The sequence below is a fragment of the Neolamprologus brichardi genome, chromosome 17, assembly GCF_056152115.1.
Source record: "Neolamprologus brichardi isolate AB-2024 chromosome 17, ASM5615211v1, whole genome shotgun sequence".
Classification (NCBI taxonomy): domain Eukaryota; kingdom Metazoa; phylum Chordata; class Actinopteri; order Cichliformes; family Cichlidae; genus Neolamprologus; species Neolamprologus brichardi.
In genome coordinates, this window is record NC_142120.1 from 12,258,007 (window position 1) to 12,525,000 (window position 266,994).

The 266,994-nt window shown below is 39.2% G+C and overlaps 8 protein-coding genes and 1 long non-coding RNA gene across 13 annotated transcripts in view; 5 read left to right on the forward strand and 4 right to left on the reverse strand.

Annotated features, from left to right (window-relative positions):
* Positions 1-5,207: 5,207 nt before the first annotated feature.
* st8sia1 (ST8 alpha-N-acetyl-neuraminide alpha-2,8-sialyltransferase 1) lies at positions 5,208-19,701 on the reverse strand. The gene is made up of 5 exons (XM_006780726.3): positions 18,735-19,701; positions 17,843-17,987; positions 11,794-11,903; positions 8,173-8,265; positions 5,208-7,304 (listed from the first exon to the last, which is right to left on the reverse strand). Exons 1-5 carry the CDS (start codon positions 18,911-18,913, stop codon positions 6,824-6,826), a joined length of 1,008 nt encoding a protein of 335 aa, XP_006780789.2. The 5' UTR covers positions 18,914-19,701; the 3' UTR covers positions 5,208-6,823.
* A 4,806-nt stretch (positions 19,702-24,507) lies between these two features.
* On the forward strand, positions 24,508-26,525 carry tnni1d (troponin I, skeletal, slow d). The gene is made up of 6 exons (XM_087830608.1): positions 24,508-24,570; positions 24,946-24,987; positions 25,254-25,385; positions 25,471-25,560; positions 25,851-26,033; positions 26,144-26,525. The coding sequence occupies exons 1-6, from the start codon at positions 24,550-24,552 to the stop codon at positions 26,243-26,245; spliced, it is 570 nt and encodes a 189-aa protein (XP_087686734.1). The 5' UTR covers positions 24,508-24,549; the 3' UTR covers positions 26,246-26,525.
* A 20,096-nt stretch (positions 26,526-46,621) lies between these two features.
* Positions 46,622-166,287, forward strand: iqsec3a (IQ motif and Sec7 domain ArfGEF 3a). 2 transcript variants are annotated; one of them, XM_006780729.3, is made up of 14 exons: positions 46,622-47,430; positions 72,143-72,223; positions 107,920-108,538; positions 117,085-118,382; positions 128,264-128,425; positions 134,633-134,755; positions 140,775-140,941; positions 144,538-144,677; positions 149,033-149,158; positions 151,014-151,113; positions 151,541-151,699; positions 155,634-155,726; positions 158,632-158,675; positions 162,643-166,287. In XM_006780729.3, the coding sequence occupies exons 1-14, from the start codon at positions 46,835-46,837 to the stop codon at positions 163,213-163,215; spliced, it is 4,281 nt and encodes a 1,426-aa protein (XP_006780792.2). In that variant the 5' UTR covers positions 46,622-46,834; the 3' UTR covers positions 163,216-166,287. The 2 variants fall into 2 exon arrangements, with proteins under 2 accessions (XP_006780792.2, XP_006780793.2); XM_006780730.3 differs by having other exon boundaries at positions 162,660-162,826.
* A 2,368-nt stretch (positions 166,288-168,655) lies between these two features.
* On the reverse strand, positions 168,656-179,634 carry slc6a1l (solute carrier family 6 member 1, like). Its single transcript, XM_006780733.3, has 14 exons — positions 179,305-179,634; positions 179,070-179,201; positions 178,255-178,355; positions 176,268-176,377; positions 176,025-176,157; positions 173,584-173,718; positions 173,396-173,499; positions 173,173-173,297; positions 172,254-172,366; positions 171,982-172,113; positions 171,566-171,668; positions 171,176-171,276; positions 169,810-169,977; positions 168,656-169,335 (listed from the first exon to the last, which is right to left on the reverse strand). Exons 1-14 carry the CDS (start codon positions 179,543-179,545, stop codon positions 169,240-169,242), a joined length of 1,794 nt encoding a protein of 597 aa, XP_006780796.2. The 5' UTR covers positions 179,546-179,634; the 3' UTR covers positions 168,656-169,239.
* A 10,282-nt stretch (positions 179,635-189,916) lies between these two features.
* LOC102790104 (sodium- and chloride-dependent GABA transporter 2-like) lies at positions 189,917-206,252 on the reverse strand. The gene is made up of 16 exons (XM_006780732.3): positions 206,156-206,252; positions 205,740-205,940; positions 205,465-205,599; positions 205,001-205,141; positions 204,773-204,887; positions 202,066-202,113; positions 201,290-201,419; positions 200,090-200,224; positions 198,420-198,523; positions 197,560-197,684; positions 197,021-197,133; positions 196,808-196,945; positions 196,479-196,581; positions 193,377-193,477; positions 190,805-190,951; positions 189,917-190,571 (listed from the first exon to the last, which is right to left on the reverse strand). Exons 2-16 carry the CDS (start codon positions 205,927-205,929, stop codon positions 190,404-190,406), a joined length of 1,893 nt encoding a protein of 630 aa, XP_006780795.3. The 5' UTR covers positions 205,930-205,940; positions 206,156-206,252; the 3' UTR covers positions 189,917-190,403.
* Positions 206,253-207,389: 1,137 nt separating this feature from the next.
* On the forward strand, positions 207,390-214,432 carry LOC102790985 (protein mono-ADP-ribosyltransferase PARP11-like). 4 transcript variants are annotated; one of them, XM_006780735.3, is made up of 9 exons: positions 207,390-207,569; positions 207,824-207,948; positions 208,545-208,665; positions 208,849-208,924; positions 209,254-209,326; positions 209,527-209,583; positions 209,739-209,866; positions 211,709-211,860; positions 211,945-214,432. In XM_006780735.3, exons 1-9 carry the CDS (start codon positions 207,524-207,526, stop codon positions 212,259-212,261), a joined length of 1,095 nt encoding a protein of 364 aa, XP_006780798.1. In that variant the 5' UTR covers positions 207,390-207,523; the 3' UTR covers positions 212,262-214,432. The 4 variants fall into 4 exon arrangements, with proteins under 4 accessions (XP_006780798.1, XP_035764568.1, XP_006780799.1 ...); XM_035908675.2 differs by having other exon boundaries at positions 211,713-211,860; XM_006780736.3 differs by lacking the exon at positions 209,527-209,583.
* A 127-nt stretch (positions 214,433-214,559) lies between these two features.
* Positions 214,560-216,587, forward strand: parp11 (poly(ADP-ribose) polymerase family member 11). The gene is made up of 7 exons (XM_006780734.3): positions 214,560-214,792; positions 214,882-214,996; positions 215,081-215,150; positions 215,276-215,339; positions 215,465-215,598; positions 215,677-215,831; positions 215,937-216,587. Exons 1-7 carry the CDS (start codon positions 214,697-214,699, stop codon positions 216,233-216,235), a joined length of 933 nt encoding a protein of 310 aa, XP_006780797.1. The 5' UTR covers positions 214,560-214,696; the 3' UTR covers positions 216,236-216,587.
* Positions 216,588-222,949: 6,362 nt separating this feature from the next.
* The window catches only part of LOC102780252 (protein O-mannosyl-transferase TMTC2-like), a 68,874-nt gene continuing 24,829 nt past the window's right edge, over positions 222,950-266,994 (reverse strand). Inside the window, exons 2-12 of the mRNA XM_087830270.1 lie at positions 259,031-259,646; positions 242,729-243,563; positions 241,684-241,798; positions 240,896-240,981; positions 238,709-238,893; positions 238,387-238,465; positions 236,406-236,527; positions 233,453-233,534; positions 230,851-230,965; positions 228,608-228,671; positions 222,950-224,746 (exon numbers count right to left, since the gene is read on the reverse strand). Coding sequence (XP_087686396.1) covers positions 224,543-224,746; positions 228,608-228,671; positions 230,851-230,965; positions 233,453-233,534; positions 236,406-236,527; positions 238,387-238,465; positions 238,709-238,893; positions 240,896-240,981; positions 241,684-241,798; positions 242,729-243,563; positions 259,031-259,646 — 2,503 coding nt within the window. The 3' untranslated portion in view covers positions 222,950-224,542. The remainder of the gene's footprint in view (positions 224,747-228,607; positions 228,672-230,850; positions 230,966-233,452; positions 233,535-236,405; positions 236,528-238,386; positions 238,466-238,708; positions 238,894-240,895; positions 240,982-241,683; positions 241,799-242,728; positions 243,564-259,030; positions 259,647-266,994) is intronic.
* Positions 246,500-247,430, forward strand: LOC148097874 (uncharacterized). Its single transcript, XR_015716660.1, has 2 exons — positions 246,500-246,801; positions 246,972-247,430. It is a non-coding gene; the product is annotated as an uncharacterized LOC148097874 (long non-coding RNA).

Below are 266,994 nucleotides of genomic sequence, written 5' to 3' on the forward strand. Positions count from 1 at the left end.
ATTTTTTTTAATCTATTGGCAGCAATAATATATATAGCAGCAAGGGGGCAGTTGCCTTCCTTCTACTCCTTTTTGAGTGTTAAATTATGATCATGGTTTTTCTTATGTTTGTTTCATGCTTTTCCTTGTTGTCATAGTATTTGAATATGTTAAAAATAAAGCCACATTACTACAGATTACATTCCCTTTAACCTCCCTAAATAAATCTTCATCATTCTTAATAGGCTTTATCCTATTACCTCTCTCTTTTTATCAGACAAAGGGCCTTGAACATTAATACAGCACATATGAGGCTGAATGGTCCAGCAGGGGGCAGGGGCCTGGGAGACAGCTGTGCAGCTTTTCCTGACACATTTTCTAAAAATTAATGGGCCGAAAAAATAAGCCATGCAGACTGTAGGCTGCAGCAAGCAGAAGGTGTCACTGATATATTCATAACAACTAAAGAAAATAAGCAAGTAAATTTCAGTGAAACTGTAAGATGAAAAGCCTTACATATGAGTATGAGCAGCCTGGGAAGTTTACATGAAACATGTTAGGTGCAGATTGAGTACGCGAAGGATGGGAAAAGGAAAAAATTTGCCCTTCTTAGTGTGTAGCTATAAAACACCACCATCAGCACCATTTTAACACTCATATTCTTAAAGAAAACCACAAAAAATGCATATTCCTTTTTTTTATTGGATTCCTTTATTCAACTTGTTTATTGATAAGTTGGATTCATTGTTTTTTTCCCCCTCTTATTTATCTTTTACAGTTTATTCCAGGTGGCAGATAAAACTGGTTCTAGTCCAACAGCAGTCCTGATTTATTTTACCATGCTGAGGCAGGAACATGTCATAACTTCAATGAGCGGACAAGGAGCAAGCCAGAGTAAAGCAAAATGCAACGCCTTCAAGAAGTTTGGATTTCTTCATCTTTTTATATCAAATGTACTCAGTCAAGGCAGATAAGACACATGTACACGGCAATTAAAACAAAACAAAAAGCTTTGCATAACATTGAATATTTAAATGTGTAGAAAAGCTGTACTTTATGGACACATCTCAATCCAAACACAGGGGTGTGGGAAGGCAAACTGTATTTACACATGATTATTTCCGTTTCAATGATCTGTGACTAGTGTCTTGGAATTTAAAAGATTTCCTTTTAATACCCTCATGGGTTGCATAAAAATGTCTTCCTATTTGAACTGAGGATGCAGATAGCAAAACAAAAACGCCTATACACAGTGTCATTAACTTGTGCAGTTTCTTAGCGAAACTGTTGATTAGATTGATCAGATTACAACTGGTTTATTTAGTGTGCTTGCTGACCCACCTTACTATTCTCCTTACACACAAATGTGAAGATTTCACGAGCAACTGGAACTGCTCTGAGTCCTGATTTGCAGTACTAAACCCTCACTATGACAACAAAACACTGTTTTCCTAGCAGAAGATATTATTACCATGACGGCGTGGAACTGTATTACAGAACTAAGAGCTAATCATAGGTTTCACTTTGTCATCACATGGAGGTGTCTAATTTAAAAACACTGCAGATAAAGCATGTAACCTTTCTATGACAAGGGTGTTAACAGTGTGCACTGCAGCCACACATACTGGCGCTTGATGGGAAATGCTGGACGGAGACAGGAAAGAATAAGCTAACAATACTGCTTTTGTGTTTATGCTGTGATGCTCTATTTTAATTGCACTTTTTTCAAAAACCTCAGAGAATGCTGTCTTTTGTTTGACATTTTAGGAAATATATATATCATTTGTGTCCTAAAGGTACAATCAGCAGCAAGTTACCTTAGCTTAGCAAAAACACGCAAGCAGCCTTTGTCCAAATGCTACAAAGCTCATAGGCTAGGGCTATAAAAATTTTATCTTTAATTTGTTTTCCTTTTTTTTTAAGTACACAGATGACCAAAGATTAAATTTGAGTGTGAGTTGACTATTAGTGGATTTAGTTTAGTTACTTTAGTTGTTATTTCTGAGCTACAGTAGGTTAAGCTAATCTAAGATACATTTACAGCTAGTGCTACTTAGCTTGGGTTAGTAAAAACAGTTAAAAAAAAAAGTTAAATTGGTTCTGTCAAGTCTATCTCCGTGGATCTGTGAAGTGGTTTAATTGGCTCTTTGGTCTAACTGTTACAAAGCACTTTTTTTTATTAGATTACTTTTTAAAACGTTTTCCTCAATGGTTATCTCCCTTACATTGTTTGTTGCAGAAACACCATTTTCACACCAAAGTGACTTCCTCTGTGTGAGACAATTACTTGCAATTGCAATCTAGGAATAGTTTAAGAGTAAATTATTTCATAAGTTTTTTGCAATTTTTGAAGAAACACAGAAACAATAAACTTTTTAATACTAGGGGTAAAAAAACAACAACAAAAAAACGAAACCCAAACACAGATCTGTCACTTTTTGGGTCGGTTAACATAAAAGAACATTACATATAAATATTAATATTAGCTGTTATTCTGACCACTAGCCATCTTGTGAGTAGTGCTAAGCAAAATTTAACAGATTTTTTCAGTTACACAGAATACAATCACAATGGTACATTTAAGTGCTGTGTCACTGACACAAGTGTAAGCAACTTGACAGCTGACATGTTGATTAAACATGATCCGACTGGTTGATTTATGTATGGGAAACCCAAAAGTACTTCTAGCGCTAATTAAGTTTCCAATCACAATGTAAAGTTGCTCTTGTCTTCCTCTTTCTCACATACACATACTGATGGAAATTAGTCTACAGCATCAGACCCTGACAATGATTAACAGAAAGGCCAAGTGGGTGTTGGATTTTCAAAATAAAAGCCAGCTATATCTTAACAGTAGACTAATATGCTTTAATATATGTGTAATTTACAAAACAAAATAAATTATTTTATAACATTAACAACACTGATAATTAAGAGTTTTAGAATAGAGTTTATCAAATTCATTGTGCCACATTTTAAAATTGGAAACCTATTTCATTAAAAAAAAAAAAAAAAAAAAAAAAAAAACTTTTTAGGATGCAAGTATCATGCATTTTCTCCCTATAATGTTTTTACCCCCAACTTTCTGCAACAAGCAACAGACCAAGTCTAGTATTGTTGCTACTTAAGAAATTGCACAGTTTAGTTTTATCTTGGGTAGTTAAATGGGAGTTGTGATTTTGCCAGGGATATATAGCTGTATGCTAAGCTACTAGTTACACTTTGCTGTAGATAAATATTTACTCCACAGAAACCAAGAAAATTGTTTTAAATTATATTTCTCATAATGAAATAGGTGTTTTAGTACAGGGATAGCTGGTTTCAGACCTGCAATTTTGCTAATGGACACATATTAAAATTCACTTCACTTTCATAGATGAGTGCAGCTTTGCTTATAGTATTTTCACTTGCTCAAATCACTCATAGTATCAAATGAAAACTTGCATCACAGCATAAAAAGTCTGGGTACCAAATGCACATAAGTATTCAAAGATCGTCATGCTTTCCTAAAGTTCAAATTATGTCACATATCATTCATTCACTACACTGGACAAGAAACACAACATGAAATAAAGGTGCAAATATGAAACATCCCAATAGAAAGTACAAGAAAGTAATAAATCACATACCTAGACCAGCACTAATTTCAGCCAAATTCAAAGTCTTATAGAGCAACATATATATTTTGACTAGACATATTTTTTTTTCAAATTATAACATGGTCTAGCTATGTGTACAACTCATTTTAAGTTACATTTACATATCATCAGGCATTATTACATATCACATATCGTCCAAGTGATCCAAATTTAGCCAAGAAAATCAAGATACATGATTAGCATTAGAAATATCCCTTGTTTAAATCATTATTTTCGCTTTAGTAGAGCATAAAGGCACTGGACCTTGTTCAGTGTATCAGAGTGGACAAGAACATAAAGCACAAACCTATGAACATAGTTCAACTTTGACTCAGAGGAATATAGTATTGTGGTACAATACTCCATGCACTTTCCAGTTAGTCATCCTTCGTTGCTAAATAACAGCATATCATGATCACATTTATCACTCTCAAATAGCATTTACAGCATTTTTAAGAAACAGCTCTTTCAAAACAAGTACACCACTTTCAATCCGCAAGGGCTGCAAGTCCACACAAACATATGCCGTGTTGGCTTGTGTGTCAGCAGGTTACTTTTCCCTTGTGCAAACAAAAAGAAAAAGAAACAGTTCTAACAGGCTCAGTTATTCCTGTGCTACAATGTAAAATGACAATAACGGCATGAATAAATCACAAAACTTACCTCATAAGTTCAGGTAATGATAAAAAAAACAACACTGATTGAAATGTAATTTAGTGACAGGATTTTTCTGTCTCTTTCTGTCACGCCCTCACTCAATTCAACATCATGTATCAAAGAGACCACTGTTGGCACTTGACAAGTATAGTACAGTTACCAAGAGACGACTTCCAGCAGCCCCTCTGAAGAAATGCACTGGCTGTGCATTTTTCTTTTTCTTCTTTTGGTCTACGAGTTCTGCTAGCAGTTGAAACATACCAAAGATTCAGTCATTGATGATTAGAGTCAAATAAAAGGTGAGGTACTTATGTGTGTGTGTTCATTTTGTCTAATTAGCAAATGTTCATTTTTGCTTATAGATGTTTTCCCCTTGACAATGAACCTTAAAAAAAAAGAATTGTCATAGTCCTGAAAAATCCCATTTGGCAAAGAAAACCATTTGAACACCAGGTTAAAATGCATCTTGGCTAAACATTCTAGGGAATATCGTACTTAAGACAACATTTCTAATGGCTTTTACTTTGAACTAAAGCTCTATTTGGCACCCCAGCGCTTGTTTAAAGGAAACCAGAGAAAAATCCTTCTATAAACACAACTTTTAATCTTCTTTCTTCACCCCCCCCCTCCCCATGTGTATATTAGGGGTGCAACGATACACAAAATTCACGGTTCGGTTCGGTTCGATACTTTGGTGTCACGGTTCGATATTTTTTTGATACAAAAAAATGTTCATGCCTTTTTAATTTGTCATTTATAAAAATTATAAATATATATTTTAACTCAAAAGTACAGTTTTTAAATTTAATGTTGCTGAAACAACAAAATAATAATAATAAAAAAAATCTATCTGATCGAGAAATCACTCATTTGTCAGTGTTAATCTCGTTAAAATGACATTAACGCCATAACGCTGCAAATCTCCGTTAGCGAGTTACTGCGGATCGCCCGTGCGTGGGGCTGGACGGCGTCAACACGTTAACAAGCTAACTGTGCTAATGCACTAGTTCCCACAAATTGAGCATTGTGTGGCACATCCGACATACTGTTTTACTTTTGTCCATGACGCGCTTACCATCAGGGTCATGCTTCACATGAAAACCAAGATAGTACCAAACGCCAGATCTGAATGGGGGTGGGGGAGGTTCAATTTTGGGTAGCGTTGAGGCAGTTGCCATGTTGCAACGAGCTTAGCTTCTGTCTTGCTAGCTTGCGCTGCGTGCAGTGGATCTGCACTCCACAGTGCAGCCTAGGCGGAGTAGTCGAACGCAGATCCACTGACCGCTCAACACAGACAGCATCGTCAGAAGAAAAGTTGATAAAATAAATAAAAAAATGTTGTATTGTTCGATGCATATGCGTACCGAACCGAAAGCACTGTATCGAACGGTTCAATATCGATACGAGTATCGTTGCACCCCCAGTGTATATGTGTGTGTGACTTCTAGTTTTTTCCCATGTTCCCCTTGGTCCTGTTCTAGAAGACAGATTCATCAAACACTGAGTCTAACTGATTAAATAAAAGATGGGAAACTCAGTTCTTGGCTCTAGAAAGGATGATAACACTTAGTTCAGTCAACTCGGAGCATGTTCACCCTGAGTTAGACATGTATGTGAGTGGTGGAAAAAAAAGCCCTCCTTGATCAAGCTAACAAGGAGGGCTCCTGGCAACAGGGACATAAACAGCAGAGCACCTGTTTTAATCCAGCGTACTCTGAAGTATGAATATGTATCAAGAGTCATCTTATTCACCTCACCACTCAATTGAGTTTTTGTTATTAGATAAAGCTGACATCCTTAGCAGAAATTTACATTTAAATTCATCAATAAAAGCTGTAGCTTGACCAGGATAAAATGCAGATGACAGCAAGTGAAGCTAAGACGTTTTAATGATGGACTTCGGACCCTCGGAAACTGAATTTGGTAATCTTCAGTGGAAGAGAGGTCCAGGTTCAAACGTAAAATTTTTAGACTATTTAAAATCTTGGCTGATGGCTTTTAATGACTCAACTTCAAAGTTTACCTTTTTCCCTTCCTCTATTAAATTTAGCTTCTATTCAAGTTACTAGGAACTACCATTATCTCTAGTCTTTTAGTCTTATTTGTCCCCCTTTCCGCCCTCCACTTCTTTTATTCTTGATTAACAAAGTCCCAGAGGGGAATGTGCTCCAGCTGCCCCTTCTGTCAGTTACACACAGTCAGTGCACAAAATCCATCCCCCAACCATCCACTCCCATACTTTCACATGTATTAGTCCCAGATGATGCTTTCCATACAGACACTCAACCATGCACACATACACAATTTCAGAAACACAGGTAGATATGGCTAGTTTCAGGAATGTGTAAATATGTTATGTAGTGTGAGTGTGTGCCTGCATGTGTCACTGTGTTCCTTTTTCCCTAGTGTGGCTCATATGGGTGGAGGACATTCTCATAGTAATTAGGGATCAGCTGGGCTAGGGTGGGGGTGGGGATTGGGGGTTTACAGCAGGAATGCGTAGGGAGACAGATGGAGCTGTGTGCAATCGCTTCACTTTTCAAGGCGCTCTAACTTCCTCCTTCCTGAGGGGCGCAACGTCCCACCCTCACACGAAGTGTGCCGCTTTTGTGCAGATGCCAAAGCTGGACAAACTCCTCAGGCATGGCATGGAACCATTTATAGGGCAGGATGTTGTCGTAGTAATGGTGGCTGACCGGTCGCTGATCCAGGTCAACGGAAAACGGCCAGAAGCCGTAGGTTGTGACTTCCTCACACAGTCCTAGGGCTAAGCTCACCAGGAAGAGCCCTGTGGATAGGCGCCTGGCGTGCACACCGTGGGATTTCCAAAATTTACCCACTGTGCGTAGGAATTCAGGGTTGGCAAAAAGCATGGTGAGGTTGGAGGAGGAATCTGCCAGTGTGTAATATGCCCGCAGTGATGGGTCTGTGCCAGGCCTCATGGAAAACGCAGGCATGTAGATGTAGCTTGAGCCATAGACCTTCATACTATCCACAAAATCTTTTCTTGACCACAGAAGGCTCTGAAATCTGAGTAAGAGAGAAAGATAGATAAAAAGATGACTGTATAACTGTATACTTTAGAGTGATCGCTAACCTGGTGACTTCTCTGCAAACTAAAAATTGCTTTCTTCAGTTGCTTTCTCTTTCTGCCAGTTGTTAAAGGAAATGACCTTGCTATGCTGGTGCAATGGGGCACCAGCATAGCAATGGGGGCATCTACCATTAATGGGGCATCTACCATTAGCGACCCCTGCCACAAGACCTCGCCTACAGTGGAAACGTCTCAGGCAGTGCGAGAGGAGACAAAAGATGGGTAGGCGCTGAGGCATCCGGAGCAGGCTAGCGGCTAATCCACACAAACCCGCTACTCCCACTATTGCACTGTTCAACGTGCACTCCCCAGGCTGGATCATGTACACTTACTTCGGTCCACCTTGAAGTCAGTGAGAGAGTGTTGTGTCTTCGTTTTTGTGGAAACTTGGCTTAACAATAAGATTCCCAACAGCGCCATTCAACTCGACCGGCTAACATGCTTTCGAGCCCCCCCCCCCAAACATACAAACTCTGACCCACCACCATTGCCCTTTCACTGACTGCCCCACACGAACTTGCCCACAATCACTATGATTGTCTTGGACACTGCTGTTTAAATAATTGTATAGTATTGTATTGTGTTTTACATAAGACTTTTCTTTTCTTTTATTATTATTATTTTTCCCTTTTTCCCTTTATATTTTTAGCGTACACTGAGGGCCATGGGAGCAAAGTCCTGTGTAAGACTGTACATATGGTCTTTGACAATAAAGCTGACTTTGACTTTGAGTGTTTCTGGTCAAGTGACAAATGTACATTTGCTTAGTGTTTGCAACAGGGGTGCAGTTTCCAACTTGTTTACCTTTTCTCTATGATGCTTGGGTTGGCTGTAACCAGATGTGTCTTTGTGCCCACATCCTCCGCATATTCCTTTGAGATTGGTGGAAGGTTACACCTAAATAAACAGAACAAACATGAGTCTGAGTTTTCAGTTGGACAACGGCAGATCAGCTCTGAACATGTTTAGCCCAAGTTAAGTGCATGCGTGAGTAGAGAAAGAAAACCATCATTAATGGAGCTCCAATACTGAAATTCACCATAGCAACAGGTAAATAAAGAGCAGAGCATCCATTTTAATCCAGTGGACCGAGGAATAACAATGTGGTCACTATGGGCTATGAAATTTTTTTTTAATAAACAGGAAGGGAAAAAGGAGTCATTTCAAATTGCTTGATCCGCTCATGATCACAGACACTATACTTTCTGTGGTCACCTATTACCAAACGTAATTTTTTAGAGAGTCACTTTGACTACGTTCACACTGCAGGCGAAAGCGCATCAAATCTGACTTTTCTGACCCTATGCGACCCATGTCCGATTATGGTATGACAGTTTGAAAAGCAAAAATCAGATATTTTCAAATCTGATCTAGGTCACTTTCGTATGTGGTATTGAATCCAATAAATATCTGATGTTTTAGAAAGCGACTGCTGTTTGAATGGTCATGTCGCATTAAATCTGAATGTCAGACACTATATGTTTACATAATTTAACGACTGCATCTCAGCCTGTGACCAACTGTCACCATGAAATGTTCAGAACACAGGGTGTCTAGAGGCTGAATTTAACACTTACATATTTAGTTCGGTTTTAGATTCTTGAACTCAATTCGACTCGATTTATTTCAAATATTCACCCCCAAGATTCCAACTGTGACAGCCTTATCTTTTTTAAATCAACGTGAATGATATCCAGTATGGCAAATGACAGATTGTTGATCAGTGTGTTATCTGCCCTAAGCTTTATACAGAGTTAAATAATGATTGCTAAAGTATATCAACATTTTTCCAGAGAAATAAGTTAATGTTTCTGTGCTGTCCCCAGAGTCACAGAGTTAAATAAATGGAGACCAGTTTTTCCAGGTTTTTCCCTGAATTGATAAGAAATGTACCATAATCACTGTCTTTATTCTCACATTGACAACTGATTATAAAGCGGTGATGGTTAAGGAGGAAAAATAACAAATGTCTAAGTAGGATTTCAGCATGTGTAAAAACATAAACTTAATTCATTTTAGTTTTTCGGACCAGAAGTCGCACTGGATTATAAGGCGCACTGTCGTTGAACGGGTCTGTTTTCATACATAAGGCGCACCAGATTATAAGGTGCATTAAGCAAAACAAAACAGTCAGATAAGTCAAACTTTACTGAACTCATTCTTCTTGCTTCCTCCACTTCCGTACCATTAATTCGTTAATGTTGAATTCTGTTGCAGCTGCTCTATTCCCATGTTGTTGCAGTATATTAATGACTAACCTCATATTGTGGGTAGATTATCTCAGTTGTTCTCCTGACTGAAGTTTGGTCCGTTTAATGGTCCGTTTAATTTTTATCGAGTGGAAAAAAGTTAGCATTATGCTAACATAGCTGTATCGCTAGCGATCACGTAGCACATCATTATATACTAGCTAGTGCAACTTCAGTAACCCGGCCTGCAAACATCACTGTTGTTTAGTTTTCTGTCTTCATTTATGTTGGAAGTGATAGCAGAGCTGTATGTTTTAATTTTTTCAGAAATCTCTCAGTCAGAACATGCTATATCATGTTTAGGTAGAAACTAGCAAGCTAACTTCCTGCTAACTTTAACTCCATTAAATTTAATAAATTCCGTTTTCATGCCTGGATGTTAAACTTAATTGTCACACCTGGTAAAGCAGCAACACTGATCATTTTATTAAAAATGAACAAATTTAGACAGTTTTTAACTCTCAGTGATGCTGCAGTGTTCATTTGGCTTTGGGACTTGAAGCAGACAGAGTTTTGGACAGATTACTCCGCAGGGTTCCTGACTATCCATCAAGCGGAGCGGCTTTGTAGCTTACAAAAGTTGTATTAAAACATTTTTTGACAGATTTTTGAGTGCCATGTACCACATAAAATCTGTTTGAGGCCAGTAAGCACAACCAGAATTCATACATAAGGCGCACCAATTATAAGGCGCAGTGTTGAATTTTGAGAAAATGTAAGGATTTTAAGTGCGCTTTATAGTGCGGAAAATGTGGTAAATTAAATTAATTCACTCTATTTATTAACTCTAGTATTATGCACTGTGACAGCAACTTAATGAGGAAGGAAATTTAGTCAGAGAGAAAGCGAGGTTATGGAAGAAAATGTCTGTTACTCTGGTAACTGGCTCAGAGCTGACAGGACTTGCGGATAGGAAGAACAAAATGAAGTGGAAATGATGAAGAAAGAAAGAGCAGAGCTGGAGCAGGAAGAGGCATAATGACAAAGAGATCATGATATGTGTAAATGTTAAACGGTCATGTATAGTTTGAAAGAGTTATTTCAGATTTTTAAGTTAAGAGTAATTTATAAGATGTACTATGTATGTGGCTGGTTTCTAGACACAGAAATAAAATGCTATTAGGTGGAACAGAGATGTTCATCTTCGCCACAGCAATCTAGACGGTGGGGCAACATGGTGGCTTCCACAAATCAGGGGACGCTCCTATTATTTTTAATGGACGGAAATCTAAGTTTATGCAAATACATGATTAATTGGAAGATGTAATTACACAATGGATCAATGAATATTTATGAGTAGAGTATTTTTTTCTATTAATTAAACTCAAAAATGCTTACTGTACCTTTAAGTTAACTCTCTTTCTGGAATAGAAAACTCAAAGCTAACAGACAGCTCAACAGACATACAGCTGTTACCTAAACCTTCTTCCTGGAATAGGGTCAACAGTCAAAGTAAATTTAGAAGGTGACTCAAAATATAACCACTAAGCACACAGACAAAAAACACATACTCAACATTATACAGACAACCTAATTTAAACATAACAAGATAGAAACAGTTTCACTTCACTGTCGCTCAAAGCAAAGAAATGCTCTGCTGTGTTTTCTCGAGGCGGACAATCAGCTGTGCTTTGTGTTTAGACTGACACATACCTTGCCAGAGTACATCAGTTACCACGAATTAAAAGACGTTTGTGCAAATCCAGAAGTATTCACTATTTCCTGGCGCTCTCAAAGGTCATCCTTTAGTTGAAATTCATATGTCATGCATTTTTCTGCATGCATGAGGTCTGTTGACTGTTGATGGTACATTAGTTCTTCAACTTGAACTTCTACTGCCCTTATAACTGATGAAAATGTACCTTTCCCCCCCTGGTCTCCTCCTCAGTCTCAAGTCTTTGGTTACTTTTTAAAAATGTCAAGACAATCAGCTTGTTTATAAAATACAATCGATAGTCCTATTATAATATAACAGAAGATAAATATCTGACATACCCCATCAGATATTTTTTTTCTGCTTAACCTCTTTTCCTTCACATCCTCACTGTGGCCCATTTTTCTGTCTCTGTTCTTCCTTTTTTGTTGAAATCGACACCAGCTCTTATAATCACTGATGGTATCTAGCAGGTCTCTGGGGCACTGCTGATTCAAATTTGGAGTGGTTTCTGTTTCTTACCTCATAATAAAGTCGGCCTGGTCGATATCCCTGCCACACTTGCTGTGCCTGAGAATGCCGCCATTGCCCACCACCGCACACTTCTTCAGGGGAAGCTGCAAAGGGTTTTCCTGCACAGGAGACAACATTAAGCATGGTTAGAATGCACACAGCCAGTAGCTCCTAAACAGGGCCTAGTGCTAATGTGCCTTTATAGCCCCCGGGTGCTGACCGACAAAACCAGCAAAGTGATAAGAAGAGTTGAGGCAGGCTGAGGTAATAGAGATGGATCATACACAGTTTCTGTGTATTACCCAGGACTTTAAACGTGGCATGGTTGTTGGTGCAAGAGAATTTCAGAAACTGCTGATCTATGGAGATTTTCCATACAACCACTGCCTGACAGGAGTTCTCAGCAAAAATGCCTTGTTGATGCCAGAGATCCAACAATAATGGCCAGATTTTAAGCTGACAGGACAGCAACAGTAACTCAATAATCACTTGTTACAACTACAGTATGCCAAAAAGCATCTCTATATGTACAGCACATTGAAACCAATAAACCATGAATTTCGCACCCGAGCCTCAACTCTTGTGCCCCGTACCAAACGACCTGGGGGTTGGGGTCCGCTGCTTTACACAACATGCCTCATTCACTCATTCAGCCATTCACATAAGCACTGTTGTCTACGTCTAAGTGCTTTCTAACACGCACACTGTAATGACACACATATTCCTACTTTCTGATAAATGCATCAGAGATCAAATTATGAATCAGTATCTTGGCATGCAGACTGGAGCAGCCAAGGATCACATCACCAATATTCCAATTGATGGAGAGCACTGCTCTAACCTGTATACACCTTTCAACGTTGCTGGTGCCTTTTCCAGGGAACCATTTCCACTAAAGCACCTCCACATCAACAGAGATGCAGACTTTTTAGGTGAGCGCTGACAATACACCTCACAGTCCCTCTGCTTTTTAATCTAGAGGATATGGTGTCCATATCCCTCCCCCCCCCCCCAATTTCAACTTTAAAATCTTCCGTTTTCCACTTTACTGGAGTCCATTTGAAATAAACAACCAACAAGGAAGTGAGAACAAAAATGTCACTACCAGTAATCAATGAAGCAGTGAATCATTATCTTACTATCACCACAGCTGAAAACTTATTAAGGACAGGATTAAAGCTGCTGCATAAGACACTGAAACACCACCCAAAAGAAATGTCCTCTCTTTGTGCATTGACTGCATTTAACTCAAGGGAATGGATTAAGCGAGACAGTGGAAACAATTGTTCTCATTATTCCCCTCAGAGTGCACCCGCTTCAGGCACACACACACACATATAGAGACTCTTTGCCCTTAGAGTCTCTTTTAGACCTTTAACAGCAAACCAAGAAGAGGACAGGAACCAGAAAAACAAGCTAAAGCTGTAAAGCTCTAAAGGAAGACACTTGTTTCTTTAGCAACAGCACCAACTACTTTGCAAGCTCCTTTGACCACCAACTACTTACATTAAACCAAATCTTTTACTAATACGTGGACAGATTTTTTCTTTGGCTTGTTAAGTTGACCTGATTTATCCAACTGACGGAACAGACAAATTTACCATGATATAAAAGAGAAAACATGTTTAAGTAGTTAGTGTTGGACTTCTGTTCTATTTTTTGGCGTTATAATGTTCATGTAAGATTTTTCACTCAGTCAGTTGTGCTGCATACACTGTCAAAGGTCTAGAGAAAAGGAAAGACATCACTAAGTAAACATAAAAAAAGATTATAGGACTCTACTGCTCAGTTCACTGAGCTGTATGTATATATGCTCTGTTTCAGTCACTGAACTAACCAGCAATTAACTGTCAAAGCCCTAATTGGCACATTCCCTGGCACATGCCCAGATACTGTAGCTGCTGCCAGCTTGGTGCAGCGTGGCTGCTTGTCTGCATTCAGACCTGCAATCACAGCAATGGGAGTTGAGAAGAAGGGAGTGCTTGTGTGTTTGAATTTGAGCACACTACATCCCACCTAACTATCAGTTGTCTTTTTACTGGGAACCATAACTAGCCACAATATAGGTTTAAGGAAGTGAAACGGTCCCCATAAAAATATGCAATAGACACAAGGACATGGCTCTAGAGAGGAGCAGGGAAATGAAAAGATGACCTAATCATAGTATTTAGTCAGAAAAACACACTTGGAATAAAGGAAATGTTGGGCAAAACAGTCACTTTATAGAGTCAGTTCACTTAAAAACACAAAACCCACCGTGTTACCTTATCGCACTGTTTTCTAATGGAAATAATGTTCAGCTCCACTGTTTACAGTGTTCTGAGCACTGTCTACCACACATGTCGATTAACAAGTACATGAAGTGGAAAACTGATTTAATATACATACTATACATTGCAGGAAATGTAATAAACAACTACTCCATCATCTTTGCCTGTAATCAGACTCTAACACACTATCTGTACATCTAAAGAATATCAGCTGAAAACCTCATTTTAGATTTTTTTTTTTTTTTGCTCTCTTTGCATGTTGTGAGTTGCTGGTCTCCTATGTCTTGAAAAAAGAGCTTATTCAATGTGCAACAAGCAGATTTGCAGTTTTCATCGAAAGTGTTAACGACAAGTTTGAGGTGAGAAAAAAAATTGCTAGGTTTGTGTCCCCTGTACGGCCAGACCAAAGCTACAGATAGATTTCAGCAGCTGTAGATTGTTATTGAGTGGCTTGGTATGAAGTGGAATAGATTGGTGGGCATTAGCACTGCCATTAGCACTGGTACTGAGAAACTTAGAGAAGGAAAATGGAGATCCAACAGTGGTTCTGCACTGCATTATACATCAACATGCAGCAAATGCTCGACATGTAAACATACCACGTCTGTTCTCCTGAAATGTGTAAATTACACCAGATGCAGAGGTTTAAAACACTGCCAATTCTGAGCATTTTGAGACCAAACAAAGGCATTGTATGTACTGCAATTTAAAGAAGTGCGTTGGCTCAGCAGGGGAAACGTGTTAAAAATATTTTTTTAAGTTAAGCTGAAGTGATGCATTTCATGGTGAAGCGTTTCATGGAAATTGGAAGACTGGATGTTCCTGAGATTAATGATCCAAAAAGGTATAATGGATTTGGCATTCCTTGTAGACATGACACAGGAGCTAAAAATCCTGAACCTAGATCTACAGGATCCCGGACAGCTCATCACAACAGCCTATGAGACTGAACTGTGTAAAACTCAGCGTTGTGGGGTTTTTTTTGTAGTCTTCGAACACTACCGTGGGCCGCCAATGAAACGACCCCAGCTCATCTGAGATTGAGACCCCTGCTCTCAATGTAAGCAACAAAGCAAGGTTCCCAGTATACTTAATTGAAAACAGGGCTGTTTCGGAAATCTCAAAACCAAGGTATATAGTTCCATTAGAATTAAAAAAATAAAAAAATAAACAGTGATTTGGATTATAGTTGACACATCACCAAAACCAAAAGGCGAGGTCTTGAAAACTGCTTGATTTGTCCAAATTACATACATTTATTTTGCCATCATCTAAAAAAAAAATGAAAGCCAGCATATTTTAGGTCATCCTCTACCTCCCTTACTTATGGTGTCCCTCAAGGGTCAGTTTTGGGGCCTTTATTGTTTTTAATATATCTTCTCCCCCTCCAGCATATAATGGGCTCTTTTGAGGACATTTCTTATCATTGTTATGCTGATGATATTCAGTTGTACGTTTCTTTTATGCCCGAGGATTTATCTAAGCTTCGGCGTCTGAATGATTGCTTAGATTTGATCAAACGTTGGATGGCTGCAAATTTCCTCCAACTCAACGAGGGGAAAACCGAAGTCCTCGTATGCGCCCCTGATAGGTTTCTATCGCAGATAGTGAAAGCCCTTGGTCCTCTCTCACTTTATGTTAAATCCTCTATCAGGAATTTAGGTGTCACCTTTGACTCGAGTCTCACATTGGATGGGCATGTGAAATCTCTGGTTCGGTCTTGTTTTTATCATTTAAGAAATGTGGCTAGGCTAAGCCCGGTTTTATCTCGCTCTGAACTTGAGATTGCTATACATGCTTTTATTTCGTCACGCTTGGATTATTGTAATTCGCTGTTTATGTGTCTAAGCAAAGGTTCTCTGGATCATCTGCAGGTTGTGCAAAACGCTGCAGCTAGGCTTTTGACAAAATCCTCCAAGTACTCACATGTGACACCGTTATTATCTCAGTTACACTGGCTTCCTGTTAAATTAAGAGTTGATTTTAAGATCCTGGTCTTTACCTACAGAGCTGTGCACGGACTGGCACCAGCCTACATCTTTGATCTGCTACAGCCCTATGTCCCTAGCAGGTCTTTGAGGTCATCTGATCAGGGCTTACTTGCTATAAAAAATACTAAGAGGAGGACTAAGGGTGACAGAGCTTTTGCCACCGAGGCCCCAAGCATTAAGAACTGTGGACTCAGTAGATGTTTTTAAAAAACAACTCAAAACTTACCTTTTTAAAACTGCTTTTGATTAATTTTATGCCTATTTTATTTTCTCTTTTTAAATCTTTTTATGACTCGTAATCTTATGTGCAGCACTTTGTGATTCTGTCTTGAAAGGTGCTATATAAATAAAAATGTATTTATTTATTTATTATTCTATATTTGAAATATAAAATTTGAAAAAGAATTAGGCATAAACATGAAAGCATGAATTCATTCTGCTTGTAGCAACAAAATCAGTTTAGGCTGGTGGTGGTGACGTAATGGTGTGAGGGCACACTCTAGGCCCCCTTTGTATCAACTGAGGATCATTTACGGCCACACCCTACCCAAGTATTATTGCTGGCCATGTCCATTCCTTTATGACCATAGTGTATCCATCTTCTAATAGCCGCTTTCAGCAGGATGAACCTTCTCACAAAGTTCAATAAAATACAATCTGGCTTCTTGAACATAACAATAAGTTCACTGTCCTGAAATAGCCTCCACAGTCACCAGATCTCAATGCATCAGAGCACTCTGCACGTGGAGGACTGGATGAATCTCGTCATAGATGTGCAGCACATAAATATACAGCAACTGTGTGATACTGTCATGTCAATAAGGATGAAAATCTCTGATGAATGTTACCTCTACCGTGTTGAATATATTATACACAAATAATTAAGGCAGTTCAAGCTAGTACTAACAAACTGTACCTAATAAAGTGTCCGGTGACAGTAAGTCTATGTTTAAACCAATATATTAAATGCAAATGGAAACAAACACAAGTGCCTAGGTTGGTCATTTTATTTAATTATTCACACTCACCTCCCCCTGTCCTTCATGAAAGAACATGCACAGCTCATGCCTGGAAATTAGGGTAAAATATTCATCACATGTACCAAGAAGGATATTTGACAGCAGATCTAAAGCCTCAGAGAAAGAACTCCATACGGTAAACACAGCAACAGCACTTACACCTATAGCTCCCCTTTCGTTGCTGTTTCTACTCATGAACACAAAAAACCCTCTTTCCTTTTTTCCTAAGTGAAAATAGAGCAAAAAAGAAAGACCTTGAAGCCGCGCCCCTTTCCAGTTTTAAGTAGTGTTGCAACAACACTGTCCTAGACTTAAGTGGAGAAAGAAAACCAGAACAAGACTTATATAGTTGAGTGTTATAAAAGGACAGAGCAGGAATTGCAGGGAATAACTAACTGTATTATCTTTTTCAGCTTTCAAGTTGCCCCAAACCACTAATCCCGTCGCATCTTCATATCGACTCCTGTCCACACTAAGAGCTGTAGATCTGTAATCCTCTCCCCTCCTCCATTATGGATCAGCTAGATTTCACACTAACACAGTCACCACAACACATCTGTAATGCACTGGGTAGGACAGAAATCAATTTTCAGTTATTTGGTCTCAGTCACATCTCAAAGACACAGCTGCCGGTCTTAAAAACATGCATCTCTAGATGTGGAAAAGTCAAAACCCCACAAAAAAACCAAGAGGAAGGACTCGTATGTGAACTGACCGTCACAGCAACTCAGACAGCACTATTTTCTGAGAAACATAAGAGCGTTACTTATCAGTATACCTGTACAAAGAGAGAGTACGTGTTGTTGTTGACCGTGTGCGAGTAGTAAAACTCGCCATCGTACCACAGGACTTTGCCCACAGGGGAGTTCTCCTTGGTCACTGCAAACATCCGCTTCGGATCGCAGCATTCTGACAGCAGCTTCCTGTGGAGAGAGGAGGAAACACCTGACTGTTTTTAAAATACTTTCTGGTGATAACTAGACAATGACAGGCAATAACACATCTGTAGCTATCTTCCCAAAGGAAGGCACCTGACGATTAGTCCATAGGACTAAACTAAATTAGATACTTTAACTATATTACATGATTACATCAGGCTAATTTTAAACTGCCTTTTCTCTTATCTGTTAATCTGTTAAGTCATTAACATATAAAAGGTCTTTATAGCTCCATTAAAAGAGAACCACAGAAACAACCCAGCTCCAAGTGAGTATCACATCCTCCAGCAGGCATGCTCTTCAGGGGTCACTTTCTCTGATTACCCTGTAATCAGCTTTGCCTCTGAGAATGTTGACTAAGATATAAATAAAGCTGCTACTCTGTAACTAACACACTCAGAGCTCTTCTTTTGCTTTGTCCGTGGTCATCTTTGTGGCTGAGACACTACTGTAATACATTAGAATTACTCTCTTTAGAATTATGGTTTTGTTTGTCATAATTGTTGGTCTTAAAGCACCAAAATATTAAAAGCATGTATTAATTACGAAATTGAAACTGAAATTAGAGGCTTATTTTTTCCTGGGAATCAGTTACATTCAGCAATAAGCCTTAAAATTATTATCAATCATTTCATCTTCTCTTGAAACACACTTAAATCCAATGGGGAGGGGGGCACACGGCCAATCACAGCTTGAAGCTTATTAAAGGAAATTCAGAGCTCTGAGTCGAACCTGTACAAATCGATGCCGGTCTGGTTCTTCTGCCAGTCTTCCCCCTGCCTCAGCACCTCCTCCACTATTTCTTTATCGCTCGGCAGTCTGTAGACAGGGAAAACGTAAAACCAGCAAAGCACCAGCACGCACAGAGCGGCCCACGCCGACAATTTGGCCCGGTAGCATCGCAGAAACATCTTTCCCTTTTATTTTATTTTCCCTCTATCCCTCTCCTTTTTTTTCTTATCTGTTTCTCAAAACCACCAGCAGAGCGAAGCCTGTGGTGTGAAACGCAGTCTTTTCAAAGCAGGTCTCTCTGTCCGTCCCGAATCCCCGTCTCATCCCGCAGACGCGGTGGGGGTATGAATGGAGGAGCAAGGTAGTCTGTTATCCAGTTGTTTGGCTCGAGCATCAGTTTGGAAATCCGTTTTTTTCTTGGCGAGGTTTTAACAGCGAGAAGGGTCTATCCCTGCAACGGCTGGCGCTGGGTTGCGGGGCTGTGGGGCAGCGTGTGTGGCTCTGCAGGAATCTGCTGTTCTGTTCTTGGTGCATCACCATCTCCATTACAGCGCGCGGTTTGTGAGGAGGCACGCGTGTTCCCTCCAAACCCCGCGTCCTGCTGCATCCCGATTCTGTATGTCCCACTCCTTTCTACCTGGATCTCTCTCGACCCCCACGACAACGATCACCGCGCGTTATCGCCCAGATCCTGGACTGTTCTGCTCTGGGGGTCTGCGGTGCAAGTTAATCAGCCAAGTCCGACTCAGCTCCCCTCCACCTCCCCTCTTTCTTCTATCGACACCGCCCCCTCCCTCACCCCTTTTCCCTCAGACAAAGTGCTTCTTGTGCAGTCGGAGGCGCATCAATGCCAATAGTACCTCGTGCGACAACGGAAAACGGCTTTCAAAATAAAAGCACGCTCGATCCTTACGGCTCACGCTTGTCCACTTTTCCCCTGCACCTAGCAAGCTGAGAAGGATCTGAACACAATTTAGGTTTGAATTTTATTGAGATTATTTTTTATTAAACTGTCTGCTCTAACACAACATATAGATAAAATCATGGATAAATACCTCTTGCAGCACGTCATGTTTATTTAGGGATAACACAAACAGTGATGTTATATAAGTTAATCACATAACCCTTTTTAATGGTTTTATAGGCCATAAAACCATTAAAAATGGTTATGTGTTATCGTTGTAATGCAACCTTTGTAGTAGATTTTCTCCTCTTGCTGGAAGTTCCTTTTTGCCCTTTAAAATGTTCCAACAAATCGTCTTACTGTTGGAGTGCCACGTTTCTCTCTCTACAAATCTACAAATATATAAAGCAAAATCAACTTTGGTTTAGTCCTGATTAAACATTTAACAGTATATTTACGCATGCCGCACTGTAGAGCATGCTGAGCAAAGGCTTTTGATGTTTTTATGTGCAAGCATGCAATAGCACATGGACTATTATAAGATTATAATGCATCTAGGCTTGCAGTGCATTCTGCCAGACCATATAACACACTCACATAATGTCAATAAAAAAGGGGGGAATAAATTTAAATCTTAAATTTGCAAATGTGTCGATAAAGCAATGCCATAAAACACGTGCCTTAGAGCATATTGTGTAATCTTGTATCTGTTATGATACCAGTTACAGGTCTTAATCTATTTTACATGAAAAATATGCTATTCTAATCCCATATAAGAAGGTGAAGCTGAAGGTACTGTCCTTTTAACACTAAAATGTTAACTTTCAACCTTAATGTTAAACATTCTGGCTTAAAGAGCAGATAAACACATCAAAATCCAAAGAAGACTTCTTATCTCAAGGAGCTGGAACCTCAGCGGAGCGTGCGACTCCAAAGTTTGCTGTACCAAGTTTAGCCATCAGCGCTTCTCTTTCTTCTTTGGACTTGCCTTGAAACATTTTTCATATGCATATTTCAATATATTTCTTGAGTGAGAGTCTTTATTTTAAAGATCCTGCATCAGAGTCACGTCTGTATTACCGCTGACTTGTCAATGACTGACGCGTAAAAGCAAGCATCTTCTCTGATGCGAATCGCTGTCGCCCCCTGCCGGACATCTCCTGCACAAGCGAAATAGGATTTCACATGAGACGCTGCTGCAGCTGTGAGATTACCACACCTCAACGCCACACTAAAGCCACTTTGCGATCTCATTTTAATCCAGACTTAACCATCTTCAGACGATTGCTTTACAACAAAAAAGTCCATTTTTTGCCATGTGCCCAGGATTTTTCTTTTGAGTTGGACTGTACTTGCAGCTGCAGTATAACCTCCTGTGTAAACCTTCGCTATGTAACTGCTTTATCCCCCCCAGAATAATCCGGTGTGTGGGCGTAGCCATACCAGATTTTCAGTAACTTGAATTTTTTAACTTTGCTTCCAGCTGTGCTTTCTCTCAGGATGCCTCTTTGACCCTGACAGTTATGAGATACTTATAAGGGAACTGTTTTGTGCCTGTTTTTGACGCACCCTCTGGAAACCCTAGAGAGGGTCATGCAGGGAAAATCAGCAGTTTCTGAAATAGTCAGACCAGACCATCTGGTGCCAATAATCATGACACGGTCAAAGTCACTTAAATGGTATTTCCTCATTCTGATGCTCAAGTTTAATACGTGATTATTAAAATAACTCAAAGTTGTACTTTAGGGCTGTAAATGAAAAAAAAAATTACTTTCATTTTGTTTTTCCTAAAAAGTAGTACATTTGATACACAATACACAGATAACCTAACTTGTTATGTCATGACCATGGGTTCAGGTGGACTATGGAACATATGACAAATACAACAAATGCAAAATATAACTTTAAATATCTTCTTTAAAATAAAAAAAAACAATTTTCATAATTTTCAATTCTCTGTTTGTTCTTTCCTTAAAGCCCAAAACTGACCTATTTGTGAAAACAGCACCAGTAGAAAGTGCATTACAAGCAGTTCCCCAATACCAAGGCCTGCCTAGTTTTTCTTTTTGGGTGCCTGTGTGTCTGTGCAAAGACAGGAGGGAGTTGGGTTGCATCAGAAATAGCACTCCCACCTGCTGAGGATCACTGGAAAGAAAATATGACAGAACATTTGTTGTCCCCTTCATCTTCTTCCTTTTACTGACACTCGTTACGCACTGAGGTATTGTCTCTTCAGTTTGCCCACCGCTGAAAGCAGTGTACTGCTAATATGACAGATAAGTTGGTAATGTATGCCATAAGAATATTTACTGGAACAAAAAACCCCAAGCTCTTAGAGTTATGTTGTCCATGAATTTAATGGAAATTATTGGGGTAAAATGATTCAAATACAAGCTGACGCAAGATATATATTGATTTAATTTAAAAATTGTGAAGACAAAGAAGTTTGACATGTAACAAACTGAACAATAATACTGGCAAGCAATTTTCAGATTTCTAGCAATGAATATTTAATACTCTATCTTGAACTTAAGAGCTGCTGAATGCACTGCTCTTAAAGCCACAGAATACAAAACTCATCCGTGATGCTAAACTTGAATGGTATTATGTGGTCGGTCTATAATGGCGTTACAGTGAAGTCAAGGAGGGTCAGAAGGAACCATGTCTGACAGGCTCATCTTTTAGCTGACAGATATTCTCACTAATTTTCACAATGATTTCTAATCTGTGAGAAGCCCTCAAGAGAGCAAAGGAGCATTGACTGTTCCATGTTACATGTGGCTCTATATGAAGATGCCCTTTGTAGCTAATGCTCAGTTTACCAAAAACACCTTAGCGCTTGCATCAGTTTTATTCCAGTATAAGCCACTGGAAATATTAGAAACTTGATGCTCAGGGGTTAAGTGATTTGCAAGAAGAGTCAGTGCTCAGGTCAAGATTAGCGCTCATACTCTGGAGTCTTTGTAAAGTCGTGCCAAAGAATTGTTGACAGGAGATGTTTGTGTTTTGAAATCTTTCTATATGCGCCTTCTTCAGCTCTGAGCAACTGCCTTGCTTTTTAATGTAGTTTTTTTAAAAGAGTGTGCTCTGTTGGGATTTCTTTGACTGTTTTGGTAGATTCTCACAGAGAGAATTTGTCATTTTTTCAAATGTCACTGAAAAATGACCCTAAAATGAAACAGCAAATATTTTGAAACTCAGACTTTTCTACACCAAGATACTCATTTCACCCCAGGAAATGAATGGCTGTTACATGCCTTGTCACACAGCAGATTTTTCCTGTCTTTACCAACTTCCTGTTTCCATTTCCTGGAAATTTTAAAGAACAGCACGTTGCTTTGAAAGCTGTATCCAGCATTAACAAGGTCTTGACAGATGTGCGAAGGACCCAGATTTAATCCAGATGACTCAAGTGACCATTTGCGGTTGCAGTGATTTTTGCTTTCTACAAAGCTGTTAGAAGTGTTCCTGAGCTCATACAGTCATACGCACAGAGATTTCTCTGGAGTCTGTAAACCGTTTAGTCATGTAAAGACCCTGGATAAGAAAACCCCAGATTCTTTGCAACTGTCTGTAAAAAGAAAAAAAAAATGAATTAAACTCTGTTTTTTTACTGTACTTGCAGTAAACCTTACCGCATGTGTTGACACTGCTAACTTGGTTAAAAGCAGAGTACAATGGCGAAGAGGCCTGATCTATTCTTAGAGTATGATTGTCTGCATTGGCTAGCCCCAGTAAAGGCTTTAGGTTTCTCATAAACAGCATATTTATTACCGAGAGAATCTCTTTAGCTATAATGAATTGATGTAATTGCTTAGGTTATATAGCTACTGGCCTCTCCAACACAGAAGAATTGGCAAGCTTTCGAATGTCCTTTTTATGAGAACTTATAATAATGTCAACATTTGTTACTAATATATCAGCTTGTGAATTTTTCCAATTATTCCAATTGGGAAAAATGATAACATTTCAAATGCTGATCTCTAGACAATACCATTAAGGCAACGCTACGGATTTATTATTACACTTTCCTTGTGTTGTCAGTGTCAGGGGAGGTGATATTTAATGCTTGGTCTCTTGCCAGCACATTCTTGGGACCAGACGTTATATCTGCTGTCCACTCGCCATCAACCCCGCATAAAAAGCTGCCCATTGTCTTCAGCAGCTGCTGTTTGACTCTCTTCACCTCCACAGACGCTCATTTACAGGTAAAAGAACAGATGCTATATTGTGTGTTTTACCTAGTTAAGGTTTCTCAGAATATTGCCAGAGTGACTAACAAGAAGGTACTAATATAATTTTAATTTTCTTACAAGATTAGAGCAGAAAATATAAAAAATAAATAGAATTTGTAGACAATAAGACAGTTAATGGTTAAAGCTGTACAATATAGTAATTTGTACATACTTGTACATAAATGCTGTCAACTTAACAAAGAGATGATCTTAAAAATCTGTGTGCAACTGCTGCTGTTTGGCTTTGCTTTTTTCTGTCAGAACAAACGTTGTAGCTGATGTATTCGCTTAACAAATCTGCTGAGCTGTCATTAGTTAAACTGTAAAAAATACAGAATGAAAAAATTTATATTTGGGATGATGATCAACATGATGGAGTAAATACATGGTTAATTTTCAGTGTAGTTTAATGGGATGACATATTACACCAAAACGTCACTAATACAAACTTTCTTTCTTTCCATGTGTTTGTTTCTGCTCAAGAAGTTGAAGGGAGTAAGAAAATTCCTTTTATGCCTGCTGTATGGTTCATATTTGTGAAAATGTTTTTTAAGGGAAAGTTGTGCTCGCTTCCTAAAAGGATAAGAATAGATAATGCACTCGTAAACCTGCCTTTAAGATCATCGTCCTCATGTGTTCCTGCTTGCTGTTTCAGGAGCACGACAGATCCAGAGCGATGAATCCCAGAGGGGAAAAGGTGAGCCAGCTATATTCCACAGTGTTAATCCTCCATGCATGGACAGGGGACACATTGTCCTTGCACACATGGCAAAGATGTGGCAGTGGTTATCTGTCAGAATTGTTATCTGCATCCCTGAGAGCTTTCCCCTTGACTTCATCCTAATAATAAAGCGTTATCTTTTTATGTGTGACTGCAGTAAGTGGAGTCAAGTTTGACACTCGCAGGTCTTTCCATAAAATGTGCAATGTTTAATTTTAGTTGAAAGATACAGTGTACTTTGTTAGCCTTTTATTTACTGTACTGGACACTGTAAATATCACCTTACAGACCTAAGTAATCAATATTTGATTTAGAATCACTGAGCTGATTGTGCTTTGGCTTTCTCTACAGCCGAAGTCGAAGATTTCGGCTTCTCGCAAGCTCTCCCTCAAAGTGAGTTGCCTTTACACGCCTTTTTTTGTTTGCTATATATCCCCATGACAACAAAACTTGATATTACTTTAATACTATTTTATATAAGAACAATATGACGAGCCATGCACATGCTGCAAGTTTCATTAACTCCTGGTACACACCTGACTCACTGCCATATAACATAATACATACTGTTTATGAACACCAACATAAATGATCATTTTTGTCACGGTCAGACTAAAACTTCCTCGTCCTGTGATTGATACCCATTTGTGTCCAATCAGATGCTGCTCCTCACAAGAGCCTGTGAGGATTTGGAGAAGGAGAGGCAAGAGAGGGAGGAGGAGAAAGTACGCTATTTAGGAGAAAAGTTGCCTCCGTTGCAACTGTCTGGAAAGTCCCTGCAAGAACTACAAGTAAGCGCTCTAAAGCCACAAAAGACCAGCTTTTGTAAAGCAGAAAATATAATAATATTAATGTTATCAATATCTGATCTTTTAGGAACTGTGCAAGCAGCTTCATACAAAAATTGATATTGTGGATGAGGAGAGATATGACTGTGAATCCAAAGTGAGCAAGCATAACAAAGATGTAAGTCTCTTTTATCCTCCAGACCTCTGCATATCCTTTGTATCTGTAAAATAACAATAACTTGAACAAATGTCTGAATTGAAATTGGGGGTTAAATTCTCTATTAACTGTATATTTAGGTCAAACCAGAACAGGTTGGCCAATATGACAGAAAGACATTCCTCAAATATTATTGCAGCACTTTTACACTATGTACTCTCCTAAAAACTGAAGAATAAGGAGACAAAGTGAGCTTTTTCTTTCTGTTTCTGTTTTTTTTTTTTCATACATTTTGCGTCATAACGCTTTAGATCCACGAGCTGAAGCTGAAGGTACAGGACCTTGGGGGCAAGTTCAAAAAGCCTGCCCTGCGAAAAGTGAGGGTGTCAGCAGATGAGATGATGAGAGCCCTCCTGGGCTCCAAACACAAAGGTTCAATGGACCTCAGAGCCAACCTCAAGTCTGTGAAGAAAGAGGATGTGAAACAGGACAAGGTACCAGAATCACCACTCTCACATCTTAGCTCCTAATCTCTTGTGTTTCTCAGTACCAAAGCATTTTTTCTGATTTTTATTTATTTTTTCCCGGTTCTCTTCATTCTCAGGTGCTTACCAGTGAAGTAGGCGACTGGCGTAAGAATGTGGAGGCCATGTCAGGTATGGAGGGCCGTAAGAAGATGTTTGACACAGGCGGCGGAGCACAGTGAGATCACCTCTAAAAGCAGGAAAAGTTAAGCTGTCTAGACAGAAAAAGTGGAATACCTAATGGGAGACAAATTGACCCGAAAGCTGCTGGAGTTTAGTTTGAGGTAAAAGCAAGTATAAATCCCACCTGTGCTGCATTTTACCTGATAGTCACTCAGTGTAACGACTCAAGGCACTTAAAGTGTAAAATAAAAGTGTAGAAGCCCATGTTTTTTTTTTGTTACCAAAGAATATTTTGTTTTGTTATGTCACCTTAAGACAATTAAAGAGGATTTAAATGAACACATATTGTTTCCATCGGTGATGTTCCATATCTGTACTTGACTTTATCGTGTTTCATTTTATTGGCACCAGAAGGATTATGTGTGGCACGTCAAAGGACGGCAAGCAGCTTGGCTGTTGATGGATTTAAAAGGAAAGATGAAAAGTGAAGGGAGGGGCAACAACAGGTGGCAGTTGCATTCTGTGTATCTGTTTCAGTGTTTTAAATAGACCTTGTGTGAAAGCAAAAGATTGTGTTTAAATGTAAACTCAAAGCAAATGAATAAAATTTTAAAAAAGGCTCCTTTTTTAAAATAGTTTTTTTCAAATTGGGAATAATTTTGCTTTCGACATACAGTAGCATTTAATAATTTGAAAAAGCAAGTTCAACAGTCATTATGACAAGTAACATTTAGCAGTTTAATGGCAGAAGTAAAACAAAGAGGCTTTCCAGCACATGTTCCACCTTAGACTTTGACAGAGTATATTCAGCCATGATGTCATCTTTTATAAATCAAAGCTCCAGAAAGCTTCAGAAGACCACTAACACTGTCATCCTAGACATTTCATGCATTCATGCACTGCTTCTTTGTTTGACTGGGTTGTCTGGTTGCTGAAAGCCAGACATTGTTATCTGAGGCGTGACAGTAACACCAGTAATAGCTTCATGACTTCTGGAAGTGGTGAGTCTGTTTTATACTTTTATGGACTAGAAACATTTGTGTGTGTTTTAAATAAAGCTGATAGGGCTGCACGCAGCATATTAGTGTTGCGTGTAAAGGACGGCTGACACTTTATGTTGTTAAAGAGCCGTTTTATAATGGTTTCTACATTTAAACCAATGTTATAAAATGAAAACAAATCAACAAACAAAACAAACAGGCTTAAATTCTCTGTATATGTGAAGTAAAAGATAGTGCCTATTTTCATATACCACAAATGTTGACAGCCGACTTGTCAGCACCACATATTGATGACTGTTAAGTGCAAAGGTCAGAAAGCTTTCTGAGCACTTTTGCAATCATCCAAGCATTAGTCATGGCTCATGTTAGCACGTTTGTGCCGCTTGCACTTCATTATCAGCGCCACTTGGTGGCAGCTCACAACAGCATTAATAAATCCGCTGCTGGGAAAAGTAATTACTGCTTTGAAAATTTACTTGAAACTAAATTGACATATTCTCATTCAAAAATCCAGATTATTGTTAATAAGGTTTCTAAACAACTGGTGAATATTATGCACATTAAAGGCTTAATACAGTTAATAAATACAATGCAGAAATCTTAAAAAGTACTATTAGCACTAATATATAATTAATATGCAATATAATTGATGTCACCTATACATGACATTAATTTTATTCTAAAGTAGCAGTCCCCAACCTTTTTTGTGCCACGGACCGGTTTATGTCCGACAATATTTTCACAGACTGGCTTTTAAGGTGTCACGGATAAATACAACAAAATAAAACCAGTACCGATACCAAAAAAGAAGATTTATTCATAACAGATGTGAAAAGACCCAGGGAAACCGGGTTAATGATAAAAACGATTAAAAAAATAAAGATAACAAGTGACAAAAAGCCTAAAAAACAATAAATTTCACACCCGAGCCTCAACTCTCGCGGCCCGGTACCAAACAACTCAGACTGGTACCGTGGCCCGGGGGTTGGGGACCGCTTTTCTAAAGTGTTACTGATGGGTGGTGCCAGGAATAAGCTTAGACTAATCACGACTAGTCTATCCTCATTCCATGTCTTTGGGGTATGCGGCTCAGGTCCTTCCCATGGCTCAGATCTCTGTGATTCTGGATTACGTCAATGAAACTACGCTAACTTAAAGAAACTTCCCACTATTTCACATGTTCTTCTACAGAGTAAAAGACAGTTCGTAAGTTCTAAGATGAAAGTAGCAGAGCCTGACAATAAATAATTACTCTTGTGGCTCTAAGCAGTGCCAGTTCATTTCACTCACAGAATAACCCAAAGGAAAAGACAAAATGAGCGTTAATCTGCAAAAAAAATAAAAAATAAAATACCAGTGCTGATTACAGTGTCTGCAATGTGTATGTGCGTGTGGCCTGATGAGGAGGTATGATTGATGCCATTAATCTTCAACATAAAGCACAAGCGTTGCATTTATTGCTGCAGGGACCGGGGGTGGGTTGACAGTAACAGCGGGTGGTCTGGTGATTAGACACACTGTCCTATGACAGAGACTCTCAAGCTCAGTTCTTTGTATGAAGTCTTGTCTAAGTTTCTTTCAGCGGTATGGCACATTCAGCCCACAGAAAAGCACTTTGTAATAAAGATAAAACATCATGAAATTATATTATCAGCCAGTACCTTGTTGCAACTACTCAATAACTGGAAAGAAGAACAAAATGCAAAAAGTCAGTGAGAGCAGGCTGAATTGAAGGCACTGTGATCAATAAGCAAGGCGACAGTCTGGAACTCTGGGACAGAAAGAATCAGACAAACAATCCAGACAACGGGGAGGACGGTCACAGACAAGCAGGTTTTAATAAAACAGCGGTAGCTTATACTGAACTGAAAGACTAAGAATGTGCATGTCAGGGTCCTGGGTCGGAGCAGTTATTAATTATATTATTATATGTATTTTGTTATTGCTGTCCCTCGTTCTTACTGCTTGTAGATATGTGTGTATGTAGGTGTGTGTGTGTGTGGCCCTGGCAGGTAATTGGCCACACCTGAAGTCCGTGACACACCTGCAGCTGATAAGGCCTCGGAGGAGCTACTTGAGAGTGTGGTGGAGCTCTCTCCGACGCGGGATCATTGCGTGACTTCACGTCAGTCTCTCGGCCAGTCAGTACGATTGTTCTTCCGTATTGCGTGTGTCTTACGGCTGCCTGTTTGTTGTCTCCCCGGGAGAAGCGGGGAGACGAGAGGACAGCGAGCACGGGGTGCTCAGACACCAAGGAGCGGGGAGAAGGGACACTGACACTGGGAAGAGGACACGTCACGGGAGTCGGGATTGCACAGAGGATTTACTGTTATTTTCCTTACCACTGTAAATAAACGCACTGCTTAGCACACAGAGCTCCACGCCTGGGTCCTCCTTTTCCTCACACCCCCACGGTCTGGGTGGCAGACCGTGACAGAATGATCCCGCGTCGGAGAGAGCTCCACCACACTCTCAAGTAGCTCCTCTGAGGCCTGATCAGCTGCAGGTGTGTCACGGACTTCAGGTGTGGCCAATCACCTGCCAGGGCCACACCCACACACACCTACATACACACATATCTACAAGCAGGGAGAATGAGGGACAGCAATAACAAAATACATATAATAATATAATTAATAACTACTCCGACCCAGGACCCTGACAGTGCAGATGCTTTGTAAATAGGAAGCATGGAGGTGAGCTATAAAGTTGCACTTAATAACTCAATAAAGTGCAACTACCCACCTGGTGTGAAGCTGGTTAGCTGGGTAACAGTTAAACTAATGAGGAAAGACAATGATCTGGAAAGTTTTATGAGGAACACAAAACCTTTGGAGAAGTAGAAATGCCTACAGGCTCTGAGATTTCACTTATTCCAAATCAAACTGTGCAACTTGGATTTAATAAACTTGGGCACAGCATCAAGCTTTACGTAAGTAGACTGCACAATGATGGCAAATCATAGGCTGCACTGCATATATAAATTTTAAATACCATATGAATCACAAATAAACCATCAGGTTGGTGGATTGATAGATGTAGGTCAACTCTGTCATTTTCTTTTGTTCCAGGCCAATTTTGTTAGTGAAACTTTTAAAAGGCAGGCCTTAAAGCCTCTCTCACAATGCGACATAACGCCAGATATTTGTCTGTCTAATACAGCCTTAAATCAGGGAACACCTGCCTTTTTGGTTTTATTTGTTTTTACTGTATTTATCTCAAGGTTATCATTTTGCCTTTCTCATAAGGTTATCTTGTGTTTTGTGCCTTAAGTGGCCCCAAAGTGTAAACATTTTACATACAAAGTTATCAGTCAGTCACTGAATTTAGGGTTGCAACATTTACTCATAGCAAAGCAAAAAAGTGTTTTAAATAAATTTTTATTCATTTAAATCACCATTTCAACTTTCTCCCATTACTTTGAGGGTGCAAACTAGCAACCTTCCTTTATGTAAAGCCCATTTCTTTAGCTTCTGGTCTTCTGCTGCACTAACTAGAAGCTGTATATATTCATAGCTTCCTGGGGTGATGTGTCAAATAAGCAGCTTGAGGCAAATCCTGTTTCTTTTCTAAACGATAGTCTATATTTGGAGGTAATGACACAGAAAAGCAGCTTTAATGTAGAATTAAACTTGTGGATTCAAGGGTTTAAATGGACATAAAAATACACACACATACTTGGGCAAACTGCACCGTGTTTCCCTCAGTCAAAAAAAAGTATTAAGGATATAAGACCTGGCCATGTTGTCGTCACTGAGTCAAAGTCTTCATATGCTAGGCATTAAATAAAAAAAACAAAAAACATTTATGGGTACTTAACTGTGAAAAAACAAAAGAGGTTAAAGCACTGCATTGATGAGAACAACTTGCAGACTGTGTATAAAATATAGATATAGCTTTTTGTCTATTAGTTTATGGATTTCCAGGCCTCAGTTTGAGCTTTATGGCCATTTCCATTGTTTTTTGACTTAGAAGTGACCATATTTAGTTTTGTTTTTAGAAATAACCATATGAAAAGCCATGTTATATGTCAGCCAGTTGGATTAAAAAGCTACCAAAGGCACTAAGAGCACTGTTATCATTCAGCTATGCTTCGGAAGGCAACTGTCAGTAAATTCAAACCTTAGTAAAGTTTACAGGTGTGTTTCATAAATTCGCCCTTCACAAATAAGTATATTGTCTGTAGACAAAAACAAATAGTTATGAACCAGGCTGTAAACATGTTTATGTCTGCTGTAAAGTTGGGCAGTTTAACATGCTTTCCTTTTAATATATAGAAGAAAAGTTAAAGTTAGTCCACATTGATTTTCTTTAAATGTTTTTATGAATGCTTAGATATTTCATGAGGTTTCAGATGGGAGACATTAGAGAGACAAGAGTGAGAAGCCTTTTGTCACATCTGAGTATGTTATGTATTTATTTCATCCTCTATAAAGCTGTTTCAGGGCTGTTTCATCACCTTCAGCTGTTGTTCACAGCAGGCCATGCCTCGACCACCACACCCTTGGCGTGCTTTGGTCTGTCTTCGTTCCTGTTATATATTCACCGCACAACGAGAAAAAAAATCACAGAGGAAAGTGAGTCAATATCTGAAGCAGCTGCACACTTTTTCTCTTCTGCGACATGCAGAATTAATACACCTTTTAATGGACTCTTGGAATTGCTTTCTTTATATATTTTTAAAGAAAAAAAATCATTTTCTGTTCCCAGCAAAGATTTACAGCCACACAATGCGATATGTTTTCAGGGACTTATTAAGAAAGACCTTCAGAACATATTATCTCCACTAAATATAAGCAGCCATTGTACATCCAGCACATCCTCCCTTTTCCTCCTGTCACCTGTAATGGTTTAGGTTCATCTACAATCCGTGCCTGCGGCCTTGCTGCCTTCTCACTATCGATCTCCTGTGAGCCAATAGGGAGGAAGAACAGGCTGACGGGTATTGGTTTTGGACACCAAAGCTGGCCAGGAGTCAACAACATGCAACCAATATAGATTCCTCTTCTTTTAATCAGGTGGAAGCTTTCGAAAGGCCTACAACTAAAATTGGAGTATCTACTATTCAACTTAAGGAGACAGTTCTGATAACATATATTGGTTTAATTGAGTTTTATTTAATTTTATGCAATAAAGTGTCAACTTTATTTGAGACCTTTTAAAATGAATGGAAATCTCTGGGAAACCTGACATTTGCTGCTGGATTCAAATCCCTGTGACACACAGGGAGAAACTTCACAGGCTGACTCTGCATTGCCTCAGGTCTCCTTGGAGCAACCGTGTGAACAGCCTGTCTCACATTATTAATAGATATTTTTGGATGAAAAATGCTGGAAAAGGGCAGCTCAAACTTTCTCTTTTTTCTTGCAACAGTACCAAACATTGTGTAAGCTATTGTTTTCCAAAACCTCAAGAGGTCTCTGTGGGTATTAAAATAAGCTGCTCCATATTTTAGAAACCTCTGACAGCTCTGGGACTAAATAAAACTGCTGACTAAACAGAATTTACAAAATATTAAGAACATTAAACCCCAGCCTCCCCCCCCCCCCCCCTTTTTTTTTTTAATAACCCACATCTCACTTGTAACAAAGCTTAAAACTCCCTCTGTTACTCATCTGCTCCTCTTTTATCTCCATCTCCTCCTCCGTGTAGAGATACTTGGAGAATCAATAAAGAATAATGGATTTTACCTAGACTCACCTCAGCAGTGCACTTTATAGAAAGACTCTGCAGTATTTCTGCCCTCACTCTGCTCCCCAGCATGGCTGCTCTTCGGGTGGCGGTGTTGCTTTATCAGCCTGCTTCATCTGGAATAAAATATCGAACTACTCCAGAAACTGCCATAAATTTCTATAAGTAGTCATTGTTACTATGATCATTCCTAATGTTTTTGGCTGAGTCGCTGCATTCTTTAAAAGGAAACTGTAAAAGATAAAGGGTGATATCCATTGAAATACCAAAAACAGCAGACAATAAAAAGACGCATATGTGGCTCAATCAAGGCAATCTTAATCTAAAAACGTAAATATAAGCATTGACATTATTTTATCAAGGTCATTTTTTTATTGTATTTCGTGCCAAAAAAATATAATACCGACCTTCATAAACCAATTTGAACCCATTTATCAAACGTCTCCCAGTCTACCCCTAGAATTGCAGATCAAGGACACGAACATAGTGAGACATCATTAACATATTTACTCAATCATGTATAAAAATAAATGGTCATTTATGCATTCAGTACTCTAATAACATTACAGTTATGTGTTAATAACAACAGCTGCCACGCTTTCGACAAAGGATGTGAATGGTTGCCAGGTAACATACAATTTCCCAAAAGATCCTCTAATGATATATATTTTTCAAGATGAAAATGAGGCATTACCTTTCTTCCAGTGGCAAAACATGGTAAATGGCCTGCATTTGTATAGCGCTTTACTCAGTCCCTAAGCGCTTTACACTACATTCAGTCATTCACCCATTCACACACACATTCACACACTGGTGATGGCAGCTACGTTGTAGCCACAGCTGCCCTGGGGCGCACTGACAGAGGCGAGGCTGCCGGACACTGGCGCCACCGGGCCCTCTGCCCACCATCAGAGATGGTGGTGGGCAGAGAATCCTTCTGTTTAGAAAGTATGAGTCTTCTGGGCAATAGAGAAACGAAGACAAGGAAATCACAAGCATCATGCTCACTAAGAGAAATATGTAAAAAAAAAAAAAAGAAAAAAAAAGTGAAATCAGCAGAGATGAATGTACCATTTGGCCATATATTTTAGAGAAAGTCTCAAAAATACATTGGCATATGATCTATAGCTTTGGACATAATCAAAACGTATGTAAAAGTATAGCTGGCGCCCTCTGCATTGGTCACATGGAAGATCAAGGTGTGTCTGGATTTTTGATTTGTCCTTAGACCAATAAAGATGATGCACAACTACAAACTGCACCACAGATTGTCTAACACACTCTGAAGAGGTGGAAATCTTTCTTCAAATATTTGGCTAATTTGGGTCTGGAATTGGTTTTCCTCAAATCAGTTTCCCATTAATTTTTAAAAATATTCTTAAATAGGGATTTAAAATAGAAATTATCGTTTGCTACTCTTGTAGCAGCAGTAGAGCTATACAGAAAGATCCACACGCCAACTGCCATATGTATCTGTCAATATCCTGGGTCCTAGCCCCAGAATTTTTGTGGACTTTTATTTAAAATGCTATTTGGTTCATGGTTTGTATGTCAATTATATTTGATTGTCATATTCCTTTCTGTCCCTTTAGTTCTTTGTTTCAGTTGCTATCTAGTTGTAATATTTATTAGTATTGGGGTTTGGATCATTTTGTGTAGTTGCCTAGCCTTTCCTCTTGTATCTTTCTGTGTCAAGATTATGTGTGTTCGGGTCTTGTCTCTTTCCATAATGATTGGTTTTTTTTGGCTGTCTCTTGACTTTGTGGTCTTATTTCTAGTTTTATTTCTTGTCTTGCTGAATGTTGACTATGTTTTACATGTTTCTTGTTTCCCTGCTGTTTCCACTCCCCTTGCATACTGTATATACACCCCAGACTTTCAGTTAAACCTTTTTGTGTTGTGCCTCCCTGCTTCCCGTGTGTGTTTTCTCTGAGTTCATTTGTTTCTTGGACTTTGGTTTCCTTCTGTCTTGGATTTTAGCATAGACCTTTATCAGCCATAAACGGCTCACATTTTATTTTTGATCTCAGCCTTTGCGTCCTGCATTTGGGTTCTCATTTTACACACTCTTTACATGCTTTAGTAATTCTTCTTTTTATGCCACTATCACTGCAGTTGTTCTCTATTAAGGATGATGTCAAATATATGAAGTAAGTCATTTGTTCGAGGACGTTTCCATTCAGCTTGATATTTAAGAGCTCACATTCTTTGCTGGTGAACATTAGCTTTGCTGTTGACTTGCTTATTTCCTTGTCATGTCCAGTACCGACTAAGCAAACTGATTTCAGCAGGTGCTGCACTTTAGTTGATGTCCCTGGAATAAAGGCAAAGTCATCAGCAAAGTGGAAGTTGCTGAACAGGTGCCCTCTGAAGAGCACTCCTACTCAAGCAAATGTTAAATAAGTCTGATAGGATACAGTGTTGCTAAACAGCTCTACTATTTTCATGACACTAACAGCTTTGTTATGGAGGACATTTATAAGATTGCCAAGGTTTTTGGGAAGCTCCAGTGGTCCAAGACCTTGAAAAGCACCTGGACCTGTGTGTGATCATGTGCCTACTTGTAATCAGTGAAGTCCTTCTGCCTCCCCTATGTTTCTCTGCCAAGGTGAGAGTTTGTTCAGTGTTACTTCTGCTACGTTTTGGAATCACCAGGAGCATGCAGTTGCAGTCACTGGCTTGTGACCTCTAGTAGAATTTTACTTGATTGGGTTATTATCCGTATTGCTTTGTAGTTCTCACATAAGGCTGTTTACTTTTTCACTGGTTACAGTCAATTCACTCTACAGATTTGGTTCAGAGTCCCACACTTTTGAGCAGATGTTAAATAAGACTCTGCAGACTGACCCAGTCCTCTATGCTTGAGGGGTTCTACTTGAATTCCATTGGAACCAGGTGACCAACCACTACTCAGCCTGTTCACTGCTTGCTGTACTTCACAAAGCATGACTGTTTATTCTTCATCCTGATTGCTGTTAGTTTTGGAGACCTTGTAGGACTGTTGGGTTTCATGAAGTTGGGAACTGTAGGTAGCAATGGTATGGTTAGATGTTAGGAGTTTGTTATGCCTGCTAGGTATTGATCTTTAGGGCACCTTGCTATCATTTATATGTATTGCTTCATTTGGCTGCATTTAGTGCTGATTCTGGCTTTAATATATCCTATAACCTTAAAAAATTGTGAAATGTGAAAAAAGCAAACTAACTCTGGAAACAGAGTGAAACTAGACTGAAGTGAAAATAACAATTAAAAGCAGAATAAAAATGAGTAAAAAATCTAAAATTGTAATCTCTCTGCTCCAGGGGCGATTCTAGGATCAGAGCTTTGGGGGTGCTGAGCACCCAGAGCTGCTCAGCCAGGCAAGATAAACTTTACTCGTCACGATGAGACTTCTTCCCTGTCTCTGTTAGTCCCCGCATCCTTAAATGTCTCCAGTTGTCCTGAGTTCCCTCTGACTGTCTCCTTGGTGCATTTAAACCCCTGTGCCTCTCTGGCCTCATCATCTGTTGTCTTCATCTCCGTTATCAGTCATCATAATTTTACCATCTCTATGCAAGTCTGCAAATTTCTTTATTAAATCATAAGATTCTTAAATTCATCAAGTCTCTCTGTGCCTGGGTCCTCGTCACAAAACATGACATTGTTTTGTACATTTTAACACAATTTAATCCCCACATTTGTGAAAGAAAAGCAAAACACTTTTTTTTAAAAGTCTGTAACAAAACCATCAAATCTGATCAAGGTTATTTAAATGCTGCAAAAGAAGAATGGATTGGAACTAAAAACTAAAAAAACAAAACACATCCTAACCTTAATTACTTTACTGGGGAAAAATGATGAATGGTGATCATAGTGAGTAAGAAGTAAACTTTTTAAATTTTTTGGACAGAGATTCACTTTTAATGTGTATGTATAATACAATACAGATACATGAAAATAGACTCCTTGAAATGTACAAATTATTGATAAAAAAAAATTATAAAAATGGAGGCAACTTTGCCTATGGTACAATGTATGAAAATATCTTTACTGCAGATACTACTATGGCTCTGCAGATTTATTCCTTTCATTTTAAACTGTGTCGCCTCACCTTGAAGTTGGCAAATACTTTTGGTGGTCAACTCTCTCAAGCAGTTTAACAGTTTCTGTTTTGCCTGTCACTGTTCCTTGTCTATTACCTGGTTCTTCCTGACCTTGCACTTTCTCCTCATGTTCCCCTCTTTCCTCTCTCCCTCTTTGGACTGATAATCATACACAAATAGATTGTATTCAATTAGATGAAAAAATTACATTAATATGAAAAAAATATTATTAAGATCACTAATAAAAAAGTCCTCTCTCAGTGTACTTTCAACCAAAAGGCAAATAACCAAACCACATGAACATCTAATAAAAGATATAAATATTGAAACACTGATCCAACATTATCCTTTACTGACGGATCATTTGTTCTTACACTTTTACCTGAATGTGGCTCCTGGGTTTAATATCGGCACAAATGACAAAATAACCAGATTCTTTCATTCCATTTCAAACAGGACAGTGGTAACAACAGTAGGCTACGGACAATTTTAAGTTTTAGATTTTAAATAGGCTGTATAAATTTCAATGGGAGCAACAGGACAGTCAAATGTCGCTGATTTTACTACACAGTAGGACGGATTGTAGGGTAGCAAACATTGTCGCAAAACACGTTTTCAACACTGCAGGTTACCTGAGTGTAATGTTTTTCAGCTAAAAAGAAGCATGGCCTGAGTCCTACCTAACTATATAAAGAGTAACTGAAGGTTAAATGCAGTTAACATGTCCTGTTTTAAGTCAGGCACTTACACCTCTGCTCTGCTGCGTCTCAGCCACCATCGCTCTGGCAGCAACGGCACTAGAGCCAGAGTAGGGGAGAGGCGAGCTGGAACAAACCATTTTGGGAGGGGGGGTATCTATACTTTTGTTTCTTAAAATGTTACGTCTCAACCAAGTACTGTATGTTTTTTATATTTTTAGTAGTGTGTCACACAAACAGCAAATATTGTCAAAAAAAAGTAAGAAATCTTTGGGGGTGCTTTGATTCATTTTGGGGGAAGCACCCCCAAAAATGGGCTAAAATCGCCCCTGCTCTGCTCACTGCTAAACCTGGGTGGCAAGCAAAAATGAATGCAAAAAAACAAGTGGCAACAAAATTAAAACAATGCACCAAACGTAATGAACTTTTCTGAGTGACGCATTCTGACAATTATGCCAGTAAATGTGCTGTAAACATTACTTTGTTCTTCACGATGAATTGTAATAACTTTAACAACCCCCCTGGCTTTTACCCAGCATTGTCAGTCTTCAAATCAAATACCTTTGTACCTGAAATTTTAATACTACCATTCTATGGAAAAGTTGTAGGGTCTGTTTTTCAAGTTGAGGCTTTTATTTCTCACTTTAACTCTTCATTTCCTATCATCCTATCCTGCCTACCATCCTTTCATTTGAGCCTTAAATAAATAACTGCATAATTTACTTACATAAATTACCGGTTGTTGTTAAAAATCACAGATCTTTAATCAAATTTTCCTATATTGACAAAAGTGTTGGTTCTTCTGCCTTCACATGTACACTATATGAGTGGGATCTCATCCTTAGTCCAAAGGGTTTCATATGATGTCAGGCCACATGTTGCAACTATCCCATCTTCAACTTCTCTGGTAAGGCTTTCCCATAAGGTTTAAGAGTGTGCTTACTGGAATTTTTGACCATTCTTCCAGACTTACATTTCTGAGGTCAGACTCTGATCTTGGGCGATAAGGCCTGTCTCACTGTCTCCACTCACTTCAAAATGTGCTGTATCGGGTTGAGGTCAGGACTCTGTGCAAGCCAGTCAGGTTTTTCCACATCAAACTCACTCATCCATGTCTTTATGGACCTTGCTTTGTGCACTTTTGGAGAATCGTGTAGGAACAGGAAAGGATCTTTAAAAAAACTGTTCTCATGATTCTGACAGCAAGAAATTATCCAAAATGTCTTGGTATGCTGAAGCATGCTGAATTCCTTTCACTGGAACTAAGGGGCTGCGCCAACTCCTAAAAACAACCCCACACCATACACCAAACTTTATACTTGGAACAGTGCAATCAGACGAGTACTGTTCTCATGGCAACCATCAAACCCAGACTAATTCTTTGGATTGTGAAATGGAGAAACATGATTCGTCACCCCGGAGAATACATCTCCACTGCTCTAGAGTCCAGTGGCAGTTTGCTTTACATCACTGCATCCAAGGCTTGGCATTGCGCTTGGTGATGTAAGGCTTGGCTGCACCCATTCCATAAAGCTTACTACGCACTGTTCTTGAGCTGATCTGAAGGCCACATTAAGTTTAGAGGTCTGTCACGACTGACGCTGCAGAAAGTTGGTGACCTGTGTGCATTACGTGTCTAAGCACACGCCCACCTGTGATTTTATTTGGCCTACCACTTTGTAGCTGAGTTGCAGTCGTTCCCAATAGCTTCCACTTTATTATCATACCACCAACAGTTGACTGTGGAAATATTTAGTAGAATATTTGGTGATATTGTATATTATGTGACTTTGTGACCTTATTCTAGTTTACTTTTGTAAACATCTTATAAATGATAAAATCCTATTTTTTGCACATGTATGGATTGAAAGTGATAACTGCAATTTCTGTTTTGACTGTTATATTGTATTATTTTTCTCAACGAACCATACGCCTCTGCTTATCTAATAGGTTTGTTAGTTTCAGTTTTGTGAGGATGGATAACATTAACAATACTATCCATTTACACACACATTGTGCTATATGCTACATATTTGTTTATACAGCTGTTTCTTTAGACACTTCTCCCGAAGTTAAATTACTTAAATTAATTAACTCTATGTTTAAATCCTTCACATTCCCATCAGGTTGAACTGAAATGCCTTATGGTGATCTCTACAATTTTATACCATTGCATGCAATTATTATATTTTATATACTAGAATAATGTGCTTATAGTGCAATCCTATTTGTCCTGTTCATTCAAATGATACAATGCTTTTATGAGGTGCACAAATAAAAAAAAAAGGTAATTATAGCTCATTACTACGTGATTCCTAGGGCATATGATGACAGTATAACACATCATGCACAAATTGAATTGCAGAAAGTTTGAATCCTGCATAAAATGTCAGTAAAAACAGAAATCTCATGAACCTACATTTGATTAACAATAGAAAACATATCAAATTATTAAACAAAATGCACCAATTTATGAAAATCACGAAATAAAAATCAGTTATTTTGAGTTTTATGGCAGCTACAAATTTCAAAAAAGTTGCCACAGGGCCTTTTTAGATTGTGCTAATGTATGTGTTCTTTTTTTTTTCCATGATAGGGCTTTAACATGCCTTTATGCATGGCTCAGTGAACTGTGCTGATTTTCATGTAGGAATCGTGCCTGTTGACAGTCACTCAATATTGATTTTTCCAGATTCTCTAAATATTTTGATGCCTGACATGTAATAAAAAGTGTTTTACTTTGAGGAATGTTTTTCAGAAATTTTTTCACAATTTTTAGATGCTGAGTTTTGCAGATTCTCCCTTCCTGAGATGCTCTTTTTTGCCAATTAACCTAATTAATTGCAAAATGTGCCAACTGTTTATTTTTAGTACCACTTGTTTTTCCAGCTTTTTTTTTTGCCCTTTCTTATTTATTCTTTTTTTCAGATGTTATTGCAAATTCAAAATGACCCAACATTAAAATATGTCAGTTTAAGCATTTGATGTTTTCTATTTTCTACACTGAACACAGAAGAGCCCCAAAACCTATGAGAAATGCAAACTGTTCCTTTCTGTTTATTTGCATTTTACACAGCCTGAGATTTTGTGAATAAATAATTAAAATGATACGATCCTACTGCTGTAGTTGCACAAAGGCAAAAAACAGGCAATTTCAACCCATTGCAAGGTGGTTGCAAGGCAACCTCATAATACAGAACGATGCATAACTGAATTTTTTTTTTGATTAAATGGGACGGTTTTCTAATGAAAAAAAAACATGATGTTGCAATGACACAATTCTTTAACAAGGTTTTATAGATATAGTGTAAATACTAGAAAACATGTAATTGTAGCAGAGGGTTGCTAAGCAACATGATGATAAATCTGAACCTTTAGGGACCTATGATGTACCTGTGTGCTCAACTCTTGATCATGTAGGAGTTGATAGACAGACTGTGGCGTGGGTGTGGTCTCTGGCCAGCTGCAGAGGAGGGGTGACACAGTGAGCTCCCGGGGCGGCGCAGGGGCGGGGTCAACAGGTGTGCTGGGTTCTGACATTGATTGTGTGTCTTTTTATGTTGGCAGTGACAGTCGGAGGGGGAGCGGACGTGACAGCACAAAGAGAGCGGGAGTGGCTGTGCATGAAACCACAAACTCCAAATAAGTGTTGCTGTCAAAATAATCGCTCCAGCGTATGTTTATTGGGTCAAACGCTACACAGACACACGGGCAAACTTTGTGTATTATAGTGGTATATTATTATATTTTGGAAAGGCACTTTGGGGGCACAGGGACCTGACTGGCTTCTCTTTGCCACCATTGGTTATGCCCTTCCAAATCCCCAGTCAAGATGCACAATTGTAGTGCAGAATTTCACTTTGTTCCTAATTTGGAAAGATAATATCTGCATAACTATGCTGCTGCATGTGTGCTCACCTCTACCCCTTAATATAAACTATTTCCGTAATACCTCTTTCTAATTTTTCTATTATCTTATTGTGTCTCCTGTCATCCATATTTGATGTTGTTGCTACTTTGGTTTTAATCAGATGAATAACATTCCCATCAGCTTCAGCTGCACTATGTTTAGTGCTAATTAGCAAATGTTACCACACTGACTTGCCTCAGGTTGTATACAGGGTAAACATTATATCCGCTGATCATTAGCATAACATTGTTTTTTTTAGAATATTAACATACTGACATTAGAAGTCTACTCCATGCCCTGCTGCGCCTTAGTAGTGCTTCACAGCAGCTTGCATTGCTTTTGATTCTTGGTTTTGTTTATGCTAAGGATGACCTTTAGAGCCCAAAGTTTTCCTGTAATAATATTCACGTTGAAATTAAGACCCTTTAACTGTTGTAGGCAGGTGCACTGTGTGTGAATACTAACCAATCCCTTTAAACGTGGTGTTCTTACCAGATGCTCATAGTGTCAGGGACTTGCTGACTTGCTCATCTGTACTGGCACCACCGCAAAGCGTCACTAATGAAGTGCATCATTGCCGGTAATTAATCTCTACCTGACGTTAATTGCTTTATCGTGTCGGTTGCTCTTATCGCATCTTTTAATGTCGTTAATGCTCTAAAGTCCTTGAAAAATGTTTCAGTCTTTTCTTCACTCCATTAGGGTTTAACTTTCCTCTTTTTATCAGGTATTTACAATGTGAAATTGCCGCTGTGGTATAATTTACGAGCACACCAAGCCAATGAAAGCTCCATTTTGATCATTCATTCCTTCTTTAATGTGTTTTTTTCCCTGAAACATTTCATGCCAAGTCATCTTGAGGTGCAAAATCACACATATTCAGACTCAAGTCAAGTGCACGCAACAAGCCATTTATCAGTGTTAATGAGAAACCCTGTCCCAAAAAGAGCAGAAGAATAGAGCAGCTTTCCTTCATTGTGGAGTCTGCAGATCAGAGAAGAGTAAGAAATCATTGTAAATGCTGCAGTGATGTTGGGGGGAGGGGGAAGGGACGGGGCATTACTTGAAGGAGAAACTTTTTAAATATGTATGTAGGTGCTGAGTGACATGGCTAAACAACAAAGAGTCCTTGCATGACACCTTTTTTTACACAGATAACTTAAAGTTTCTCTGAATGTTGCTTCGGGTTCACAACAGTTTGTCTCCGTCTGCTAGACTCTGCATCAAATGCTGCTGAATAATGAGAGAGAATACATCTGGTCTACTTTCAACTTAGCAACAAACCCGAGATACATCAGGACTCTGGGGAGTAAGCCTATATTGATATAACGCAGCTTTGAAATTAGATGTTCTGGAGGAGGATCCGATGAGGGGGCAAAACTTTAACAATGCAAACCAACTTTTAAACTTTTCTCTTTTATTAATGTGAAATTTGAACTGGGAATTGCAATCAGATGGAGGGTAACTTGATTATTCATGTCACACTTTGTGTCCCGTCCTTGTCGCTTCAGATCAAGGATGCGCAACCCTCTCAGGCCTCAGACTGCTCTGTGAGATAATTGGTGTTAAAGGTGGGTTGCACCTCTTCCAGCAGAGAGTCCGTAATAAGTATAGGGGGCTGCACCATGCAGATGTCAGCCCAGCTCCAAAGTCACTACTGGCACTATTTCCCTTTTTACAATCCAGCCACAAAACTCATTTTTGGCTCTATTCAGCCATGTGTCGCTGGTCAGGCGCGAAAGCCATTTTTCACTTCATGCAGCTTGTAAAGCAGCCATATGGAAGGAAGGGCCTGGCTGCACTCACGCTGGCTCACCACTACAGTAATAATATTTCACTGTCTCAAGGTCATACGATATTTATATTTCTCTCTAAGCTGTTTTTACGAACGTTTAATCAAATGTTTAAAATGGCTTTGTGAGACAAAAAAAGCCCAGTTCACTTTTTCCTCTGATCTCATAAAAAGCATTAATCACACCATATTTTCGCTCCTGTACAGGTGAGTGTCACACACTTTGTCACACTTCTGCAAACATTTGTGAAAGAGTGGGTGGTGCTCAGGAGCTCAGTGAATTCCAGCTCGGTACTGTGGTACGATGCTGCCTGTGCAACAAGTCCATTCGTGAAATTTCTTTGCTACTAAATATTCCACAGTCAGCTGTTAATGGTATTATAACCAAGTGGAAGTTATCGGTGACGACGGCTACTCAATAGCTACAGACCTTTGAACATTATGTGGCCTTCAGATTTGCTCAAGAACAGCGGGTAGAGAGCTCGTCGAATGGGTTTCTGTGGTCGAGAAGCTGCATCCAGCCTAACATCACCAAGCTCAAACAGCACAAAATGCAGTGGTTTAAAGCATGCTGCCTATAGGATCTAGTGCAGTGGAGACATGAGATGCTCTGGAGTGACGAATCAAGCTTCTCTTCCTGGTAACCTGATGGATGAGTCTGGGTTTGGCAGTTGCCAGGGAAACATGACTGTATTGTGCCAAGTATAACATTTGGTGGAGGGGGATTGTAGCATGGGGTTGTTTTACAGGAGTTAGCTTGAACTCTTAGTGCTTCAGCATACCAAGACATTATGGGCAATTTGATGCTCCCACCTTTGTGTGAACAGTTTTTTGGATGGTCTTTTCCTGTTCCAACATGACTGCCCACCAGTGCACAAAGCAAGGTCCATAAAGACATGGATGAAAAGGTTTGGTGGAAAGAGCTTGGCTGGTCTGCATGGAGTCCTGACCTCTGGGATGAATTAGAGCAGAGACTGCAAGCCAGTGTCTGACCCCACACTTTCTTCTGGAAGAATAGTCAGAAAATAGGACGTCACTCAATTTCACATGCATTTTTAAGGCAGACGAGTGAACACTTTGGGCAATATAGTGTATAAAAAGTGATTAATGAATAAACAATTCAGTTTTTTTGTTTTCTTCAACATATTTATTGAGGGAACAAAAGACGAGACATGGTTTGACATAGCAAAAAGTCTTTCTCACAAACCAAGAAATAAAATAACCTTTAATAGAGCATATTAAATCTTCTCTTTAATATAGTATAAGTCTAATAAAGAAAGCAAACAACAACAACAACAACTGCACAGAGAGAAATTAAAAAGAAAGAAAAAAATTGATGAATAAGTAAATAAATAACGTTTAAAAAAGGGTCAATAAATACAGGATGGACAAAAGATTAGGGTTAGAACAGGGTCACTGTCATGAGATGGGGGTTATAATGAACTAAATTAGGTCAGGAAGAGCTGCCACTTAACCAAGAACTTTTGGGATTTGCCTTGGAGAGAATAGCTGATCTTATCAAGTTCAAGAAAGTACATCACATCACAGAGCTGCTGAGCGTGGAAGGGGGCACTGCAAGACTTCCAGCAGAGGAATAGGTGTCAATAATGAGGTGAATTATAAAACCTTCAACTGATTAATAAAGAACCGTCTGTATTCGATTAGCAAACAATTGAGATTTTGACAAATGTTTTGTGCTAGAAAAAAACTAATTAGGCCATAAAAAACTTTACAGTAAGTTTGCCTACACATTTTCAGTGAATGAAAATGCAATGATTAAATGCAACTCCTGAATACCGCCCGAAGACACTGTCAGTGAGATGCATTTTAATGTGTGCCAGGAATCACCTCCACAAGTTTGCAGAGACTGAAAATCAGCCTACGGCTCCTGATCCAATTCGGGGGTGGGGGTGGGGGGGTCATTGCCGTCTACACAGCACAAACCTTCAGATTGGTTTGCATAAAAACAAAAAGTGGGTGAACATGAATATTTTATCAAATCATCACTGTGCTGCTAAGTAAGGAGCATGTGGAGGAAGCTATTACATCCTCCACTGTGCCTTTCTTTTGCAACCCAGCAGAGGAACACCCCCCCCCCCCCCCCCCAACAAAAGCCACCATCTAAAACACAAAGACTGCTGTGTGACAAAAAGATCACCATGAGCGATACTAATCACATCACACATTCATATGGTGAGCAGGGAATTGCATCTAATTCAAATGCTGACGTCGAAACATCCAGCAACTCCCAGCTTTTATTATGATGAAATATTACCTGATTTCAAAGATCAGAGATGGAGGAAGAAATGATACCACGAAGGGCTTTGTAGACAAACAGGAAGATCTTGAAACTGTTTCTAAAGCTCACTAGCAACCAGTGGGGAGAAGGTAAAACAGATGTAATATAATCTCTTTTTCATGTGCCTGTGAGGAGCCCAGCAGCAGCATTTCAGACAAGTTGGAGAGGGGACAGAGCAGACTGACTGAGACCAGCATAAAGTGAATTGCAGTAGTCCAAGCGAGAGGAAACAAGGGCATAGGTAACATTTTTGCAATCTCTCATGGAAAGAAAAGGCTCAATTTTCAAAATAGAGCTGAAATGGAAGACACTAATTGGTTTAAATTGAAGATCTATGTTTAATTTCTGGGTAGCATAATTGCGCAGTGTTTACCATTGTTATTTTCTAGCAAGAAGGTTCTGAGTTCAAACCTTCTGGTTGGCTGGGGCCTTTCTGTGTGGAGTTTGCATTTTCCCTCCGTGCCTGCTTGTTTTTTTTTCTTCTCTGGGTGCTCTGCTGTCCTCCTACAGCCCAAAGACATGTATGTCATTATGAAACAGATGTCAGGTGTGGGCATGAGTGTGAAGGGTTGTCTTAACGTTCAGTATTATTTCAGTTCAGTTCAGTTTGCTTATATATAATATAAAGGCACTTTATACTGCAAGGTAAGACCCTATTTCATTGCATTGAGGAGAAAGAGAAAAGAAGAGAAGAGAAAAGAAAAGAAAGGGAGGAAAACGTGAGGAGAGAGTAGAAAACACAGAATAAGGGAGAAAGAAACAAGACAAAAACAAAACAAACAAGAAAAAAACACACTGGACTGTTGCCTGTGGCTTGGGCAGCAGCTTTCACGTTTAACGTGAGAGCTGCTAGATTATTTGCCCTGCGTGTTGACATCACTGGTCCACTACGGCCCCGCCTCCGGACTCCGGTGATGCTGATCCCCCCTTGCATCAGCACCATTTCTGGTTTCCTTGCAAAGTACTGAGAGAGAGAAAGAGAGAGGGGGGTGGGGAGATAGACAGGGAGAGAGCGAGAGAGAGACTCAACCTCACCAGAGCGTAGAGGCGTCAGACTGCCGCCACAGCATCTCGGTTACGCACTGTTCAGAGGCCCCATCGACCGATCACCGCTCCAGAACCAGCTAAAGGAGAAGTCAACATAGCCGGGCGCGTTGCCACAGCTACAGTCAGTAATGGAGAGCCTGCTGGATAATCCAATGAAAGCCGTTCTTTATCTGAAGGAGCTCACCACTATCGTCCAGAACCAGCAAAGCCTGATCCAAACACAGCGCCAGCGCATCGACGAACTCGAGCGGAAGGTGGAGGACCTGATCGGAGAGAACCGACAGTTGCGGGACCCCCATCACTACGTCCAGCAGCCTTCTCAGCACCACCATCACCACCACCACCACCACCCGACTCACCGCAGCGCCAGTCCCCAGGCGCCGGCCCACCTTCACCAACACCCGGGGAGCAACAAAGCTGCGGCTCATCTCGGCCAGCAGGCGCATCAGCAGCAGCCACCACCACCCCAGCAGCATCAGCATCAGCAGATTACCGGTCTGTCGGCCCAGCCTCAGCAGCAGCAGCAGCACCCGACTCCTCCTGCACCGTCTTCCCACCACCCACAGCAGCTGCAGCTCGTTCCCACCTCGCCGCAGTCGCCCAAAGCGAGCCAAGCCAGCCCCGACTCCGCCGAGGAGGATAAGAGGAGCCCCTGCTGCAAGTCGCTTGTTCCGCAGACTCCAACCACTCTCTGCCGTTCAGTGGGTCTGGCCAGGAAAGCGGAGTAAGTAGCTTTCGTGCTGCGTGCACTGCATAAAAAAGTTCCCTTTCAACGAAAAAGTAACATTAATAATAATGATGATGATAATGATAATAATAAAAATATTGGGATCAGAGCCAATCATCTTCTGTTTTTAGCGCCTTTACCTGATGTAAGTGTAGCCATGTGCCTTTTCCCAAACGACCTTTAATTAAAATGACAGAAACTGCTCTGTGTCAAACAGGTGACATTACTTTCCCAGATCTGCAGACTTTCTTGCCTCTCATGAATATCAGATTCAGTGACCTGAGTAATTTGTCCTACATATTACATTACTGTGACGTTACCTATTTTATTGCAGTTTTTCCAGGCTAAATATAGCATATATAGAGTCCCTTCCTAAGTAGCCATCATGTCAAGTCAGTGCATGCGCACACTATAACAGACCACAGTGTCTGTATGAGCTCAGTGCTGGACTCCATGTGATTTCACTTTGATTTACTTAGCATCCCGCTTTCAAGCTGAGGCCTAATTTTCTCATTCATGTTCCTTCTGTATTTTCACATTGTTCACTCTCAGTCACGGTCCCATTAGATCAAATGAAAACTTAATGGATATTGATTTCAAGGACCGAGACTGGCATTTTAACTTGGGTTAATTTTGCACCAAGGTAGAACGTGACCACCTTTGCACGACCAAACAGTGGAAAGGACGTTTTTTTTCTTTTTCGGGAGAGTAGAACTGAAATGTGGTTCATTTATGCAATTTACATGCTGTTCTCTTTGAGATGAGGTTACAGCGCTCTGTTTTTTTTGTGCCCCCTCGTGTTTCCACATTCTGACTGTGGAATGCATCTGTTAAAATGCATCTGTTTTTAGGCACGGCTGAGGTAGCAGTTTCACAGGTGCCAGGAGTGCCTGGTGACATCGTAAACACCCATCTTAAAACATCAAGAAACTCCTAAAGGCACATCACTGACTCTGAGACGAAATGTCAGCAATTTTGCTTGGAACACACCTACATGGAACTTTGATAGTGCAGGCTGTGGGTAAAAACAGCATATTCCTCATTAAGACAGAAACGGAAACACACAAGAGGAGCAATCCGGCAGGAATAAAAGCAAAGATAGAAAGACTTTTTGGGGCTGTTTATAAATCGCCTAACAGCCACGTCAGATTGAAGCTGAATTTTCTGCTTTTTATAGTTTAGCAATTATGGGCATCTTTACCGCGAATAAAACATATAAACCAAAATGTAAATCATCATCAGCTATTTCTATACACACTGATTATTTACTACTTGTCTTTGTCTTACTTGACAGTAAATTGCTTATAACTAGCTTATAACAAGCATTGGCTCTGCAGCCGCTTTTCACCAACAAATACATTAAATGAAAATAAACACTGTCTGCATTAGCTGAAATTTTGGACGGCAGTAAAAGGTCAATAAGGATCAAATATTTACATATCTTATATCAATTAATCAATACAAATGATGGATAAAGATATAATAAATACATATTGTCTGTGACCTCCTTTTATGCAGCTTTAGTTAAAATGTACAGAGAAGACTGATGAGTGTTAGTATGCATCTATATGAATAGATTACTAGTTTGACCATTTCAACTGTTTTTATGCCATTTCTGTGCATCTTAAAGTTTCTCCTCTGTGTCACCTTCTTGCTGGATAACAAGTCCCCCACAAAATTGCAGGTGTAGTGCAACTGCATCATTTTTTCCCAGTACCTTTTTGTCATTTACAGCATACATTCGAGCTCACAGGTTCTGCAGGGCTCACATGGCATATTCTGATCGGCGTTACAAAAATCCCCTTTGATTCAGTGTTGTAAAACAACAAAACCTGCAAACCTTTCGCATTTAAAAGCGCTGGAGTTGCTTCAGAGGTGTCCGTGCTGCTGATGTTGTTTGCCTCCTGCAATCAAGGTCACATGAACTGACTCTTCCAGATCCGCACAGTTACAGAAACAGCGCACTGCACTGAGCCCCATCTGCTCCACTTGGCTGCATTTGCATTGTTTTTGTTAATCCAGATTGATTCATCATGCCATTAAGTCGTAATTTCTAAAGAGTGCAGGGCAGGAATGGTACACACACATGCACACACACACACACACACAAAAAAAATCAGCAACACACAAACTCACACAGTATGAACTGTACACAATGCATGTGATTCAGTAAGTAGGTTCAATTGTTGATTCAGTAACCATGCCCCCTGACAGTTCCACTAGGGTGATGAACAACAAGACAGAGAGATGATGAGATGGACAGAATTCAAAAGAGCGTATGGTACGATATCCCATCGTTAATGTAAAAGCGGTGATACATAAAATGCGCGAGACGTGAAGCAGCATCGTAATTTCCACTTAGAGCATTGATCCCGGTCAGTCAAGACTGTGAGTCGTTGCGCTGTCACTGCTGCAGGAGAATAGATACATTTCGAGTAATGGGAGGGTGACAGGGACACATTGCGAGCATCCTAATAAGCCGTGCATGTAAATGTGCCTGTATATTTATCTATTCCATTTGCTGGCCAGTGACTTCTGATTATTCCTATCACACAGCAAGTGTTGTGTAACAAGTGGCTTCTCCTGAGAAGTCTGTGGAAAATAAATGATGAGGAAAGCCCGCCACACCCTTAAGCAAAAGAACAGGGTACAGGCTTTCTTCCTGACATCACTAGAGTGTCTGTTTTCTGCTGTTTTCAGTGATACTGCTAACTCAGATTTGCCCCACTGCTTGCAGTACCTTTACATTATGAGCGTGGTATTGATCTTATCTAACTCTCGGAAAGAAAGCAAATAAATATATTTCCCCAAAGTTCACATGCCTATTGATCAGTGAAAACAATGAACATGTTTTATTTATAAAAGCATACATTTAGGTATGCTTCCCAAGGAAACAAGCTGAAATTAGCAGTCAAACGTGCTGATGTGGAGGGATTTTCACGGTATCTCAGTATGTCTTTTGAAATAAATTTGTGTACTATATTTACATGCACGTATTTTGCACAGTTGCACAAAACAGATGCATAGAAATCTCAGGAAAAATAACCCAAATAGCATCAAGAGGTTCTTGCATTAACTGCAGAATTAAACATATAATTCCTGACTATTGAGATGTAATGGATTTCCAGCTTAGCCGCCATTTTCCCAGCTCAACTAGGTGTTTTTGTTTGATTAAAAGACAGCAGAAAATCCATTTGCAAAGCTCTAAATTAAAAATTAAATGCTCGCTTGCACCCATCATGCATTTCTCGCCTCCTTCTTTATTTTAGCACTGCGAATCGAGGCTGTTTTCAGCTTTGAGCGTCGAACTTGGCTGAAAAGTAGTAACTAGTAACTTCTCAGAAAGACAGTCTGAAGTGTTGCAATTGTGTTACTCAGTCTGAGGCAGATTCATAAAGGGCCTGTGTGATCTAAACGCAGCAATCCTGGCTACACCTCTTTCCTCATCACCCTTTTTCCGTCAACTGCGCCTCCAACTTTCTTGGCTTGTTCATATTCTCCCAATCTTTGACTCCTTCCTCATTACTTGTTTTCCATTCTCAGCTGTCCGTCTGCTTGTCTTTTTCCACCCTTCATTCAAACTTCCTCTCTTAAATTTCCTCTTCTCCACATGCCTTCATATCATCATTCCCCTCCTCACTTCCCGTTTCCCCCTTAATCAGCAGCTTATGCTTCAGGAACCACCTCTGCAGTCTGAATCAGTATTCAGACCAGTCCTCAAACCATCAGGCTCTCCACCACTTAAACCAGGGGTGTCGGACTCCAGGCCTCGAGGGCCGGTGTCCTGCAGGTTTTAGATCTCACCCTGGGTCAACACACCTGAATAAAATGATTAGCTCATTACCAGGCCTCTGCAGAACTTCAAGACATGTTGAGGAGGTCATTTAGCCATTTAAATCAGCTGTGTTGGATCAAGGACACATCTAAAACCTGCAGGACACCGGCCCTCGAGGCCTGGAGTTTGACACGTGACTTAAACCATCTCCTGACTGGACTGGAGCCTTCAGTTCACCCTGCCTGCTCTGTATAGGGGTTGCCAAGTATGTGTGTGTTTGTGTGTGTGTGTTAAAACGTATGTTCAGGAGGGAATCGAGGAGAGTGACATTAAGAGTAGGCGAGGTGGTGCGTTTGTGTTCATAGGGGCGACTGAGGTGGAAATCCCTGAGTTCTCACTTAGCTCCAGGTGCTTCTCTACCGTTTTTTGTACCTCCCACACACTCTCACAGATATAATAGGCCTCTCGCCTTTACACACAAAACGCTCACTAATGCAGATAAAACCCTGACATGCCACATGGCAGCCTGCATGTTTTTCCACATTGCAACTCCCTCTGCACCCACCGTGCCCTTGTTTTACCTCCTACCGGGCCTGCACCAACTGGAGAGCAGAATGTATGACATTTCACATGCCATTTCCTGCCTGCGATCATCTCCTTCAGGAAAATCGTGTGTGTGTGTGTGTGGGGGGGGGGGGGGGATTGGGATTTCAGTGAACACACATACACTCACAAATACATTGTAGTATATATTACAGTAACAGTAACCCCGCCGTGTTCCTGCTGGATGCCGCGTCGGCTCCTTGTTCTGATGCTCTCAGATCAATGAGCCTGGAGCTTGACAGTTCATGCTCTAACACCTAAGCCATCACTTTAAAGGCCCGCTAGCCTTGATCCTATTAAATCTCTATTTTAAGGCTAGACTTTTGCTTTTATCAAAATTTATTGTCTGCCTTTTCTCCAAATAATATTCTTCATCATGACTTTACAGGAGCACTGTGCAACCAACACAAGGTTAAGAGCCAAAGAGACTGCTAAAGATATGTGACAATGAGCGTTTAAATTGATGAATGCTGAATGCTTCTTGGGTGATTGTGTCACAGGAGGCTGAGCAGGTCATCCCTTATTTGGAAAGTTGGGGGTTCAATCAGCCTGCTTGCCAAAGGGTCCTTAGGAAGTGTGTCTGTGAATGTAGCTTGCAGTGAAAGAGTGTTTGGAGTGGTCAAGAAGACTAGAAAAACACTACATTAGCAGCAAATCTTCTTTTAGGCATAATAAATGTCGGATACCTTTGCATCTCAACTTACCACTTGTCAGTGCTGGTTTATTTTTTCTATCAGGATAGAGCTGGAGCAAAATGTGTTCAGGGTGTTTGAGTGTTCGCTTGCTCTTATTGCATGCATCCAGTTTTCACTTCAGCAGCTTATACAAATTTAGTTATGGATTCTTTACCCAGTAGGTGATTAAAAAAATCCCCTGAAGATTAAAATGACAAGAAAATTAATTTTGTACTGCAAAAAATAAATAAAAAAGATTTTAAGATTGCTTAAAATGGTTCAGTGAAGTCACGTAACTTCAACTTCAACATCTGTGAGTGATCCAACCTATATTCATTGTAGCTCCACTTCTGCACTTCTGTGATTGCCCAAGTTTCTAGGCCAAAAACCTTGGCACAAAAACTGATGTGACTAGTTCAAAGCCAGTGGTGGTAAATGGCAAAATATATATTTATGATTCAAGAACAACCATTTCCTGTCTCTGGAGCCTGACAGAAAAGTAATACCGCTTCTAAGCATGTTTGTGTATTGGAAAACAACAGTGGGAGTGATTCCAAGAGAAGTAGATGGGTGGATGATGGATTTTAGGAGGTAAATGGTCCTTTCTATTTCTTGCTCTCACTCTCTCTCTCTCTCTCAGCCCCCTTTCTCTTGCCATTTTCCTTTGTACCATTACTGGAGCTCTTTACTCTACTTCCCCCTCACCTCTCTGTATGGGAATCATGTCTGTTCGGTTATGACAGGGTGACTGCTGCTGCTGGAATCCAAATCATGAATATCACATTTGGTGCGTAGTGCTTTTAAATTGCTTCATTTCTCTGAGGATGTAGCTGCGGGGTGATTCCTGACTCACTGGTAGCATATTAGCTGTTTTCATGCACAAGTTGAGCGGGTCGAAAGACTGTCCCAGCTGTCTGTAATCCAACCGTGTGCGCTCGTGTGTGCATATGTATTTAGGATTGTGACTGTTTTTGTGTTAGGGTGTAAGAAAATTACATAAAAATTGCTGTTTTCTGAGATATACGGGATACATATCAAAGCCTTTACATTTATTTCAGTGTGTGGATATGTGTATTAATCCAGAGTGTAACTTCTTTAGGATTTGCCCCACTGGACACTGGACTGTTGGTCTGCAGTGCTGGTTTGATCCAATTTAGTTGTAACTGTGGCTGAATTGAAATTGAATTATATTGTACTGAGTGCAAATAAATAGGACAGCACTGCTCATACTCTGCAAATGGTATAAAATAAAATTACAGTTAATGGAATGGGCAGTTCTCTTCACAAGTGTGATGAGAAGCACAGGGAAATTGATCAGTTCTGTTGTGCTCGCATAATTGACTGAAAACATTCACCTTTAAAAGAGATTCAGTTCAATTTTTCTCTGTAACAAATTCAGTACTTAAATGAAAACAAACTACTGGCAGCTGCATTTGCCAGTGTCAAATGGTTTATTACCGTAAAACTATTACATTACTGTGTTGTATAGAACATAATATTTTGGTTGCCATCATACTATTGATTTAGTGTCCCTACTCTGTCTGTGATTTCCATCAACATTACATTAAAGTGCCATGAATATAAATATAACATGTGAAAAATACTTTCCTCTATACCTTTCAGGGGTCAGGGTCTTAACCGTATGTTCTTATTAATGCATTAGGTTTCTTATCTTTTCTTAATTGGAAAGGGGTCTTTGTTATGGTGACACACTACCCACTGACAATAATGTATTTACACAGTTAGTGCAGGACTCTATGCAGTTCTTTTGAGTACTAAGGGTGTACTAAGTACACCCTTAATCGAATGTAGCTGATTGTCGTTGAGCAAATGTGAGCACCTCTATGAGAGCAGACGTTTTGGCAGTTTGCTGGTTTGGAGGATTGTGATGCACGTTAGCAGCACACCAAGAAGTGGATGTCCCATGGTGGGCCGTGCAATGGTCAAAGAAATTGCAAAAAAACCAAGAGACTTCTGGAGCAATGTCCTTTTACAGATGAGACCAACCTGAAGATATTTCACAATAATGCACTGTGCTACAGTAATTCAGCATAAACGCCTCAAACCAACTGTAAGCAAGGAGGTTTTGCGCCTTTCACTAAGTCAAAACCCAGTTTGGGACAAGCTGTTGTCCTGCAACAGGACAATGAACACAACAAACACACTAGCAAATTTACAACAGAATGTCTAAAAAAGGTGCTGCAATGACCCAGTAAAAGTCCAGATCTAAATCTGAAATGCTAAAATGAAAGCCCACAAATCTCGATGAACTGAAGTAAGGGGCAAAAATTCCTCCACAACATTTTGATATGAGAGACTGAAAGATTCATGCAGAAAAATGATTACTTGAAGGTACTGCAACTAAAGTTGGTTCTACAACTTATTGAATTTTATGGGGTGCGCTTAGTTTTTTGCAGGACTGTAAAGAGAAAAAAATGAGAGACCCCCCCCCCCCAAGAGCTACATCTCTGACTCTACAGACCTCAGTTAGCATGTTAACTGTTATGCCTGTTAACAGACCTGCATAGAGTCCTGTGAAAATGTTCCTTTTCACAAAAATAACTGTGACCAATATTACTTATGCACTACTTTTAAAGTAGAGTTCAGATGACTTTTGTTATGTATTTGCTCAATATAAATATTGTAAAACTAAACGGCAGTGTGATGTTAAACATTTAGTAGGAAGAGTCTTTGCACTCTCCAGTACATAACTGTCATCCTGGTGGTGCCCAGTTCGTATCATTACATTGACTCTGGGAATGGATGAAAAATGATCGTGCACAGATGAGTTTGATGTGGACTCAAGCAAAAGAGATACTCAAGTGTGACTTTTCTGAAAAAGAAAAAAACTGTATTATACCACAAAAACAATATGATACTGTACAGGTTTTCCTGGATTTTTTTGCAGGAATGTATTCATTTATTTATTTTACACACGGAAAAATCGGAAACCCTTTTTCCAGCACAAGCTAAAAACTTGATCTGTTCAGTAACTGTATATGTCAGGTTTGATTAATGGTGTTTTTGACTACGTTCCAGGTGATGCCAGGTGTTTCAAGCTACAGTGAGAGGGGTGATAATGTGGCACGTAGTACAACAGTGTACCCCCCCCCCCCCCCCCCCCCCCCCCCCAAAACACCAGAATGACAGACAGGCTAAATAATTGGACAGATTAAAAAATAAAACAGGGGCAAAACAATTGCATAACACATACTGAGAAGCCCCATAGGGCTGAGGAGCCCAAATGTTGTCCCACTTTCCTCAAGGCTGAAGTGCAAAACAGTTTCCTTTCATTGTCCTCTATCTGCGTGCTCCCTAATCAATCAAAATGAAAAACTTTGGCTCAGCCGTTCTTGTTCTTGTTCTCTTTTTTTCCTGAACATGGCTTCCAACTGTTTCCCAGGCAACACGCCGACTGAAAGACAGACGTGCTGTTCTCGTCCTTGACGCATCCAGATGCCTCATATGACATTTCATTCCATTAGTAAATATTGCACACCCACAATGTGGCTCTGCCCAGGATTTTGACATGTTTTTGTAGTTTGTCATGTTACACTAGCTGCGCAGCAAGTTGCCGCCTTCGTGGTTGGAGGTAAATTATTCACACATCTGATGGATGCATTTCATTTCTTCTCCATGCAAATGAACAGCAGGCCTAATGAGCAATCAGCGGAGTGCACGCGCGCCATTAGTATGCAATCTACATATTTCAGAGTTGTGTTTGCAAATGGAAATGCCATCGGTGTTATCATCTGGTGTCACTCAGTCCCATCGCATATTGTAAACAGATAACGTCGCGAAGTAACCAAAGCTTGCATCAATATCAGTTGCTTCTGAAATCTGTGCTTTCTCATCACTGCGATAACTTTTATTACGTTAATGGTACATTAACAAAATCTACAATCATATAATATTTCAAAGAGCTGGCCTCTTTAGCAGCTGCCTACCAATCGTATGATTTAAAACAATTTTTTTATTGCGGAGCTAAGAAAATAAGTGCTGTCATGTCATTAGAGTAGCACTAATACATGCCTCGTGGCTTGCTTTTAAAAGAAAATCTCCTTAAAATCCATTGCAATCTGTGTTATCGTTCAACTTAAAATGTGCTTTTAGGCGTCAGTTAACAGCTGCTAACATATGCGGTGTTTTAAAAATCTGTTGACCGTAGCGTAACACTTCTAACCCTCTCAAGGCAGGCGTTGCAGATTTGCAACAGTTAAAAGCTACCAACCGGATTACCCCACATACATATTTTATGAGTTTTTTTTTACTCAGAAGTACCACTGCAGGTATTCTTTTGTGCATTAGCAACAAAAACTTAATTTGAGCCTGACAGGGCTAAATGTCTTCAACGTTATGCTTCATTTAAATCTGTGCTGCTCTAGTGTTTGCCCTTCATGCTAAGATGCTGGAATTCCTCAAGGGCAGACAGCGCTGTGGTCAGTGAGCTCCTGAAAATGTTCTTTGAAAGTAAAAGCAGTTGTGGAAAAATGTCCTCCCATCTGTCACAGAGATTTCACCTCCCGAAAGCTTAGCAGAGAAAATCCCTCGACAGACAATTGTGATTGTTTAGCACCACGTGCACTCGTCTGCATCAGCGTGTGTGTCCGCACGAGCCTAGGCCAGCAGTTAAATTATGGGGTTGCGTTGGAGGTGAACAGTTTGAACAAAATATTTAATTTTGTGTCATTTTTTGAGTCCAGTAGTGAGATTTAGTTAAAGAACTAAAGATATATACGATGCACTTCTGCTACTACAGTGTTTATTGTGTTACGCTTCTTTAATATGTTGAGGGTAAAAATGATTTTGCGAAGGATAAACCCGTGCATCTTCAATCATAGCTCACCCAGCAAGCCTCCTCTGCCCTCAGTCCTCTCTCCTCTAGATGCATTTCCAGAATTGAGACATCCTTCAAGATGGCGTGTGGGATTGATGTCCGTGTCACAGCGGGAGGATGGAGGTTACCCGAGACAAGGAGGCACGGAATAGAAAAATGAGACGAGGAGTTTAGCAAAAAAGGGAAAGGGAGAAAAAGTAAAAGCAAAAAAAAAAGAAGCCATGTGAGAAATATAGATAGATATATAGATTGATAAAGGATGATGCACACAGATAATAAGAAATATGCAGTAAAGGAAAATGTTTACAGGGGCTATACATTTTTTATTTTAACTTCATAACATGAAGTATGCAACATATGCATTTCCTGCCTTTTAAACTTTGTGTAATCTGAATATTACTGCAGTTCGTTTATCGGCCGTTGCTCTCTATCCAACATAATCTCCGTACAGCATTAGATACTCGCACAGCTACACGCACACACACACACTTGTGGACAAGCACACGCTAGCCTAAGGAAATGTCAGGTATGGTTAACTTTACGAGCCAGAGTAATGTTCAAAGCCGTCCACCTAAGCCTGCGAGGCACTCTGGAGTTGATCGGAACAGGCACTGCATGTCCAATCGCCTTTCCTGGTCTTCTCAGCGGCTCCACCAAGCCTCAACCATGATTTATTGTGCTGTGTAGTAGAAAAAATATACAGGAAATACTTTCATTCAGGTAATAACTTAATCACATATTCACTCATTTGCATTATTCATTGCAGCTGTGGGTGCAATTTTTTCACCTGATTGATTTGACTTTTCACTTATGAAGCTTTTAGAATTTATAGCTGCAGAAAAGTTTGTGGCTTGTATCGCCTGTGATCTGTGATATTTTGTAGCCACCATAGCCTGTGCGCACATTTGGATGACCATAAAAGCACTCTGTCCTTCCCCTGCACTGTGGTTACATCATCAACGCCTGTCTGTCAACCCTTTGACGCTCTGTATTACATCATCAGGTACACAGTCCCATAGGGAGGAGACGATGTTGTCTTTGGATGCTTCGACTTGGAGCAAATCCTAAAAACGAGCTAATGAGGTAATCAGGACACGGATGCTGCATGAGTCATATATGTGAGACCCGAGCTACCACGCGTTCATTTTCCTCACCGTACAAACACAATGTACAAATTATGCAAAAATCCCAAAGCACAAATGCTGTCTGAATGAAAATAAGTTAAGCTACATCCTCAGAAAATATAAAGCTACTGCTGCTGATCTGTTACATGGCATTTTCCTCATCAGCATTAAATCTGCAGATATGACAGCCATGTCACTTTGATAGCATCAGCGTGAAGTGTGGAAAATATCTGTAAAATCTGACCCGTTGCCAAGTCTTCAGCAGATGGCCCCGCAGCAATACGGTGCAGCTTGATGCTCGATATGAGCTGCTAAAACGGCTCGATAATGGAGGCACCAGCTGGAGGTCAGATGGACGACAATGGAAATAAATAAAAAATAAAAAAAGTAAAAAATGCTGCTTTCATAGGAGACAGAGTGAATGTAATTTCTGTGCGAACAAAAAAAAAAAGTCTTTCTGTTGCACCTGAGAATCACTCATTTTTTTTTCATTTATTCAGGCTGACAAAAGAGTTTAGGCTAGCAAAATCAGTTGTGTCCATAATATTAAAATTGATTTTGAAAATCCGATTTATGATTTGCTATAAAAGGAGTCAACCAAATAAAATGCAAAAATGAGAAATAGGTGGAGCTAAAACTTGTGCAAGCCTATGGAAATGTACTATATAAGGAAGCAGGAACTATGTTAGTATAATTCTAACAGCCTTTACTGCCAATATTTGGCATGACCACCTTTATTTTTATTTTTATTTTTGCACAGCCTGAACTCACTTAGGCAAGCTTTCTTGTAATTTCTTCGATTCATTGCTTGTTTCTGGATTTCTTCCTTCCAATGACCTAAATTTTAGGTCATTGTGTTAGTCGCAGCCAGTCACAAAAACACATAATCTGTTCTAATTTTCTTAGTTTACTTCAATTTACAAAAATAACACATGTAAACGTGTTTGATGGGCATAAAATAGCATTGCTATACCCCCAAAGTAAAGTAATTCCTCTGAAATACAAGGGAACTGGCCAAGTCAAAAAACAAAACCAGGAGGGGTCGGTCTAAAAAAAAGTATCTAACTAAAAAGAAATAGAAAAAAAACAGCAAAGAGCTGACACAGGACCTGATAGATGCATGTGGACCCTCATTATTAGGAAAAGCTTACAAGAGATTACAAAAGATTACACATTACACAAGACCAGGGTTGAAAACCAGTGCCAGGTTCTTATGGAGTGATGAATCCAAATTTGACATTTTTGGTTCAAATTGTCATCATTTAGTACAGAGAAAATCAGGTAAGAAGGACAACATCTGTGTGAATGGCAGTGGCTTAATTTTTCAGTTTAGTCTTGATCTCAAACACAAGGTCAGTACTGTTAAAGCATACGTGGATTGAAAAGCACGCAATAGAATACTACAGTATGAGTCATGGTTTAGCCTCCCCAGAGCCTGGACCTCAATATTATTGAAGCAGCGTGGGATCATCTTGACAGAGAATGGATCAAAAGCTGCCAAAAACCCAAGAAGAGCTTTGAAATGTCCTTCAAGAAGCCTGGAGAACTATTGCTCAAGACCACTTTAAAAAAGGGCTCCTTAGAAGCAAAATATGAAGAAATGAGGGGTAGCTCAAGACTTTGCACCGTAGTTAATGAGATATAACTCTTACTGCATTCTGTAGGAAGATTAAGCTTTGTCAAGATGAGATGTAAGAGATGTCCAATTTGAGGCACTTAGGTGATTCTAAGACACACATGCGGGCATTTGAGGCAGCGATAAGTTCACGGTGACATAATCAAGATACAAGTGGCACTCAGAGACTTTACAATTGTGAGACTACATTATTCACACTTGCACGTGCACATTTGTTCACCCCATTAATTTGTCTTCATTTTCGCATATGCTACTTTTAGAACTTCAACGTTTGCTATCAAGCCTAAGAAGCAGCTGATTCAGGTCCATTTTGCTCTAAGATGAACTAGTTTCTGGTTTGCGGTTACAAGCCTGAGTGTTATCTGGCATTAAAACCCGCATAGGTCTGTTTTAGTGTGGCATGAAATTTGGCTAAAGAACAACATTTCTCACATAAAACATCTCCAGATGACATAAATCCAGCTCACTGTCAATCTTCGCTGAGATGGAGCTCTCTTTGACAAGCGTGCACTCTGGAAAGTGGTTCACTCCTGTTCATCGAAAGGGGCAGAGCTCTCTCATACTCTACTGGGTGTTCCTCTATTCATCAGAAGGTTTTTAGGTTTTATTGAAGAGGGACCAACAGCTGGGAGTGAAGTTAAAATAGAGCATAAAATGTCGAGAGTCTGGAAAGGGCTTTGATTTCAGAGGGTGTGATATCAAAACTTGACATTTGCTGTTGATATTTTGTACATGTCTTCTTTTTTCCTTGTACATAACTCATGTCGCTGCTAAAATATGCCCAAACTGACAACACACTATGAAAAACCTGGTTTATATTCAAATGAAGCTTTCAAACGGGCTCAATGTTCAGACAAAGATTATTACTCATCACATTTGGAAGCTTGGTTCCCACCAACTGGAGGTTTGTTTTGGCATAAACGCAAAGCTTTAGCGTGAACTGGTTTACTGTCAAATGCTGGAAATCACATAGGCTGTGATCACACAGAGAGAGTGTATATATAAAGCTAAAATCCTGGAGGTTTTTTTTCTTGTTTGAGGGCCTGAATATGCGGATGGAATGTTTTTCCACCTCCTTTGTTAGCTTCATCTTGGAAAAATTGGACTTGCCTTTCTCGTCCATCTCCAGCTCTTTCCGTTTAAAGAAGGCGAGCTAAGCCGCTTGGGAGAGCCCATAAGTCCATGCTGACGTAAACCTTTCAGGGATTTTTTTTAATTCACTGTCTGTATGTGTAGAGGAATTAATATAGCAGGCTTTAAGGTGTGTGTGTGTGTGTGTGAGAGAGAGAGAGAGAGGAAGACTGAGATCACTGCGTTACTCATAATAGATGCCTGATTTAGTTTAAGGATAGTTTCCTGCTAATGATCCACTGCACTATCATGTTTAATTTTAATGCCCCAACACACCCCCAGATGCAAGCGCTGGGTATGTGTGTTGAATTTATTCGTCACAGAAAGCCTTACACACTTGTAGCCTGTAAAACACGGTGATAAACTGGCACTTAGAGCGGCTGCCAATTTGCCAAATGGAGGTGAAGTATTGCAAAAACATTTTGGGTCTCTATTTTTTATTTAACATGATCAAAGTGCTTCCAATAATACTGCCACGGGATGAGCTGACTTGCGAAATGCATGTAATATATTAGCCGACCTAAATTAATCTCAAGGGCTGAGAGGATCGCTATGGCGATGCAGAGTACCAGTGTTTTCTCTTTTTTTCCCTTCTTTTTTCAATGGAACACATCATGAATGTTCTTTATATAGATTTCTTTTGTTGCCTCATATAGATTTTACCTTGAATTTTAAATCCATTTATGTCACAGTGTGAAATAATGTCAAAAAACAGAAATTAATCCCCTTTAAAGCTAACTAAAAGTCCTCAGCTAGCCTTAATATCTCCCCCCAAGGTTAATTCTTTTTGTATTTACCATGTTTGGCCTTCAGAGGCAGACTAATATGTTATTTCCAGACTGCCAGGACATGCTGTGCGAAACCTAATCTATCAGATATCACATGCTTTGATCTACCTCCCCCCCCATACACGCAGACCACCACCACTTCGCTGTGAAGTGTATCATTTCAGCACATGCAGGGTTTTTTTCCGCCTTGAGCTTTCAGCCAGAGAGCTATTGACACAGTAAAGCTGGATTCAACACTGGGAGGAGCGCATCGACAAACACATTAGACACCACAAGTTAAAACAAAATACAATGATACTGCTGTGCGCAAATTGCGCTCTCCCTCACACAGAGCCAGTGTGCGGAAGAGCTTATAAAAGCTTATAGATTTTTTATAGGTGGTATTAGTGAGCTCAGGCCATGAGGGGGGGAACTGAGTCATTGGTGTGGAAGATCAGAAAGCAGGTCATGCGAGTTCAGTTTAATCTTCAGTGCCCGCATTGATCAAACAGTCCGCTACTTGCCGGTGGTGTGTGTGAGTGTGCGTGTGTACAAAACTAGAGGCAAGGATTTGCAGTCTTGTAAATGTTCTAATTCAAACGCGTGGAGAAGAAGTCCTGTTGATGTCTTGTAGAGGAAATTTTCACTTAAGCCTAAACATGGGAGTGAGTGGATTGCCATCACCTGTAGACAGATAGAGATTAATTAGGAAATTATAGCTGCTAGTGTTGTCATATCAGTGCAACTTGTTTCCACCATGAATAGATTCAGGATATATGGTGCCATAGTTAACTTGTACGCAGGGTCAGATATGTGCTATCTCTCTTGCGCAGTCGTCCCTTTTAGAAGTTCCCTCATAAACCAGAACGGTTATAAAAAGCTTGCAAGCTGTTTTGGAAAGATGGCGGCGATAGTAAAACTGAGCAGAGAGATGGTAAAAGTAATGGAGAGAAAACTGTGAGGAGCCACAGATCAAAGCAGGCAGAGATAGATAAATGAATGAAAGGAAATGTACTTTAAAAGATAAAAAGAGTTCGTCCTCTTTCCATCCCACCTTACCTTCGTGTGCAGTGTTTCCATCCCAAATTAGGTGAAATCAAGTGTCCTAAGAGCATCAAAACAGTCTGCCTCTGTGTGGATATAGATGTGACTGTGTCTGTGCACGCATCAGAGATAACTGATCTGCCTCACACATGCTGTGACTGTTGTTTTTCTAGAGTTTATTACCTGCATCTGTACATGAACTGACAGTGTTGGGAAGGTTACTTTTAAAATGTATTCCATTACAGAATACAGAATACATGTCCCAAAATGTATTCTGTAACGTATTCCGTTACGTTACTCAATGAGAGTAACGTATTCTGAATACTTTGGATTACTTAATATATTATCATGCTGTTTACAACTACATGAATGTACTATTGCTGTGATTTATTACTATTACTGAAGGTCTGCGGCTCCGAACCGTAGTAAAGGAACCTCTGGCTAATACGGTGGGTTCGTGTCGGGCTCGTAGCCGAAAACTTGCTTTACTTTGTTGTCTGGGTCAACTTTGCTAGCGAGAGACAGAGAGAGGTGTTGAAAGGCTGCTCCAACAGGACTTTTTGTTTCAGAGGAAAACACGAACACAGTGTACTGTCGAGTCTTAATCGCTTACTTACAACTGGGCTTGTCAGGCACTCTTCTTGGCTGCAGTGGTAATTATTATATTTACATGCTTCCAGCTCCCGTTTTTTCCTTTTCCTCGTACTTTTCCTTTTTCTCCCTCCCTCGCTCACAGACACATAACGTGTATGGCAGTCCATTCTCCCTGCAGCACGGACTACACTGCCTATGATGCTACATTCTTTAGAGCTATACTGGTAGCATTCTGCCTATTAGCTTAGCACAACAACAACAAAAAGGCCTCTCTCACCCAGGAAACACGCAGAGAGAGAGGGTCACCCTGTAACCATGGCAACCGTAACGCTGCCGCTTGGAACAACAGAACATAACTGTCAAACAAAACCCAAACAGTCCTGACCCGCCACAATATGAAACAGGGAAGTACCACCGTGTAATCCATTTATTTCAACAAAGTAACTGTATTCTAAATACCACCTTTTTAAACGGTAACTGTAACGGAATACAGTTACTCATATTTTGTATTTTAAATAAAACGGCGGTACATGTATTCCGTTACTCCCCAACACTGTGAACTGAACAGGACACAAAGTAAAGAACTAACAGCTTTTGGACTTAAACAAAATAATCCTATAAGTCAACGAATGATGCAAAACTAGTGATGAGTTGTTGTTTTTTTTTTTATGTGTCTGCAATTCTGGTCTGAAACTCATCACACTATACAAGATAAACCTGACGGTTAAACATGGGTTTGGAGAACATTGTGTGGATAAACATAAACATTACAGCAATGACTACAATAAAGGAGTAAATGATGTTTATGATAGAACGATCACATTGGCATTTGAGATGGTCATGGCTTAAATAATAAGACTTACTGCGTTCCTGTTTAACTCATTCACTTAAAAAAAATCTTTGGCTTTCTTTAGGTGTTCAAATAGGTTTAGACACCAAAACACCTTTTTCTGCATTGAATTATGATAAATCTGGAGTGATCTTGTCCTCACTGTGCTGTATGTGTCAAAGGCTAATGGTAAAAGAAACCAAGCTAGCAGCTTGACTGAATCATGGTAGTTGAAACTATGGGAACTGACTAAGAAGTGGCTCACTGATCCACAATGGCATAATTCATAAGATAATGATATTTGTGACATATCATGAATGACAAATACCCATATTTGTTAATGATTTAGAAACATTGTAACAATAAATTTCATTGTATTCAACTACCAATTCGTTTATTTAAGACAGCTGTTATGAAAGTGTTAAGCTAAAATGTTTTATGGTCTCACTCAGTGCTTCATGGGGTCACCGTTAGTCAAACTAGCCTTTTAAAAACACCAAAATATCTTGTTTTTTTGGGGGGGTTGCCGTTCATCCATATATTTACCTCCACTTATCCAGTTCAGGGTCACAGAGGAGCCTGTCCCAGCTGTCATCAGGCAAGAGGCAAGGTATGCACCCTGGTCAGATCAACATTTTGCCGCAAGGCTAGCACAAAGAGATACTATTCAGTCTCACATCCACACCCGTGGCCAATTTAAAATAAACAGTTAACCCAAAAAACATGTTTTTTTGGACTGTGAGAGGAAACTGAAGCACCCACACTACCATGCTACTCTTTGCAAGGTTGTAAAAATGGTCATTTCTGCTGGAAAGTCAGGTCAGCCTCTAGTGGTCATTAGTAAAAATGCACATTTTGGCTCTAGCTTAAATTTTCAGCCCCAGAGGTTGCTGCTTGTTTTGGACAGAGGCAGATAACTCCCCCCCTCCACCCAATCACAACATTGTGTTAAGGCAAGCAGCTGGTTCCAACTTCATTTCAAGCATATACATACACTGTTTTAATCTTACTCTTGCCAACAATGCGCATAAGCATTAATTTAGAAAATTAATGCAATTTGGCCATAAATGCAAGAAGTGAAGACATGCCAGGCATTGTTTGTGCGACTCTTAATAAAAAAGATTTGCTCTTTTTGAAAATGTCATAGTACAAACGTGATAAACAGATTTTATTAGGTTAATTAAACATTAATGTAACCCGTCTGAAATGTGAGTATCAAAGTGCATATAATTTTTTTAATGGACCTTCAGAATATAAAACCTTTATCTATGTGAACAAGTGGCTCCGCTGTTCCAGCACTCTTACTAATCTGTGTCCCCTCTGAGACCGCCTGTGTTCTGGACCTATTAAAATCGGCCACAGCGGTGTCATGCTCGTTAAGGCGAACACAATTAGAGGAGCCATTAACAATGGGAATTAATTTGCTGTCATACCCTCCCTGTACTGCCTGCTATTGTTGCGTCCCCCCCAACCCCACTGCCACTCCACCCCAGCCTTGCTTTTTTGAGGCCCTGTCTCCACTTCTTTTTTCTTGACTTTATGGAGCACGAGTAGCACAACAATCTGTGCTTTCACGGCTGAAAGTCTAAAAATGATTATTAATTTTTTCCCAAGGATGCTGTTTAATGTGTGCAACTATTGCACTTCACAAAGGCACTTCACAGGGAACAGACTGAAGTACTCCTAAGACGCCTGTAGTCGTGCTCTTGAAGGACGTTTGGAAGAGGGCGTACAGGTCTCCTTGTGATTCCAGTCAGTGATCAAAAGACTAGTATGCTGTAATAAGGGATTGAGGGATTGTTGCTGTTTTAAATGTTGGCCTTGCTTTTTCACCTTTATGTCTTGATTCTCATCTCTCTGTCCTTCCCTGTGTCCTGGGTCAAGGGATGTGACAAGGCATACGGAAGGCCGGTTGCTCTTTTTACCAGTGACACCCTCTGACAGCAAGAGTAATTGTGCAAATTCTTCTTTAGCTCAACGCGCCCAGAACAGGGGGATGGAGAGTCATCGAGAGTGATGGAAACCAAGTGTTAAAAGGACAGAAGGAAAGGAGTGGAATGGGGGTAGATGTGGGTGTGGGGGGTATTGGAGTAAGAGATGGACGATGGAGACTGGAAGTCAGGAATGTGGACAATGTGAAGTAGCTTCCACTTTGAAAGAGAACTGCAAACTGAGGAAGAAAGAAAAGCAAATGCCCTCAAAGCTTTTTGACATTAAAATTTTAAGTCCTTGCTCTGTCCTCGCTATAAGCCAGTATTGCCTTCATCTATGACTGTAGGGCCATTGACTGTTCCAGCAAAGGAGGGGAATGTCTTGCTTTGATGCATTATCAGTAGACTTGCTGGAGCCACACTTTCACTGTCCTGTCAATTGTATTTCTTTCTCTTAGAGGTTTTGATGAACTGCTAATAGTGGAAAATTTCACTGTGTTAGTATAATAAAAGCACTTTTACACAGTGAGTTCTTGGTCAGCAGCTTTAAAGACAAATGATCTAATCAGTCTTTCTACTAAAACTTTATGAGAATCCTTTGTTCTGAAAAGAGTATTTTACCATTTCACAGCCCAACCTGCTAATGCATTAGTTTGAAGCGCATGGCCTGACTCTTATAGTCTGTTGGTAGAAGACAAAGATTTCTGCTATTATGATAATCAATTAATTGTTCTCAGCCGTTAAAAAAGGAACACACCATGGCCATCCTGGTTTTGAACTAGAAAAAAACAAACAAAACTGAAAGTGTCAGCAGGAATTTATTATTATTTCTTTTGCAATTTAATATCATTGTGAAGACAAAGAGAGGTTTGTTAGCGGTCCAGTGTCCACAGCTTTCAAGATATAATTTTTAAAAGCTGTGTGACTGTAGACCCTGGTAACAGCTAACTAGATTTTTTAAGCATTTGATCTTTGTCGTCACTGTTGGAAGCAAAGGTTCGCCTTGAAAAAGAAAACATATCAAGAGTGTTGTACACAGTTTTTTTTTTCTCTCAGTATGACGCCACACAACATCACACAAAATACACTTCACTAGATTTGAATAAGAATCAGAATCCTTTTATTATCATTTAACATCAGATATTCAGTGAAATGAACAATGCTAGCATCAGCATGTTGTAGTATAAACATCATAAAGCATCAAAGTTTAAGTATAGCCTTTGCCCTTCTGGGGACGTTGCGCTCTCTGAGTTTAAAATGAAAACAACCGTTTGTTGCACCCATTGTATTGCTCTGTAAACAACTCAACAATTTTTTTCTGCACTTTTTTTTTTTTTTTTATCTGGGATTACTTTTCAGAAACTTCAGTTGAGTTGAGAATAGATGTTTTTGTTTCCCGGAGACGCAGTTGCCTGGTCTGTCTCTGTCCATGGTGCTGATTTATTCAAAATACGAACTCTGTGCTTCTGTGGACATCTCTCGTGTATTACCTCTAAACAGGCAAGAATGGAAAAGGATATGGGGGGGAAATTATTAAAATGAAACATCATTAGATAGTTTTTCACCTAAGTAGTGTTTTTAATCTTGAGTTGAATTTCCTAAAATAAATATGTTACTAAGATTAAAAGAAAAATCCAAACACTGCAATATGTTTTGGATGATATATTCTTTTCTCTGGTTGTTTATTTCATACACGCTATTTTAAATTGATTTGATCATTTCTGTCAGCATACACATCTTTTAAAGCATATCCTCCACTCCCTCCTCCCCTTTCCTCATTCCATGCTCACTGACTCGCCGTGCTACCTTAATAAGATTTCCTCATCTTTATCTAGGAATTCTGAGGGGCTTGCAGGGATCTCTTTTATCACTCATCCACTCTCAGATTCCTGCACTTGACTTTCTTTGCTATAAAAGGAGCTAACTGTGATGCCCTGCAGGAAAATATGTGGCAGAACTGCCATAATGGACATAACTGCGTTGCTCTATGTAGTAATGCTTCGTTTCATCGTGGATGTTAGCAAAGTCCTTTGACAAAAAAAGTCTTGCTCAGCAGCTAGTTTGAAGCTCGTACAAAAATTGTATGTAATCTCGTAATCTTGGTGACACTCACTAATGGCTTGGTGTCTCTACTCATCCATGCACTTAACTCAGGGTGAATATGCTCAGAGCTGATTGAACTTAATCTGATCAGCTGTACTTGAACTGTAAACTGAAAGTTGTCAGTCCGAATGTTAATTAACTCTAACTTCATGAGTAGACTCAGAGTTTGCTGAACCTGCTTCCTGGAATAGGGCCCAGAGCACTGAACAAATACCATCTTTATTCACATTATAGATACAGTGTAACAATCCTGTGTTAGGCTCTGGGGCAGATATTGTTGTGCAAGAGCAAACACAGCATCTCACATTCTCTCACTAAAGTAACATAAAGACAACTGTAATGTCAATAAGCTTGAAACAAAAGAGAAAAGTGACTGGAAAGATCACCTTATAACATCCAAACTCATTTACAGAATATATCACTGAGTATTTTTTTTCCCGTGGACCAGCTTCCAGATATATCACACACACACATATTTCAGTATGAGTGCACAATTTCCACATATAAATGATAACAGTGTTTCAGTCCTTTACAAAAACAGAAAAACAAACTACTCACTTATAAGAACTCCAGTTTTGGGGCCTTTTGCTCATCAAAGTCATTTACAGCCTTGTGATATACTCATCCTGCGCTCTTCTAGCTTTCCTCTTTTGAGCACTACTTTTTGCTTTGCTTACCAAACATAATTTAAAATGCCACTGTGCAACTAACTACGCTTAAACAAATTAGAATTCTCCGAAAACAAATTGCTGCATAGTTGACATTAACAGGTTTACGGCCATTTTGCACAAACGACAAGGAGCAAGGTCAGGAAGTGCAAGTAATATATTTTTCAGCATGGCCCGCCACCATCAATTTTTTTCTTTAGAAAGAGTGCCCATTTTAATAAATGGAGTATAAAATGACTGAGTAAGTATTTGCAGGGCTATAATTCAATTCAAAAGAAAAATGCATACTGCATTAAAAAGTTAGGCTTTTGTTCACAACATAGAACATGTAATGTGCCCAGTTTGCTGTAACATTGTGAATATATGCATTCAGTACAATGTAAATGTGACAGTATGCTAACTTTCAACTCTGTAAGCCTGTTATGAAATGCTTGTTTCAGGCTAAATAAGCTGTTCACGACAGAGTTAATATATCTGAGATTGTTGGCATAACCAAAATAGCCACACAAAGCCACCTGTGAACCGCATTTATAATTTATTTGGGGTTTTAGCTGTTGTGAATATGGCTGCCACAAACGATTATTTTGATAGTCGACTAGTTACCGATTATTTTTTGCGATTAGTCGACTAATCAGATCATGCATCCATTGGACGTAAAACGTACAGCTTATTGCACCAGCATGCATCTGATCTTATAGAACTATCATTAGCTTACAGCTTTAAGTGTTTAAGGTATGTGCTAACTAAAAATAAAGACAAGATGATAGTTTATTCGATTTTAATGAAATTTGCAGATTGTTTCGGTGAAGTTTAATAAACTCCTTGCTATCTAAAATATAATGGGACACCGGAGTATATTCTTGAGCATCTCACACTTCTGATAATCAGTTGTCTGCTTGACGTTTATTCAGCTGTGTAAAAACTATAACTTTAATCTCAGCCAAACCGATTTACTCGGGAACAAATAAAATACTAAAAAAAAGCCAAACAATAACATTTTTAAGTTATCTAAGTGACTTATATATGTTTAACCTGAGTAGCAAAAGACAGCGGTGGGTTTGAAAACGATTTGCCGGGAGTCCGGTGTTCTCACGAGCTCTAGTGAGCCTTGCCCCCGGCTAGCTATCGAGCTAGTGGGTAACAGACGTCTCCAAAAACGTCGCGCTTTTGAAAATATGTGGTGTCTTGATAAACTGAGCAGATATTTGAGGTTTACACAGCAACATTCCCGCCTGAAAATATGTTAAACGTTTATTTTGTGACCCAGAAAGAATAATAAGAGTAATATTAAAACTAACTAGCTGCCGCCATTGTTGGAAACTGAGCTGGGCTGCGCTATGAATTCTGGGACAGAGCTACTTCTTCTTCTTCGGGATTTAACGGCAGCTGGCATCCTTGTACATGCAGTGCTGCCATCTTCTGTTTCAGTCCGTTATTACACTCTTAAATCCTACTTATTCCTGCATCTTTTGTGATCTTACAAAGCTTCAAACGACGCGTTGACTATTAAATCAGTCGTCGACGATTTTGATAGTCTACATAATCGTGACTAGTCAACTAATCGTGGCAGCTCTAATTGTGAATACTGTAAAAGCTTGAGAAAGTGGGTGCGTATACCAACATTCAAACTATATTGGCTCAATTTTGGCCAAAGACATCAGTCTGCATTGCAGTTCAGTGCTAGTGGACTGCTGAAAATCACACTGTCAGCTGTCAGTGCCTCAAATTCAGGCCACTGCTGTCTTCAGATTGCCATCCTAACCAATGCTAGCACAGTGATTTCATGCTACGGTAATCCTGAAAGTCTCCCCATAAATAAACTCTGTAGCAACACTGAGCTTGGGTTGAGTAAAACAGTATCTTAGAAACACAGACAAAGCAGACATTTCTGGTTGTAAGGACTGCAAGGAGTTGAATAAGGCGAAACAGGGTGCATGCTGGTATCTTGTTTCCCCCACTGGCATTGGTTTTATTTGATTAGCTAGGAAGCTGGAAATATGCAGGTGTTGGTGGACTACAGCTATGTGACACAGGGCTGATGACTGATGGGAAGCAGATGTGTATGTGGGAAACTAATCAGGTGATGAGCTAAAATGGGAAATCAACAGTGGAAAACCAGTGGGCAGTGAGGAAATGCAGGCTTCAGGATCTCAGGAAACAGATTTTGATGCAAATCATAAGACACTGACGGGATCTTTTAACCAGTATGTCGGTCAAAAATTAAAATGCATTCACTGTATTTCTTCTCTAAAACAGCATCCAGATTTTTTTAAAAACTTTTTTAGACATTAATGTTTTTAATGTAGGGTTTGCAAACTGTTGTCAACATTTTTGTGGGCTTTTAGAGACTGATCAATTCACCTGACAATAGAGGTTTCTCATGTGATACCATCCAACCATGGTCAAAGGTTATCTGCCTTATTGTATATAGTATAACCACCAGTCAAATGAGTTCATGACTGGCTGGTCAGAAAGGAAGGCAGACAAAGATTTACCAAAAAAAAGTAATGTCAGACTAACTTTGCAGCACTTAAAACACAGCTACAAGAAAGAGACATTAAACTATATTAACAAACAAATCAACAAACAAAAAACATATATATATATATATATATATATATATATATATATATATATATATATATATATATCAATTACTATAATCATATAAAAAATAAGGCTTTTTAATGCATTTTAACCAAGCTATGTTTGTAAAGGAAGAGCATGAACAGTACAGAGGATGGACGTGGGGCTCACACCCCAACTAGCAACTAGGTACACCAACCTCATCCTCTAACCTTATTACTCTGCTACACTTTCATTGCTGTTATACATATATGGTGTATAGGGATTTAGCCACTAGCCACGCTGGCTATGCCACGATTAAAAAGTTGCTGTCATATATAGTGTTTTGTTCTACATTTAAACAATAACTAAAGTTTGAACAATATATATGATTGCTCTGTTTTGTTTCCACTCTTTTTTTCACACAGAAACCCAACAGTACTACACCAGTTCTGCTGCCCAGCCCCAGAGGCTCCTGAGGGGGAGACCTCCACTGCCTGTGTTCCCAGGTAAGATGACTGCATCCTTGTAACATCTGCACAAATGTTTATTTTTTTCCTTTTTCAATTTTTTTTAATTTAAGTTTATTTATTTGTTCAACTTTGATTGCAGCCACGTATCATGCATCCTTTTTATAGCAGTGCTGCCGTAGCTACACTAGTCAACACAAGTACCCCAGCAGTGGTATCTAAGTTGAAGTGGTTGTAACTACTTCAGGTTCTTCCAGGACAAGGTGCATTCCATCCCCTTCATGATCTCATCTATCTTAAATAGACACCGAGCCACAGAGAACGAGTCACTCCCCATGGTTTTAAATGTCCCTTGTCACAACAGCTTGGGTTTTGGGTCTTGGTGTGGTTGAGATTGAACTTGTTTCCCGAGTGAATTTAAGATACACTGGATACGATTTGTTATTTCCAGCGACTGTTGCCATGTTTGTCAGGCTACTGTGATAAATACAATGAAACACAGTAATATGATCTATATCAGTAACATCCCATTTTCTGGACAATGGTCAAGTACTTGCGAAAACTGAACAACTGGGGAAATATTACATTGGATTTAGTCGGCAAAGCAGAATGATAATGCTGATGATATCTTTTTATGACAGATTAGCCCATGCAATTACTTAGTACTGGTGGTAAATTACAAATAGGCTCTTTATTTTAAATCACGTTTTCCATGTAATTTGAAAGCTCTGAAGTCAGTTTGATGGGGTAATTTACACCCACTGTCCTGGGAAATATGAAAAAACACAGCAACTAATAATTAGCTGCTGTAATGACTGTACTTTTGTGGGACTATTTTGGCTAGGCAGTTTTGAGGACGCATAATAATCAATACTTAATGTTGTACAGGCAGTCTCTAAGATATATAATTAGACACGTAGGAACAAAAAAAATAATGAAAGGCTTTGACAAGGTATTATCTGGCCCCTTTCAAGCTAAATTGACAGTGCCTCCTGGTTATATTTTCCCCAAGTGCACTCTACCACCAGAATGTGAAAGAAAATTATGATATTCATCTAGCCAAGGAGCATCAATAGCAATTAAGCCATCCGCCCCAAAATGGTTTGTTTGTTGTTGACTGCACGTGTCACAGAATTGCTTTGCCGCATTGTCTGAGCTTGGCAGAAAATAGCAGATAAGCAAACGCCCATTGATAGCAAATCATAGCCCCTGCAGTGCTGGACACAGTAAGTGGCAAAAGGCTGCAGACCAACACAATCACACTCTAAATACCTCTCAGGCCTGTGTAGTTGAGAAGCAGAGGAAGGAAGAGTTGTGAATATTATACAAGGTTTATTTGCTGTGAAAAATGGGCTTCAGAAAGCCTGCCGACTTACTGAAACCCAACATCTTGTACTGGATCTTTTGTTATAAAAGTCACTTCAGAGCCTTTATTATTTAATACATGCTGTGATTCTATTGGAAGGGATTAAAGGTTCACAGGAGTGACTCTCATGGGTTTAAAACTGGTGAGGGGTGGGGCAATTCAAAGAGCAGAATTGATCAAGTTCACCGGCTTGAACTTTACTTGATAGAGGGTGTTTGGGGCTGTTGTGTTTTGTGATTGTTTTGTGCTTTGGGGCCATTAGCAAAAGGTACAAGCGAAGTGCACAGCAGAAGGTCTTTGCTAACTTGTCAACCCCTCCGTCCCTGCAAAACACCCCCTCCCCTCTGTGCCAGTATCTGAAGCAAACCACTTCAAAGCAGGACTCTCTGGGGCCCACACGGAAAGCAGCTTGTGGTTTTGTTTTGCCCTTTCTCGTTTCTTCTTGTTGTGTCTTATCTGTTTTTGAAAGCTGTATTCTGTTGTCGTTGATTTCTATATGTCCGCATTGTTGTCAGTGATTGGTCGATCATTTACTCACACGGCATCATCGCATCACATAACTCCACATGGCACCCACGCCTCATTGCATCCATCGTCATTCATGCTCACGTCATTCGGGCTTGTTTCTTCACTGTGGTCACACTAAGTTCAAAAGAGCCATGTATGAATATTACCATGTAACTGAAGTCTTGAGTGTGTTTGTAAAACTGCCATAACACATACTCTGTGTACAGTAGGGTCTTTCCCATGTTGGAATCTGGTGCGCCTCCTTGTCGACACATGTTTTGCATCTGTGTTCATGTGAAAAAAGGAAGTTCTTATCATGTTGCATGCTTCGGCTTGGCAGTGATCAGAACATAGCTCCCTGTCTGTGTGCGTGGGCGTGTGCTGATGTACATGTGTGGGTGGCTGCGTTTCACTTTGGTACACACATCATGGATTAATTAATATGCATGTAATGCAGAAAAATATACAACACTGTCCATCTAATCAACAAAGACATCCATAATAACAGACTGCCCTATCACTTGCAACAAACACTTTGATTCCTTACTCGTTTTTCTTTACACCGTGCTATTCAGAGTTACTTTTTTTTTTACTTTGAGAACTGACTACATTCGTCGTGGCATAGATTCAACAAGTTTCTGAAAATATTCCTCAGACAGTTCGTTCCATATTAACAGGATAACATTCCAATGTAGGTCCAGAATTGCTGGCTGCACATCCATGATGTGTATCTCTCATTCCACCGCATCCCAAAGGTGCTCTTCTGTTGCTGTAGCCCATCTGCTTCTAGATTGGGTGTGTTGTACATTTAGAGATGCTCTTCTGCATACCTTGGTTGTAATGAGAGTTTATTTGGGTTTCTGTTGCCTTCCTGTCAACTCAAAGGAGGATGACCTCTGACATCACCAGGGCATTTTTGCATAGATAGCTTCCACTTTACTGGATATTTTCTCTTTTTCAGACAGTTCCAGACTTTAAAAATGATTGGGTGGGGAAATCCCAGGCGATCAGCAGTTTCTGAGATACTCAGAGAAACCCGTCTGCTACCAAAAACCATGCAATGTTCAAAGTGACTTAAAAGACCTTTCTTCCCTGTTCTTGAGCAGGTCCAAGCCTACCTGCCTAAGTACACCGAGACGCTGCTGTGTGATTGGTTGATTAGATATTTGACATAATAATAAACTGGCTAATGAGTATATGTTTGTAACTGTATCAGGGAAGGCTGTAATTCAGAAATCATGAAACTTTTAGGAGATAATCCTTATATTTTTGACTTACCTCTGTCTTGAGGATGATGATGCTCATTTTGAATTTAACGCCAGGAGCACCACTTATTCTTGTGTGTCCTAACATACATGTTTGCAGTAGTATTTCGCTATGGTACACATGGCATAGATTAGACATAATGCATAAAATGCAGGGAAACATGCAACATTGGCGATCAGCAAAGAAATCCTTAAAAATAGGCTGCCATGTCACTTGTACTGAACACTTGGATTTCTTACTTGTTTTTTTTTCCATACTTATAATCCTTAAGGGTGAAGCATGCCATATATGCACTCACCAACCACTTCATTAGTTACACCTATTTCTACTGGGTTGGACCTTATTTTGCCTTCAGAACTACCTTAATTCTTCACGGTGTCGATTATGTTTGTTTAACTATGGGCTACTTGAGCTTCGAGTTTCTTGGCTTTTTGATAAATTAATAACAATACAATTATGTCAAAGAAGGTCAGCTTGAACTTATTGGCAGTGAAGCAGTGGGTGTACAAGTTGACATTCTGTGGAGGATTATTCATGGTATGCATGACATCAGAGATCATCGAAAATCACAAATTACATTTAATCTAAAGATATTTGTGCCGTGTCTGTCTGTCGTGAGTTATGACTCTGACGAGGAGTGTGAAATCTGATGCAAACTGCAAATGGTGCAGACTATACTGAAACAAGAGCGAGTTGTCTTCAGCGATAAAAGGGTTTCACAGCAGAAAAGACCTCATTAACATATAAAAAAGACAACTCATTGCCTCGTTGTGCATTGCCCCCGCTTCGGGATGAAGCCTTCGTTCACTCACTAAACCTGACAAAGTGCAATCATTGATGTTTCATTAGCACCGCTCTTTCTACTCTGAGTAATTCAAGCCTCTGTGTCAGAGGGGTCAACTTAGAAAAGGGCAGCACCATGAGCCTCTATAAGAACTAATTGTACTGATTTGAAGCTTTGTTTGCTCTTGGTTTGTGCACGTCTTTACCATAGGAGTTTTTTTCTAATTAGCCAGGAAGCAGGGAATACACAGGCATTCACAATGCTGTGAATATAGCATAATTTAAATGAGCAGAAAGTGGAAAGTTGAGAACTGAAAAGGAAAGTGAAGATTTTACTGTCACGTATAATGAGGACTCTGAGGAGGCTGGAAATTCATTGTGACAGTGTGGTCACTCTTGCCATGCATTAAGGAGGCCCCAGAGGGTTTAGAGACGATAGGTGATCTGTATTCGGGGTCACAAAGTCAGATATATAATCAGTCATTGGAGGGGGTGATTGGAAGGGATGGCCACAGCCTTTCAATTAGTAGTGTGAGCCATCTTTTGCTGGAGTGTGCTAAACTTGCACTCGGGAGTACTGTTGATACTTTTACAGTCCCATAGGGTACCTTAAGTTTAACTTTCTGCTTTACAGCAGAACTGAGAATTGCTGTAGTCAACACACAGGGCCTCGGGAACCTAATAAATGGAAGGAAAACATGATTATTAGAATATTGCAGCACAGAGAAAGGCACAGCAGAAGATGGCACTCGGAAAGATCCCCAATGGACAAGCTGCAGGTAGAATTTGCTGTGTGTACAATGATTGAGTTTTATTTGAGTCTCTAAGCCTGTAACTACAAATGCGTACCAATCATGAAATCTCAGCTAGTCAGCAGCCTTGGTTTGATTTGAATGGAAGCACAACAAAAAGCAGTATGCACTTTCTCTTAAAAACCCCTCCCAGAGCATACATTTATATTCACACTTTGATGCCACAGTGTGAAGTTTACTCAAGTGTTTGGGATCACATCCAAAATCATTTGTTCCAAATGTTACAGGGAATCTGCACTCTTACTTCTGAACTATTTTTTCATTTATTTGTTTATTTATTTTTTGCAGAAGGTGCTAACAATAGTGCTGTTCTGTTCTGTTGTCAGCCTGTACATGGGTGGTGTTGCTACTACCAGTAGATCAGTGACAGTACACTAACTTTCTGGGCTCTGCTCTGCTTAATAAATTGGTAGAAAGTGTTGATTATAATCATCACCTAGAACTTATAAAGGCATTTGTGCAATTTCTGGCAGACTGACAGCCGGATGCAGCAGGGATGTACCAAACACAGAGCCACCATAGAAACTGCGCACAGAAAAGACCAAATATATAAAATATAAGAGACACTATTGAAGTACATTCAACATTTAGTCCTTGTTTGTTTTCTTTCATCCCTCATAAAAGACCAGATCAGTTGGAAAAGATAAATGCAACTCTTATATCAAACCATGTTTCCCACAAAATGTCACATGTCAGTGTCAGTCAGTGTTACTCATGTTGAGTTTGAAATATGAACTGCTTTTGCTTTGTTAGGTATACTCCATATTACTTTGTTCACCATAAAGAAAAATTAAACATGTTCTGCCATAATAAGTTGTTCCATTATGTTGGATTAACAAAGAAGTGACACCATGAGTGCAGTGAGTCACCAGTTTGATGACCTTCCCCTTTCATGCTAGTACAGATGACTGTGAGTTAATTGATTCCCAGCTTGTTGTTAAAAATAAAGTCATTGTGTGGAGAATCTCAAGGGAGCTAATTTATCTGTTTAATGAGTGAGCTGTCACTTGTTATGTTATAATAAGCGTAGGCAGTTACTTTAATAGGGCAAACGAAATAATATCGGAGCAGGCCTATATTGCATGTTGTTGACCATTTTCTGCAGTCAAGCACAGGAACGAAATCTCGCCTCTGTTAAAAGCCTGTTTCAAACATGTGTCTGATTGTCTTATTCTGTTGTGGTAAACTAAACTATCATTTGAGGAAATATGGTATAGCACTGTTTGGCACTATATTAGTTCTGTGCTATTGCTCCCGTAACAATCCTTCAATAATCATTAAAAAGCCACACTATTATAGCAACAAATTGAATTAATACTTGGAAGATAGCTATATATTTCTTTTTTTTTTTTTATCAGAGATGATAATGATGTGTTTTTCAAAGCATATTTTAATTATGCAGCCAGCTATAATACATTAGCAGAGCTTGCAGATGGTCAAATTTATCACACCGAGCACTTTGGTAAATCTGAAAGCGCCTGCTGTTTTGACTGTGTTTATCTTAAAAAGCTGGTAAATCTAAACAAGGGGGCTCTTGCTTTCTTAACAAGCTTAGAAAGCCAAATACTTTAAAAAGGCATGGAAAATGACTTTGATATACCGCTGTCTGGCCTTGTAGAGAAGGAGAATAATGTAAATAACCTGCAGATGTAGGCGTTGCAAGTGGTGAGGTTCTTTCAGCGACATTATAAGAGAATGACATACTCCTCAAAGAATCCAGACCTGAAGTCAAGGGGAGATTACCACAACTTTATAACTTCCAAGGAAGAGTTTTTAAAACCTTGTAAAATATTTCAAAATAACAGTTCAAGTAAATGCCCAAAAGCATTCAAAGGTAACAGCAAATATTTAGTTTTTAATCAAACAAATTTCATTTATGCATTGCAGTTCACCACAATTAGCATAAAAATGCAATTTTCATTCTTGCAATATAAAGCCATTTTACTGTAGTTAAACCATTTAGGGCAAAAAATATGGCACAATTTATTAAATCTGAGTGCTGTCACTTTTTGTCTTTGTAAAAGAAATAGCACAGCTCAAGAGACACAATTTTCCTGTCATTGTTGTGTCATGCTGGAACCATAATCATGATGCTGATAGGTTTGTAAACACTCTTTTGGTCCCAGAGTTAAAAATAAACTGACCAGTCAGCCTTTGGCAGGTGACGGCGCACATTTTTGGCACGATATGTGATCGTGTTGGCAATTCGGCTGCCAAACAGACTGCTTTTCCCCACCACTTCACAGTGCTTACAGGAAGACTGACACATTGCTCACTATCTAAAGCCCCTTTAAATTAGCTATCCTGCAGTGCATCTTACAAGTGACATGCACAAACATACACACACGCCAACATCTTAATGAGGTATCCAATGCTAATTAGCTTACACAATCTGCCATTTAATTTTCAGAGAGCAAATTAGTTAGCTTCTTCGTGAAGTTTCATCTTAATGAACAGATGACAATTAAAAAGAGTTTATTTAAGGAAGCTGTTTGGTTTTGTTTTTTTTTTGGTTTTTGCTGGGCAGTATCTCTATTCCACCATCCAAAATTTAAATGTCTGATTTATTGATAAAATTAGAACCAATCCTTTTTTAAATCCCATAGCCTAATCAGGATTTACAGCCTTATCTTTTATGATGGGTTATAAAGAATGATTAAGTAGAGAAGAGGAAGGGTCACACGTTGTAAGCATATGACTTTACAGAAATATAAAAAAGAAGGACAACACATTTGGGTCATTGCCCATCCAATGCCCTTTATCGCCAGCACTAATAAAACAAATGCCACGAGTGGTTAAGATGAAGCCGACACCCCGAAAGATGGCACTGGGGAGAATTATGGTGTTTCAGCGGGAAATTAATTCACCTCAGATCATGGCATAAGTAAGACAGCTGTGTCATCTCAACAAGACATATTTTTTTCTGTAATTAATCACTGGAATTAATAATAAACTACACTAATTACCGGAGTCCTGCTGTCTGCCAAATGGAAAGGTGAGGCGGCATGAATAAGGACACTACAGGTTATGCCTTGCCACTTTGGGGAGAAACCCAAATAGAGTTTCTATCTGTTGAGAGAATCTGGCAGGAATACAGGGACCATGATGCATTGAGGTAGACAGGGGATCTCATTCAGTGATTGATCTGTTTTGTTGGAGGACGTTCAGGGGCATGTTAAAAAGTTTTGGCATTCAGGATTTGGCCTTGAGATGCGTGGGGGAAGTGGGGCACACGCTCTCATCAGCACACCTATTCAAGGCTGAACTCGTTAAAGTGTAAGACAGCAGATGCTTTTGTCCTCACATGCGGCGCAAGTCTCACCTGTGCACCTGCGAATGAAATTTCACACGTGGTGTCCTTAATCATCAAATTTCCTTCACCCTCTTCACACCATAATTTAATATTTGTCCTCCCCTTCTTCTGCCTCTGTCTCTTTCTGTGTTGCCTGCCATGGCTGGGCTACTGCGTTGCCTCGGCTAGCGAAAGTGACCTTGTCGGCAGTCGTCATGGGAACAGAGGGCACACCAGAAACATACAGCCTAGCATTCAGATACCTCCTGAGTGTCTAAGCATTCACATGCATTGATCCTCCTTTAAAAAAAAATCTTCCTCGTTGTAAGCTTTAGCTTTTTATTTTCCTGTCTTTCTGTTGCCATCTTCCCATTGGGGTAAAGGGCTTTGCCTCTTGGCCAATCAGAAGCACTCTGTCAGTGTCATTATCCTCTAGGGTCCATCCATTCAGCTGTTGGTTTTTGTTCCAGTTTATTCCTCTTTAAACACATCCTCTGGGACTTGCGCAGCCTAAATTCGCTTGAAAATTGAAATACAGCATTGTAAATGAATGAAAGGAGCTTTAAAGAGTGCGAGTGCTTGGAGTAATTTCTAATTAAAGTGATGCTCCGACTAATTTATTTTTACCCTAAGGCCTGCTTAATGCAAAACAGCTAAGACACCAGATCTCTTCTTGCTCAGCTGCATGATCAGAGATGTTGTGCACTTTTTTTTGTCTCATTTAATATACACAAGCACACAGAAAGAAGACTCTTAGACTTTGCATGGTGCATTCGTGCACAGTGTCGTGTCAGCCTGTAGGTACTCATGGATTCTTCTGATCTGAGAGTTTCTCCTCCTCTTTTCTCTTGGTTTTGCTGCTTATCTCAGCATTGTGAGGCAAGTGGAAGGTTTTATTGCAGAGGTGATTTAATAAAACCACAACATTTTGATGAAGTTGCTGCAGGATCTTTCATGCACCCAGCGCCTGCGTGTGTTTGTGTGTGTGCCTGAGCTTTGAAATGTTTGCATCTCAGTGTGTATCAGCAATCTTTTAACTTTCAGCCGTTGTGTAAATGTCAAGGCCGGGTCCTTAGATCTTCCCTGGTGCATACAAACTGCTGTGAAAGCCAGAATGCTGACAGTAATGCAGCGGATTGACACTTTTAAAGAGGCACTCTGAAATAAAAGACAGTAGATAATGAAAGTTAGTTTACAGGTCATTTGGAGTGCAGCTCCGTCTTTTAAAACTGTTGAGTCAAGTTGAGTCAATTTACCACTCGAATGATGTCATAATGATGTCAGCTAACTGAAGATTTGCCAAGAGGAAAGGGTTTAGGTAAAAATGTGTTTAGTCTATTTTACTGTATACTGTATATATTTGGTAACAGTTACTTCTCGGATAAAGATGTCACATGAATATATGATCATCTTTTTGACTGCATTCCATTGTGATACTCTTTTTGTAGTTTTGGGTTCTTATAGTAAACCAGTTTCTAAATGGCCTATTTTTTTTATTTTGTCTTGTTCCAAAAAGACACTGGACCTCATTTACTAATATGTGCATGGAAATGTTCTTACCCCACACAAAAAATGCAAATGTAGCATTGGATTTATTAAATCTGCACACTGTTTCCTTAAGAAACTGAAACAACTGTGTCCAAAGAGGAAGACTAAACTAACAGAGTTTTTGGATATTGTTTCCCCTAAGACAGTCAGTGTGACTCAAGTAAAAAAAGACATGAAAACTATCAAAGCTGATATGAAAAATACTAACAGATTACAAGGAAAAGAACCAGGAGCACTTGATTTGTCAGCGTTAGATGAGAAACTCACCACAAAGAACAAGAAAAGAGTGTAAGTGATGAAATCCAGCCATGATGTGCCATTTTTTGTAAAAATCTAAATGATATACAGAATTTAAGATGAGATAAGATGGAATTTAATTATTAATCTTTTAATATAATTCTTAGCATTTTGTGATTGATGGTGTTTTGGAAAACTGTACATATAAGAAATAATAATAATGACATTAGTAAAAAATATAATCATTGTTATTATGTTAAAAAATAATTGTGTACGCACTGTGAGTAAATGAGGCCCCTTTTTCTCCTAAACTCAGCAACTGAGAGAACCTCAAGCTGCTACAAATAACACACATCCTAAGCAGGAAATCATAATGCTGTTTGATAAATAGATCATGTTTCTGCTGCAGAGCCAGTGCTTCATTTTGCTGAAAATTCTTCTGTAATCCGTCACAAATGCAACATTCATTTTTGATTTTCTATATAAGTGGAATGTGAAAAAGTAAACAAACAAAGAAAATACCTAATAAAGGGCTATCCAACCCTTCCTGATTTGATCATACTTTACCACTCTATGACACATGTTTGCAATGGCTCTGGTCATTTCTAGAAACTGGCTCACACTTCTCTGGAGGCACAGCAACTGCCATAATATCTACTAAAATATGCCGCAGGATGACTTGTTATGCAGGAATAACCATTCTGTGCTGGCAGAGTCACCGCAGGGAAATAACACAATAAATATACATTTTCCTTAATGTTTTCCATTTTTCTGAGAAAAAACGAGAGAGTCATTATGAGCTGAATTTCTATTTCGATTATGGTGCCTTTGGTTCTCAAACGGAATACAGATTATTGATTCACATGCACCTCAGATGGATGCGGTATTCTTGAACCCCATCCTATAACTTTCGATAATAAAGATTTTGAGTACAATGCCAGAGCTTTATGATACATAGGCTTGTGAAACTTAGTAGCCCTCTTTTTCCCACTATCTTACAAATCCCCTTACACACACCTGCAAGCACACAGATCCACACGATGTGCTCTGGCAGCACTAATGCTTTCCTTTTGTTCCTTTCTCCTATTAGTGTTGATCATTTGAGCGGTCTCAGAATGTCCATAGTTCTATTTTACAGACAGGTCAACAGTCTGACGGTGCTGTGATGAAATGCACATTGCGAGTAGGTGATTGTTTGTGCATGCAAGAGACAGTGTGCACTGACTGGATATAAAAGGGAGCACAATATCCAAGGATAATTATCTGATCTCTGCATGTAGCTGTCCCTCTAAATTGTCTGCAGCTCCCCAAATGGACAAAGCATTTCTCCCCTGGACAGCAGGGGGTGCTGATGAGGAGCAGACGGTCTGCCAGTCAGAGACATCTGCCTGTCCACATGCTGGCTGCACATTTTGTCCTGACCTTTTAGTTTTTGGCCATCTGCCTATATTTTTTAACCACCACCTTCCCACATATAGCAATCCTTGCTCCGTCTATCAAACTATAAAGTTTAAATTTGAGTCCAGTGGCCATCACTTTTTAACTTATAGTTAATGTAAACGTCTTGCCTTACTGTGCAAAAAAACCCCCAAAAAACAAACAAAAAAAACCCTGCCAAATTTCCAAAAAGCAGACATCTGGCACCTTCATTTGCCCTGCCCATCTGCTCCAGAGGTAAATGAGAGGACAGAGTGTGGGCTGTTTATCTCTGTCAGCTCAGATTAACAATCTGCTTCTTCCCGCAGCACATGTCAGGTACTACAGTACTAAGATGTTTTAAGAATGTGAGCGTTGTTCTAACTTGGTAGTAGTAGTAGTAGTATGAGTAGTATCTTAAATCAGGTTCTTCATATGGAAATGAAGAACCTGATTTTACTAATTGGGTATATTAAATTGTTAATTTAAATTAGCTTAAGTAAAAACAAGAAGCTGTTGGAAATAGCATTAGTATTATTCTAATGTCACCATACTTTTCAATGTTGGTTTTGAATATTTCTGATTTTAATGTGTGAATTTGATGTGGGATTGGTTTGAATCATGTGTCAGGTTGGTAAATATTTTTGACTGAGAACCGCCAGGTCGGAAATGGAAGGATGAGATTAGCGAAGGAAATTCAGAATAAAAGACAATCTAGTGACATATTGAAGTGATAATAGATAGCTAGTAAATATAGTTAGTTGGTAATAAGTTATGAGTAAAACTGATTCTAACTTAGTAATATTTTTAGGAAATTCTTTCTTTAATTAGTGAGTCATTAAAACTACTGTAAGTTGGAAAGTGAGACACTTGATTGACATATGATCTGGTGTTTTATATATATTAGATGGTTACCTAGGCAACTATAGCCAGAATGTCTGTTAGCCACTACCAAAGGTTGTATTATGAGCAAAGTGATTTGTAAGCACAGAGCTCCAAAATTCCATGATCAGTGAGGTGGCCTGTTGTTAAATCTTGACTTCATACTTGGTATGACATTATTATGCTTACTTATTTTCCTCAGTCAAAGGGCAAGCCATGGCAGAGGTATTTTTTTAACTGCTGCCTGTAGTGTCATTTTGTCTGTCAACAAGACTACCCAGCTAATTTTCATGAAACGCATTGGGAAGGTGAAACATAAGCATAGGAAAAACCCATAATGCAAGTATGGATCACTTTATCTAAAATGACAAAATAGGGCATAGGTATTAATGGAGGAATGTGCTCTCCGAACTCCTTCCTAATTAATTACTGTGAAATTTAAAGTTCCAAAAATGGCAGTTCCCCTAATGCCCACTCGAGGCAGGGTCCAAAGTTGATCAATCCCCAAAGACTCCATGTTAAAATTCCCAACTTTACATCATTAAGTATTCATCATGATTTTTTCCCCTTTTGGATGTCCTGTAAGACTCACCTACTCTAATTAAATTCACAGAACGAGACCTCCTTGCCATGCTGGTGACTTTCAGAACATTTAAAGTAAATAACCTGACAAATAATATGACCTACTGTGAAGTATAGCCTGTCTTGGAAGTTAGTGCTTCAGTTTCAGTAAATGAGGTTCTACCATTTGTTAGTCTGTTATTTATTGCTAGTCTGCAAGTATGTGTGTCTTTGCATTGTACCACTACAGTTTATTGATCCATAAACTCCACCAATCCATCCAATTAAAGATTGCAAGGGGAAGCTGCAGCCCATATGTCATAGGGTTGTCAAAGGGCAAGAGGCAGGGTTCACCCTGACCCTCGGTACACACACACACACACACACACACACACACACACACAGAATCATTCATACACACCAGTTAGAATTACCAGTTATATAGAAATGCATGTCCCTGTCGAAGTGCGTGGAGAGAATCCACAAAAACACTGAGAGAACATCTAAACTAAACACAGTTGCTGATGCAGCTTGCTATCAGACTTGCTAGCAATAGGGAACTTTGGACACTACCCTGTCTTGCATATATGTTCACTTATTACACAAAAGAAAACAATATTTTCGCAGTCAAAGCGCTAATTCATATTCAATTTAGTTTTTGTTAAATGAGTACTGTATATCAAACTTTTTTATACTGTCTAAAATATAATACTGTCCATCACCTGATGGCTAACCAAGCCCAAAGGACTCCTCCTTTAGCTTGATGCCTCCCTTATGGAATTACTACCATGTCGGGCACCAACCACCTTGCGGCCACAGCTCCTTGCAGCAGCCTCAGCTATAGAGGTGCAGGACATCCATCCTGACTCAATGCCTCCATCAGAATGCTGTTGTAGACCTCCTGAACCAGGGCCTCTGCCATGCGTCCCCAGTTCACCCTCACTATACGTTTGGGTGTGCCAGGTCTGTTTGGCATCCTCCCTCGCCACCTGATCCAACTCATGGTGATCACTTGATAGCTCAGCGCCTTTCAAGAACATACAGCTGCGGATGCCCAAGCTGTTTGTTGAGGTCAGTATCTCTTAACCTCACACACTAACTCAGGTTCCCTCCCCAGTGTCCCCGGAGTTGACATTCAGTTGTCCCGCTCATCAGCCTCGAAAGCCCTGACTGCCGCAGAACTCACAATAATGTCATGAAAGCATTTTTAAAAAAGGACCATGCAAACATGGCCAATAACGTTTCATTCTAAATGTCTTCTCTATACATGTAAAATGAATTCATTCTTTTCATTTTATTACAATGTCTATATACATTTGAAATGATCTGCAGAATGATTTAGACACAAAACAAATTTCAGACAGTGTGGTACCTCTAAATTAAGTTTGTGGGATATGATCTTTCGTGAAATGCAGACCAAACTGTTGTTGTTTGTATTTATTTAATAATAATAATATTAATAATGCATTTTATTTGAGGGCGCCTTTCAGAAACCCAAGGTCACCTTACAAAGAACAAAATTAATAAAGGAACAATAGTCATAAAATACATAAAATAAGTTAAATTGCAAAACAGAGCTTGACAACAGATAAAATCAGCACTGAAGCGAATAAACTAGTTTAAACAGATGTGTTTCGAGCTGTGTCTTAAATACGCAAAGGGAGTCAATATTCAGAGCCAGGGAGCAGAGCGACTGAAAGCTCTGTTCCCCATAGTAATAAGGTGTGAGGACGGAACAATAAGATGAATAGCAGATGATGATCCGAGAGGGCGGGAATTTAAACAGCAGGTCTTGTAGAATTTACTGGAGTCAACACCAAGTACTACTGGAATTCCTTTGAGGACAACAGCATAGTACAAGTCTAATAGCAGAAGATAGAAAAGATCAGCAAAAAAAAAACAATTTCCCCAAGCTAAAGCGCAAATCAAACGAGAGGTAAAGCAGGTTGGTCTAAAGTATGATTCCTGAATACACTGAAGATTAGGAATATATTAGAAAACCAAAATATTTACCACTCATTTGATGTTTTTCTGTCCAACAGTTGCTTTTCTAGACTTGCAAGATATTGATGTAATGTGGGGAGAGCTGGTCTAGAGGGTCAAAGAAAGTTAAAAATAAATAAATATATATATATATATATATTTAGAAGCCAATTAGATTTTTAATGGCTGTGCATGGAAACAGAAAGTGCATATAGTACTTATTAATAAAAAATAGACATTTAAAAACATCATCTACTGCTATGTCTGAATGTGTGGTATTGCCACCTTTGGTTTAGAGACATGTGTTTTTAAAAAAGATGATCTAAATTAAATGTAATTATTGCAAATTTATTAAAAGTCAACTTCCAATATAGACAGTTGCTTAAATAAATTCATAAGTTAATAAATAAATACATCTAATAATAAATACATCTAAGAGTCACCTGCTTGTAAATTTTTGCGCCCTGTTGATTTTGCCACTTAACAATTTGTGTAGATAGAAAAAAACCTGGCATGTTTTTTTCAGACTTTCTAGCCTGCTTCACTTTATCTTGTAGGTTCTATTTAAGTGATTTCTTGATTCAAAAGGTCCCGTTGACTGTAGCTAGTGAGGGGTGGGAGAGAGACAGGGTCGCGCAGCTTTTTTTTAAAATTAAATTTGTATTTTAACATTTATTTAATTTTAAAATCTGCCTGGTGATCTAATATGCCTGTGTGTTACAAGCATGCAAAGGGGGGCAAATACTTTTTCAGAGGACTGTCTAAAGTGTTAATAGCTACCGCTTTCTCTCTGTTTTAGCTAGCTGTGCTGAGCTAACCTATTGTTAACTATTTCTTATACTCATCTGCCTTATGTAATGCTATCCCATGCTACTGTTGTTTTTCTTGTGGCTTTGTAAGCCTGACATTAGATTTTATAGAATTGGTTTTATTTTTTCATTTCAGCCAGTGAGTCCTCTATTAAAAAAAAATCTATACTTTAAAACACAGACAGCAGTTTTCAACTGCTACTAAGCCTCTGACACCTAAATCTTAAAGCCCAGCACTTACCCATCCTTGATTGTGTCTCGGCGTATGTGGCACATTGCACATCTGGGATTGTTGGGTTCTTCCAAATAACTACATGATCAGAAGAGTCAGGTGCTAAAAGAAAAAAATGGCAAAATGTGTTATATTTGGCTTTCGCTCCTGTTCACACAAACACTAAACAATGTAGTGATCTAACAGAGTGGAGGTTGTTCACCACGATGCTCTGTGAAATGACTTTAGGTACCCCACATGTGGGTGACTCTGTCACTTTCAGCATACATCACCGGGTAGAGTCCTTGTCCTCGACAGCTAGCCGACAGCCTCACGACGGTAGATCAACAAGAAAAAGAGAGGAGAAGAGGAGGTGGTAGAGGAAGAGGAGAGGACACGGAAAACTGCTGACAAGGCTACCTCGCTCTGCTGTCACCTCGCTCCGTGTAATGAGAGACGGGGATGACGAGGAAAGTGAGTGGGAGTGAAGGCCCGTGGTTTAGTTTTGAGAATGAGCTGGAAGGAATAGTGAGATTTAATGATGTAGGTACTTCTTTCCAGAGAGATAATATCTTATTTGAATGGGCTTTGCTTTTCCGTTTCACTTGTCTGTGATCAGTATAGAAAATATTGAGCAGCTGGGTAAGATAAGACTTTATGTGAAAGATGTATGAGCTTAAAATTGGCTTTTGTCTTTCCCCATTAATTTATAATATGTGAACCACCTTCAGACCATTCATTTCTGATGAAAGGAAATGAAAGAAGGCAACATTTAGTCATGCTTTTGTGCACAATGCAGCTGTTACCATGACTTCAGTGATGCTCTTTATTTATTTATTTGATTTATTTTTGGTGGGAAGGGGGAAGGGTGGGGGTTGAGTCATCTTTGCAGTGTGCATGTCAGACTGTCATACCCTGTCAGTTCTAGCTTTGCTTGGAAGAGGTGATGGGTGGTCATCATGCGTTACTTCAGACCAGTGGTGCCAGTCTTCACAGATTTTCCCTTTTTATCAAGATATGGTTTAATAGACCTCAAATAAAAGGACAAATACGAAGCTGAAAAAAGTGCTACTGACTCATAGGTGGCGCTAATGTGGCATGAGTCTTTAATGTTCCAGGCATTGTTAGTATGTGGAGACTCTTTCAGCCCACCTGGTCATAAAACGCATCATTAGTTTGTTTCTCTAGGAGCCTGCTAAGCCCATTTCGACATAGACCTGCTTTGACATTGCCAATCAGTCTGGCCACTCAGTAACAGCCCACATCATCTCCAAAGAAGACCACAGCTGGAGAAAAGAATAAATGTGAAAGCCCATACTGACATAGAGTGACTCCCATTCTGGTTTTTAAAAAAAATCTTCACATTTCACTGAGATGTAATTGAATTTTGCCCAGTTCTTATCATCCTGGTGAGGGGATAGCATCTTGCCACTTTCTGTGGAGTCAATGGAAACATAAGATTGGCCACAGCTGGAGTTTCCTTTTTTTTCCACCCTGGAATAACCAGAGTGAAACATTTCTTTTCACCATTCCTTTAAAAGCAATTTCACCGATGAGGAGATACTGAAGTATGAGTATGTGAGAAAAGTCACAGATAATGGAGAACGTGGCACGGAGCGAATGGTGTGCCTGATGCTAGACCATGCCTCTCCTGCCTCGGCTCCATTGTTGCAATAAATGACCTCTTCACTCAATTTTTTTTTTCCTTTTCGTAACACCAAGTGCTGGTTACAAATAAACCCAGTAAGAAGGAAATTAAATAACTTGACACTGAAACTCTGTGAATATAATCTTCTCTAGAAAAACTAATGTTAGTTGTTCACTGAAACAGTTTAAAATGACCTCAGTTGAAGGCAGCAGTGTGACCTTGAACATTTAATCAGTTGCGGTAAGAGCAAGTGTACAGTTCAGAAAGTGCTTTGACATTATGGGGTATAATATAATACTATAATAATATAGTATAATACTCATGTTACTTTTCTGTCTTTTATGTTAAGCACTTGGTATACCGCTGGTTTTTAAATGTGCTCTATAAATAAAGATTGTATTGTATACATAGTGTGTGTGATACAATGAACAAGGTGCATGTTTGTGTCATGTGTATATCCATGTGTATATATTTGGCTTTATCAACTATTTGGTTGTAATGGCTTGAGTCTGTGTATAGGTATGCCCACTTGTGTGTTTTATTAGACATAGACTTGTGCCTTTATCTCTTTATCTCTGCATACAACAAGCAGATGATCCTGTATGTACAGGACAGCTTTCACCTTGTGTGTGTTGGGTAGTCCACCGATGTGTTGACAATTCTCTTTAACATTCTATATTTGCCTTTTCTACACTTATGGTAAAAGAAAGTAAGTCCACTTTCAAGTCCAAGGTTTTACATACTGTATAAGTACAGAACAAAAAGACCAGGTTCTAAAATTATACAAACCTCAGTTAAACAACGGGGTTTGGGACGTACGCTCCTGGGAAAATTTTTAACTATCTTGAGTGTTTTCCAGTTGTGAAAAATCTTTCACACTGTAGAATGATGGAAACTTCAAATTGTTTGGAAATAGACCTTTAATCGTCCCCAGACTGATGGGCAGCAACAGCTGCTTCTTTAAGATAATTGCTCTTGTCTTTCCTCCTTGGCATTGTGTTAACACACACCTGAGTGCTCCAGACCAGCAACCTGTAAAACGGGATGTTAAACTTTAGAATTAAGAGAAGGTGTACTTTCTTTAAACCATGACTGTATATTTAGCATTGAAGCAAAAGTGTTTAATTTGTAACTGTATGACTTTTATTATTACTGAAAAATATCACAGCCAGCTGCTACCAAGACAAATGCCTTAAATCCAACAGTAATCCCCCGTCGGCTGACTTTGAGCAGCATCATTAGCATAATGATAAATCTACTAACAAAAAAGCAGATTGCTTAAAGCTCCAACTTTACTATTTTAGCTTCTTCTCACTGCTCTCATCTGTCATTTTGCAGGTCTTATACCCTTACTAGATGCTACCTGTCCAGCATCAACTGAACGTCTGTCAAACTTAGTGGCTAGCTAGAGAATAGTTGCACTTCCCTTAACTGATGTTGGAGAGCAACACAAAGCTAAAAAGTGATTGAATATTAGACTTGGATGGGTGATAGCAAGCAATCATCCATAAGACTGTGTTGTGTCAACAGTTACTGCTCAGAATAAACTGGCCCAAACCCTTTAAACAAGGTAGACAAACTTGATGACAAAATTTGTATCTCAGTGGTTATACACATTAAAAAAAACACAAAATAAAAATATTGCCAGACCAACTAAGCTAAAAAGATCTCCAACTCCTCCCTCTTGGTCCTCGGTCAAGCCACTGAGCCTCAAGTTGCTCCATTGGTATTGGTGTGAGTCTAATTAGATCTATGAGCAGCAGATGCTTTGTAGTAATTGCTGGACTATGGTGGCCAATATTACACAATGCTACTTCTGTAGAAAATGTTCATTTTAGAATGATTTAAAATCAATGTATTTGAAAAAAGTAAACATGCTGAATGCATTTTCTCTTTTTACTGTGATATCTGTCATGCAGCATATTTTTCTGATGAATTATTCTGATATTTTTTAAGAGGAAAAATGATTGGGAGCTGCAAATTTCATGTCAGTTCTTGGCTCGGGCCTTTCATCTACAGCATTTTTACCCAGTATACCGTCATCTCTGTCTCCATTGGTCCATATTCTACAGTATATAAGTGCAGTTGAGCCTCCATTTCAGTACCTCAGTCTGCCTTTCATCCTTTTTGTCTAAATTATTCTGGAAATTTGGGTATTTTCATCCCCCATACTCTTCTGTTCTCTGTTAGGCTGTAATCTCTTAGACAATCAGTTTCAGCACTGTATTGATAATCCTCTCAGAACTCATCTTTATTCTTCATACAACAAAGTTATTTTTAACCATTGGGGAAATTTCTCACTCACTCAGTATTTTGCTCTGTATTAATATTTCGATTCAGCAGTTTCATTTTCATTCCTCATGACACGTGCGTGAGCCTCTCAGTAACATTGGTGACTCAGTCTAAATAATGCCTGATAAGGCTTCATCCTCTGACTCTCCTATTCTGCTATAACATATAGTTAACAACTGGTGTCGAAAAATTAAAAACACTTCCAGATTATCAAAAAAAAGAAAGAAAAAAGATAGCACCCAAATTACCAGTACACTTTAGCGAATTCTGATATATTGGATGGCCCTAAAACTACCTCCAGAGTCATGTAATATTCAAGAAACACAGCTCTAATACATACAGCTTTGCAGAATACACTATGTAAAGTATTGCCTCAGGTTGCACACACATGTTCCCACTGCTTGAGGAAGATTGCACATTCACATTCAGCTCCATAACCTGCTCTAAATCCTGGCCAATTTTTTCCTCATCATTGTGTCCTTGACCAAGGCACTGGCTGATATCAGGAGCTGGTTCTGCAGCTGCCCACCATTTCTAATATTTAGAACAGGTTAAATTAATATCATGAATTTCTCTAAGGAGCAAGGAGGAAAGCCATCCTTGTCCTACACAATGTAATGGAAACAAATGGTTTCATAACCTACATCCACTAAGGTTAGAAGTAATGTTAGTAATTCATATTCTTGAACCAATGAACTGTTTTGCTGAAATGCATATGAGACTTGATTTGATAGGTACCATCTTTTACTTCCTGATTATTTGAGTGAGGCTATATTTTTCTCAAGATAAAAAAAACAAAATAGACAATAAGGCATCTGTAGCATTATGCTAATGCTAAACTAGCAAACAACAGAGTGGCAGACAGTTGGGAGTAGTTCACTAAAGCAGCGGTCCCCAACCTTTTTTGGGCCACGGACCGGTTTAATGTCAGACAGTATTTTCACAGACCGGCCTTTAAGGTGTCGCGGATATAAAACAACAAAATAAAATGATACGACCATGACAAAAACTGTGGTATTTTGTAAATATAATAATAAACATGAATTGATTGTGTAATTGTGTAACTTTATTAGCAGCGACCTCCTGAAAATGGGCCAACAACATTGAAAGTAACATCCTCCTCTCTGCCCCTTAATCCTCTCTGGTCGCTATGGTAACGCGTAAATATTTCTTTCAAAATAAGACACACAAATACAACATGGGAAAAGACCGAGTTAACGATAAAAATTTCACACCCAAGCCTCAACTCTTGCGGCCCGGTACCAAGCGACACACGGACCGGTACCAGTTGGGGGCCGCTGCACTAAAGAATTTAGGATAAATACAGTCATGTTACAAGGAATGTATACACCTTGGGCATGATGGTGGAGGGCTTCTTTTGCAGTCACAGGACATGGGAAACATGCAGTCACTGAATCAGCCATCAACTCCTGTATACAAGATAATTTTAGACTCAAAACTAGGGCTGTCTGTTTGACGGCTAAAGCTTGGCCCAAATTAGGTCATGCAACAGGAAAATGATCCCAAGCACAGCAGCTAATCTACAACAGAATGGTAAAAAAAAAGAAAAGAAAAAGAAAATCAATTTGTGGCAACAGCCACAAATTGGACCATAAGAGAGCTGTGTATAAAGATTATCCACAAATCCTGATGAGCTGTAGCAACGTTGTAAAGAAGAGTGGGACAAAATTCCTCCACTTGAAGTCTGAGACTGATAAAGTTATTATTTCAACTTACTTTAAGTTGTTGCTGTAAAAAGTGGACTGTACTTAATTTTCCAAATTCTGCATTGGGGTGTAACTTAAAATAAATAACGATAGTTTAATACATAATACATTAGAACTGGAAGAGGGTGCAGTTTCTTTTTAACACGACTGTAGATTTAAGCTGTACTAGTAAATACTAGAAGTATTGCTGGAGTGACATAGTTGGGCCTATTGGTAATTGTGGGTGTCTGTCTGCTGAGCTTCTGTTTCCAGTAGCTGGACTACACATGTAATCAGTAAGTCACTCACGTCAATATTTTGTATAAAACCATTTAGACTCAAGTCTGTTCTGAGCAGTTTCAGGTAACCTAGACTTTCTTTTAGTGAAAAACCAAATGCATCTGACTTTTCTCCTCTTGACTATTGATTGATTGACTATAGATTATTAGCACAAAAAGCTGTTTGCTAAAGAAATTCTGATTTGGACCCTTGAAAGCCTAACCTTTAATTCTCCAAATAACAGCTCAACCAGAAAATCAAAACATACATGAATACCTTAATCAGGGTAGTCTTAAATTTATATTTATATTATATTTGCCAGTATAGTATCTCTCTGTTCACTCGCCCACATGACATGAAGTAGCTCCCAGGAGATTCGGGATCATGGTGAGTGATGTGGGTGGTTCGCCTTCTTTGATTTAATAAGTACATGAGTAATAAAATACTCAGTAAAAAAAAAACGTGTGGTTCATAACAGTTCAGGGTTCATTCTTTCTTCAAAAGTTGAATATTTGCTTGCTGTAAAGGGAATATGATCTCAGTGGTGACAAATATTGTTACTCACCAATGACTGTGCACCATGTGAAAAGAGGATGGACTTTTTACGCGGTGTTTTTGTGGTATTCATTTAGACGGGGTTAGCGGGGATAATTGAATCATGATCTGTACATCATTTCACGTTCCTTCATTCCATCCCTTTTCACTATGATGCATTTTCCACAAATATGCTCACACAGCTGTGAATAATTGCAGAAAATGTACATCTGTCTTCAAACTACAGTACAGCACTGACTCACAGCTAAAATTTACAGTTAACTTACCTTGACATTTCACATCAGTGGCTTTTTCAGCTCTTTTGTTCCAGTTTCACATCAGCATACAGACAACATGTAACTGAGTTTGTCAAACTCAGGTTGACACCCAGCGCTTTGATCATAACCATGTGATGAATTACAATGAAACAAGTACCGTGCTTGCTGAATAATCATATTTCTTTATTGTCAGTAGAGTTGCAAGGTAGTAGAAAGAGGCCAGCATATTCCAAACTATTACAGTTATCATATTAGTTCATAAGCACCTTTGTCTAATAATTTGAAAGGTGAAACATTTCAGATTCACTTGGACAACAGGCAGTGTGAGACATGTGATTTAGTCCCATTCTCTTAAGCACAAGAGCTTGCATGTCTATGACGTTTAGTTTAATATATATTTTCAACAGTTCTCAGACTTTTTTTTTTCCATATTAACACCAAACAAGCATTTTCCAAGTTTCTCTTGTTACTGTAAATATCATGAATATGCTATTGTGTGATCCTTGAAGTGTTCAGTTTCAAGTGTTCTGTGTTGCTTAAGAGAGCCAAGTTCAAATACAAATTCCTGCATGGGGAATCTGCCTTAGGATGTTTTCTAATATGTGACAAAGGAAAAGAGCCAAAACCAGGAAAAACACTCCTATTTCCCCCTGACGGGCCACATAATAGGCAATTAGTTTGTGAAATCGTCTGGGTGGGGGGGATGGGCTCAATTGTTTGTTCCTCTTGCAACGAGGCGAAGCAGCCGCTGAATCTTTCTCCGGGCATTGTAGTTCTTGAACGCACCCCGTTTTCTCTCTGCCTTTCTGTCAGGCATCCATAAAAAGCTGCTTTTGCCATGAGGTATAAAAATAACATCGTGATTCTTGTGTGTAACAGGATGTGAATAACAAGCAGGGAAACAAACACAAGGAAAAAAAAAAAATCTAAAGAACTCTTTACACTGGACACACTGTAAGTGTTTATCAGATTTTCAGGATTTTTATGACACGGACTGCAGGGTGGACATGATGCACATGCTCACGGGAAGCTAGTAAATCCATTTACGAGAAATGTGGTGTTACATTTGTGTGTGAAGGTAGTATCAAGCACTTGGCTGAGGTCAGTGTGTTAGGAACAAGTACTGAATGACGATTGTGATGCATGACTCAAAATCTTCAGGGTAATATAACCTGGATGTCCAAGAGACTTAATCATAAGTCTTTTGATTTTAGGCTTCCAAACAGGTTTGACAGCAGTGAGTCATGGCTTCACATAGACTTTAGCCTTTTTAAACCAACTTGTGCTGCCAATCTGCCCTTCTTTTCCCAGACAATAAATCTGCATCTAAACATTTTCTAACACTTGTAGGGAAAACTGCATATCTCTGCATAAAGCAGCAAATACACATGAAATCATCACATCATAGTAACGGCGACTGGCTTACTTTGATTTGATTGATGTAATTACAATCAAAATTGTGATTGTAATTGCACCACAGTGGCAAGATTTAAAGAATGGATGTTTACAACCATCACTCTAGGAATGTCAATCACTTTCTCTGTGTCACTGATTGAAATATGTACAACGTCTAAATGGAATACAATTACATTTTGTACAAACATTCATTATTTGATGATTTCTAGAATTTTCCTCCAGCTCTCCTGTTGAAGTTGAAAGCTGCAGGACCATTGAAACGTTTTTCATGAATATAGTATGGTTTGCAGTAATTAGTATAAGTCCATCATACACGGAAACTAATGCATTGAGCAAATTCTCCATATTCACAAGGCAAATTGTTAATGTAGGAACATTTTGTTTCTAGATTGAAGGGTTGACACCAGTTTTATAGGGGACATTTTATGACACTGAATGATGGTGTATGTCGTTTTCCCTCCTTGAAGTCCTGCCCATGATTCCTGAGCTGTGTATATAACTATATATTACTGCAGTGTGTCTACCGTATATCTACGATGCAATTTCCACTGCCGCTCTCTCTCTTTCTGTCTCCGCATTGCTTGCTGTCTTTCTCGCTTTTACCCACAACCTGGGGCAACATCTTTTGAAGAGATTCAATTTGAAATACTGGCTTGCATATTTCACGAGCCCATCCTGTTTTTATACCCTGTACTCTATTGTTGCTGGGAAGCTGTTTCATTGACATTGCATGGGAATGCCTGTGGTTACTGGTCTCTGTATGTACTTGCATACTGCATGTGCTACTAGTTTGTTCCTTCAACCTTCTGGGGTGAATATCCTCTTGTTTACTCTTGAAATTCAACACGATAAAGAAAACTCTGGCTTTTTTCTCTATATAGCAGGAGGCAACACGCTGTTTGTGTTGCAACTCTTTTTGCATTCTCACCTCAACCTGCAAAACCTGTGATACAAATCGCTGGCCCTTAGCAAAAGACCCAAGAGCCTGTGTGGGATTTTAACAAGAGCCAAAGGGCCATTCTTTGCTTTCGGAGACACAAACTGGTTGGCATTGATCTTAGTCGTCTGCTTATTCTGCTTGCTCAGAATGTAGGGATCAAATGTTTTCCTCTCTTTGCCTCTTTCATGCTAAACTGTTGTATTTATGAGCTCTGTCCTTCCACCCAAGTGAGCACAGTATTGACTGGCATCTACATAATCAATCAATTCAAGATTGATCACAGCACAAAGAAGGGTGATGCCCCACACCATGCATCACTGCATGTCCACTGAAGGTGAATTGCATAGAGTAGGTTTCATCAGCCATTTAAAAACAGCCTTTTTTGGTGAAGAGAAGATTTTACTGCATCTTATAACAATTTTAATAACATCTTCTTGTAGAAAATGAATTCAAAATGAGCTTTTCTGTTTAGAAAAGAAAAGAAAAAATAAAAGGAAAAAAAAACAATACACAGATACTCTTTAACCATGTGAGTCATCTGTGGCTATCTCATGATTTAACCATGTCATGTCTATATTTGTAATCCATCCTACACTGGAGCCTCTCTCACAAGAATGGACAAGAAAGTGCTGCCAGCTTTCTGTAAATTACACAATATGCAGAAAGCATAAAAAATGATTTCTCTGTCCCTCTCCGGACTTTTTTTCTCCTTTGGAACAAGAGGGTGGCTCGCACTGATGGCGCTGCAGACGTGTGTGTGTGGGCAGCTGATAAATGTCTCCAGTTGACCTTGATGATTGAAAACAAAGACTGAAAGACAAGATATATGGCTCTGAAGAGAGGCCAGATGGATGTCTTTAACTCCAGAGAGAAAATGCAGTATTTATGTTTTAAGTCTGACTGTAGGGATGGCAATGCTGCCTGTCTATGGCCCATTTTAGTCCACACTTTCCAGATCATCCGAGATTCCTCTGCACTGCACCCAAAGAATGATTTCTTGACTTCTGTCAACCTCACTCATCAACAACCACATTAAAGTTTCATAGCCCAATACACTTGCATCATCAATTTTACTGTACAAACAATAAAAATGTACACACTAACTAACTAACTAACTGATAAAGTTCATGGAGTTATCTTTAAAATGGAGTGCTATCTGTCATGGAAGGAATCAGATATGACTTTCTACTGCATCCAAGTATTCCTGATAGGAACTTGAAACATCTGCTAAGCATACGGGACTTTGGGCTCAAATACACACCATCAAATTTTATACGACCATGAAATTTAACAGCTTTGATCATTCCGGTTTAAATTTGTCAGCGTTAACACACTAAGATGACAAACATGGTAAAAATTATTGAGGTTTCTCGTGTTATTCAATGCATAAATTACTTAAGAGTCATCCTTCCATTCACCAAATACTCACTTAAGTACTCGTCTAGAAAAGGAGGTTTGCTGTCAAAGTAAAGTTCTCCAGCCAACATGTTTCAAAAGGTGTAACTTTTAGTTTGAACGCAAAAAATATTAGCTTGAGTGTTTGAAGACCATACATTCAAGCTATGACTACAGCAATATGCTAGCAGGTGGGTCATTAATAATACAATGAAATAACAGGGAGCTTTTTGTCCACTGGTTGGAGAATACACAACTTTTTGCTAGCAACAGCCAGTTGCCAGATGGTCACAGACCAGTCTCTAGGTCTGTGAATAAATGGGGCTTTATTCACTTGTCACACATGGAAAATCGCTGATGAATCTTAAAGGATTAGTGATCATGTGTCTGCAAAACTGTATCTGTTAAACCTGCATGTTAACATCACTGTTAGCATTGTAGCGACTTTATATTGCCATTTAGGTTTTTGGCGTTAAAGTCTCAAAAAGCCAGCATAAGTTGGTCAAATTCCAAATGTACATTGATATATTTAGAAATTTCTTAAAACTAATGGAAATCACTTACTTTAGAGTCAGCATTTAACTCAAAATCTTCAGATGTCCTGAAATGATAAGCCTCTATGGGTTTAGCTTATATTCCCAGTAAACTGACTTTCATACTAAAGTTAGTGAAACTTGTCTTTAACTTTTATATATAAAGCATTTGACATGGGTCCATTACATTCATAAAGTTTAAGTGAGCTATGCACCCTTAAAATCTGCCCCATTTTTCTCATTTCCAATGCAATATACATCTCATAACTGCGCCATAATGCCAGCAGACAGATCATTCACTGTACTCACACTCAAGGTCTCCCACTTATAGCCCTGAGCAGTCACATCAGCATATGGCATTTTAAAAGTGGCACACTGAGTAAAAATCAGTGGAACGTCCCCTGTTGAAGCATTGCGAATGTTCGTGGTTGGCAAGGGGTTAGGTCATAGATTAATGATGAAAAAGGCGGAAATGTGTCATGCCATTTTTTTTTTGTTTTCTTTTTTGTTTTCTTTTTTACTAAGGGTGAAGAAAAATGATTAATCTTGACCTGGTGATTAGAGAGGACCTGGGCTTTTGCTGCTAATTGGCTGAAAGCTGACATTGTGCATTTTAATAGCTGTTGTTTCTTTATCTGGGCTTAGTGCCTCTAAACAGTTTCAGAAACACTTCAGAAACTTTTTCTTTCCGTCAGTGTGAGAGTGAGGTCAGTTGGCTGCAATGCAGCATATTTCTTTGGCTTAAGTGTGCAGCACAATAACCTGAAAAACGTAAGAAAATCATTTTTTTCTCAGCTTTTCCTCAGTGTCTCTTTTGTACATATGACACTAAGTCATGCATTCCCTGTTTGCAGCAACTGTGATGAATTTCAAATACACTTGAGCAAATTTGCTCCATACATCATCTTCACCATGCATTCGAAGGGAGAAATATGCTTATTTATGCAGAGGCTTCTGCTCTTCAGCCTGCCCTTGTTTTCTGCCTGATGAACTGATTAATTCTCTGGGAGCAGTATGAGAAACATAGGGTAGGCACTGAGTGAAGAGGAATTCAGCAGAGGTGACAAGGGAATTCATTTCTGTATAATTTAAGGAATGATTTAAGTACAAAGAAAATTAAGCCAAAATTAAAATGCTTGCTAACTGACAATACACATGTTCAGTGCAAGCCGCTCTTCTAAATTCATGCAACCATAGCTTAGCTTCTTCTTCAGGGATGTTATTTGCTGTGATTTCTGCTGATGTGGTTTTGCTCACATAATGCCCTCTTCAGCAACTCCTTGGCTGCAGTCCACCAGAGGATAGACCCTTTGAACCCCAGTGGTCACACAGTCCAATAACTCATCTCTCCTGCTGCACACCTCTGTGGGGATGATGCAGCAAAAGCTCTGCGGTCAAGGTTAATGATCAAGTAAAACTAGCATGAGGCAACTGAGTTCACAGCGGAAACATAATTAATGCATCGCTTATTTAAAGAATGTTGTCACTGATGTCATCGTCTGTCCAAATAACATTAACTTTCTTTGACCCTCCTGAACCCCAGTTTTTACAGTGAAAATGTGCTTATGGTGCACTTTTCTAATTGAATAAATCTTGAAAAATAAAGTAACCCAAGCATCAACATCAATCTATTAAGGCCCGCACGCCTTCTAACCACCCACCATTACAATGGAAACTTTAATCCAAATGAAACAGTCCCTGTAATGGATAATCTCCACAGAACTGACTGGTATAGCTTGTTTCTTAATTCGAGTTTACTTTCATTGTTCCTAAACTTGTAATAGGTTTACATTTCTTCATATTTGCTTTCTTGCCAAGAGTCAACTGTAACAATTTACTGTAAAGCTTTCTTCACAAATGCAGTTGAATACTGTAAATCAGGATGTTTTGGGAAAACTACTAACATTAACATATTGTACATTGCTTACAGTAGTGTTACAGTATTTAGTAGTCTGGTATTTACTAGAGTCATTCCTAGTCCTATTCTTAGAGTCATCCAAAGAAAATCTTTAAAAGAGCTTCACAAGCCCTGGAAAATTGTTGCTTGAGATTAGTTTACAATTATAAAAAAGTCTGGCCCCTTGAAAGTAAAATATAAATAAATAAGTGGTGCTTCAAAACTTTTACACAGTAATGTATTTATTCATTTTATGTAATGAACTGCAGATACAATTGTATTACAAATACAAATTTGTAAAATGAAACAAAAAAACTGGATGTATTTAATTGCAAAGCGTACATTCTATATACAGCAGTGTAATAGTTTGCAGACTATAGCAGCTACACTTTAAAATTTTCAGTATTTTACTTTAGTTTCACACTTCAGCTGATCTGAAACAGCACAAAAGCTGGTTAGAGAAGTTGAGCACAGACATAGGAAAACCTCTAGTGCTCACAGAACCGCCACATATCTCATTTGTTTTATCCCTACATAATTTTATGTGTAAAAACTTTAAAACTGCTTAGCAAATGGGTATTTCCAAAAAGTGACAGTTTCTTTAATCTTTCTTCATCTAAGCCTGAAACTAAAAATACCATGCTATATAGAAAAAGGACCCCCAGATTATTCTCTTCCATTTAACTTAAATAATTTTACATCTTCCAAATGCATGTGCTCTTTTTTTGCTTACATCTTAGATGTGGCAGCCAATGTGAATGAATTACAGATACCCTGGACTTTAAAACCTGATATACTTCCATGTTGCCTGCAGTCAGTGTTGCTTCGTGTCAGAAGAACACAGATTTCTTTGCCGCTGCCCTTTTGCTCCCTTTTACCTAACAGCAGAAATAATGGATATCAGTGGAGCAGCATCTCCAAAATGCATCTCCTTGATGTTCCTTTGCTAGGACTCAGAAATGGAGCACAGCTGCTTCTGAGCCACTCAGGAGGCTTTTTAGAGGGAAACTAAGATTGCCATGAGGCCAAAAGAACTTTTATGCTTTAGGGGCACACGCTGATGGGACTTACTGATGTCATTTTTCCTATCTTATTACTTTACCTTTTTGTTGGGCAGCATCACCGTAATTGAATTCACAACATTAACACGAGAAGGTGAAAGCATGGTGATGGACCTGCTTTTGTATCTTTTATTAAGGGTGTTTTCATACCTGCTGTGTTTAGTCCATTTAACACGGTAATCGCATTTGAGCAAGTGCACCGAGACCCTTTTGAGGAGGTGGTCTCGGTGCAGTTTCCAAAACTTCCCATAGCCACATATGCTTTAATGTAATGCAGCAAGGCACTATAGATGCGCAAAGGTCTGTATGGTCTAGCAACTAGCTGTGAAATGAACCTAAATTCTCCATGTTCTCCTATATTGCAGATACAACACCTTCTACCAGTATTTACTTGTATTGCTCCTGCCCCAGACGCTTCTGCAATAAAAGAACTGAATAGTCTCACTTGATGTGTAGTGACACATTTTTATTTGCTTCGGGTACACTTGGATTTTTCACTGTGTAAAAACACAACAAACCATGGGGAAAACCCACAAGTTTGCAAACCCATCAACTATTTGGACCAGAGTAAATAAACTATAATTGGGAAATCGCCCCAAAATGCAGTAATTAAATTAGTCTAATTAAAGCAAGGAATCAGACTAATTAACCAATCTAATAACTTTCCAGTGATGGAAATGGAAGATTAGAAAAAGATAAATGAATATTGAGATGAAATGAAAAGGTCCAATTTAAACTATACCTTGAGTACTTGAAGGTCAATTTTTTTTGGAAAACATGAATAAATCTCGCAGAGTGCCCAGGTAATTAACATTTGAATGGAAACAATAATTGATATCTAGAGAATCGTTGTTTCAGAATATGGGCTGTATGTGAGCTATCGTAAACTGAAATGGTCCTCACTGACTTATATAGTCCATTTGGAACAGAGACAACCCTCACCTACCTAATTGGTATTCTTGCATTTCAGACATTTTCTTTCATTTGGCCTCTTATCATGAACAGAAGGATTGCCCTGTTTCTCATACCGAAGCTGCAACTGGGATAGAGACACTCTTCCATAATGTGGCTATTGCCACACTGTGATGAGCCTGTGGAGTCATCTGGCTAAGATTTCTAATGAATCTCAAAAACTATATGATACCTGTGGTGTTTGACCTTTTTAGCTTGTGATCAAAGTTTAACTTCATCAGATTCAAGGTGTTACCTCCTTTGCACAGTATCACCTTAAAGCACTTGTGGCAGGCTGCTGAGTTTGCATCTTTTGCTGTGAAGTACAGCCAGACTTTTGACGGCTTCACCTTGGGCATTTTTAATCTGTAGCTCTGCTCTAAAAGAACATACGTACCTGGGCCCGCCTACTATCCTTGGAAAGGTAAAATGCTAGAATTCAAAGTGTGTGACATCTCAAGAAATATATCTCATATATATTTCTCATACTCATATATATCTCAAGAAATAAAGCACCAAAATGTGTGTTGCTTTTCGGTCTGGTTACTACTGTTTATGTCAGATACCGGTGCCATAATGGCACCGGATACAGGTACCCATCCCTACTTCTCAGATTTATCTTTTAACTCTTTGGAGGGTGTCACCGGGCTAAAATACTACTAGTACTTTTGACACACAATATTAACAATTAAGTAATCTGATAAGCACACTTAGAAATAAGGGTACAGCAAAAGTCGGTTTCTGTCCAATTTCTATACAAATGTACCCTAGTGACCAGAGTTCAAGGTAACTCCTGTACTTTTCCCAGGCAGAAATTACAAAACATTTTGTACTTGGAAATTTTATGGCTTTCCAGTTTTCTTATTCAATTTCAATTTCAAATTCAATTGTCAATTTCAATTTCAATTTTATTTATATAGCGCCAAATCACAACAAATGTCGCCTCAAGGCGCTTCATAGATACAGAGAAAAGCCCAACAGTCATATGACCCCCTATGAGCAAGCACTTTGGCGACAGTGGGAAGGAAAAACTCCCTTTTAACAGGAAGAAACCTCCGGCAGAACCAGGCTCAGGGAGGGGCGGCCATCTGCTGCGACCGGTTGGGGTGAGAGAAGGAAGACAGGATAAAAGACATGCTGTGGAAGAGAGACAGAGATTAATAACAGATATGATTCAATACAGAGGGGTCTATTAACACATAGTGAGTGAGAAAGGTGACTGGAAAGGAAAAACTCAATGCATCATGGGAATCCCCCGGCAGCCTACATCTATTGCAGCATAACTAAGGGAGGATTCAGGGTCACCTGGTCCAGCCCTAACTATATGCTTTAGCAAAAAGGAAAGTTTTAAGCCTAATCTTAAAAGTAGAGATAGTGTCTGTCTCCCGAATCCAAACTGGAAGCTGGTTCCACAGAAGAGGGGCCTGAAAACTGAAGGCTCTCCCTCCCATTCTACTTTTAAATACTCTAGGAACAACAAGTAGGCATTCATTTAAGTTAGATAAGTTAGATAGAAGTTAGTGTTTTCCCTGTGCCAAGTGACGTTTATCCATGTGCTCTGTCCAATGACATCCATGTTATGCTAAATAGTTTAAGTTGACTGTAGTTGCACATGTGATAAAGCTTTGAGTGCTGTATAAGACAAGGAAAGTGCTATACAGCTGTGAGTTCATTTCCAAGAATCGGAATGAGTATTGATTAAATAATGATATAAGAAACATATATGTATATATATTAAAAAAAAAAGAAAAAAAAAGAAGAAGAATTATAAAAAATAAAAAAAAAAAAAAAAATACACATTACATATAATGTGATTGCAAGGAGGTATTTCTGGAGTCTATAAATTACTAGATAGTGGAAAAGGGGTGGGATTAAATAAGCTCATGCTTCTTCCTGCTCCTTTTTGAACATGACAGATATTTGTAGTTGTGGTTGCTCGTTTTCTTTTTTGTTTTGCTTTGTTTATTTGTCTCTTTTAATTCTATGTTGTTGTACTTTTTTAACATGTTCAAAATAAAGATTCAATCAATCAATCAATCAATATATACAAAAGAAAAATAGAATGCACACTCCTGTATCCAGGTTCATTTTTGTGCTGTAGCATTAAGGTGCAAAATTGACACTGGAGCTGATCAGTTTCTGTGAGATACAAACAGCCTGTCAAGGGTAGAAAAGGAGTACCTTAGGGGGATACAGCCCTAGTGACAAGCCATTGTACCTCTGAAGGAACAATATGGTACTTTACATTCTGTAAGAGAGTGTAAAGTAGGATAATATATCAGTCACCAAGCTCTCTGTAGAATATCTTATTTTCCTTTGATGCAGTAAGTACATTTTGCTGACTTCTGTACTATTACTTCATGCAGTACAGAAACAAAGGGCCTGTCCTTAAATATAAAGACATGCATATATTCATAGAGATGTTTCCAGACTTTGTAATACTGCAAAGCAAGTCAAAGAAAAACTACTCTCTCATGCATCCCGATTCAATTTAACGCCTGTAAATTGTATAGTATTCTTTTACCTTCTAAATGTTATAAAACTGTACTGAATTTCATTCAGATTGTTTAAGGTGCATGGATTGTCTTTTTATTTTACACAAGTGGAGATTCCCTTTCTATGAGCCTGATATTAACGGTTGTAGCCCAGCATGCAGCATTAGCAGACGGCCCCAAACTCGCGTCACACCACTGTACCGGCCTGTTCACAATCACGACAGTGAGAGCAGGAGATGTCAGTGGACACTATAATTATATTCTGGATGAAAAGCATGGAGGCCACTGCGCTCATCCATCTTCAGAACTGACATATGGAAAAACTGGGAAATGAGAGGAAGCATCCAGACCTTGTCCTTGCCTTGTCAGTCACTTTGATACACAGAACAGCTCAATCCCCTTACCTGGGAAAGACAGAGCAGCAGGAAAACTGCATATATATATATATATATGTGTGTGTGTACATACCATATGTGCATCTGTTTGGATGCGTGCGTGCGAGAGGCATGGTTGGAAAGAGAGGATGACAAGAAAGATAAAAAGGATAGAAAAAGTTGATATGCAGAGGGAATGTCAGTCCATCTGAAGGAATGTGAAAACCCAAATGAGACTGAACTAACTCTTGAGCTTATATTCGCTTTATAAATGCATACACATCCATACACAATATGTTTTCAGTGACTGCGTTCGTTTTTCATGGTTATTTGTGTCTCTTCAAAAATAATTCCCTTTGATCACCTGTTCCTTCTTTTTTTTGTTACTTTTATCGGAATCTGACTTTAATCCAGCTGCATGCCGCCTGTTGGTTGTCTTAATATCTCTCACCATAACGGGGGCTCTAGCAAAATGCAAATCGGAACGACTACATTTAGATTCATAACAATGAAAGGAAACGTTGTAAGCAGGGATCATGGCAGGCTCTCTTGCCCTAAAAGAAGTCTTCTGTTTTTTCCAGGCAGGTCTATTTTCTGCATGAGAAAAAGCTCACCTGCAGCTGAATGTTGAAGGAGCACACTTTCCCTCTTCATTATTCATTGCTCATATAAGCTCTATTTTAGAAGTAGCAGACCTAGCTATACCCATTCCCAGAATTCTTTTTTCTCAAGCTTATGTGCTGCCCTAAATATATATATATATATAAAAAAAGACCCAGGCCTCTTGTGCAGAAGAAGGTGGCAGAAAGGTTTTTGTTGCCATCAAACCTTTTTTTAAAAATTATTAACTCTCTACATTAGCAGAAATGCAGTATATAAGTATGCTTTTATTAATGAAGGCTTTTTTTAGACAGACAACTTAAGACACAAACTAAAAGTTTATTGTTGCAGAGCCCTTTGTCTTCCTCCGAAGAAAAATCGTGTTGACTTTCTTCTGAAGTTCTGCATGAAAAGTGGTGATTTTATGCTCAGTGATTCAATTCTTATCACCAAATTCAGTAACGGGGGGGGGACAACATGCCCAGTTGTTATCACAGTTACTTTTAGCTGGTGTGCAAAACCGGCACAAAGTCAAAGTAAGTCTTTCAGGAAAATCTGCTGATACATGTTGTTCTTATAATAAACAGAAACAGAAACGTCATTGTGTCTTTCAAACTTCATCAACATGTCATCAAAGATTAGTCAGTCCCATGTGTTTAAAGGCAAACGTGTGCAAATATAACAGCTACACTCTACACAGCTGGGTTTGTGGTCAATATCACTTTTTTTTTCTTGAAGGCACTTTTTTGTACGTCTAAAAGTGGCAGAAATAGTCCAACTGAAAGAAAGAAAAATTGGCAGTGAGAGCAGTTTAAACCATGCTTACTTTTGTCTGCATTTCCATTTGAACATCCCAATGCCCCGGTTATCAGGGTGTGACAGAAAGGTGTTTCAGAAGCTTCTTGACCGTCTGACAAGCACTCCTGATAAAAGATACTGGCAGATTAAGTGCAGCCTTACTGAGCCACTAACATGACTGCTTAGTCATGTTCTTCTATCAGCTGACAGGGGAGCATTGAAAACTGCTCTCAAGGTGATGTCAGTTAGATCAAAATGTCTTCAAACACATTAGATGATTAGAGAAACAGCTAGTATTTGCTATGTGGACAAAAAGTATATAAATATATTATTTGTTCCTGTATATTACATGCCTATTACACCTCTTTTTGTTTTAAAGTGTAAAACGACACCTCCAGTACACTCCAACATACAAGTATTCACACAAGCAGGCGCACATTTAGTGACATTTGTTTTGGCTGCATGACTGTCCCCCCTACGTCTGTGTGTGTGGGAGCGTGTGTCACTATTGGCTGTTAACTATCTTGTTTTTTTCACATTTTCTCTTCTAAAGATTTTGCTGTAAGAAGTAATGCCTTGATCTTTTTCTTTCTTTTTTTTAAACTTTTGTACACTGTGGTTTTATAAGCTGCTCTGTGCTTTATGTTTTCCTGGTTTTCATTGTCTGTCAGTGTCTAGACAGACAAGAAAGGCATTCATAACAGAGCAGGCAGACAGATGAACTGTTGAGTGATGAGGCACAAAAAAGAAAAAAGAGAGAAAGGGTCAACATCTTACCACTAACCCAGGCAGCCTGGAGAAGAGGTCAGAGCTCACCACGGATGCAGCAGACACCTCACTCTGCATTTTCTCCTCCTTTCTGCAGCGATGACCTTTCTCCAGACTCGTCTATGGTTCAGGAAGGGAAGGGAGGAGAAGGAGAGCTGCAGAGTGAGGCCCAGTCACAGCCACAGCCACAACCCGAACTGCAACCGCAGCCCCAACAACAGCAGCAAGAGACTCAGCCACAGACTCAGCCAGCACAGCCCCAACCACAGACTGAGCCCCAACCGCAGATTCAACCTCAATCCCAACCCGAAGTCAAACCTCAGCCAGAACCTGAGCCGAAAGCCCAGCCTGCACCAGAGCCCGAGCCTCAGCCGCAAGTCAAGGCTCTGAGCGAGGCGGCCCCACAGGAAGCCCCTAAAGCCCCTTCGCCGTGCCGAGAGGAGCAGACGGTTGCAGAGAAAGAGAATCAAGAGTCAGAAGAAGTTGTGGAGGCAAAGACAAAGCAAGAGGTAGAGGAGGCGCAGGCCAAGCCACGCGAGGGTGAAGCAGCACAGGAGGAAGAGGACGAGGAAGGGGGAGGAGCAAAAGGAGGTGGCCCGGGGAGGAGAGCCAGTCTGCACCACACAGCCTCGCCCTTGAGGGTGCAGCGCAACGGGGCCGGCTCGCACTCCGCCTCCTCTGACTATGAGCTCTCGCTTGACCTCAAAAATAAGCAGGTAGGGTTGTGTTGGGGTTGGGAGGGGGCGGGTTGAGTGTTGGTGTGTTGTGTTTGGGAGAGGGAGGGGGAGGGCAGGAGGTGCAGTAGCTTGGCTTGTGTGTATTGTACGTCCTGTGGTCTGACATTTTTGTGGTGTTTCGTTTTTTTTTTTTGTCTGAAGAGAAGGTCAGGTGGTTTGTGGTCAAAGCTGGTGTCTGACTTTTTAATTTTGTTTTAATTTTTTCAATTTGTTCGTTTATGTTTTTGTTCGTTCGATGTATTGATCCCTATTAGCGCTTATGGGCTGTCAAAAATATTTCCTTTTCTCCATTATCATAAACCATCATGATCAATGCCATGTCATCACTTCATTGACATCCTCAGTTGTCTTCATCACCAAAACCGGATTGTTTTTTTTCAAACTGTGATTTTCTGAGAATACACTAAACAGTTTTCAGGTGCAGGCTGCTTTACTATTCTAGCAAGGATGCACAATTACCCGTCAAAGTCGATGTAAAAACAATGTCACAAAATGCAAGTTTTGTATTTGCATGACTCCTTTAAAATTTGTATATTTTCTAATGCTATATAATTTATCAGTGGATGGTGAAAAGCCTTAACATTTGTGGAGAATAAAAGCACATTTCATTGCAGCGAGTTAAACCGACTTTGTCCTGAACTGTAAAAAGTGACTGTTTATCTGCGTGCATTTTCATGTTCTCGTGTCTGTGTTCTTATCACGCTGTTCATCAGGAGCTCAGATATCATCTACATTACATAATCATCAAGAGCCATCAAACATTAATTTTCATTATCATCCATCTAAACAACATTCTTCAGTCCATCGAGCTTCGACAAGGTAAGATGGCAGGTAAGGCCCCTACCTGTGGGGCTCCTCACCGTTTTTGTGCTGGATTAATTATGTAAAAGGGCCCTCCACTGAATTTTAGATCCATTTTAGATTCAGCCTGTAAGAAAAGCACCCTTGAGGGCTGAAAAATGCATTTCCATAAACTGCTGTTTATTTAAAGCCTTTCAAAGAGAGTCAGTAACTATAGATGCTGATAAAAGCATGGCCAACTTTAAAGCTAAAATAAACCTGTTTACAGCCGTATATTCTGTTGTCTCTCTAGTTAATTTTCCGTTTCATGACAGTTGTACTGGGGATGGACGTTTTCATAGCTAACTTGTTAAATTATTAGGGCTTGAAGTTACTGATGCATCATTAGGGGCGTGGTCAGTGGGCTGGCTGTTGGCTAGGCTTCACCATCTGCTAAGGTGAAGTGCACTTCTCAATCCGTGTTTGTGGATCTGGTCTTTTTTGCGCCATTTTAACAGAGCTATCTAAACAATAACTGCATTAACACACTGCACATGTGCTCCAGTTTTGGTGTGTCAAGGTGTAATGTATGAAGCAAGTAACACTGTAGAGGGATCTTGCTCACCCAGCTTCCTACTGCTAACTAGCTAAGAACCCGGCACTTCCTTTCTGCTAAAAGAAAACAAACAAATGAGCAAAAAAGAGTTGCAGTAGTAGAATCTGTGTTTTGAATGTGAATCCAGATTTGAGGTTATGATTTTGAAAGAAAGCCATCCAAGACTCCTTTAAACTGCCTTGTGGAAGTTGTAATATCAAGTGTAAACTATATCCAGGCCCCCCAAATCTATTCGTTTTTCCGAGTTTTGTTTTCAAATTGCTTCCCTATATTAATGTGCAATACTAATTTCGCTGGGATCCTCTGTATTTCAAGCAGAAACTTGTCAGACTTGAGCCACTGTAATGTACATCATGCAGGTATTTTTTCCAGGTATTCCGAGTTCCTTGGTTCAATTTTTTTCTTTTCAAGGTACACCTCGGTCCCTCAAGTCTTGACTTCTATTACTGTCCCTGTAAGTGCTGTGCGGCACACTTGGCTGCGCTTAATCAATAACCCAGAAGAATCAGTAAACATGGTCGCTCTAGTGTTAAGTGTTTCTCAGAGTCAGAGCACCAGTGACACACTGTGAAAGGAAATTTGCTCACAGGTGACAGGGGAGATGTCATTTGGATTGTGTCCTTCTCTGCCAATACATATTTAAATTCGCAGAGTGAGAAGAACACACAGAAAACTGCCAGATAAGCCAGCAAAGCATTCATTCCAAGCCACTGAAACTAATATGTCTGAGCTGGATAGTTTTTCCATATTCGCTTTCCCTTTCAGCTCCATTTCATTCAGTTTTGATTGCATTTCCTCAGTTGTCACTTCTTTAATTGAGGCTCAAGATTCTTTTAACCTTAACGTCTCCTTCTCACTTCCATTTTCTCTCTTTTAATCTTACATCTGAAGGTCCCCCTTTCCTGCTATCTCCCTGTCAACAAGGCTTGAGATACGTGATCAGCTAGATTGATCTTCTGTCTGTACAGCCTGGGGTGCAGGGGGCTTGATGGATCTCCAGATCAATGTCAGAGTAATTGGATCTGTGGGGCGATACCTTGATAACTGGGGAAGGACCTCATGATGAAGTATTTGAGCGTTAACCCACTTTAGTTTAGCATTCAACCTCCAGATCCCCCTATTACTTTTTCTCTCTAAATAGGGTTAAATTTAAATACATAATTGTTTAAATTTAAATACTAGTCAATCCATGTAATAATACATACACTTACATAGAAATGTACATTATATTTGTTTTGCTCATAGCTCACTCATATAAGATGAGCCTTTTGTGTTGCCTGCCTAAAGTTGCTGCATACCTGCAAGCCCCTTTGCAACCCTGCTCCACTCAGGCTTGGCATTTTCATGCTGTCTGACTTAATCAGTGTCATATCTGTTGTCACTGATGCTTGCTCTACACTTACACCTGCTTGTTCTGCTGTTGTACCTGGGGGGTTCTTGCTACAGCTCTGCTGGTTTCCCATGTGTGCACATGGAAGGGCGGGGAATATAGTCTCCAAACATTTGCTTTCTGCCCTTTCAGTTAATTTTTGTCAATTTAAACTCTTCTAGCTACAATCCTAGTCACAGACAACTGTGTGTACTTTAAGTTGCTCATAAAATGGAGAGGTCTTGAAGAAGTAAACAACTCATGCAGAATGCACAGCACTTTGTTTTATAATGAGGTGATGTGACCTTTACTTCTGCTCAGTAGCTGCTGCTAATATCTGCTTCAGCAGTTCATATTTCCCAAGAATCAAAAAGAGCACTGAAAATGGATTTGATGGGCTGCCTTCACTCATAAATACACTAAAAAGTGCAAATGCATGTTATGTATCTCACAAAGCCCAGGTTAGGGTTTATAGTTGTTGTTGTTTTTTCATTCCACAATAGGATGATCACTTTTCTTCTTTTTAAACAGCTCATGCAAAATTTAGAATTTTAGGGGGGTATTGTTCTGCAGATGTCCGCAGCAGTGGATTACATCTGATTTTGGCCACGCTGGGACTTTTTGTTTGGCCAAGGCCCATCAGTGTAATTCTATTTTTCTATTAAATTAAGATGCATTAAAATTTAGTCACCGCTGAGCTTTTTCTGTAAATGACTTTGGTCAAGGACGCATGAGCTAAAAAGATTTCCATCCTCTGATGACATCAAGACTTTTCTATTGTCATCCTCATTTACTCATACAGTCAGCATTAGTTGTGTCCCAGTTTTGCTGTTATATAATCATCTCATTAATCATGCAGATGTTTCTGCGCTGTAAGACTGTGCATGAGCATGAAAGCTAATAATCATGGTTTGAATTTCCACCCCTTATTTCTGCAGCATGCGAAAAGATCATCTGCAGTTTTGTTCGCACAGCTCAGTCTGTGCCTGCACGTTTAAGGACGAAACTCGACGAATCAGTATTTTAGGGCTGTTTGATTTATAGGGACTGTAAAAAAGGCAGTATTTAATCTCAGGGTGGGTAGTATTTTACAAGTCTATGACATTACTTAGCTTTGCAGGTACAGTTCAGCACATTTTGTGTTCAGAAAAAGCCGAGCTAAGCTAAACTAATATTGCCTCATAGATGAAAGGAAGCAAATAAGAGTGATTCCCAAAAACTGAGTAGATAAAAAGGAGATAAATTTTACCACTGAAAAAAGGTGTTTAGAAAGCATTTTAGTCAAAGCTGTCTTCAGCGTTCTGCAGGAATGAATAAGTGAGGTTAACTAATTTTTGATTATCAAGGTAATCGGTATTCTTTAAGAAGCCTTCACATATATAGTTTTACAATTAGGTTTAAATGTCACAAGTTGAATATAGATGAGGCTTTTCTAAGAGGCAATTTGTGATAATGATACCGTAGAAGGAGGTGGAGATAGTAATCATGGCACTTGACTCTAAATGGCAACAACTGGCATTTATTTGCAACCAGTAAAAACTAGCAAAAAAAAAAACTGTGTACTGCACCTTTAGTTGACCTTTCGGTTTTGAGACACATTTCTATTTGAAGCAAAAACTTTCAGACTAAAACATATTCCTTTTCCAAAGCCCCTGGGTATTAATATTTCATGTATAGACAGAGAAAGTATTTCAAACCAAGATATCTATCATCCCGATAGCATCTGAAGCCGAGAACCTGTCTCTGTCTCCGCAGCCCAAAAATATTTGAAATTTGCATTTTGTGTTTAAGTAAGATCATTATCTTAATGTGCTAAATCTCTATTAAACCCCCTGTTTGTTATGGGTCGTCTATTTGACTTCAAGAGGATTAGAGACCGGTGTCCTTGACTTCAAATATTTACGTACCCCTTGTCTTCTTTTTGTTCACCTCAAAGTTCAAGCAAAATCTGTTATTGCACACTCTAATTTTATTCTGCGTATCCTGCATTGTGGCACGGCTTTGTGTTGCATAGTTTTTCTCCATTTTTGTCTGCCTCATTCAGAGGGGAACATGAGGTCAGCATGGTGCTGATCTCTCCGTCAGAATCGATTTAGAGACGTGGTGTGAGAGAGCGGTGCCATCGCCGTTTTCTCAGACCACTGTGTCTCCAGAATAATCTCTCCCTCCATCAGCGCTTAGTGAAGTGATCAGAGGTAGAAGTGACAGAGGGCTAATGGGGAAGATTTTCAACAATGCCATTCTTGGCACGGCCATCTGTCTCAACACCTCTTTCTATACCTTTCTTCCATTCTTTTTTTATACACGTGTCTCCTTTTCTTTTCCCACATGCATCACATTTGGAGTGGATTAGCATGCAGCCCTTTAAATGACAGCTAAGGATTTATTAACGCACGAAGAAATCAGAGTTTCCTGAATATTTTGCTGCAATTGCTGACTGAGCAGTAAACTGGAATTTATTAGATTCCTGAGTGCAATCGTCACCAAGTGAACCATTTTGCATCACTGTAACTGGTCTTATAGTAACATTAATGGACACAGCAGGCAGTCGCTGTGAGTTAAAAACCCACTGCATGCTGCACCAGTGAGCCAACAAGCTGGCTTTGGAAGACACATCAAAAACATTTTCTCTGTGTCACGAAACTTGACTCCAAATTAACGATGATTTGTCCAACTGGCAGAAAGAAAAGGTTGAAGGTTTTAGACTTTTTGAATTCAAGTCATAGTTCTAAGAACTTAATATTTATGCAGTGCAGTTAAACAAGACACAAGTACCACCTACATCTATGCTCTACCTTCACATTACTACTGAGAAATAAACTTATGAGGAAGAATGTAACAGTCTGACATATGTGCAGAGCCACACCAGTACGCTTCAGTACCCATAAACCAAGCTGGACTAGTGTTAACATAAAGGTCAAGGACAGAGTTGCTAAATCTGCAAAGGTCCATCTTCCACTGGGTCTGATGGGTCCTTAGAGATGAAATAAAACAGGTAACACAGACAGAAGCACTGTGCACTGTGTTCTGGAAACATGCACTTTGCACCTTTGACTGGACTGTCCAGTGAAAGTGGTACACAGCATTTGAAGTTCCAACACAATCCTCGTTAGAGCTGCCATCAAATCCTGTCTACTTTCCTCACTTTCTTCCTCCATCCATCATGTTCCAGCTCGTCCCGGTGGCTGTAATTCCATCTGAATGGCACAGTGTATCAGATACGCACTCTAATAACGAAAGCAACGTGACCCAAATGCTTTATTCATCATCCCCGACCCGGCTTACGCGGAAGCCAAAACAAACAAGCTCGACTGCTACATTTAATCAAATGCAGCCAAGCTGACAGCCCTTTTTTGCGCATTCAAGGGCACCCCTGCAGTGGAACTCTGTAGAATTTGTTTTGATGAAGGACACCTCTGCGAGTAACGAGGTCAATCATATTACCTCAGCGCCTGTCTTATATTAAAAAAAAAAAGACTTCACAATCTCTATTTTAGTTTCCGCACAGTCATGGTGATAACGTCTTGTCGTATTAAGAGCGCATGCAGCACAGAACAATCCAGATTAAAAAACGATGAATATTCAGGCTGAGTTCGACTGGTCTGCAAGGGATGACAGTCACTGAGAAGTCGCCATCAGCAGATACAGTAGAGCTGTGAACCAGCATCCTATTCAGACTCCACCTTAATATTCTCAGTACGTTTCACTTTGCTCACAGAGGCTCTGCAGTGAAATGTAAATGGAGTAGATAAGGTGGATTTTCAGTGTCATTCCACTATTCTAAAGAGCTTTGTATGTGATTCGGTTCCTCCAATGACAATGACAGAGGCTGCATCTTGCTGAATTAACCACTTATCAAAAATTGCAAACCCTACAGCCATTACAGCCTATCAGTGTTTTTTTTTCTTTTGCAGAAGTCTGATGGTTTGGTGACTTTGTCCAGGACTAAAAGGAAAGCAGATTAGCAGCTGAAAGTCACAATTTGATCCTTCTTAGCTGCATTAACCATTCACTCAATTGCATTTGAATTGACAGGAAGGTTATTTTGTACGGACCAAATTTATCCTCTTGTACACGTCACTCTGATATAAGAGTTCAGCTCTAAATCCGTAAGAGAATCAAAGGAGGAAAAAGCAAAGATGTGAATTCTCTCAGATGAATACTTTGCTTTTTATAAAGTACATTTTTATGCAGAATATTTTTAACATTTATGTATTCGTTGTGTTTCTTAGTGATGGACTATAACTCTTTTTTATGGAAAACAGTTTTCCACTTCTTATTTTGCATAAAATTATATTGCTGTTAAGTCATTTGACCAAGGTAGGATTCGTTTGTAGTTGAATCGAGGCAAAGAGGAAGCCTGAGTTTCTTGTTCACCCTTTCATTCACCAGTCGGATACTCAATTGGTCCTGGTTTAACTGACGTCCCAGCTTCACAGACATGACTGAAAGGTAGCCCATCTGCAGCCGTTGACTCATAACCTCCAGTCAGGAGAATCGCTTCAGGACATCGTCCTCAGCTGTCCTTTCTGGCATGCAGCCGAACTTCAGCTACGTTCTCAGTCCTGGAAGTATTCAGTTTTGTTTAGACAAGCTTGATGGAGCGTGCAGCAGGCAGGACGTATTTGTTGTGAATCCACCAGGCGATTAGCTGCTACAATGCCGACGTGGACTCCATCAGACGTCACACGGACTTTGATCTAGTGAAGTGACAGAGACACTTGTGTTCTCACACGCAACTTCGTGTCTAGAAAAGTTCAGGGCTGCGGTGCATGTGTAGAAATGTCTTGAGTGGGTTTTTTTGTTTTGTTTTTTGAAAGAGTCACCCACTCACTCATGAGAGTAAGTGGGTGAGTCTTTCAATGTTTTTTGTAGGTGTTTCAGTCCCTGCAAGGCAAACGTTCACCATGAATGAGACTTTCACAAAAATCGTGCTAGTTCTGTTTGTAAAACGGTGGTGCTGTTCTTTCAAAGCTGAAATCTCCTCCACATTAATGCCCTTGATAAAGTCAGATGAGCAACAGAATTATATTCATTGATTTGGTGCGAATGAAAAGGACTTTGGAAGATAAGCACTCTTTCTGGGCACTTCCAAAGATACCCACACCCTGATTGTTCTGGGAAACTCAAAGAGGTTTCATCTAGTGTTTGAGCTGCTGTCAGATGAGGAAGGCTATATTACATCTCTATCTATTTCCCACAGCATTTGAGCAATTTTTCACAGGCAAGATTAACGGCCTGTTCCGTTTCAGACAATTTAAAGTTGTGTGGAAGACTTCTCTATGGAATTCATGTAGATTATGAGCTCTGTTTGCTGAAGAAATAGCTGGATGCCATGACTCAGCTATTAGTGTGGTTACAGATTCAGGATACATAACAAAACCAGCATGGAAAATACATTTACTGAACCATGACAATATTATTTAGATTTGCTGATCTTTAGTATCTAAAAATAGGCAATGTTTTTTTCTTTTTCCAACTAAATAAACTTATTTTTTCTTTAAATCTCCACGTGATTAGTATTCCACCAATGCACGCCTATATGCATTGTATACTTACAAAAAAACATTGAATTATAATAATACTCTTTTACCTATTCGCATGTATCTTGTATTCGTTGCAGTTTTAAAAATTATTATACAACTATGACTCTCATATTTGGTCTTAATAATTGCTGTCCTCACTTTTACTATCACTGACGCAAAATAAATGTTTCACCAATTTATTTTCGTTCTGTATGTCTCTTTCCATTTTCTTTAGATCGAAATGTTAGAGCACAAATACGGCGGACACCTCATCTCCCGCCGTGCTGCCTGCAAGATCCAGACTGCCTTCCGCCAGTACCAGCTCAGCAAAAACTTTGAGAAGATCCGCAATTCACTTCTGGAGAGTCGACTGCCTCGACGCATCTCCCTGCGCAAGGTCCGTGTGCAAAATACGGAGGGTTTCTCTGCTGAACGGGCCCTGGCAGAAGGCTGTAACCTGGCAGGCATCCCACTGGTACGCTCACCATCTTTGCCTGCCACGGTTGGTGGCACCCTAACTGACCTGGAAGACTCCTTCACTGAGCAGGTCCAGTCATTAGCAAAGTCTATAGATGATGCACTCAGCAACTGGAGTCTGAAGACCATGTGTTCACTCCAAGAAGGTGGCAACTATCAGTTCAGTGCCGATTCCTTTAGCGCAGCAGCGGCAGCAGCGGCAGCAGGGGTTGGAGGTGGTGGAGAAGGCGGGGGTGGGGACGTGCGAGACTCGGTAATTCATCAGGGCTCCGTAGACCCAACCGACCTCTCAAGGAATGCAAGCAAGCTGATGATGGCGTTTCGAGATGTGACGGTGCAGTTTGACAGTCAGAACTTCCGCGTTTCATCTTCAGTTAGGGAATCATCCACTTCTGTCACCCTCAACAGTGGCACCCAACAAGAAGGAACCTCTGGCACTGTCACCACCACTTCCACGACAGCAAATTCTGCACCAGCCCCTATCACACCCGGTCCTTCACAAGGACCCCCTCCACCACCTGCAGACATCCTAGCAGAGCCCAAAGAACTCCCACCCCCACCCCAGGAGCCTCCACCACCACCAGAATCAGAGATAGAAGGCAGCGAGCAGGATGTTGAATTCCCTGCGCCACCTCCTTCTGAAGAAGAGCTTGGGGAGATGGAGCAACCTCCTCTGACCCCTCTGGATAAGATGGCATTCCCCCAAAGCCCAGAGGAGGTTGTTGTGGTGGTACCGCCACCACCCAGAGAACCAACTGTGGCCCCTCCACCACAGGAGACTATAGTGCTGGGTAGCTCTCCTGCGGTGGAGCCTTTGGATGTTAAGAGATGTGGCTCTGAGACGGCAGACAATAGCTCAGAGCAGATGAGCAGCAGCAGCACATCGACGGAGGCACGCTCGACGTCCGAGGCGTCGTCCAAGGAAGCGTTGCAGGCTATGATCCTCAGCCTGCCACGCTACCACTGTGAGAACCCCGCTAGCTGTAAATCACCCACTCTGTCCACAGACGTCATGAGGAAACGCCTCTACCGCATCGGCCTCAACCTCTTCAATGTGTGAGTAGCAGATTCATTCATTAGTGCTTGTGGTTCTATGGTAACAGAAATTAAAAAATCAGCTTCCGGTTTGTTGATGAAATCTCAGTATAATTTATAGCTTTTGAATTAGTGAACTGTTGGGTGTTGAATTTACGTCATAGTAATATAGTTCTTTTCAGATCTGCTCAAGTTTTTACACTAAAGTTATTGCCAATATTAACACTCTAGTATTCATACTGCAACCACATTTGCAACTTCTGTTGTATTTTCCTGCGTGCCTTCATAAAGTCAGCAGAAGAAGAAGGGAAAAAAAAGAAAAGAAAATGTGCTCTGAAAGCTTATTTATGTTTGGGGTGTTGCACCTTTTCTCTCATTCTGAATCCAGTTCCCCTCGCTGTCTAGTGAAGAGTGACAAAGTCAAAACAAGCTAAAAACCTCCCAAAATGCCCTGCAGACAGGGGCAAGGTGGTTATATGGCAGTGATAGATCGAAAGAAAAATGTTACCAAGGTAACAGTGCAGTGCATGGGGAATGCACTTGTGTTTATGTATTAAGTAAAACAAAACAATGAATCCTGGAGATGTGTGCTTGGTGACATCCAACCACCAGTAAATTAATTACTGAAACATTTAATCATAAACAGAGTTTACATATGAAGAATTTAAGTTAAAGCTAATGTCAGCAAACCAAGGGAAATGAATATCCCATATTTAATTTGTGAGCCACTATGCAATCCCTTTTAAAAATGTCTGGAACCACGTGACATCTGTGTGCTAAGTACCCAACAGCAGACTTGGAAGGCATTAATAAATAGAGAAATTTACCATATGCCCTATTAGCCTTTCACCCAGAGCATACCCTAAAGGGCCTAAACACCCCACATATTCTAATAAATGAACTGGATTCATGTAGCAAGCTCAGCTCAACTTCTGATTGAGTTGCTGGGTAACAGTTAGTTGGAATGCATGAAGGATGAATCCCCCAAAATAATGGCAGCGATCCACAAAGCCTAAAATTCTCATTAGTCATTCTTCTGCGAGTTGCGAATGTAATTAAAAGTTCCTTCAGCATTGTGTGAACCAGTACCTTGGGAACTGGGATGAAAAATTTGTTAACATTTCAGCCCGAGCAGGATTGGATTTTTCTCTCTGCCACCTCAGCCATTTCTGTAGAAGCTCTACACGCTTTCCAACATATCTTGCACTGGAGGAAAATACACTCTTCTCCCTTGGGTGTGAGATTTTGTGAGGATATTCACCCAATTAGGCCATGTCACACATATTTGTGAGATTGGAGCTCATAAACACACATTATCTTTTTTATTATAATGCCAAGCTCTGCAGCGCCATAAATGTGCACAATAAAGCCTATTAACTTTGACTCAATGCTGGAATGAGACGATGAAAACAAGAGAAGGAACGAGCTGTGCTCTTAGTGAAGAGTGAGCACAGAAGGAATACCAATGTGGGAAATATCCAGAATTTAGAAAGCAAAAAACGATGCTACAAACGATACTATTTAGTATTTAGATACTATTTAGTTTTATCTTTGACTTTTTGATTAACAGCAGACATCATTTTACATTTTGGCAATTTGACAAACTCAGACCAGTGAACACATTAATATTGTGATTGGTGACAAATTAAAGGAAAAACCCGATTACCTGACACTCATAGTAAAAGGGTCAAGAGGTAGTGCTAGTCTACTTAGAGGTGAGTGATCACCTTTATTATGCATTTGAAATTTTTCTATGCTGACTGGTGTCTTTTAGGATGACATTGCTCCAATATAAAGAGAGCAAGACAACATTGTGAAAATGATTTAGATGTAGCTATGGCTTTGCAACTAAAATTGGGTTTTTTTTGTTTTGTTTTACAACTTTCTATTATGTTTCTGCTAAAACTAATACATCAATATATATCCAAATTTGATGACCATTTTTTATGATGAGAAAATCCACCTGACTATTAACATTAAAAGCCTCTGACAAACTATTTTTCCTGAGCTACAATTTTGCTTGATTCAGTGGAAACCCGGAACACATTCTGTGTAAACACATTTCTAATGCCAGTGCCAGTGTTTTTAAAATCCTTTCTATTAATATCTATGTGTGGTACCTTGAATTAAGCAACTAAAGCACCCGAGAAAGCGTCTGGAAAGACTTTGGCCGAAATTATTTTAAAAACAGGTGACAAAAAGAATCCAACCTTTAGTCTTCTTAGCATTAAAATGCAACATGGCAGCCACCCATTGCCTCTTTGACACTTCCTGCACTGGCAAATAAATGATGCAGATTAATCCACTATAGATATAATTCCAGGTGAATAAAGCAAGCTGTTATTTATGTGTAGAAAGTGTTCCTGCTAGATCCAGTTACAATAAAGGTGGGCTTTGAATGTAGGATATGCTACGTACATTTAATCCAGTTTTTCAAACATGTCTGCTTTGATAGTTTTAGTCTGACATGCAGGTGGAGTGGCAGAAAAAAGACTGGATGTAGGATTTATCTGTTTGCTCAGTTGAGATACTGAGTGTTTAATGGCAGCCCCCAGTTTGATTACAAGCCTCTGTGACTTTTGAGCGCAGCTTGTGTAGCCTTTCAGTCATCGTCTTTTGATCAAACACCTCGAAAGATAAGCTGACTTTTAATAAATTGGCTGAGAGGAAAGAGAGAGATAGAATGATGAATTAGGAGCAAAAAAAAAAAGGTAGGGAGAGGCAGGGAAATCGGGCTTGTGGCTTATTAGTTCCACCAGTTCGTATCCTTCTTCTAATACCTTTGCTGTTGTATCCTTTGCATCTTAAACAGGGCTGTTTGCTTTGGGCTAAAACTTTAGGTATTGCTTGATCATGCAGACAGAAAAGGCTCACAAATATGCATCCAACTGGGTAGTGTAAACAGTGAGTGTGCACTGGTCTGTGTTTGTCTTGCAGCGGGGGGTCTATGCATCACCTTTGAAAGGGGAGCAAGAAGGGTTGGGGTAGAAAGTAAATTAAACAGAGGAAAGTCCAAACATTGGTGTGTGCATGTGTGCATGTGTGCATGCATGCATGCGTGTGTGTGTTTGTATGTGTGCATACTAGAATAAAAAGGCAAGACAAGTGAGTGATGGAAATGTAGTGCAAAAGCAACAGAGAGGAACTGAAAGAGACACAAAAAGGTAGCGCAGGGAAAAGGTTGAGAGAAAGACCACTTGATAAAGTTTCCACCTTGTGTGTGGCTGGAATGACAATGACTCCATTATGTGAGGAGAGTGTGTGCCAAGGACACTGCCATCACACAAGGGAGCTGGTAGAGTCTTCAACAGGGAAATGTGCAAAGAGGAGACAGGAGGATGTGTGACATTAATGACAGATTCCTGAGTAGATTTCTCTTTTGGATGCATGACTTCTCAGCTTAATACGGCTCAGTTAGACATGTCCTTATTTCACTTTTCCCCGCGCATACATTCTGGTGTAGTGAAAGTATTGATTAGACCTCAGAGAAGGCCCAGCTTGCATAAAAATGGAGACCCGTAACTGCTTTTCAAATTGAAGAAATGGCGACATGTGAGATTTATCAGTGATGTGAAGAGTGAGCATGTGAGACAGACATATCAAGCAAGGCTAATTAACACAGCAATTCCACAAGAGGGTTTCTGCCAATCAGTAGGCGAGGACTCCACAAGGAGGGGTCTTGTTTGTTTACTTGGGCATACACCAACCTTTCCTGTATTAACATTCTACCCTCAGTGCTAAATGACCCAGCACATAATTACAAACGCTGAAATCCAGATGGTCAAACAGAGGAAGCAATTTTAATTTCTTACAGAACCCAACACCTTTTACCCTCATTTGCTCCCAATATTTAAAGAATAAGACAGGCCATACCGCTTTTTTTTAACCTATTTCATTAGAACAAAAAAATGCTTTGTAACAAGTGCTATCAAATGCTATCTCTTAAATAGATAAATAAACACAACGTGTCATCTTTGTGTGTATATGTTGTAAAAAGTAGCAAACTTGTGCTTTAACAACCAACCAACCTAAGGACGGTAAAAGCAGGCATGTGACTGCAAAAGCTCTGCAAAAGCATGTTTGATGGACACGAGCAGTTTGGTGCAACAGTGGGTCCATGTTAATGATTTGGGGTTTTGAAGCGTTTACAGGTACAACACACAATCGTGTTTCCACTCAGAGAAATGCACAGGGGTGCTAACCGGCCATCAACCTGTCACGGGTTAGTAATGGAACAGAAATCTGTGCATCTGGAGAAATAGGCAACATGCAGTGCTGACACTTAAGCTCTTGTAGGGCCCATAAAACGCAGTTTTGACAGCACATCTGTCCATTAGCAATAAAATAGCGGGCCAATAAAAGAGGGTATCAAGGTGGTAAGGGAGAGGTGTATTTATGGCGAGGTCGTACTACACCGAGATGTTGCAAAATAAAAATAAAAAAAAACAAAAAATAAATAAAAACTATGCCTGCTCTGAGGAGGCAAGGGGGAAAGACGCCTGGGAATGTAGCACTATATTTAGAAGTTGTTGTTTCAGCATGACATCTGGGTCCTGTCTGGCACTTACTCTTCCCTTCCCCATGCTTTACACGGGTGTGGGTCAATTTGCTGTGTGCATGTTGTGCTCTTGCTCTTTTTTTACAGTTTTTTTTTTTTTTTTGTCACGCCTAAACTTTGTAAGAACCCGGTTTCTGTTCTTAGCTGTGAATAACATCCGGCACCATCTTGCAAAAATCCTCAAATAAAATACTGACCGATATAATCTTAAAAAAAAAAATAGCATCTTTGCTCTTAAGGCTCAGATTTGATAAGGGAACATTCTGGAAAAGAAAATAAATTGCAAAACACTCCACAGCATGATGAAAGGATGAAAAAGCAAGAGTGAATCAACAGTGCTTTCATGATCTAAACTTAATGAGTTTACCTGTGCAGCAAAACCCTTGACCAAAAGCATAGTGCTTGCAAAAATTCTTTAATATTTCTTTTTAAATAAAACTGCTCTTTGGACAAGTTGATGTGTACAGGCTTATTCTGCACTGCTAATCCAAATCTTACACTTCCTGCATGATTTTGCAAATGAGTGATATCTGCCAAATCCATTTGGCGAGACAGCACCTTCAGCTGAGAGGTTGAGACGCTGAGAGTGTGCCGAGGCTGTTGCAGCAGATGCTTTCAGGCAGTCCAGTCTGCGCTCATCGCTCTCACTCTTTGTCCTCACCCTCCCATTCCCGCACATCTGCTCAGTCTGGTCCTCTTCCAGTCTTCTCTTTCTATTCTGCCCTTTATCCTCCCCTCTGTCCTGCCCTTGCCTCACTAAACCCATTAGCTCTGGTACACACTCTCTTATGTAAAGGCTGTAGTTTAAACACTGTATGAAGACTGGAGTGGGACAGCTGTGACCATAATGCAGCAGCCTCCCCGGAGCAGCTATATGGTTATAAATAGTTAAGATATTACTCCTGTATTCATATATAACTTTGGCCATGTAGTCAACTGAAAGCTCTTGAATCTCCTGAACGGATGCTGGACAGGGAGATGTACTCTCTTTTGAAAACAATGATTCATGGGCCCGCTGAGATATTTCGACAATTTTCTGAAGCATGAGCATGTGAGTGCACCTCATCACTCAGTAAAATAAATGTTTCCATGCACTACTCATGCATTAAACACATACAGTCCCAAATGAGTTTTTGTCTCTGTATCCAAGGGATACGGGCATTCATTCACATATGTTAGCTTGATGAATTATATGCCTCTTCTGGAATATGTAAAGAGCAATATAGTGAGGTAACCATGTGTTCGTCCTGTAACGGTGACTTTATACCTACATGCTTCAAAGAGATAAAAGAATTACCACCAGTCACCAGTTGAACACATTAGGTACCAGAATGAAGCACTGCGAACTAAGAAAAGGAGTAAACACATTATAAGAACATTTTACCTATCAAGATATAATAAAAAAAAAATTGTAAAAATAGTCCTTACCAGGTTAAATACAAATACAACAAAAACTAAGCCACTAAGAAGATAGGTGCTGCTAATCAAATGCTAATAATTGATAATTAGCAAGTGTGAGCACCTCTATAAAAGCAGAAGTTTTGGAAGTTTGCTGGTCTGGAGCATTCAGGTGTGTTTTAACATAATGCTGCAATCTTAAAGAAGCAGCTACTGCTGTCCATCTGTCTGCAAAGGACTATAATACCATTTCCAAACAATCTGAAGTCCATCAGTCTGCAATGAGAAAGATAAGTGGAAAACATTCAAGACCAGTCCCCCAGGAGCACATGTATTAGCAAATCACCCCAAGGTCAGACCTTGCAATGTTCAAAGAAACTGCAAAGAAAATAAGAGCTTCATCTTAGATTCTACAGGCGTTAGCATGTTAAATGTTAATGTTCATTACTGTACAAATTAAAAAAAGACTGAACAAGTATTGTTGGGTTTGCAAAAGTTGCATCTGAACCAACCTCAAGACTTCTGGAGACCGAAGTGAAGATGTTTGTCCATAATGTAATCATGCACCAATCAAATGATCCAATTCCCAGAAGAAAATCTATAACAGAATGGCTGAAAAAGAAAAGTATCATAGTGTTGCAAGGGCCAAGTCAAAGCCCAGCAGTCAAGCTGATTGAAATGAGAGCTAATTTTTGAGAGAGCCCTAGATAAATGAATGACCACAAATCTCAATGAAGTAAAATGAGTGGGCCAAAAGTCCTCCACAATGATCTGAGAACCTGATGAAGTCATACAGAAAACATTTCTTTAAAGGTGTTGCTCCTAAAGGTGGCTCTAAAAGCTGATGAATCATAAGTTAAACTTTGTTTTTCACACACTGCTTCTACATTTTGGCTTACAGTACTTTTTATTAAATAGATAATTACCGGTACACATCATGTGTTATCATAGGTCAAGTGTTGCTGTTCTGAGGTTGTATTCATTTTAGAACTTGGACTATATTTGTATAATATCCTGTAATGTAATGACTGTACATTAAAGAAAAATTCATGTTAGTCAACAACTAATACAAAGTATACGTGTGATCCAACAAGTGCTGTTAAGAAATACTTCAGTATTTATTTGGTAACAGATGGCCATGCCAGTAGCAGCTGCTATATGTGAGCAACAGAGTATTAAGATTAAACCAGCTGCTGGTGTAAAAATAAAGTGAAGATAAATAAACTTGATCCCATGATACTTGGATATAAAGTCAATGCTAAAACCACAGAATTATCAGTATAGAAGTTCCTTTATATACAATCTATATCTAAACTATACTGTATCAGAGGAAATGTAGAGCATACAGTTGACAAAGTATTGCAGTAATGTCTGTTTAAACCCAGTTCTAATTTAACTTTGCAAACCTTGTTAACATTTTTTGAGATTAGCCACCATAAACTAGCATACTAGTCACACTAGTTTAAATAAGGCTACAGGCACAAAATCTTTGAGCATGTGCGCTTTTTAAATTCCACTATTCAGATTCAAGTTGAATTTGAATTTATTTATTTAAAAGGGACAGTGCAGTTTAACATAATCCATGTACAAAACATGAAACTGATGTAACGCACATAAGTTTATAGCTATTGCTAATTTTCAACGATTGTCCCTTGTTGGGCTTACAATCAAAATAGATACGTTTTACAATAAAACATACATTTTCATAAAACCAAATAGACAATGAATTAAAATAAAATTAAAAATCATTAGTTAAAATGACTACATTTCTGATTTCTCTTTAACCAAACTTCAATTTAAAGGATCTGATGTCTGTAATCAATTTGATTTCGGTCGGAAGTTTGTTCCACAGATGACAAGCCTTTATGGAAAAAGCTGACTGACTAAATGTAGATCTGCGATATGATATCTTGCAGTTGCTGTTCACCATGCTCCTAGTAATACGATTGCTATCTTGTCTCTGGATGTATCTATTAAGACACTCTGGGGCCATCCTATTTATACATTTAAAGACTAATTTAAGAAAGCACAAATGATTAAAACTCTTAAAACTAAGTAGATTATATTTATTTAAAATGTGACAGTGATGCCACCGAACAGATTTTTTTATCCCTTATTTTTAAAGATTGGTTATATAAGGATACCACAGGCTGAATTGTAGATGGTGCTGCTTGGGTCCAAACTGTCACACAATATGAAAAATGAGAGAATATCATGGAATGCATAAATAACTGAGCTGCTGACGTGGGTATATAGTGCCGAATTAACTTAAAACAATTCAGATTAGCCTTGACCGTCTTAGAAATCTTCTTTAAATGCTTCTCAAATTTAAGATGTGAATCTAAAATTATTCCTAAAAACTAAAATGCTTTAAAAAACGAACCAACAGAATAGGCAAAATTTACAGAAATGCCACCTTGAGGAGGAGACACTTGTGAAATTGACCAAAATTATGAATCACTAAGTTGCTGATGTTTGCAGAAACAGCTTTGTAAGGCCACTCACACCTTTTGTATTACCAGTGACACTGTTGCAAAAAGCATTATTTATTGTCCACCAGAACATGCTGTTTTAATGTTCCGAAGTATGTTCTTTGGAGTGCTTCATCTTGTTTTCATTTTTCAACCTAACAACACACAAAAACGAAATAAGACCATTTAGCGAGCACATAAATTACATCAACGAGTTAGATACTAACTGCCTCACTGATGTGATCTAACGAATTTGGAATCAATTCATAGTTTCTTAGCATTAACTAATGGCCATTCACAAAGTGTATAATAGCTCTAAAAACTTTACTTTTCATACAACATACTTCAATACTGAAAAAACTGTGTCCGCTATAAAGCTAGTGACAAATGAGTGAACAAGGGCATCGTTTTGAACATAGCCAGTCTGGTTTTACTGATGAATTCATCAAAATTGTGTCACATTTGAATGAAAAATGTCATTTTTTTCTCTCATGGTGAAATAAATTCTATGGTAGAGCTATATTTTATATCTGTGTATATGTGTGGATTTAAAGTTGCTTCCTAAGGCGGCAGTTGTGATTCTTGTTCTATCCTCTAAATTTAGCAGAGTGTTGTGTTGTAGTTGTTAATTAACGTTGTAATTCAGCAGGGGAGTAACTATACACAGCCTTATTTATGTTTATTTACACTAACACTCTGTAGGTGTACACTGTAAGAACCCAGAAACTATAGATTGTCAGACCAAAATCCTCATCTTTGCAATGAAATACTTAGAGTATATATTGTGGATATAAATTCTAGCCCAGTTATTATTCGACTAATTAAAAGATAACCAAAAAATAGCATCCTTGTTGTTGAACACTTCCTACAACTTTTGCAACAAAGGATTACCTTTGTTATTTTTGTTCCTATTTCTGTCACACTGGCATATGCGATGTCTCTAACCGCTGTTCTGAACAAAATGACTTTTTAATTCTGCTAATTTTGGTTCAATATGATACAGAAAAAAATCATCTGTCACAGCTGAATGAATTTCACCAATTTTTCGAGACATAATATTGCAGCTGCACAGCATCAAACCACTGCTAGTCTCACATAGCCAGATTTATCTCCACAGCAGTGTGTCAGAGCTGGAGAAATGGTGTGACTGCACCCATTATCTTTCTGCTACAGGGTGGAAAAAAGGCTTTTCTGTTGCAAGAAGAACCAAGTTGGCCTTATTACATGATCCAAATCTTCATCCAGACTTGCAGTTTTTAGCATGTGCTGTAAGTTGGCAGCGCAGTGGTTGCTGTTGTTGTTTTCTGTTGTGAAAGGAGTTCACTTACAGATAGCACAAGAGTTATGCAGTGTGATTGTAAATATAGATGTAGAGTGTGGCCACTGGAAGGTTTATATCTACACTCTACATCATGCAAGTCACGCCACTAGCTCACTTTAGTTCACTGACGTTTCCCCTTTCCTTTTTGTCTCAGTAACCCTGACAAGGGCCTTCAGTTCCTGATCTCAAGAGGCTTCATCCCAGACACGCCCATCGGTGTTGCCCACTTTCTGCTACAGCGAAAGGGCCTGAGTCGACAAATGATTGGAGAGTTCCTCGGCAACAGCAAGAAGCCCTTCAACAGAGATGTCCTAGAGTGAGTAGCCCACAGGACTGCAGATATTGATTCCCCAAATCATTTGGGGGGATCTTTTCTCAGTAATCTATCCTTTTTCATTTGCGGTCATTTCATTATAGTTTCCATTGTCATAAGCACATCTGAAATAAGCTCAAATTGAAGTTATAAGATCCAAAATTCAAAAACGAGCTCTTGTCTGATTCTTCAGCTCGTAAATGTAGGTTGACTTGTAGGGCAAGAACTACTACAGAAATTAAAGGAGGTTGACATGAAGCAAAAAAAAAAAAAACATTTTCCTGGCCTAATAACATTTTACTCATCTTTATCACATCCATGTTAAAACTGTTGTTAATATAGAGCAGAAGTGAAAAACAAGGAACAGTTTATCTGTGATCTGATAGCATAAATATTACTTTTGAGATTTCATAAACTTCCATTTCCATTCAGGACATAGGGTAGATGTACTGAAGTGTGGGAGATAAGGCACTGCTTTATCTGTGTGTGTGTTTGGTACTGATACGTGTTGGGCATATTGAGAGGCTGCGTCTGACTGGAGTGTTTGGTTTCTTGCTCACTCCTCTCCATAGCTACTTGTATGCTACGTGAAAACATTTTGGCTGACTCCTTATGAAATCTATGGACTGATAATACAGTAGTTTGTAGTAGCACCAGAGTCATGGGCTCAAACTCAGGTAGGGTCCTTGTGTGGAGTTTGCATGTTAGGCACATAGAGACTGTGTAATTTGATCACTGGCCACTAGGTGAAATAAGAAAACCTCCTTGTGACTGCTTTCGTCACTAGCAAAGACAGCTGCATTCATTAGCTGGTCAGCTGCAACACATTAAAGTGTATATAAAGGTAGCATCACTGTAGTTTAATTCTGTGTAGTCTCCACTTTTCATAATAACTGCTAACAGCAGAAAGTCTTTGCACTGCATGTAGGCCATAGCACAGGTTTGTTTACTGAGTCCTTCCGTCTCTGTGGTGCCGACTTGGCAGCTTTCCAATGGCTGTCAGTGAGATAAAACATGGCTCGCTGCTGAGACCAAAAGTAGCTCTTTTAACATTTTCCCAATAATTAGATTCTATTTAAATAATACAAAACTATCAATCTGATTTCGATTGGATAGCTGAAATTAAACCAAAAACTAATACCAGGATATCCTGGTGGTTTATCACTCATCTGGAAGGTTCATGTGGCCACTTTCCATGGTGCACCACAGCAGCGTCTTTAGTCTGATCATCTTGAGTGCAAAATCAGGCTTTTAGATATCTTTAGATATCTGAGTTCCCACTGTGTGGTTCACTTCAAAATGCAGGATCCTAAAACTCCAGCTGTATGGCATCAATAACATCAAGTCTCAGCCCAGATAATTGTGATAACAGGAAGACGCTTTTCCAGTCCTGACAGAGCTCCTTGAGAGTTACAGAAGCCATCATGCGATTGTTTTTAAGATCTGAAAAATGACTCTTTTCATCTGACGTTAATATTTGATGTAGACATTTCTTGGTCTTTGTGTACAGGTATATTCATCTAAAGAACCTCTCAAGAACCTTACAGTCCACTAAAATTCATTTGGAAGCTGAATGGATTTGCATTTTGGTTACGAATGCTTTTCAAAAACAAGTGTTATGTACAACAAAATATAGATACATGAGATAAATGAAGAAAAAAACAAACAAACAAACACATGAACTTTGGGGTTTAGAGAACAAGAACTAATGTCTCCTTCATATGCACACACACACACACACACACATACACACAACTCACTTCCCCCTGCAAGATTAATTCCAGGTCATTAACTTTATTGCCTTTTATTTGCTTTTAAAGTACAAAGATCCCTCTCCCGTCCTCGTCTTCAGTTATTTCCATCTTTCAACACCTTCCTTGCTTTATCTCACTAATTGCCTCTACTCTGTTAAATTCTGTGCTTCACCAATTATGTCTAAATTTGCATATCAGCTCAATGAGGTTGTGAAGATCTTTCTTTTTATCTCCCGCCTTTTTGTACAAGTTACAAAACCAAGAACGGGCTTAGTCTTTGCAAGGTCAGACAAACACTCCATAGCACTCTACCAAGTTGTTCATTCCAGCTCATGCTCATCTAATATCCATATTTCCTCAAAAGGACACCGTCATGGTTTCAAAGACATTTTATTAACAGGAATATGCTCTTAAGGCTTCAAGCTCAAATTCACACCACAGATATATTCTCAGCGCAGGTGATATTGGTATATATATATATATATATATATATTCCCTGCAGCACTCAAACAGCAACACTCGGGGTGAAAGTGATGTTGAAGAGGACCGTGATAGAGTGAAAAGTGTGCGAGAGCACTTTCGATAAAGTGTGCAGTCACAGGAGAGCGGGTGAGGGATAGCAGTCTAATGTGAAAATCACTCATGGTGATTTACTGAGCCTGAATGAGTCGGTGTGGATATGTGAGTCTGCGTGCGTGTGTGTGTGTGTGCGTGTGTGTGTGCACGTGTCTGCAAGCATGTGACTTTTCAACTACAGGGAGGCTGTATGTGCATGTGACCTAGCCTTGCATCAATATGTGGTTATGGTATCTCCCTCCTCTCCTCATAAAGCAAACTAAGTCTCATTCCCTTCACATTTCTTGGTGCATAAACAACAATAGTTAAAGTGTCTCAAGACAATTAAGCCAATTTGTGGTTATAGATTTGGGTGCCAGAAAATGGACACCCCAAGGACTCATTTACTGATAACACGGTGTACTTGTTTAGCATGAAAAATGAGATCTTGTTTTCAGCCTGTCATCTACTCATTGGCTGCTTAAAATATGGCTCCATCTGGCCTTTTATGTCTTTTTATTTTCATATGTATTTGTATGCATACCTGCCATCGCAGCTTTGTAAACATAAAGTACAGTTTAAGTGGCGTTCTGCAGACAGATGTGTCTATTTCTCTCCAAGGCGCTGCAAGCGAGTCAACGATAGTGTGTGTTTGTGTTTGTGTTTTATGTGTGCGTGTGTTTTCCCATGCAGATGTGTAATTATGCCAGAGTGTATGGGGAGAGATGTAAGAGGGGAGGAGAGGGCTGATGTACTTAGGCTAAAGAGCATCTCGTCTGACATTACATAAACAAGGAGTGACAGCCAGGGAAGAAGGGAGAGAGAGGTGGTGGAGCAAGGAAGTGAGTCATGAAGAGGGCGATCAGGGTGGTCTGACAGTCGACGAGTTGATAAAAAAGACGATCAATCCAGGCTCACTGCACATAGTATGAGCTTAACTTTTATGAGCCTTTAATTTTTCTCTAAGTGCTATAATTTGTTGACAATATGCACAATTTGACCTGTCTGTTAGTTAAGTGTAATTATTAATTGCACTATCTCTATTAATGCAGCATTGAGCAATGAAGGTCAGAAAAATATCTGTGCTGTGCACTCTCTAAAACCATGCAGGTTAGGTTTCATTGGTATATCTAAAAATGCCCATGACTTTGCATAATTGATCGCGATCGTGGCTCAAGAGTTGGGAGTTCGCCTTGTAATCGAAAGGTTGCCGGTTCGAGCCCCGGCTTGGACAGTCTCAGTCGTTATGTCCTTGGGCAAGACACTTCACCCATTGCCTACTGGTGGTGGTCAGAGGGCCTGGTGGCGCCAGTGTCCGGCAGCCTCGCCTCTGTCAGTGCGCCCCAGGGTGGCTGTGGCTACAATGTAGCTTTCCATCGTGAATGTGTGTGTGAATGGGTGGATGACTGGATGCGTAAAGTGCTTTGGGGTCCTTAGGGACTAGTAAAGCGCTTTACACATCCAGTCATCTACCATTTTGCATAAGATGAGCAGTGATGCATAGATAATAAAAGGTTAGATAATGATCGTGTCTGCTATTTGTGCTCATAAATGACCCAACCAAGGATACTGGAAACAAATGTATGGTAATTTGTTACCATTTAAGGCCAACCTGTGGTGTCCTATTGGTGTCTATTTGCTTAGCTGTACATTTAAGCAGAAGGAAAGACTGAAAGATGTAACCAACATTGTAACCATGGAAATGCAGTTGTGTACAGTCTGAAATAACTTAAAAGTGCATCATATATGAAAGAATAGCAACTTTTTGGCTGTAACAGCTTCTTTCTATTTGCTGAAAAAGGAACAGAAACAATGTTTTAATCATGCTTAACATTCAACTTGTTAACTGTATATAAATGATAGGCTTAGCTAAGTTTCACCCAAGATTCATTGTGAGGCTTCAGGCTGAACAAATTTGTCTTGGTTTTTTGAAACTAGATGTGACAAGCAAGAAGTTACCTGAGTGAAACCAAACTGTCAACTGAAAAGTAAAACATACCCTGCTTTAGTTTAAATCTTGATTTGATCTGAAACTAGCAACTGACTCCCTAAATTCATCAGTAAAGTAATTACTGAAGTCACAACGCATCCTGGAGCCTTTTGACCAGCCAGCTAAGTCTCTGTTCAAATGCCCAAAGGGGACACAAACACACTTTTGACCTGGAGACTCTCGCCCGAGATCACTTAAGTTTTGATGTCACTCACTGTTTATGTTCATTTATACTTGGTTGGTTATGTTGCACCCTGGGAGGACACCAGGGCTTTATTTCTGTGCTTTACAGGAGCATAAAGCAACACACTGCTAAAAAAAAACTAGCTTCTCTTGTTAGTCAACAAGAAGAAGAAACTTTTCTTTATCTTGTATGGCTTGAATTTCTACACCATTACACACTATTAGTAGCTCTAATGAGCTGACTGGCAGAATTATTTCGAGATTTACTGCAATTAATAATTGGAATTAATATTAATAAAGTTGATAGCGGTGTTGCTGTAAGTGGTAATAGAGATGTACAGTAAATCAGTTAGTAATGCTTTTGCACAGTACTGTGCAATTGTTTCTGTGTATGTTGCTTACAAGGAGCCAGACTTATCATTTTTAAGGTAGTCTTTAGAAATAGTTCTCCAGGTTTACTGAAAACTGTCTTACTTTGTAGACTGGCTGCTTTTTAACCCATTTTCAGTCCATTTCTTCTACCCAACCTTTTCCGTAGGAATGCTGTTTTGTTGGTTAAACCACTTAACACTGACCTATAAATCCATTGGTGTTATGGGTCTTATCAAAACAAATGTTAACATTTGATTGGCAACAGCTTCATTTTCCAGCATGACAATGATCGCAAACACACTGCCACTGCAGCAAAAGCATACATGGTTAGAAAAAACTACACGCACGCACGCACAGGGGAACGCTATGAGTCGTGGATCGGCCTCCCCAAAGCCTGGACATCAAGAACTGAAGTGATGTTGTCGGTGTGAGGAGAATTTGCTGTTCTCTGCAGTGCTGTGTGTTATACTGTATGTGTATGGCAGGGCTGAAGACTCAGCTATCTGATGCTTTTCTGCTGGAGCAGCATGTGTCACAGTCAAGTACTCACCTCATTAACTCCCTTTGTTCACAGTAATCCATCATAATGTAGAGTGTGTCTGTGCATCTCCCTATTTCCCGCAGTACTGCAAGTAGAAAAGATCAGAGGCAAAGGATAATGTCATGAACCCGCTACTTATTTTATTTATTGACGATTTTACTATCAACGCTATCTTTTCTCTTTAAAGCATTTAATCCCTACTACTACTACACTACAACCACTAAGTGTAAGTTAATTAGTTAGTTAATCTTGAATTGGTATGGGCAGGATAAATAATTATAATTGTACCTCAATAGGCAACCTAACATCAGGCTAGGAAAACTTTAACCCTGCCCCCATGGTATTTCCAAAGTCACCTTCCACTTCAAACCCCATTTCACCTTCAAATTGCCCTTCTTATATTTATCTCCCGTGAACTCATTGGACAGGATATTTTGCTTTTTTAATTAAAGTAATTAAGTTTGGGTTGTCAGGTAATAGGAGGATTTTCTGCTCTGAGGCATTGTGTGTGCATATGTGTGTGTAAATGTGTGTCTTGGCAGCTGTGGCACAAGAAGATAGCCGGGCCCAGTCTTATCCTTGGTGTCCGTGCGTGGCTAATACTTGCAGTAAGCAGAATGGTGCTGTGACTGGGAAGCAGATGAGTGAGAGTTTTGCATCCTTTATCTTAGGTGTTCATCCACACGTTCATCCAGCCCACCAGTGAAGGGGCAACCTCTACTCAACCTCTAGTGAATCTGGCTATAAATTGTAATATATTTTCCTATCTCCTATGCTCTTTGCTTATCTCATTGCTGCCTCTCTGTGCTTCACAGTTGTGTGGTGGATGAGATGGATTTCTCAGGCATGGAGCTGGACGAAGCGCTGAGGAAGTTTCAGGCCCACATTCGTGTCCAGGGGGAAGCCCAGAAGGTGGAACGTCTCATCGAGGCCTTCAGGTACTTACAGTACAGCTAGCCTTTCACATAAGTTTTTTTTTTTTTTTAAGAAAATGTTTATCAGTCGGTATGCCCATTAAATAGGGAGCACACCAGCTTCTGTTTCCACAGAGTTACGGCTGCTGGTTTTACATGTAATTATTATCAAGTTTGTTTCATACCTCATCTATCATCTTGGCATTGCAGACTAAGGTACACACTACAATATCCATAAGTCTTGGTGGTCAGGGGAATAGAGGAGGGCATGAATAATATAACAAAGAATGGATTTGTAGTTGTGCAATAGCTCCTTATAATTGAATCAGAATTTAAAAGTAGGAGTAGAAACTGTCACTTCAGCTTCCACAAAGTACACAATTCTAGGCTAAGTAATAGGAGAGTCTGGGAATTTGGGGAAAATAGGATAATATATATATATATATATATATATATATATATATATATATATATATATATATATATATATACCTGTTCTTTCAAAGAAAATATATACTAACTAGATATTGAAAGAATTGAAGTGTGAGTGATGTCACAATGACATGATTAACTGAAATAGCTGAAGTTCTGAAGTTGTATCGTCTTGCTTTAAAACTCCATTCACTGCACCCTAAACCTCTCCTCATTCAGGTATCTAGCCATAGTCATGTATTTAAGTTAGGATGCTATTTTGTAACATCTCCAAAAGCAAAAGTACAAGACTAAAAGTATAGTTAAAAGTGTAAGCTGCAAAACTTAAAATGTCCAGTTAATGTGACTACTACACTATGCAACCATGTTTGTCTTCTATGATAAAGAAGGATTTTTGGAATGATTTTTAAGGTTTTCTATTTATTTATTTATTTATTTATTTATTCTAAAAAAGAAATAACAAAAAGGAAAGAAAAGAAAAAAAAACTGACTTTTAAGCTCTAAAAAGTCATGCAGGCTGAATAGAGTTCTGTGGAAAAATCTTGAGCCATCACCCCGTATTTCTTTATATTTTGCCTCTAATAATTTTTTAAGCAATTTTTCTGAAGGTCTTTCTTTGGATATTGGCTGCATTTTCACTCGTTTTCTGCTGACTGTCCTGGATGATTTTGCCTCTTACATGTGGGTTCGGTCACAGTATTTTGATGCACAATTATGTATGTAGCAGTCAAAACTTTTGATCATGTTTAAATGTAAGTCACCCTTCATATTAAAAATTCAACTAGAAACAGTGTTTATTATCCAGCTAACTGGACTAAAGTCCATTAGCTACTTACTACCAATGCTGGTTGACAAAATCAGGATAACAACCTAGTAATGAACCTGCTGAATTCAAGGAGAAGTTTGATTTCATGGTCAATCAGATAAAAACCGATGGCTAAACAGGTGTAGGAAGGAAAAGAGCCACTGGGGAATGAATGAACAGCCAATTCTTACTGAAGAAGCAAGCAAGAACAGAGAGCTTTAGCTATGTATGGCTAATATATTTATTTATGTTCAGAAACATTGTTGTGCAGAAAGAATAAAGGCAACAAAAGAGCAGGATATGAATATTTATCATCTTGAATGTTATGTTTTCCTCATTTGGCAACATTTTTCCCCCACTGAAATGTAACTTTAGGTGTGACTAGAACGAGCTTAAAAAAAAACTAACAAATTATATACCATCACTCAAGAAATTACTTCAGGGCCAGACTTGTTGTTGTTGTAATGCTTTAAGATGCAGTTCATGCAATTTACAAGTGTTTTGATCATGAAATATTCTTAAAGAAAGTACCATACAGAAAAGCAAAGATGTGAATTTGTTGTCTTTTTTTTTGGGTGAGAAGCAAGGTTAAGAGGGGACAGAAAAACAAGTATATAACAGTTCAGTCAGAGAACTTTGATATTCGTGCATGCAAAGAAACAGGCACACACAAAGCGGAGTAGTCTTGGATTGCCATACATGAACATTAATTGAACATGAAGATTATAACACATTTTACTCTTTCCCTTCTGTGTGGCTGAACTAAAAAATGTTGACAATCCACTCCTCCATCTGAATAGCGAGGCTGTGTATAATTTCTGGCCACAATTTGCGACAGGGTGACAATTTGCGGTGCAGCTGTGGCTCTGTGTGTTAATGCTAACTGTTTGCCATCGCCCCTCTTGAGTAACAACCACCTGCCACAATTGTCAAGGTTCCCAATAGGGAGAAACATGGCTGCATTGTCATAAGCAGTGGGCAGAGAGGTTGGCACTGCTAATGTTTGGACATCAGGCTGGCTCTGCGTGCTATCAGGAGCAGGAGAGAGTAGGAGGGAGGAGGGGCTAAGGAGACAGAGACTAGAAAAGGAAGGGAAGAAGGGGAGAAAAAGGAAGGAGGGAGGATGGTTTATAAATATCCAGCGTTGCATAACCGCCACTGCCTCTCTGTGCCTGCCTTTCCTTGCTCCCAGGCTTTGAAATGCCTCCAAACACACACGCACACACACACACAACACAGAAAGAGAGAAGTCTCAAAAGTAAGTGAAGGGGATTTGAAGCAGCAGTGAAAAACAGCGAGGGGAAAAAGTGGAAAAACACCCAGTAGCCTCAGTATCTGCTGCGTCAGTGTACTAATGAATGAGCACATATGAATCATCTCCAAATGCTGCAGATATATTCAGTTTATGTTTTCCTTCTTGTATTACAGTGTGAAATCTGTATATATTTACTCACTATGTAATCACTATGTTATGTATCTGCTCTGTATATTACAGTCTTCATCGATGAAGACCATGCATCTTGTATAATTTCGCACTAAAATCCACCCAAGGAGCGCATGATGATGTATTACACCATTCAGGGCAATTTGAAAGAAAAGCTAAATTGCCAAAAACTGACAAATCCATTCAGCGAGAAGCATCATATGTCATTTTACCCTCTCATTTTCGGTTTTTACTTAGTCATTTTTCCATGCCCATCTGTGAAGAGTAACAACATACTCAGAAAGCGACATAAATTGAGGTTTTTCTCACTGCATGGTGCAACATTAGGATTCACAGACAAGGGTGTAATTATTGGTTGCTGACAAGTCACGGTTTTCAGACAGCGAGATGTGAATGAGCATCTGTGTGCCCTGTGATTATCACACTAAAGCAAATACAGTACGCGGGACGCCACAAATACGCAAAACATTTCATTTAAGGCACTCAAACATATATCTAGACATGCACATGTGTAATCATTGAGACTGAGCCCTAGAAAGCACATTCAAAGCTGGCACAGAAAGCGTGAAGCTACATGCACGCACACCTATATAGAATGTGGGTAAAGTAGGGGAGGATTAACTACCTTTCTAGCAGACTGTTTGTGCACACACAGTTATCAACTGTGTTGTAGAATAATGCTGATGGCAGTTCGACAATTTATTTTTAGATGCTACATGAGCTACCACATTATGGTGGGTGTTTTTCAAACCATTATTGTAGTAAAACTCCAATTCAAAAAAACTTGATGTTGAGTAAAGTGTAATTAAAAACAGAATGCAGTGATTTGCAAGTCTCATTAACCCATATAATAGAATATAACGTGAAATGTTTGAAAAAATGTATCATTTTGAGAAAAAAAGACAACGTAATTTTGAATTTGATGACAGCAACAGGTTTTAAACAGTTGAGACAGAGCAACAAATGGCTGGAAAAGTAAGAGATACTAAAAAGAAACAGCTGGAGGAACGTTCAGCAACTAATTAAGTAATTAGCAACAGTCATCAATACCATGATTGGATATATACAGAGCATATTAGAGGGGCAGAATTTCTCAGAAGTAAAGTTGGACAGAAATTCACCAATCTGCAAAAAACTTTGTCTACAAATTGTAAATCAATTTCAGAATAATGTTCCTCAGCATAAAATTGGAATGACTTTGAATATCTCATCATCTGCAGTAATCATGATCATCATGATCATCAGTAGATTCAGAAAATCTGGAGAAATCTCTACGTGCAAGAGTCAAGACTGAATCTTGATTTTGGATGCCCGTGATCTTTGAGCCCTCGGGCAGCACTGCATCTTTCTGTCACCGAAATCACTCAGTGACCACTGGGACACTTCCAGAAATCATTCTCTGTGAGCACAGTTCACAACAAACTGCCGTCTAATAAAGCTTATTTGAAATAGGCCGACGTAAAGTGAAAAACTGTTCTGTGGTCAGGCAAATCAAAGTGAGAGGAGGAGTGAAACCCAAGATAACCCGTCTTTGATGGTTATGGCAGTGCATTAATGTCTATGGAATTAGCAACTTGCACATCTGGAAAGGCACCATCAAGCTTAAAAGACATACAGGTTTCGAAGTAACATATGTACCCATCCAGATGTTGTCTTTTTCAGGGAAGAAAATGCATATTGCAGCAAGACTAAACCACATACTATTACATATCAGCATCATGGAATGAAAAATATTGCAAAAATGACCCATGCCTGTTGAGCATCTGGACACCGATTTCATACAAGAATGGGACTAATCTCATCAGTTTGCAGATGTTAAGAAACTGTTCAAATAAAAGAAAGAAAATTCCTTCTTGTAAAAAAAGACGGCATGCTATACAGTGGTAAACAACTTTTATGAGGTCAAAATGACTTTATGTTTCTGGTAAAATGATAAAATGATTTGATATATTTTCTGTGCTTGTGAGATTTACAAATCATTCCGTTCTGTTTTCATTTAGAATTGGAACAACTTCCTAACCTTTTGGTGGCGTGTGTTGAGACTGATTGCATTGTTGCATTTAAAAAGACGTAGCACTTCACAAAAAGCAACTCTGTTTACATATGCAGACGATAAGTAACGTGTCCCAGGAACAGTGCAGTGCCGTTTACTGTATGCTTGTATTCACAATAGGGACTGGAGGAGAGTGCAGAAACATGTCTGAGTGCAGGGGCAAAGCCGCAGGGTGACATTTACTGATGTGTCTCAATGACATCACCTGAAAGAAACCTCAGGAAGCAGCACAAGGAAAATGTACGCACTTGGATTTGTTATGTATTTATTTATTAATCAGAAGTACCAGAATGCTGCTCCCAACCTTTTCTGTGCTCTTTAACCCCTGATCTTTACTTAAAAATGCTCTCTTGCAGGGCTGATAAAATCATGATTACTGTACATATATATAGATATATAGATATATAGATATTTCAACAGAAAGCCCACAAGGTCCACACACACCTTCTTTTTTTAATCTATATATGCCTTCCATATACATGTTGGATGTTCTTTTCTATTATTCATCACCTAACCATGAACTTATTTTTACACCACACCACCTTCTAGGCTTCTAGGAAGACATATAATGTATGCAAACACCTACCAGGCATCTAGTAGGCATCTACAAATCTACACTCCAGCACAACACTTCTTATACTTAGGAAAGTAAATCAAACTGAGCCTTTGCTTGAAGAAAAGGTGCCTAGGTAAGGGATTTCACATTTCAGTATTCAAGTATTTTCTCTTCTGCACAATGACAACCTGCAAAAAATTCATCCAACTAAGCCCGCAAACGTCAGACAGTGATTAACTGCAGAATAGGACTTGACTTTTTCAGGATTTTGGGGTGCTTAGTGCAAGTAACAGAGAGGATGAAACACTTAAAAAGAAGGTCAAATCCTTTGTTTTTGTCAGCAACATCACCCTCAGTTTCTAGTGTGATGCATGACCCATATAAGTATTCATTCCAGTGGGAGAAATGAGTTTTAGCAGAGCTCACACAACCTCACCAACGCACTGGTGCTGAGGGGCAGCTTACAGCTTCATGTGAAGCCACCGGCAAAATTAAAGCCATAACTCTCATTTCAGTGTGACACTCTTATGCTAATGTTGTAATTTTAATAGCATGCAGTGTTTTAAAAAGTGTCTCCTGTGTATATTTATATATGTCCTATTTCCTGTCCCACCCTCTGTCATTCCTACATGAATAAACCATCCTTACCCCCAACTTTATTTATTTTACTCCCATTCTATATTATCTTACATAAAACATTACATGTTTTACTGTTTTATGTCCCTGTTTTTTCCTTTTCCTTTACACCCACAGTCAGCGGTACTGCATGTGTAACCCGGATGTGGTGCAGCAATTTCACAATCCAGACACCATCTTCATCCTGGCCTTTGCCATCATTCTGCTCAACACCGACATGTACAGCCCGAATATTAAGCCCGACCGGAAGATGCTGTTGGAGGACTTCATAAGGAATTTACGAGGTAAGGGACATCAAGGTCACGTTGAGGTCGCATTACGGCACAGCTTGCATCTGAAGATGAGCATTAAGGGAGTTATAATGACATTAATTACCTGACATAATCAGCTCAAGCCGGTAGGTGAATGTTTTAGGTCGCTTGAGAAGAGGAATGGTGGTTTTTGAGTTGCATAGTTGACAGTGTGGCCTCGTTGTAAATCTAATACTCAGCTTTCTGTGTCCAACCTGATGTCTTTGCAAGGAAGAACAAGGAAGAATTTCCTTCAGACTCAGGATAATGGCCACAAAAAGAAAGTTGACTAAAAAGCACTGGTTTTCTTTTTAGCTTTATGTCATTAGTACAGTTTATGAATATACTGTGTATGTTGCTTTTGTTTTAATCTTCTTTAATTTGCCATCTTATACTTTGACTATTTTATTATTCTTTTATATCATATTTTTTATTTCTGCTTTGAATTTGACAGATTTAGTCCTCCATAGGTGCAGCAGTCGCTTGAGAAATGTTTCCATCACCTTGTTTAATCAATGCCATGAAGAATTAAGGCAGTTCCAAAGATAAAAGGGTGTCTAATGCAGCACAAGCAGGGTGTGCAGATCTAGAACAATAATCTATAATCCATGCTCTGTCGCACTATGCATTATATAATATAGCCTATAGAGCAAGGGCATTGAAAGAGACAAGCAACATCCCATAAGTTGAGTTACATGCGGCCTAAAATTAAAACAGTCAGAAGGAGATTTTTTTTACACAAAGTTTGTATTTCTCTAGATGAGAAAGCTGCTAAATCCTCTGCCTCACAAGTAACTTCTGGTACAGATTCCTGTTGTGGAGCCAATCCCACATGACTCAGAAGAACTGAGTGTCCAACAGTTTCAATCAAACCTCCCTGCATAAATTCAGGGGATAAAGATTAGGTTACATTTCTCTTCCTGCCTGATTCGCTTTACACAGTCACTCAGAGCGGCACCGACAGAAAGCACCTGTAAATCTCGTCTCCAGTATGCAGACAGATGCTCATTCGGCAAGCGCTGAGAAAGAGACATGAGCGTCACAGTTTTGCTCTCACTCTGTGCAATCAATCAGAGATTGCCGAGGTCGATGCAGAACAACTTTAATAGATTCATCCAGACTGTTCCTCACAATTAAATTAAGTTGGAAAATCAATTTCAACATCTCATGCAAATTAAGATACGCCACTCTCTCTTGGCCGCTCTATTTGTCTTCTGCTCCTTTTTTTTCTTTGTCTCCCTATCCATTCTTCTGTTTTGTTTTGATTTCAGTCACAGTATTACGCTGTCTGTTTATTCATCTGTCTTTACTTGTTTATATTATGTTCCTCCTCTTTTCTCTTCCACTGTGTCTGTCAAACATATTGATGGAAGAAAACATGCAGTTCACTCAGCTAATTGGCTAAGGTGAAAAGCAATTATGGACCAGTAACCAATAGTAATGAAGAACTATAGAACATTCATTATCTCAATTAAAACGGACTGTCAGTGTTAAAGCATTCCACAATAGGGCAACACAATATACACCAGCTTAATTAATCTAGTGACTCAACTCACTGAAAAACTGTAACATCTTAGTTATTGGATTCTTTTCTGGTTTCTCTTTTTTTTGGTGGATGGTTCTAGTATTTTCAGAGCCCATGCATTTCCCTTCCTAAGGTCTTGTAGAGGGCTGACATTAATCAGTACACCTCATGAAAAGCCAGATTTAAGCTTGAGGATGATGAGCAAAAAACAAGATAAAGAGTTGCAAGGGAAACATGAGACTCGGACTAAAGGAATTTCAGGAGAGAAATTTAGTTCAGGACTGTGGTCAGTACTGATGTTCGTCCCAGGATATCTGATATAAGAATCACTCATTTAAGCCTCCTAAACTGTTCACTGACTCATCTGTGACATATCTGATATTTAATTCTGGGTGATTAAAATTATGATTATGTGAGCACTCTTCACAAAGAAAGGAGAGAAAGAAAGAAATGAGAGGCTTTTTGAAATAGTGGCCACAAAACAACAAGTGCCTCTAATGTGTACTGGTTTGTCTGGATCAGCTTCTGGTGTTTACAGTTGCTAAGCAACTGTAAACACTCTAGCCCTTGAGGTTAGCTAGCACATTTCTATTGACAGAGATGATTAACACTGAAAATCTCACCTTCAGTTCTCGTTGAAGAATGTTCAAACCCTGTTAACCACATTAACCAAAGTATTTTGTCATTCCGAATCATTTAGCGTTTGTTGTTGTCCTACGGGTGGTGCATTGCTTTCTCTTGCAGAAAAACACTAATAACTTCCTGTCCTGTACTCCTGGAGTCTGGGTCGGGTATGAGTCTACATACTTGCACCTCTCTAAGGCTGTGTTAACAGAATGCTGACATCTTCATGATGATGATAAACCGTAAGAAGTCTGACAAGTCGTTAGCCATTGAACATGTGGTTTTATACCACAGAAAACCTTCCATTTTAAAACATAGTGTGACCAAGATTTACAAAACAGAATTACATTTTTTGATCATCGTGACACATAAACTCAGCATTTAAACACTTTAATGCTGGGTTTATGTGTCATGATGATCATATAGTGATCAAGTCAGATAGCTGTTTTCCCATAGACATCTATATGACCAAACGTAATTTCATAACTGTCATAACTATCACCATCTGGTAGCCTTTGCATAGAAAGCAGGTCTAAGCTACTTCCACCATGGCTTTATTGTTTAAAGTGCGTTTAAAAAAAATACTATTAAAAAAAGTACACATAATGTCATGTCAATCAATTTAATTGTTGTTGAGCTACTCTGGATTGGCTCAAAGTGGTTGCTGCTAGCAAGGCTAAAAACACTATTTAAAGTCCTTAAAAGTGGCAAAGAAAAAGAGAGAACACGAGACAATCAACAGCAAAAAAAAAAATGCTGCTTATTAATGTGACAGTTTACTCACTTTTCCCTCTGGTCATCTCTTTCTCTCCCCCTGACTCCATAATGTGCAGTGATGTCTCAGCGGTGTCCCCGGGTGCCTCACTGACACCGCCGTCACTTGTGGCAGCTTCATTTTCTCCAAACACATCCTGCCCCATTGAAGGTTCAATGTACCACACAGTGCGGTGCAGCTGTATCGATATAATGGGGAGCATCTCGAGGGCAACCTTTCAGCCTAATGACATGCAGCTTTACCTGCTCCAAAATGTCACGGCCTTGAACTGCACTGTGTTCCAGACAGAAAATCTTCCAAGAGATGAGGCTGGGTCTTAACCTTTCGCTTGCCAATTAACCTCCTTTCACGGGGCTTCCTGTCATTACTTAATGGAGACAGAGAAAGGAAAAAAGAAAGCGACAGAAGGACACATGAGGGGACAGAGCGAGGAAGCGCTATTCATTTTTCCAATTTTTGCACAAATCAAATGAAGAGGCAGAACAAAGAAATGTAGCATGCACACAAAGTAGTTGCATTTTTTGCTATTTATATTTATGCCAGCATAGACACACTTTTTGTTCATCTGTCACTGTTAAAAAAAAAGCAATGACTCCATATCCTGTAAAGCAACCGTGTTGTAAAGCGTGTGTGTATTTATGAGTAATCAGCCTCTTCCTGTCTTAGGTGTGGATGATGGAGCAGATATCCCCAGAGACATGGTGGTGGGAATCTATGAAAGAATACAACAGAGAGAGCTGCGCTCCAACGAAGACCACGTCACCTACGTTTCCAAGGTTGAGCAGTCCATCGTAGGCATGAAAACAGTAAGGACACACTAATATATCTGAGAACGCTTGCTATAGATTCTGTTTTTTTTAGTTGGATTAATTCACTCAAAGATGAGTGACTTTACACAAAAATGACACATAATGTAGTCACTGAGCTGATTGCCAAATGTGTATATGACTGCGTACGCACACAGACAGACACACTTGTTAACTCCATGCCAAGTCACTCGCTCATTAGTCAAGCTCTTATCACTATCACCTAGCCTTAGTGGCTTTAACAGAGCACATTTATTAGTCATTAAATGTCTCATCAGCAGCTCAATCATTACCTCAGGTCATTACGCGAGCTAGATACATCATTAACCACCGCTATCATTAGACTCATTTTTTAACAGTTTAAGGTTAAAAGACTTTAATGCAACCTCATTGCACATGAACTGAAATATGTATTTGAACATAACTCTGGAGGTTCTTTAGTTAAAAATCAACTTCAGAGACACTTGGTACAGTTTTGTCTGTTTCAGACTGAACAAGCCTGAAGGCAGTAGACTTGGCAGACAGAAATGCAGTCTGTAGCTTTATAACTGACAAATTACACTGATTCATATAGGAATGTACTGTCTGTGCTGGCTCGTAATACTGGAAGGTTTTTTTTTTTAAAAGCTGCAACAATAAAGAGACTTCTGTTTGAATCCGATCAAAGCTGAAGGCCTCCCTGTCTTATTTTTTTAATGAAATGTAGACAAGACAGACAGATTTTTCCTCATTATTTTATTCATCGTTTGGTTATTCAACACTTCAAACATTGCACCCAAATACTAGAGATAAATTGAGATATTCCTTCAAAATTGAATTCAGGTTCAGTTTATTCAAAGTAAAGTCTCGACATAGCATTGGGCATGCTAGCAGTTTGGGTTTAGCGGTTTAGTCCCAACTGAAATATTGTAGCATGCCTCATGAAATTTATCAGACATATTTCTGGAGCTGCTGTCCAGTCAAAAAGGGTGGCAGACTAAAAACCTGCAGATGTAGTTCCCAAGCTCTGCTTTGTAATCACTTGTATTAGCAAAAGTTAGCATGCTACTGTGAGGAGTAAAGTTGTAAAGATTTGACCTGCTCAATGTTACCATGTTGCATTAGTACAGTCATGGCAAAAATAAAGTACACCCTTTTTCAATTCTTTATGCATATAAGTATAAAATTTAAAAAAAATGTTTTCACCGGGTCTGAAAATGATCTATAATAAAGAGAGTGCTAGTCAGTTGGTATGAGGTGTTTGTGCTGATATTCTGTGTTTAGTTTTCACCAGTCGTAGTGATGTGCATTATGGCCAAACATCTCCACTTTGGTGTTGTATGTTTAAAGGCAACCAGATATCATGCTGATCCACCGTGTCCATTATACACTTTTTATTGAATTGTTAAAAGGACACAATTGCAGAAGTTGCAGTGAGCTGTAGTAAAAGCAGATACTTAATTTCAAGCCAACATGAAAATAATCAGAAGAAAGCATTTAAACAGACATTATTAACAAATTTACATGTGTGTATATATATATATATATATATATATATATATATATATATATTTTAATTAGCCACTTAGATAAATTGTTTCTGATCACCGAGGACCCTGGAAGGCACTGCATATGTTTTTTGCCTTTATTATCTCCCCCTGATGGTAATGCAACTTCTGCATGCAGTTATGCATCTTCTGCATGTGTGTCCGTTTCACATTTTGAAGAGGCAAAGCATGAAATAGACACAATGTACTGTCTATTACAGATTTTTCTGTGATGCGGGATGTTAAAGGGCATGGTTCCGGAGCTCTTGTGGTTTGTTTAAATGCATCTCTGCAAACTAAAGCCATGCTGCCATGTTCTCTTTAGAGAGAAAAGGTAGCCCTTCAATATAAGATATACTTGTTCTCTCTTTTTTGAATTGTTTTGCCCTAAACTTTAACATTTAACATGCTAACTGAAGCCTGCAGCTCTTGGCTTTTTTGCAGTTTCTCTGAGCATTGCATGGTCTGACCTTTGGTCATGGATGAATTTTTTTAGGATGTCCAACTCCCAATTAAATGCTGTCTTGAATGTTTTCCACTTGTGAATAATCTTTCTCACTGTAGAATGATGGACTTCAATTTACATGAAAATGGCATTATAATCCTTCCCAGATTGATGGACAGCAACACTTGTTTCTTTAAGAACTTTCTTAACTTTCTTCCTTGGCATGTTAAAACACACCTGAATGCTCCAGACCAGCAAACTGCCAATGCTCTGGTTTTATAGATGTGCTTACACATCTGTTTTGATTATGTCCTGATAAAAAAAAGGTCCAACTTTCTTGGTGCATCCATGTCACAAAAGGAAATGAGTGAGTCTTCATGTTTTAATTAATTTTAAATTCAACACCAATTATAGCAGTTGCTTCCAAATGACATTGACTTTGAAAGTATTCCCTCCACCTTTTTATTCCGGCTTACGCCTTTAAGTGTCTCTTAGTGATCGATGAGTAGCCATAGGATGACAGAGGGAGTGCTGTCAAAGCCAAAACAATGATGGATTGTTGTGATAGGAAGTGACTGTTGCTGCCAATGGCGGCCGTCTGCTATAAAAAGAACGAGTCTTAAATAAAGTTTCTTCTGTGGAAATAATAACCCAGCCAACAGTCTCTGTACTCTGAATTCTAAACGCCTTATCTACTATTGCTCCAGAAGTGGCACACAAATATGATGAATTTTCCTGTATAGCTAGTAAATAATTGATGATTTGGTGAAAGCTGTATTACAGCCTTTGATGAATGAGATGACGTAGCTTTATATCTAAACATGTGAATATTTTTTTTTATATTTGTTTTTATTTTATTTTATTTGAAGTCAATCATTTGCCTATAAATATATTGGCATCTCTTTTCAAGCTGTTTCTTAATAATACTTTTTTTTTTTTTTAAATGAGCAGGAGGCATTTCAGGCTAATGATGTCTTTACATGTTTCTGACATTAGTATAATGAGAAAGCAGGCTGGCTGTGGAAGGCTGGGCTCGAGTCGGTATACCCTGCAGTGATGAGAGAGCAGAAGAAAAGGAGACAGAGGCTATGTGTGTGTACTCCATGCATTGCAAATTATTCTCTCAGAGCAGAGGGAAGGAAACTTTGAAATGCACACAGGGAAAATTGCACAGGGGCTGTGTATATTTGTGTCTTACCCTGAAGAGGGATCAACTCCACATCTACTCTGCTGCTTTTTGGATTTTTGCAGAGCACAGAAAGCTGGACCAGACAAGGCAGAGACAAGTGTGTGTGAAAGGGTGACAACATGATTGGATCAGTCCTCCGAAGGCAGTTTGTTTTGTTTTTGTTTGTTTTGTTTGTTTTGTTTGTTTTGTTTTGGGTTTTTTTTGGGGGGGGGGGGTTGCAGTGTAATCTGCTTAAACTTGAAAAAGCACCTTAGTTGAAGAGGAGATGCCAAACGTTTTCAGACAAAAGCAGCATTCTCTGAATAAAAAAAACCCCACCTGTAAGCACAGGCCTGCCCTCTATGCTAATAGAGTTTTTCCTTATGTAGGATCCAGTAACTAAACAACAAGAAGTACATTGCAGAAATAAAACTAACAGGATTTGGCAACAACTCATATTTTTCTTTTTTTTTTCTTTTTGTACAAGCAGCCTGTGGCAAAACATCCCTCTTTGATGACTACCACAGCTACTAGAATCGAGCAGAACAACCATCACTGTAGGAACACAAACACTCGAAATATGACATTTGGAACACAGAAAGTGAATCTTCCGCTTGTCTTCTTCATCTTTTATTTTTAAGAAACCTGTTATAATCCCACTAGCAATAAAAAGCAGTTTTGTTTGGACTGGTCCAAAGACGCCAACAGCTCGCTCTCACAAACAATGCATTGCAAAGATATGTGCAAGATAAGAAAACATACAAAATATATTTGCTTTTGGTGTTTTATTTTATTGTTATATTAAGCTGGGATTTGTCTTTGCCAAGAGGGAACGCCGAACATCAGACAGACCAAACCTAAGTAAATAATCCTAAAATGTAAACCTGGATTTATGGAAATGTTCTCCTCAAGAGGGCACAGATTTTGTTCTTAAGCTTTATAACCATTCTCACTCTTAGCTGTTGCTATAAATTACCATTTTAAAGTACTCTTAAGACTAAGAAATATATGTCCATGTCACACTAAGTTGTCTCATTTTGTGCTTAATGGAGTTTTTTCTACTGCACCAGCCTTGTATCTCCTAGCTTTGGGAGGAAATTTTGATTTAGGTCTTCCAGCTTCTCTTTTTCTGGATTTTTGAATTATTTTAAAGCATCCCATCAATGTCTGTAATATGATTTTTGATGGCTGGGTCTCCCTTTGTGTTCATATTCAGGTTCTCTCCGTCCCTCATAGAAGACTAGTGTGCTGTAGTCGACTTTTTGAGGTGACAGACGTCAACAAGGCCCAAAAACAAGCAGCACACCAGAGAGAAGTCTTCCTCTTCAATGATCTCCTTGTGGTAAGTAGACGAAAAGCCTTACACTTTATTAAATTGACAATTATCATGAGATATTCAGTATAAAAATACTCATGTTTTCATCCTGAGAGTTTCTTTTTCCTTCTTCTGCACACAATCAGACTTTGAAGTTGCTTATTTAGTTATGACAGTTGCAGTCCAACAATTCTTACTTTGGGTCCAGCTTTTCGCAGTGCTTGTCTTTTTTATGTTATTTCATAACTCTGGCGTCTCCAGGCATTTCTTTTAATTATAGTAAGCAAATAATAATAATCAAAGATCTGTCCTCTGCAGAGCTGCTTTAAAGGATGGTAATATAGTTTCATTTCACTTGAGGACAGCACAGATTAGCTGCTCATTTGATCCAAAGTTATATAGATGTGGGAATTATCAAAGGTTTAAATGTTGGACATAATGTTCTCATTAAGAGGCGCATAGGAGTTATCTATCCAATGTATTTAACTAACCTCATAATTATGTCAAATGCCGCAACATACAGGAAAGGCAAAAAGCAGCATAGCCATATTACTTCGCTTTCTATGGAGGCATAAAAGTAATTGGGACCTGCAGGAGAGGTTGTTAAAACTCCAATTTGAAGTAAAAGACTAAAGAAGCTATTGTCCAACATCACAGTGCAATTCTGTTCATTTGGCACTAAAAGTTAGCGGAGCGATATACTTCGCAAGGATGTTTTCTCGTGACAGCTTTGAAAGCGGGACAGAAGTTGTCTTTGAAAATTTTTCACTACGGGATGAAAGTAAAGGGGACTTCTCTTTGAATTTGGCCCCTGTTACAGCAGCTTGAAAATGTCAAGAAGTGTTTAAAGTGCCAATGTGATGTATTGGTTTAATACGCCTTTCCTGGTAAATTATGTCTCACAGTAGTGCTGGAAAACAGATATGCCTCATCTTTCTCTATCTGGAAGGTCATTCGGTGGAAAAAAAAAAGGAGCTCCATAACAGCCACAATATATCCTGATATAAGCACTGGCGCGCAATCTGAAACACTTGGAAGGTTGTAGTGCACATTAGTATTGACTATCCGCTCTTGATGTTGTCACGGCAGGGTGCGCCGGTGTGTTTTTTGAAACAGGACCCAAAAGCAGATGTGGACGAGGAGTTGCAGGTTTAAACAGAAAGCGATCCTTTATTTGGATGATAGCAGGAGTTAAACATGGAACCCTAAGCAAACTAAAAAACACTAAGAAACAAACACTATGAAGTTCTATGACTATAACAATGACAATGACTAAGACAATGATGGGGATAACAGACGACTTGACAATGACATTCAGAAAACAGAGGACTTAAATACACACGAGGCGATCAGGGGAAGTGGAGACACATGAGGAAACAGCTGACTTGGATATACATAATGATGCACAGGAAAGAGTAAAACTAACCACATGAACACAGAACACAAGACCCTTTTCAAAATAAAACAGGAAACATGCAGACTTAGACACGACAACACAAGCTTAACAGGCCTAACACACATGACAGACTAGACAAGTAACCAAACACAGAAACCAACGAGACAGATGATAAACAATCACTAACCTAAACCTCCACTGACCCCTAAATAAGAACAACACAAACTTATAACCAAACTGATATGAAAGCTTCAAAAATTACAAAATAAAACACAAAATGCTGGGTCAGAGACCCAGCCTGTGACAGATGTTTTTAAATGCTCAAATAGTTTGTTCTTTCGCAACTGCCTTTGATGTTGTTATGCGATATGGAAATCTCTGGCAAGATTTTTGGAAGTGTTCAGAACATGGAACAAGGAATTAAATAGGCAGTTCTGTCCATCAAACATTTTACTACAAGGCTCATGGTGTTGTTTACTTCTACAGATCTTGAAGCTTTGTCCAAAGAAGAAGAGCTCCGCGGCCTACACTTTCTGCAAAGCCATGGGACTACTTGGCATGCAGTTTCACCTTTTTGAAAATGAATGTAAGTCACAATGCTGGTTAAAAAAAAAAAAATCCCCTCTTGATATCTCCTTAAGTCATTGCTAAAAATCTGCCATTTCCAAGCTTGCACAGAGAAAAAAATATCTGTCGAAATTCGAAGCAAACAAGGACTGTGTAATTTGTTGCTTTATCTTAAAGGGCTTATTTTAAGCACAATAGTCTTTTTATTTTTTTTTCTGACAGCATCAAACTAGTATCAGTTTTATACCAATCTTGCATTTCAATTTCTGGAAATGTCATTCTCCCAGTCCCATTCAATACATGCTGCATGACATTTTTACAAGCAAGCCCAAGTTTGCAGCTCAGAGTGACCTTTAGAAGTCTTTTTATGATCACACTTGTAACTAAGACGCCCAGGAAAGTAGTTTAGATATGCTTTTCACTCAACAGTTTAATGTACTCCACAGACTACCCCCATGGAATCACCATCCTCTCGCCATTCGGATCAGACAAGAAGCAGGTATTAAACTTCTGTGCTCAAAGTGCAGAGGAGCTGCTCAAGTTTGTGGAAGACCTAAAGGAATCAATCGCAGAAGTGACGGAGATGGAACAGATACGCATCGAGTGTGAGAATCTTTCTAAATTGTCCATATCACTCAATCAGTGCTCATAGTGCAGTTATATAATTGTTGTTTTTACTTGGAAGGATGTTGAGCGTTTGAGTATAATCGTCAACTTTGTGTCTATTCCTTTTGTAGCAATACTCCCTACAACTGAAGAAGGGTCAAATGCTATTACATTTTGCACCAAATCAATAATGTCATATCTTGGGGTGTTAGAGATCTTCTTAGATGTGAGAATCAATATACCTTTTTTTTTTCATTTTGCTTTTTTCTTTTTGGTATTATGCGCAAACTACTTGTCTGTGTCCCATTTGTGTGGTTTCAGACTTAGTTTTGAAAGAAAAAAAACCTTCTGATGCACTGCAGCTCAAGCACACTGCAGGGGGGCAATGATACGGAGGTGAAAATAGGTCAGGGCTCCTCAAAGCAGCCAGGCATCTGACTTGCTCGGACTTGTGCGCGCCTGAAATTCTCTAGACAATGAGTCACTGCAACACATGGACAACCTAAGTGTGTCCGCAGCCTAGCTCCTGCCAGTGGGCTTCAAAGAGAGGATCCCTGCTGGGTTTTGATGCAGTTGCCTTACCCTCGATAGAGCGGGAGGCCCTGCAGCCAGGGGGGGAGCAGGCAACAACATACGGAGATAGGCAGGTGTTGACAGAAGGAAATTATTTTTCTCTTGGAGCTGTGTAAAGGCTGGAATAACTTGTGCTAAAACATAAGAGAGTGCATGTTGGGACACATTTATTATATTTGCAAAGGCAAACTTTTTCTCAGGTGGTGATAGATAAACATTTTGAAAACAAGAAAGAGCTGTCACCTGAACAGACAAACTTCCCATCGTTTTCCTCCAAGGAGCTTGATTTTGTCAGCAGATTAGTAAACAGGCTTGCAGCAAGCTCACTTCTGTTTCGAGTTTCCCTCTTTGAATTTCTTTCCCCTCTCGCTGCTGTTTTTAATAAAGGTAAATTAAATATTGTCATAATTCTTTGCCACCACAGAATTTCTTAGTTTTGCCACAGTTTAAACCAAATTACTGTACACAGAATTTTAAGCCCGACCTAATAGTTACACTGACTGAGCAGTGCAACAGCATTAAGCATGCAGGCTTATTATTCTTCAGATTTTTGCTGCTTATTCTTCTTCTCATTATTATTCTTACTGAGTGGCATTAAAGTTCACTATTAATTAGCTGTCAGATTTTATCTTCTTCTTATTATTATTGCTATTATTATTCCACCTAAAATTTTGACATCCTTCAACTTTGAGAACCTCCCACAGAAGTTATACCAAGATCCACAGCTCCAGTGAGAATAGTGGGCTCTGGCTTTTGATAACAAGTTGTCATATAGATTTCCATATTCATAATTCAAAGTTTTTTTGGATTACAAGGCTTTGGATTTCTTTCCACAGGAGCACTTTAAGTTTCATAAAGAATTAGATTTAAAAACAGAACAGTGTAGAGATATCGCCTAGAAAATACTTACTTTCACAAATGCCATTAAAGCCCAGCCTTTTCCCACCAACTTGCTTATAGCCAATAAATATAAAACAGGTTTTGGAATTTCACAATACAAATGTGAAACTTTTGTATTTTATACTTGGGAAGTCTCTGGCACTCGTGATGAATCAATTCTTCCAATATCACTTGTAACTTTTCTTCGAGACCCACTTCCAATGTTTCTCTCACTTGTTTGGACAGTAGGCTCACACCTCCTGTTCTTTTTACAAGCTTTAGTCACCATAGCAACTGGTGACTGGTGTCACCTTTTCTCTCAATTTAAAACTCATCATGGCTAATCCAGTGGGGATTGGTGTGTCCGGTTTTTATTGACGCTTTGATGCAATTCAGCACAACTGTCGTTCACTGTAAGATCAATTTTATTCAAAGTCTTGTTGACTGACAGGTTTTACAGGAATTTTGCTAGACTTTCAAATGAAAAACTGCTTATCAGGGCTTGTAAATACCACTGGATTTTCAGGACTTTCAAAACAAAAGCTCAAATATTAAACTGGCGTTTCATCAGATGTTTTTAGTTGTCGCTTTCAAACAGACTTGGTGATGGATACACACGGTCTACACTTTGTTTCATCTTTAAAAGAAGACTAATCAGAAGGTATTCTTCAAAATACAAGCTTACACATATTAAAACTGTTTAACTGGGATAATAAAAGGTAGCGGCTTCATTAGTGGTTCCTGTTATGACCACTATTATATAAACAAAATGAATTTACATGTTCTGGACTTTCAAAATGAAATTCACTTCATAATAAAAATGACATTTGAACACTTTTCCAATAGTCCGATTCATACTCTGCATGTTTTTTTACCTTTCCAATAATTTTAGCCAAATTATACTTGACTGTCAAAATAAAACCTTAAAAAATATTAAAGCTGACTTTCAAGGCTTATAAAACATGACAGTTTTTTATATATAATTCATTATCCTGAGGCTCCCTGAGTAGTTCAATTTATGCCTACTGCTGTGGCCTTTAAAAATAAAATGTCCCTGATATCTTTTCACTGTCTCTTTATCTAGCTAGAGGTACTTACATTAAGCTCCCAATACTTTTGCAACATCCAGAAAAAAAATTCTTATTATCTGATGGTTCATCATAAATCATCCTCCTGTTACATCCCATTAACTGCTGACAACTCAAATGGCAGCAGGTACATTAGCATACTCAAAATTTCTTCTTCTTTTTTTTTTTTTTTTTTTAGTTTTAGCTTTTTCTTACTTATACTCACCAGCCACCTTCGGTACATCTTAGGTACACAGATATATATCAAGCCAAACAAGTGGCAACTTAATATATGCAGATGTGGTGAAGATGACAGAGGTCAGAGGAGAGGCAACAGTAACTTGTTACAACCAAGGTATGCAAAAGAGCATTTCTGAATGCACAACACCCCTTTTAAAGCAGATTGGCAAAAGCAGCAAAACTATTACCAGCTGTTTGGCTAACAGCAAATTATTATTAAAGACAGTGAGAGATTGTTAACTATAGTATCTTCTCAATGCATGCTGCTAGGCACTGTTAAGATGTTGTTATGCCAGGCATGCATTCGCCTAAAACAGCTGAGCTTAAGTTTGGTTGGTCCAACTGCTGTACAGTCAATACTGAGACGGGTCTTTCCAGGGTTTAACTAAAGTTACACAAATCACTGACATTAATAACAGGGAATAGTCCTGCGTGTTAATCCAACTTTACATTATGGACAGTTTCCCTCTTTAATACGGAAAAGTGCATATTAAAATCATAATGCTTTGGTAATGAGCCATAGTGTTTTAATAATGTTTAGTAATGGAAAAAAAACATAATTATAGCCACTATAATAATTTTATTGAAAGTACAACTACATTTCAAACCCTGTTGGATTTTTCATCAGTCATGGTAGATGTTGTATTGCACATGTGACTTTACAAGAAACATCCAAGTAAATTACTGATTCAGTACAATGGAAATAAAGACTGTTATTTATATTTTTAGTTTTCTATTGATGGAACTGGAGCTTACTTTTTTCTCCTTTCCGTTTATCTCTTAGTCTCAGAATGCGGACATGTTGTACCGCACCCTCAAAGTCTCACCTGGCAGTTTTGTGGCTCAGCATCAAAATTAGAATGCAGTGTTGTGTTGGAAACAAAACAACATTTAGTCATGATGATTGGAAATGACATGCAATTACCATCAAGTGTGAAGTTTAATTAGCGAGATGAAGAGGTGTGTGTTGAGAATGGAGAAGAGAGTGGGTGGGAGAGGCAACAGGAGAAATGTGCATGAGTGTGTGTGTGTGTGTGCTCGCTTTTGAAGGATGAAATGTTCCTGGTTAATTTTGTTGCTCTTACCCATCATCATCCACCAATCTATCAACTTCCTTTCTCTCTCTGTCATGGTGATTATGAGGATGATCATTTTTGGTTTCTGCTCTCTGCAGGGGAGCTGGAAAAGCAGCAGGGAGCCAAGACACACTCGGTAAAGAACAACGGCACACAGCTAGAGCTTCGCGGTAAACAGGGCTCCCCATCAGGTGTGTGTGTATGTGTGTGTGCATACTGTTGCTTATTGAATCCCACTGGAGAGACACCAACTGCGCTGTTAATTTGTTTACCTGCTGCTGTTTTTAAGAACTTGATCATATCTTCAAAAACTAGGCACTACCTGTAGCATTTAACATCAAGAACACTGTGTAATTTAAGATGTGTACAATGCTTGTAAAGACTGTAAATGCGCACCTTTAGCTAAGCCTCGCCTAGTTTCAGGTGTAGTTACTAGTCCTCCAAAGTCACATGAAATGGGGTATAGTCTTTCAAACAATGTCTTTCTCAAGTAAACTAAACTGGGCTTCTCAGTTCTACTTCTCTCTTTCACAGCTTACTAGTTGTTATGAAACTGTCTCATTTTAAAAAGAGAACCAGGTGAAAGGGTCTTAGATCTACACTTAATGAATACAAGCTCAATAAATGAGAATTCAAATTAGATTTTTTTGTGTAAAAAAAAATCTAATTTGATTTTGATGGTGAAAGAATGAAATATTCATAGTACTCACAATACTTTCTACACCGTATTATGAATTACACTCAATGGCCTCTTCATTAGATATATCTGATCAACTCCTTGCTAGCACAATTATCTAATCAGCCAATCACATGGCAGCAACTCAACTCAAGGTCAAGATGACCTGGTGAAGTTCAAACCAAACATTAAAATGGTGAAGGAATGTGATTTAGGGGACTCTGAAGGTGTTATGGTGATTGGTACTAAACGGCCTGGTCTTTTACAAACTGTTGATCTGCTGGGATTTTCCCATACAACCAGTTCTCTGGATTAAAATACCTTGTTGATGCCAGAGTTCAGCAGAGAAAGTCCAGAATAAGGAGGAATATATCTGATTGTACAACATGTCAAACCTTGAAGTAAATGGGCTACAGAAGCCAAAGACCACACAAGGTGCCACTACTGTCAGCTATGATCAGGACACTATGGCCACAGTTCACACAGGCTCTAAAATTAGACAACAGGAAAAAAAATGCTATTATGTCAATATGGACCAAAGTTTCCAGCCCCTGCTGAATCTGTGCCACGGAACTAGCAAGGTCTATCTAATAAAGTGGCTAGTGAGTGTATCTGTCAAGGTTGTTGCCACTTGTCACGGTTTGGTGCTGTGACGGACAGGATGAGGACCCAAATAGAAGGGTGAACTTAAAGAAGCAGCTTTATTGCACTGTGCAGACACTCGAAAGATAAACTCAGGACAAATTAAACTAAACCAGGAACTAAGAACTGAAACACTGGAAAACTAGGAACAATGAACTTGGAGCAATGGAAACCGGAAACACAAAGAAACTCGCACAGCAGATGGCATGGTACAACACGGCAACAAGCGGAAGACTGAGGACTAAAATACACAGACAGGATGACGAGAGGATGGGGAACAGGTGGAAACACAGCTGGGACTAATCAGACATAATAAGACAGAAGGAAAGCAAAACTCAGAACACTGAACACAGGACACAAGACTATCAAAGTAAAACGGGAAACAAGAGATATCCACAAAGACACAGACTTGACACTGACTGAGGAGATGCAGGGAACAAGGAACACAGAGTAGAGAAACAGAAAACAAGAGACTAGAATGAAACTAATGAAATCAAAGCCTTTTAATAACACAAAAACACTGGGTAACTGACCCAGGTACGACTATGCTGTTACTAGATCCAGCAGTAGATCCTAAAAGTAGCCTAAAACCATGTAAAAGTTTTGCATTCATTTTTAAGTAATTTTAAAAATAAACTTTTATTTGTCATGAACACATAAGGTTGTATAACCAAAATCTTCTTATCGTCTATTCATGCTTCTCACAAAATGCTGATGCTAAAGACATATATAATAATAAACGCTGTTTTATTGGGCACTCTTCTGAATGAGGTTACGAGGTGGCTTCCAGACAGCAGTTCAGTATGTGAGGCTCTGTGAGTGTGTTTGAATCATAGGTACACAGAAGGGAGAGAGGGACAGCCTGTGTTCTATAGCCATCCCAATAACTGCAAGCCATAGGATATTTCACAACTTTGAGTTCAAATCCAATAACTGCAACACCAAAACACAGGAGACATTATCACTGGAAGTTCCTTACACTCATTCTGAACTGGAGCACTTGTTTCCTTCCTTCCTTAGCATTCTTGTACTATGCTGCATCCAAGCTTGAAGACACATTTGTTCCATTAGTAAAGCTTTAAAGTTGCATGAATGCAGTTGTGAGTGTGATGGTATTTCTAGGTGAATGATCTTTATTACTGGTATCTTGTGTTTATGTAATTTGTCCTCATAAGAGAGCTTGACATCAGTAGCATTTTCTTAATGTGTGAGGCTAACTAATTGCATGCATGGCATTATGATAAAGACACAGGAGAGCAGACTGTTTCATTTTAACACAGTAATGAGGGTTAGCATTACTTGTAACAGGTTAAATTTATACTTTGTTAACATTTTTCCTATTTTGCAAGAGAGGATAAGTGATAGTTTTGGCTTTTTGTGGAGGGTAACTTCCCCAACTCCAATAAAAAGAGGTCAGTTACATGAATAAATTCTGATGTGGCAGCATCACGGACTATAACTACAATTGATGTAAAGTTAATGGTGTTTATAGACTACCTCTACAGTAGCAAACATCCTTAAAATATGTTGTTTATGCCATTCCTTAAAATTTCAAGAGCCTGCCATGAAAAGTCACTGATGCTAAGCTTTGATTGTACATTTGCTTTTTAGAGAGTGGTTTACTGAATTTTCACTTGCTTCTAGAAGTTCTTCCGCAGAATGATTGATTGCATGCTTGCTTCAAGCAAGTCTAAAATTCCTTATCTTTATCTTGGAAAAAAAAGAGTGATTTTGCCACCACCTTTGTCCCTTTTTCCCTTCTGTTTTCGCCCCTGCAGGACACCAGGAGATAGATGACAGAAGTGGACACAATGCAGTAGAGGTAAGTGCCTAATAATAGGCTTATGTCCCAAACAACAGGTAAGTGAGTGCAGTGAGAGTCTTTGCAGTGGCAGTATCGAGGTAGGACAAGATAAACTCAGGAGTATCTTTAGGATTAGAGGCGTCAAGCAAGTGTGGGTGAAGAGTGCGTGAGAGAACGAGTGCTGCTGGGTAACGTGCAGCGGGCATGTGAGGTAACCCAATCAAACAAAATATTAGATAAAAGGACTCCTTTGTCGTTTAAAAATTAAATATGATGGCTCGGGAGAATTAATACACTCACAGCGGTCAGAGCAGGTTGTCCTCATGCTGAAAACACATCAGGCTTAAATATTATCTGGAAGCCAAAAAAAGAAATAGGTTGTAATTAGTTTCGCAAGCTCAGGCAAAAATTGTGACTCCTTTGGGGCCTTTCAAGAAAACGAAAAAAAAAAAGGCTGGGGAAAGCTGAGGACATGTGTGAAATGCATTTACTGTGTGTGTACCCGCATGCAGCATTGAGACCTTAATTAACACAGCAGCATGCAGGCGGATAATTTTAACGCTCATTTGGCCTGCAATGGTCACCTCCCCACCCGTTTGCCAGACTTCATTGGGGAGGGGGACCTCTCGTGTGAACATTTTGTGCAAGAAACACAGGAAATGGAACTACACAGTAAGTGTATCCTTGAAGCATCAGGTGACCTTTATTAGCCTCTCTTTTTTGTGGCTCTGGAGTTTAGGCTTGGATTGAAAAGTCAAATACACGGGGTCAATTTGACATTCAGTGGCTGTTTAATTCCACACAGCCACTGGTAATATGTTACACTGTATGTCTTTTGCTCAGGTGCTGGCTCAAGCAAATATAATTCATAAGTTCTATCAGATGCTTCATAGTCATAATAATGAACTATGATCAGCTTTAATTTGAAAACATGTGCAGTCACATCATTGGCGTTATAGATTCCAGAGTGCTTGTGATACAAAAGCCATTCAACAAACTAGCAAGAAAAAATTAGAGTGCAAATCAAATTATTATAATTATTATAATTAAGATTTTAGCTGGAGTAAATTTGGACATACTCCAATCCCAACAATATTTTTTTTTTCATCATTTCTTTGCACAGGGTTGGCTTCAGGTCATTCTCGTTCCATTTTTTTTCTTTTGTGTGCCTCAGGTCAGTTCTACCCCAGGTCAATCTTCATGGTTGTCTGAACTACCTTCACCAGCCATCTTGCTCTCTGCCATCCAGCCTACAGTAGCCTAAATGTCAGGGGCTGGTGGGGAGCCACTAGCTGTCCAAACACATTTATCTCAAAAACCAGGAGGATCCACTCCAAAAAAGCCTCTTTATACTAGAGGCAGAAATCTAAGGATAACAAATCCTGCGGCAAGCTTTTAATCTTAGATTTGATAAGGTGATGAGATTCTAATGTTACTATCTGCCTCAGAGCAGTGACAACAAGCCGACTGTGTTGTTACAAAATGGCTGTAAAAATAATCCAGGTCTTTGTATGATGCATAGAGTGAGAAGATTACCAGTCTGACGCAGGGCTACTGATGCTGAAATGAGCCCAAAATTTTGGATTTGTTACTCTATAAGACTTTTTGCCACCTCTTGTCGCTTTTGCGCCAAGCTGCTGGACTTGTTGAGTGTAGAAGAACCAGATGTGAAAATCCAAATCTCTAATTACACCTGCTGTAAAATAATGGCTTTAGAGCCCAAAGACAAACTTGTGCTTAGTACAGATACATGCAAAGGCATCCTTTTGGGCTTAAACTAATGAGCTTTTTGTGATTTTTGACTAATTTGGACCATCTGTTGAACAAATCTATTTTTTTTACTGAGAAAAAAAACTTTTGAAAGGCACAAGAAAGTCATTTAAATCCTTCACTCTTTATCTGAAGTGATTTAGAGCTCACTGATACTGTATGGTAAGTCATCAAGAAGAAGTGACTCTTGGCACATTCAAAAGGAGAAAATGTTAATCGAGTTCTTTCGCACAAGAGTCACACCAGCTGCTTTAAAAGAAGGGACGAACACTACTGTAAGACCTTTCTAACCTTAAGATACTTCAACTTCAAAGACTATTATATTCACACAGCCAGCATTCTGAAGAGGTTTGGTGGTAAAATATTTTCTGATCGACACATTAAAACTGGAAGCATATGTAAATAGTTGCGCTGTGGTTAAGAAGCTCAAAATACATGTAAAAAGTCCCAAATTCTTAATATACACTATTATACACTTCCATGTAGGAGACTATGTACTGTGATAAAAGTCTTGAGTTATATCTTATTTCTTTATATTTTGCTTCCAAGCAGAAACCTAACTCCACCACATAACTCAAGGAATGAATCAGTGTGTGTCTGCATATAATAGACAATTTTAAAGAACCAATTTTAAATGGTATCTTTCGGCACTTTGTAGCCTGTCAAAGCATAATTTGTTCTTTGTTCTTTAGCTGAAATCCATGAAAAATTCCAATGATATCGCATGCCTTTTATCCCCTGGAGAGCAATAAAATAAATTTTTGCAGTGATTCCCAAAGTACTTTTTGCCAAAAACGTGCGATATACTGTAGTATGTCCAGAAAAAATATTTGAGAAAAAGGTCAACCAAAGACCTGACAGAATTGTGTAACTGTTAGACAGAAAGCACATGTGTAGAAAAAAGTGCTGGTGTGAATGAGCCAAGTTGTACAAAGCAGCGCCAGTCCAGTTACTATGTACCTAGGTTAGGAGACAGACATAACAGTGACTTTCTGCATGTGAAATATGCTGGAGGTTCTTTAATGGTCTGGGGCTGCATTTCAGCTAGTGGTGTTGGGGATCTCCAAATTTTGATTCAGCATGCACTCCCTTCTGAAATGTGCCTCATTGGCATATAGCTTCATTTTCATATATAGCTTCAGTATGACAGTCATCCCAAACACAGCCGATGCATTTAAAGCATATCTGATTGAAAAATCACACGATGGAACTCTTAGTCATGGATTGGTCTCCCCACTGCCTGAACCTTAACATTGTTGAAGCAGTGTGGGATCATCTTGACACAGAACAAAACAAAAGGGAGCCAACATCCAAATAAGAGCTTTCAATGTCCTTTAAGACCCCTGGAGAACTATCACTGAAGACTCGTCTAGCAGTCCACCCTACTTCCACGCTCAAATGTTAGATTTATATGAGTACACCATCGGGGTACTTTTTGCATTAATTATGTCCACCGTACACAGTTTGCATTTCAGATTGTGCTCAGTTCCTTGAATTTCTTGCCATATGTTTTCGGAGATGCACATCTCTGAAAATCCGAGATGTTAAACAATTCTGTAAGTAAGCTGCATAAAAAAGATAGTAAAGGAAGAGAGATAAAGGCGAAAAAAGCTGAGGGAAACTGCCTATAGAAATCAGAGTGCTGAAACAAATGGGACATCTGGAGGTTTGCATTCTAATTGATTGTTGCCTGTGGACGTCTGTGGTTGTCACTCTGCTCACTTCCTCTCCTCCTCTTCTTCCACCTCTCCCTCTTCTTCGTATGACCTTGGTCTATGTTCTGCTTACCTCGACCCACAAGTCTCCTCGTGTTCGCTGTCACCGTAGTGCCACACAGTGGTTTGGAAGGGAGACACGGGGGCCCTCAGTGTCCCCTTTGGAACCACCGGGACCGTCCTCTAGCATCGTTCTTATCCCCATTCCCCACCACTATTACCAATGACGCCAGTCACACACACTGGTGTTCCCAGCATCCAGCACTGTTCCCAGTACCTGTGGGGGTGGAGGGAGGGGAGAATATTGTAGTCACAGGATTTTACACCTCCACCAATCCTTAATACCTAAGCCCCCACGCATGCCCCGTGTGTGTGTGTGTGTGTGTGTGCTGTGCGTTCACTCCCCCCACAAAAAAAGAAAAAGAGGGCTTGACGGATTGTAGAGGAGGAACCAGTTTTATAACATTTGATGCTGTTCTCTTGGCTGTTTTCTAAACTAGGTGTCAATTCACAACAGGCTTCAGACGTACCAGCTCAGCAGCAGCATGGCTCGGAGCCCCGAGAGCGCGGCCCTTCTTAATCACCGGGGAGAGGTGCTTTTCCAGCAAGGGCCCCAGGGCGTAACCCAAGGGCCTGCGCCTCCACCACAACACCTGCAGCTGCAGTCAGCGGCAAGCACTCCCGCCCATCATCTCCCCCTCCAGCAGCACCACCAGCCCTGTGTCAGCATGGCTGACCTGCGGCCTGAGGCGCTCATCCAGTGTCAGCAAATTGTCAAGGTCATCATGCTCGACAACAGCAGCCATGGACGCATGGAGGCCTTCCTCAGCCAAACGCCCACACACCACCACTACCAGCATCATCACCATCACCATCACCACAGCCACCATCAGCTTAGTCACTCCGCCATGTCCACCCCTGTCCGCTCGCCAGACGGTTCACACGGCAGCGACGGCCACCAGCCCCCGCTGCCTCCCCCGCCTCCACCTTACAACCACCCGCACCAGTACATACCCCCAGACCCCCGCCTCAGTCTACACCGGACCCCAAGTGGCTCTCGGAGCATGGTGTAAATAAATGAATTCAAATTTTTCTCCTTGAAAGACAGACACATACTTCCACATAAACCCTATCACTTCTCTTCCTATATAACAGTACATATTGTACATATATACATACAGATGAAGCTATAATGAAAAAAATAAAAATCCCACTTATATGCATAAATTTAAGAAAAAAAAGATTTAAAAAAATATGGTTTTAAAAGAGATAAGAAGAAATATAGTGCGTATATAAAGTTTTACTTGATTCCACATGTATTTTGAAATATGTAGTTTTAACAAATTTCTATAACTTTTTGTCAGTTTTAACTCTAGAGAAAACTCACTGCTATTCACTTCATGGATGGATTCCTTCCACTTCCAGTATTTATCAGCAACAACAGAAACACACGAATCCCTCAAATCTTTTGAATTTTTCTTGTAATGGATGGAAAGACATCAAGGATCTTCTGCTTCTGTTCGCTTTATCATCCCAAGCCTCATGCCTACTGTGCTGTATGTGCACACGTGCGCATAGCTGACACTTAACTGAAACTCTGTGCCAAAATACATATGCCTCCACTAAACACTGACTTCTTTGCACTTGACTAAATGCTAGGGCTAGAAGAAAAAAAACACTACTCCTTTGCTTTGAGAAAATAGTCGTTTTAGGCTTCTTGTTCAAGGAGCAAAAAAAAGAAAAAAAAAGAATAGCAAAACTGATATTTCATAAAAAGTTATCTACCCATTTGCGCTGTTGCTTATTTATTTATGTGATGGAGGGCCTTCTCTCTTCTCCAATCCCCCGGATTTAAAAAAAAAAAAAAAAGAAAGAAACAAAAATGACATTCTCCCGATAAGCTGTCTTTGTCATCCGCTCCTCCGTTGTGTTGTGGCTCTCTATCTTCAGAAAACACTCTCACCCAATTGTTGCTCTCCATAGATCATTCTACAGTGAAGGATGACAAGAACCAAAGGCGACCAATCATATAGATTGCTGCCGAGCCAAAAAAGTTAGCCCAGGATGCTTCTGTTGATTGATGCTTGTCTCTTACTCTTCATGTCTAACATTATTAAGGCTTTCCAGGAATTCTTGCCCCTTTTGTCAGCTGTTGGAGGGAAGGTTTTGTCTTGTTTTTCAACATTTTGAAAATGTCTCATTGTCTGAAATGGCTCTAAAGCTACAGTGGGTTCAGATGTTAAAAAAAACAGAAAAAAACAACACCATGTGCTGTCATCGGTTATCAAATGTGTCGTCGCTATATGTTTTTTTGTTCCAGGAACTCACCCGAGAATTTCTGTTAGGACGCTACACTTTTTAAATGTCGAGATGTGTGTTTATTTTAATTTGCCATTGTGCCATCATTGTGTGTTTTCCGTTGGTGGATAAATGTCGGGCAGAGTCCACCCACAAAACATCCAGACGCTGTCTCTTTACGTCGGTACGACTGCCAGCTTTTGTTCCAGATCCTTGTGACTGTTTTCTCTGCCGTGCTAACCTTTCATTTTGACATTTTCAAAAAGGCAAAAACTACATGGAGCTTATACTGCAAAAGCTGGCATTAGTGGCATTGTTTGTGCTGTTGGCTATCCTGCTTTAAATAAGAATGGAAGGGAGGGGAGAGAGAAAAAAGAATGCATTATCTGATCTCTTTCTATTTCACCTCAGCTTAGATTGTAAATACCACATTCAAAGAGTCAGAAAGGACAAGCAAGCTACCTTTAGCCTCTTCAAATTGCTATCGCCCTGTCACGCATCTGTCATTCTGAAATAGGTCAGCGACCGCCATAGCCTGAATGCGTTCATCTTTTATACATAACCCCCACCAGGTACTCTGAAATGGATGTTCAGTTAACTCTGTTCTCATCTGACCTCCATCTGTGGGATTTGTTGGTTTATAATCACAGAGCCAATGCGGGGAGGTCTCTATCTCATCTGTCTGTCCTGTTCCACTTAGGATGTCACCCTGTGAAAAGACAGCAGTTGGACAAAAAAACAAACAAACAAACAAACAAACAAAAAAGCTTTCTGTTGTTGTGGTTGGCAGAGATGAGTGTGTGTGACCTACTCACAGTAGCATCCTAGCTTTCCTGTAAACAAATCCGTCCTCGCTCCTGTTTATCCCCATAATTGCTTTTGTTATTATTTCATAACACAATGGGAGGAATTACAGCTTTCAAAATGAATCAAGAGCTGCGATGATTCATTTAACACATTTACTGGCTACATTGTAGAAATGAACTTTTGAAGGTTATGTAATAAAATTTAGAAACTATTCTACTATTATGAATTATACCTTGATTGATGATGATTGTACGGTTGCTGATTTATTTGTTTGAATCAGCTTTCAGAAATTACATGATTGATTTTTTTTTCTTCTCATGCATGTAGTTCCAAAGCTTATTGAACCCTTACTCCCAAAAATATGGAATTTGTGTATGAAAGACTTTGCTGTGGGAGGTCAATTTTTTTTTGTCATGATGAAAATGAAAGCTTGTGGAAGAATTTAAAAAACAGACATGGATTTTTATTCTTTTTTTTTTTTTTACGATGACAAACACCCCTTCAAATACAAATACGAATGGCTTCTTTGGGCAAATGTGTTTTTGTGCCTCGAGGCAAATCAAATGCCTCTTTCATGGCCATTTTTGCTTGTTTTGTCTTATTTCTATGTATGTTATGACCCTTTCTTTATGGTTGCACATTTTAGTCGAAAGATATGCTGCGTGTGCAAGAAACATGAATATGAGGCGCACTGAAAATGACAGATTTACATTTGCAGGGAAACTAATGTAGCATTTGGGGAGTGTAGCAGATGATATGGAAGTGCAGTAGTGGGTACCTTTCATGAAGAAACTCACAAAAGGGCTCTGCCATACCAGTACATTGCTTCATGAATGACATGTGAATCTTGTCTGGCTTTTCACCACTGTGTTTGCTCATACTAGTAAAAGAAATACAAATAGAGGAAATATTTATGGATAGACAGGTGGAAACTGAGTGCAACATGAACCATCATCTCCCTCAGTTGGCTTTAAAAACCCTCCCTGTCTTTGCGGTATATTAACATGCAATTAAAGATGATTTAAGTCTATACATCACAATGGTTTGCTTTGTTATTGGATTCAGTGGCAAGATCAGTATACTCTGAATTGCTGGGAAAATGCTTATTTTGAAATGTTACACATCACTCAACACAGCATTTTACCTTCACACACTATAAACCCGCACACATAGTTTTATTCCTACTTTGAGTTTTATGAAAAGTAATACAATAGCTAAAGAATACATGGAACAATGAATCATAACACTACTTTTATGTGAGGTGTTTGCTTCTAGTAGTAAATCCACATACTGTAAGTTTGACTTCAGTTTTATGACACCATGTGGAACTTATCTTTATTAGTGAGTCTTATTGTTTTCAGTAGCAAGCAGGTGTTTTCTCTGAAAAAGTAAACTACCTGCCAAGGAAGAGATAGTGAATAGAACAGTGGTTGATATCACAGTGTGAAAACAGCAGCAAAATAGCAAGATGTGTACATTGATTATGGGGGAGAGCAAAAGAGAGCCAACAGGAGTCACCTGGTTTGTCAAACTTGCAACTATGCTCAACATGAGTGGGAGTGGGTAAGAATACCTCATTGTTTTTATACACTAAGAGACAGCAAAAGAAGACATTTTTATCATTATAAATTATTCTGTCCATGCATGGAAATAAAGCAAATAAAGCAATGCTGTACTGTAAGTAACACCAGAAATCATGACTGGTGCCAGTGCTGGAGGTATTGCATCGTAGCACCTTCCTTAGTGTCACAGTGTAAAAAACTTTCAGGAATTCCTTAGCTGGGCAATACCGCAGCACATTGAACCTGCCGATGTGTAGCAAAGAATGTCTATTTGCATTTTCTCATTTCTATTTCAGAACACGAATCCGTGCAGGAGACAAAAGTAAAACACTGAAAAGGTGAGCTGGTCGTTTTGTTTTGAATTAATGCCATGTTAAAAAGACACGTTGGTGACATTTTTAGAAAAAAGTCATTTTAGGAGAAAAGGCAAATATAGTTGTAGTTACCTTCATAAAGTGATCAGAAGTTTACATATACTCCTCACAAGCATGGATGCCATGGTAATATGGGGCTCATACAGCATATTTAATGTTCTTGAAAATAAAAGCTCTGTGCACAAATTTACATTTATTTTGGATTTTCTCTAAATCCGCTACCCTTTCACACTGCATGCTTTGGTAACCATCAACAAGCTATTTGACCAGTCATTTTGGTAAAATTGGTAGAGTTCATTTAAATGGATTCATTTCCTGGTACGAACCGAGCTTTTAAGTATAGTATAAACATTTTCAATAGGGTTGATGTTGGGGAATTGGGAAAGCCATTCCAGAATTTTGTCCTTGGTTGGTCAATTCTATGATTGTTATCAAGGAAGTCATTTTTATTTAGGCAAAATTGAGAGATAAGAAAATAAAATCTATACACCCTGGAAATAAAGTTAAATTACAATAACATTGATGACTGTGAGGAGTATATGTAAAGTTCTGACCACAGCTGTATATTCTGAAGTTACTGTCTTCTAACTAGCTGATGAGAAATGAAGAATTGACATCCCAAATGCCAGTGGTATACATTTTATTAACATGAACACTGAAGCAATATCAGGGTATATCTTTAATACAGATCATAAAGTTGCAGTCCAAAGAAAACCTTGCTTCACTATATTAAGTTTTACAAACATACTTAAGCATTAGGTGTTTTTTTTTATGTATTGATAAAATTAAGCTCAATGAAGCTTTTAAAAACCAAACACAATTTTGGAGATGAAAAAAGTGTCTTCTTTTACTTTTCTTTTTTAAGATGCTTGGTTTTCACATTCACCTTATAAAACAGAGTTTGAAAACATTTATCATGAAAAGTTTCATAGTTTAAAAATACACTTAATACAAACATAGACTGTTTATAAAATATGGATGTATCCAACCCACTAGTTTATTGACTTCCGCCTCTGCATTTTTGACATCACCCTATTTTACCATCTGTTTTACTCTAAATTTGACCACTATATACAAAATAAACACTATCTTGTATTAAGCAAGACTAGTGGTTAAAACCATAAACCCATTAGTAAAGTGTTTACTTGAATAACAGGGTAATGTTATAATAAAGATTAAACAATCAAACTTCTTCTGGCAACCAGAGTAGTCGCCCCCTGCTGGTCAGGTGAATGAATTTAAGTTTAAGGCACTTCCACATTGGCTTCACTTCTCAGTTCCTGGACCTACATCCACGTTTTATAGACAGTGCATAAATATAACAAAACAATTATATTTACAGTTCTCTAATATTTTAATCAAACTCTTCAATATACATACTTAACTTCAATATACACAATTAAAAACTAAAAACAGGTATTTCAAAACTGTGTTAACTGAAAAACAGCATATGGTAAATAACGTGTAGATTTCCTTATTTTTTGTAAAGATTATCGTGAGAAATATTACTTTTCATTTTAGGTCTTGGTCAGATAAATGTGACCTACAGACAACTGAAGCGATACTGTGTTGCTGAGAATAACTACGTCACAGTAACTGGTTGGTTCTTTAAATGAAATATTGGGGTTCCCCATTAATAGAGTTTTATACTTGAAATCGAGTTTTACCAGACAGTTCCATTTCGCGGTACAACAATATCCATTAAATTTGCAGTAACGTTATAAACAAAGGCCTTCATTGTGCTGCAATTTATGAAGAGCATGTGGATTTACATTCATGATGGTTTATTGTACATATAGCCTTTGTATACAGGTTTATTGTGACCTGTATCATTCACTTGCTTGCCATAACTTTTACTGAAAAGGAAATAATATCTATATCAAAAATACTTATTCATCTTCTTTATTTACTTCAACTCAAGTTGAAGGACGGTTAGACAGTGTAGTCCAGAGACAATACTGCATCCATCCATCCATCCATCCATCAAATTGTTAACTTCCAATATTAACTACATTAAGTCCTGGCAGACAGATTTATTTAGCTTGAACAATCAGGTTTAGACAGGTGCTTCACCCACGCTGTCTGTGTGTGTGAATTCATCCTGCCCTGATCGCCTTTCATCCTCCTGGGCAGTTGTCATCCTCCGCCAACGCTGGACATGTAAAAAAAAAAATCTATTACATCACAATATGATTAAATGATTATGATTTGAACCCGGGTGAGAGTATTGGGTGAAATTGTACTCACATTCACACATGAATAATGTAAAAAGTTAACAAAATATGCTCTTTAGCCCGAAGTTACAAATATCTCACAGGAATCAGCAGCGGAGACGTAAAGCTGCTTTGTAAATATTTACTGTCACAAGCAGTGCACGTCTTCGAAAATATACTTTCCTGCCTAAAACCAGAATAATAATGTCGGCCTTGAGCAAAAACCAGGAATTCTGTACTTCCTGAATAACTACAGTCTTTATAAGAGATGAACTTCAGCCTTCCAGGACTTTTTCCATTTTTAATCTCATGTGTTACCTGTATATTCTCTTTTCAACACTTTATTGCATAATTTTCTTGAGCCTGAGATGATTAAAATCAGAATCTGAGAGAGGTGTGTAAGATGTTTGTACCTGTTTGATGCTGCCTTTGGTGCTGCAGAACATGTAGATAATATAGCCTGGGATGAGTACCATGGAGGACATTGCCATGAGCCAGCCAATCGCTTGGCCCCACAGGGGGTACACATACTTCCCCAAGGTGAGAGGAGTCATCTCAATGGCACTAAAGGTAAACACTCCCTACAAAATAAAATTATAATATTCATATATCAATATACTCCAGTGCAGTAATTATTCATAACCTGAGGGTCTAGATAAGCCAGGAAACTTGTGCTTAGCAGTTTTGTCCAAAAGTCTTGAGCCAAGACTTTGCTAGGAAAATGGGAGATGGTTGCAGGAGTTTATTCAACATGTGCAAACATACATAGATATACAGCAAATAAGGTTAAAAAAAATAGTCTAACGAAGTAAAGGTAAGTATTTGGTGACTTTCTTCGAATTTCTTTAAGTAGTCTTCAGAATTAGTTCTCAAGGACATTCAAAGCTCTTCTTTGGATGTTGGATGCCTTTTGTTTCGCTCCATGTCAGGTGTAACTTTATTTTTTAATGAGTCAGTGTTAAATGTCTTAACAAGCAACAACAAAACCTGAATTCCTCTGAAAATGATCAGGTAGAAGGACTGAACTGAAAAAGAGTGAAAATTAAAGCCAAAATCCAAAACAGATGTTCAGAAAACATGGCTGCGCAACGGAAGCAAATATATGTAAGAAAAACAAACAAACATTTTTTTATATACAAGTTTAAATTTTGAGATTAAACTTGAAATACTTTCAGAAGTGACACTAAGGTCTCCTTAGATGTGAAATATATAGAAACAAGTATTGACTTAAGATTTTTGCACATACTGTAGATTGATGGGGTTTTGCATCATTAGACTTAGCCATGCTTTGAGCAAAATACTACTAATAGCATGCTAACCCACACAAAAATACCTGCTGAAATACCTCTGTTCACCAAGTACAATGTGTACTTTATTGACTCGCGTGAGTTAGCATGCTAACAGTCCAGTCAAGGTTAATTGTCATTAGCTTTTCTTTTAGACCACATGGGACAACAGACAAACTATCCAACAGTGTTCCTGGTTAAAATAACATTCTGCTTAGTCTTAGACAATCAGATTATCAAAGCATTGTCTGTTCTTTTTCAATACAGGACTAACTTTGCAAGATTTCCCAAAGGACCTGACCGTCCATGAGGTCAAATACAAATTAGAATACAAATTAGATCAATTCTCTACCTAAGGCTAGTGCTTTAGCTTGATGGATCCCTAGATTTCCTTACAGAAGAACAAAGCCTGACTGAAAATTACAAATTGAAAGAATTAAGCACCTCTAGGTGAAGGTCATAGAGGTCAAATCCATAATCAGTTTTCTCCTACCAAGCAAATTAGAGGTGTGAAGATCATCCAGCAAAGCTTCCACCACCCACATGGCCGATAGCCAATCATGTCCTCGATGTTCTTATAAAATCTTTCAGCTCCTGTGGCATAAAGAGAGGAGGGCAAAGGGAGTGTTGGTGTTAATGAGGAGAGAGCGACTGCCAGAACAAAGCCATAATGGTGGGGGTGGGAAAGGGAAGCCAAGATGGCAGAGATTTATAGATGTAATTTCCTGTTGAACAGCTAAGTAGGAAATTTAAATGCTGGAGTCATTGTTACATTTCGTCCAGAATGACTCAAATTTTTACCAATGTGGTTACATTTAATTTCAAGTTGCAATATTTGCTTTAATTCTTCTTTTTTTTAATGAAAAGAAAATGGATTTCCTACCATAAAACCAGGATATGGAAATGGTTTCAAAGAAGACGAGGAAGAGCAGACACATCCCACTGGCGGAGTAGTAATCAAACATCTTGAACACATAGAGACCACCCTAGGAGATTTCAACACACATACAGGAACACGCATAACTACTTTAGAGACCAAATATTACCATCCCTCTCTTCATTAAATAAAATATGCATGATGAGAGTACACCGCAGGTTGTTGTGAGATCGTTTTGTCATTATGCATAATGCAAGAGCTCTTTTCCCTTGTGTCGGAAAAATGCGCAAGAGTTCACACGAGCTGGGTTTCAAGACCGTCCTCTTATAATATTAAACAGGTTTGCACGCATTCTTTGGATGGTTAAAACCCTCTTTACTTTGTTCATTTTATAGTGACCTAATGCAGAGTTTGTGCAGCACCTGCGTGATGTTAGAGAAGCCGATGATGAAGGAGACGAGGCAGACAATGAGGATGAAGACCTTCTTCCTCTTTCGCAAAACCATGGGATATTCATCCATCAGAGCTGTGATGAAGCCCTCTACTGTGCAGAACTAAAACACGATGACGTGAAGAATGTGGTTTGTTATTAAAAGAGAGCACCAGTATCTTAGTTTAGTTCATCTATAAACTTATAGCAATCACCAATTAATCAGTTGTAATATCTCTATTACAACATCTGGATGGATGGTACCTGACTGTCCAGGCCCAACATCATGAGCATGGAGAAAAACAGGATGGCCCATAGCGAGGACATGGGAAGCTGTGTGACTGCCTGAGGATACGCTAAAAATGCCAGCCCTGGACCTAAAAATTGCAAACGAGACAAGTTATTAAAATGATAAATGCTTTAACTTATAACATTATATGAATTACTATATTAGATACACATTGTTAATACCTAGTTTGACCTCTTTTTGCCTTTAGAATTACTTTAATCCTTCCTGGCATAGATTAAATAAGGTTCTGGAAACATCCTCACAGATTTTGGTCCATACTGACTTGATTGCATCAGACAGTTGGTGCAGATTTGTTGATTGCACCAACTTGGACCAATCAACTGGATTGAAATCTGGTAACTACGGAGGCCATTTGAGATGGTGATTCAAACTTCATAACATGGCACATAATCCTGTTGCAAGCAGCCATCAGAAGATGGCTGAGGTCATAAATAGATGGAAATGGTCAGAAACAGTACTCAGGAAGGCTGTGCCGTTTAAACATGCTCAGCTGGTACTAAGGTGTTACTAAGAGACCTAATGTGTGCCAAGAAAATATTACAAATAGCCTTTATCTGGAACTGTTGATGCAAAGCACGATGAATCTGTGCTTTCATGTTGTTTATGCTAAATTCTGACCCTACCATCTCATTATTGAGAATAATTATTTTAAACCTGCACATAGTAGCAATTCGTGCTTAATTTAGTAAAACCACATCAAATATTTTTCTCTCTTTGACCACCGATGGCCTGTGTCTGTATGCAATATTATATTATTATTTTTTAAATGTTTTTTAGTTTCAAACTTCATATTGCTTCTAATATGTACATTCCAGAAGTAATCAAATCTGAATAATGAACAATTTCTTATAAGTTATAAAATATGACTTTCACCTGATGCTGCCAGTTCGTGCACGGGTTTCTTCGTGATGTAGGACATGAAGCCTACGATGGAGAAGATGACAAATCCAGCAAACATGCTGGTGCAAGAGTTGATGCAGCATACTATGACTGCATCCCTAAAAAGAAAACATCAGTCAGAGAACAAAAGAGCATCATTGTTTGTGCATCATCTACAAAAGAGGATTCTACAACACTTTGGATTTCCTGCTCCTACTTGTAGACATCGTTGTTGTAAGAGTTGTAGCTTCCCAGTGCGATGAGCGATCCCAGGCCCAGTCCGTATGAAAAGAAGATTTGAGTTGCTGCATCCAGCCAAACCTGTGAGACAACATAGTGTAATTACTGGTGTTTGTTTGTTAAGACACGTGGGTGATTAGATGTGGATTTGTGCAAACTATGAACCTCAGATCGGACGAGCTTATTGAAGTCTGGAGTAATGTAGAAGAGAATCCCATCTATGGCTCCAGGGAGTGTGACCCCCCTGAAGAACAGGATGAACAGCATAAAGTAGGGATAGGTGGCTGAGAAATACACTACCTGAAAGACAGAATGATTTGTTTTTAATTATTTAGATGAATGAGAATTAAAAATGTTGAAAAGTCAAAAACATTTTATAGGACTGAGTATGCTGTTTGCACATTTTTAAATACATTTCTGTTAAGATAATGAGATGGCTTTGCTTTTCAAATTCTTAAAATTGCAAACATGCTATTTGCTCTAAATAATTACATCAAAAGAGATGCAAAACAGTGTACAGAAAAGGGAACTACTGAAATATTTCCATAGTCTCTCTTTGCCAAAAGATCTGTAGGATGTGTCCCATAGTTCTTGTGCATGATGATTATCCTTAATTGGTAATGTCCATCAAGGCCAGGGCCTTTGGGGAATTCATTTTTCTCACTGCTCTCAGATGCCGCACATTAAAATCCAATTATCCCTGGCGGTGAATGTGTAAATGTGTTTCTGCTCATATACTTTGCTTGCTGTAATTTGAAATCCCAGGCAGTAGGCAAAGTGAAGATTTTTCTATCACCTCTAAATTGTCCAGCAGTAGTCAAATCTTGCATTTTGAAGCTATTTCTATTTCAATTTGAATAAAATGGTAAAAGAGAGATTGGATGTGCACAGAAAAATGACAGCGGATGCAAACATCTGAAACTGGAAAAAAAAATACTGTCTCTCGGTTCTTAGGTTTAAGATATCAGGACATCCTAAACAATGATCTGGTTCTTAGCAGGTTCTGTATTAAATGCAATGTTGGATGAATAACAACAAATGACTTTGTCATTATTTATTTAACAAAAACTAAACCAAAATGCAGAAGCAGTGTGTGAAAAACAGTGCACCCAGTGATTCAGTAGCTTATAGAGCCATCTTTAGCAGAAATAACTTTAAGTGATGGTTTTCTGTATGACTTTTCAGTCTCTCAGATCATTGTGAAGGAATTTTCTCCCAGCTCTCTTAAAGTCTCTTCAATCAGGTTGAAGTCTGGACTTTGACTTGGGCACTGAATTACCTTGATTTTTTTTACATCAAACATTCTGTTGTAAATATGCTGCTGTGCTCGGGATCAAGTACTCCATTTTCGACTAACCTTTAGCTATCATATGGTTTTGCATTTGATGCTAGAATATTTTGCTATACAAATGAGTTCAGGGTCAACTCAAAATGTGGCTGCAACCTTCCACTACTGTCCTCGACAGTTGGTATGAGGTGTTTGTGCTGATATGCTTGTTTGGTTTTTGCCAAGCATGGCACTGGGTATTGTGGCCAAACATCTCCACACTGGTCTCATCTGTTCCAGAAATCCTGTAGTTTGTTTAGATGTAACTAAGCCGTACTACCATAACTCTTTCAGTCATTTATTCTAATTGTACTGTTATGAATTTTAACATTTAAAATGTTAACTAAGGCTAAGATGTACCTCTTGGTTTTTTATGCAGTTGGTCTGCAATTGCACCATCTGACCTTGGGTTGAATTTGCTAGGTCCACTCCTGGGAAGACTGGCAACTGTCTTGAATGTTTTGCTCTCATGAACAAACATGCACAAAGTTGTTGATGATTAATCAGTTGAATGTGATTAGCAGCACCTGGCTTCTACTTACCCTCTTAATTCCCATGGAGAGAGTGAGTGAGGGTGCACTTTTTCACACACAGCTTCTGCATCATTATATAATATAAAATAAAAATGGCATAAATAATGACACTTTGTAATATATGCAGCATAGTTGTTCCTTTTACGTTTTATTTAAATAATTTTATGATCTGCCACAGACCAGGTTAGCTTTTATATTCAGATACATAAAACCTTAGTAATGAAAGAGGGTGCACTCAAACAGAGAGATGATTTAAGAGAAGAGTCAGGAAATCATGAAAGATTTAAATACATTTAAACAAAAACTGAAAATTAAACATAATTTTCAGCTGATCGGTGCTTCAGTCAGATAAGAAAAAAATGAAGATTTTTTTTTATTTTTATGCCACTGTTTGCATCTGACTCTCAAATATGCTGAACGTACCAACTTTATAGCCTGCTGCAGCTAGTAGTCCTAAAAAAATACAAATGTTCAACTTTTAATATCTCTGAATTCATGTTTTCTTTTATTAGGTTTCACCCACTAACTCGGGCAACAACAACAACATGAGGTTTATATCATGAAAAGCTCAACGTCTGGTCATGTTTTCATGATTAAAGCTTTAATATTAAGGGAGTGGGAGGCAGAAAGAGGTGCTAATAAAAATACTGGCCAGTGTAAACCGAGTGGTCTGAGACTGATGAAAACACAAAGCCTAAACAACACAGAAGAAGAGAATTAACAGAAACCGGGGCAGAGAGACTCACCTTTCCCGTCCATTCAACTCCTTTCCAGATTGAGAAGTAGACAAGAACCCACGCCAGCCCAAGAGTGCCCACTAAGGGCCAGCGTAGCTCTCCTGGTTCCTCCAGGCCATTAGACAGCTGGTGCATGTTACGCCTACAGAAACACACACAGGCATTCTTTGAATCCAGACTGAGATAAGCACCAAGAGCTTCCAGATATACCTCTCTATACATTCTCATGCAGAATATCTCATATTAACTTACTCCCAAAACTCGGTGACAGCGCTGGTCAAGTTGGTGGTGTCTGTCAGACTGTAGTTGGAAAAACATTTTTCCGTGTTCCAGGGGTTATCACAGCTTTGCCAAGGCAGCTCCTGCATGCACAGCATACAGTATGCATGAACGAAAACAGGTTCTAGGAGGACAAATCATCAAAACTGCAAACGCACTGTTGCAAAATATATTACCTGTATCCCAATACAAAAAACCATCAGAGTTAACACAAAACTTTGTAAATTAAAAAAAAAACATGTCTCCTGGAGACACAGACAGCACCACAAAGACTTTCCCAAACAAAAGAAACAACGACAGAGACAGAAAGGCAAACCACCCAACAGTGAAAATGACATTTAATGAACTCAGTCTGTTTTTGACCTTCAGCTAAAAACACTGAACAACAATGACAACCCTTTTTTTCCTGCTTCGTAGTTTTCCCAGTACAAGAAACTCATGCCTGCAAAGTCTTTACATTTCTGCCATCGGGCTTCTTAAAGGCAGCCAGTCATGCAGAGAAATACCAAAGCAGAATGATAATGCAGAGAAAGAAAACCGTTGCACACTGAGAAAGATGGTAAACAAATCCTAAATAACCTTACTTATGGACGAGGTGGCAAAAGTATGTCTGGAAAATGGGATAAAAGAAAACTGAGTCCAACATACTATAATATTAGTATAAATTAGCAGGTTTTATATTGGACCTACATCAACTTTTAAAATAAATCGAGGAAGAGGTGTCAAATATAAGGCCCGGGGGCAAGAATTGGCCTGGTAAAGACTCCAGTCTGGCCCACGGGATGGCTCTGGAAAATGTGAAACAGGGTATAAACTTATAAATTTTTATTTTATTTTTTATTTTTTCTTATTTTAGTAAGTTATACAGCTTTTTCTGCTGATGAAGACCAACAACCCTAATTCCAAAAGAGTTGGGGGACTGTGTAAAATGTAACTAAAACAGAAATAAAATCTCGTAAATCATATTTTGGGTTTTTTTTGCTCATCGTTATGGGAGTTTATGTTGTAATGTAACCTGCATATATCCTTTAGCACTGACAGTGCCTTTGTAGCAAGCTTCCTATTCCTAATTGGCTTTGGCAATATCAGCCCAGTCCAAAAGCCCGGCAAGATGCATGCTTAGGAACTGAGTGCTAATAACAAGCCAGATGGTCCCTCTACTCGTTAGTGCAGAGGATGTTGCGTCTATGACATAATGATGCCGGTTTTTAATGCTGTGCTTCCTGAAGGCACAAAGCTAACATGTACTCATGCTGATTTCTGATCTTATCTCTTGCACACAGAGACTTCTCCAGATTCTGTGAATCTTTTGATGATATTATGGACTATAGAAATGGTAAATGGCCTGCATTTGTATAGCGCTTTACTCAGTTCCTAAGGACCCCAAAGCGCTTTACACTACATTCAGTCATTCAATCATTCACACACTGGCAATGGCAAGCTACATTGTAGCCACAGCTGCCCTGGGGCGCACTGACAGAGGCGAGGCTGCCGGACACTGGTGCCACCGGGCCCTCTGACCACCACCAGTAGGCAAACATGGGGTTAGTATTTTACCCAAGGATATTTGGGATCAAACCACCGACCTTCTGATTAGTGGCTGACCTGCCCTGCCAGCTGAGCTACAGCCACCCCCCTCATAGACAATGAGATATTCAAAGTCTTGACTGTTTTATATTGAGGAATTTTGTTCTAAAATTGTTCCAAAATTTGTAGACTGTGCTCACTTGATACCAAATAGACAAAGTCAATGACAAAGATAGTTCTTGAAGACTAAACTAAGTTGCTGGAGACCAGAATATGAGATAACAGAGATTAGTACTCATGGCCAGAAACTAATGAAGTTGCTACATAAATGCTGGATTCAAAGACAAGCACAGGTTGACTCAACTTAGCGTGTATGACAGTGTTTACAACTTCTTTTCTGTGTTGCAGGTTTGCTACTGATTATGTAACATACCGAACCAAAAGAGTTGAATAAGTAGTAGAGCGCCCAAGCAATGATGATAATGTAGTAGATGTTGAGCCAGAAGGACAAAACAACTGCAGCCAGACCAACTCCTGAAGCGAGAACAAGTGTCAGTGTTGCACAATGTTTTACAGGTCAGCTAACATGTAAGGTTGCATGTAATGAAAAGAAAGGAAGAGGGGAAAGATACACAAGTTACTAACTAATTTAAAAAATGATGTTGCGTGACAGAGAAAAACTAACATGGTCATCATCATCTTTATTATTGGCAGAGTTGTCATTGTGCTGTTTCTAATGCTCAGTTGCTTTTGGCTTTGCATCACGCTCACTGGCATTGTTGCTGTCTCTGCTGCCTGAGACAGCAGAGACAGCTGCCTGAGGATCTGCAATGAAGTGCTTCACTCGAGTTATTTCAGTGTCGGGGCAATGGTGTTATTGCTATCCCATAACAGGAGAGCATTTAGCAAGATGTCAAAAATAATTGTGGATAACAACAACAACAACAATAACAATAACAACAACAACAACAACAACAACAACAACAACAATAATAATAATAATAATAATAATAATAATAATAATAATAATAATAATAATAATATGGAAAGGAGCAGGAAAGAATAAGAAGACACTGGAAGTTCCTATACAGGTAATTAAGGTCTCACAGAATGGGAACAAGTTCAGTCACTAAACTTTTTTGATGTATATAGCTTTTACGATGTTCATAATCCTTACTCAGAATATACATGGGTGAATTCTAAATGTACACAATGAAATGTAAATCCATATTTTTCTTTATACATTACCCTTCATCATAGGGATTAGTCTCCACACCCCAAGTCCTCCAACTGAAGTGAACTGTCCCAGAGCTGTTTCCAGGAAGAAAAGCGGTATCCCAGCAAAGACCAGTGTCATAAAGTATGGGATCAAGAAGGCCCCTGATACAAACACATCAAACAGACAAACAAAATATATTTGGTAAGATCTTGTATACAGGAATTAGAAAAACTCTGAAGTTCTAATAAATTGCATAGCTCTTACCTCCACCATTCTTGCCACACAAATAGGGAAACCTCCACACATTTCCTAAACCGATGGCGTATCCCACACATGAGAGGAGGAAATCAAACTTGCCCTTCCAGCTTCCCCTGTCGGGAGGCTCTTCCACATTCTTCTTATTATCTGCAGGGGGCGCCACACGATCCAGCTCCTCAAAGGGAACTGCTTGTTTGACCTCTGAAGGGGAGTTCAAGTCCACTGTACTTTGCCCAGTCTTCCCCATTATGGGACCACTGTGGACCAATGGGGTCAGAAAGCCACCTTTCTGTAGTGTCTCTGCGATTGAGAGCCTCACAGTGCGTTTGGATCTCAGTTGGATGGATTCAGGATGATGCACTGACACTGGACGCATGTAAAGTTTGAAAATGAAAGTAGAGAAGAAGAAGTTTGTTGCTGTTGTTATTATTTAATACAAATATTTGTGGCTTTGTGGTGCATATAGTTTAGTGGAGGGAAATACCACTCAATTCACAATTTATTGCCACTGAAACAGTTTTATAGTCTTTTAGAGCCGTTTTATGAACTTGGGCAACTGCCTCTGAAAACTAAAGCTAATGGCTGTCACATAAATTACTGAGAAACATCTGTAGTTCCAGAAAATATGAATTAGAAAAAAGGACAAAAACCAAACCCGGCATTCTTAGAAGGATCGAGGCTCTCAGAGGCCTTCTGTAGACAGACAGCAGACTTGCTTTGCTTTAACTTTAACCCATAGATACCTAACATTCAATTGCTAAAACTAATTTTTCTCTTCAGGAATGCAAATAAATAACTGTAATTTCACATCCTAAACCAAAAAAAGTGCTTTACTTTCTTCTGCCTTTTTATAAAATAGCACATTTGAAAATTCACAGATAACAACAATAATTATATTTTAGCATTAAAACTAACATTTTGTGATTTTGCACATACCGGTGGGTTGTGCCGGTATGCACAACCCACCGATATGGTGGGTTGTGCACCATACCGGTGTATATATATTTATTGTGTCATTGCAGATGACACAATAACACAATATTATTATATTGTGTTATTATAATAATAATAACAGAAACACAATATTTGTGTTTCTGTGTCATTGCAGAAACACAAATAAATATATAGTTTACCAATAATGTAAATTTATGGCAGCTGTAGGATAAATCTTACCCTGGGTGGTGGTCTAATACATTTGCAATAAATAACTGAAGCACCCAATAATATATAATAGATTAAATATTAAAATGTATATTAAAATAACTTACACAAGCATAATTTTTAAAGAGTTTGATCTAGGTGCTATACTTGGGTATACCAACTCAAGCCACAAAAAAGCACCACTGGCCTTATTAGAGCACACAGATGACTGAACTACATGTTCTTATCACTACCAACAAACCTGCTGCACCTTTCTTTCTAGTCCACCACAGTCAAGTTCACGTTGGGTCACCGAAATACCAAAATGATGACAATTTCAAGAAATTCCTACTGTTATCTACACCTGCCGGTGCTGGTCACACATCCTTGTCTGCCCAAAGAATATTACCTGCTTTTTCTGTTAGATTGGTAATAATTTTTCATTTACTGGCTGTGGAATGATCTCTTCATGCCTGAATAGCATTTTATGGTAAGGTTAATCTAAGCACTGGGTGTAAGTTGTTTCATGCTTGCAAATATTGATTGGCCCAGAAAATGTCCAAATTGTTTTATGCCAATTGCTGGAGGTTATTAACATTACAGCACTGTTTACTGGTATATTTCCAGGAAAAATAAGACATTCTCTGCTCAACTCTGATTTGTTTTTTCCAGGTCATTTTACTGTAGTTCCTCAGTAATGTGACACTGGTTATTGGAGTTAATGTTTTCTGTCTTTTTCATAGTACTTTAACTTACATAATGGAAAGCCATAGTTCATAGGTGCCTCGTTTATATTCTAGCCTTTGATGATGTTGAGGAAACCTTTCGTAAACATGTACTAAATATCATAAAGAGTACACGTAGTGACATGTTCAGATTAAAAAACGAGCAGTTGGGTCTTTAAAAAATTAAAACAAGCAAAATGTTACATAATCAATATGGATACAAAAAATATTCATGCTGTGAAATGTACCATGTTCCACACAATGTAATTTAATCAGATTTCAGTGAGCAGAACACCATGAAATGATCACATATTCGCTTTCAACTAGTTGTCTAGGTGAGAACAAGTGTTTTTTCAAAGGCAAAAGAATAATATAAAAATATCAGACATTCCCTTTGAGGATGTTATCCATTAAATCTCAAAGATTTTTTGTTCTTTTTTTTTTTTTTGACAGTACAGGCCTTTTAGATGCCAGCTTTTTTGGTGTGCATTAGCACAAAGGTTTAGCATTTCCCAGCAGCTACAAAATCAGCCATTAAAAAAGTGCAGTTTAGCTTGTTTATCTTGCCATTTTCACGACTCAGTGACAAACGGTGAAAAGCAAAGTGTGAAAGAGAGGGAATGAATCCCGTCCTACCTACGAGATTTCCACGTCCTTTGTCAGGTCATCAGCTTCAGTGTGCCACGCTTGCGGTCTTAAAGTTCTGAAACTTCAGTTCAACATCCAAAAGGATCAAGTTGAAAAGCTTCAAACCAATCCTCCATGCCCTGTGTCTGAAAATCCAAATTGTTCTTTCCTGTATGCTGTCTGTTGGAGGACTTGCAGCTGGTATCGAGTGGTTGATAATAAAGTTCGACCTGTGTGTCTACTTTGATTACTGTTCACTTCTGACTAGTGAGGCCCCGTGGCCATGGGGGATACAGTATGTCAATTGCCTAGCTCTGGTGAGGAACTCTAGCAGCAGCAGCAGCAGCAGAGTGTGTGTTTGTGCATTATGCATATGTGTTTGTTATGATGGCCAAGGTCAGCTCTTGCCAGCGCCGTTACCATGGTATTTCCCAACAGAAAAGGGCCTGATCAGTGAAAGAGCTCATGGAGTTTTGGAAAATGAATCCAGCAATGGCTGCTGGCAGAGACCCTGGAAAAGTATGATCACAAATGTGGTCATGCCAGTATCAGACTCTGACCACACTGATGCAGAAAGTGACCTAATATCCATCTGCAATGTTCTCACTTGAAGGGGTTATAGGACACAGGGGGTGTATAAAATCAGTTTCATTTCTGCAGCCAGTTTGAAAAATGACCATTGTTCATAGGATAACCAAAAGGGATGTGTGTATGAAAATACACAACATCACGTGCTTGCTGCTTCAGTAAAACATGGCAGTAAAACAGTTTTTGAGTGCATCTTTAAGTAAAGCAGCAACCCAAGGCACGTTCACAAATTCACATTCTGCTATTAAAGCTCATCCTCACAATGAATCTTAAATAAACCGCTTACAAGCACAAGTAGAGAGTCATAAAATTGGTAATGATATATATTAAGGTCAGCTGCTCATTCCAGCAAGAGCGTGTCACATTGTGAGTCTTCTTTAAATACATATAAATGAGACTGTTGTCATGCTTTTTAGGATCCACTACCTATACTGCCTTGTGCTTATTGGAAAAGGAAGTCCGCAAAAGTGCACAAAAAGGCTACAATAATGATAGAGTGATGTTATCCACACTGTATTTTTAATTACTCAAGTGACAGTAAAACATTGTTGCCGTTATTAATAATGGAATTAGATAAGAGACGTGAATTTCTTGTTTCTCCTGGCAGGTAACCTCCTGGCTTTAATATCTGGTCCAGATATTCTATCACCAGCCAATTACAGTGACTAATGAACATTCCCACAATGCCCGATGGTTTGCTGGTGGATCAGGATCGCTGATAGACTCAGGGTTTCAAAAGTGAGAGATTAGATCATATTAAGGCTTAATTACACCCATAGTGAGTTGTTCCCATCAAGAACAGATTCAGCGTAATCTCTGCTGTGGTTTATTGCCCATGTGGAACCCACATGATGATAACTGGGTGGATTGGAGTTGTCAAAGCTGGTTTTCATCAATCTGTTTACAGCGTCCCCATGATCAGTGCAGCCTGATTATAATTCCAGGGCATTTATTGCCAAAGATAATTGAGAGCGATTGTGTAGACAACAGAGGCTGAATATCAAAATAAGTGAATACATTTCTAAAAGGGCTTTCTTTACCAGAGTTGTTAGGATTATTTTACAATTTGATTCATTTTAGACACACTTTTTCATAATAAAATAAATGTCAGCGTTCTTTTTAAACGACACAATGAGGAAAAGGGCAGAGAAGGTTGCAAAACACAGAGGAAACACTTCATAATCATAAAGGGAGAAGTTTGCGGAGATTATCACGCTGCCCAAAAGTACAGTTTATCACCATAAAAGTGCCGCAGTGGTCCTTGTCAGCTTTCTGAAACACAAGTACAAATGCAGTTCAGTGCAGTAGTCTTATAGCTACTGTTGAGCATCTTCAAATATTTATGCATTTTATTTACAGTATGGGAAATCTATAATCTTTTAACAGCCATATCGAGTAGGGTACTTTAGACATTTGCTGACTCTGCATGTTTAGATAAACTTCAATGGTAAAGTCATTTGTATGTATGAGCACTGCTCCTGTCACCACTTAATGAGTGCCCGTAGCGACAAACTGTTTCTCAAAAAGCTGATAAATGGCTCATATACAATTCAAAAATAAATCATGTGTGCTGTTTCAAAAAAAGTTAAACTCTGTAAATTGGAAACTTTCTTTAGACAGCGTTCTGTTGCAGTAAATCCTGTGGGGTCAGTAGATAAGGGATTTATTCTGTAAATAAGTGGTTGTCTCTGTGATGACTCAGCATTATTTCATTGCAGGAAAGTAAAGCAAAGTAATGACTCACACATAACAAACCTGAGAAATCAGGCCTTTGGAAACAGGGTCCAGCTTTGGTTCATAGTGAAATATCAGAATTAGTTCACTTTGAAATGAAACTCTAATGGACGCATGGATTGGTGCTGATTATAAATCCAAATAGTACCATCATGTATCCTTTGAAGTTCAGGAAAAGAAGGCTGCATTTGAAGGAGTCTTTGAAATGGAACATCACCTTCATCACCCCCACCATGATGCGGTCAATCTCGAAGGCTTCGGGTTAAAATCATTTTTGTGTAAAAATACATTCATGACCATACTCCAGTAAAACTATTTTTTTTTTATATTTATTTCAATTACTTTAGGGGTTTTGTGCTAACTAGCATACGTTGGCATGTCAGCATCCGGGACTAGTTAACAGTGAAGCTAAGCACATTCCCGTTTGCTTCAGCTGCATCTTGAGCTGTGTGCTAATTAGCACATGCTACATTATTTATGTGCTTACTGTCCAGTTTAAGGAGGGACACTCAAAAAATGTTGTGCATAGTGTTACTCATGGATTTGTGCAATATCATTAAAAATATGCTTTTCAGCATCACACTGAGATTGTTCTCTTCCCTTTTCTCTCACCCCCAACCAGTCACAGCAGATAGTTGCCCCTCCCTGCCCGATTCTGCCTGAGGTTTCTTCTTGTTAAAGGAGTTTATTTATTTTTTTTATTTTTATTTTTATTTTTTTAAAGAAGAAAGTTTTTTTCTTCAAACTGTCACTAACATCTTGCTCATAGGGCACCATTTGATATTTGGGTTTTCTTTGTAATATTGCAGGGTCATTACCTTATAAAATAAAGCACCTTGAGGTTACTGCTGTTGTGAATTGGAGCAATATAAATAAAACTGAATTGAATTGAATATATTACTTATTATTATATATGTATTATATATTACAATTTACTGTTAGTAAATGGCAGTGGTATATATATTCCATTTGTATTACATTACATCATTGCTTGGTGTCAAATAACAATACATTATACATTACTCACATCCACATATTAGCACATATTCTATCCTAATAAGAGACATGTTAACAAAAACCAACAGCAAAGTTGGTGAAGTAAAATAAGCCCCAATAAAAGTTTTCAAAATAGTAATAAGACAATCTATATACAGTTTATCCTTTAATATTTTTATATGCAGCATGAGGCAATTTCAACCACTGCAACTCAAGTGATGAACCATTATATCATCAAAGTAGTAGATTTGCATGTTTCAGTTCAGCTCAGTTATATGAAAAACATTTCTCAATAACAGTTTAAGGGGGGGAAAATGCTGTCTTTGAGGCCTCCTTGCAATCTGCCTTTAATTCTCAGCACGTGCCGTGGTCTGTGAATCGATGCGGGGGTTATTATAAAGCAAGGAACACCCAGAGGCGATTGGCATGCATAGATGGGAGGCTAATATTACTAACATTTTCATCCAGAATTGCAGCGAGACGATGCACGGCGCATAAATTTCCACGGGTTAAGGACAAACGCTGGGCGAGGTGCACATCAGAGAGAGCATGATTGTGTTAATGAGAAGGAAAGGGTGAAAAGATGAAAGTTGAGCGAGCTAGGGGCAGAGCAATCTCCGCGACGAAAGAGGAGAAAAGGTATAGATATGAGTTGGGAGGCAGAGTGAAAAGATAGTGAGATAAAAATGGAAAAGCTGATATATTGCAGCCGTGCCTGGTAGATAAGAGGAGAGTGAGATGAAAAGATACAAAGAAAAGAGAAAATGACTGTAAGACACAGAAGAAGAGCCTTCCATTCCTGGAGTCAGGAAGAAAAACTGTGTGAAAGAGAACTTCAGATAAGAGAAGTGAAGGAGGCCAATGACACGTCTGCATTTACAGTTTTCTTGATACCAGAATGCAGTACAGTTTCACAGTCCTCACTGAAAAAGTGTGTTGTCCCCCATGGAGATATATCACAGCCTCATTTTAATTTTATTCCTCCATTACAGCTTAGTCATTTTTATCTTTGTAAGTGTCTCAAATGCTTTTGACCTTGCATTACTGATCATCATGTACCATATAAGCCCTAAAGAAGTAAAGAGCCTTGAAAACCTCAGTTCATTCTGTTAGAAATCTGCCACTGTGATGCATGATGTGTGGCCTTTATCTTAAGAATGATAGCCAGAGATTTTTTTCATTATTATCTTTATCTCTTTCTGTCTTTTTTTTTCTGAACAAAGCTAGCAATCAACAGCATCATTAAACATCAGTGAAGATACACTGGCAGAGAGTGACGGCTATAAATGTGACACATAATGGTGCATGTGCAACTGAAAAAGTCATTCATCTCGAAAATGTCATGTGTATTTAGAAGGAAGCGTTTTAGATCCATCTACTGATTTTCTCGTGGCTACCTCCACCCGGGGTCTATTCCTGGTAGGACATGCCTCATTCAGGAGGGGCCTAGGAGACGTCTATTCAGGTGGCCGAACCACCTCATCTGACTTTCAATGTTGAGGAGTAGTGGCTGTGCTCTGAGCCCCTCTCAAACGGCGGAGCTCCTCACCCTATTGTAAGACTGAGCCCAGCTAGCTTTCAGAGGAAGCTTATTACCACTGGTTGTATCCGCAATCTCATTCTTTTCAGTCACTACTCAGCGCTCATGCCCATAGATGTGAGTAGGTGAAGATAGGTAAGAGTGATTCAGAAAAACCCTATGAAGAAGGTTTTTTTTAAGATGCTCAAGACATTTCATCAGCAGATGCAGGAAAAGATCCTCCTGGAAATGAAAGGATCTATTCAGCCAACACACACTGTTTGCCACCCTCCGCTTGGGCAGGAGGCTGCAATGCATCAAGAGCATACCCACCAGACGGAGGGACAGTTTCTTCCTCAAGACTGTAAGACTGTTAAACTGTAGTGATCCTCTGCTGCCCCCAGCCACAAATAACTTTTACACTATCCACTGCATACAACTCTGATGCTTGGAAACTGCCTTTCCTTTCTTATTTGATTTTTGTATTTACATTAGTCATTTTCTTTTTCATACTACACTATAAATATTGTTGTTTTTGTATATATTTCTCTTGATGTGTGTTGTGGTTGTTGTCCTTAACCAGGAATTTTGTTTCACGTCATGTGAATAAATGTGGTGGAATAACAATAAAACGCATGAATCCTAGAAGTTGCATGAGGGGTGGCCGTGCCTCAGTTGGCCCCAAAGATCGACACCAGCCGGTCGTTTCAGGGACCCACTATGCAGAGGAGGAGTGGTCGTTTGAGGCCCTCGCAGGCGCAGCCAATCCCCAGTTGCTAAATTCTGTAGAGTTAGAAACAAAACTAACAAAACTTTTCTAACAGTCGGTTTTGTGTTTTAAACATTGTCAATTTCAGCTAAGCAAGCAACATGCCTTATAAAAAGACTTTTAAGCTATCACCAAAACCACAGTAGAGCAAAGCTATTCAATTTAATCAATTATGAAATCAATCTATTCTATTTGGTTTCATCAGGCTAATTATATGCAATTAAAACGCACGGATGTTATATTAATAATTAACCTACAACGATTCTTTCCCATGCTAGTAATGTTATTAGTAATGTTGCAGATGTTGTTGCAATGAAGTTCAGTAAAGAAGATATGTTAATTCACATTTACCTTTATTCCTGCTGCGCTTTTCTTTCGCTCATTAGCTCTTTCACAGTGTCACACTCCCCTCATTACTAATTTCATCCTCACTACTCTGATCCAAAGATGATCTTGCCTGCCTTCCCAGAGCTAAACTTTCTCCGATCCCTGTTCTTTAAAACTCATTACCATTCTGTCATTCTTACTTTCAGACCATCATTCGTGAAACCTTTCTCCTCCTTTCCATCTTCACCTTATCCTGGATGTTCAGAGAGTCTCGTCCAAAGTCTCCATCATCAGTCATCTTGGAGTGTAGATACTCCAGGGTCCTGCCCTATTTCCTTTCTTCAGCTATGTAGCAGTCTGATGGCCAAAATACTTTTATTACTCGAACTCTGCTTTCAAATGATGTCTCCTTGCCGAAGTACTTTCCTTGGCTATAAAGAGATAAAAAACCCAAAATGAATTTTGTAGTTCACAGTGAATCCTGAGGGTTATTGACCTTTTGGAGATGCTCTTAGCCATATATGACGCGAACTACTCGTTAATCTGTGATTATTTCATAAAATGGATTTACAATCTCTGTCTTAAGATGCTTCTTGGAAAGGGGCCCAGGACAGGACAGAGGCCAATGGTTCTTTTAAAGGGGTCTGAAACTAACAGTTACATGGAGGCTATCTTGACAGGATGAACCATTTAAGACAGAGCTGCTTTTAAAATCCTGTACACAGTGCTGCGCAAAAGTCTTAAGCCATCCTTTATTCCTTTAGATTTTGCAAGGAAAATGGGAAATAGGTGCAGGAATTTTCTCAGAAAATCTTACAGGTGCATTCCACTTGAAAATCTTTTTTTTAAAAATTTGGTTCCCCTTCATTTTATGAAATTTAGAAACAAGTTTTAGTTTTAGTTGTCAGCATTTATCAATCAGCAAGAAAGAAAAGTCCAATGGGACATGTTTTGGGAGCTTGATTCATACACTGAATTAACGTCCTTCTGGTTCTGTCCTGTTTATTTGTTTTGACATGTGTGTGCAAGCGTGTGTGTGTGTGTTTGAAGGGCGGGGGGTGGGGGTGTAGGGGGTATGATCTAGTCATTTCTTGGCACCCATGGTATGGGGTTTAGGTTTTCCATTACAGTTTCTCTGGCTCAGTGTCACAGTGGGGTAGTGGCTTATTATGTAAAGCCCTGTGGGTTGATGAGCTAATTATAAATACAGGAAGTCCTGCACACTTGCAAACCTATAGTTCTATATTCAGCCTCAGGGATCCTCTGCTTCTAATATAAGCACAGATCTGTCAATATACAGTGCATTGATAAAAATATGGAACAATCATCTACAAGATTAGAACCACCGAGAGGCAAAAATAAGAGCAAGGCACATATTAGAGAACAAGTTGCAATGTTCTAGGAAGTAATGCAAAGAAAAGCCTTGGTCAGAATAGAGTCCATGTGTGAGTGGTCTGGGTGATGAGGGTTACTCAGACCATGGCTGAAACTGCTGAGGTGAGTGGGCATGGGTGGGGTGTGAGGAGGTAGTATTTACTTTAAGTCTGGAGACGTGAGACCTGATTTATCTGAGGCTAGGAGTGGAGACCTGCAGAGATCTGATGCTGAGTGACACTCAGGAGTGAGGGTCATTTTATGTCAGTGTAGGACGAGCGGGGGGACTGAGGGTGACGAGAGGTGGAAGACAACTGGGCGGAATTGTCAGTTAATTGAATGCCAGTTTGGATCACACAGATGAATGAGCATGGCATAATGACAGAGCATTAGCACATTTGCTAGTCACACACATCCAGTGCCACCACACATCAACGCTGCATTATTGCCTTCTTGTAACCACAGACATGCGTGACAAAAAAACACGGTAGGAAGATAAATGTAATGCTTTTTTTTTCTTGATACAAAACAGGAAACGTGAGTTTAATTGATTAAACTGACTTGCAAAGAATAGACTGGGATATTTAGCGTGTTGATATGTTATATTGTCATTGCTTGCACGAGCTACAACCACATAAAACACAAAATCATCCAAATCTGTCCACTTTTATTGATTGATTTGACAGATTACAATATTTTCAAAAATTTAAAAAATGGTTTACAAAATAGCAACCTTTAAATTCATGAAAAAACTTACAGTACAGTAAAACGTACAGTAAAATAATCAAACAATTCATATTCAATGCGATTGGCCTTAATTTCACTGGATGTGAAAGTTCTGTATGTATATTGCATTTAATGAAGACAAGAAATTTGCATTTTTTTTGGTAAAAATTGACCAGAACTCAAATTAAGACATGTGTTTTAATGCATTATATTTTAATGTGACAAGGCACAGATTTTGCATGTCAAAGTTGAGGTGTTTGAAAGGTGCAGGTCACTGGGGATAATTTATACGTAAGCTAAACTATTATTCCTCATGACTCCATGAGTGTTACAAAAAGCACAATGTTAAATCAGCAGAGTGCTCTTTTAATCCAGTTACAGTATGCAGGATTAGAGGTATACAGGTACATGTACAATGCAAAGGACTCTATTATTCATAAGCAAAAGAGTAGTAAGGTAAAAACTCATGTTAACAAAAGAACAAACAAATACCCCTGAAGACCCTTAAGATATATTCATTTATATAAAAGGAATTTTTTTTTTCTCAATAGATGAAAATATAAACTTTCATCAGCAAACATCAAGCACTACCAGGTTCTTCCATTACCAGCTTGTCTTCTCTATACTCCACCCTCATGTCTGGCTGCACCTGTGCCTTGACTATGACATAATTAAACAATGTGAGCGCTGGGTTATGTGGCCGACTCTGGCGCAGGTCACTGGATGGTGTACTCATGTTTACGGGATCCTGATTGTTTTTAGAGAAATGCAATTAATGGGATGAGATAGTCACACAATAGAAGAATCTTACAAGTGGTGAAAAATACTGGTTTAGCTTTATCCTAGTTAATAATTTGTATTAAAAAAAATATTTTGTTATAGTGATAACACATTTCATTTTAGATGCCTTTTAAAACACTTAAGGTCACCTTATATAGAAGAGTTAAAGAAATAAATACAAGAAAATCTGAGTTCACTCACCCTATATAGTGAGACCAGAATGAATACTGGGATGCATGTCAGGGGTGTAAGAACAAGCAGAGAGCCCAGTGTGACTCCCCAGGTGCCAGGCTCAAACCCATATACAACGAGAGGATGACTTTGCACCAAGTTATACAGCAATGTAAGCTAGGGGATAGGAAAGAGTCAAGTTAGAAAGACAGACAGCAGAACAAATGTGGTACCACTGCAGCATAGATGAAACAAGATTAACATTCATTTGGAATCATGTTTCAGGCGATTCTACAAATGTAAGTCAATTTTTCACTCACTTTTAGCTCTGTTTTTGGTCCTAACATCCTACTGGCCTATCCATCTATATGAGGGGGGGTGGCGATACCATTAATGATGTAGAGCTCTAAAAAACTAAATATCAAATATTTATATTACACATGCCATTACAAGGTTAAAAAGAAGAAATGCGCTTGTATCAGAAAGGTAAAAATACAGAGAATGGAAAAAACAATATCTGAAGCATACCATATCATATATACCATATATACCATACCAATTCAGTTAATGTTTTAATGTTTTGGCATGGATGTGTATGGCAGCCAGAGGAACTGAATAACCAAGTGTTAAGTGAAGATAGAAGTAGCAGAAAGAATTCTCAAGTCTATAGGACTGTACTCTCAGCTTAGATTCAGCCAAATGCTGCAAATCTCTCAGTGCCCAAATTACCATATTGCAAAAGCAACCCAAGAGTTTCTCAAGGCAAAGAATTTATTCTTCACTGACAAAGTCAGTCACATGATCTCAGCCCAAAAAAGAGCATGCTTTTCATTTACTAAAGTCAAAACTGAAGGCGGACAGACCCCCAAACAAAAAGCAACTGAAAGTAGCTTCACCTCAAGGGAGGAAACAGTATTTGCTGATGCCCATATCTTCTAGACTTCAGGCAGTTATTGACTGCAAAGGATTTTTTATCCAAGTATAAAAAATAATCCCTATATTTGCAATTATGTTAGTTTATCCAATTTACTTTTAGCTGCTGAAAATATTGTATGAACAGTTCATACAATAGTTTCCCTTGAAATGAAGCTGAAAGTCTGCACTTCAATCACATCTTGATTGTTTGATTTCAAATCCACTGTGGTGGGCGAGAGAGCAAAAGCTACAAAAACTGTCCTTGTTCAACAAATTATGGACCTAACTGTATGAACCAAATGTGCACAAGTAAAACCAGCTCACTGCTTTTTCTGAAAGTGTAATTTTATTATCAAGTGAAAATAAAAAAGATAATGAAAAAATCAAATAAACACTTTGATATTCCCATTTAATCTGCCTTGATCTGCCCACGTTGTGTCACAAGAAAGTTAGTTGGACCTTATAAGCTGCCAGCAAATACACTGTGGTGGTAGCTGATTAAATAATGAATGTAATCTTATCTGCAGTATAGCATTATGTTAGCACTCCCACTACATCAGTGACTGGACACACCTCCTTAAGCAGGTCAGGGCACAGAACACATCCATCCCAGTAATGCAAAGGACTGCACTGAGGATTAAACATGCTCAGGCGCAGCACACATCACCAAATGTGTGACTACATGTGACTGCTCAATGAGCTGAAAACAGTTGTCTGGTGCAGCAGATATCAACACTTTGAAAGCTGTGACAGAGAATCAAAACACAGGCCAACTATAGCGTGAGCTGAAAATCAGTCTGCAGCTCCATGAAGAAGGGAGGTCCAGACTTGAAATATAATTCTCTGGAGATTTCACATATGTTTCATTGTCTTCTAAGATTCATTTGATGCTTTGTGATTATAAAATCACTGCCTCCAACTCTGAAATTACATTGTGCTGATCATGTCTGCAATGACATGATGTTCACGTAAAAGCACGAGCCTCACTTTCTCCTTCCCGTATGTGTATTTATGCGGGATACTATGGGAAGATTTAATTGGATCTCCTGCTCATGTTTGTGCAGGTAATGCCTTCTGGATTTTTTTTATGGAAAAATACAATAAATAATATGACTTCCTGTGTATTACAGAATTTTCTTTTTTTTCTTTTTTTTTTCTTTTTTTTTTTCCATTTTTATTTTCCATTTATATTATAGAATTTTCAAGAACTTTATACTCCAGCTTTTGGTGCGTAAAATTGAAAACTAGTGTTTTATTAGTCTGTGTATTTCACAGCAGAAAGAGTATGACTTTCTCTAACCAAGCTAGCCAGCATTACCCTCTACTATCTTGATAAAGAGTGAAGTGTTAGGTTAATTTCCAATGCGAAAGCGTTAACCTTGGGACTTTAAAAACCAATGAATGATGTCATAATGGATATGTCCATCTCTTATACATAGTCCATGAGTTCACTGGCAGTTAGTTCACTGCCCCAACAATCGTATCTGTACCTGACAAATGTAATCTGAGTGCAGTAAAGCGACCTAAAACTGGTTGTCAGAATTAGCAACAGGTATAAAACAATGAATATGAATAAAAAGATGAGAGGAAATTGGCATTAAAGCAGAGATCCAGTGTGAAAGACAGAACAAAGGCAGAAAGCAAATGAATCAGATTAAAGAGATATGATACAGGAGTGAAGACTCACCCCGCAAATGAGCGGCGTGATGAACAGCCAGCAGTACTTCAGCATAGGGAACGGAGGATACCCAATCATGTCTTCAATGTTGTCATAGAAACGGTCCGCACCTGTAACATGCACAGCAATGCAAGGGAAACAAGTGTTTCAGTTTTACAGGAACTGCTCTAACACATAGGACACTTCATGAATACAATGAGGAGTTGAAGTTTCATCTTAACACCTAACTTTCACTTTAACATTTAGCCATAGTTACTAGTTACTGTTCTGTTTCAGCTTTAAAACACAATGTATGATCAAAAGTTAGTTCGACAGTTGATATAACATGTTTGTGATGATGTGCTATGTTTGGTTTTCACTAAGAATGGCGCAGTGCATTATGAACAAACGTCTCCACTTTGGTCTTATCTGTCAAAGGACATTGTTCCAATTAATAACTGACATTTGATTAGCAGCACCTGACTCTACTTACTTATGGAAACTTTCTTTTTCACATTGCAATAAATATCCCCCAGTAATATCAATACATCTTGATATACTAATTACTACAGTTTATAAAAGTAGCCTATGAAAAATCCAGTCACAATGGATTTTGCAATACAACGTCACTAACACAAATGCTTATCTATGATGATTCAGTACATGAGGAAGGAGGCGGAAAGAACAACAAACAAATCAACAAACATCACGAAATAAAACTCAAAATGACTGTATTAAAAAAATACGTTTTCCAAATGAGAAGAAAATGACAACGCATGGGACAGCAGTGTATAGGTTAATGAGGAGCTGAGGAGGAGGAGTTCAATTGGAGATGAAGATTAGAAAGCAGCTCACCTTCATTTGCTACCGAAAGAGGCAGAGACATTTAAAAACAGGAGTAAAGTTCTATGAGATTGGAAAGTAGACGATCTGCAGAATGGAGAGACATCCACATATTGATTTTCTTTGCAAATGCATAATAGCTGAAGAATTTGCCAAACCTACTTAGGAAGGCAGACACAGCTCCATGAATGATACAGTAATCAACCTTGAAACTAACTACAACTTTACAGAGGCAGAAATAGAGTGTCCTCGCACTATGCTGCGTTGAGCATCTCAATACTGTGTAGACTCACTTTGAAGAATAAGGGAGGCCAATTGAATGAATAAACAGCTAACAAAAAAGGGGGAAGGGGAAGAAAGCAGAGTATGAGAATACCAAAGAACAAGCAGTTCAGGAAATTGGAAAAATCTTTTCAGTCATAATTAGTTTCAGTCTCATGAAAGAAAACTGTCTGGATCCATAAAATACAGAGACTCTGAGAAGTGAGAATAAACCAGAAAAAAAGACAAGAGATATGATCTATTGTACACTAATGACTTTGTGATAAGTCTTAATAACTAGCTATACAATTATGTCATGACACTTTTGTATATGACTTTCAACATTAATCAAAAGTGCAAGCAGCAACATTTACTGATCTGCTTGCACCAGACAACGACTGTACATTTGTCAAATGTGTCTTTTTGAAAATACTACAAAATACAGCATTGGCAAAAGGTAAGATTCAAAGTGATAGACTCTAACAGAGAAGACATTTTATCAAACAACAAATGTGGTGACATATCAGAGCAGTGCTGGGAGCATTATCTATCACCAGAGTGAAAGAAGCACAAACAAGAAAGATGAAATCACCAGTGTGTAAGTCTGGCTTTTATACTTTTTGTGACCTTTGGGGCCCAATCAGTGATGGGCATGCCTTTGGGGCCCAATCAGTGATGGGCCCCAAAGGCATGCCTGAATAAAGCTGTAAGTGGGTGTGTACAGTACTGTGCAAAAGACTTGAGCCAACCTTTATTTCTTTATATTTTTGTCAGGAACCTGGCAAAGATGCTGGTGGCACTGTGGCAAGCTTTCTTATCATGTCTTTAAGTAGTCTTTAGGAATAGTTCTCCAGGCTTCTTGAAGGATATTCACTTTTTTTCTTTACATGTTGGATGATCTCTTTCACAACAATCCCGCACTGCTTCAGTAATGCTTAGATCCAAGCTCTGGGGACCAATTTTGACTGATACGAGTGTTCCATTGTGTGTTTCTTCTGCAAAATCTGTTTTCAATTTTGACAAGATCTTCAACACCACTGGCTAAAATGCATCCAAACCACAAAAAAGCCTCTAGCCTGTTAAAACTGGTTAAGTTGTCTGTTGTGTGTAGACATAACACATATTCATCCCTTGAGTATAATGCATTTTGTTTTTGTTTTTTGCTAGAATGATTTATAGGTCAGTGTTAAGTGCCTTAACAACAACAACAAAAAAAAACATACCTCTGAAAATGTTCAGGTATAAAAGCTGGACTGAAAATGAGTGAAAAATCAGCTGGTGTCCAAAGAAAGCCTGGAGAACTATCGCTCAAGAACCACTTTACAAAATTACAAGAACGTCTGGCATCTTGGAAGCAAAATATAAATTGACGAGGAGTGGCCCAAGACTTTTACACAGTACTTGTGTTTAAAGTGAATAACTGTAGTCAGTAAACCTCACTGCCAGTGAACATTGTTATATATACTCCATTCCCCATTCATTGTAAAAGTTATCTAGCTTTTACCGTGTGCAGTAGCAGAAGTAAAATTAAATAATATTAGACATAAATAAACACACAATACTCTTATCCCTGCATCATCATTAAAATGTCACTTTTAATGCTGGTCCTATAGCTGTTTCAATTTTACTTTGGACAGACCCCAACAACTGTTTCAAAGTTGGTCCCTAAAATATATGCTTATAAAGATAGAGATAAAACGATTATGCTGATGAAACAAAGGCTTCTGTGTGAATTGCATAAGCTAACTAAATATAATAAAGTTCCTTTCTGTAGCTACTGTGGATGTACTGCAGTACTGATGATGTTGATATTCTAAAGATAAATTGATAAATCACATATCCCTATTATTTAGGTTATTAGTAAGACTGTCATCTTACTAATAAAGAGCTAAATTAGTATGCTTTAATGCAAAAACATTTTTACATTTAGAGAAAAATACTTTGAGAAACAATTCAAACAACTTACAGGAAGATAATTACTTTTGCATGGATAAATTCTGCCGCACTAGTTTAGAGCCAATAACTTACCATATACCCAGCCAATAACAATGGTCTCTGCGCAAGCAATAAAGAGGAGGCTGGTTCCACTTGGACCATATGTGTCAACCAGCTGGAAGAGGACGATCCCGCCCTGAAACAAGTAGAGAAAAATGTAAAAAAAAAAAAAAAACCTTCTGATAAAACTGTCAGAAGGGCTGTTTTCTCCTGTACTGTTTTTAATGTCACCATTATCAGAAACCTATACATGCAACATGAAATGGAAAAAGCTTTAACTACTAGAGAATACGCCACCTTAACAGAATAGTTCACTTTCCTACTTTATTTGAACAAGTGCTGATAGTGCACAACCAGCTTACTTCAGTAATGAAGGGCAGCCCCAAACAGAAGCAAACAACAGCGATGACCAGAACCAATATCTCTCTGGCACACGGCCTCCTCAGATAACGTGGAAACAGGTCAGTGAGGGCTGTGGCCAGGCTCTCCACACACACAAACTGTGAACACAGAACTGAAGATTAGCTTATTTTGATTTTGATCTGATCCTGGGCATTATGCATTGCATACAATACCTGACTATCTAGGCCGAGCAAAAGGAGCATGAAGAAGAACAGCACAGCCCAAAAGGACGAACCAGGAAGCAACGACAGAGCTGTAGGATAGGCAATGAAGGCTAAACCGGGACCTGTAAGAAGAATGTGAATGCATCTATTAAAACATGACATACGCATTCCAGGGCGTTGTTAAGGTCATAGCTTTAAGCTGTACCTGAGTTTGGACTCTTAGAGATGAAATAATCCCAGATTTAATGCAAAAAAAAAGTAAACAAATTATAGACAGACACAAATAAGTAAGTGGTCATTTTGTGGGAAAAACTGTATCTCCTCATCTTTTGAGACACTACATTCCCAAAGAGGGAAAAAAAAGAAGAAGAAAAAAACCCAGCAACACAACCCTCTGACTCTATCTGAACAGAAAGTGACATCTTGTGGGCATTGGATGAATTAAAACTTTAACGCACAAAAACCAAAGACAGCATGTTTACAAGAATAATTTATCAGGTAATTATTTAGGAAACTCTATTTTACTTCCTTGTATGCAATTATCTTACCACCAGCTGAAATGTCTTCCAATGAAATGTTAAGGTCCTGAGCCATGAATCCCAGCACTGAGAATACAGCAAAGCCTGCAAAGACACTGGTGGCACTGTTCAGACAGCACAGTGCCAAGCAATCCCTGGAACAGGACAGAGAGACAAGCCAAAAGTATCGAAAAATTACAAAAAAACAAACAAAAAAAAAATAATAAATGTGATGTCCAAAAGTTGATTCTGTTCATCTGGACGTAGCGTTTTCTGGGAGAAACGTTTCGTCACTCATCCAAGTGACTTCTTCAGTCTCAGCTGACTGCAGGTTTCCCCAATCTTATAAACAGGACATTTGCATAATGACTGAAACCAGCCCACTGAAGGAACAATGGGCTGGGAGGTCAGTTCCTTAATCTTAATTATGAAAATTCTCATGACCATTGATCAACAACCACTGACCAAAACCCACTGATCAAAGACCACTGATCAATGGCCATGAGTCCCATTCACAGAGAGTTGGGGAATGGCTGCAATCACAGCATTGTAAGATGGCGAAAGATGTACCCTTAGGCCCCCTCCTCGATTCAGAGATGGTCTTTCCCTTTTCACGTAAATGGCCTCCTTGACTCCACGCTCCACGCTCAAACCAGCGTTCTTCCCTGTCCAGGATGTGTACATACTCATCCTGGTACATCTTTCTGGTACAGGAAAAATGCAGTCAGCTGAGACTGAAGAAGTCACTTGGATGAGTGACGAAACGTTTCTCCCAGAAAACGCTACGTCCAGATGAACAGAATCAACTTTTGGAGATTTATTTTCCTGGATGATTGAAAATGCATCAAGACAAAATAAATGTGATGATGTCTGCCTTTAAGGAGGCTGACCTGTAGCAGTTGTTGTTGTATTTGTTGTAGCTCCCCAGAGCCGTCAGCACTCCCTGACAAACAGCATAGGAGAAGAACACCTGAGTCCCTGCATCGCGCCACACCTGGAGAGGGACAAGATTTCTGACATGTTTTGAAGCTGAAATTGTTAAAATAACTGAAGGCATTTCAGATCCAGTAGAATAAGAGCTGTTTTTTTGTGTTTTGATATCTAAATTACCCAGGTATACAGCATTTGCATATTCCTGCTTTGCTGTTACCCTGTCATTAATTACAACTACATGAGAGAGCATGCACGTTGAGGCTTGTGAATGTGGGCAGGCTTGTTTTCACTATTGTCTATCTGCAGGCTACAGTCGTGACAGCATCTGGATAACATTAGAGACGCCACAGCTCTGGCTTGCTCGTGATAGACCTGGCAAGGCTCCAAAGCTATATAGAGGCCTCTACTCTGACCCAGTGGTGGGCTTGGTTTATTCCCTGCCTTGGGTCAGAAATGGAAGTCTGAGACTGTGGCAAATGATCTTTACATCTTATTCTGGACAAAGAAGGAACTGTTATGTCCCTGGAATTAATTATATTTTGAAGTCCTCTGAGCTTCTCCGCGTACATATTCAAACACGCACACTGACACGGAGATAAAAGGAGACACATTCACACAATAAACAGACCGCAGATGTGGGCCAGAACTAAACCACTCCTCTGCAGTGCACATGAAAACAGACAATTGCACGCTAAAGCAAGTCTAGAAACTAGATCTGCTTCTAAGAACATCTGGCACTGCATAAATCTGCCCTGTAACTATAAGCGCTTTCACCTGCACCTCTCCAGAATTATTTTCACACGTTTTCCCACACTGCATTGGGGCTATTGGGTTCCTACAAGGGTAGCAATACTTTGTCTTCTAACTCAAACGGTCATATGTGTGACATGACCAGATCGTTCCCCTGATTTACACGATTCTTCTTTCTGAGATAGTAACACAGCAACTGAGGCAAACAGACAAAGACTGGACAGGAGAGAGATGAGAAAACAACCGATAAAAGCAAACTCCAAAGGGCTTCAACTCAGACTAGGGTGGAGAGGGCTGAAGACCTGCATGACCCGAACAACCAAGTGTCGTAGTGACAGAACATCCTCAAAAATACAGAAGGAAGATTAATTGTGCTGTTTAAACGCAAATATAAATTAGATTCACTGACTCAGCTTACAAAAAATACTTTTTTGCAAGGTAAAAATAGTATTTAAACAGGTTACTTCAGGCCCTTATTTACATTCCTTTGTGATGAAGATGTATATGTTTTACTGAAGATCATCTTTGGGTTGCTTTTCCTGTTAAGGCTATGTCTTGGGACCGGAAATAGAAGTCAGGGCAAAGAAAATGGAGGGGGAGGGGTGCATAACTGAGGATAACAGGACCCTGCATTCATCCTGTTAGAGCGGAGAGAAATCCAACAGACAGTGTTGTGTTGAGAAATGAAGACAGGCAGATGATGATCTGGTTGTTGATGACTTTCAGTGCAGATGGAGAATTCGTTCTCACTCCATCCTTCACGCCGCGGCTTTCAGATGATGGTAAAGTGGTCGTACTGTGTGCTGTGTTTGTGATTTTTGCAGTCCACAACCAAACACTTCAACATAAACATTTGATAATCAGAGTGAGCTCTTACATCTGGATCACTTAGTCTGGTGAAGTCGGGCTTGAGGTAGTATTTCAGGCCCTCTCCAGCTCCTGGGAGCGTCACTCCACGGATGAAGAGCACAAAGAGCATCAAGTAGGGAAATGTAGCAGTGAAGTACACCACCTACAAACATATAAACACAGGTTGTAGTTTTGCATACTTGTCATACACTCATCCGTTGGTTTAAAGTTGCACATGATGAGTTTTAGAATAAACAAAGCTATAAGCTGCAACTGTCTGGCAGTTCCTTTTGTAATGGAATTTTTTGCCACCACCACCTCCTGCAGGAAAAACACTTCTCGTACACTGCCATGTGTTCCACTGTTTATACCGGGTAGTCATTAACTTGGTTTTTATTGCTGTGTTGTCTTCATGTAATAGAAAGGGATAAAAGTCTGCGGCTAGAAGTGGGGTTAATGAGAACAGTAGGCCTGAGCCAGAAAAAGCACAGTTGGGGTCTGTAAAAACAACAGAGCTGAAGCATAGAGTAAAAAGCTGTCAGAAGAGTGGGGGTAATATCTGTCTCGACAGCACATCAAATACATATTTCCTGGTTAATATTAACATAACCGTCACAAACACCCAAGAAATATCACACAAGCAAGCTAAAAGTGCTGACTGACAGCTTGTGCCACCAAGCTTTTCTTTTTTTCTTTCTCAACAGGTGATCCAGGTGATTGATATATGTATTTTTTTTGTCTGCTTATTTAGTTGGTTTTTGTTTTTTTGCCCTTTATCCCCGTCCCTCTTCTCCACTGTTTTTCCCCCTCTTCCTTTCTCCCTTTTCTTTTCCTCATTCAAGTCTGTCCCATATCTAGCAAGTGAAAATATAAAAAATAAAATAAAATAAACAATAAAAGGTGAATCAAATAGACCATTACGGCAAGGCTGGGATGGTCAATTTGGTAAAGTAAATCCGTTGGGCATCTTTCTTCGCCTTTAGACAATAATTCTGATGGCAAAAGAACCAAACGGGACAGGCAAAAAAAAAAAAAAAAAAAAAAGACAGCTTGTGCCACCTTTTTAATAGAGAAGGGTTTATAAGCTACATATTTTTGCAGACTGAGAATCCCTTCTTACCCACCGACCGAACGGGAAAAATGTAACACATCACTTTGCACACCATTATAAAGCTTTAACAGGGACAACTTTAACAGCTGATATCCTCCACGTTAAGGAAACGCTTACCTTTCCAGTTGTTTTGATTCCCTTCCAGATGCAGAAGTAACATATGATCCAGGCAAACATAAGACACAGAGCCAGATCCCAATGTATCTTACCCAAAGACATGTTTTCTGATATTCTTAACACACGGTTACTATGAAAAAAGAGACATGTGGGAACACATGAACACATGGATGCTCTCCAAATGCTGATGAATGCTCACTAAAACCCCCATTCTTAAAATCTTCTCCCACTGCAAATAAACAGATCCTCATATATACGTCAAAAGAACACCACCAAGCATCTCATCATGAATACGGATGTTGAAACTGCTCCCTGTTTATTTTGGATGAATACGGTTTAGATTATAAATGGGCACAGCAAAGAGCACATATTGTTTTCATTATGGAGCACAGTTGTAGTGCTGAGCGATTTCCCAATATTTGTTCTGACACCAAATCAGGAGGTTATCATGTGAAAAGAGGCAGCCATGTTTCAACATGTCTAAAAGAGAGAGGAGCAAACAACTTTGAATGAGAGTTGGAAGTTTAAAAAAAATGCTATTATTCAGTGCGATTATGTCTTTTGAGGAATGTAACTGGCTGCTTTTTTTATTTGGGTGGCTTCGGTTCACCTTCTGTTGGCTCACTATTCACACCGTGTTTTTTAACTCACAATTATCTTTTGATATCTGGGAAGCATTGAAAGCTATTGCTGGGGAAAGACAAGCTAAATAGGGAATTTGACTGTCCAGCTCTTCTAATGTTCAAGGAAAATAAAAGTATGAGTGAGTTTCTAACCTCCAGAACTCCTCTTCTGGTGACGTGCTCATCAATATTGTTTCATTGCTGGAAAGAAAAAAAAAACAAGTGAATAAGGAGGGGTGAAATTAATCCTTTAACATTCCACAAAGACCACAAACACGTTTATTTTCATAGTAAATGCATTTTTAATTTTAAGTGGATCTCATGTACTCATTTTTGGCTTCAGATTTTTATTGTTCAATCATGCTTTGCATGATTCACAGTTTGAAATAATCCATATTTATCATAAACAGACTTGTTAAAAGCCTTTACTTCATCCTAATAAACAAACAAAATGTTTGAGTTATTCTTGCTGTAATTGGAAATCTAATCAAAAAATAAGAATATAATAATTAAAATGTAATCATTCTAATGTTTAAACTTTTCAACCCACACTGTTTCTGCATGTGTGTGTGTGTATTTCTCTGTATTTCTTTCTGTGCCAATGTGACCTTGGCCTCTGTGTGTGCATCTAAGGACCCAGCCTAAATAATTGTCTGTTGTCTGAACAACACAATATGTCTCAAATCAGGCGATTGCACATCACACTAGGTGGTTGGTTGTTAACGTGGGATGTTGGTTGTCTCAGAGGATGTATAAAACCCCTCTACAGATAACAATTAGGCATTTTTTTCCTCCGGGCATCATTGAAGTGAGCAGATTAGAAGACCATCCAGTGGATTTATCCTTCTTTTTCCAACCCACTATGGATTCATTATTTTTGAGATTTGCTCTGCTCACTACCGGAATCATAGATTAGGACTTAGAGGAAGCTTTGGGAACTTTGTAATGGGTTCTACCTCCTCAGAAAGAATTTCTGAAAGAATTCATCTACATCCACTGTGTTCTCTCTGTCCTCCACTAAAGCCTCATCAAAACTGGTAATGAGTTATTAGCAACAGTTTAGATTTCATTATTTTATATTTTAAAATGTGTTACTTTTCTTGAAATGTTTAAAATTTAAAATGATTTTATTCTTAATAATTGATGAGCTGTTTGCTTTGCCCTTGTTAAATTGCTTAATAAACTATCCCATCTGAAATTAAACTTAATTATGTGGACATTCCCTTTTTGATTTTCTTTTTAAATGAAAAGGTAAAACTTGGGTATGAGTTTGAACATCTACTTTTGTGAGGATCTTATAGGTTATTCTAGCCTTTAAGAATTAACAGATCCCTGAGGCCACCTGTCCAGGTCACCAAAGTAAATTTTGTAGCAAATTTGCTCGCAAAACTGATTGTACCTTATTCAGGGTTGGTAGTGTGGTGCATCATCTAAACTATTGTGGTACTACCCCTAGGATCAGACACTCGGACAATTTCAATGGAGACCCAGTCCAGACTTCTGTACAGAGGTAATTGGGATCTTAACAGGCTTTAAAGGGTGAAGTGACTTTTTCTGCACTATTGCATTGAGATCTGGTGACTGTGGAGCCCATTCCAGTACAATGAACTTGCTGGCATCTTCAAGAACCCAGTTTAGAAAAATCTGAGCTTTGTAACATGGTGTGTTATTCTGATGGAGGCTGCCATCGGAAGATGGTCACAAAGGGATAAACATTGTCAACTCAATACTCAGTAAGGCTGTGGCATTTAACTAATGCTCAGATGGTACCAAGGGGCCCCACGTGTGCCAAGAAAATATCAAATTACACCACTAACAATAGCCTGCACAGGCTCACCAAATTTGGCAAGCCTGTGCAAATTGTAACCTCCATTTCCTGTTCTCAGCTGACAGGAGTGGCACCCTGTGTGGTCTTATGCAGTTGTAGCACATGTGCTATGTGTCAGAAAATAAGGAATAATAGGTCCACTTTAGTAAGAAATATCACATAAATGTCCAATCAATGAAGATAATAGGAATATCCAAAGTAGTGAATATAATAATGTAGAGAAGACGTTGCATTAAATATACCATAAATGGGGCACATTTTAAACATTTGACATTAAACTAAAGCCTGACAAGTCCTTTAGATTTATTTGGTTGCTTTTCACCCTCATATTATCTTTATATTATCCCAAGGTAGGAGTAAGTAAGCATTTCCTACCCTGAAAAACATTTACAGTACATCTGGAAAGTATTCACAGTGCTTCGCTTGTCCTTTTAATTATGTTACAGCCTTATTCCAAAATGAATTCAATTATTTTTTTTCACCTTAAAATGCTAAACACAATACCTCATAATGGCAAAGTGAAAGTAGTTTGCTTGTAATTCTTGGAAGTTTGTTTTAAAAAAAAAACTTTTTTTTTAAATGCCATGGCATATAAAAAAAATAGGCATTTTTACCTTTTTGTGGACTGTGGAGCAGTGAAGATAGACAGGACAGTGAGGACAGAGAGGGGAAGTCATGCAACAAAGGGCTGCAGGTTGTTTTGATAAATTTGTAAGAATTTCAAGCAAACATTTTTCATTTTGTTATTATGGGGTGTTGTGTGTAGCATTTCGATGTAAAACATGACTTTAATCCTTTTTGGAATAAGGCTGTAACATAACAAAATGTGGAGCAAGTGCTGTAAATGCTGTCCAGATGTTGCTGTAAAGCATGGGTGCGTTTCAGAGATGCTATTGTGCTGTTTAATCCCATGATTACTATTAACCTTTTCATAGTCAGACTCTTTTCAAGTCCACATAAAAAGATTTCAGTTGAGCAGACAGAGTGGGGACAGTTAATTTGTACAACTCAGAAAAACAAAATGCAACTTACTAAGTTGTATTCTCATAGTAGTCCATTGAGGTGACGTTGTGTAAGAATGACCAGTTGGACCCGGCCTGAAACAGTTGGGGGTTTGCAAAGATGCTCATGCGACTGTGGCACAAGTCTAAGTGATTAAAGAAAGAGGGATAAAAGTGAGAATGTTAGCTGTTTTCTCTTAAGTCTTGAAAAGAAATCACTGCTTATCAAATACAGGTGGGTTTAAGCAAGCATTCTTACCAGAGTTCCACCAGTTGTCACATGTAGACCAGGGCAGGGGACTTTTGAAGGAGTTTATTAGGTAGAAGATAGCCCATGCCAAAACAATAATGTAGTATATGTTCAGATAGATCACAATCACTTGGGACGCAAACCCCACCCCTAGAGGACAAGTGACATTTCAGACAGTTAAAGGATATTTTTGACTGCTGTCTTCTTTTCTTTTATGACAAGAAGACAGAAACATTATATAAAAGCAATTCCCAGCACCATGCACGGTTAATAAATCCTCCTTTTTATGTAATTAAGTTTGAAAGTTAGATAACTCCCAAGTCAGCTACTGGATCTGTAGCTTGGAAATATAGACTTAGCCTTCTATATGTGACTTTCATTACTGCTAACTGCTACACTATTGTTTTTGCAATTTCCACAAAAAAAAGCGCTGTCAGAAATACGCAGTTCCTAAATGTGAGCCTTGTTTTTACCCTGAAACATGGGACATATCTTCCTCCAGGCAGTCACCCCACCCTCACTCGTGTACTGTCCCAGCGCTGTCTCCAAGAAAAACACGGGGATGCCACAGAAGAAGAGGAACACGCAGTAGGGGATGAGGAAGACACCTAAAATTATAGACACAAACTATTCCATTAGCAGGTGGGTTTGTTTTTTGTTTCTTTTTTTGATTTTTTTAATGGAGGATCCTTATCTGTTAGTTGAATGTTTCCATCAGAACAACTTTCCCACAAACCCAACCTCTCACCTCCTCCGTTCTTGAAGCACAGGTAGGGGAACCGCCAAACATTTCCGAGACCAATTATTTCACCAGCCATAGAGAGTATGAACTCCATGTTGTTGGCCCATTTTTCCCTCGACAGAGCCCCTTCCTCAGGAGCCTGTTTATCTGCCTCAGAGTCTGCAGCGGGAACATCCCCGGCTGTTTCCTCAGTCATGGTCTTTCTGTCTTTTGTACAGCATTTAAATAAATATCATATCATACCTGTTATATTCTCCCCATCTTTCTTGCATGCATGCAAATATAGATCATGAGCTTTGTAATTTAACTGATGAGCCTCACATTTGCCTTAATAACGATTATTAAAGAGATAAAGGCACAAAAAATAGCATTTAAATTTTTTCCTCCACCTTCTCATCGAGATTTGAATTGATGCAACTTACCAGTGACCTTGCAGCGTGCGCCACAGTGAAATTTCCCGACTGTATGAGCGAAGTTTGCAGGAAAGTTCTATTCTACTTTCTATTGAGGGGTGTGCCCTGAAGGACAAGTAGCCACACACGCTCTGGATGTGCCATCCCTACGAAAATGCTCGTGGATTTTACTCAAACGTCTCAACAAGCGGCGTAATGTCACACACATGCACACAACAGCCACCTCAGTGCGTGTGTTATGCACAAGTAATTGCAGAAATTGCACTTATTGTCATCAGATGGAATAAAATTATGCACGATTGTATATTATCGTAGAATAGTAGCGTATGTGTGTGTGTTTGGACCCTAACTTCTAGACGCCTTAATTAATCTGGATGCTACCCACTATATAAACTGCCTATGGTACCGTGATTATCAACGTCGACACAGCTTTTAGGAATTAATTTTATAACATGCAAATTCTTCCAACATATATATATATATGTGTGTGCAGTAGCTCTGTACGTTGCGTGTAGTATATACGTTGTTGTTATGTTGTCTGTGTTATCGTCTGTACATAGCTGCTAATCAAACAGTGACGTTAATAATGCCGGACTTTTTTCTCCTACAATGAATATGCAGCTTGAGTAGAAGAAAAATAAGAAATATATGTATGTATTATTCATTCCTCTGGTTTTTATGAACAGGTTTTTGTTTTTTGGGGCTTTTTTGTCATCTATGCCATCTACACAGTGATGTGTAAACACAAAATACATATCAGCGTTTTAATAGGTTACATGAGCTAAGCAAACAAGCACCGCAGTCCGAAATGATAACAACAGTGCTAATGTTTGTATTAAGAGTGAAGTATTAATTATAAATTGGTTTTGTAGTGTAGTACGAGACAATCATGTACCAAAAAAATAACGTTGCCGTCATTATTTAGCTTATGTATTGTAGATGTATTTGTTTTATTGACTGCACTGAAAAACAAATAAGTCAAAAATGACAGGTTGAGCTAATTATTACCTCCGATTTTTAGATTATTACAGCGATTATTATTTTTTAGGGGAGGGGGGTAATGACTTCAGTAAGTAAGTTTCCATACATTCCTCTTATTTTATTTTATTTTATTAACTTTTTTAACCGCGTGTGTAACTTTAAAACGCCTGAGCCGTATCACATTGCACCGGTAGTGCGCCTGTCAGGACAAACTCCGGGAAACAGTCCTGATTTCAAGGAGGGAGGAGTTACATGACGTCGACGCTTTGACGTGGAGTGCATGACGAACGGGGAAATAAAAGTAAACAACGCCTAGGATAACGAAAATGGTTTTTGGCGTTAGTCCCCCAAGCTTAGACGGAACCTGTGATTTTTCTGAGGCTTTGTTGATCATGTATGAAGGCTTTGTTTTCCGATAAGGACAGAGGCAGGCTGAAAACTGGTAAGACACCAGTAGAGTCGAGATGAGTCGGGTGCGGCATCCGCTAATGATAGCTTAGTTCAACATGGCAGTTTCCTGTATTGTATGAAATTGTTACAGGATGTAATGCTCTCACGACCGTTGCTAAAAACAAGTCCTCAACGTCAGGACTGTCTGACGACCAAAACACCACCTTAGGCCCTCCCCCATACTTTCTTGTATTTTAGTTGCTATTTGCCTAAGTGTGTTGGCGTGTTTTCACTTATTAATTTCAGATTTAGCTATGTTAGCCATCAGATCGTCAGAGGAGGAGTCCACTGAGATTGAGGAGATGGACACCTCAGAGCCCAACTGGTGCTGGTTCTACTTGGCTGAGTGTGGAGTGTGGCATATGTTTGAGGTAGTTCACATGATACCACAACTTTATACACAATAGCAGACTTTGTAACTGGCTTTACTCTTTATGCCCAGCATATCGCCCCTCCTTTGGTCGTATTTTGCCAGACTCTGCAGGTTTTTATTCCCCCTTTTAGCTCATCATCAATACATTTATAGGAAAAAGAAAAAGAAAAAACAAAGAAAAAACATTGCCTTGGGTTGATTGTAGGGAGGCAAAAAAATGGCCATCATGTGCCAGCAAACTGCCATTCTCATTTCCAAACACTACTTATGTGTTATGTGTTAAACTGCAATTAAAAGGAATTTAACAATGATGCATCAAATATCCATGAACACATTTAAAATGTGTTTTTCTGGTTTATCAGTTTCTGACAGCGAGTTACACTCAGCTGTCTTATTTATCCCACCAGTAGCTCAAACCTCCAAATATATATGTATTGATTTACAAGACAAGCTTTAAGTCAAACCAAAGAATTTATGTTTTTTTCAGATAAATTTTAAGCCTTTGACCTAAATAAAGAATCAACTCTCTTAACTAACTGTTAATTAACTGATTGGCTGGTTAACGATTCTTTTCCCCTTTTATTTCCCTGTCAGATTGATCCCAGTGCAGCCTGCTCTGTGACCAGCGCTCAGATTGAGCAGTGCTACAGCAGGAACCAGCGTGGTGTGATGGAGTTTTACACAGCCAAGTACACATACAGACTGGACTTCTCAGGTGCAAACTCATGAGTTAATTAAAGTAATTCTAAAGGTACTTCATCCAGGATGAGAGTGTTAAAGCTTTTTTAAAGGAAATCACGTCACATCAGTTCTATTGAGGATGAGTTAGTTTTTCTGTTGTTTATTTTGTTAAAGAAATTGCACATGAACACCTAATTGTCATTAAATCCCCAAACAGTTATGCGACAGATAAATGTAACAACAGGAAAGCAACGGCCGATCAAACGCTCCCTCCACTCTGCAACTGGATTTAGGTAAGATTTGATGGTTTGAGTGTACATCCAGAGAGTCGTTTTATATTTTGGTTTTATTTACTTGCTATCATGGAAAAGTTATATTAGGGTTTAAGAAGACCATGTATTAAATGGAAGTTTAGGGGTCAAGCATCTCTTGTCCTTAAAATCCTGGAAATGAAAGTAACAAAAGAAAAGAGAACAATTGCCTTTTTCCCTCCTTTTTTCTTTTTTCTTTTTTTTTTTGCAAGCGTTGAATTATTTTTGTGTGAGCATGAAGCAAACACATCCATTCTCATTCTGATGCAGTGATTTGTTTACGGACTCTTCTCCTTTGCTGATCCTCTCAGGTTTATTTGTGATAATCTCGCCTTGCCTGTTCCCTGTCACTGGGAGAGAATAAACACAGATGAGCCCTATCAGGTGAGTACAGAAGTACGGAAACACATCTTATTGTTCCACTTAGCTTGGTTCACACATTTTTAGTATTGAGACGATACCTTTATGTTCTTTTGATTTCTGATGTAAAAAGTAGTGGCAAACATGGAATAAAAGGTTATGCTTTTGCTACAGAAGCACTGAGACTCTTACACTTCTTTATGCTTTATTTTCAAAAATCAAAGACATGGTACTTGGAGTTCTTACAGAAACAGTGCAGACTGGTCAAAACCTTTAGACAGGTATGCATGTGATTGTATTCGGTGTTTTGTCAGTCCAGAAGTTCCCAACTTTGTTCAGTCTGAGATCAAACATTTGCAAATGAGAGAGAAAAAGAGGAATATGAAACACACTGCAGAAAAGGGTAGAGCTGTGTGAGTGTTTCTTGCCTTTGCAGCTCATCCAGCTTGGCAGAGACACATATGAATTTAAAGAAGTAGCCAGACTGTATGAAAGAACAATGGATCATCCAATTAAATCCATCCAGAGGATCCAGAACCTGGATTTATGGGAGTTCTTCTGCAGGTAGAATATTATTTTCTACATTTTTGTGAGGAAAAATGTTTCCTTGTATATACTGCCTTAATTACACTTAAATTGCACTCCATTAGTGACACTGGGAAAATTGTAAATTCTAGTTTTCCCAAACTTCCAATAAAGATGCTGGCTTTTTTCTTAGCATAAATTAAAGAATTGAACTGAATTCCACGTATCCACCCCTTTCAGCCGATGTCTTCTTCAAGCTCGTCTCCTGTGCACAATGTGCACTTGTTTCTAGATCATTTCATGGAAATTGCCAGTATGCATCTGTAATTCACACTGGATCACCTGCACTGTGTCAAAAAGGCATCTCTTCAACTTGAATGTAATTTAATTTTCATTTTATAAAGGAAAACAAAGTCTTTTGAATAGGGCAAAGGAAGTAAAACTCCTGCTTTTACAGTGCTGGCTGTGTGGGCGTGCAGTGGCATTTTGGCAACCGCTACAGTTCAGGGTGTTTGTGCCAAATTTTTTCTCAAAAATGCCCCAGAAATGTAATGCCAGTTTGACCCCGTGGGACGAATTCACAATGCACTTGTAAGTTTACGCGTTTGAACAAATTAATTCACTAAAAGGCGTTGGTTTATACATATACCTCCGAAAACGCTTTGTGATTGGGAGGTTTCTGAGCTGGCTGCTCATTCCGGCCTCCTGAAGAGGCAGAGGGCTCTTTTTTTTTTTTTCTTTGTTTGATAATAACAATTTAGCGGAACTGTAATCTTATCCACTTCAAAGCCCACGTTTGTACATATTTCCTATAAATTGTTAGATTAAACTTACCTGTATTCCCCACGAGGTGAATATAATGCAAGGTGACTGGGTCAGAAACAAAAGCTGTTTTCAGTTTTTTTCACTTGCTAGCACATCCTAACCTGTCAACACACAATAAATTACTGTACTGTTGTTATTATTGTTGTTCTTATTGTAAACATATATTTATTGAATTTGATATTCATAAACATCCAACACTTTAAACACCTTAAACATATGGTAGTAAGAAAGCACTAAGAACACAAGACATTCAAAAAACAAATAAAAAAATAATAAAAAAATAATATTAATAATACTAAAAGAAATTAAAAACAATATAAAATAAAATACAAAAAAGTCTTTAGTAGCTCCAGAAAAATAAAAAAATTCTGATGATCTTTTCCTAACCACATAGGTCAGTTTCTATTATTGTTCTCATATTGTTATTGTTTTAATGGTACTTATATTGCACCTTTCTGCTTAAAAAAGTACTTAAAGCACTTTCTATTACAAGTGTCATTCACACATACATTCATACACTGCTTTTATCTATACCTAAGCCCTTTCTCACATTCACACTGCGACAGATGTATCAGGGTCAACTCGGGGTTCGGTGTCTTGCCCGAAGATAATTCAGCATGCAAACTGTAGGAGTCAAGGATAAACCAACTGGCCTTCCAAGTCTGTAGACAATGCGCTCTACCACCTGAGCCACAAGTGCTAGAGACTAGGGGCATTGGTGCAAGGTATTCATCTTCACAGCTGACAGCCCACAGCAATTTCCAAACTGTTTAATGCGTTTGAATTTAGTTGAAGTTTGCTTTCTGCACTGTGTACAAGTGGTCCAAGCAGGCCTTCCAGGAAATGATCTAAAAATAGCAGCAGTACTGGAAGTGATATAGAGGTGCACAAGGTGAAAATTCTGAATTGCATAGATGGGGCAAAATTTAAATTGGGTATGATTTTTGCTCTTCATGGGAAAAGTTGCTGAACTTTTCACTGATCAAACTTTGTACAGTCATGCAGTATCAAAGTCATTATTTGTTTTATGTTGTCATTCCTTGGTGCTCCTCTAAGGAAGAAAACACAGTTGCGAAAAGTCAAGCGAACACTGGATATTGAGGAGCGAATGCTGTTTCATGGCACGGGACACAGCAATATACAAGCTATATGTACATTTAACTTTGACTGGCGGCTCACAGGAAGCCATGGCGATGTCTATGGCAAAGGTAGATCTTTTATGTTGTATCATGAAAGACTTTGCTGCTCTCCTTTTGTCCAGTTTTAACATTGCGCTCTTGTCTTTCCTGCAGGGAGCTACTTTGCCCGCGATGCCAAATATTCCAGTAAATTCTGTCACACCACAGGGAAACACAACACCACCTTACAGAGACATGGACTCGCACCACCGATATTTGCGAGTGAGCCGCCTTATAAGACCATGTTCCTGGCCAGAGTGCTTGTTGGAGAATACACAGTTGGTCATCCAATGTACTGCAGACCACCCTCTAAGGATGCCAGTTTCACCAACTTCTATGACAGTTGTGTGGATGATATGGCCAATCCAAAGATCTATGTCATTTTTGACAGTAATCAGATTTATCCAGAGTATCTGGTTGAGTTCTACTGATGCCTAAGAAAATGATACAAACTTTTTTTTTTAATAAAGGCTGGAAAAGCTAGGATATGAAATTAGATGACAGGATAATTGATTTCCATGACTGAATGGAGCATGGGTCATCTAAGTGCCTTTGAAGAAGTTGGTAAGACAGTAAGGACTTTGTGTCAAATTGTATACTGTACAGCATACATAATTGGACCCAGAAGTTAGAACGTTTCCATGACTTTAAAAAATGCTAACCGAACACAGTCTTTGTGCTGTTTTTATCTTTAATCCTGAGTCTATGCTTGCTTACAGAATATGTGTGCACATTTGCTTAGATAAAATAAGAGTGGTGCTTGCAGCCTGTAGATCATAGGCAATATCCGGGCCACCGGCTCCATCGCTCCCTCTACTTCCACAGTGCCATACATATGCTTCTTTATAAATCCAAGAACATGCTCTGCTCACTCATTTTGCACCATGTTCTGAAAATCTGTGTCTAGTAGTACCATGTATTATATAAGCATGGATTTTTGTTCATGTTTTTGTCATAAAAACGCTCCTACCTCTGCATTTTTTTTATCTTGCACTTTTCCGCCCTTTCCATGAAAGGTTTTGTAATTGTGTCATATTGACATAAACATGTAAAATGTGTGATGTCGTCCCTGAGCAATTCGTTTCTTTGCATCTTTTCTGACTGCTGAATTTCATTGGGGTTTTCAGCCAAGTTCGTCTGTCCATCCGTTTTCTAAATTATTTTGGGTCTGTCACATTCATAACAGAGAAGCAATCAGTCATTCATACTCACATCCACATGTCCGGCCAAACTAGGATCACAAATTAGCCTAAGATATATAATACATTGCCAAAAGTATTCACCCAGGAGTGCAGATATTGAATGAAGGCGTTCCAATCACTTTTATGGCCACAGGTTTGTAAAATCCAGCACCTAGGCGTGCAGACTGCTTCTACAAACATATGTGAAAGAATGGGTCAATCTCAAGAGATCAGTGAATTCCGGTGTGGTACTGTGATAGGATGCCACATTTGCAACAAATCCAGTCATGAAATTTTCTCATTACCAAATATTCCATAGTCAACTGTTATTGGTAACAGCAACTGGTAACAACAGCAACGTAGCCACAAAGTCTTAGGCCACATAAAATCCCACAGCAGATTTAGCTGATGCTGAGGGGCATAGTGCCGCAGAGGTTGTCAACTTTCTGCAGAGTTGATCACCACAGACCTCCAAACTTCATGGCCTTCAGATTAGCTCAGAAACTCATCATAGAGAGCTTCATGGAATGGATTTCCATGGCCGAGCTGCTGCGGTGGTTGCCAGGAGAGTGCTTGTCTGACCTCACTGTGCCAAGTGTAAAGTTTGTTTGAGGAGGAACGATGGTGTGGGATTGTTTTTCAGGAGTTGGTTCGGCCCCTTAGTTCCAGTGAAAGGAACTCATAATGCTTCAGCATACCAAGCCAAGACATTTTAAACAATGTCATGCTCCCAACTTCGTGTGAACAGTTTGGGGATGGCCCCTTCCTGTTCCAACATGGCTGTGCACCAGTGCACAAAGAAAGGTCCATAAAGACATGAATGAGAGAGTGTGGTGTAGAAGAATGTGACTGGCCTGCACTGAGTCCTGACCTCAGCCTGATAAAACACCTTTGGAATGAATTAGAGCAGAGACTGTGAGCTAGGCCTTCCCGCTACTTCCTTGCCACAAAGGCACAGGGATGCCCCAGGCAGGATAAACCCTATTGCTGTGAGGTGATAGCACTGCATCACCGTGTTGCCTCCAATGAAGTTAATTTTAAAAATTGTAACAATTCAACATTGAATTTAATTTCCAAGTCATCTGGGTTTGATGTTAAAACCTGAGTAACGCAGGTTTATTTTTGCACTTTGTATAATTTTAAAAACAAAACAAAAGAATGTGCTCAGCACTGTTGTTGTACTGTAATGTAAAATGATTTTTCTGTGTGCATTTGTTCAATTAATTGTATGACCATGTTTGTATGTGTTTTCAACCTGCACAAGGTGATGCCACAAGGTGGTGCACTTGTGGTACTTTGAGTTTATTTATATTAAATGTATGGGGGGAAAACATCTTACAGCTATGCGTGTGTTAAGCTATACTTGTCTGTAATTTGCATGTCACAATTAATAAATTTTTCAATTTAAACACATAAAATAATTATTGTAGACCATCTTTAAGTTTAGAAGACTGATAACAAATTATATTGTGCATGTAATGTCACATGATCTACTTTGCCTTCTAGGGCTATGTAGAAGGTGTGTCTATGAATGAGCTTTGAATCATGAGGAGTCAGAAACACCAGTAGTTTAGTAGTAGTTAAGTCATAGAGAGGAAGCAGGTTAATTTTTCAGCTTTTTCTGTGATATAATTACATTATATACAGTCAGTTACATTTCTGACAACAAGAAACAGCAACAAAAAATGTTGGAAAATACATTAGTGGAATATATGGATACATCTGACACCCCTTGGTGCTGGTATTACCTCGCCGACTGTGGACAGTGGCACCAGTTTGAGGTAATTTGTGTATTTCTTTAGATCACATTATCTGGTTCCATACTGTCAAGTAAAGCTTATGTTTCTAGTTTCTTGTCCCTTTTCTGTAGGATGACCCCGATCTCCCCTTTAGCAGTGAGGCTGTTGAAAACTTTTACCTGAAAAACTCCAAGGCTGTTTTAAACACATCATCTTTCAGTTACAAGGGCCAGATTGATTTCTCTGGTAATTTTTGTGCATTTTCATGCTCACAGTCTTCATTCACACATTAAGAACTTGGCTCAGATTAATACATGTGTTTTTGTGCAGCGATGCTACTGACAGACCTCACCACAGGGAGGCAAAAAAGAATCAGGAGAAGCTACAACACAGAAAAAAGGTAAACAAGAAATGTATATTCTCAGTTGTAACAGCAGTGAGGTTTACAAGTTAGTGTCAGTATAGTTTCTATCAAAATGAAAGTGAAAGTTTCAGCACAATGGAAACTTAACTCTCCTCCGGCAGGTGTTCCTGTTTCAGCCTTGCTCCTGTTTTCTGGGAATCGTTTGATCCCGAACGTCCATATCAGGTGACAAAAATGTTGCTTAATGTCCAAAATCCATACAGCTAGAGCACAAATATACAATACAGTTAGAAGCCTAGATTAAAACTGCAGATATTTCAGCAATAACTGATTTCTGATACTTTTTAAAGTTAATCCCTCTGAGTGAGCACTCCCCCGAGTATCAGACGGTGGACCGATATGTAAAGACCGATGGGCTGTTGGACAGAACCATTCTGTCAATCAACAGGATACAGAATTTGGATCTTTGGGAATTATATTGCAGGTAAATTAAGTTTTACAATATGTCTTTTGTGAATAATTTCCATTCTTTGTTACTATTTTTTTTATATTTGCATCAAAGGAAAAAGAAACAGCTAATGAGGATTCAAGGCATCAAAGAAATTCAAGAGAGACGACTCTTTCATGGGACTGATATCAAAAATGTGGATTACATTTGCAAGTATAACTTTGATGTACGGTTAGCTGGACAACATCATGGCCACGTATTTGGCAAAGGTAAGTTCATTGTTTTGATAAAGGTGCAAATCTGAATTTCTAACTCTTCACTATTTCTTCTGTCTCTTTTCTTCTCAGCTGATCTAAGTTTCTTTTTTTACGTAGGAATTTATTTTGCCAAACATGCAGCATTAGCCGGCAAATACAGTAAGAGCAGCTTGGAACCACTGCCAGTTTATGGTGGGAAAACACAACTTGTACACTCTGGAGAAACTAAAATTATATTTTTGGCTCGGGTGATGACTGGAAAACCAGTTGCTGGAGAATCTGATTTCCAAAAACCCGATCATCGGAATCCCGAAAACCTGCATGACAGCTGTGTTGATGTTGTCTCTCATCCTAAAATTTTTGTCATTTTTGATCCAAATCAAATATATCCGGAGTATGTGATTCAGTACAGCTGAGCGCAACATGTGCAAAATCAACATGGCTACCTCAAACAGTACATTTCAAGCACAACTCCTGATGGCTTCAATGAAGTTTTTGCAGCATTTTGAATAAATTTTTAACATTTTTTGACAAATTTGTAATAAACTAGGTCGTTTTCAGCAAGATAATCTGTCAGCAAAGTTATCGTTACATTTCATTACTTTGGATCAGAAGTACCAATAAAAATGAGTTTATTTATCAGATGCTACTGCTTAGTATTAGAATAGTTGAATATAATACTTGTGGTCATGTAATGTAGATTCCCATCTAATTTATTTCTATTTAATTTAGTAATAATATAGCTTCATAAATAAATAAATACGTCAGCAGAACCAAATCAAAGTCTGCATGTGTGTTTATTCCTGTTCTAATGTTTATGTTTGTATTTGTGTTGGACATAACATTCGCAAGCATTTTAAAATAACATGTGCGAGGTTAAGGAAATTAAATTCTAAGCTCATGTAGCTTATTGTTGTTTATCTGTTTTACATATATGTGGACAAAAAGCTTCCACATCCTTCACAGAGCCCGTGAAGGATGTGGAAAAACAATGTATGATTCAGTTACTTTAGAAGCACCTTCATCAGCAATAACCTGAAATAATAATTTTCAGTCTTTCACATAAGAAATTGAAATTGTGAAGAGATTTTGACCTACTCTTCTTTACAGAGTTGCTTCACTTTTGAGGTTTGTGGGCAGTTATTTATGTTCAGCTCTCTTACGGTCACGACACAGTATTTCATTCACGTTGAGTTCTGGTCTTTGACTAGACTACTGGAAAACCTTTGCTTTTTTTAGCCAGTCTGTTGTAGATTTGGCTTGGCTTGGGATTATAGTGTTGTACTTTCCCAATTTTGGCCAGGTTTTAGTTGGCGGACAGATGGCCTCACATTTCACTCTAGTACACTTTGGTATACAGACTGCACACCAAAGGCTGACTGCAAGGCTCCCATATACTGTAGCCCAAATCATCACCCCTCCCCCTCCATGCTTAACAGTTAGTATGAGGTGTTTGTATTGATATGTTTTCACCAATCTCACCCTCATGTTGTTGGGATAGACTTCAACCCCCCTGTGGCCCTGAATTGGATAAACTGAAGTGGATGGATGGATTGGTATTTTCAACAAATATTGCTGTGCAATATTGCTAAACATCTCCATTTCTGTCTAATCTGTTCAAAGGACTTTGTTACAGAGGTCGTGTGGCTTGTTCAGAAACAACTCCAAACAAACCATACTGTTCAGTCTTTTTCTAAATGTACTGTCATGTAATTATACAAAAAATGTCTCATTCTAGGAGCTTTTTTATTTTACGACATTGGAAAAGTTAATCAACTATTGAGATTTTAAATATTTTCATGCTATAAACACAGTAACCTACACACAGATATTCATTTTGTGAGATTTTGCCAGCTGTGCATGTTGAGAACCAAACCTGCACAATCAATAAATATCAGAGAGAACATCTGTGCCCATCTGCCCCAGCAATAAAACAGCATTAAGCACAAAATCGTCCTTATGTGAAAGAACTCATTATATGTGCTATAATATTTCTAAATTGGTACAGTTAAGGCTACGAAACGTGTGTTCATTATAGAAGTTTCTGTTTCACCACGAAACAGAAACTTCACTTGAAAACCTGTTTCACAGCTATATGCTGTATATTTTTATAGCCATACATGTCACAACCGGCATTTTCCATTCACACCCAAAGCAAATACTCCCCCATGCCAACAAGAAGTCTCAATGAAATAAAATATAAACTGTCATGCCCCCACTCACTGCACACACCCCTTTGTTAAACACGTGCTTAAAATGATTAGCTGTAGTTTACCTAAACTGTCAGGAGAGGTTGCTGTTGATACAGTTTTCATTCATTCTTGGCACAGGTCAGCATCAGTTGGTCTGCATTAGATGTATCAGTTTGTCTTGGCAATTTATTTTTACTATTATAAGTGGAAAGAACATTAACTGAATTACCAGATTTAGATTTACAGTTTTATGGTACTTAACTTTTCATTTTATGCAACTTTATCCTCCTGTTCCACTGCATTTATTTGCAAAATTGGGCTACTAGTTAGTTTGGAGGATTTTTTGATGTAATTTAGACCTTTGGTTTCCAACATTTCTGACTTGTGCCCCTTTAAAGGTCTGACATATCTGCGAGTTTCTAATAGCCACACAAAAGAGGTTACTAGAAAGAGATCTTATACTGTACATCAATCACAGGGATCACATTTTATGCAGAACAAGTGTTTTATATTCTTTTAAGTCTTCAATAAAGTTTTTTCTTAAATCTTTTTTTAAATAGGTTTCTGTAATAGTAATCTATCAGTATGTGCAAGATCTTTAATCAAAATTTTATTTTTTAATGCTAAATCTTTAAAGAAAAACTTAAATTAACTATTTAATAACAGTAAACAATATTTTTATTAAAATTTCCTTTTTTGATTAAGATGTCAAATTACAGTTATACTGAACAAAAAATGTGTTAGCGTTTTAATGATTTATGGCGGGAAAGCACAACTTGTTGACATTAATGCACATGTTTTTAAGAAATACTGATGAAATTCAGTTTGCTGATACACAATATAAGGATCTGCCCATGTGCCTTTCCACTACTCCCATATGTTTGCTCCCAGGTGAAGTGGAGATGGCCGAACCGTTTATCTGACCCTGCCTCATTTTCATACCCATAGTGTGGTTTTTAGTAGTTTAACGGTGTTTCATGCTGTAGCTCCCAAAGTATCTGGCAATAATCGAACCTCCCGCACACACATGCAGCCCTCATGTGTGAATCCCTTTCATCTCCTGAAACACAAACAGTTTCTTACAGTTAATTGGCGGTTGAGTGTAAAGTACAGTAAGAAGCACAGATGGCCTTGACTAAATTAGACAGGGGCTAATTTGTCAGCTGTAGAGTCAGATTTTTAATTCTAGTGTGACATAAAAAGTAAAAGAATTTTTCATTTTTTGTTGAATAACATATGGGGAAAAAATAATTTTATATTGTTTGGTAAGTTTGTGTGGCTGTGCCCTGATTGGATGGACTTGTTTTCCAGAGCCAGGTCATCAGCGCTCATGAAACTATTTGACATGAATTAATTGGTCCTCTGGGTATGATGGACTCATTCAATCCAGCAGATGGTCTTTCAACACAAATGTCTTTCAGCACATAATGAGCACATACTTTATTCTGTGCTGTTATTCTTCTTCTTATTACATAACAAAATATGTCCTTACAGACTTATGCTAACTTGGAATGCACACTTTAAAATGTTAGAAACTAGGACTTTGAGTTCATTCAACTCAATAAGTGAGTCAAGTTTGATATCCTCTTAAATATTTACAGCTTGGTGTGCTCAGAGAGTCTGGCATGTGATTACAAAGTCTTTGATGTCTGCTTGATCAGATGATATCAACATGTTGAGTTTATGAAAAGACCAACTCTAATTAGTGGATCAGTATGTGTGCGTGTGTGTCAGTGACAGAGCGGGGAGACTGAGACTGTGGCACTATTCACTTCTAATGAAACCAAGAGTAGGTAACAGGGTCGGAGAGAAAATTACATTTCAGTTCTCAAATACTCAACATTGTTGAGAGTCTTCATGAGATGGAATAAATCCTGGAATGTGGTACTTGATAATTCAATTTTGGGTCTTGAATGCTCTTAAAAAAATAATTAAAAAAAAAGCTTAATTTAGCTTCATTTTATTTTATTTATCACATTGACCTTTATCAGAATATCAGAGATGGTGCTGGAGCTACCTGAGCTGGGGCATGTCGTGGTCATGGTCATGCCATTAATGAAAAGGAGAGCTGATGCTGCCGTATTGCAAGCCTCGGTCTGAGCAGCAATGATCCAGCTGGGAGTGAGGAAAACTCCACCTGCTGATTGACTGTCCAGTGTTCTCCTGGATGATCTACTCCCACAAAAAAAAAAGTGTTGTTGCAATGGGAACTGTTTGCTCCTACTGTCCTGAGCATAGCATGAGGCAAACTGTGTACTTTAACTACATGAAGTCTGTTTATCTGTGGTTATTGTCCAGTACCGAAAGTAAAAGTGCTCATTATGTGGAGTGACACTTGTCAGACTAACATATACATATACATATTATTTATATACAAAATACACATGATATTAACTGATCATAATTATAAATGTATTCATGTGTATCTTTTCAATGCTGCAGCTCCTAATGGTTTCATTGCATATACCATATACCATATAATACTGGATAGTATGGATAGTATGACTTATAACAACACAGTTTATCACCAAAACAGAAGACTAAAGCTTAAAAATATAAGTGCAGAAAATAAAACCAAAATATATTTGAGTAAAAGCAGAAATTATAATCTGAAAATCCCTGAAATACAATCCCCCACCCCCCACCACTGCAAAGGAAGTGCTCAAAAGGGCCTGGACTGATTTAGCAGCTCCTAGGTCTAAACCAGATGGAAGCTGTACAGCCTGGAGAGGAGAAACAAACTAATTAATTCAATACAAAGGTTAAAACTAGCATTTTTAATCAAACTCATGATTAAAATGTCATATCTGGCGTGGCAGCAACAAACATACATTACAGCTATGTTAAAAGTATTGTGTTTAGTGTTGTGTGGGCCACAGAAGGTTGGTCACGCCGGTAACGGCAGGTCAGAAATGTGCAACTTCACAACAAACATTATGTACAGAAATGTACAAAGGAAGCACAGAGTGGACACAGAGTCAATAAATATGAAGACTGAAGAGTAGAGGAGAGGTGCAGTGGGAGATCCCACAGCAGCAGGGGCCTGAAGCAGCATAACTGAGATAATGGAGGAACAACTCCAAGAGGGTGCCTGTCTCTTAAACTAGCAGTTGGTTACACAAGAGAAGACCCTGATGGCTGAACGCTGTTGATATATATCTTCATTCCTAATGCTTTATGGTAATTCATGTATTCAGCTGCTGTTCATATGGCATTTTATATACCACCAATCTGACATATAGTACTAACCCTGTCACTTCTCAGAAGACTTGTGGAAGACTTATTACCCTTCACACTAGTCTTGTCAAACCAGCTCTGTCTGTAATTAGTCTTGTCAGCTCTCTATTACATGTGCAAATCTAGCCTCGGGGGCTTGGTACGTACTTTGATGCTTGAGCTAACACTTATATTTTGACTTCATTTTTTAGGGGAAAGGTTTAGTGTTCTGGACAAATGTGTTTCTATAACATTTGTTGAGGCTGGATACAATGCAAACATTGGTAATAATTGTAAATTTGTTCTTCTGGTTAGGCTGTTTAAATCAAGAGACAGCATTCAGTTCACGACAAGAAATACAAAGATCCATAGCTGCACAGAAACTGCATTTATGATTTGTGCTTTGGGGTGCAAACAAATGTTGACTCTCTAAACAACATGTTTTAGTCGGAAGTTTACATTTTAATATGGATTTTCTGTAATCCACTCAAGGTCAAAATTATACTTGCAAGTTCAATAATATACAGGCATTATATTTAGTTAAATGCAAACTGCACCTCAACCAACCAATGTTGGCAGACATCAACAAGGTTCTGGAAATAGTAGCTGGATATGTGACCACTCTTCTTGGTCATTTTAATTGGTTGGTTTCCTAACATAGTCCACACATTTTCAGTAGGGTTGAGTTTGGGACTTTCAAAGGCTATTCCAGAAGCTTAATGTCAGCCTGCTTTATCCATTCTATTCTACCACCACCGTGCTTGATAGTTGGTACCGTATTCTCAGGTTTGAAAGCTTACCTTTACGTTTACGCAACTGTGGCCAAACAGGTGAGTCTTTGTGTGGCCTTACCATAAAACATTTCTTTAGAAGGCCTTTGGCTTGTCCATGTGGGCAGCTGCAAATTTCAGTCGAGCTCAAAGGTGTTGATTTTGGAGCAAGACCTTGTGTCTTGGTCAGCACACTCTCAGTCCACAGCGATGTAAAACTCACTTCAATGTGGACAGGGACACTGGTGTTCCAGCAGTTTCCAGTTCATGGCAGGCTTTGGTTAAGATGTTCAGGAACCTCTCATCTGATGGGTGACAGTTTCTGTCTTCTTCCAGACCTTAATAAAATGGTGACACATACAAATATTTACACACAATGGTTTAAACTGATAATCTTGGAATCTGCAGCTGATTAGAAATGGTTCCTAGAGCCATTCCCACCCTGTAAAAATCTACAAATTTCCTTAGCTTTTCACTGAGTTCCTTAGACTTTCTCAATGTTCTGAGTATTGGTCGTTCCAATGAGTGCTATCAAGCAAATGCTTTTTATTCCGGCAAAGAGTAACTACCAGTTGTAGTCAATCTTGATCTTTAACATTTAGTTAATAGGCCTTATAATTTTAAAAGATATTGTAGAACCTTCCGTACCACTTATCAAAAGATTTTATTGCATGTATTTGAGCTTCTATGTATACATTTGACCCTGTGAGAATTAGCAAAATTCCAAAATAAATGTAATCTTGTTCACCCTATTTTATTGTGAAATTGTATGCTGTATAATCATTCCACCCTGGTTCTAGGGTGAGTTTATGTATCCTTGTGACCACAGACTTCTGTCTGAAATTTATGCTTTTGACTTGCATCCTGGACGACATTATGGAGCACTAAAATAAAAAAAAACAAAACATTTTTTTATTATGAAAAAGGTTCACTTTTACAAAACACAACACTGTTTAAGCTACACATTTCCTTTAATTTAGCCAAACATCACAATCATCAGGAAAAAAAAAAGCATAAAACTCTAAAATCCTTTAAAAGCTCTCTCTGTGTCACAAACTATTTCTGTGACAGGAATCACAACCTGATGTCCCTGAGCAGAGAGAACAAAAATACACATATGAAACCATTTCAATATAGTTGTCATTTTGCCTACTGTAGCCTATCTATTGGGAGGAATGAGAAAGGGTGGGCAGATACGACAATGAAACGGCACAGTGTTGGCATATTCACAAGAAAATAACATATTAATAAATTAAATTTGATCACATGAAATGTAACATCTTTATTTGACACGAGGAACACAGGAGTGAAGAGAAGTTCTTGCTTGGCACGAGCGGTGTAAAGACTCAGTACAAGCTTTGGCACCACTGAGGAATTTTTAATCATTACAGTCACGAGAATTTAAAATGCACCACGTGCAAACAATCGTCAGTGACGTGTTTGGCTGCACATTATGCCCAAACCTATTCCTTTATGTGCTCGGAGCAATGTACAGCACTTTATCTGAAGGCGGTTCTAGAAGATGTTTATGCACTTGCATGCTTTTAATGTTTAATTGAGTGTGTTAGGAGACAAATTCAAAGCTAGACTATCCTGAGCAATCCATCAGGGATTTTGTTTCCTTTCTTTACAAAAAAATTATAAAAATGAAAAAATAATCCACCTATTTAGGATTGCACCCTTACAACATTATCACTGGGCAGTTAAGCAAAAGAAGACCTTCTTCCTTGTCCAAAACAACCAAAAAAATGGTGCTTACATTGTCCATAATGCAGCTTAACAGACAACAATTTGGTCAAAACTCAATTTTGTGCCACAAGCAACAAAACTTAAATAGAGATGCTTCTGGTCTGTTAAGCTTGCTTCTTTGTAACTCCTGCCCCCCAGAATCCCTTCAACTTTCACACCTGTAGTCTTCAGCCTCAATCAGCACTGACTGAAGTGACATCACTTGCTCCTTTGGGAGCAACAAAAGACTTTACACAAGTTTTCACACACACAGTAGTTCTCCCTACGACCTGCAAATAGAATCTGACATGTACAAGTGTGGTAGTGAAGTCCATCTTTCAGTTAAACTAGCTGATATAATGAAACAACTTGAGTAATTTACCCATCAGTGCCCATGCTTTAAAATCTATTCTGTAAGAATTAACACCTGAATGTATGCTCTTATTAAATCAAGTGCTCTAAATCATGCCAGATGTTTAGATTACATCAACTAACAATTAGCTGATATTTGAGACCTTAAAGAATTTTTGGGGGACTTTCAAATTATTTGCTTTTTGACTTCAATGTATATTTAACATCATAGCATTTTATAAAAAATGTATGCAAAAGAAGTTTGTTTTAGTAGTTTGAGCTACCATATGGCAATATGGCATACTGTGAGGCAGCACATGCCCACTGAATCCCAGCCCTCAAACCTTCAAAGTGTCTTTCACAAGCACTGCGAGCTGAATCGCTAAAGAAATAGTCTTTAGTGAAATTTGAGCCACCAGCTCTTTCATATCTCTGAAGGACATGACATCATCAGTGAGGGAGGAGTTCAAACATCGCCTTTCTGCATCCCGAGCACGCGTTTAGTCCTGAGTCCCTGCCGCTCCATGATGTTCCACAGCTTCCGCAGGTTCGACTGTGTAATGACATCATCAGGTTTGAGCTGGAGAGCCCGCAGGTAGTTGGCTTCTGCTTCGGTAAGCTTCCCATTCAGGTGGAGGATGGCACCAAGGTTCATCAGAGCAGCTGGGTACTGGAATAAAAAACAGAAAAAAAAGAAGGGAGCAGTGGATGTTAGGCATAAGGGTGATAAGATACAGGATTGTCATACTTTTGCAACAGTGCTGACCTTGTATTTATTTGGGCAAACCATTTTTAACCTGCCCTTGTTATTTTTGCATCTGACACAGAAAATGATGTGATATACACAATTTAGGAAGCTTGCCAGGTCTGGATGGTAGATTAAAGAAAGGGCTCTGGTGAAATTTATTTTAGGCCCTCCTTTAAGAAAATCAAATACCCATTAAATTAGATAGAACGCAATCTCTCTGTGCAGATCAAATAGATAGGAGTATGTCCTCTAACAATGCCACAGTAAACAAAAAGGTAGCTACAGATTGTGTGTGGGCAAGGGCTCAGTATTTATTGTGATATGCATGATCAAACCCATTGAGAAGAGTGTTTCTGGAGTCCTCTTGATTAAAATGCCATACTTTTAAGTTGCAAAGTGAAACCATATGACCCTGAAAAGCAGTGCAGTTGTGGGGATCTACAAATTTTAAGTCATAGCCATCCGTAACTAACAAATACACCCATATCTCATCTTCAAAATCATCTGCACCTAATCGCCCAGGCCTGGCCTCGTTCCCAGGACTGCATCCCCACTGCATGACATGTTGTTACTAACTTGGAAAGTAAATCAAAAGATTTTCCCAGCATGAACACAACTGTTTGCCTCTCCTCAGCATGGATTTTTCACTTGTTTACGTTCCACTTTTCAGTGATTGTGAGCACACTCAACAAATGCACACATATAGAGCTTGATTATTTAAAGCAGTGAGAATGTTGGAAAGCTGTTGATTAACTGCAGTTTTTACAGGAAAACAGCTATACAGCTAGCTTTTTGTTTTTCTCACCTACACAAAAAAGGACAATAATTATAATTAAATGTAATATTTCAGAATTTCAGAGCTCCTCAGTTTTTGCCCATACAGGAATTTTTGTAGGCAGGAGAGGCATACTTACTCTTAGTCTTAATGAGTGTTCCTTTGTTATTCAGGGAAATGTGCAACACACTGACATATTAAATCACACCAAAGCCAATCATGGGACTATAGAATTGGACAGACGAAAGAAAACAGGCAGTTTGAGGGTAAAAGTTTCTGTATTTTTACCCTCTGTGACAAAAAAGAAAGTATTGACCTCTGATCCACAGCTTTTGAGAAGAGGCCTTTAAGCCACAGTGGAATATAATCACATTATCCAGCATATTCTGTTCAATTCTCTTTCTCAGAGGACATTTGTTATAGTATTAAATCACACTCACTGTTACCACAGTAATGACAGGTGCAGCCACATCCACCAGCACTGAAATCTTGAGGGATTATGATCTTAAGCGCATACAAATTACAACATAACCTCATCGTATCATAATTTTTGATTTGCCGGGAGCAAGACATGTACTGTGTCATTATTATACAATTTTCACACGCTGGAAGCATTGCCTGTTCTGCTCAGACTCGACATTATACTTGTGATGAATCTCAGAGTGAGTAAATACAGCGTTTTAGTGTGTAAAATGAAAAACACCCTCGCACCTTTCTCTGGGGGCACATATTCATTGCTTTTCTTAGCACGTAAAGCCAGAGCTGAATCTTTCATGACCTGAAAGCTATTGGATTAAGCCGATATTTGAGAGACTGTCATTCACTAAGCAGACATGTGCAGGGAAAATGTCAAAGAGAAGAGGCACTATAGTCCTGAAAAATGAAAAGAAGAGCCCTTCAGTGTGTCTGAAAGTGCATGTGAAGGCTTTAAGACTGAATTATAATGACTGGGATTGAAGAAACATATTTCTTACAGAACAAAATGTAAACACACAGCTTTTCAAATTAAAATGGACAACCAGTATTCTTCTAGTCAAAGATCTGACTGAGCTCTTAAGGCTTAAACAGGATATAAAGAGAAAGGCAGCCCTTCTCTTTAAAAGTGTCAGATTGTATAAAATAGTAATACCAAGCCTATAGATATTCCCTACGGCACTAGGTCAGATTAGCTTATTTTAAAAAGCTCTCTAAAAGTAAAGAATTAAGGGCCATAGTAACAGGAACAGCACCAATATGGGAACACGAGGCAACGTAAATGAAATTCCTTGCAGGAATAACAAGCACAAAGGCTGTTAGAGCAAAGGTCACAAGTATTATATTGCTAGTCTCCATTTTCAGCAAAGTTAGAGAACTAGCTGGGGCAAAGGATACATTAGCTGATATACAACTAAACAGAAACTATACAAGAGGGTTAGCTACATGACTTGGCTATATTATGACTAACTGTTACCTGAATGGAGTGGATAAGACCTAAACTGTTTAGCTAAAATAAGTCTCCAGAACTGATATGTGAGTCAGTCTCCAAGGTTGAACTAAGTAAAGGTCATAAGTAGAAAGCAGAAGGAGCTAGCATGTAGCTAGCCAGCTAGCTGCATAAATGCCTAACTACCATAAAATATATCAAATTCCTAATAAAAACAGTTATAGTTCATGGTTAGTTAGAACTAAATTTAATAAAACATTTTTGTTTTCCGAGGTCATATATGATAATCTTACCAGTTCTAAGTTACTTGTGTTTAACTTGTGAAACTGTGGAGCAACAGTACTGTGACCACGTTTATTATTTAACATTGTTCAGCACTGCCTGAACTCTCTAACAGGCAAACTTTCTTCTAATTTCTTTAAAAAGTCTTTAGAAATAGTTCTCCAGGTTTCTTGAAGGACTTTAAAAGCTCACATGCACCCCGCTGTTAAACAGTTTTCAAAATTTTGTATTGTATAAGTTCTAAGTTGAGGCTTTTAGTCATTTTGAAGGTGTTTAAGCATATTTGTTTTCAGAAGTTTTAATCTGGATTGATGGAAAAATCTCACTGCCACTTGATTGATCAATTTGAATTAATAGCTTATACATTCTCGATAGCCATTTAAGGGTTAAATATTACACATATTAACAAATTTTGTTACCAGAGTAGGTTTTTCTTGATCCAGTTGCTTTGGTAGCAAATGACCTAAATATGCAATTTAAAATGTGTTCTTTGCTAAGATGTCTGCTATGTCTAGAGACAACACTGGCTCATCCTTTTGTTGCTTGAATGAGGCAAAGGTCAGTGTTAAGTAGTTTAACTTGTAATAAACTATAAATTAATAAGAGTTGGCCCAAGACGTTTGCACAATGTGTTAGACAAACACGTTAGGAAACGCTGCTATAAAAGGTGTAGCCTTATAGACTTACACCAGTTAATGCAGTGGAGGCAGGATGAGGTCTAACCCCGTCATACAACTGAACATAAGTCACAGAGCAGGGCATCAGTAAGCACACTAACATAATAAATGACTCCAGGAAGCTCCTTCAGACCTTGTCTAACAACACAGGGGTTCCTATAACTCTAAATCACCTTCCACAGACTGGTCCATGCACCCTTTCCCTTTGAAGTGACTGAGGTATACCAGACACACAGGCTATAATAGCTCCCAACTTCCTCAACCACTTGTGCAGACATCAAGAGACATGATCTCTGCAAAGCTTGGTCTGTTTAACCATAGTGTTATGATCAAGCATTTACTCTGAAGCTAAGAGTGTGACTTCAGTGTCAGACAACAGAATCACTAAGCTCTTTTCTCACTTGGAATTTGGTTGGTTGTATAAAGGTACCAGTTCATAGGCATGACCAGAACACAGTTTCCATTTCATTTCCAGCACTATCACTGCTTGCCAGGAACAACAGTACTATAACGTAATGTCAGAATGATGGGTAATACATAGTATGTTGTAAATTGAATTTACAGTGCAGGCGTGTGTGTGCATTTCCATGATAAGTGCTAACAGGCCTACCAGTCCAGGTACTTACATCTGGTCTGAGGCTGGCTGCACGCTTGTACTGCCTTTCCGCCGCCTCGTTTAGATTGGCCTGTCTGAAGAGAAAGAAGAGCGGAGAGTAAAAAATTTGCACATTATAAGATATTTTTATCAGTGATAAAAACTAATATATTTTCCAGCTAATGATTGTATTCACTCATTGTTAAGCTTCTTAGTATATAAATTATCGTGAATATTGTTCATTTAACGTAAGAAAGAAATGTGTATGATTTCACTCATACATAGTCAAATTAATTCATGTAGTCATTAGTGTCATTTAAATTCTGCTGGTGTACTAATAGGCACAATGATACTTAAGCTAAGAAAATTTCACACACACACACACACACAGTGTAAGCTCCATAATTACATTTTTGGGCCGTTTCTGACAATTATAATTAACAATTTTTCAAGTCATTAGCGAGATCAAATTTCTAAAGAGGGTCTTGAACCTCAAGTTGGTAACTGCTGCTTTTAACTCTTATTTTAAGTAAATACAGATCGACTCAATTTGTATAATACAATACAACAATATAACACTACATTTTTACACACTGCGTTAAAGTATTTGACTGAATAGCAAGTCATAGTGAAAATTATACTACTGTTTGTACCTGCCAAGGCTTAAAAAATGACTTACTGGTTTGAAAGACTTGCTTACATTCTGTCTCACGTAATTGTCAAATGACAGTACAAACTCTTTGCCTACTGCAGTGATGTTGTAAAATACTGGAGCTTCTAATATAGCCACTGGTAAACAGTATTCTGGGACAAGCGGCAAATAGGCTTGACATAAATGGGATCATGTGTTTGGACACTGATTCACCACATTAGGCCTTACTTTGAGGTTCTCATGTATAAATAGATAAAGAGAAGCAGACGATGTTGATGCCAAGACTGCCTAAAGCACCAAAAGTCCTCCCCGACATTTTACGGCTGGGTATGTACAGTAGCAGTAGTTAATCGGCTCTACACTAACATTATTCATGGAGTACATGATCTGGACTTTGCTGTGCCAAAGTTAATAAAGCCCTTCCTTCCTGACATGCTAATTTGTATTTATAAGGCTTTAAAATAAAGGGCACATTATGGATATCATAGTCATCTCCTAGTGTCCTTCCTTGGTCTTTGTTTTGTTTGGGGAAGTGCTAGAGAGTCATTAAATAACAGATAAAGTTACAGGAAGCCACGTTTAAAGTCAAAATCTTTAGGTATCAGGGAGGTCAAAAGTAAAGTCATTTCCTTCTTTTTCTGATTAGAAAATTGCAGACTTCCTAATCCTCAGCCTGTAAAATAAAGCATAGATTTGTGTCTGTAAAACACGTCACTTAACAGCAATGTTACACTTGCATGATGTGTATTTAGAGTTAGTTTGTGCAGAACAATTACAGGCAAATCCTACATTGCACTGGATTGTCAGGTCATTCTTATCATCCTGTGTATGCTCAGTCAGTCACTGCACATAAAGCAAGCCCCGGTTTGTAGCTTATCTTTATTATCAGGCAGGACAGCTTTAGCTTTGACAGGTGGGCGTCATATCAATAAACACTAATCCTAATCTGTTTGGATTTATGTCCCGAGGGTCTCATCTTAAAATAACCAGTTGGATCAGAACTCGAAGGAATGACTTGTCATTTAGATTTATCCTTCGGTTCTCGAATGCAAACCTCAGTCAAGCCCTTAGACTTTAACTTTTTACAAACCCTCTGTGGCAGCGCACTGAGATGCTTCAGAGAAGAAATGACTTTTCCAGATATGTAGAGCAAAAATGAGTTAAGGTTCATCATTCCAATATTTTCCCTCAGTTGCTGGGAGTAGAGGACATTTGCAGTCCCTTTTGACACATTTTAAGATTTATAAGCTGTCCGTGTACACGGTTGCCAAACTTTGAGGGAAAAATTCTCCTATGGCTTCTTTACAAGCCGTGCACAGAAACCTCACCACTTCCATTTATATATGTAATACATAAAAACTTTACCAGCAGCTTTTCCACTGAGAGGACATTTTATTATTCTGTAACGCTGGTATAATTTATATTTGAAAAGATGGCTTTTAAACGGCAGTGGTAAAGAACAAAACCCACAAATGTTGAGGCAGCATGAGGGCAAACTCAGCAAATAATGAATTTCCAAAACACCGTAATTCCTTGAAATATCTGTTCATTCAAAATTCTGTACTAGTAAGGGAATCCCCACACGGAAACACAGCTTTTTCAAAGTGGCGATTTTAGCCAACCTGAGCATATGAGCAGCACTGAAGACCACATCAAACTCAAAGTTGTCCAATTCTGCGGCTCTTTCCGCCATCTCCGCAGCCTCGCCAAGACGGGACTGCTCCAACAGAAATTGTCCTGAAAAGAAAGAAAGATGAGGGTAGCAGAAGTTCTGTTAAGAACCTGTTAGCTCCAGTGTCACAGAAATAGAGCTTATTCGTAAGTCCAGTATGGAAGATCTGTAATCACTCATCCGTGTGCTTCCTGGGTGTTCAGCTGCTAATCTTTTCTTTACATCTCTTCCATTTTCCCATGCCGTCAGACTCAATACTGACATCATTTTGCACGTTTTGCAAGCTAATAAGCTTTGTTCTCTGTGCTTTAAATGTCAGTGCTTTTCTGTCATTCTGTCTTTCAGACTGTTATTTGTGCGAGACACGTCCTCCCCATATCTGCCTCAGATTGGTCATCCAGAACCCCATCCAAGCCTCCATCTTCGCCACCTGCAGCTTCTAGACTCCTAATTTTAAAACAGATAAGCTGAATTCTGTATCTCAGTAAATCCTGTCAGTTTTTTCCAAATTATGTCTCTTAATTGAAATATATTGATAGTGCCCAGAACATGTATCATTATGCTTCAGATTCAATTCATCTACTAGATGTAGAAATATTTTAGTACATTTCATATAGGGCCATTATTAGTTTAAAATTTCAATTTATTCCTACTACTAATAAGACTTTTTTGCATCAACACTGAAAATTCTGGCATACTGACATTAGCATTTAGTTTTAAAAATAACTGTGCCTAAGCATATCTTTATATACAAAATAAAGATACCAGAGCTACGGGGACTTTTGTTTCCTTTTCAATTTTACCAAGCAAATGCACAACTGTATTCCTCGTTATCGCACTGCAGCAAACCAATGGGATTGGAATGAGATGGGGACATCTTGTAGAAGAGTAATGACAGGCAAAGATGGTGACTGGTGTGTAAAGAAACGAAGATGAATGGAAGCTGAGTAAGAAATGAGTGAGACAGAAAAAGAGGCAGGGAAAGCAGGAGACAAGTCAGACAGTGATAGACTGAAGGATTGTTGTTTTGCTCTGCAGCGTTTGAGAACACAGATCAGACGCAGGTTTTCATGGGTTTTCCTGTGTGAGTCTTGCCACCTGGTTCAGCACCTTCAACTCCCTGCACCAGCGGCTACGAATGAACAGCCAAGCCTAACCACAGATGTTACTGAATGCTGGAAAAAATTGCAATGTAGGGATAAACTCAGGTGTATGCCTGTTTGCATTCTTGCACTGAATGCTAACTGTGTTTGCCTGAGATTCCCGAAAACCAAGCGCACTCCGAAGGAGACTACCTAGAAATGGTTCTGCATTAAAATGAGAACAATGACAGGAAAGGGGTCTTTGTTTTAGCTTTCACCCTCTGTGTCCTTCCTTCCGAGCACATCTTTGTACGTGTATTTGGTGTTCTATAATGTGAACAGATAGCATCACTCCTAACATACTCACACCTGGAGATCATCCACTGACCCCAGGATAGCAAAGGCGGCCAGATGTGCGATAAAGGGAGGAGGCAGCCCAAATAAACATCACTTACAGCAAAAAGCTACAAGATAACATTGGAAAAAAAGAAAATGGAGAGAAAGAGCGTAAGGACTTCAGAAGGGGAAACTGCTTCGTCCAAAGTCAGCAGCAGACAGACCCTTCACACACTGACCAATCTAAATTCAAAACCAAAGATATCAGTGCGGAGAAAGCACCAGGAGGAATAGAAGGAGATAAGAGGAGAAAGGGACAATGCACAATGGTGCTTTGAGCGGGATAACACAGAATTCATTTCCTATGAATATCCCGGAGATAGCTCCTTGGAGCAGAAGGGAATCTGTTCCTCCAAGCTGATATGAAAAGCCTCAATAATAGCGGCGTGGGAGGAACACGGTACCGTGTTTAACAATCGTAAAATGTGTATTCAGACTCTGTCTTCTCACGCAGATAAACGCAGCATACGTGGCTTTTTCTGAGTGTGTTTGCACCATCTGCAATGCTTCAAACAGCTCCAACAGTGCCAGCACTGATATGAACAAATAAAAAATGAAATGACAGCGTGTTACCGCCATTATTTTACAGAACTCTAATAAAAGCGCTGAGAGATTCGACATTTCTGGATTATTAACTCCCAGCTTTGATTTTTTTTTTCCCTATAATTCTTATCGAGTTACATAAGCAATCAGAGTGGAACCAGTGTGGTTTATAACATTATTTGTCAAATGACACGGTAAATTTAATTGCACTCTCAGGGTGATTACCATCAAGTTCTTGTCTTGGTTTGTGGAGGGTAAAGAATTGCGAGTGTGAGCACAGCTGAAGGCAGCAGAGGCCGATCATAACCGTATTAATGCAACGCCTTACAGTACTGGCAGCCATGCATGATTTAGCTGGTAGAGAAACACTTCAAACTAGATTGTCCCTAAAATAACTTCAAAACTGTCCGTCAACTACAGGCAGACACCTTTTGAAGATAAAGGCATTCATGGTTTTATAATTAGAATATCTATTTTTAAACAGGCTTTGTTTAACGTGTCTCTAAATAAATCTTTTAATATATTTCTTACCGTAGTGCATGTAGCAGTTTCCTTTCGTCGGGTCTAGCTGAATAGCTCTCAGGTAATATCTCTCCGCTTCTGTTTTCTGCCCCTTAAAAAGCAAAAAGCAACTCAAGTCATTATAAATGATGGATGAACATGAGTTTTTTGAGAGGTTTTTGTTACATCCTTGATTATTCCACTTATACAACATAACCTGAACACTGCAGGCCTGAAAGAAAGCATACTGAAATAAATGAACTTCGGGGTAAATCAATACTGCCAAACACTTGTTCATTCATAAGCTCCTCTTTTCCCATCAAATTAATTCTTTTTAGCTGTAAAGACAGCTCTGAAATCTAATATACATATTAAAGATTAAAACGAAGGGTTAAAAACATAAACCTTAAAAAAAAAGCTAAACCTACTTTCAGCTGCTCCCGTATTCACAAGGGTTCACCACAGTAGGTAGCGCAACATGTTTTATTTGGCACACTTTTTATACCAGATGCCTTTCCTGACGCAAACCCAAAGGGATTTGCATCTCCTCCCAGGATGGAACAGGTAAGCTAGGCAAATGGTGAATGTTTAAACCACAACACTATTGTTTTGACATGGTTTAAAATGGTATAGATTATGCTGACCACCCACAGTACATATTATATAACACACAATATGTATAGCTGGGCCTGAGCATGTATTTCTTTGCATCTGAAAAACTGTAGTGCATCAGCAGGCCTCATTTGAGTCAGAGCAACCCAACTTCTTCGTATCTGCAGAAAAGAGACGCTATTAAAAAACACAGCCGCACAATCTCTCATGCCAAACCGTTAGAGGAAAAACCTCCAAGGTGTTGGTGTGGGCGCATCTGTGTGCAGACTCTATTGCCTCTGTTCACGAGGCTGAATTTCTCCATCTCTTTTGTTTCACACGTCAGCGCCGATTGCTTCTATATTGCCAGCGGACTTGTCATGCAACAAGAAATGACAGGGCAGGGCTCATTAGGCTTGCTTCATTAGCTTCTCCCAGTGCCGCCAATCGCTCTGAATGACCGAATATCAGGCATAGATGGCTTATTTCACATTTTCTTTGGCTCCATACTCTTTACATTCAATTAAACCTTTTCCCTAAACATCCATCAGAAAGTACAGTGGTTCAGTCCATTTAGGTAGAAGCAAATCATCATTTAGCAGATTTATGGACGGGTTCAGGTCAGTGGAAAAAGGATGATTTTCAAACAACTATCAAAAGGATATTCCGTGATTTGTAGCGGAGTAAAAGGTTAGTTTAGGTGCTTCTACGTACTTTATTGTGCGGTCTTCCACGGTGCGAAACCATAGTTAGAATTAGCGCCGAATTATCTAAATATACGGCTGAGATTAAAGTCATAAGTCTCATGGTGTTGAATGACCACAAATTTCCTTAATGCACACCACACCACTCTGACTCCAGCAAGATACGTCTGACAGACAAGGAGGCCTGTAATATAGTGGAAAGAGTACACTAGCGGCTTTGGAGTTGCACTTGTTATTTGCTCACGGATGTGGACGTGTGCGAGACTATCAGGTTCTGCCTCTTATTTTGTGGATTTACACATGTAGCTTTTTTGTGGGCAACTTTGAAAGCTGAAATGTGGTCGCTTTCGAGCTAAAATATTCCACGTTTCAAAGAAAAACAGTGCAGGCTGGGGTGAACCACAGTACAAGGCTCGAGTTTGACCTTTCCTTCCCCTGTCTGTATTGTCGATTGACTCTAGCAGGATGGCCAGAAATGTAGCCGATGGAGTGATTCAATAAGGAAGGGGAGTAATTGAATAATAAGCCCATCCACTGGCCTATTGTCCCGAGCCCATCCAATCTCATGTTTCTTAAGCCCTCTAGTAGTGGAGGTGGCCTCGTGGTGAGTGCATAGATCTGGAGCCTCTTGAGCATAAGGGAGCAGAGCAGATGTCCGGCCACCCTCGGTGACTCTAATGTGAACCTACTTAAGGTGTGTATGCGTATGCTGCATATCTTTAAATCTTTCAGCAAAGACGGGGAACTGGTCAGAGGTAAGGTTTAAAGCCCTTAGGGTTTGCAGCTGCCAGTGTGCACATAACGGTTTTGTAACTTCAGTTCGGTTGTGTTTGTATTCAGCACCCTAAGGCGTGGAAGGAGAGAGGTCAGCGTCGTTAAAAAAGGTTACGCAGGAAACACAGTTTGTCTCCCAAATCTAAACTTGACTCAGCTGCTCACACATCTGTCACATGCATGTGTATTTGTTTTTGTTTAATGGAATGGGAGAGGTGGAGGAAGTACAGGAAGTGACAGGAAGTTTAACATTTAGAAGTGTGTGAGTAAAGTGTCCTTGAATGTCTTCTAACACTCCCATGAATATACAGGCACATGTAATGAAAGACAGAAAAAAAAAGAAACATGGTTTATCAGGGTCATCCAATCACAGAGGGATCGCTCTCATCCACACCAGAAAAACTACCTGCTTCCCTGACCTTCAGATGTCAGCCATGTATTTACCCTGCTCCAACACAGCAGTTTGTTGGCATCAGTCCTGGATCAGGATCATCCTAAGGTCACCCAAAATCTATTTAACATTTCTGCCTTCAGTTTTTTTTTCTTTCACACTGTGTGGAAAGTGTGTGAAAAGTGTGAAAGTTCTGTCCAACTAGTAGCTGCAAGGGTCACACACAATGAATTCATGCATTTGAATCCACCCTTGCCTTTCATACTCAGAAAGCCCATATGTAATAACAGTTATCACAGCTCTTCAGTCTCTGCAGGGAAATCAATAGGATGGGTTCGCCTTGCTCCAGTGCCCCATAAGTTGCTCTATATACATTATTCATCATTCCACTGTGCCACTCCAGGTCCCATTTAATTACACTCTGCCACATAGTTAACCACTGCAGTCATTACTAAGATAATGCTTTGTCTTCAGCTTCTTTCTGTGTGAGTGTGTGTGTGTGTGTGTCTGTAAGGGAACATACAATGATGGATAGCAGTTTTCCATAAGTGAGGTGGGCAGGGATGTGGTCAGGCTTGACCCTGAGGGACTCTCTGTACCAGTGGCCTGCTTCCTCCAGCCTGTTCAGCCTCATGTAGGCTTCTCCTGAAAGGAGAGAGGAGAATGGAAAATATCAATAATTAAAGGAACTTGTTTTGTGTTTTTTTAGCATATGCATTTTAAGATTTTTTTTTATTAAAAAAAATGTAGGTGGTGCCTAGGTGGTGCCACACTTGGCCACCTTGCCTCCCCAAACACAAAAACATGTGCTAAACTATCTGGCTTAAGCCATATTCACCAACACTCTTAGCTTCCCACTCACCCTGGTGTTTTGACCCTTGTACACTTGCTTGTATTTACACACTTATTTCATCAAGGGGCTTTGCCTTTTTCAGTGAAAATAAGAACCTGTTCTTGATTAAAGTACAAGAAAAAAAACTAAAAAACAACAACATAAATATAATACCATATTTTAGAATTGAGTACAGTGAGGTTCTAGAGGTAAAGATCTCATTCATATTCTCATATTCTTGATTATGAGCCATAGTGTTAGAATCATCCAAAGAAGACTTACTATAAGCTGAGCCTTTGTTATGTGATGGCATGTGCTCATAACAAAAACTCACAATACTAAATTGGAACAGTGACACCCCTGATTTATGGAGGTCAGTTTTGGCTTGGTTCAAGGCTTAAAACATTTTTTAAGCAAGGACGTTCAGAAACATCAATGGGGAAACTGAATGGGCAATCAGTTATTAGATTTGGAGCCTTTACAAAAGTGGGTGAGCACTGTTGCACTCTGTACTATATATTACACTTATAATTGTTCTTACTCTTTTTTTCTCTTTTATTTCAGCATTTCATTTTTCCAGTCAGTTTTTGTAGCTCCTACAATATTAATCTATTTAAGGGTGCTTATTTTATCCTATTTGATTCTTCTCCTCTTTTTTGTCTTTTTAGTCTTCTTTAAGGTGCTTTTAATCTATAATTAATTGCATTGTTTTTATTACATTTATTCTGACTTGTTATTAGCTCGTCAGTCATCTGTGAAGCTCTTTGAACTTCATCTAACAGCAGAACTTGCTGGAAGTCTAACTGATTAATTTATTCATGGATGTTAACTCTGCGCTGTCTGGATCTCCCTATCTGAGATAAACAGATAATGATGTAATGCTGCTTCTCATTATAATGGCTCGCTGTAATAGGTCATTTGAGCAACCCCATGCTGACTGAAGTGACCACAATGTAGATATATCTGAAATTTCGCTGAAAGGACAAAAGCTGGTTATAAAAACTCAGAGATGTTGTTGGATGTGAGGGCATGCTCTTGGCCCCTAGAGTAAGAAGATAGGCTGATGACATATACTCAGTATCCCCTCCCATTACACTAATCCAAACACTCTTCCTTAATTCCTCTCTCCACCTGACTAAACACAAATCTTATTTTCCTTCAGCCTGCCTGTCAAAGGAATTTATGCAGACATCTCCCTGCAATCTCAACTATGTCATCGGGATGAGTTTACAATAATGTAATTAGTGTTACAATAACAAAGAGGGGGATGTGACTCGTTCCACAGATGAGCTTCACTTCTCCTCAAGAGGACACAAAGTGTGTGCACACATCGTTTATGAGTTACAGTGGTGGAATCCAACAGGTGGGGTTCCTCGGCAATGATTAAATGGCAATTTCTTTAACTCACATTTTAAGCTCTCACAAGCCAGAAGGCCAACACTTGAGACGGGAACAATAATGTCAGATTGCACAGCTTTTACGCACATTATTACTGTGTTCTTCACAGCTCATGAATGTGTAATTTTATAGCTCAAATGGTAGCGTTATCTCATCGAGATGCTTATTAACATTTCAGGCAGGAATCATCTTTGTAGTGATTTTTAAAAATAGATTTTTTTTTTTATTACTGTTTAAAACAGATATTATAGATGAAAAAAAGGTAGTCGCTTACCCATCATGTTGAAAAGGCTGTGTGGTGCAAACTGCCTTGGCATTTTCTGCACTGCCTCCTTGAAAATAGACAAGGCCTCCTGTAGAAAGAGAATATTTAATTCAGCTAGTTCAGTTTTCAGTTCGCGTCACCATAATTGTGGCCTTTAACTAAGTAGTTAAATCACAAGTGGCACGGACAAAGTCCTAATGGAAAGCGTTACAAAAATTATTTTGGTCCTTCTCTGTTTATTCATGTTATGAAAGCTGAGATACAAAACAAGTACTTCTCAGCTTCTTCAAATATTCGCTGGGCCCTTTTCCCACAAACGGGACACACTGACCTCCTGCTGGCCCTGTTCATGGAGCAGTTTTCCCAGGTTGTACAGGCAACTGGTGACGGAGTTCTTGTGAGCGTGAGGATCCTTCAAATTCTCATCGGGGATGTCAGCACAAGTAAGGAAGGTGCGTTTGGCCTCTTCCAGGTGGCCCTGGTTCATCAAAATTATTCCTATATTCAAGTAGGCCGCTGTGAGTTCAGAGTGAAGAAAAAGCAGTTTCAATTAAAGGCATGTGAAATGATATAAAATATCTTTTGACATAAATACATTTGTGTTCAGAAGTTTACATACACTCATCATGGAACAGAACGTCATGGTAATTTTAGGGTTTTAATCATTGTTTTTAATTGTTTCTTTCTCCATGTTTAATGACTTTAAAAAACAAGAACTGAGTGAACAAGTCTGAATTTATTTTGGACTTTCTCTAATCACCACAAGTTCAAAACTATACACACAGGCTCAAATGTATGCATACAGCCTCACTAATATATGGTTAAATGTCGCTTAGAAAGTTTGACCTCAACCAGGCGCTTTTGGAATAAATAAACAAGCTTCTGGCAATTTTAGAATTTTCATCACACTTCTCAGCACGATTGCTAGAGGTCATTGAAATTGGTTTGTTTCCTGGCACAGACCAGGCTTTTAAACAAAGAGCACAAATTTTCAATAGAGTTGAGGTCAGGTTTTGGGAAAGCCATTACAGAAGTTAGTCACTCCAAAACCAGTTTTGCTGTGTGTTTGGGATTATTGCCATGTTGGAGCACCCAATTGTGCCCATATTTAAACCATCTATTTGTTGATTTTAAGTGAATTTGAAGAGGTAGTCTTCCTTCTTCATTATTCAATCCACTTTGTGCAGTGTACTGTTACTCCCGTTACCACTGGCAGTAAACAGCCCCGGAGCATGATGCTACCACCACCATGCTTAACAGCTGGTACAGTGTTATTAGTTTGAAAGCCTCACCTTTACTCACCCAAACATCTCTGCTATCATTGTGGACATATAGGTCAATCTGTATCTCATGTGGCCAAAAGGCAGGGGAGTCAAACTCCAGGCCTCGAGGGCCGGTGTCCTGCAGGTTTTCGAAAATCATCTTGGGTCAAGAGAATCAAATGATTACTGTTACCATGCCTCTGGAGAACTTCAAGACATGTTGAGGAGGTCATTTAGCCATTTAAATCAGCTGTTTATGGTTCAAGGACAGATCTAAAACCTGCAGGACACCGGCCCTCGAGGCCTGGAGTTTGAAACCCCTGCCATAAGGCATTTCACTTGTCCATGTGAGCTACAAACTTCAGCCAAACTTAAAGGTGTTGAATTTGAAGCAGAGGATCTTGGAATTAGTAGTGGTATAGTAACACAGACATTTTTCAGTTTGTGTAAATCTCCAATTCCTTCTTAGAGCTTCACTCCTGTTCCTTGGACTTCCCCATTGTTCTGAGTTTTGGTCAATCCAATGAGCACTGTTAAACCAATTCTTTTGTTTATGTTTGCAAACAGAAGCAGCAAGTTGTAGTCAATCATGATCACAAGCAAGAAGTTAATAGGGCTTTAACTCGTCAGGTTAAAAGGCATCGTAGAACCTTTAACACCTCTTATTAAAAGATGGAAATGAGAATGTGCATATATTTGAGCATGTATGTATAGTTTTGATCTTAACGAAAATCCAAAATAAATTCACACTTGTGCAGCCAAAATTCCTGTTTTTTGAGGTCAAATATATATGCTGTACAATTATTCCACCCTGGAAAAAGAACAGTTCAAATAAATAATTATCAACTGTAAATAAAAGAACAATAAACATTAAAAAAAGCTTTAAACAAAGAAAAAAACTTGACGATCAACACAGAAAAACATGATAATACAGCCTAAAGGAGGCAGAACTTGAGGTCAGAGCAGAGAAAAGTAGGACACATAAATAAATACATGCCAAAAAAGAGATAAAGTTAACAATAAAGCTACTCTACTTGGTAGAGTAAAAGCTGGACCCTCATCTAATGTGAACACTCAAGCGCAGGACTGAATTACATTACTTCACTGGCCCTTTACATGTCCATGCAAGAATAACCACCTCAGCAATAAAATTAAAGCGTAATTAACCCAAAAGTCTAATTGATGACAGCTCTTCCCCTCAGGCTGACCGCCTCATAGATCATTTACGAAAATGAGACTCTCCGAGATTTACTTACATGCCAGCGTAGGCCGACTCCCAATGGCAAGTTTGTAATAACGCAGCGCTTCAGAAAAGCGTTCATTCTCCTGCAGAAGCAAACCCCTGGTCCAAGAAAAACGCAAAGATGTGACAAGCTGCAGTACAGTTTCTGTTAACTCTGCATGCAAAGTAAGCTTTAACCTCTCATCAAAGTAATGAGTGGTGAAAGTGGCAGGTTTTGCTTCCCGTATCCCATATACTAATATATAATCCCAATATAGCCAACCATCCATCAAGCTCAGGTAGCGCCTCTGTTTTAAAGAATGCAAAACACCTTTCAGTTTTCCCTTCTCTCTTTGTTTCTTTGCCAGTTTCTTGGCACCCGTAACTTGAGAGGAAACGGAGGAGTGGGAAGGAAAACAGTGTCTGCATGAGAGTTACAGACACGGGTCTGCTATGAGGTTTTGGCATCTGTGACACCTTGTGTTGCAGGATTCTAAGTGTCTTTGTGTTCCCCCAAACCCTGCAAACCATGACTAATCAAATCAGCAGCAGAAGGTACAAAGAGCCACAAGGGACACACAACTCTCTTGCGTCAAGCCATACTCTGTATTTCATTTGCTTCTTCTCCTGTGTTAGATCTATTCTTGTGTGCCCTCTGTAAGTTTTTCCTGCTAGTCACTCTGTGTCTATATGCGCTCTCTTCTCTCTCCTTTCTCTTCCTTTTCCACAGTGATCTAAAGTGATGGATGGTAGGAATCAGAACTTGTTTGTGTCAAGACTATGCAAACACGAGGAGGCGGAACGGGCATCTTTATCACTCACAGGTTATACAGCATGTCAGCCATGTTCCCTCGGTAGTGCAGAGCATTTCTGTATGCCTTCTCTGCCTCCGCCATCTTGCCCTGGTTCTTCAGTACGTTCCCCAAATTTCCCCAGGCTAGAGGAAATGTGCCAGTCAAGAGTTATACAGCAGAAGAAAAAAAAAAAGATGCAGTTAGTGTTCATGTAAAAGCAGTTATTCACGCTAATTTGTCAAAGTAAACTAGTATCACTTGATAAAAACAATTAATTGTACTTCTCATGCTTACTTGTTTATTTAGAGTGCTCTCTTTTTTCATTTAAGTATTCTTAGGCAAGTGTGTAACAATCCTCTAAGCAGTTTTCTGTTATTTTCTCAGGTACCCACAGTGGGTTTCAGATCTCAGCCCAGTTAAAAACATGCATATTAAGTAGAACTGGGTATTGTTTGAGTTTTTAAAAATTTGCTGTACATGCCATTTTTTTCCATCTTTAACAAAACAAGTGAAATGTCTCAAATGTACTAAAATCGTACAGAAACAAATATTAACACAGCACAAAATCCAAGCAGCAAAAATGCATTTGCCAAGCAGAGTTTTTACGTTCTTTGTTCACTTTCATCTTGAGTAGCTAGCAGTATTCATTGATGCTGTGAAACTGCTTCGTTATCTTTGAATGTTACCTGTAGAATAACATGAATGGATGCGTAATGTTCCCCTAATAAAAAAAACTGCTTCATAGCTATAGTAACGGTTGCTGTGGCCAAAAGATTGATAAGCTAGCTTTGAGTTTGTAAAATTAACTAGAGCTTGAATGATTTATCGGCAGGCAGATATTACTATCCAATTTTGCTGACATATGTCTACTGGCATATCTTAATAATAATAAATAACTACACATGAAGATTCTGTTTAAGTTCTACGTGCTGGAAAGAAAACATCGCTATCAGTCCTAAAAATTCCTGTATCAATTGAGCTCTAAAATTTAGTCATTCAAATTTGCTCCTTGTTTTAGGCTGAAGGTAGGAGGATTCCTACTTACATCTAAAGATAGCCAGTGGCCCTCTTACCTTTAGCGGGATTCACATTAATCCCAGACTTGTAGAGGTTTTCCTCATTGCTCCAGTCTTTGTTTCTTTGAACAGTTCTGAGTCCATTCAGCAGTACTAGACCCATACAGAGACACAACAGCACAGCCTTGCAGCCTCTAGTCCTCAGTCTAACAAACGAGGCTCTTGCACAAGCAGCAACAAGCAGACAAAAGCCTATACTGGGAATGTATAGTACTCTCTCTGCAATTACAAAACCCACATAAAAGAATAGGTTAGTGGCTGGGATGAAAGGCAATGAAAGGATGCCCAGTGAAAATAGCACTAGGCTTTCTGTAGGGGGCAGGGGTGTCCGTGGAGGGCAGTGGTGCAGTCCAGCTGAGCCATTTAGGGCGGTTTTTGGAGAGCCATGCTCTGTGTTATGGTTTGCATCAGGAGCGTGGTAACCATTACCATTAGTGATGGATTTCCCATTAGTGACATGGGCCTTCCCATTGGTCTCCTTGACTTTGGAGGTGGGACCACGAAGGCCAAACAAAACCAGAATGCTCATTCCAACATAAAAGGCAACAGTGTGAAGGTTCCTACAGTCGGCCAAGGACCTGACCAAGGGCACGGCATCCATGGACCAATCGAAACTGAGCTTGTCAGGGCAGAGGAGGAGCCAGGCGTTGGCAGCAGGCAGGTGGAGAAACGTTAGCATTCGAGTGAGGAAATGAGGCGAGTCGGCTGCAGGGTTGTCGGAATTGGAGAAGTTTGGAGGTTTATTGCCCATCCAGTAGAGGCGAGCTGACAGCAAGAGTACTCCCCAGGAAGCTAGCATGCCAAGACTCAGCAAAACATTGATGTTCTTTTTCTGAAAAGTAGGGGAAAAAAATGTTAAAGGGAAACACCTAAATCAACATTTAGGTCAAAGCCAAAGGTTTTTGTCTGTGTTCAAGAACACCTGATGCACTTCTTGCTAGAGAGCTATCTAAACGTATATCAGACCTTTTAAAATCAGCCCTCAAGCAAAACATAGTCCTGTTTGTGTTTTTTTAGTCTATATGAATAAGATCCTTTTCTGTGTTATAATAAGTAATAACGTTTCATTATAATTTATAGATATGCACTTGCTTAAATATTATTTAATTTATTATCTTTTCATTCCTACAATACAGAGAAAAAGAAAGTATGTAAAACAGTCCCTGGAATGTTTTTGCCTGGGGTTTAAACCACACTCGTGAACAATTATACTGCAACACTGGCGGACTTCTTAAAGTTAAAATGCACAAAAAGCCAGAAACAACACTATGCAAACTGGTGAAAGACACATTAGGATCTGGAAAGCAGGGCGCTCTCGTTGATGTCAGTTTCAGTGTGAAGCAACAGGATTGTTTATATGATGAAATATTTGCTTCAGATTGAATGTGTCTTACTCAAAGTGGTGAAATATTTTTTGTTTGAAATTCACAACTGGTTTGCCAATAAACTTTTGATGTTCAGAAAGTTATATTAAAGATAACAAGAGAAAATCTCAAAAGTCCAAAATCAAAGAATAGGAAAAAAAATCAACAAACTTCAAAAAATGTCAGTTTATTAGTATTCCACACACACCCCTCAGTTCTGATCTCATTGTAGGCAACTCCAAAGTAAATTTGAAACAGTGGAGGTTTTCTTCCCAACTCTTTCTGCCTGTTGCAGAAAGTGTGACTGGTAATCGGCTTAGGACTCATTGTTCTGATCTATGCTGTTTACATCTCATAAGAGCATTACTTCTATAACATAATCACTATTATTTCTTTCTGTCACGCAGCAACTTTGACCAAACTGCCACACAACTGTTCAGGAACCCATAAAATTTGAACTAAATAGAGTTTGTGTAACCTTTCTAATTTTGCACAGAGCTCTGTTGCTTATTGATAAACCACATGCTTGAAAGGAAGTAGAAAGATGATTTTTTTAAATAAAATAAAATCCTTTCACTGCAATTTGGTTTACAGTTTTTAAGACATGACAAGGTTGCCAGATCACACCCAGCAACCCCCCCATACCACAGAAAGATAAACGAAACAATCCAAACTGCAGTTCTTATAGCCACTTGAGGCTCCAAATGAGAGTTAATCCACTTAAGCTGCTGCTTTGGTCTCTAAATATCTAATGACTAATATCTCAAAATTTTGAGTAACTCAAAATTTCTACATACGAACCCCCCAAAAAATAAAAAAAATAAAATCTTCAGTGGTAAAAACAAGCTTCTGTACCTACCTACCTGTTTGGATTTTCTTAAGATTCAAAATTAGGGGTGTGGATGCTCTAATTAACAGCTGTGCCAACTTGGGCAATTGTTGCTAAAAATCTTTCTGCTAAGCCTCACCTCACCCATTCAAGTCACTCAGCTGAATCTCTGATAGTCAGTGCCTTTCGGAGCAGTTTTAATGGAGTTAATCAAATAATCAAATAATATTTCCTGTTTTGAGGTACAGCCCATTTAAGAAGATTTGAGCCCTTGTTTTAATGATTCATATTCTACTATTTTTCTTAGTCTCTTACGGTGTGTTCACACCGAACGCGATGGACGCGAATAGAGCGTCAGGTTTACATGTAAAGTCAATGGAAAAGCGCGATGACGCGCGATTGTGGGTGCCGCGAAAATTCGGAAGCAGATTTGCGTCGCGAAAACGCCAAAACGCGTGAAACGCGCGTCAGTGTAGCGCGTCTGGCGCGTTTGACTCGCGAATAAAACCACGCGCGTGAGTTTTTGTGTTGCATTTTGTGCATACGCGCGTTTCGCGTCTACCGCTCGAGTTGGAAAAATCTGAACTCCAGCGTCAAATCGCGCCGCGACAACCAATCAGGAGCCTGGTGACGTGGCTCTGACCTAGGTCAAAGGGGCAGATCCAGCCAAAGCCCTTCATTCTTCATTCAGAATGGAGGAAAAGCTTATCAGTGCCGTGGCTAATCACCCGGAGCTATACGATGCTAGCTACTACTTTTACCGAGACAGGAATAAAAAGGACCTAGCTTGGAGACACATAAGTGAGGAGATCGGGCAACCTGGTAAGTTCATTCCTTCTTTTTAATTTTCAGACTGACCCGATGAACCCGCGCAAAAGCTAGCAAGCCCGCCTATTGTCCCGCTATTTTCCCACTGATGTACAAATACCTTTCCGCTAACAAGATAATGCGTTTATTCAGAGGACATCTGCAGGAGAAAGTGGAAGAGCCTCAGGGACACCTATAATAAGGAGAAGAAGACAGAGAAGGAGAAGGGGAGTGGGTCTGCAGCAGGATCGGGGAGAAAATGGAAGTTCTTCACGGTCATGGGGTTTCTGGACCCCTTCCTCACCCCGCGGGAGACAAGCGGTAATATGGTGCGGACCGTGGAGAACTTCTCCCCCGAGGACCAGGGACAGCCCGAAGAGACAGCAGGGGAGTGTCAGTCAGAAGGTATGTTTACATTGAGTTAATGTAGGCAGTTAATTTATGCGTGTTGTCATACAGGAATATATTTTGTTTATTAATAAACAGTATACAGTAGTCCCGCTGTTCATCCGTCACTGCCTCGCCTTTTCGCAGATTTTTTTATTGCACCGTACAGCTTTCAACGACGCGCATTGCATTCTGCAGCCCAAATGACAAATCTCCTCCGTGTCGTGTCTCCTGCGCTTGCCAAACTTATCATGTTTGGTTTTGATAACCATCACGTCCAATAGAAAAAAACAGCACAAAAACACTCATAACTATGACCCTCATTCGGAAATACACACCTGCACCGGGAGCAAAAAAGGCGCACAAAAGTGGCGGCGCAGACGGAGAAAAAGCGCGGCATAATACTTTTACGTTTTAAAATCGACAAAGGTTTTCACTTTGAGAATCAACTTGTGAGAACTGTGACTACTGTTCATGTGCTGCAATAAATGAGAGACCACTGTATATAATAATAAGTATATAAGTATATAATAATATAATATTCTCTATGACTGTTGTTTTCAACCTGTTAACATCTAATATTGTCTTGATAGAGTCAAGTAATCATGCAGCAGAGTCCTCAACTGTCTCTTCTCCTGGCTCTCCAGTCCCTGGTCCCTCAGCTCCTGCTGCTGCACCCACAGGTATGAACATCAAGCACTGACAGCTTTTTACTCGCTTGAATTCCCTTGTGATCACCTTTACTAAATATCTACAACCAATCTGTTTATATCCTGTTTTTTTCAATTTTGAAAATGAAAATCTAGTAGCAGCCTTCTCATTACTTTGTGTTGTTTTGTGCTGTGTTTTACAGGCCCACAGAGGAGGACAGCTCGAAGGCGGGCGAGGGACGGGTCCCAGGACGGTCCATCGGCGGTGGAGCTGGCCATCCTGGAGTCCCTAAAGAGGCCACGCCCGTCTCCAACAGAACATTTCCTCCTCGGCCTTGTTCCTGTTCTGGAGAGCATGCCGCCTCAGACACGAGAATTCGTGAAATTTCAAATTTATAAATTAGTTTTTGAAAACAGCACAGCTGTGTTAAATTTGGAAACATTGGACCCTAATGATCAGTAGTTTTCTGATGAGGCAGCAGCTCTCCAGGGCAGAAACAATGTTCTTATTTTTCTCCTCCTTCTCCCTGAGGCTCTTCCACTCCAAGCTGGGTCCTTTTTATTCCTGTCTCTCTGTAAATAGTTAAATTTCATATATTTATGATAAATGTTTTTGTTAATGAATTTATATATTTTTTCAAATAAACATTTATAATGACAAATGTCTCTGTTCTACTACACAGCAAATATTGGCACCCGACTTGACACAAGTAGAATTTATTTCATATTATACTAATGACAAAACATAATAATACAGTGGGATGCAAAAGTTTGGGCAACATTGTGAAAAGTAATTATTTTCCTGTACAAATTATTGGTTGTCACAATAAAAATTGTCAGTTAAATATATCATATAGGAGACACACACACAGTGATATTTGAGAAGTGAAATGCAGTTTACAGAAAGTGTGGAATAACTTTAAATCAAGCAGGTGCATAAATTTGCGACACAAAAAAAGAGAAATGAAATAAATATTTAGTGTATATCAATGTGTGTGTCTCCTATATGATATATGTAAGTGACATTTTTCATTGTAACAGCGATTCATACAGGAAAATAATGACTTTTAATAAGGTTGCCCAAACTTTTCCACCACACTGTATATAGGAACATAGTGAAGACAAGTTATTTAAGAGAGTAAAAAGAGGTTAGTTTATTTTGGAGTAGAGCTCCATTTATTAAGAAAAATTTAAAAAGACAGGAACACTCTTTAGAGGTTTGTGGATGGCTCTTAAAAGAGCCGTTATGGGGAAGTCACTCGGACTTCAAACAGGCTACTCCTTTGGTTGCCAAGACACAGCTCCCTCCACCGAGAAGTGACCCATGAACTTCTCCCTCACCAGGACAGCCTCTCTGGAGGAGTTGTTTGCTGGCAAGGAACCTGGACAAAATTGTTTAAAATGAGTATTATGTGTACTGCAGTTACAAAATACATTATTGAAATTACAAAATTACAAATTGCAAAACATAAATCTTACATAAAACCTTTTGTAATTATAAGGATAATTACATGATATATATTAGATATAATCTAAAACAGTCTGCGGGGATTATATACAAATATTCAACTATCCCAGAATTAAACCAGGTCTAAATAAAAAGGAGTGAGTATCACTACAAAGGTTAACTCAGTGGTCCTAATGCTACAGTTTGATATCAGCAAACACCGAGCGCATACATTGATATGACACCACAGCCATGCTATCATTCAAACACTGATAACAGCATAAATCGAATTAAATCGGGACTTGATGAGACCTTCTGAGTATCACTAGAAATATTATAAACAGTCGTCTCCGTACCACATTCACTGTTAGCATAGCACATCCATGTTAGCAGTGTATAAATGGATGGTTTAGCATGTATTAGCACAGGTATCAATAAAGGACTACCGTATTAAATACTTTTACTAACCTCAGGCAGATGGACAGGCGCTCTGCAGGTGAGATTGAGCGCCTGTAATTGGTGTCTAGGCGGGCGATTCTGGGACCGACCCGGGGAAGCAGGTCCTCAAACTGGCCGAGTGAAAGACGGTGATGTCGCTGGAATCGGCCGTCATCCAGGCGCAGCTCCTGGAGCAAATGGTGAAACTCACCAAACTGCTCATGCCTCTGGAGGACCTGATGGACCCAGGTACGGCGAGGGCGTCTTTTACGCCGCTGCTCTGCTCTCCACAGTACATAGAGAAGGGAGACTCTCTCTTCAAGCGCTAACTCGACAGCTGCCATCTTGCAAAGATACCGGTCTGGCACAACTTCCTCCCACATCCCTCCCACATTTCCGGTTCACGCGCGTCAAAATATCATATTTTGACGCGCGATGGATTTTTCTTGGACACGCGTTGAGGCGCGAATGTGCACGCGTCAAATTAGGGGCGTTTGGGGCGTTTTTGTTCGCGTCCATCGCGTTCGGTGTGAACACACCGTTAGAGCTCCTTAGCAGTTATCTGTATCCTTCCAATGCAAACCAACTTACACCTTCTTAAAAATGGTCAAGAAATAAACAAAGCATTGATCAAAAACGCCAACAATGAGGCTTCAGCATGCAGTATACACAAATGGCTGATGTTACAGAGGCAATGTCCATCTATAATTTACAGTCTATAATCTCCTTGATTGGTTAACATTTGGTCACAGATTGGTTAAATTACATTTGTTAGGTGAAATCTGAGGGAGCTGTAAGACCAGTGATGCTTTTGAGACCATTTTAATTTGGTTTCCTATCTGTCAGATGTGACGCCAGACTTCCTCAATACCACAATTTGACATGATGCGTTGTGAAATCAATTACTGCTCAAATCTGATTTAGTGGTATGTTTTTGACAAGATTAAGCAAATCTGACTTCATTTCTTATACACTGATTACTCTTCAAAGTCATATAGTGAAAGACTTACTGACACAGACAGTGTGGCGCCACACCAACTAAAAAGTGTTTGTTAGTTATATTACTGTGTACTGAACATGGCATAACACTATGAGTGATGATCACAGAGATGCTGCTAACTTCCTATTTTCTGGGGCCATTTATTATCCAAGCACTGCTGTAATATGAACTCTATTTGAACCTACAGTATCCTGAGGGAATTGAGCTCTCTGTGTGTATACAAGTGCATGTTCACAGTGTTTTTATAATGTGTACTATCACTGCCCAGGACAGGAGGAGCACACATACTTTTGGTCTAGTAGTCATATTATCACCCGTAATGCTTTAATACATCTAAATTTCTACAAGAGCTCATACAACTCATATTGTTGATCAAGTATAGCACAGCTTTGGCTTTTATCTCCAAGTAAGTTTATTCACTATTGTAATCGTTTATACTCCGCTGTATAATCCACGCAATATGAATTGCCATTTCTTACAGCTTCACAATGCACAAAGAGCAAATCAGCCGTGTCATTAATGAACTCTGATGAAATGAGCATGCTCGAGTAAGCTCACACGTGCTCATGTTATCCATAACACGCCCATGCTAGGATTAGAATAAGAGGCTTAGCATCTACCCTGACCTGCTGGCTCCACTTGAACGGTTGATTTCTCCAGATCTAAAAAGGAAAAGCATGGTCTCTTTGGAGAAGTTAGATGAGGCAAGAAGCCTAGTTACACTAGATCAGTTGTCAACTGTAGGATGAAAAAGGACCAGTTTAAGGACTTCAGCATTTAGAGCATTCTGAGAGGCAGGGGGCAAATGAGCGAGGAAAAATTGGATATTGATTCAGATGCCAAAAGGTGGTGCGCAAAGGATAAAATAGAGTGCCTTTTACACAAGTAAAGGTGGGATGTGCTTATTGATGGATGAGACCACACTGAATGTAAAGAGAGGCAACTGACAGAGAAACCTACTTCTGCTCAGTACTGGAAGATTAGCCAATTCCTGTAAGAGAGTCATTTGTGGTATAGCTGAATGGGTTTCATTCTGCTACTCGATGGCTTGTCTATTTCTAAACTGTTCCTTAATTGATTTAACAATCAGCTGCACACACAGACACACACAAGCACACATCTCAAACTGCAGAACGGTGGGGTGCACCGCTAGTTCTACTTTCCAGTGATGCACCACTGCGCCTTCACAAATTCAGAGAGCAAATAACTCTTAACACCACCTTTCGTTAGTGCATTTTAGAGGAAACTGTTTTTTGCTTCAGCAAAGTCAGTTTAACGTCAGCAGAATATTATGTGGCAGCTGAAAACAGATCTCCACTAACCCAACTTTACCCTCTTCACACAAAACAATCAGTCCTTTAACAGATCCAACTTCTAACTGCTATAAAAGTCTGTTTATCTTGTCCACTTAGCAAAGAACTGATCCAAATATTTTAGAGTAAATTGCTATTTTGAGGTCATAGGAGCATGTGTCAGGGGATCTTTGATATTTGCCATTTATCCAATTTTGTTACCATTCCCAAGGTGCTTTTTAACTATGGGCAAGGTGCTCCAGGCATGAGAAGCTAAGGTATAGCACCTTTTCAGACACGTGACACAAACTATTACTCGCTTCATCGGTGTGGTTATTTCACAGAATTCTGTGGCTCACACAAAAGGCGTTTTCCACTTGCAGTGCCATGCACTGTCAACATCAACTGCACTGAAGTACGAGTAAATTGAATGCTTGTTTTGTGTTCCGACTGCATTTCATTGTTAGTTTTCCACTCCCTCGTTTCTACTCTTTTCAAGCGGGCGCACTGTCAAGAGGTTGTCATCTTGCTTTCCAGTTCACATACGTGGAACGTGTGCTTATGTGCCTATTGTGTAGTACATTTTGAGTTTAGGTTTCCAGCCATCCACAGACACGGAAACCACAGCTTAAACCGCATTCTCTCATCTGATGTAAAGCCTTGCAAAATATTTTGGATTAAACCAGGAAGCTAATCTCTACATTATTATATACTCTAAAACTGAATTGTGGGATTGTGAGCATAGCATAGTAGAGCCTGCATTGCATTTAAGCTACTTTTACCTCTCTGTTGTGTAAAGTACAGCATAGCAGACAAATTTACACCCTGGACACTCAAATACAGCAGTGGCCAGTATGCATGGCCGGTATACTGTTTATAGTAAACAGAGTCACACAGCATCAGAGACAGATGGTAGTAAATGGTCACCCTGTGTATTATCTTGGCCTTTAAACTGCTTTCTTGAAAGAGTGTCAGCATTGTTTAAGGCAATACAGGTACTCTTGATGCATGTGAAAGTAAACACAGAAAGTAGTCCACTGGACTATGAGTAATGCACAGGGATCCTTACGAAGCAGGGAGTCGAAACGTAGCAGCAGAATGACTGATGTGAGCATACTGAGAATTTGCCTTCAAATTCATAATCCTGAATGTCCGGGCTAGCTTATAAGTGTAAATATTTAGTTTTTTTAAACCACAAGTTCTTTTGTCTTGAAATAAGACTGCATTGCAAGTCATCTATATCACTGCTTTTCATTGTTATCTGTGGATTCAAGACTCAACAGATCCTGGACTTACCACTGATCTGTTTTTAAAGTTTTGAAGGGGCTTTGTGATTTAAAAAGTTTACCGTTATCAGTCGGAGTGAAATTCCTGGGAACTGGTTCTTACTCTTACTAGCTTTCACAAGATCTGCGTGTATCCACGAATGTCTGGCATAATCCCCAGCCAGCTGTCAAATGTAGCATCACGCTCGCGTCAAACATCCGAACCTAATACTCTCCCACATATCTCCTCCACTTTGGATCCTCATTTGGAAATTCAGCATCAATTTCTGAAGCTTTCGTTCAAATACTTTTTGTTCTCTTTTGCTTTATTATCCACGTTCTCCCTTGACTTAATATTCTCTCCATCGGCCTCTTTCTGCACATAAAACATAGCTCCTAAGCCTTCATCTTTAAACTGCCACTCATTATTAACTCTGTTTTTATAAATCCCAGAAGTGTGTGGTGTGCCTGTTGACACTGTAGCGTGCAGAGTGTTTAAAACATGTTTCAAGACAAGGCACCCTACAGTTGACTTCATATTTGTGCTGTTTAAAGCCGCCTTGGACTGACGTAAGACAGCAAGGAAACAATCTTCCTGACTTTTCTTGTTTAAGGCATGTCCCATTTAAACAAACAAACTCCTCATAATGCTTTGGAACGTGGTGGGCAGCTCATGCAGAGCATTTTTCTAATCAAAATCTTATATTCTTATCCTTTGTGATTAGAAACCTTGAGTTGAAGTTGTGCCTTTGGGGTGATTCGTTCTCAATGACATGTGCATGGAAAGGCCAACAAAGTGTTGGACGCCCTGCATTTGTATAACAAACATCCAGCAGCCTGTCTTATTTGAGGCATTAACAGTGACATAGTACACTGTGATGAAAGGTACAATGAGGCACGTATTCGGTGCTTTTTCCAGCACTCTAACGTATTCTGTATTGTGCTGACTTGGCGCAGCTCATCCAAGTCATCAGACGGCAGCGTGGCTGGCACTGAGAACGGCTGACTTTGATAGAGTGACCCAATTATCTCAATGTTCTCCTCATGAAAGCTTTGCTGCTGCTGGCACAGAGACCTGTAATGAGATAGGTCACAGGGTGAAGCTTTGCACGCCGTCCAGAACAATAGCTGATCAAAGAAGAGGCGCTGTCCATGTTGGGCTGACTTTTAAAGAGCTTCCTGGGTGTGTAATGTCAGGTCATCAGTATCAGAAAGAGACAGTAAAAGTCAGGGCCGGGTGATGCTGCTGAAGAGCTGTCATGTATCTGATTTAGACTTTAATCATTAAAGCTGATTATTATTGAAGCTGTGTATAAGGAGCTAAAATGCACGTTCCAAATATAAAAATTATAATGAGCCTCTTGAAAGATATGCTTATGCGAAGACGATCGGATTTAATTGCCCCCGTGAAAATGATGTAAGCCTCTAATTACTCAAATATCTTTTATCTGAATGAAACCCAGATGCAGTCTTTTATTTACACTTAGCCACATACAGTAAATATGCATCTGCATTAAGCTAAAAAAAAAAAAAGCAAATCCATCAGACTTGATTTTTTCATGAAACATGCAAATAGGTATTGGCTCTACTCCTGAAGCTGTTTAGTCTGTGAGAAAATGTCCAGAAGAACATTTTGTTCACTGTAGTAGCAATATTTAAAGTTAAAGGTACATAAAAGAGAATCCAGCAGATACTGAAATAGTGTTGTGCCCCTCATTTTCAGATGTCAGATCAGATGGATGGCAAAACCCCTAGAAATTAGGAAATACTGTCGCTTTCATATTTTTGTTATGAAAAAAAAATGCATCCCTTTAAGCCAATACCCTTTTTTAATTAAATTTTATGGGAGAACTGCAATAAGACACTACACTGGATATTCATTCAATATACCTATGACATAAGAAGAGTCACAAGAGCTTGATGCATTCATTTTCTTACCTATAAACAAAATTTAAAAAGCGGTCCAAGCATGTTATTTGACCTATGTCTGATTTTCCCCACTGAGCAAAACATTTGTTTAACCTTTAGCTTCACCACATGTTTCTTAAAATTAATGTTTGGGTGTTTTTTAGTTGGAACACTTTACAAAGTAAGCAAAATTCGGGGGCTAAGTATATAAAAATATGCTTGCCTTGCCAGCATCCACAGGAATGCAAGCTAAATAGAGAGCATGCAGCAGATCTTGCAACAGGGCCCATCATTTCATAGCCGAATGCTTCTGCTACAGGATAATTGGCACAACATTCATCAAGCCGTCAGCTGGTTAAACTAACCTTAATCTGTGTGTCTGGGGCATTCATTGAGACAAATGAGGAGGAGAAGTCCACACCAATTCAACTTCGACTTTGTAAGCCTGCCATCAAATCCCCTCCCATTGTCCATCTACCTCCACTAAAACATTTGCCGTCATCTTTGATTACACTGCAGATGTGGACGTTGATGTTGCACGTGCAAGTTCAACGTGTCAAGTATGGAGGATTAAATTAAATAAATTCCTAACATCTAATCTATTTTTCTTGAAGGAACTACTTTTAATTTCATACCTTGGATTTAAAGATTTTCATGCAATACTTTATCTGAAAGGTACAATCACTGATATTCATGTTTTTCATGCAAGTAAATGCTTGAAACCCCAGGCCTTCCATGCTGTTGCTATGAAACAGGTAGCTGTGCTGGGGAAGACGCCTCCTGGCTCTTGTTGTTAGTTACATGGGTTGCGTATAATCTTGTACAGATTAGCCAAAACACCATGCACCAGCTGCAAATAACAGTGCTACAATACTTCCAAGTTATGTATTTAGACTCAAAGGTATATATATATATATATATATGTGTGTGTGTCATTGTATGTTTTAGGTGCAACCTCCCTTTATTGCAAGAGATTATGCCAAACATTTCATCAACCCCTGGGTTTACGAAATGTTTGGCTTTCCTTGGCTTTTCCTAATACAAACAAAAACAAACTATTTTCTTGGGCCTGGTGTCAACATGCTTGTTTTGGCAACTGACAAACCCAGAATTGCGAAACAAAGACATAATGTCTGGGATATAAGCCTCATTCTGTTTTCTCAATGCACCGCGGCTCTAACACCTCACCTTCATCTGTTTCCATCTATCACCACCTAACTCTCCCTCCATCCTACCTTGTTTCATTTGAAATCTCATCTCAATCTTATTAGAGAGTTAACAAGATGAGAAATGGAGTGCTGGTCGAAACACACCTGTCCCCTCTGCTGCACTGGAGCTGCTTTTGGAGCGTTTCCTTTTTTGTTCATAGCTGCTGCGAGGCAGCTCATTCAGGTGATTTGATGTTGATGCTTTTGTATTATTCAACTTCATTTGGAAGAAAGCATGAAAACGTGTATTCAGACAAAATCACAATATGCACCATTGTTCTCTGAGGCACGTCTTTGCAGTCTCTCCACCTAAGATACTATCCAATTCAATAGCAACTGATTAAGCCTCAGTGGCAACAGGAGAGCCCCCCATTCCCAAAGTGCTTTAAGGGCACCGTGGGCAAGAAAAAACAAGAATAGATAAAGGAAAGGAAGTGAGAGCATAGTTTCCTTCTCCCTCGCTTGCTCTTTCTCTCACTTTATCCATCTCCCTTGTTTTCCCATGCGTCCCGAGACGTCTGGCTCATAATGGAGGAAATGATTGCCCCCACGGCTGGCCCCAGCACGTAACGAGCTCTTTGCCAAGATAACTGTGACTAGTCCAGCAGACAAGGGCATTGCCAGATTGATAAATGAGCCAGATGTGCCGGCAGCAACAGGAGTTGCTGGGGGGTTGGCACCGACCTGATGGGCTGGCACAAGAATGCTGGCCAGGGTTATTGTGTGTGGGCAAAGAGGTGCAGGTTGCTGTTAATATCTCTGCTACACAGCTTGATAAACACACAATAAAATCTGACTTTCCATAATTCTGTCTGTGAAGCTATGAGACAGGTTGCGACAGGCTGAAATAACATTAAACTCTCAAGTCAGCCCTGGAAGCTTTCTGTGAATAAGCCGAAAGTGTCCAATCAAGACTGTATACCGCATTAGATGGCTCGCAAATTCGCAAATTCAAAGTTAGAAATGGATACATGCAGCAACCTCTAGGGCTTAAAAAAAGCCAACACACAAACGCCAAGTCCTGCAGTACCATTTTCCACTTGAGGCTGACTCCAAAAACAAGTCAGCGTTTATGGCACAAAGAATGTGGTGCTAACTGACAACTAATATAGCGCAGAGTGACCGAGAAGTATGGGTTTCAATTTTAGGACACTGTTTTTTTACGTCTGTTATCAAGCACTAATTAGCAAGTACAATTTATGAATACTGCTTTCACCAAGGTTGATAGCATTAGCGGATAGCTTTGAAATACACACAGTGGTTTGTTTAATGTCATGGTTGCTTTGTGGAATTCTTTCTTAGTATATTAGTTCTTTTCTGAGTTGGTTTAGAGTTTAATTCCTCCCTTGGTGTTTGACTGTTTTGTGTCAGTAAGTCTCCTGTCTTTGCTTCACTCGTGTGTCTGTATTTTCCCTGTTTTGTTTCCCTGCTTTTGTTGATAGTTAGTTGCTCCATGTAATTTGCTTTTAGTTTAGCTTACTTTGTATCATCTTCTGTGATTCTGTTCAGCTGTGTCTCGTTCCACTCGGCTGTCTCGACTTTTGCCCTTTTGTGCGTGTGGATATTCCTGTCCTCCCTTTAGTCATTTTTCAGAGTAACTGTGATCTTGTCCCAGTGTTTTTCCTAGCCTTATGTTTCAATTTTTACAGTTTTCAGTTCCTGTTTTGGACTTTGCGTTTCGTCTTTTCAGAGGACCTAAAGCTAGCCTGAATAAATGTTTCACCCTTTCTACCAGAAATTCCACCAGTCTTTGGGTCCTCATCCACATAACGTGTAACACTTCTAGCTGCAGGGCATCTTTTATATAACCTATGTTTGGTTAACATTAGCCAAAACAAGTACAGCTTAGGCTGGTTTTCGATTGACCCCATGCTGACCCACGTATGTCCTGCTTTGTAGCTTCTCTGGGATATTTTCACTTCTTGGATAGATTAGCTTCACTAGATGAAATTAGCTTACGTTACCTAATTTACCTAGCTTACCCATTGATGTGAACAAATTGCTAAGCAGTCCATATAGCACCTACCAAGCTAATGTGTTTTTGTCTTTTGTTCTTAACAACTGGATTTTTCCAGCAACTCTTAGTCCTCCAAATTTTCAAATTACACTACAGTCCATTTACACATTAGCATTTTAAAAAAGTCTTTATCTTGTAAAAATGGCTACATATGGCAATTTATGTACATAAATATAATCTAAACTTCCCATTTGGTTCTTACTTTGTTTTCATTTCATACAAAGTGAAATATTGTAGTCTGGAACAAAAAAAGTGATAAAATATGTTTTCTGTAGAATGTAAAAGATCATTTTTCACACTCTCTAAAGGCAATGTTGCACAAACCCCTTTAAAACCAGGTTTTTTCTTTTTCACTCATGTATCTTGGCTTGTATTACGGCTATTTTTTTCCTCCATCAGCATATGCAAATACTGAATTATTTGTATAATGATTTGCATATGATGGTCTTTCACTTCTTGTTATACTAGATGACTGAGTACAATTTGAAAGGCAGGTGTTTTTTTGTATCTACTATGGTCTACTGGCTGTGAAAGCACATATAATTCCAGGTTCTCATGCCAAGAACATAGTAAAGAAACAGACTGTGACTTCACTGGTCTCTGATCTCTCTGGGCCACTGACTGCAAACTTCTTATAACAGTCATGGTTATTTATTCTGTCAAAAACAACTCCTGAAGAAGATGGTAAAGAATGTGTTTTCGTTGGAATGCTGGCAGCATAAAGAAGACACGAATGTGCTGACACTCTATACATAACAGAGAGTGCCACAGGACATTTGAGATGATCTGTACAAGGTTGCATCAGAAACCTTCAAGCAAACATAGGTATTTATAGAGGTTTCCACAAGAAGAGATCACTATAAACAGATCCTCATGCAGACACATGCACATTTAGAGTGAGACTGTCCTTGCACAGTAAACCCAAGGGGACTTTTTATTACACTAGTTATGCATTTTACAAGGGCCATCATGTTGGCTGAAGAGCAGCTTCTCTAATCAAATGAGGAGTGTGGAGTCACACACTCTTTCCCATAATCAGATGAGTCACCACGTCAAGGTTGTCTTCCTTAAATAACTTGAGCCATGCCGGGTTTCCCTGCAGAGGAAGCACATGTTATCTTTGTGTGTGTACATCTGTGTATTAACTGTGTGTATAACCAAATGCACCTGAGAAGGATGTGCTGTTCTCTGCACATACCTTTTGTCACCTTCAAATGAGAAATCAACTCACCCCTGAAATAGCTTTTTCCTGTCCAAGCCCCGTTTCCTCAAATGCACATGTATCCACGCATATGAGTCCGAGATCCTAATTTAGATTTCCTTGCATGAATGTGTATCCATTTACTGCAGCAAATTGAAGGTGGTGGCAGCATTGTAAGGAAGTGAAAAACTTCCAATCTTCCTGTTTAGCAGGCGAATGAGGAAAGCTTATTTTTCATGCAGCAACTACGGAGTCTGCATAAGCAAACAGCTTTCCTAATTACACCACTAATGAAAGGCAAACACACAATTCACACACAAACAAAACCTTGTTAAATACACACACAAAACCTAATCCAGGAACCATTAACAGCTAGCAGGCTGAGGCTCACCTCTAAGGGGAGGAAATTGGGGTGCGCAGAGATGCCAAAACAAGAGCCAGTGAAAATACACAGACATTTACCGCCGGCGGCAAGAATTCATTTACCTTTCCTAATAGGTGAAGAAGTGCCTGGCGAAACCGGAGCCTCTGGAACACGAAGAGGTCATACACAGCTGACACAGCCAGCACCGTCACCCCCTGCTCCTTCCAAAGCATGCTGGCTGCTGCAAACCACAGGCTACCCAGCATCCAGCCCCAGCACCTGATGACAGAGCCTTCACCACATCGCCTGTTCTGGAAGGCCCCATGTGGCACCGGTCGGAGTCCACAGTGTCTCACATAGCAGAGAAGAGACAGCAAGAAAAACAAAGCGGCACCAACGTCCGCCCTTCCCACCACACCAGCGACTGCTTCAGTGTGAATCGGGTGGGAGGCAAAAAGAAGGCCTGCCAAAAGGCTCCACAATCCCCCACCCAGCAGCGGCCGGCTGAAGGCTGTGACAAGGGCTGTGACCAGGCCGTGCAGCACCACATTCAGTAAGTGGTAGCCCCATGGGTTGAGGCCGTGCAGGGAGTAGTTGAGGCGGAAGGAGAGGGTGCAGAGTGGACGGAAAGACTTGTGGCTGCCACTGTGAGTGAGCAAAGTGCCCCAGAAGTCGTCATACAGGATGTTGGTCCAGGGAGTCTCAGGGAGAAGGTCCTGGTTGGTCTTGATGGCTCGGCTGAAAGAACAAAAGGAATAGGTCAGAAGCGTTTTTTGATTTAATATTGATATTTTGTGCTATGAGCCACCATTTTCAACATACAAGTATGCATGTAGTCAGTTTAAAATATTAGATTAAAGCAACTTTAAGGTCAACAGAAGTTTTCAACTGCGTGTATTAATAAAGAATTTCTTTGCAGAAGCCCTTACGTGGCATCCATCTGAATTGTGTACACAGAGATAGGAGTCATTTGGAATACCAAGTTTTCTATCTTGCTAATCATGCACTCATAAGTGAAACTTAATACAAATGCAATGAGAACACCACAGAGTATTTGATTAAACACAGAGACATGTGCACGCTGCTGAGCTCTCACACACACAGCATGCGCATATGTCACATGTACCTGCAAACACACACACAGACAGGTGGTATAACACCCCCGAGGTTCTGCGGATTCTCGTAATTAGCGTCTCATTACTGTGGGACATGAGCTGCATTCGTGTACAGTCACAGACTGCAACAAATGAAGATCACAGCAGAGACTGATGAATGGGATCGCTGCTACAACAACAACAACTCGAAGCTAGGTGAGTGAAAGAAAAAGCTTGCGTAGATATTCTATATATTTATAAGTGTTTGCCAAGAGAAAAGTGAGATCACAAAATAAAGACAAAGGAATCAGTAACAGAGGGGAAACTGCAGTGAAATTTACATTTTCCATACACTTTAATACAAGTCTGCGTTGTCACAAAACATCTCCAGACACTTACTTGAACAAACTGACCTTTAACAAACTTTAGTCAGTCAAATGATTACAGTCACTGAATGTCTTCTTAAATTTTTATTTACTTTTTTCTGTAATCACTAAATTTCCAAGAAATCATTTGTCACTGTGGTCTGCTCTCTGCGATAAGTCAGTAATATTGTTATCATGACTACAAAGTCACCAACTTAGCCACACACACACACACAAACACACAGATTCCTCCATCAGTTACCACAGCAACCAATGCAGATACAGAAATTCAATCAATCTTTTAAATGACAACGCACCAGTCAGTCCTAAAAATGTGATTTGCCCAATAAATCAGGTAGTTAACTTTTTTTATATATAATTCAGGCTTATAAAACTGCATTTTCACCAGATCTGTGCAAAATTGAGTTATTTTCCCATTGACTAAAATAGGCAGTATCTGAAATTCCTGGGTAAAGCGAGAGAAGCCCTCTTTTCGTGGAAAGCAGCGATGCATATCCAGGGTTTTTTTTGCAGCATTTGCTTTCCCACCATGAACAGCCGTGTCAGATAACAATTATTCTTGCTTCACAGCTGCATGCATACAGCAACCATTCAACATATAATTTATATCAATTTCTCTCAAGACTTGTTCTTCAAATTGTGCAATATAAAATGTCACCACTGAAGACAAAAAAACCCAAAAAAACATGTCCTTGTTCTTTCATGTGCTCACTACATCCTAACACCTTCTGTGTGACTTTCCTCTTTTCCTCCTCCTTGGGAGCTCCATTTTTACCATCCTTTGTCTAATATATCCACTATCCTTCCTCTGCACCTTTCCAAACCATCACAAGCTTGCCTCTCCAATTTTGCCTCCAAACTGCTCAACCTGAGCCGTTCCTCTCATACATTTCTAATCCTGTCCCTCCTGGTCACTCCCAATGATCATAAATCTTTAACTCTGCCACCTCCAGCTTGTAAACCTTCCCCTTTACTCTTGCTACCATTCTTCTGTCACAAATCACACTTGTCTCCATCCACTCCACCCTGCCTCCACTCTCTTCTTCACCTTTCCTGTGCACATTCCATTGGCTTGAATGGTTGAAACCAGGTATTTAAACTCATCCACCTCATCAATACTTCTAGTCCTTGCATATTCACAGCTTCAGTCCCTACATTTAAAGGCCTTTATTTGTTTTTACCTATTACCTCTGACAACACCTACCCATGATCCTCCTCCTCCTGTCTTCGGAGCACAGTTTCCGCTCCACTGGCATTCTACTGATCAGCTGTACCAAAGGCGGTTGTTGTTAACTGATCTGGTATGGATGTGTAATTGATGGCTCGCATTTATGATTTAGCATTGATTTTATGCTCAATGTCCCTTCTGACGCAACCCAGGCCTGTAACCAGCGTGTGCCGGGGCCCACACCCTACACCCACTCAAGATGACTTTGACCTTTCATCACTTCATCCTTGGGTTCAAGTGCCAAATCTAAAGGCATTCCATCATCACATGGAAGAGATATTGCATTTACAACAATGAACCAAAATTACCTACAGCCAGCTAAGCCATGAAAATAAGTGCAGCATTTGAAAAGCAGGACTGATGCACCGAATAAAAGAAAAGGGGACTGAAAACACCAGAACACCAGTGTCTGCACTGAAAAATCTGCCGAGTGTTTGATGGATAGTAATTTGATGCAATGTCAAGTATCACTGAGGCAGTGTGGTTTTCAAAGAAGGGTTGCATGCTGTCGAGAATGCAGCCTAATGAGTACCTATGAGGTGACTGGAGCAGACAAAGAAAATATTACTGTAGATCAAATTATAGTGGATGTAGAAAAACAGAGAAGCCCACAATACAAGAAATATGCCACTAATTGTTGGAACAGGAAATAAAGAGTAAACTGTGTTTAATTTATAACATAGAGAAAACCAAAAGATAGCCAGATCTACTGATCTCAGGGCTGACTTGCCAATTAAAAGCAGCTGGGTGATGACAACAAGCAGATTCATTCCAGCTTTTCTTATCCTCTGAGGACAATGCTGCTTTTTTTTTTTTTTTTTTTTTAAACCAGGCTGAATATATTATTTTAATATCGCTAGGAGAAGCTTGTGTTATGTGAGGTTGATTGCAAAAGCTTTGCGTTTCCAGGATTTTAACACTGACCCAGTAGTATCCCCCGCTTTCTCTCTGTCTGGGTTTGATCATCTTTTGCAATGTTTCTGTGTTTGTGCATGGCACACTCGGGAAGGAAAGGAACAGCAAAAGGAGGCCAGTTGGGGACTTCCTTTGTCTACAGACTGTAACTCAGAGTTGAGCTTATAAAAAAAAAAGAGGACAGGGGAGAAAAAGACAGGGAGAAAGAGACCGAGCTGTCAGCCTGTAATAGAAGACAAGATAAAAGAATAACTAAGACAGCAAAGAGAGAGGGAAAAAAGTCAACCCATTAGCCTACAGATCCAGTCTCAAAACAATAACTGCTGAAGGAATTAATTTAAATGTTTTTTTCCTTTAAGCCTTCAGTCCTGTCATCGCGTGAGCTGTAGTAAATTCCTGCATTTCCCAAGATTGTTCTGTCAGGGAAAAGCATTGTGTATTTCTCAGGCTCTCACTTAAAGCATATAATATTTCTAAGGAGGCGGTGCATTACATCATGCAGTTTACAAAGCCTCTTCCTTTTTTACTGTAGTTCCACATTGAGCTGTTATTTTAGAAATGATTTACAGTCCCAGCATAGCGTGGAGCATGAGGACAGCGAGGACTGAGGATACAAGAAAAATAAATGTATCCCACGTTTATCAAAATTCAAGTCTTTAAAGTAATCTCACATTACAACTCATTCTATGCTTATCCCAAAACACTCCTAAAAGATGTTGGCTATTTACTGAAGCAGAATAAATATTTTGTCCGTGAAAATCTGCAACTCTGCTCACGCTTCCTGTCCCTTCGGGCGCTTAGTTAGCACACCATGAAATCCATACATGGCTTGATTCCGTCTCACCCAGCTCCCTTGTGTCCCTCTCCATGTCTTGGGTCTCAAAACTCTGCGGTGATAAATAATTTAAATATTCAAATCAGCGCCAACCACTCATCTCCCTCCCTGCTCCTGCCCGGCACCGGAGGATGAAAAGAATGCATTACCCATGAGAGTTTGGCAACGGGTCTGTGCATGCGCACGCAAAGGAATAAATGGTTACATGCGACGTGTCCGTTCTTTGTGTTTGCGAGTGCATGCGCATGTGAGATTGTGTGACAAGAGAGCCTGTGCTGATGGCTTCATTGAGGCCCGTCTCTGCAGCGGTGCAGATAGAGTGGCCTCCCAGAGTGATTGCTCTTACAGAAGGGGGTCTTTTGTATTCAAACGCCGTATGTGGGGCAGGCAGGCAGGCTGCAGGGCACTCTATTCACAATCCGTAAAGTACAGGACGGGGTTTGGGCTTTTCAATTTTCTCCCCCCCCCCCCCCTTTTTTTTGGTGGGGGGAGGTAATGAGGGATTTCCACATTGTCTGAAAAGACACATTGGTGAGCAGGGATTTTTTTCCCCCTCTTTAGATCAATTTGTGATGGGGTGAGGTCTACTTTCACCTGTCCGCTGCTTTTAGTGGAAAGAAAATTGGCTGTCTTTCAGTGTTTGGGTATGTTTTTTTTCTCATTATGCAAATGAACCTCTCCAAGCGGTGATCTCACCACCAGTCATTTGGTTTTTCATGTGTTGTTGTTGCCTACAGACACACACCAGACTTTTTCCTACACTGAATGTGAAAAATATAGACAAATATTTCACAAATATTTATTCTAAAGTCTCTTCAATATATTATAAGTTATGCCCTGCATAAACTTTATAAATGACAATTTTACCAAAACCCAGATAAAAGACAAGCAAAATCCTGAACTTTAAGAAGATTGAATTTAAAAGTAAATGTATTTAAAAAAAACAAATATAGCATACCAGCAGATGTTACTACCATTTTTTACTATTTTGTCCCTTTGCTACAGTTCATTAAAATGCGTAACATCCTTAATGGCTTAAGGATTTATATTTACTGTCACTAACAACCAATCTTTGTCACGAGGTGCACAAACTTGGTCTACAGAGCTATTTCACCGATTAAAGAAAGAATTCTAAGCATTTACTCAATTGCTCAAAAGGTCAGATCACTGTCATCTCTCTGTCAGAACAGATGAGGAAAACAGGAATTCAGACACAGGAATGGCAAAGAGCATCCTGACAATTTTCAAAATAAAACACCCCGCTTCTGGTCTACTTTGCAGTATTACACTTTACAAAAAATACTATTGCTAGAGTGACTTTAGGATATTTTAGTTATAATAATAATAATAATGGATTGAATTTATATAGCGCTTTTCGGGACCCCTCAAAGCACTTTACAATACCACTATTCATTCACTCTCACATTCACACACTGGTGGAGGCAAGCTACAGTTGTAGCCACAGCTGCCCTGGGGCAGACTGACAGAAGCGAGGCTGCCATATTGCGCCAGCGGCCCCTCTGGCCAACACCAGTAGGCGGCAGGTGAAGTGTCTTGCCCAGGGACACAACGACCGAGACTGTCCGAGCCGGGGCTCGAACCAGCAACCTTCCGATTACAAGACGAACACCCAACTCTTGAGCCACGATCGCCTCGTTATATTCAGTATTTTTTTTTAATGCACTCCTCAGTACTAAAAGGGAGCATTCCAGGAGTTCTAGGTACACTTGTAAATCGTTGTGATTTCAAAGTAAGTTTCAGGGTTGTAGGCAAGCACTGAGAACAATTTTGTAATCACTTTCAGTGACCCTTAGAAATTGTCTCAGTTGCAGATATGCTGCAGACACCATGGGCGAGTAGTCATTCCTGTTACGCTTTTTATTTCATGTTTGCTTAAGGTTGGCCTGAAAAATGATGGTGTTTTGTCGTGTAGTGTCTCTGGCATCACAAAAAGTATTGCAGAACAGGCAGATGTCTGCAAATACATGCTCTCCATCTGATGAGGAAATTTATGTCAGTAAGACCGAAAAAGAGCCCAGCGCAATAAATCCACCGGATCCCCTCCTTGTAGGGGTCGAGGCTTCAAGGGCTCCATGTGTTGTCATATTGTATGGACATCAGCTAAAATCTTGAATCCCAAGATAAACAGACTGCATCCCATCCAAAACTCGTTTCCTTAACTGCAACCTTTTAAAGTTCAGCCTACAGATTTCTCTCCCACTGCGTGCTGGGTGAATAAATCATTAGTTTACATGTTTTTTGCGACCTTTACTCAAAGGACAACATTATTAACAACATTGCAAAACACTGCACTTGAGCCTATTTTAAATATTTGGGCTCTCGTCCAGCTTCGTACGTCTGCAGCATGTACACTGGCGAGCCTGTTCTGCTGTAATAAACATGTCTAGTATAAACTGCCATCACTTAACATAATCAGAACTGGCTGAATTACAGGCTTTTTGAGCAGAGTGCATCCTGCTGCTCCACGACAGCAGTAACGAGATGGATTAGCCAATCATCATAAAACAGGATTGTTAATGGACACTGGCCTAGACATTATTTCATGGATATCATCACCTCTTGGTTCGGTTTCCTTTCACTTCTCTTCCATTTGCTTCTATTAATACAGATCCATTTCCCCATTTTTTTTTTAATTCACTTCTGCTTTATATAAAGTCAACACCACTTTCTCCATTTCCTCCATTTCATTCCTTTTGTCCTCCACCTTTCTCCTTCTCTTCGCCATCAGCCTCTAAAGCCTTATCTGCTCCAGATCCTGCTTCGCTACCAAACCTTTTACAATATGACTTGTCTGGCCAAGATCTATTAAATTCCCATCTCCTTTACTTGAGCAATCTGAGTGCTAATTAAACTCGCAGACAGAGAGTGGCAGCAGACCGGCCTATTCACACACTGCTAATCTTGGTCTGGCGCACCGCTGAAGTAAACACGGCACTGATGCTGCTGGCTTTATGCAGAACTATCAGGAATGCAGATAATTAAAACTTTGCGAGGAGAAAAACTGTCCGCAACGGAGGGGACAAAGCAAATTCATATCACACTGGCACAGCAGAAAATGTGTACAGGTGGAGGGTTTAATTAGAGAGCTGCCATCTCTGTAAATAAATAAGAGCTGCAAGACTTATCATGTGTTTGTGCACCCATTTCATTCTGAAGTTAATTACTGTTATGGAGGGACACAAATGCCAAAATCTGAAATAAATGAATAACTAACTCAGTAAACAAATATGCCAAATATGGCATTAACTCATTTCAAAAATATGAATTCATGAATTTGTATTTGTAGTATTTTCCCATTCATTTCTTTCGTTAATATTAGTTTCCCGTTGCATTCGACACTTTATTGCCCAAATAAATTTAAGTATCTATTAAAGCAATTTCTTTGTTAATTCATTCATGCCCGTGTTTATTTTTCATGTCAATTCTACATTTAATACCAAATGAACGGTTCACTGACTCACTTGTTTTAACTTATTTGATTCTAATAGTCTATTAAAATGAATTGAAAAATAAACTTCTTTTAATATCACTTTGAGCTTAATCTCTATATTTTCTCTGCATCGTCTTTGCTTTGAAGTATTTGAATTATTAAACTGACATATATATA

Coding starts and splice junctions, on each gene's coding strand:
- parp11 (XM_006780734.3), top strand. CDS start 214,697: ATGTTGGAAAATACATTAGTGGAATATATGGATACATCTGACACCCCT. Junction 215,151..215,275: donor AGCTACAACACAGAAAAAAG/GTAAACAAGAAA, acceptor CTCCTCCGGCAG/GTGTTCCTGTTTCAGCCTTG. Junction 215,599..215,676: donor CTTTGGGAATTATATTGCAG/GTAAATTAAGTT, acceptor TTTGCATCAAAG/GAAAAAGAAACAGCTAATGA.
- tnni1d (XM_087830608.1), top strand. CDS start 24,550: ATGAATCCCAGAGGGGAAAAG. Junction 24,988..25,253: donor CTCGCAAGCTCTCCCTCAAA/GTGAGTTGCCTT, acceptor GTGTCCAATCAG/ATGCTGCTCCTCACAAGAGC. Junction 25,561..25,850: donor TGAGCAAGCATAACAAAGAT/GTAAGTCTCTTT, acceptor ATAACGCTTTAG/ATCCACGAGCTGAAGCTGAA.
- slc6a1l (XM_006780733.3), bottom strand. CDS start 179,545: ATGGGGAAGACTGGGCAAAGTACAGTGGACTTGAACTCCCCTTCAGAG. Junction 172,367..173,172: donor GCACGAACTGGCAGCATCAG/GTGAAAGTCATA, acceptor TGCAATTTTTAG/GTCCAGGGCTGGCATTTTTA. Junction 171,277..171,565: donor TTCCATATCCTGGTTTTATG/GTAGGAAATCCA, acceptor TTTATGCCACAG/GAGCTGAAAGATTTTATAAG.
- st8sia1 (XM_006780726.3), bottom strand. CDS start 18,913: ATGTTTCTGCGATGCTACCGGGCCAAATTGTCGGCGTGGGCCGCTCTG. Junction 17,988..18,734: donor ACCGGCATCGATTTGTACAG/GTTCGACTCAGA, acceptor CTCTCTCCACAG/GAAGCTGCTGTCAGAATGCT. Junction 8,266..11,793: donor CAGGCCGACTTTATTATGAG/GTAAGAAACAGA, acceptor CTGTTTATTTAG/GTGTAACCTTCCACCAATCT.
- iqsec3a (XM_006780729.3), top strand. CDS start 46,835: ATGGAGAGCCTGCTGGATAATCCAATGAAAGCCGTTCTTTATCTGAAG. Junction 151,114..151,540: donor TCACCTTTTTGAAAATGAAT/GTAAGTCACAAT, acceptor TGTACTCCACAG/ACTACCCCCATGGAATCACC. Junction 151,700..155,633: donor GGAACAGATACGCATCGAGT/GTGAGAATCTTT, acceptor TGCTCTCTGCAG/GGGAGCTGGAAAAGCAGCAG.
- LOC102790104 (XM_006780732.3), bottom strand. CDS start 205,929: ATGACTGAGGAAACAGCCGGGGATGTTCCCGCTGCAGACTCTGAGGCA. Junction 196,946..197,020: donor TGCTCGGCCTAGATAGTCAG/GTATTGTATGCA, acceptor CTGTGTTCACAG/TTTGTGTGTGTGGAGAGCCT. Junction 190,952..193,376: donor TCACGCCGCTCATTTGCGGG/GTGAGTCTTCAC, acceptor CCTATCCCCTAG/CTTACATTGCTGTATAACTT.
- LOC102790985 (XM_035908675.2), top strand. CDS start 207,524: ATGAAGGCTTTGTTTTCCGATAAGGACAGAGGCAGGCTGAAAACTG. Junction 209,867..211,712: donor TTATGGGAGTTCTTCTGCAG/GTAGAATATTAT, acceptor CCTCTAAGGAAG/AAAACACAGTTGCGAAAAGT. Junction 211,861..211,944: donor TGGCGATGTCTATGGCAAAG/GTAGATCTTTTA, acceptor TCTTTCCTGCAG/GGAGCTACTTTGCCCGCGAT.